Source organism: Protopterus annectens, chromosome 2.part1 (genome assembly GCF_019279795.1).
Source record: "Protopterus annectens isolate FY-2018-M chromosome 2.part1, PAN1.0, whole genome shotgun sequence".
NCBI classification, from domain to species: domain Eukaryota; kingdom Metazoa; phylum Chordata; order Ceratodontiformes; family Protopteridae; genus Protopterus; species Protopterus annectens.
Window position 1 is genome coordinate 1,900,128,876 of NC_056729.1, and position 288,358 is coordinate 1,900,417,233.

A 288,358-nucleotide genomic window follows, 5' to 3' on the forward strand; every position below is an offset into this window, starting at 1 on the left:
AAGTATACAAATTAGCAAGTTGTGCTTATCAGGACAGTGCTGCACATTGCGGTGATGGACATACTGATTAGCATGTTGTGCTTATCACAACAGTGCTGCACATTGTGAAGACAGGTATACTGATTAAAATGTTGTGCTTATCACAACAGTGCTGCACATTGTGGAGATTGGTATACTGATTAGCATGCTATTCTTATCCAACACTGCTGCACATTGTGGAGATGAGTATAGTGATTAGCATGTGCTTATCACACAAGTGCTGCACATTGTGTTGAAGGGTATAGTGATTATCATGTTGTTCTTATCACAATAGTGCTGCATATTGTGGAGATGGCTAAACAGATTAGCATGTTGTGCTCATCATTACAGTGCTGTACATTGTGGAAATAGGTATACTGATTAGCATGTTGTGCTTATCACAACACTGCTGCACATTGTGGAGATGAGTATAGTGATTAGCATGATGTGCTTATCACAACAGTGCTGTGCTGTACATCATGGAGACAGATATTGTGATTCATATGTCGTGCTTATCACAACAGTGCTGCACATTGCAGAGAGGGGTACACTGATTAGCATGTCATGCTTATCACAACAGTGCTGCACATTGTGAAGACAGGTATACTAATTAGAATGTTGTGCATATCACAACTGTGCTGCACATTGTGGAGATGGCTATACTGATTAGCATGTTGTTCTTATCACAACATTGCTGCACATCGTGGAGATGGGTATAAAGATTAACACGATGTGCTTATCACAACAGTTCTGACCATTGTGAGCATGTAGTGGTTATTAGAAAAAGTGGTGCATATTGTGGAGATGGTTATACTGATTAACATGTTTTGCTCATCATAACAGTGCTGTACATTTTGGAAATGGTTATACTGATTAGCATGTTGCGCTTATCACAACACTGCTGCACATTATGTAGGTGAATATAGTAATTAGCATGTCGTGCTTATCATACAAATACTGCACATTGTGTTAATGGGTATAGTGATTAGCATGCTGTGCTTATCACAACAGTGCTGTGCTGTGCAACATGGTGACAGGTATAGTGATTCATATGTTGTGCATATCACAACAGTACTGCTCATTGTGGAGATGTTTACACTGATTACCATGTTGTGCTTATCACAACAGTGCTGCACATTGTGTTGAGGGGTATACTGATTAGCATTTTGTGCTTATCACAACAGTGCTTCACATTGTGAAGACAGGTATACTGATTAGAATGTTGTGCTTATCCCAACAGTGCTGCACATTGTGGAGATGTTTATACTGATTAGCATGTTGTGCTTATCACAACAGTGCTGCACTTTGTGGAAAGGGGTATACTGATTAGCATTTTGTGCTTATCACAGCAGTGCTGCACATTGGGAAGACAGGTATACTGACTTGAATGCTGTGCTTATCACAACAGTGCTGCACATTGTGGAGATGGGTATACTGATTAGCATGCTGTTCTTATAACAACAGTGCTGCACATTGTGGAGATAGCTGCAGTGATTAGCATGCTGAGCTTATCACAACGGTGCTGCACATTGTGAAGACAGGTATACTAATTAGCATGTTGTGCTTATTACAACATTACTGAACACACTGTGGAGATGTTTATAAGGATTATCATGCTGTGCTTTTCACAACAGTGCTGCAGTTTGCGGAGATGGGTATAAAGATTAACATGTTGTGTTTATCACAACAGTGCTTCACTTTGTGGGGATGGATATACTGTTTAGAATGTTGTGGTTATCACAACAGTGTTGTGCATTTTGGAGATCAGTATACTGATTTGCGTGGTGTTCTTATCACAACAGTGCTGCACATTATGGAAATGGCTATAGTGATTAGCATGTTGTGCTTATCACAACACTGCTGCACATTGTGGAGATGAGTATAGTGATTAGCATGATGTGCTTATCACAACAGTGCTGTGCTGTACATCATGGAGACAGGTATTGTGATTCATATGTCGTGCTTATCACAACAGTGCTGCACATTGCAGAGAGGGGTACACTGATTAGCATGTCATGCTTATCACAACAGTGCTGCACATTGTGAAGACAGGTATACTAATTAGAATGTTGTGCATATCACAACTGTGCTGCACATTGTGGAGATGGCTATACTGATTAGCATGTTGTTCTTATCACAACATTGCTGCACATTGTGGAGATGGGTATAAAGATTAACATGATGTGCTTATCACAACAGTTCTGACCATTGCGAGCATGTAGTGGTTATTAGAAAAAGTGGTGCATATTGTGGAGATGGTTATACTGATTAACATGTTTTGCTCATCATAACAGTGCTGTACATTTTGGAAATGGTTATACTGATTAGCATGTTGCGCTTATCACAACACTGCTGCACATTATGTAGGTGAATATAGTAATTAGCATGTCGTGCTTATCATACAAATGCTGCACATTGTGTTAATGGGTATAGTGATTAGCATGCTGTGCTTATCACAACAGTGCTGTGCTGTGCAACATGGTGACAGGTATAGTGATTCATATGTTGTGCATATCACAACAGTGCTGCTCATTGTGGAGATGTTTACACTGATTACCATGTTGTGCTTATCACAACAGTGCTGCACATTGTGTTGAGGGGTATACTGATTAGCATTTTGTGCTTATCACAACAGTGCTTCACATTGTGAAGACAGGTATACTGATTAGAATGTTGTGCTTATCACAACAGTGCTGCACATTGTGGCGATGTTTATACTGATTAGCATGTTGTGCTTGTCATAACAGTGCTTCACTTTGTGGAAAGGGGTATACTGATTAGCATTTTGTGCTTATCACAGCAGTGCTGCACATTGGGAAGACAGGTATACTGACTTGAATGCTGTGCTTATCACAACAGTGCTGCACATTGTGGAGATGGGTATACTGATTAGCATGCTGTTCTTATAACAACAGTGCTGCACATTGTGGAGATAGCTGCAGTGATTAGCATGCTGAGCTTATCACAACGGTGCTGCACATTGTGAAGACAGGTATACTAATTAGCATGTTGTGCTTATTACAACATTACTGAACACACTGTGGAGATGTTTATAAGGATTATCATGCTGTGCTTTTCACAACAGTGCTGCAGATTGCGGAGATGGGTATAAAGATTAACATGTTGTGTTTATCACAACAGTGCTTCACTTTGTGGGGATGGATATACTGTTTAGAATGTTGTGGTTATCACAACAGTGTTGTGCATTTTGGAGATCAGTATACTGATTTGCGTGGTGTTCTTATCACAACAGTGCTGCACATTATGGAAATGGCTATAGTGATTAGCATGCTGTGCTTATCACAACAGTGCTGCACATTGTGGAGATGTTTATACTGATTAGCATGTTATGCTTATTACAATACTGCTGCACATTGTGGAGAGGGTTATAGTGATTAGCATGTGCTTATCACAACAGTGCTGTACATTCTGGAGATTGGTATAGTGATTAGCATGTTGTTCTTATCACAACTGTGCTGCACACTGTGGAGATGTTTATACTGTTTAACATGTTGTGCTTATCACGACAGTGCTGCACATTGTGGAGAGCGGTATAGTGCTTAGCATGTTGTGCTTATCATAAATGTGCTGCGAATCATGGAGACATGTATAGTGATTAGCATGTTGTGTTTATCACAACAGTGCTGCACATTGTGGAGATGTTTACACTGATTAGCTAGTTGAGCTTATAAAGACAGCGCTGCACATTGTAGAGATGGGTATAGTGATTAGCATGTTGTGCTTATCACAACAGTGCTGCACATTGTGGAGACAGTTATACTGATTAGCATGTTGTTTACCACAAGAGTGCAGCACATTGTGGAGAGGGGTATACTGATTAGCATTTTGTGCTTATCACAGCAGTGCTGCACATTGTGAAGGCAGGTATACTGATTAGAATGTAGTGCTTATCACAACAGTCCTGCACATTGTGGAGATGGGTATATTGATGAGCATGTTGTGCTTATGACCACTGTGCTGTATGTTGTGGAGATGTTTACACTAATTAGCATGTTGGGCTTATCATAATAGTATTGCACTTTGTGGAGATGGGTATACTGATTAGCATGATGTTCTCATAACAAAAGTGCTGCAAATTGTGAAGATGGGTGTAGTGATTAGCATGCTGAGCTTATCACAACAGTGTTGCACATTGTGAATACAGGTATACTGATTACCATGTTGTGCTTATCACAAAAGTGCTGCACATTGTGGAGATAGGTACACTGATTATCATGCTATGCTTTTCACAACAGTGCTTTACATTGTGGGGATGGATATACTGTTTAGAATGTTGTGGTTATCACAACAGTGTTGTGCATTTTGGAGATTGGTATACTGATTTGCATGCTGTGCTTATCACAACAGTGATGCACATTGTGGAGAGGGTTTTAGTGATTAGCATGTGCTTATCACAACTATGCTGCACATTCTGGAAATTGGTATAGTGATTAGCATGTTGTTCTTATCACAACTGTGCTGCACATTGTGGAGATGTTTATACTGTTTAACATGTTGTGCTTATCACAACAGTGCTGCGCATTGTGGAGATGGGTATAGTGCTTAGCATGTTGTGCTTATCACAAATGTGCTGCACGTCATGGAGACATGTATAGTGATTAGCATGTTGTGCTTATCACAACAGTGCTGCACATTGTGGAGATGTTTATGCTGATTTGCATGGTGTGCTTATCACAACAGTGCTGCACATTGTGGAGACGGGTATACTGATGAGCATGTTGTGCTTATCACAACAGTGCTGTACATTGTGGAGATGTTTGCATGAATTAGCATGTTAGGCTTATCACAATAGTGCTGCACTTACTGGGGATGGGTACACTAATTAGCATGTTGTTCTTATCACAGCAGTGTTGCACATTGTGAAGATGTTTCTACTGATTAGCATGTTGTGCTTATCACAACAGTGCTGCACATTGTGGAGAGTGGTATAGTGATTAGCATGTTATGCTTATGACAACAGTGGTGCACATTGTGAAAACATGTATACTGATTAGCATGTTGTTCTTATCACAATAGTGCTGCACATTGTGGAGATGTTTATACTGATTAGCATGTTGTGCTTATCACAACAGTGCTGCACATTGTCGAGAGAGAGGTATAGTGATTAGCAAGTTTTGCTTATCACAACAGTGTTGCACTTTGAGAAGATGGGTATAATAATTAACATGTTGTGCTAATCAGCACAGTGCTGCATGTTGTGGAGATGTTTACACTGATTAGCATGTTGTGCTTATCTCAACAGTGCTGCACATTGTGGAGATGGGTAAACTAATTAACATGTTGTACTTATCACAACAGTGCTGCTCATTGTGGAGAGAAGTATACAGTTTAGCATGTTGTGCTTATCACAGCACTGCTGCACATTGTGGACATGGGTATATTGATGAGCATGTTGTGCTTATCACCACAGTGCCGTACGTTGTGGAGATTTTTTACACTAATTAGCATTTTTAGCTCATCACAATAGTGCTGCACTTTGTGGAGATGGGTATACTGATTAGCATGTTGTTCTTATAACAACAGTGCTGCAAATTGTGGATAAGGGTATCGTGATTAGAATGTGCTTATCACAACAGTGCTGCACATTGTGGAGATGGGTATCATGATTAGCATGATTTCCTTAACACAACAGTACTGCACTTTTTTAAAAATAGTACTGCACATTTTGAATATGGGTATAATGGTTAGCATGTTGTGATTATCACCACAGTGATGCTCATTGTGGAGATGCATACACTGATTAACAAGGTGTGCTTATCACAACAGTGCTGCACATTGTGGAGATGTTTCTAGTTATTAGCATGCTGTGCTTATCACAACAATGCTGCACATTATGGAGATGAGTAAAAAGATTAGCATGTTGTGCTTATTATGACAGTGCTGCACATTGTGGAGGAGGATATCCTGATTAGAATGTTGTGTTTATCACAAAAGTGTTGCGCATTTTGGAGGTGTGTATACTGGTTTGCATGGTGTGCTTATAACATCAGTGCTGCACTTTGTGGAGAAGGGTATAGTGATTAGCATGTTGCGCTTATCACAACAGTGCTCCACATTGTGGAGATGTTTATACTGACTAGCATGTTTTGCTTATCACAACTGTGCTGCACATTGTGGAGACAGTTATACTGATTAGCATGTTGTGCTTATCACAACTGTGCTGCACATTGTGCAGACGGGTATATTGATGAGCATGTTGGGCTTATCACAACAGTGCTGCACATTGTGAAGACAGGTATACTGATTAGAATGTTGTGCTTATCACAGCAGTGCTGTACATTGTAGAGATGGGTATACTTTTTAGCATGCTGTGCTTATCACAACAGTGCTGCATGTTGTGGAGAATGGTATATTGATGAACAAGTTGTGCTTAGCACCACAATGCTGTACGTCATCCAGATGTTTACACTAATTAGCATGTTGGGCTTATCACAATAGTGCTGCATTTTGTGGGGATGGGTATTCTGATTAGCATGTTGTTCTTATAAAAACAATTCTGCACATAGTGGAGATGAGTATAGTGATTAGCATGTTGTGCTTATCACAACAGTGCTGCACATTGTGGAGATGTTTTTACTTATTTGCATGTTTTGCTTATCACAGTGTTGCACATTGTGGAGATGGGTATAAAGATCAGCACCTTGTGTGGGCGGATATACTAATTAGAATGTTGTGCTTATCACAACAGTGCTGTGCTGTACATCATGGAGACAGGTATAGTGCTTCACATGCTGTGCTTATCTCAGTGCTGTAGACTGTGGAGAGGGGTTTACTGATTAGCATGTTGTGTTTATCACAATAGTGCTGCACATTGTGGAGACAGGTATAATGATTAGAATGTTGTACTTATCACAACAGTGCTGTGCTGTACATCATGGAGACAGGTATAGTGCTTCACATGCTGTGCTTATCTCAGTGCTGTAGACTGTGGAGAGGGGTTTACTGATTAGCATGTTGTGTTTATCACAATAGTGCTGCACATTGTGGAGACAGGTATAATGATTAGAATGTTGTGCTTATCACAACACTGCTGCACATTGTGGAGATGGGCATATTGATGAGCATGTTGTGCATATCACCATAGTGTTGTACGTTATGGAGTTTTTTACACAGATTAGCATGTTGGGCTTATCACAATAGTGCTGCACTTTGTGGACATGGGTATACTGATTGGCATGTTGTTTTTATAACAACAGTGCTGCACATTCTGGAGATGGGTATATTGATTAGCATGTTGTGCTTATCACAACAGTGCTGCACATTGTGGAGATGGGTATAATGATTAGCATGTTGTGCTTATCAAAACAGTGCAGCATGTTGTGGAGATGGGTACAGTGATTAGCATGGTGTGCTTATCACAACAGTGCTGCTCATTGTAGAGAGGGTATACTGATTTGCATGTTGTGCTGATCCCAGCAGTGCTGCAAATTGTGAAGACAGGTACACTGATTAGAATGTTGTGCTTGTCAGAACAGTGCTGCACATTGTGGAGATGGGTATACTGATTGGTATGTTGTGCTTATCACAGCACTGCTGCACATTGTGGAGCTGGGTATATTGATGAGCATGTTGTGCTTATCAACCCATAGATGCATGTTGTGGAGATATTTACACTAATTAGCATTTTTGGCTTATCACAACAGTGCTGCACATTCTGGAGATTTGTATAGTGATTAGCATGTTGTGCTTATCACAACAGTGCTGCACATTGTGGAGATGGGTATAATGATTATCATGTTGTGCTTATCACAACAGTGCAGCATGTTGTGGAGATGGGTACAGTGATTAGCATGTTATGCTTATCACACAAGTGCTGCACATTGTGGAGATGTTTATACTGATTAGCATTCTGTGCTTATCACAACAGTGCTGCACATTGTGGAGATGGCTATAGTGATTATCATGTTGTGCTTATCACAACAATGCTGCACATTGTGGAGATTTTTAAACTGATTAGCATTCTTTGCTTATCACATCAGTGCTGCACATTGTGGAGATGGGTACAGTGATTAGCATGTTGTTTTGCATATTGTGGAGATGTTTATACTGATTAGCATGCTGTGCTTATCTCAACAGTACTGCACATTGTGGAGATGGGTAAGCAGATTAACATGTGCTTATCACGACAGTGTTGTACATTTTGGAGATGGGTATACTGATATGCATGGTGTGCTTATCACAACAGTGCTGCACATTGGGGAGATGGGTATAGTGATTAGCATGTTGTGCTTATTGATTACCATGTTGTGTTCATCATAACAGTGCTGCACATTGTGGAGATGGGTATACTGATTAACATGTTGTGCTTATCACAACAGTGCTGCACATTCTGCAGATCAGTATAATGATTAGCATGTTGTGCTTATTACACCAGTGCTGCACATTGTGGATATGGGTATAGTCATTAGCATTTTGTGCTTATCACAACAGTGCTGTGCTGTACATCATGGAGACAGGTATATTGATTCACATGTTATGCTTATCACAACAGTGCTGCACATTGGTGAGAGGGGTATTCTCATTAGCATGTTGTTCTTATCACAACAATGCTGCTCATTTTGGAGAGGGTATACTGATTAGCATTTTGTGCTGATCACAACAGTGCTGCACATTGTGGAGAGAGGTATACTGATTAGCATGTTGTGCTTATCACAGCACTGGTGCACATTGTGGAGATGGGTATATTGATGAGCATGTTGTGGTTATCACCACAGTGCTGTATGTTGTGGAGATGTTTACACTAATTAGCATTTTTGGCTTATGACAATACTGCTGTACTTTGTGAAGATGGGTTTATTGATTAGCATGTTGTTCTTATAACAACAGTGATGCAAATTGTGGATACGGATAAAGTGATTAGAATGCACTTATCACAACAGTGCTACACATTGTGGATATCTTTATACTTATTAGCATGTTGTGCTTATCACAACAGTGCTACACATTGTGGATATCTTTATACTGATTAGCATGTTGTGCTTATCACAACAGTGCTGCACATTGTGGAGATGGGTATAGTGATTAGCATGTTTTGCTTATCACAGTACTGCACTTGTTTTTAAATAGTACTGCACTTTTTGAAGATGGGTATAATGGTTAGCATGTTGTGCTTATCACAACAGTGCTGCTCATTGTGGAGATGTGTACACTGATTAGCATGTTTTGCTTATCACAACAGTGCTGCACATTGTGGAGAAGTTTATAGTGATTAACATTCTGTGCTTATCACAACAATGCTGTACATTGTGGAGATGGGTATAAAGATTAGCATGTTGTGCTTATCATGACAGTGCTGCACATTGTTGAGATGGATATCCTGATTAGAATGTTGTGCTTATCACAACAGTGTTGTACACTTTGGAGATGGGTATACTGATTTGCATAGTGTGCTTATCACAATAGTGCTGCACATTGTGGAGACAGTTATACTGATTAGCATGTTGTGCTTTTCACAACAGTGCTGCATATTGTAGAGACGGGTATATTGATGAGCATGTTATTATTGGGGTTGGGAGGGTGGCCTAATGGTTAAGGTGTCTGCCTTACAAACACAAGGTGCAGGGTTTGAGTCAAGAGGACATAATAGGCTTAAAAAAATGCTCGCAAGGGCAGTTAGCTTAGTACTAATCTATGAACCTATGAACCTATGTTGGGCTTATCCCAACAGTGCTGCACATTGTGAAGACAGGTATTCTTATTAGAATGTTGTGCTTATCACAACAGTGCTGCACATTGTAGAGATGGGCATTCTGTTTAGCATGTTGTGCTTATACCAGCAGTGCTGCATGTTGTGGAGATGTTTATACTGATTAGAATGTTGTGCTTATCACAACAGTGCTGCACATTGTGGAGATGGATATATTGATGAGCATGTTGTGCTTAGCACCACAATGCTGTGCGTTGTGCAGATGTTTACACTAATTAGCATGTTGGCCTTATCACAATAGTGCTGCACTTTGTGGGGATGGGTATACTGATTAGCATGTTGTTCTTATAACAACAATGCTGCACATTGTGGCAATGAGTATAGTGATCTATCGAGTCTATCTGCAAATATACAGAGCTGAGTATATATATTTTTTTGTTTTAGAGTTTGTACTGTTAGCTGTTGCTTAGATCTCTGTTGAAACTGTAGCCCCCACACCCCCCACCCCTATTTTCTGCAGTCTTCAGTTGGTATAACTGGTTTTTACAGCTTGTGTGCTATCTAACTCAAGTATCACTTGCATAAAATTTGACTTGTTAGTAACAGCCTGCATTTAATTGCTGGAACCTGTGTTCTGAGAAACTGCCTTCCAGACTATCTGCAAATATATAGAGCTGAGTACATATTTTTTGGTTACAGAGTTTAATTGTTGCTTAGATCTCTGTTGTCTCCCTGTTCTAAGAGACTGCTTTCGAATCTATCTGCAAATATACAGAGCTGAGTATATATTTTTTTGGTTTTAGAGTTTATACTGCTAGTTGTTGCTTAGATGTCTGTTGAAACTGTTGTCCCCACCCCCACCCCTATTTTCTGCCATGTCTTCAGTTGGTATAACTGTTTTTTACAGCTTGTGTGTTATCTAACTCAAGGATCACTTGCATAAAATTTGACTTGTTTGTAACAGCCTGCATTTAATTGCTGGAGCCTGTGTTCTGAGAGACTGCCTTCCAGACTATCTGCAAATATACAGAGCTGAGTATATTTTTTGTTATAGAGTTTAATTGTTGCTTAGATCTCTGTTGTCTCCCTGTTCTGAGAGACTGCTTTTGAATCTATCTGCAAATATACAGAGCTGAGTATTTTTTTTTTTTTTTGGTTTTAGAGTTTGTACTGTTAGTCGGTGCTTAGATCTCCGTTGAAACTGTTGTCCCACCCACCCTCCTTATTTTTGGCTTGTAATTTGGAGGCTTTTGCAGTTGCCCGCCCCACTGTAGATTTGATCTGGGACACTCCCCCAGTCCCATCTCTTTACCACATTCTACCTTATAAACTCTTTCTGCACTTGCTTTTAGTCCTTTTTAATTTAATTGCATTTTTTAAACTGTGTTTGGTCTAATATTGCCACATACTCAATTGTGCTAGCTTGCACTGCATGTGAATTTTTTTACTACTGTTTTTACTACTTTTCCGTTAAAATAAATGTAAGCCTGTTTCCTACCTTTCCTGTAACTAGTGTTCCAGATAAAGATTTGCTGTATCCAGGACTGTATGTAAGCTTCTGAGCCCTCCAAGCCTTTCTGTGTTGGAGGGAAGCCTTCTAGATTATCAGTGGGAGTGGTAAGCACTAAGTTACCTGGCTACCACATAAGGAGTGGTTCTGGCCCAGAAATTGTAGTTATTGGCCGTTTGGGCAATCTCTTCCATCTCTCTCAACTTTCTGATCTGAAAGCCTGCATTTGCACTTGTTTCTGTCCTGTAACTCGTCTAGTGCAGATACAGATTCTTAGTTTTAGCACTTAACTTTGCTTATTGTGCTCAGCACTTGTTCAGAACTTGTAAGCACTAAATAAGCTACTAATTGCTATAGCACTCAATCTTCCTCATTACTTAGAGGAAAACAGTTTTTGTACTTACTTTTCTCACTTGCTTAGAGAAAAACAGCTCTTGTAGTCACTTTCCTCACTTATCTAGAGGAAAATAGTTTTTTATTCAGGCATGTCCAAGGGTCAGCTCCCAGTGTTCTCTCCTGTTTATCTGATGAATCTGTGCATCTTGAGGCAATGTAGAAATTGCCTCATGTACACAGACAACCCTCTCCTCTTACCACCCAACACTACAACCTGTGAGAGATGCACTTATCTAGCCAAACTGTAGGTAAAGCTCTCTCCAACCAAGACTGAACTTGACAGTCATGAGGAGAAGGTAAACATTTGCACCACACCAAACTCATCACATAGTCTCACTAAATCTACACCCCCAAAATCGACATAGTAACACAAAAACAATTGTGGAGGCTCTCAATAATAATCTGTCTAAGCAACAGAGACCTCCAAAGCAGAAATGCAAGCAACCTCCATCCCCCAACATAAGCCAAATGATACATAGCCCACAGACTCAGTGTGCCACTCAACCACAGCCAATACGGGAAAACAATGTACCCAACACACTAGTCATAGGTGACTCTATAGTCAGGCATACTGATGTCCCACTCACCAGGCTAAACAAGGAGAAGGTTACTGTCAGCTGCCTGTCACGTATCAGGATCCACCACATAACCCACACACTCAGGTCACTCCACAACAAGTACAAATATAACTCTGTCATTGTCTATGTTGGTGTGATTGACCTGAGATGTACCTCTCTGGACTACATGAAAAGAGACATGTAAGAGCTCTCCGATCTTGTAGCCCAGGCAGGTATGACCCTAGCCCTGAGTAGCATTCTGCCATCGCATAAAATGATACCGCAGTACAAGGACAAAATGATTGACTTCAACAATTGGCTAAGCTTCTGGTGTCATTCTAAGGGGATCCAGTATCCGTCGGCTTGGGATGACATGGTCGACAGACCACAATGTTTTGCCACAGATGCCTGCACCTGTCTCCCCTGGGATTCTGGATACTGGCTAAGGCTCTTGCTGCCCCTATAGTGCCTTTTTTAGGCAAGGTTCAAATAACAAATTCACCATTGTAACAGGAACAGGCAAGCAAAAACTGAGGGTAATGCTACTCAATGCTAGAAGTCTAAATCTCAAAATGCACTCACTCGAGGCACTCCTTAAAATGGATAACATCGATATCTGTCCAATGACTGAGACCTGGTTCAAGGCACCAATGAGCACCCCTGCACTACCAGGCTATAACTCATACCACACTTTTCGGCCATGTAACCTGGACCGAAACACCAAAGGCGGAGGTGTGTCCATATTCATTAAGGATATCCACACCTCCAGGCTGGTTGCTCAGCACAATGCATCTGAGGTTATTCAAGTACAACTAACTCTGGGCAAAACTGCAATCCAAATTGTAGCTTGCTACAGCTCCCCCACCATGCCCCAGGATTCCCACTCCTCTTCTCTTGATGAACTGGAAAATATTAGGGTTCAACCAAACACCCTAATAATGGGCGACTTCAACTACCCCACCATTAACTGGGAAAACTACTCATGTACCAACTTCTTAGCTCAACGCTTTCTGGAATTCAGAAACTCCAATGCCCTGGATCAACTTATCCACACCCCCACCAGGGGCAACAATATCCTAGACCTAATCATTACCAACATGAGTGACTGGTGTTCCACACTTGAAGTCAACTCCTCATTGGTCCAATCCGACCATAAGCTAATCACCCTTGATATCCACATCCCGCTCCCACCCTCCATTAAGGGAACCATGTTAAAAAATTTCTCCAAAGCCAAGTTCATGCTTCTTAAGACAGAAGTGGTGAACTTCATGACACCATGCAGATGGACAATACAGTTACAACTGCTGAATCCTACACAAATGCACTCTATAAGCACTTACACAAGTGCATGGATCGTGTTATCCCAAACAGAACCAAGACACTATCCTCCAAAAAAAATGAAGCCAATCTGGTGGTCCCCTGCCATAAACAAATTGTAGCACAGAAGGAAGAAACTGTTGCAAAAGAGAGTAAAATCCCATGAGTGGAGGAGCTCCCTGGTCAGCCTCAGTAAGAAGCTGAGATCCCTTATAAAATCATCCAAAGCTAGCTATGAAAACAAAATTGCCACTAATTCTAAGGACAACCACAAAGCATTCTATAGCTATGTTAAGAATCTCAATGGCAACACCCAGATCTGCTCTGAATTACAGCACAAAGGCATGAAAATTACAGAACCAACTGATATTGCCAACATCCTGGCAGATAGGTTCAGTGCTAACTTTAAACCCCTCATCCCCTAAAAGGCCCATATCTGTACAGGAAGACTGCAGAGTCCCTGTAATCACAACTACACAGGTAAAAGCTGCACTCTCTAAAGCCAAAAACACAGCATCCATGGGACCAGACAACATCCCCAGCTGCGTTTTACACGAACTTCAAAACAAACTGACTCCACACCTTAGCACCATGTTCAATAATAGCCTTGCATCAGGCTTTGTGCCCACTGAATGGTGCACAGCAACAGTTATCCCACTCCACAAAGGGGGAGCCACCACTGATCCCGGGAACTATCGACCTATTAGCCTGATGAGCCTGATCTGCAAGGCCATGGAATGTATCATCATGGAACTCATAAACAAAGACATTGGTAACCTCCAAACTCTGGATCCCACCCAGTTCGGGTTTGTGAAAGGCAGATCATGCCTCCTGAACCTGATCGATTTCTTTGAGGCAGTCACCAAAGCCATAGATGAGGGTAAGGTGGTTCACACAGCCTATCTTGACCTTACCAAGACTTTCTATACCATATCCCATTCTGGAATTATAGGTAAACTCACTAAACTAGGTATAAATCCCTACATCACAAGATGGGTTGCCAACTGGCTCACTGACAGAACCCACACTGTAAAGGTTGCAGACTCCAAATCTGACCTCAAAGCAGTGACAAGTAGAGTACCACAGGGTTCCATCCTGGAACCTCTCCTGTTTGGTATCTACTTCCCTTAAGTACAGGCTAACACAGAAGGCCTCTGGTTAACTAAGTTCACAGATGACTGCAAACTAAAAGCCATAGTCAAGTCCCCAAATGATATGGACATCCTACAGAAGGGCCTTGTTGAGACAGATGCCTGGTGTCAGAGCCATGGCCTCAAGCTCAATGCCAAAAAGTGCAGTGTCATTCGCTTTGGTAAAAACTCTGTACCCATGAACTACCACATAGGCAGCAATCTACTTAACACCGAATGTGTGATAAGAGACCTTGGGACCCAGGGGGACAGTAGTCTCTCCTTTGATAGTCACATCCCCACAGTAGTCAGGAAGTCCTTCTACATGGCACACCTCATCATAAAAGGGTTCTCATCCAGGAATAAAGAGGTCATTGTTCCCCTCTACTCAACACTCATTAGACCCGTTATAGAGTGCAATGTCCCTTTTGGAATGTACATCACAAGACATCTGCAGCAGCTGGAAAGGCCACAGAAGTACCTCACAAAGAGGATTACTGGCCTCAAACAAATGCCCTACACTGACCGCCTCAAAAAAACTCCAGCTTTACTCCATAGCATATCTCCTACTCCGAGGTGATCTCTGCCTAACATATAAAACTATGTCAAACCCAGAGCTGTTGGACATGCTACACCTAAAGAAATCCCAATCCCTCTGAGCTACATGCTCTAGGGAACTAAACCTTGTCACCACAATAAACAGGACATGCTGGAGGGATAGATTTCTGTACCAGAGACTTCCCATACTCTGGAACAGGCTACCCATCTATGTCAAGCAAAGTTCCTCATTAGCACTCTTCAAGAAAAATCTTGATTAGTGGATGGGAAATAGGAAATACACCCCAGGGATCACTTCTCTATCTCTGCTCAACAGTGGCACAGAAAAATAACTTTCTTGGGTGGCGTAAGCCAGGGAACCTTATTGGCTATGCTTATGTAGGCCCTTGGGCCGATAGCCTAGTACCTACCTATAAACCTATGAACTTATGATTAGCATTTTATGCTTATCACAACAATGGTGCACAATGTGAAGACAGGTATACTGATTAGCATTATGTGCTTATCACAACAGTGCTGCACATTGTGGAGATGTTTATACTGATTAACTTGTTGTGCTTATCACAACAGTGCTGCACATTGTAGAGGGCTATAGTGATTAGCAGGTTTTGCTTATCACAGCAGTACTGCACTTTCAGAAGATAGGTATAGTAATTAGCATGTTGTGTGGATCAACACAGTGCTGCATGTTGTGGAGATGTTTACACTGATTATCATGTTATGCTTTTCATAACAGTGCTGCACATTGTGTAGATGGGTACACTGATTAGCATGTTGTGCTTATCAGAACAGTGCTGCACATTATGGAGATTTTTATACTGATTAGCATGCTTTGCTTATCACAACAAAGCTGCACATTGTGGAGATGGGAATAAAAATTAGCATGTTGTGCTTATCACAATAGTGCTGCACATTGTGGGGATGGCTATATTGATTAGAATGTTGTGCTTATCACAACAGTATTGTGCATTTTGGAGATGGGTATACTGATTTGCATTGTGTGCTTATCACAACTGTGCTGCACATTGTGGAGATGTTTATACTGATTAGCACATTGTGCTTATAACAACAGTGCTACACATTGTGGAAAGTGGAATAGTGATTAGCATTTTGTGCTTATCACAATGGTGCTGCACGACATGGAGACAGGTATAGTGATCAGCATGTTGTGCTTATCACAACAGTGCTGCACATTTTGGAGATGTTTATACTGATTAGCATGTGGGTTTATCATAGCAGTGCTGCACATTGTAGAGATGGGTAGAGTGATTGGCATGTTTTGCTTATCACAAAAGTGCTGCACATTGTGGAGATAGTTATACGGATTAGCATGTTGTGCTTATCACAACAGTGCTGCACATTCTTGAGACTGTTATACTGATTAGCATATTGTGCTTCTTACAACAGTGGTGCATATTGTAGAGATGGTTATACTGATTAGCATGCTGTGCTTATAAAAGTGCTGCACATTGTGGAGATGGGTATAGTGATTAGCATGCTGTGCTTATCACAACAGTGCTGCACATTGTGGATACAGTTATACTGATTAGCATGTTGTGCTTATCACAACACTGCTGCGCATTCTGAAGATGGGTATAATGATTATCAAGTGCTTATCACAACAGTGCTGCATGTTGTGGAGATGGGTATAAAGATTAGCATGTTGTGCTTATCACGGCAGTGCTTCACATTGTGGGAATGGATATACTGCTTAGAATGTTATGCTTATTACACCAGTGCTGCACATTGTGGAGATGGGTATAGTGATTAGCATGTTGTGCTTATCACAACAGTGCTGCATATTGTCGAGATAGTTATACTGATTAGCATGTTGTGCTTATAACAACAGTGCTGCACATTGTGGAAAGTGGAATAGTGATTAGCATTTTGTGCTTATCACAATGGTGCTGCACGACATGGAGACAGGTATAGTGATCAGCATGTTGTGATTATCACAACAGTGCTGCACATTTTGGAGATGTTTATACTGATTAGCATGTGTGTTTATCACAGCAGTGCTGCACATTGTAGAGATGGGTAGAGTGATTGGCATGTTGTGCTTATCACAAAAGTGCTGCACATTCTGGAGATAGTTATACGGATTAGCATGTTGTGCTTATCACAACAGTGCTGCACATTCTTGAGACTGTTATACTGATTAGCATGTTGTGCTTCTTACAACAGTGGTGCATATTGTAGAGATGGTTATACTGATTAGCATGCTGTGCTTATAAAAGTGCTGCACATTGTGGAGATGGGTATAGTGAATAGCATGCTGTGCTTATCACAACAGTGCTGCACATTGTGGAGACAGTTATACTGCTTAGCATGTTGTGCTTATCACAACACTGCTGCACATTCTGAAGATGGGTATAATGATTATAAAGTGCTTATCACAACAGTGCTGCATGTTGTGGAGATGGGTATAAAGATTAGCATGTTGTGCTTATCACGGCAGTGCTTCACATTGTGGGAATGGATATACTGCTTAGAATGTTATGCTTATTACACCAGTGCTGCACATTGTGGAGATGGGTATAGTGATTAGCATGTTGTGCTTATCACAACAGTGCTGCATATTGTCGAGATGGTTATTCTGATTAGCATGTTGTTCTTATAACAACAATGCTGGACATTGTGGAGATGGGTATAGTCATTAGCGTGTTGTGCTTATCAAAACAGTGCTGTACTATACGTCATGGAGACAGGTATGATGATTCACATGTTGTGCTTATCAAAACAGTGTTGCACATTGGGGATATGTTTATACTGATTAGCATGTTTTGCTTATCTTAACAGTGATGTGCATTGTGGAGAGGGGTATACTTATTAGCATGTTATGCTTATCACAACAGCACTGCACTTTGTGAAGACAGGTATACTGATTAGCATGCTGTGCTTATCACAACAGTGCTGTGCATTGTGGAGAGGGTATACTTATTAGCATGTTATGCTTATCACAACAGCGCTGCACTTTGTGAAGATAGGTATACTGATTAGAATGTTTTGCTTATCACAACAGCGCTGCACTTTGTGAAGACAGGTATACTGATTAGAATGTTGTGCTTATCACAACAGTGCAGCACATTGTGGAGATGGGTATACTGATTAAAATGGTGTGCGTATCTCAATAGTGGTGCACTTTGTGAAAACAGGTATACTGATTAGCATGTTGTGCTTATCACAACAGTCCTGCACATTGTGGATATGGGTATAAAGATTAGCATGTTGAGCTTATCACAGCAGTACTTCACATTGTGGGGATGGATATACTGTTTAGAATGTTATGCTTATCACCAGTGTTGGGCATTTTGGAGATGGGTATACTGATTTCCATGGTGTGCTTATTACAAGAGTGATGCACATTGAGCAAATGGTTATAGTGATTAGCATCTTTTGCTTATCACTACAGTGCTGCATATTGTCGAGATGGGTATACTGATTAGCTTGTTGTGCTTATCACAACAGTGCTGCACATTGTGCAGATGACTATAATGATTTGCATGTCATGCTTATTACACCAGTGCTGCACATTGTGGAGATGGGTATAGTGATTAGCAGTGCTGTGCTGTACGTCATGGAGACAGGTAAAGTGATACACATGTTGTGATTATCACAACAGTGTTGCTCGTTATGCAGATGTTTATACTGATTAGCATGTTGCGCTTATCTGAACAGTGCTGCCCATTGTGGAGTGGGGTATACTGATTAGCATGTTCTGCTTATCACAGCAGTGCTGTGCATTGTGGAGTGGGGTATATTGATTAGCATTTTGGGCTTATCACAACAGTGCTGCACGTTGTGAAGACAGGTATACTGATTAGAATGTTGTGCTTATCACAACAGTGCTGCACATTGTAGAGATGGGTATACTGTTTGGCATGTTGTGCTTACAACAGCAGTGCTGCACATTGTGAAGATGGGTATATTGATGAGCATGTTGTCCTTAACACCACAGTGATGTACGTTGTGCAGATGTTTACACTAATTATCATGCTGAGCTTATCACAATAGTGCTGCACTTTGTGGGGATGGGTATACTGATTAGCATGTTGTTCTTATAACAACAATGCTGCACATTGCGGAGATGAGTATAGTGATTAGCATGTTGTGCTTATCACAATAGTGCTGCACATTGTGGAGATGTTTATACTGATTAGCATGTTGTGCTTATCACAACAGTGCTGCACATTGTGGAGACAGTTATACTGATTAGCATGTTGTGCTTATCACAACACTGCTGCGCATTCTGAAGATGGGTATAATGATTATCAAGTGCTTATCACAACAGTGCTGCATGTTGTGGAGATGGGTATAAAGATTAGCATGTTGTGCTTATCACGGCAGTGCTTCACATTGTGGGAATGGATATACTGCTTAGAATGTTATGCTTATTACACCAGTGCTGCACATTGTGGAGATGGGTATAGTGATTAGCATGTTGTGCTTATCACAACAGTGCTGCATATTGTCGAGATGGTTATACTGATTAGCATGTTGTTCTTATAACAACAATGCTGGACATTGTGGAGATGGGTATAGTCATTAGCGTGTTGTGCTTATCACAACAGTGCTGTACTATACGTCATGGAGACAGGTATGATGATTCACATGTTGTGCTTATCAAAACAGTGTTGCACATTGGGGATATGTTTATACTGATTAGCATGTTTTGCTTATCTTAACAGTGATGTGCATTGTGGAAAGGGGTATACTTATTAGCATGTTATGCTTATCACAACAGCACTGCACTTTGTGAAGACAGGTATACTGATTAGCATGTTGTGCTTATCACAACAGTGCTGTGCATTGTGGAGACGGTATACTTATTAGCATGTTATGCTTATCACAACAGCGCTGCACTTTGTGAAGATAGGTATACTGATTAGAATGTTGTGCTTATCACAACAGCGCTGCACTTTGTGAAGACAGGTATACTGATTAGAATGTTGTGCTTATCACAACAGCGCTGCACTTTGTGAAGACAGGTATACTGATTAGAATGTTGTGCTTATCACAACAGTGCAGCACATTGTGGAGATGGGTATACTGATTAGCATGGTGTGCGTATCTCAATAGTGGTGCACTTTGTGAAAACAGGTATACTGATTAGCATGTTTTGCTTATCACAACAGTCCTGCACATTGTGGATATGGGTATAAAGATTAGCATGTTGAGCTTATCACAGCAGTACTTCACATTGTGGGGGTGGATATACTGTTTAGAATGTTTTGCTTATCACCAGTGTTGGGCATTTTGGAGATGGGTATACTGATTTCCATGGTGTGCTTATTACAAGAGTGATACACATTGAGCAAATGGTTATAGTGATTAGCATCTTTTGCTTATCACTACAGTGCTGCATATTGTCGAGATGGGTATACTGATTAGCTTGTTGTGCTTATCACAACAGTGCTGCACATTGTGCAGATGACTATAATGATTTGCATGTCATGCTTATTACACCAGTGCTGCACATTGTGGAGATGGGTATAGTGATTAGCAGTGCTGTGCTGTACGTCATGGAGACAGGTAAAGTGATACACATGTTGTGATTATCACAACAGTGTTGCTCATTATGGAGATGTTTATACTGATTAGCATGTTGCGCTTATCTGAACAGTGCTGCCCATTGTGGAGAGGGGTATACTGATTAGCATGTTCTGCTTATCACAGCAGTGCTGTGCATTGTGGAGTGGGGTATATTGATTAGCATGTTGGGCTTATCACAACAGTGCTGCACGTTGTGAAGACAGGTATACTGATTAGAATGTTGTGCTTATCACAACAGTGCTGCACATTGTAGAGATGGGTATACTGTTTGGCATGTTGTGCTTACAACAGCAGTGCTGCACATTGTGAAGATGGGTATATTGATGAGCATGTTGTCCTTAACACCACAGTGATGTACGTTGTGCAGATGTTTACATTAATTATCATGCTGAGCTTATCACAATAGTGCTGTACTTTGTGGGGATGGGTATACTGATTAGCATGTTGTTCTTATAACAATAATGCTGCACATTGCGGAGATGAGTATAGTGATTAGCATGTTGTGCTTATCACAATAGTGCTGCACATTGTGGAGATGTTTATACTGATTAGCATGTTGTGCTTATCACAACAGTGCTGCACATTGTCGAGAGAGGTATAGTGATTAGCAGGTTTTGCTTATCACAACAGTGTTGCACTTTGAGAAGATGGGTATAATAATTAACATGTTGTGCTAATCAACACAGTGCTGCATGTTGTGGAGATGTTTACACTGATTAGCATGTCGTGCTTTTCATAACACTACTACACATTGTGGAGATGGGTACACTGATTACTATGTTGTGCTTCTCACAACAGTGCTGCGCATTATGCAGATTTCTATACTGATTAGCATGCTGTGCTTATCACAACAAAGCTGCACATTGTGGAGATGGGGATAAAGATTAGCATGTTGTGCTTATCACAATGGTGCTGCACATTGCTGGGATGGCTATATTAATTAGAACGATGTGCTTATCACAACAGTGTTGTGCATTTTGGAGATGGATAACTGATTTGCATTGTGTGCTTATCACAACTGTGCTGCACATTGTGGAGATGTTTATACTAATTAGCATGTTGTGTTTATCACAACAGTGCTGCACATCATTGAAACAGGTATAGTGATTAACATGTTGTGCTTATCACAAGAGTGCTGCACATTGTAGAGATGGGTAGAATGATGAGCATGTTGTGCTTATCACAAAAGTGCTACACATTGTGAAGACAATTATTCTGATTAGCATGTTGTGCTTATCAAACAGTTCTGCACAATGTGAAGATGGGTATAATGATTAGCATGTTGTGCTTATCACCACAGTGCTGCATGTTGTGAGATGTTTACACTGATTAGCATGTTGTGCTTATCACAATAGTGCTGCACATTTTGGGGATGAGTACACTGATTAGCATGGTGTGCTTACCACAACAGTGGTGCACATTGTGGAGATCTTAATACTGATTAGCATGCTGTGCTTATCACAACAGTGCTGCACATTGAGGAGATGGGTATAAAGATTAGCATGTTGTGCTTATCAGGACAGTGCTCCACATTGTGGGGTTGGATGTACTATTTAGAATGTTGTGCTTATTACAACAGTGTTGTGCATTTTGGAGATGGGTATACTGATTTGCATGTTGTACTTATCACAATAGTGCTGCATATTGCAGAGATGGGTATAGTGATTAGCATGTTGTGCTTATTACAACAGTGCTGCACATTGTGGAGATGGTTATACTGATTATCATGATGTGCTCATCACAACAGTTCATAAGTTCATAGTTGTGTACTAGGCTAATGGCCCTGGAGCCTTTACAAGCCTAGCCCAAAGGATTACTTTGGCAGCATGCCACCTGTACCTTAGTACTTGGTGCATCTGTCGGGTTGAGCCACTGGAGTGATCCCCAGGGTGAATTTTCTATTTCCCATCCCCTCATCAATATTTCTCTTGAAGAGGGCCAGTGAGGTGCTCTGTTTGCCATGTATGGGAAGTGTATTCCATGGCATGGGTTAGTCTCTGGGTTATGATCCTGTCCCTCCAGCATGTTCTGTTGATTGTGGTAATGAAGTTGAGGTCTCTGGAGCATGTGGTGTGGAGTGATTGGGATTTCTTTTGATGTATCATTTCTAACAGAGCTGGGTCAGACATGGCTTTGTAAGTCAAGCAGAGATCGCTTCAATGTATTTGATATGAGACAGAGAATAACTGGAGTTTCTTGAGTCTATACTTATAGGAGAAGTGTTTAAGGCCTCCGATCATCTTTGTGAGGTACTTTTTGGCTTCTTTAGTTGTTGCAGGTGTCTGGTGAGGTACATGCCAAATGGGGCATTGTACTTGATGTTTGGCTTAATGAGGGAAGAGTAGAGTGAGACAATGACCTCTTTCTTTCTGGATGCAAAACCCTTAGTAATGAGATGTGCGACATAGAAGGACTTTCTGACCACAGTGGCAATGTGGTGGTCAAAAGAGAGGCTGCTGTCAACCTGTGTTCCCAGATCTCTTATAATGCCTTCTGTGTTCAATGGACTACCATCAATGCAGTAATTCATGTGAAGTGAGTTGTTCCCAAAGGGGATGACAACACATTTTTTTGGCATTGACTTTAAGGCTATGGTTCTGACACCAGTCATTTGTCTCAGTGAGTCCTTTCTGCAGAATGTCAACATCACTTGGAAGTTAATAATAGCTCCTAACTTGCAATCATCTGTGAACTTTGTCAGCCAGAGTCCCTATGTGTTGGCCTGGACTTCAGAAAAGTAGATACCAAACAGGAGAGGACCCAGGACTGACCCCTATGGGACACCACTCATGACTGGTCATCAGCCTGACTTGGAGTCGGCTACTTTCACACTGTGGGTTCCATCTGTGAGCCAGTTTGCAACCCACCTAGTGATATAGGGGTTGATGCCTAGATTAGTGAGTTTTTTATGATTACTGAGTGAGAAATGGTATCAAAGGCCTTGGCCATATCAAAGTAGGCTGTATGAACCTTCTTGCCTTCATCCACACCTCTGGTGACTGACTTAAAGAAGTCAACCAGGTTGAGCAGACATGATATACCCTTCACAAAACCAAACTGTGTGGGATTCAGAGTTTGGAGATTCCCTATATCCTTATTTATTAGGTCCATGATGATGTGTTCCATAGCTTTGCATATCAGACTCAGGCTAATGGGGTGATATTTCCCAGGGTCTGTAGTTGCTCCTCCTTTGTGGAGATGGATGATTGTAGCAGTGCACCATTCAGTAGGGACAAAGCCTGAGGTGAGGCTGTGATTGAACAGGGCACACAGGTGTGGTGCCAGTTCACATTGTAGTTCATGTGGAACACAGCCAGGGATATTGTCAGGTTCCATATAAGCTGTATTCTTGGCCTTGAACAGTGCTGTTTTAACCTGTGCAGCAGTAATACTGAGGGCCTGGCAATTTACTGGTATTGTGATTGGTCCTTTGGGGGGGAGAAGGGTAACGTTGGCACTGAATCTGATGGCCAGTATATTAGCAACATCTCTTGGCTTGGTATAGGAGGTACCATTGTGCAGTAGCTCAGAGCAAATTTGGGTATTGCTGTGGAGATTCTTTACATAACTATAGAAGGCCTTGTGGTTGTCTTTACTATCTACTGCAATTCTGTTTTCATAGCTAGCATTAGAGTATTTGATGAGGGATCTCAACTTTTTTTGAGGCTGATAAGGGAGTTTTTCCAGTCTTGGGACTTCACCTTATTCCACATCAGTTTCTTCCTTCTGTTGTAGAGTTTGTTTATGGCAGGGGATGACCAGAGTGGCTTCCCTTTTTTTTTGAGGAGATTGTATTGGTTCTATTGGGTATGGCGATATCCATGCATTTGTGTACTTGTTCATACAGTGCATTGGTGTATGATTTGGTGGTCATGCAACTATTCTCCATTTGCATGGGTGCCTTGAAGTTAGCCAACTCTGTTTTTAGGAGCCCAAAGTTAGCTTTTGAGATGCTTTTTTATGGTGGTTACCTTTGCAGGGGGGGGGTGTGGTTGGATGGGATGTAGTTTTCCAATGTGATGAGTTTGTGGTAGAATATAACCAGGGAGGAGTTGACTATTGGTGTAGAGCAAGGGTTGCCCATGTTAGTAATGACCAGGTCAAGGATGCTGCTAATTCTTGTGGAGGTAAGAACGAGCTGGTCCAGGGCATTGGAATTAATGAATTCTAGGAAACACTGGGCAAGTGTTTTGGTACATGAGTAGTTTTCCAAGTTAATGGAGGGGTAGTTGAAGTCACCCAGTATGAAAGTGTTAGGTTGGACCCTAATATTCTCCAGGGTGCTTAGGAATGTGGAGTATGAGTCTTGGGACATGGTTAGGCACCTATAACAGGCTATGACCTAAATTGCAGTCTTAACCAATATTAGCTGTACCTGAAGTTTCTCTGGTGTGTTATGTTGGGCTACAAGTCTGGAGGTGTGTGCATCCTTTCTGAATATGGAAACACTACTGCCTTTGGAGCTTTGGTCCAAGTGCTGGTGCCAAGAGGTGTGGAATGAGTTATAGCCTGGTAGTGCAGGGGTGCTTTCTGTTGCTTTGAACCAGGTCTCTGTTACAGCACAAATATCAATGTTCTCCATTTTAAGCAGTGCTTTGTGCGAGTGCATTTTGATATTTAGACTTCTAGCATTGAGCAGCATGACCCCCAGATTGCATTTGTTTGTAGCTGTTATGGTGGTAATTTGGTCTTTGGAACACAGCCTAAAAAAGGCACTATAGGGGTGGCAAGAGCCTTGGGCAGTATCCAGAAGCACAGAGGTGACAGATGCAGGCCATCTCTGGCAAAGCATCGAGGTCTATCATTCATGTCATCCCAGGCAGACAGATACTGGATCCCCTTGGAATGGCACCAGAAACTTAGCCAATTGTTAAAATCAATCATTTTCTGCTTGTACTGAGGTATTATTCTGGGTGATGGTAGGGTGATGTTCAGGGCTAGGGTCATACCCACCTGGGATACATAATCCAAGATCTCCATCATGTCTCTTTTCATGTAGTCCAGGGAGGTATGTCTCAGGTCATTCACACCCGCATGTAAAATGCCAGAGTCATATTTGTACCTGTTATTTAGGGACCTGAGTGCATTTATTATGTGGCGGATCCTGGCTCCTGACAGGCAGCTGACTGTTACATTCTCCTTATTCAACCTAGTGAGTGGGATATCAGAGTGCCTCACTATCGAGTCACCTATGACTAGTGTAATGGGCATGCTGTTTTGCCTTAGGGGCTGTGGTTGAGTGGCACACTGTTTAGGAGAGTTATGTGTCTCATGATTAGTGTTGTGGTGGTCAAGTGCGTTTCTTCCTTGGAGGCCTCTGCTGTTTGGCTAGATTTTTATTGAGAGCCTCCTCGAAGGTGGGTGTGTGGTTTGTATTTTTATGTGAAGGTAATGCTGGTATGTGTTCTAAAGGGCTATGAATTCCATGTGATGTGATGCAAGTGGTGACCTTCTCCTCTTGACCAGCTATGCCAGTCTTGGCTGGAGAGTATGTGGCTTCCAATTTGGATATGTAAGTGCATCTCTTGCAAGTCTGAGTGTTGGGAGGTAAGATGAGTGGGTTGTCAGTGTACATGAAGCAGTTGCTACATTGCTTCAGGATGCCCAAGTTCACCAGGTTAATAGGATATAGCACAGGGAACTGACCCTTAGACATGCCTGGAGGGGTAGGCATTAATAATAAGTACTTGAGCTGTTTCCTTGTAGAACATTTAGTGCTGGTAGCACTTTTGTGTGCTACAGTAATTGCTACAAGAAGTCTGGTAAAGTGCTAGACTAATAAGCTAGTAAAAGTACAGGAGAGGAGAGAACTAGCAGATCTAACTGAAAAATTGAAGAGCACACTTTTTAGCACCACTCAGAAGCCTACAAGCAGTCCTGGATACAGCAAATCTGTATCTGGACTAGACTAGTTACAGGAAAAGGGTGGGAAACAAGCACAAATGCTGGCTTTTAAACCAGAAAGTTTTAAAAGATGGGAAAACTGCCCAGACTGCCAATAAACTACAATTTCTGAGCCAGAAACCACTCCTCCTGTGGTAGGTAGGCTTTCTAGTGCTTAACTCTCCCACTGATAAGCTAGAAGGCTTCCCTTCAACACAGAAAGGCTTGGGAGGGCTCAGAAGCTTACAAACAGTCCTCGATACAGCAAATCTATATTTGGACTAGACTAGTTACAGGAAAGGCAGGAAACAAGCTTAGAACTTTTTTTTTACAGAAAAGCAGCTAAAACAGCACTAAAAACAATTCAAATGCAGTGCAAGCTAGAACACCGGAGATGTAGCATTATTAAAGCAAATACAGTTTAAATAAATGCAATTTATTCAAACGGTATTCTGAACTGAATTCAATTATTGTTTTATTCAACTCTGAATAGTTAAAAAGTGCCAAAAAATATACTTATCAGCTCAACATTTCTGCGCATTGTGGAGATTGGTATACTGATTAGCATGTTGCGCTTCTTACAACAGTACTGTACATTACGAATATGCATATACTGATTAGCATATTGTGTGAGTGGTGTTTTATGATTTCCATTGTTCCACTGCACTGTCCTGTTGTGTCGCACTTGATTTTTCTAAGTCAGTATCCTCATCTAAGTGTAGCTATTGTTGGCATCCACACATCTGAAATGTTCACATTTTTCACAGAATGTTCATATTTTTTTCTTCATACTTTTGGTCTGCTCCTCATAACATTTATGTTTTTTTGGCAAATCATTCTGGTTTGAAGTTACTATATAATGACATGCATTTCAGTTTCAGACTTCATATCCTTCAGAAAATTCACAGTAATACAAATCCTCTTAGTTCAGCAGCTTTATAAGTTTATAATAGCCAGTTTTAAAATCTGTAGATATTTTTTGGCCTTTGTCCCCCCTACACTCACACTATTTCAGGCTTTGCCCAGATTCTTTATGCTAAGAGGTTGAGAGGTATGTCAGCATCTGTACTGAAGTATGTCATGCAGTATGCCATAAACCAAGTCGATACTGGCTTTGCTTGGAGTATGCCCTAAGGACTCATCAGGAAGGAGTGGGGTGTATCCACTGGTTCATAGGTTCAAAGATGAATACTAGGCTATCTGTCTGCAGACTATTACAAGCCTAGCCAATAACCAGAGGTCAGAATCATACCCTGTCCCCTGTATCTGTGAGATAAAGACTTTAACTGTTTGCCAGCCCCTTCTCCCCGAAAGCTTATATAATTCCAGATGGGACATGAACCCACAATTCCTAGCTTAGGAGGACAATGCTATATCTATTTAGACACTGGGGTCTATAATGGCTCCACTGGAGATCAAACTCAGGACATTCTGCATGTAAAGTAGACGTGATAATCATTACACTACAGAACCTACATAAGGCAGATTTATAGGATAGTAGTAAGCTGACTTCTGTTGTGGGCTATTTGAAACTTACCCAATAATCCCCAGATGAGAATCAAACCCTGCATCTCCTGCCTGTTAGGTAATTACTTTAACCCCAGCATATAAAGGAATGCAAGATGATCTGACAATAGTTTACATTATACATATTAATTTTTTGTAAGATTTATTTAGTTTGCAGATAGAGAGTTTGGGAATGCATTATATACTAAATTGTGTTTGCATTTTAATTTCAGGAAGAGATTTTTTCCAGACAAATGATGAGTCCTGCACAGCTATCATGCCTCTGCAAGATTATTTTGCTCCTTTTCTTCTTATACCATGGAGATTCACAGACAAACCTGGGCATGGATGTCGATATGGATTTTGATATGGATGTAGACATGGATCCTAATAAGATGGATATAGACATGGATCCTAATGAGATGGATATAGACATATATCCTAATGACAACAATCACAATAGTGAGCTGCAGGTTTACTATGTATTAGGACCTGAAGGGTGCCTACAAAAAGACAAGGCATTTAAAAATTTCTATGAAAAATATTTTACAAAAAAAAAGAACATGAAAATAAATGTAGTCCTTCTACAAGCAATTCGGCATGAAGATGGGTCTTATACCCCAAAGATCATTATTCCTGATCAAAATACAGAAAATGTTGCAAAACATCAACTGGCAACTGCAAAAAACATAAAAATTATCACAGTGGGTCATGGAGGATATGGTGTTCCAGGAGGAAGAGATGTAAACGTTCCTTTGGAATACAGTATTAATTCCATGTCAGCAGAGACATTAGCAAAAGCTGTCAGCAAAATAAAATTTGATTTTCATTTGGATAATAATGCAGAAATACATATGCGTTGCATAAATTGCAATGCTGGAAGATGGACTGCACAAAAGTACATGTCAGAGTTTCTCACTAAAGTAAACAGTTTAGGAGTCAACATTGAGACAGTAGTGTCATACAGAACATTTGTTTATACAGCAGAAGAATTTAATGTAGGAATACCTCATGCGGATGATAAACAAGCAGAGTTTATTGCACAGCTTTCAAGCAATGTGTATGAAAAAACAAGAAAAGACATAACTGATTATTTGATTGAAGAGTTATTTCAACCACAAAATAATAAAGTAACAAATGGCATGAAAGTAAAATATAATTATAAAAATGGCGTTGTAGAACGTGAAGTTGTCATATTGGGCAACAGACAAGATACAGCTTCGAGAGACTTAGTTAGTGACATTATACTAGAAAGTGATAATCGTCAAGTAACTTCTGACATTGAAGAACGGTTTGTGAAACAGGTAACTTGTGCCACATATGGGAGGAGAAGAAGGAGAAGGAATCTGTGTGACATTCAAAGAAAATATAACGACAATGAATTCACTCTGGATGAGACATCACTGAGGGTAAAAGAGGGCAAACTTATTGGTCGTATGGTTAGTAAAATTAATTCAGATGAAAGTCATCTTATTTCTGTACCTGTAGATGAATCTAAACTACTTTATACAAAGCAAATCCAAGAAGACTTAAACTATGTCAAATACAACAGAAACAATGCCCTGCAGAAACTGAATCGAGCCATGGCGATTCAAGGAATTGCATTTGGGTTCCTCGCCGCAGGAAAATATTTGCATGATAATAATACAACAAGAGGTATTGTTACTCTATCACAATCCCTACATGGGCTTGGTGAACTATCAGGGATCAATCAGAAAGTAACCACAATGTCCAGAAAAGTTCTTCAAAATGCAATCCAGAAAAGTGCACAGACACTAGGTATGGAAAAAGCAATAGGGAAAATTGGAAACTCTGTGGAAAAGCTGGGAACAACTGCTACTGGTAAATTCCTTAAATCAGTTCCTTTCATCAATATGGGGTTTAACTTCTATTTTATAGCAGAAGACTCCACTGAAATACAGAACAGCAATAATACAGACCCTGAACAAAGGAAATATTTTGGCTTGAAAGTAACTGAACTTGTCTTAGATGTTACCACAACGGCATTATCCCTAACAGAACTTGCTTTTCCACCTGCTGCATTATTCTTAGAACCTGTTATTATTGGTTTATCTATAGTTAGAATGTCTATTGGAGACTTCTATTGTGATATTGTGAGTGAACTGGACAAGTTGCCCAAAAATGCCAATAATGTGCAAAAAATGAAAGCCTTTCTAAATGGATTGAAAAATGGTGCACTAGATTTTGGAACTGGAGGATTACGTAGGGAGATGTCTGAAATTAAAAACCAATATGAGGAAAACCAAGAGCTACTTCAAAATCTATCCATTCCTGACTCATATTACAAAATTACAGCAACGGATAGTAACTTTGATACAATAGACTTCATTGAAGGAATTTTGTCACAGTATGGAGGCCTGATAACACTGAACCTTTTTAATGATGGAAACATTTCTATATCAATAGGAGGAGTTCCTGATGGGCATGGAGGAGTTAAGACAATTGTAAAAACATTTTACAATCCTAAGATAAAAAATATTGTTCTAGGAATAGGTGAATCAATACAATTTATGTACAAGAAAAAATCTGCTCATCTCTGGTGGATCATACCTGTGAAATCTTGGGATATATTTTGTGGAGAAATCAAGCAACATTATTCTATTTTTGGTACCTACTATGGAAATGATAAGGCCAATACATTTATTGCCCCTCAGCAAGTACCTTCATATGCTTCTAGAATTAAAACTAATGAATGTTCCAGTAGTAATCCAGACTTGATGTATGTCTCAAAAAATTATCATTATACTATCTATGGTCATGGAGGTGATGACAGCTTCTTCTTAGGGCCACAGAACTCCATTCTAGAAGGGGGAGATGGTAATGACCTTTATGTTTTCCCTACTACTGGTACCACTGCAGAAATAGATAACTTTTCCCATGATATGCACAATGATCTATTGTTAATCAAAGCACCTTTTAGTCATATTGAGTGCAAAAGAGACCATTCAGATCTTGTGATCATTTATGGAAAAGAGCACAAACTCAAAATCAGGAATTGGTTTACTAGCACAAATGTTAATTACTATCGACATATGACCTTCCAGTCTTCTGATGGTGTTCTATTTACTGCAGAAGACCAAGGACTAAGAAAGGGCAAATTTCACACAATATGTATTCCAGAAACTCTAGACAAAACAAAGTCAGTTAGTCCTGTGAAACTGTGTCTTTCAGGCGAGTATGAAACAGTCACCAAAGTAATTGGATCCAACTTTAGTGATACAATAACTGGTAACAATAAAAATAATGTTCTCAATGGTGGTCCTGGGGCAGACAGACTAGAAGGAGGACCTGGTGCTGATACATACGATGTTTACTCTGGGGAAGGCTGTGATACTATAACAAATTTTGCTACGGATGATATGCTAGATGTTGTCTTCTTTCATGTACCTTTTAATCAAATCAGTTTTGTTTTGTTGGATAAAATTCACCTTCAGCTTTCTGATATTAGTGACCCAATTAAAACATGTGTAACGTTAGAGGACTGGGGTAAGAACAGCAGTTTCCAACACGTAGCATTTACAAGCTCAGATCATGTGACCTTCCACATATCTGAAGACAAAAACTCAGGGATTATTATTACTCCACTGACCATAGACTTCAGTATGCATGAGCAGGGTATCACCATTGACTTGTCTGCTGGTGACAAACGTTTAGAAAGCGTTGTAACAATTTTTGATTCTCCATATGATGATCATATCATTAGTAATAATTTTGGAAATTTTCTCAGCTGCTCTGGTGGAACAGATTATTTAGAAGGGCGGGATGGCATGGACAAATATGTATTCAAGGATGATTGTAAAGGATTGGTAATTAATAATTTTGCTAAAGATAAAGTCACTGATGTTTTATTTGTACAACAAAAATGGAAGGATCTTAAAGCTGAACAGAGAAATGCAGATATAATAATAAAGCATTTAGATTTACAAACAACAATTACTCTCTTAAACTGGTCACTAGGAGAAGATTATCAACATTTAGTGCTACAGTCCAGTGATGGCATTATTGCAACCTTGGCCCCAAATGCTTCTGAAAATGACATAATAATACCATTTGAAATCAGTCTTAATAATGACACATGTAAAGATAAATATATGATCTATGATTTGCTGAAAGAACCTTGGATTAAAGTGGAACGGTTTCAAGCTAAGTCAAGCGAATGCTCTTATTCTGTAATTGGAAATGGGATGAATAATTTTATTGACCCTGGGATTGGAAATGCATACAAATACCAGTACCTGGAAGGCGGCAGTGGGACTGATACATATGTCATTGGTCACGGCTATGGATACGAGAATGAAATTAACAATAAGGCCTACGATGGCCAGATGGATAACTTATTTCTACACATCCTATATAAAGACATTACAGTGCTGCTAGAGCATCCACACATTGTTTTAACATCTATTTCTAGGAATGACTCGGTTGGTGTCCGGCTGCTGAACTATTCTTTAGGGGCAGAATACCAACACCTCATTGTGCATTCTTTGGATGGGTTCTTATTCCAAATTGACAACAGCATGTACCCTTATAAGTCTGTTCAAAAGGTTTACAGTGAGTCTGTTGAAATGAGCTGTAATTTCTCCTTTGCCAATGGAGATGAATTTGCCAATGTTTCACATATTTATGGATCAAAATCTCACAGCAACTTCATCACAGGAAGTCCAAGTAGTACATCCATCTTAGGGGGCAATATGGATGACTATCTGCAGGGCAACAGAGGAAGTGAAAAGATAGAAGGCCTAGATGGTAATGACATTATAATTGCTAAAGATGGAAATGACATTATATATGGTGGAGAAGGTGACGATGACATTTCAGGTGGTGATGGAGATGACCTTCTTTACCCTGGTAATGGAGCAGATAGGATTGATGGAGGTGCTGGTTCTGATACCATTTTTTTCAGTGGAGATATAAAGTTATCCATTGGTGTCAAAGTAGATTTAAAGACAGGAAGGGGTTACAGGGCAGATGCCAGTGGTGATGTGTACAAAAATGTAGAAAATGTACATGGGACTCAATTTAATGATCTCCTAAGAGGGAGCAGTGAAGACAATGAACTCATTGGTCATTTTGGTAATGATACTCTAGTTCCTGATGATGGAGATGATATTTTACATGGAGGACCTGGAAATGATATATATATCTTAGACAACAGTCATGGCATAAAACATATTCAGAACTTTGCTACAGATGAAGCGTTGGATTATATATATGTCAGAAACTGGTCTCCACATGATATGTGCTTTTTTGTCCAAAATGATGATCTGATAATTTCACTGAAAAATGAAAATCCTATCTTGGAGCTCACTGGTGAAAATTTGCTGATCATTGTCTTGGAAAATTGGAGTACTAACCACTCTTATAACCAACATATGGATTTTGTCTTTGGAAACATGACAATTATACATTCTGATTATTTTAACTTGGCAAATGATATAACAGCTTCTATTAAAACCCACAATATTACAGAACCAACAGTATACCTGAAACGCCTTAATAATTCTTCAGTTGAGGTAAGCATAAAAACAAGTGATTATAGAGCCATGCCTAACTCATCCTATGCACTAATGGTGACAAGTGATTTATTTGAAGAGTACAGTTTCCCAGTAGGTGACTCTATCAGGATTAATGGACTTCTTTCTGGAGTGCTGTATGCTTTTCAGCCATACTTGGTGAAGTGTGGCATTCCCATTATATATTTTAATAAGACTGAACTCAGAACAATACCCAGCCCTCCATCATTTCTTACAATAGTTCATATTACCCACAATACCATCTGGGTAAGATGGTCAACTCCATCCAAGCACATGGATCCCCAAAGTGACAGTTATTCATACATGCTTCACATAATGAAATACAATGACAGTGCAGAGGCTACATTCACTACCAATGAAACGCATTTGGAAATACATAACTTGCAGCCAAAATCAGTGTACTTAATAAATATATGTGCTCAAACTGGGGATGCCAAAAGTAGATATGTTTCATTTCCTGAAATAAAAACTAAAAACATATGTACAGACTTTGCTGCACCTGAAGGAACCATTGTCATAGATGAAAAGATAACTCGAAATAGAGCTCTTGCTGTGATCGAATGCTCAGATGGTTACTATCTTGCTGCAGATTCTGAAATCCCCTGTGAAGAACAGCATCCTGAAATCAGCCCACCTTGCCTGCCCAAGAACTGCACCACTGGTACTGGAGTGGTTTTACATAATGAGTTATTTGTAACAGAATGCCTTGGATACAGCTTTAGAAGCATCTGCAAATTTGGCAACTTAGATCCGCCACAGCCTGCCTGTTGTCCTTCTTTGCCCAAAATCAATAATGCCTGGTCACAAACTGAAAAGCACCCAGATTCAATTCATCTTAACTACCACTGTACGTTTGGATATGCTGTTGAAGGAAGACATTCTTTTGAATGCATATTAAATAAAGGAATATGGGTACCATTTCCTGCATTTATTATGCATTGTGTTCCAATTTTATGTCCAGCAGTACCTTTGGTCTCCCATGGCAAATACAGGTCAATGGAAAATATTGCCCAGTACAAACATGGGGATGCATTACAATTAGTGTGTGATAAACACTATCATGTTTCATCTGGAAAGTATCTGCTGTGTTTTAATGGCCACTGGATCGGTTTGGGGTCATGTGAGCCAGATTACATACTTAAATATGGTAATGAAGATCTCTATACTGTCTGGGGAATTCCTTATATCTGGAATGGTATTGACTTTGAAGAAGTTTCATTTAGTCATAACGTACGTGGAAACTTATACTGCACATTGAGAGGATTAGAATTCCTAAAAGTTAGTGATGGATATGGCACAGTCACAGTTTACTGCAGGAAAATACGACTTATTAAGATATTCATATCAGACTATGAAGGCATTCTTCAAGTAAACATTGATGGAGAATGGAAGGATGCATGCACTGAACGATCCCACAAAGAAGCTGCACATATATGCAGAAAATTATTCCCAGGTAAGGAGAAAATTTTCTTTAAGTAGCAGTTTCAGAAAAATAGAGATAGCACAACTTTAAATGATCTTGTTAATCATTAGAAAACAAGTAAACTGTCAAATGCATATTGTAAATCCATTTACCACCCCTTTTTCCCTTATGAGGTCAGGGTGTCAGGTTTACACCAGTAGGTGGCTAGCCCAGCCACAGTAGTTCTTCCACACCTCACACTCATGGCAAATTTAGAGTGTGCAATCCATTTAGTTCATGTCTTTGAAAAGTGGGATGAAACCAGATCATCCAGGAGGGACCCACACAAACACAGGGAGTACATGCAGACTTGAACTGAAGTGGGAAACTTCTTGCTGTGAGGCAACAACACTATCTGTTGTGCCACTTTGTCACCATGCAGATTGTAAATGTTACACATATAAATAATAAAATTATGTAGTTAAGAATGAAACAAACAAAAAAACACTGGGATCAATGTCTAAGAACCACCATAGTGCCAAGCATTCGATATTAAGATGAAGAAACTAGGCAAAATATATTAGACATTGAAAACAAAGTAGCTGTCACCTCAGAGTAATGAATTAACAAAACATGCAATGGTGTTTCCAACAGAAGCACTTGGCCTGCTAGCAGGTTATTATAATTACAACTCCTTTGATAGGTCAAGTCCATATTCCCGGGCAAGGCTCAATACTTTGCAACCAGCTACAGGTGGACAGGTGGCTGAAGTTTCATTCTCTTCCTTCTTGTAGCTGCTAAGAACTGTGCAATACTTGCTGTGCTTGCAGTAAGTGATGTATGCAGGTCTTCACGTATGGACACAGAGCCTAGCCGAAGTACCATACAGTACCATTCACTCACTCACAATTACATCCCAGCCACTTCACAACCCCACTCTGGTTGTACACAATTTCTGTGGAGAACACCAGCAGGCTGGGAGTCAAAATCTTCAAGGATTTCTTGTCACCTGAAAGAAGGGAAACTACAATCCTGATAAACAAGACTGAGTAAGGATGTTTATACCTGTACCTTACTGCAAGGATTTATATACCTGTACCTTACTGCAAGGATTTATATACATGTACTTTACTGTAAGGATGTGTATACCTGTACCCTGTACCTTACTGTAAGGATTTATATACCTGTACCTTACTACAAGGATGTGTATATATGTACCTTACTGTAAGGATTTATATACCTATACCTTACTGTAAGGATTTGTATATCTGTACCTTACTGTAAGGATGTGTATACCTGTACCCTGTACCTTACTGCAAGGATTTATATACCTGTACTTTACTGCAAGGATGTGTATATCTGTACCTTACTGTAAGGATTTATATACCTATACCTTACTGTAAGGATTTGTATATGTGTACCTTATTGTAAGGATCTGTATACCTATACCCTGTACCTTACTGTAAGGATTTATATACCTGTACCTTACTACAAGGATGTGTATATCTGTACCTTACTGTAAGGATTTATATAACCATACCTTACTGTAAGGATTTGTATATCTGTACCTTACTGTAAGGATTTGTATACCTGTACCTTACTGTAAAGATTTATATACCTGTACCTTACTGCAAGGATATTTATACCTGTACCTTACTGTAAGGATTTATATACCTGTACTTTACTTCAAGTATGTGTATATATGTACCTTACTGTAAGGATTTATATACCTATACCTTACTGTAAGGATTTGTATATATGTACCTTACTTTAAGGATGTGTATACCTGTATCCTGTACCTTACTGTAAGGATTTATATACCTGTACTTTACTGCAAGGATGTTGATACCTATACCTTAGTGTAAGGATTTATATACCTGAACCTTACTGCAAGGATGTGTATATCTGTACCTTACTGTAAGGATTTATATACCTATGCCTTACTGTAAGGATTTGTATATCTGTACCTTACTGTAAGGATCTGTATACCTGTACCCTGTACCTTACTGTAAGGATTTATATACCTGTACCTTACTACAAGGATGTGTATATCTGTACCTTACTGTAAGGATTTATATAACTATACCTTACTGTAAGGATTTGTATATCTGTACCTTACTGTAAGGATGTGTATACCTGTACCCTGTACCTTACTGTAAGGATTTATATACCTGTACCTTACTGCAAGGATGTGTATATTTGTACCTTACTGTAAGGATTTATATACCTATACCTTACTGTAAGGATTTGTATACCTGTACTTTACTGTAAGGATGTGTATACCTGTACCCTGTACCTTACTGTAAGGATTTATATACCTGTACTTTACTGCAAGGATGTGTATATCTGTACCTTACTGTAAGGATTTATATACCTATACCTTACTGTAAGGATTTGTATATCTGACATTACTGTAAGGATGTGTATACCTGTACCCTGTACCTTACTGTAAGGATTTATATACCTGTACTTTACTACAAGGATGTGTATATCTGTACCTTACTGTAAGGATTTATATAACTATACCTTACTGTAAGGATTTGTATATCTGTACCTTACTGTAAGGATTTGTATACCTGTACCTTACTGTAAAGATTTATATACCTGTACCTTACTGCAAGGATATTTATAACTGTACCTTACTGTAAGGATTTATATACCTGTACTTTACTTCAAGTATGTGCATATATGTACCTTACTGTAAGGATTTATATACCTGTACTTTACTGTAAGGATTTGTATATATGTACCTTACTGTAAGGATGTGTATACCTGTATCCTGTACCTTACTGTAAGGATTTATATACCTGTACTTTACTGCAAGGATGTTTATACCTGTACCTTAGTGTAAGGATTTATATACCTCAGCCTTACTGCAAGGATGTGTATATCTGTACCTTACTGTAAAGATTTATATACCTATGCCTTACTGTAAGGATTTGTATATCTGTACTTTACTGCAAGGATGTGTATATCTGTACCTTACTGTAAGGATTTATATACCTATACCTTACTGTAAGGATTTGTATATCTGTACCTTACTGTAAGGATGTGTATACCTGTACCCTGTACCTTACTGTAAGGATTTATATACCAGTACCTTACTGCAAGAATGTGTATATCTTTACCTTACTGTAAGGATTTATATACCTATACCTTACTGTAAGGATTTGTATATATGTTCCTTACTGTAAGGATGTGTATACCTGTACCCTGTACCTTACTGTAAGGATTTATATACCTGTACCTTACTGCAAGGATGTTTATACCTGTACCTTAGTGTAAGGATTTATATACCTGTACCTTACTGCAAGGATGTGTATACCTGTACCTTGTACCTTACTGTAAGGATTTATATACATGTACCTTACTGCAAGGATGTGTATATCTGTACCTTACTGTAAGGATTTATATACCTATGCCTTACTGTAAGGATTTGCATATATGTACCTTACTGTAAGGATGTGTATACCTGTACCCTGAACCTTACTGTAAGGATTTATATACCTGTACCTTACTGCAAGGATGTGTATATCTGTACCTTACTGTAAGGATTTATATACCTATACTTTACTGTAAGGATTTGTATATCTGTACCTTACTTTAAGGATGTGTATATCTGTACCCTGTACCTTACTGCAAGGATTTATATACCTGTACCTTACTGTAAAGATTCGTATACCTGTACCTTACCATTGTTATTACACCAGCAGCATGTATTATGAAACTCTGTGTGAGACAGAACCGTATGATTTGGCACACAGACAAGGAAACTAATGTTTTTTATAACTCTTCCAGGGACAAATCAAGATTGCTTTCCACTTTAAAACAGAACAGGTTTATTTGTATTATGAAAGCTGCTGGGAGGCATGCATTGCTTATGGAATATCAAGACAATGTTGTTATGATTTGTTGTTGGAAAGTTTTATTTCATTTGAGTTGCTTAAATTCTTACAAGTTTGCCTGTTAAGGTACATCTTGCAGCTATTTCACTATAAAGTTTATTTCTTGGAAAACAGTTCTGCTCTGACATCCGCAAAAAGAATATCTGAGTTGCAATCTCTTATGGTGTATGAACACTATCTGGTATTCCATACAGACAGGGTGTTATTAAGATCAAATCCATCATTCATGCCCAATCTAATTTCAGAGTTCAGTCTAAACCTCAAAATTCACTCACTCGAGGCACTCCTTAAGATGGAGAACATCGACATCTGTGCAGTGACAGAGACCTGGTTTAAGACTCAAGAGAGAACCTCTGCATTACCAGGCTACAATTTTTACCACACCTTTTGGCCATCAATCCTGGACCAAAACAGTAAAGGAGGAGGTGTGTCCATATTCATAAAGGATATCCACACCTCCAGGCTAGTTGCTCAACATAATGCATCTGAAATGATCCAAATACAATTAACACTGGGCAAGACTGCAATTAAGGTTGTAGCTTGTTACAGATCCCCCGCCATGCCCAAGGATGCCCACTCTATGTTTCTTAATATACTGGATAATATTAAGGTGCAGCCCAATACCATAATATTGGGAGATTTCAACTACCCCACCATCAAATGGGAAAACTACTCATGTACTAACTCATTTGCTCAACGTTTTCTGGAATTCATTAATTCCAGTGCCCTGGATCAGATTGCCCATACCCCCACCTGGGGCAGCAACATCCTGGACCTGGTCATTACCAATATGGGTAACAGATGCTCCATGCCAGAGGTCAACTCCTCGCTAGTCAGATCTGACCACAAGCTAATCACCCTAGACATCCATATCCCACCCCCACTACCCATTAAGGAAACCACCATAAAAAACTTATCCAAAGTTAACTTCATGCTTCTTAAGACAGAAGTGGCTAACTTTGCGACATCCATACAGATGGATAATAGAGGCATGACTGCTGAATCATATACAAATACACTGTATAAGCACATACATGAGTGCATGGACTGTGCCATCCCCAACAGAACCAAGACACTGTCCTTCAAAAAAAGGAAGCCAATCTGCAGGACTCCTGCCATAAACAAACTCTACAATAGAAGGAAGAAACTGTTGCAAAAAAGAGTAAAATCCCATTATTGCAGTAACACCCTGGTCAGCCACAGTAAGAAGCTGAGATACCTCATAAAATCCTCCAAAGCAAGTTATGAAAATAAAATTGCCATGGATTCTAAACACAACCACAAAGCATTCTACAGCTATGTCAAGAATCGCAATGGCAACACTCAGATCTGCTCTGAGCTACAGCACAATGGCACTAGATTTACTGAACTAACTGATATTGCCAATATCCTGGCAGACAGGTTCAGTGCAAACTTTACCCCCCACCCCCCCAAAGGGCCCATCTTCATACCGGAAGATTGCAAAGTCCCTTTAATCATGGATGAACAAGTAAAGACCGCACTCTCCAAAGCCAAGAACACAGCATCCATGGGACCAGACAACATCCCAGGCTGTGTTCTGCATGAACTACAGAATGAACTGGCATCCCACCTAAGTATCATGTTCAACCATAGCCTCACTTCAGGCTTTGTGCCTATGGAATGGTGCACAGCAATGGTTATCCCATTCCAGAAAGGGGGGTGCCACTACTGACCCCGGGAACTACCACCCCATTAGCCTGATGAGCCTGGTCTGCAATGCCATGGAACACATCATCCTGGAGCTTATAAACAAAGATATAGGTAACCTCCAAACTCTGGACCCCACTCAGTTTGGGTTTGTAAAAGGTAGATCATGCCTCCTAAACCTGATTGACTTCTTTGAAGCAGTGACTAGAGCCGTAGATGAGGGTAAGGTGGTGCACGCAGCCTATCTTGACCTCGCCAAGGCTTTTGACACCATCCCCCACTCTGGTATTATAGATAAACTCACTAGACTGGGCATAAATCCCTATGTCACAAGATGGGTGGCCAGCTGGCTCACTGACAGAACCCACACAGTGAAAGAAGCCAACACCAAATCTGACTTCAGACCAGTGACAAGTGGAGTACCACAGGTTTTGGTCCTGGATCCTCTCCTGTTTAGTATCTACTTCTCAGAAGTCCAGGCTAATACAACTGGTCTCTGAGTAATGAAGTTCGCAGATGACTGCAAACTAGGAGCCATAATAGATTTGCCTAAGGATGTGGACATTCTGCAAAGAGGCCTCATTGAGACTGATGCTTAGTGTCAAAGTCATGGCCTAAAGATCAATGCCAAGAAGTGCATTGTCATCCCCTTTGAGAAAAACATCTTACCCATGAACTACCACATAGGTGGTAGCCTACTAAATACCGAAAATGTGACAAGAGACCTTGGGACACAGGTAGACAGTAGTCTCTGCTTTGATAATCACATTGCCACAGTAGTCAGGAGATCCTTCTATGTGGCACACCTTATCACAAAGGGGTTCTCCTCCAGAAAAAGTGAAGTCATCATTCCTCTCTACTCATCCCTCATCAGACCCATTATAGAGTACAACTCCCCATTTGGCATGTACCTCGCAAGACATCTACAACAACTAGAAAGGACAGAAATACCTCATTAAAAGGATTACTGGCCTCAAATAAATGCTATATGCAGACCATCTAAAAAAACTCCAGCTCTACTCCGTCGCATATCGCCTACTCAGAGGCGACCTCTGCCTAACATACAAAGCAATGTCTAACCCAGATCTGATGGACATGCTACACTTAAAGAAATCCCAATCTCTCCTGGCCACATGCCCCAGGGACCTAAACCTTGTCACCACAATAAACAAAACATGCTGGAGGGATAGATTCCTGTCCCAGAGACTTCCCATGCTCTGGAACAGACTACCCATTCATGTCAAGCAAAGCTGCTTATTAGCTGTCTTTAAGAGAAATCTTGACAATTGGATGGGAAACAGGAAATTCACCCCAGGGATCACTTCTGTGGCTCTGCTTGACAGGGGCACAGGAAAATAATTTTCTTGGGTGGCAAAAGCCAGGGAACCTCTTTTGGCTAGGCTTATGAAGACCTTAGAGTCAATAGCCTAGTACTTACCTATGAACCTATGAACTTTGAATCAAGCCATGTATCTCCCAGTGTTCTACCTAGAATTTCAAAACCAGGGATTCTGCATAGCATGGACATGTGACTGAACCAAGTCATTTACAAAAAGTGATCAGCTATTTATTTTTTATGTTGGAACTAAAAAAGAACAAACTTTGTTGAAAATGATTATTTTCAGCAGGTTGCCCTAGACTATTGCACCATGTCTTCATCAATGGCATACTGGAAAATGGTGGACGCTTAAAGTGCTCCACAGGCAACTAACTGGTCCTTGGTATATAACTTTACAAGGTATTACAAAGTGATTATTTTTCTAGATTCAGACCAGGCTTTGTTAGGACAATTCTCCATGAGATTCTGGATGAATAGCCTAAAGGCTTTTGCAGCAGTTGGAATGATCAACATAGGACAGCTGTGTACAGTAGATGCTCAAATTCCTTATTGCCACAGTAGCTGCCCACAACATCCATCTCCTGATTACTGTATATTGGTTCTGGTTGGGTTATCCTTTGTTTGGGTAATTCTTGCCACACCCATCAACCTCCTGACTGTTTTATATAGCTTTTGGTTGTGTTATCCTTTAGTTGGGTAGTTCTTGCCACAAGTCATAAAGAAAACTAGGAGCCTGCACAAGTGGTGAGTAAAACAGAAAATACTTTATTCCATTAATACATGGCAATAAACAGACCAGTATCAGCAAATTAAAGCCTTCATCAGTGTAATGAAAACATTTCTCAAAAGCCCTTATATAACACAAACTTGTCAATGAAGCTCTCCTGTTGATAGGCTGGCTATAATTGTTCATTATGCCCTGGTGGGAACAAACCCCCTAGCTTAATGATCCACATTTTCAACTAATCACTATACCCTTAGCCACAATTTGCAGCACTGTTGTTATAAGAACAACATGCTAATCAGTATACCCATCTCCACAAAGTGCAGCACTATTGTGATAAGCTAAAAATGCTAATTAGTGTAAACAACGTGCTCATCAATATACCCATCTCCACAATGTGCAGCAGTGCTGTGATAAGCACAACATTCTAATCAGTATACCTGTCTCCACAATGTGCAGCACTGTTGTGATAAGCACAACATGCTACTCTGTTTACGCATCTCCACTATGTGCAGCAATGTTGTGATAAGCACAACATGCTAATCAGTGTAAACATCTCCACAACATGCAGCACTGCGTTGATGATTGTTGGTTGGTATGGAAGGCGGATGTTGCATATTTACATGAGTTCATGGAGTATATTAACGAAAATAAGTGGGGAATCCAATTCATGGTCAATTTTGATTGGGATCAAATTACATTTCTTGATGTATTGGTAACCAGGAACTAGGATAATACACTTGACACTCAGGTTTAAATACCCCCAGTATAATTCACTTTTGCATGCATCTAGTTTCCACCATCCACATGTCACATGCAACATTCCCAAATCGCAGTTCCTCCTCATCAAATGCATTTGTTCAAATTTTGACACTTATGAACACCATAGAAAGGACCTCATCAATAGATTCAGAGTCCATGGTTATAAACCTGGGAATATATTTATGGCCATCATACAGGTCTCTTCTATGGCTAGACAAGATTTAATGGTATACAAGGAACGACCTTTACATAACCAATCTGACATTAGACTAGTTACCACTTAATGGACGTAACACCCATACATTGTTGGATATCATCCACAAACACTGGAACATACTTCTGGCTGATACCTGACTATCACAGATACTTCATGATAGATGTTTTTTTCTCCTGTTGGAGAGGTAAAACTCTGGGAGCATATTTCAGCCATTATAAATATGGGACGAATTAAACAGGGTCGGAAGTTCATACCACTTTGACAGGGGGTTTGTTGCATGGTTGTGTTCCATGTGGACATCACACACATTGTGCCTGGGTAGTTAAAACTAACCAATTTAGCAGTATGAACACTGGTATGATCTAAAATCTAAGTTTTTTGCCAACTGTAGTACTGAATGGGTCATATATTTGGCCATCTGTTCATGGTCAGCCTTTTATGTTGGAGAGACGTCACGTCCAGTTAGACTGAGGATTGCTAAACATGACACCAGGCACAAAAGAGTGAGTAATGCTTTACACAAACACTCTCTGGTACATCCAACTACTAGCTTTAGATTCACCATTATTGATAAAATTAGTGTTAGCAAGCTGAATAAATTTGGATGGCATAATATATTAAATAATAAGGAGAAAACGTGGATCATTAAGCTAGGGTGTTTGTTCCCACCAGGGCTTAATGAACAATTATAGCCAGGCTATCAACAGGAGAGTTTCATTGACAATTTATGCTATATAAGGGCTTCTGAGAGATGTTTTCATTACACTGATGAAGGCTTTAATTTGCCGATACCAGTCTGTTTATTGCAATAGTTTAATGGAATAAAGTATTTTCTGTTTTACTCACCACTTGTGCTGGCTCCTATTTTTCCTTATGAGTTTTGGTCTTTTGAGCCATGCACTTGCCATACTTGCAAGGACTGGTTTTCACTGCTTCATCACTAGTTCTTGCCACACCCACCATCCATCTCCTGATTGTTTTATATAGCTTTTGGTTAAGTTATCCTTTGCTTAGGTAGTTCTTACCACCCCCCCCCCCCGCAGTATTGTATATAGCTTCTGGTTGGGTTATCTGTTGGTTGGTTAGTTCTTCTTTGTATCGTTCAGGATGAATACGCTAATTCTTAACTTTTGAGTAAGAAAGCCCTGAGGATTTGCAACTCTGAATGCTGATTTTCCCTCTTCAGGGTTGTCCAGCCAGCAGTCAGAGGGGAAGTGCGGGAGGGAATCAGAGTTTTTGGAAGGTAGACAGTTATTGTGACTTGAGCAAAACAAAACCCATATAGCATAAAAGCTACTGCAGCAATGAGTAATGCAAGCATCTGCTGTTGTGGGTAATAGCAACTTATACAACTGTACTTTTGGGGGATTGAAGTGGGTGCTGAGACTAGGTTGGAGATTATGTATCAATCTGGATACTTTTACCTCTGGGTACTGGCTCAGAAAATGGAACCAGTGCTGGGCAGGGAAGCAACATCAGCAGTACTCAGAGCAGGTTGTCTATTTGGTCAGTTTGGTCATTCACTTTCCTGTCTATGATATTTCCCACAGTTTCTGCTAGCTGTTGATGTGTGACAAAGGCATTGCCTACATTTGTACTGTGAGTATAACAGTACCAACATTTGGTGCATGACTACCTGAACAGGTGGTGTGGATAGAGCAGGAGATCTGGTGGCAAGTGTGACTATATGGGAGGCAGATGCACAGACTGCTTCTTTTGGTGGTGAAGCTGCTGCCATCTATGGGCACTGACTAGAATTGCTAGTGGGCTGAGTGCACATCTTTGTTGCATATAACAGCAAATTAAATAGCAACAAACAAATAAAATAAATGTATGTATGACAGCTACAAAGGGGTGGGGTGAGAAGTATAAATACAATGAAAAAATAAAGCTCTTACTATCTTAATACTGATGCAGTTGTCCCAAAAAATGCTTACTAATTTAACAAAACTGTTAGTATATATAAAGGCATGTTGGACCTGAACTAATGGTGATCATCACATGTAGTTTGACTGACAGAGGGTTAACATGATGAGCTATTCAGGCAGAACAATGGCTGCTTATAATCAGAGCTGCAGTACTGCTGTGCAAAAATAAAGTACATACACAAGGGAAACATGCTGCTCAGATATACATATTTCCCTTACAGCTGAAAGGCAAAGAAATCAGTTGCCACTTTATATTCAAACACGTCCACTCAATTAATAATTATGGTATTGAATATCTGGGCCATGTAATGCTACAGTCTTACTAATAATACAGAAAAAAGAAAAAAAAAGGTTCATAAGATATTTCTAGGCTAACAGTTTAAGAGTCTTTACAAGCTTAACCAATGTAACCCAATGTTTTCAATATATGGCCCCTAGGGTCAAAAGGATAGCATGGGTTTGTACCTATACATTTACTATCTTAGTGATTGCCCTTGTTCCTAAGAGACATTGGTGATACCCCCAGGTGTGAGTTTGTGATTTGCCATCCATTGATCCAAATTGTGTTTGAAGAGGACCAGGGAAGGGATCTGTTTATCATGAATAGAAAGCTTGTTCCAAAGATGGGGCAATCTCTGAGACGCATATCTATTTGTCTAGCATATTTTGTTTGAATGACTGATTAAGTTTAGATCCCCTAGATCAAATGACACTTATGCTTTTTGACTTGCGGATGTGTAGCAGCTCTATCAGGGCTGGATATGTGAGTGCCTTGTAGGTCAGGAATAGGTCACCCCTTAACAGTAGGTAAGAGACAGAGTAAAGGGAGGGGGCTTTCAGTCTATCTCCATAGGACATGTTGTTTACACCCTGTATATTCTTTGCTATGAACCTCTAAGGTTGCTCCAGCTGCTGTAAGTGTCTAGTCAAGTGCATGCCAAATGATGCATTATACTCTATTATTGGTCTAATGAGGGTAGGCTACAACGGACTATAATTTTCTTGGATTTGGATGCCATATCTTTTCTTATTAGTTGGGCCACATGGAAGGACTTCCTCAATACTGTGGACACCCAACTGTCAAAGCTCAGATGACTATCCACCTGTGTACTAAAATCTCTCACTTCTGAATCTACTCTTACATGTGTGCTATTGATGTTGCAGTTTGCAGGGGTATTCAGCTTCCCAAAGGGTTTGATAAAGCATATTTTTCACATTTAGTTTTAGGCCATGATTCTGTCACCAGTCATTGTCTGATCTAGACCCACTTGAAGGATGCCTATATCACTGGGTGATTCATTGATTGCCCCCAACTTGCAGTCATTGGCAAACTTTGTCAGCCAAAGGCCTTCCACATTAGCTTTGACTTCAGAGAAGTATATTCCAAACAGGAGTGGTCCCAGCACTGAGCCCTGTTTCACACCACTGGAAACTGGCCTCTTGCTGGATCTGGATTCAAACACTTTACTACAATTGTCCTGTCTGTGAGCCAATTGGCTATCCATCTGGTTTCATAAAGATTATGCCCAGTTTTGTGAGTTTGTTTATAATACCTGAATGGGTAATTGTGTCAACTGCCTTGGCCAGGTTGAGATAGGCGTCATGTACTCTTTTACCCTCATCCATGGCCTTAGTGACTTTCTCAAGGAAATTCAACAGATTCAGTAGGCATGACCTGCCCTTACCAAAGCCAAATTGGGCCGGGTCCAGTGTTTGGAGGTTTCCTATGACATTATTTATGAGGTCCATGATCATTCTTTCTATAGCCTTATATATTAGACTAGTCAAACTTATGGGTCTGAATTTACCTAGGTCAGTAGATGGACCCCCTTTAAGCAGAGTGATGACTGTTGCTGTCCTCCAGTCTATCAGGACAAATCCAGCCTGGAGGCTGTGGTTAAATAAAGATCCTAATGGGCCTGATAAGTCCTGATTTAAGCTGTTTAAAAGGCAACTTGACATATCATCAGGCCCCATTGAATACATGTTTTTAGTTTTAGAGAAGCAGTGGCAACCTGTTTTTGGTGATAGCATGTAATAGAGTGATAGAGAGTATTTTTTTTTTGGGGGGGGGACTGGGATTGATAGGGAGGTGTAATTTAAGCTGAATTTGTCAGTCAACTGAGTATAAGTGATGCCAAACAACTAATTCCACACATTGTTGGGCATTGCTCTTAAGATTGCAGACATAATTGAAAAATGCCTTACGGTCATCCTTACCTTTGGAGGCTATTTTTACCTCAACGACTGCTTTCAGAGACTTGACTAGTTCTCTGTCTCATTTGTTTAAACTAATGAGGGTTTTTTTGCTCTGTTGTAGACTTTCACTCTTACTTCTTGACAGGCTTTCCTTTCTTTTGTTGTACAACCTAATAATACCAGGGGTCCACCGGGGTGGCTTGTTTTTGCAGTTTGCCCTGGGTTTATTTTGGTCTGGTGCTGCATTTTCTATGCAGTTGTTTATAAGGTCATACAGAGCTTTGTCTGTGTCTCTGTATAGGTTTCTATGTTTCTGGATTTGTAGCAGCTTGGTAACTAGCTATTCTGCCCCTTAGTAGGGGGTAATTTACCTTACAGAAATTCTTAAAGTTTTTTGGGTTAGGTGGGGGGGACTAATTTTGCATTTAGATCAGGGAAGATCACTTTGTGATCTGATTTTATAAGTGAGGGCATCACATTTGGATGGTGCAGTGCTCTCCCATATTTGTGAGTACCAGGTCTAGGAGATTTGTTCCCTTAGTGGTAGTGCAGACTAGCTGCTCCAGGGCATTTGAATTTACAAAGTAAAGAAGTGCTTGGGCCTGCATGTTAGTGGCTGTGTATGCCTCAGAATTAATTGAGGGGTAGTTAAAATCACTCATGAATATTGTATTGGGCTGGATGGTGAGTGATTCTAGTAACTACCTGTATGATGTAGGGCTTTCCTGGCTCATGAAGGGGAACCTGTAGCTAGCAAAAAAATATGGTAATGGATTTTTTCCATGGTTAGTTTGACATGGAGTAGCTCAAACACATCATATTTATTTTTATTTATTTATTTTACATTTGTTAACATATTGTTTGACAAGCCTGGAGGAATATGTATCCTTTATTTAGATCGATACACACCTGCTTTTTGTTCTTTCATATTCAGTGGGTGGTCGGAATGTACAAATGGTTTTATAGCCATGCACTATCAAAGTGCCTTCCATGTGATTGAAACATGTTTCAATAACCGCACAGATGTCCGCATTCTCCAGGGTGAGGACAACATCTAGGGAATGCAGTTTCTTGTTGAAACTCCTAGCACTGATTGGTAACAGCTTTAGCTTGTCCTGAGTTACTTTTGTTATGTTGGAAGGTTTGTCTGTTTGGCAATGCTTAAAATATGCAATATAGGGCTGGATGATGTTTTGGCCAATATCAGAAAGCTTAGTGGTGACAGGTGAAGACCATCCCTGGCAAAGCAGCGTGGCCTGTCAACCATGTCCTCCCAGGCTGACAAGTATTGGACCCCTTTGGAATGACACCAGTACCTAAGCTAATTATTAAACTCAATCACTTTCTGCTGGTATTGTGGCATCATCCTTGGAGACAGTAGAATGCTGCTCAGTGTTAGGCTCATATCTGCATGTGACACATATTCTGACAGCTCAATCATGTCTCTCTTAATATAATCCAAGGAGGTCTCTCTCAGGTTATTCACAACCACATGGACTATGACAGGCCAACTAACTGTAAGCTACTCCTTATCCAGCATAGTAAGAGGGACATCAGTGTGTTTCACAACGGAGTTGCCTATGACAAAAATATTACATTGTGGAGTATTTTACCTTATGGACTTGGTAGCTGAGATACATTGAGATGTGGCTTTATGTGCTGTGATGGGAATTGTCTTGTTTGTGTGCATGTGGGACTTTTGAAGACTGCACTTGAGAGGCCTTTGAGTTTTGAGTAAGTTACATATGAGCACCTCTGCATATGTGGGTCTATATGTATGGTCCTTTGTGGTGCAGTGAGTGATGTGTGTGTCACTGACAACCTGTTTGCTGCTTTTTGTGTCTTTATGTGCGAGTCTAGCCTCACACATTGTAGATTATACTCCATGCATTACAGACCACCTGGCAGGTGACAGGATGATACCTTTTGCAGTTCATGTACCTCTTTCCCAGTTCACCAGCTGAGACTTTTATTTCAATGTGGGTACAGTCTACAGCCAACAGTTCCTTAGGAAAATGAGCTGTATCATAGAAATCCTTTTTTTTTTCAAAAAATTCTTTATTGCAGTTTTTTTAGGTTACAACATATAAGACATTATACAATAAGATACACACACAACATACAACAAAACATAACATTCTATATACAATATATACAAAGAAGTCACTTCAAAAATCCAGTGTTTGTACTAACCACATATTTTGCAGTGATAAGAAAAATAAAACAGTACCATTAGTTGTTTATTACATATACTAGGGAAAGTCAAACTAAAACCTCTTTATGTAGGGTATGCCATTTTTTAATCAACTTATCTACACAAATATTTATAAAATAATGTTAAAAAGGTTCTATTGATTGCCTTACATATATTCCATATTACACTTTTAGATTTAATATGTTTACCTCTTGAGAATGAAATCTAATAAGTATTCCCAATACTCTTGGTAATATTTACATTTCTTAGTAACATATAGTAGCTTGTGGGAGGCAATGTATTTGATTGCTACATTTCTAAAACCTTCCCATGTGAGTGGGGTTGCAATAGTCCAATTCTTTGTAATATAGAATTTGATTAGAGAACATATGGTGGCGAGGACATGCTGTAAGATTCTGGGAAGATTGTTCATATTTATGTGCAGTATAACTGTTTCCCAGGATAAAGTACTTTTTTGGTAGCCCATTTTCTCTAGCCTTGCTTTAGTGAACACCATTAGTTATGAACTTTATTACATTCCCACATAACATGTAGAATTTCTGCTGGTTGTTTCTTTCAGTGAGGACATTCAGGTGAGTATTTGTTATTAAATTTACTAATTTTTTGAGGGATAAAGTATGCATTATTGTTAATCATAAGTTGGGTGTAGAATAACTTTTTGAATGGGCTGAATTTGAGCGTGTTTTTGATTTTGCATCTTTTTTATTTTGTTCAGTAATTTGTGGGTTTTTCTTCTGCCAGTATGAGGAGAATAAAGTACAATTCTGATGTTTTATATCATTTCTAAGTTTATAGACTCTAGAGATTGTTTTCCCCTTGTAGTTAGAGTTTTTAGAATTAACTGGGACAAACTAGTATCTTGTTTATCAAAATTTTCAGTATGAAATTTAGTATTTACAAGGTATTTGAGTGAGTTCATAATAATGAAGTATTTGTTTGGGAGATTTAATTGCTCTCGTAATTGTGTAATATCACATTCCTTCCATTTATAAATTTCCCATACTGTAATATCTCTTATTAAGGGATACTCTTGCAAGTTTATCAATTTATTATTTAGTAGCAAATTAGGATTAAGGTGTATAGGTTGCAGTAGAAGGAGGGCATTTAATAACTGTACAGATGAAAAGAGCTTTTGAGTCGTTAAAACCATTTGTTTAATAAGTGGATGTAAATTCTTAACATAAACAGAGTTTTGGTTTAAGTTTAAGAATAGGAGAGCCCTAGAATTGCACCCGAGTGTCTTAATTTGTTCATGCCAAATTCTAGACCAAAAGGGGGACCATACATTTGTGTTTGATTCATAATTTAAGATTTGACATAGTCTATATGCCTGGATAATACTGTAGTATAATTTAAAATCAGGTAACCCTAACCCACCTTTAGATTTAGGAAGTATAAGCTTTACATATTTGATTCTAGTAGATTTAGGATACCAAATCAATCTGTATATACTTCTTTCCATGACTATAAAAATGTTTGAGGTATAATTGTGAAGGTAGCGTTCATTTGAAAAAGAATTCTTGGTAGCATGTTCATCTTAACGATGCTGCTTTTTGATAACAAAGACATATTGATATTTTTCCATCTGTTCATATCATTTTCAATAGTATTCCAGGTATGGGTTAAGTTATTTTTAATAATTTCACTAAAATTGGGAGAATATATTACCCCCAAGTATTTTAGTTGATACGTTATCTTTATTTTGCTCTCCAGGAAGTAAAAGTGCATATGTCCTATGGGATTTAGTGGGAACAGTTGGGATTTGTTTGGATTTAATTTATAATTTGAAATCTCTGAGAATTTTTCAATGGCTGTCAGTATTTTAAGAATATCTGTTGTGGGGAGTTGTAAGTATATATTTAATTTGTCAGCAAGTGCTGAATATATAATGTTAGTATTTAAATACATCTTGACCTGTGGATGGGAGATCGTAGGTTTTCCCCGGGAATCATCTCTGTGTCACTGCTGGACAGAGGCACAACAAACTAATGGGCACAGTATTTTTTCATATAAGGGGTGGCGTAAGCCACAAAAATTTGGGCTAGGCTTATAAATGCCTTAGGGCAGATAGCCTAGTATAAACCTATGAACCTATGAACCTAATACTTTTGGAATGTGTAGAAAAGATTTCTGTGATATATAAAGAAGTAGGGGTTCTAGGTATAAATTAAAGAGGTAAGGAGAAAGTGGACACCCTTGTCTCATGCCATTTGAAATGGGGATAGGTTTTGTCTTATTATTGTTAATCTGAATGGAAGTTGAGGCCATCTGATATAAAACCTTAACTTTATTAATAAATTCTTTAGGAAAACCAAATAAAGGCATAACATTAAATAAAAAGTTTAAATTTACTCTGTCAAAAGCTTTACTAGCATCTGCGGCAATAATGTATTTGGGATGTTTATCTGTTTTTAGTAATCTGATAGCTGTGTCTAGTAACAGAGTGTTATCACTTGTTTGCCTGTGTACCATAAAACCTAACTGATTATGTGACATAACAGAGGGAAGTATATTCTTCAGCCTGTTGATTATAGAAATCCTTCATGGAGTTGACTCTCACCTCTGAGGTATATGGGGACTGCATATGCTTCTCCATATGGTGAGGTATGGTATTGAGAAATTGAGCAAGTATTCTCAAGACAGAGGCCTATGATACCCTCCTCTGTGTCCCCAGCAGATCACTGAAAGGTACCTGCACCTAATATATGTAAAGCTATACATGTCTTAGTATCTACTAGGATAGGTACTACAAGAATCCCATGGGACTGCAAACAATGTCATTTCCATGATTTGCTGGATAGTACCACTGTGAATACGGTGCCAGTCTGCAATGTCAGTGTCATGAAGATCATGAAATGGTAAGCTCAGAACCATGAAAAATGCACACCAATGAGCATTGCAGCTGCAATGAGAGCCTTCTTTAGATACACATATACTATGGCTGTGGTATCCCCTAACATTATTCTACAATTTACTCAGCTTGAACATGTTTATATGGCAGTGTTTATTAAGTTTTTATTTATTTATATTTTGTTGACAGAGTTAATCTCACTAGGACAATAGCCTTTTTTAGGGGCAATGCAATACACTGATTAGGGAAAATTTGGTTATGGCACCTTATATCCACATGAGCTGATTTCAAATTTTGTGCAAGCACAGCTCCTTAACACAGCATTTAATCATTTCTGAATTGCACCGCCATCTTCTTTAGCCTCATTATCATACATAGCACCTCATTTTGTAGCCATTAGCATACGCTGCAGCCGACCATGTTATTTGGTCTAGCCACATCATGTAGCCTGATTTTGAGTATTGCACACATCCTGTGTATGACCACATGATGTGATAAAGATTTCTGAATTTGGCCCAACTCACAGCTATGTTTATAGCAGTTGTTCTGTATTCTGTTTTCAGCTACAAAAACTGTTCAGTATTTTGAAATTAATTCTTTTGCAAGATTCACTATGATGGCTTGGTTATGTCCATTTTTCCAACATCAATAATAAGTATTTTTATTTTCTTGTGAATTGGCATGTGTATTTCATGAAGAGCTTCTCCCAACAGGAGAACTAATTGCTTGAACTCACCGATTCTGCTAGTGCTAAGTGTTTCAGTAAATAACGTTTTGTATGACAAAGAAGATGCCAACCTTTCAGAAAAGTACTACTATTATTTTTTTCTCAACAGGTACGCTGTCTTGGAAGAAGCAGATGTATAACTAAAAATGTAATTTTGTTATGAAAAAAATATTGCTTGTGAATTTTGAATGTTCAGTTACATTTGAGGTGTGAATTAAAGACTAATAAAACTCAGTGTTATTGCTAGCCAGTTGCTAGGTCTGGACTGCCACATGGGTAAATCATTTCAGTATATTGCGTAAAAATCTTAGTTTGGGACTTGCCGCCAACAATTCAAGTTTTGTTGCCTTAGTAGGATCATTTTTGATATGAGCTGAAAACCTCTGTGACTGCGGATGACAGATGTGCATATTAATGTATGTAGCACAGATATTAATAGTGATATTACCTGGCAGCTGTATGTCAACCAGTGTTTATCAGCCACTCTGTCAGACAGAAAGACATAACTCTCTTTCCTAGTGTAACAGATAACTGAGGTGTTTTTTTGTTTCTGCTCCTAATGCTCAGTCGGAACATTCTAAAGTGCTGTTACTTTGATATTTGAAAAGGATCAAGGATCTTGGGCCCAGCTTACCCAGATGGTTAACAAATTCAAGAATGAAAATAAAAGTTGCAGTGCAATGACAGTACTCTTCAAAACTTCTCTTAATTATATTGCAATGTACGTTTCCATTTGGGTCAATGCTGATTTCCAGCTTTGCTGCACATTATAAATGCTGTAATCCACATTATTAAAAAATGGTACATTGTTTAGTGCAAAATATGAACATTAAAATTTAATACTTATCAAACATCCACCTAAAAGGAGCACATTGCATACGTGAGTCACATGTCTTTGAAAAAGCCCTTAAATTCATCACAGGGTATCCAGAACAATATGTCTTCTGCTGGGATAACTATCTCCCATACCCAGCTTAGTATAGCTATTTTCTCCACTGGTTTTGAATAACAGACTTGGCCACACTCACTGCATTGTCTTCTGTTTGCCATACCCAACATGTCACACTTTATAAATCTGAAAAAGTGGCAATCCTAATTGGGTGTTGAAGTTGCTGGACTTTCCTAGCTGTTTATTAATCAGGTAGCTCCCTCTGGTGAAGTGCATCTTTGTATGGGTGGCACATGAGTGTTGTGTGTACTTAGTTGACTTGATTAGAGTTTATTATTCTGCATGGAGACATTCAGGGAGTTAGACATTGAACTGTAAGATGAAGTCTTTTAGCAGATCATAAATCCTTGTCTCAACTGCGGTGGTGGTGCTGCGGTAGCGTTGTCACCTCACAGTAAGACGTTGTCCTGTTCGATTCTCAGCTAGAGCATCTTCTGTGTGGAGACATGCGTGAATGGGTGTACCTTCGTTGAAGGCTGTGCATCAGGGCTGGCAACTCAGTATGTAAAAATCTACTGCCAATCATTAGCGGACCGGAGTTCCGCTGTGGCGACCCCTAATCGGGAAAAGCCGAAAGACACAACATAAATCTTTGTCCCACTCTCCTCATCTGTCAGACTAAATCTTGGTCTTCATCTGTTTATGCCTCTAGATAGTTCTTTTTTTTCCTGTACCAGTTTAGCAGATGAGTATTGCAATGATATGGCAAGAGAAGTTCACATCTCATCCATCACCACACCAGCCTCAGGCCAATGGTTCTACAACTGTGCCTTTTCCTAGATGTTTTCTAAAGATGCAGTGATAGCCCTTCCTGCCACTTAGTAGGGGACAAGGTCTGTCAGATTCTGATATCCATTACTGAAATGACTGCAACTTCATCTCAAAACCCCAGACAGGTGCTTGTAGACAAGTGTCACTGTCCTCCTGAATGAACCTGAAACTCCAGACAGGTGCTTGTAGACAGGCATCATTGTACTCCTCATAATACCTGAAAATATGCTGAGTTGCTGGTATTACAGTGTACCTCTCTAATTTCCTGCACATGTCACTTCAGAACATCTTCTCATATGTATCCTACTGTTACCTGTTTGCTCAAAACCCCAGACAGATGCTTGTAGACAGGCATCACCATACTCCTCATGACACCTGAAACCCCAGACAGGTGCTTGCAGACAGGCATCATTGTACTCCTATAACACCTGAAAATATGCTGAGCTGTTGGTATTACACTGTACCTCTCTAATTACCTGCACCTGTCACCTCAGAACTGTTTCTCATATCTATCCCATTATTACCTGTTTCTTTGCCAAGATTAGGGCTGAGTCTTCTGTTTCCATACAATGTGCGTCTTTGTAACTGAGATCAACTTAAGAAGGTTTTCATAGCTTTTCATAGTCTGCTCCTACCCTGCTGAAATTTAGACATTTACATCATCAGGGTATGAAAGCTTTTCTGAAGACCACTGCATGCTATGCTGTCATAGATGAAAAGAAAAGAAAATTCCATGTGTGTGTATATATACACATTTTTGTTTAAAATCACTTAGTACGAAAGACTTTTCTTTCTGCCTGACACATTCAGGGAGAGAAATTAAATAACAACCAATAGCTACAGCCAGATTAGAATCTGCATTTTTTGCTGCATCTGTGTAAGGTTCCTTTCCAGAAATGTTTCACATCCCAGCAGCAAGCTGGTTCAATCTTCTTCTTCTCCTCTTTCAGCTGCTCTCTTTAGGGGTCACCACAGCAGACCATCTGTTTACATTTCTTCCTGTCCTCTGCATCTTGCTCTGTCACACCAACCACCTGCATGCCCTCTCTCACCACATCCATAAACCTTATCTTAGGTCTTCCTCTTTTCCTGTTACCTGGCAGCTCCATCCTTAGCATCCTTTTCCCAATATACCCAGCATCCCTCCTCAGCACATGTCCAAACCAATGCAATCTCACCTCTCTGGCTTTGTCTCCAAACTATCCAACCTGAGCTGACATTCTAACATACTCATTTCTAATCTTGTCCATCCTTGTCACACCCAATGCAAATCTTAACATCTTTAACTCTGCCACCTCCAGCTCTGACTCCTATTTTTTGACAGTGCCACTGTCTTCATCCCATATAACATAGCTGGTCTCACTACCATCTTGTAGACCTTCCCTTTTGCTCTTACTGGTACATGTCTGTTACAAATCACTCCTGACACTCTTCTCCACCCAATCCACAGTGCCTGCACTCTGTTCTTCACCTCTCTTCCACACTCACAAATGCTATGAACTGTTGATTTCAAGTATTTAAACTCATCCACCTTCACCAGCTCTACTCCTTGCATCCCCACAATTCCTCTATCCTTCCTCTCATTCACACACATATATTCTCTCTCCTCTATAGAGCATATCCCCACCTCTCCAGGGTCTCCTCAACCTTTTCCCAACTCTCACTACAGATCACAATATCATCCACAAACAACATAATCCACAGGCACTCCTGTCTGATCTCATATGTCAACTTGTCCATCACCATTGCAAATAAGAAAGGGGTCAGAGCTGATCCTTGATCCAATCCCACCTCCACCTTAAATGGATCCATCACTCCTACTTCAGACCTTACAACTGTCAAACTGCACTCATACATATCCTGTGCCACTCTTACATACTTTTCTGCCACTCCCCACTTCATCATACAATACCACAGCTCCTGTCTAGGCTCCCTGTCATATGCTTTCTCTAAGTCCGCAAGAAAACAATGCAACACCTGCTGACCTTCTCTATACTTCTCCATCAACACCCTCCGAGCAAACATCACATGTGTAGTGCTCTTTCCTGGCATAAAACCACACTGCTGATCACTAATCATCACCTCCCTTCTTAACCTAGCTTCCAGTACTCTTCCTCATAACTTCATGCTGTGGCTAATCAATGTTATCCCTCTGTAGTTACAACAGCTCTGCATGTCACCTTTATTCTTAAAAATTGGTAGCAATACACTTTTCCGCTCCTCAGGCATCATCTCACTTTCCAAGACTTCATTAAACAATCTGGTTAAAAACTCCACTGCCATCTCTCTTAAACACCTCCAAGCTTCCGCAGGTATTTAGCAAGCTGGTTCAATAGTGACTATAATTGTTTATATATTTAACATGCCCTTTCCTTTATATTTAGTCTATGTCTGAAAAGAGTTCACAAAAGATTGATTTACCTATCTAATTAATAAAAGAGAAGACGGCTTGCACCTGTCACCCCTGGGCTTTCGGATATTGGCAAAGGCTCTTGCTACCCCCATAGTGCCTTTTTTAGGCAAGGCTCAAAAGACAAACCCACCTCCATAGGTATCACAAGGGATAAGAAACTAAGAGTAATGCTACTCAATGCCAGAAGTCTAAACCTCAAGATGCATGCACTCGAAACTCTCCTTAGCATGGAGAACATCGATATCTGTGCAGTAACAGAAACCTGGTTCAAGGCTCCCGGGAGCACCCCAACACTACCAGGTTATACCTCATACCATGCTTTTCGGCCCCAAAACTTGGATCGAACCAGAAAAGGAGGGGGAGTATCAATATTCGTCAAAGATACCCACACCTCCAGATTGGTGGCACAGCACGAAGCATCAGAGACTATCCATGTGCAACTAACAGTGGGTAAAACTGCCTTTCAGTTTATAGCCTGCTACAGACCACCCTCCCAAACCCAGAAACCCCACTCGGCCTTCCTGAGAACACTGGAAAATATGAAGGTCTCTCCAAACACCATTATATTGGGTGACTTCAACTACCCAAACATAGAATGGGAGCATTACTCTAGCTCCAACACCCTAGCTCAAAGGTTCCTATAATTTATAAACTCAAATGCTATGGAACAACTTGTTACCACTCCCACAAGAGGGGAAAACATACTGGACCTGATCATCACCAACATGGGGACTCTATGCTCCAGACCAGAAGTGTATCCCTCACTGGTAAGATCAGACCATAAACTAATCTCACTGGATATTCACATCCCGACCCCACACCCTGCCCAGAAAACCACAGTGAAAAACTTCTCTAAAGCAAATTCTACATTCCTCAAAACCGAGGTGGAATCCTTCAAAGCCCCCGGGCCTGTGGAAAATACGTCCCAGACCGCAGAATCCTTTATAAACGCATTCTATGAACACCTTCAGGAATGCATGGATCATGCAATCCCAAATAAAACCAAGACCCAATCCTCCAAAGGCAGACGTCCTGTCTGGTGGACCCCAGCCATAAACAAACTATACAATAGAAGGAGGAAGCTACTACATGATAGAGCGAAATCCCAAAAAGGGAAGGCATCTCTGATCAGTGTTAGCAAAAATCTATGGGCACTCATAAAATCGTCTAAGGCCAGCTTCGAGAGAAAAATTGCACAGGACACTAAGGATAATCACAAGGTTTTCTTTAGTTATGTTAGGAACCTGGGTGGAAATTCCCAGATATGCTCAGAATTAGTCCAAAATGACAAAAAATACACCAAACTCACAGACATTGCCAACATCCTAGCAGACAGGTTCAGTGCAAATCCCCCCCCCTCCCCACCAAAAAGGCAAATATCTATTCCAGCAGAGTGCTGCCCCCCTGACATCTCAGATGCTCAGGTAAGAGCCGCCCTCTCCAAAGCAAAAAACACAGCATCAATGGGACCAGATGGTGTCCCGGGCTGCGTCCTACATGAACTCCAAGAAGAGCTAAACCCAAACATAAAACTACTGTTCAATCTCAGCCTTACCACAGGATATGTACCCAAAGAGTGGCATACAGCAACAGTGGTCCCTCTCCACAAAGGTGGTGCCTCAACGGATCCTGGAAACTATCGCCCCATAAGCCTGACTAGCTTGGTCTGCAAAGCTATGGAAAGGATCATCATGGACCTCATAAAAATGACATTGGGGACCTACAAACACTGGATCCTACCCAGTTCGGCTTTGTTAAGGGCAGATCCTGCCTCTTAAACCTGGTCGATTTCTTTGAAACAGTCACCAAGGCCATTGACGAGGGGAAGGTGGTCCACACAGCCTACCTGGACCTCGCAAAAGCCTTCGATACAATACCCCACTCGGGCATTATAGATAAGCTCACCAGCTTAAATATAAACCCCTATGTCACTAGATGGGTTGCAAACTGGCTCAAGGACAGAACCCACATGGTTAGAATTGCTGGAGCCATGTCAGACTCCAAACCAGTTACAAGTGGCATCCCACAAGGCTCAGTCCTGGGACCTCTCCTGTTTGGTATAAATTTCTCGGAGGTACAGGCCAACATGGAAGGACTGTGGCTGACCAAGTTTGCAGATGACTACAAATTGGGCGCTATAATCGACTCTCCAGCCAACACAAGCATCCTCCAAAAGGGCTTCATAGAAACAGACAACTGGTGCCAGAGCCATGGCCTCAAGCTAAATGCCAAAAAGTGTATAGTCATCCCCTTTGGCAAAAACAAAGTGCCCACAAATTACCACATAGGTGGTAATCCATTAAGTACAGAAGAAGTAATTAGGGACCTGGGGACCCAAGTTGATAGCAATCTCTCATTTGACAACCACGTGGCCAAAGTGGTTAGAAAAACATTTTATATAGCCCACCTAATCATGAAGGGATTCACATCTAGATCAGGGGAAGTCATTGTGCCTCTTTACTCATCCCTCATCAGGCCCATAATTGAGTACAATGCCCCTTTTGGGATGTACCTTACCAGACACCTGCAGCAACTGGAAAGACCCCAAAAGTACCTCTCCAAGAGGATCAAAGGGCTCAAACAGATGCCATATGCTGCCTGGTTAAAGAAACTCCAGCTCTACTCAGTGGCATACTGCCTGCTGAGAGGCGATCTGTGCCTGATGTATAAAGCCATGTCCAACCCAGAATTAATGGACATGCTGCACCTCAGAAAATCCAAATCCCATCGAGCTACGCGCTCGAGAGACTTGAACCTCAGCACCGAAATAAATAGGACATACTGGAGGGACAGATTCATAACCCAGAGGCTCCCTTCACTCTGGAATAAAATCCCAGTCCAGGTTAGGCAGAGTCCCTCATTGACTCTCTTCAAGAGGAATCTTGATGAGTGGATGGGGGATTGTAGGTTTACCCCGGGTATCACTTCTGTGTTACTTTTAGACAGAGGCACAGTATACTAATCTTGAAAAAGGGCATAGAAAAATTAATTTAAAATGGGTTGCGAAAGCCAAATACACTCTGGCTAGGCTTATAAATGCCCTAGGGCAGATAGCCTAGTATGAACCTATGAACCTATGAACCTATGAACAAATTACAACATTAAAGTTCATTGTGTCATTCCAGCTTCTTCTGTCATCAGAGACTTTTTCTGTTTTAAACCATTGTCATACAGTATGCAGTCTAACAATCAGAATTGGCATTATCTTATACATAGCAAATTATCAGAGGATTTGAATGCAGTCAGTCTGAAGACTTCATTTGCTCAGGTAGATAAACTGATGTTGAAGTGCTGAGAAACAAGAAATGCAAAATAAAGTATTATGAAGAGCCAGGTATGACAAATCTTCATAGCTAGAATTCAAAAGTCACAGATGCACTTACAGCAGGTTGTAAGTTTCCATTATAGAATACAAACACACTAGCAAAACATTAAAATTATTTTGGTTTGAAATGTAGTGTTTAATTTGTGTTTGTATTTCAATTTTAGGGACTGACTGGACGTCCTCACTTATTTACAATGGGTATCAGTTTCACACTGAGTATGCTTACAGCTGTAATAGTGGTTGTCGTTTTCGGAAAACAAGTAAAATGTGCAACATGGCACTGCGATGTAGAAATAAATGTGATGCACCTGTAATTCCAAATGGCTATGCAGAATGCGAATCCACGTATGAAGGACAGTATTGTTCAATAAGATGCAAACGATTATATGTTCTGGAAGGTGAATCACATATCCAATGCACTCCTTCTGGATGGAGTTCATATCCATACTGCATTGGTAAGTAATAATATGAATTCAGTCATTTAAGAACTGATAATGATGAAAACAATAAAGATTGCATGTTCTTTTTAATGTGTTCCAAATTATTTTGTACATTTGATAGCTAGTCAATAGTATTGTTAACAGTTAAAGAGTAATTAGTCAATTTCCGAAAGTGCCGCTAATGCTAACATTACACAGTTCAAATAATGGGAACATGCAATGGAAAAATAAATGGAAGATGATGTGAAGGCAAAGAACCAAGAGAATGAAGAAGAAATGCCGTATCTGGATATAACCAAGGAAAAAAGGACTTTTGTAAATGTATCTGATGGGGTTCCCTACATTAGAACGAAAGCTGGGAAGATCGACACTGACATCACTGACGACAGAAGACTGACGGAGCAGTTAACCGACAACTCGGAATCCCGACAGTGGAAACACCGACATGGGAAATGTGAGCGTGACTATGTAAGTGTGTGATAGTGAGGGATTTAGGGTTAGGGTGCGTGTAAGGTGTGTGTGCGATAGTGAGGGATTTAGGGTTAGGGTGCGTGTAAGATAAGTGTGCGATAGTGAGGGACTTATGGTTAGGGTGCAGGTAAGGTAAGTGTTCGATAGTGAGGGACTTGAGGGTTAGGGGCGGATTAAGTGAGTTAGAGTTAGGGTGCGGGTAAGGTAAGTGTGCGATAGTGAAGGACTTGAGGGTTAGGGGTGGATTAAGTGAGTTAGGGTTAGGGTGCAGGTAAGGTAAGTGTGCGATAGTGACAGATCTTAGGGTTAGGGTTTGGGTTAAGGTTAGTGCATAGATAGTTGTGTGTAAGATGTAGTGTAGGTTTTTAGGTTGTTGGTGTGCTTGTGTTGTGTGTGTGTTGTGTGGAACAGCGAACATTTTATTTTGTTAACTGTCGGCATTGCGGTTTGTCGGGCATGTGAACTTTTGTGTTTTTGTGGTTTCGTTCTTGTGGTGTCGGTGTTGTGGACTGCCGGTCTAACATAGTAGTCCCATCTGAAGAGAATGCTGTGAAAGAAAATTCATAGCACTGAATCAAATAATTGAACAATACACTTTACTTGACTCAGTGTTTAAAAGTTTTGTATACATAGCCTTCACAGATGTTGCTAAGATTTATGATATAGCATAGAAAGAAGAAGAAATATTCAATACAGCTTATTATACAATGACCCCCCCCATTAATATTCCAAAACGTGTACGCTGATTGACCAGCGTGCCCATTGTAAATCCCACAATATACCAACAGAAAAAGTCTGGTTGCCCGGACATTTTTCTGTTGTTGTAAAGTGTCCAAAACCTTTTTATTTAATAAATATAAAAAAAAAAAAAGGAAAAAACGGAGCAATGGAGTCTTTCTTTTCTCTGTTGCTTCCATTTCAAAGCATTGATGCACTGGGTATGTGTGGGAATGCAAGTCCCATATGCATGCGCAGTAGATCAACACAAGGAAGCAGTATTATACCACCACCGGCAGAAGAACAGTAATGCGCCTTTATACAAAGACATTATTTAAGAAAAGTAAGTCTTTTTTTTTTTAAATAATGTCATTGTATAATAGCAATAACTGACTACGTGGTTGTGGCATATTGAAATTTACCCAAGGTTGGCTTTATTTAATCACTCGGGCTTCACCCCCATCATTAAACCACACCAACCATGGGTAAATCTTCAATATACCACACCACGTCATCGGTTATTGCTTAAATAGTACAAGTGGGAATGCAATATTTGCTGCTTTCTTGTTTTTGGTTACAATTTTTGTTGCAGGGAAAGTATAGTGCATAATTAATATTTGTATGTAGTTGGACAAACAACTACCTATAACTTACGGAAGTGGCCTAAGAAGGGAATCAAAAGGAGGAAAAAACAAAGCAAGGAGAATAACAACGGAAGTTCCCATGCTATCACAGGGTGGAGTTGGAAACATCTAAGATTTCATTAAAGTAAGTAAAAGAAAAAAAAAAAAAACACAGATGACACAATATAGTAACTGTTCAGAAATCACTGATATTTATGAGGGCATGCTTGAGGACATGCCCAAAGCAACATACACTTGTAATCACACCATGAGAGTTGTTTTTCTTTTTAATATAATTTTTAAAGCCAGCCATCCCAGTCTTATAAAATCAGCTGTGTATGCCAGCATTGGCTTAGTTAAGTTGATTTTGAAGCTAATTCAACATCAGTGCATATTATATAGCTAATATTATGTCCCATAAAGAATGGCTGGAGAAAGGGAAATGAAGCAAAAGAAAAAAAAAAAACTAAAAGTGCTGGCAGTAGCAGGAAAGTACCCTCCGATATAGTGACCCTTCACAGCTGACTAATGGAATTAGCTGATCTGCTCTGGGATATAAAAAGTGGCTTACAAAGGTTAAAATTGTCTGGAGAAGAAACAAAGGTGGAAGTTGCTGCCACTCATTAGAAATTCGAACAGCATCATAAAGACCCACTTGAACAACAGAACATACAACGTTCATTCCCAGCAACCAAATAACATTGCGGATTGTCAAAAAATTGGAGGCAAAGGTTGACAATATGGAAAATAAGCTTGATGGAACAATGATTGGCTAACTGGGCTGTCTGAAACTGATGGAGGAGATCCTATTTCTTTCATCCAGCATGAGCTAACATTATTACTCAGGTGAGGCTGTCCGTTGATAATAGAAAGAGTTCACCAGGTTATCATAGATATGCCAAACAACCTCTCAAGAGACTGTATATACTTCAATAGGGAAGAGGTGCTACAAATCACTGGAGAGTTTGGACAGGAAAGAACAAGAAAGTAAAAAATTGCCCACATTGTTCCGTATTACAGTGCCTCCCTCTTCAGTGAACAGAGGACTTTGATACTGCTCTAAAATACTTAGGGAACAAGGAGATATTGTCCAACTGAGATTTCCTGCCTCCATACAGGTACATAAACAGACCCTATCTCTAGCATTCAGTTATCTGAGAGAAGCTGAAGCATAGTTGGTCAGGGAGAGGAAAGGCCATACAGGAGGTACTGTAACTTCCACTAATACAATGGGCAGTATTTGTAACCTGCTCCAATCACCAGTGGTGGAATGGAAATTGCCCATGATGATGAAAACCCATAGTCTCTCAAAGGGACCACTTACCAATTTAATCACTAACTGTTCACATCCCTTGACAAGACTATAGGGCACCATACGGCATAACAGAATTCTAGCCTTAGACAACATTTCAGACAATGAGAAAGAAATAAGGGTGGATAGAATGGGCCTGACTTGTCACTATGAGAAACTAACCTAGAAAGGAACAAGGAAGACTGGCACACTGATACAGGTTGTAGCAAATAAAATGACAGACTCACTTCCCTCCTGAGTTTCTCAAGCATATAATTTACGGCAAGAATATGTCTTAGCAGCTCACCTTACACTTTCACAAGGCACACATTAACAAGACAGATGTGACATTAAGTTACGCTCTTCATTACAAGAATGCTAATAATAGGCGCACTTTTAGAAAGCAGCTACCGCATCAAGGCAATCACATCAAGTTATGCTCTGCGTTATGTTAGTCAACTGTTCAATGTATTGTTTATTGTGTACATGCAATGTTTTACAACTGGGTGACCTATCTAGAAGTGCAGTACAGGGGTGCTGTAAGGAAGGAGGAAGCACCACTAGGTCATGTTACGTTAGTAAAAAGGAAAACAAAAGATGTATCCAGCATTTATTTATTTATTTTTATTTATTTACATTTGTTGACCGGGAGTGTCCGATTGGACATAGGTCCATTTTCAGTGGAGGCCAAGGGAGAAAAGCTCCACAGTTAAAATATACAGACAGTAGTTACATTGGATTTACATAGCAATTAACAATTTGATTAACATAGCAATTAATTACAAACATAGTTACAGATGAAGAACATAGTACATCAGTAGACAACTAGAATCTTTATCTGTGAAGTACATAACAGACATTAACAATTGTTACATTGAGAAGTTCCTGCTGTATAATAAGTAGTAGGCTTATGAGCATCCAAGCTTGCTATAATCAAGGTAGTTAGTGGGGTGGAAAGAAAGGTAGTGGTTGGATGGGGTGGGTGATATTAGAGTGGGAGTTGCAAGGGCATAGACAGCATGTTTTTAGGTGCGCTTTTAGTAAAGTTTTGAAGTGGGTGCATGATGGTACGGAGGTAATTGTGGGTGGGAGGGAGTTCCATAATTTGGCTATGACGCAAGAGAATAGTGCTTCACCAGCAAGGTTATTGGCTTTAGTGATTTGCAAGTGATTTTTGTTGCTGGATCTTAGTGGTCTGGTGGTGTGATAGGGTTGGAGTAGATTCTGGAGGGATGGGACATTTAATGGATGGTTTACTAGTTTGTGGATGAGTGATTGTTGATGCCATTGAAGGAGGTGAGGGAGTTCAAGCCAGAAGAGACAGTGGTGACTATGGTAGGATGCCCCTGTGGCGAATTTGGCAATTTTGTTGTAGCAGGTCTCTAGCTTGTTTAGATCACATTGCCTTAGGCTGGTATATATCGGAGAGGCATAAAGTATGTGCTCATACAATTTCCTTCCTTTCTTCTAACAAAACTCTAAATAGGTAACATAACCACCATAGCTAAATGATGTCACCTTACTTGCTAAGGACTCCTCCTTTCCTTTTTTCACTCTCTATCTCAACCGCTGAACAGAGTGTTATTATCTGTGGTGACAGTAGCGCTGCTGTCACACTCTGGAGCATTCTGCAAACTACAAGAATAGCTGGGAAACATAATTAGTAATTCATTGTACCATCCAATATTAGGTAGATAAATTAATTTATAGAGTATAATGCAAGTCATGATTTCATGTTTCTTTTCTTTCATAACCCATATTAAGCCAAGAAAAAATGAATGTGGGCTTCCCTGTGTTAAGGTTATTTGCAGTTCTCCACAAACTGCATGTACAAAGTATTAACTTAGTGCGCAAACTTCACCACAGTAGGCTGGATGACCTTATTTAATTTGAGCGGTACCTGTCAATCATTAATACCAACATATAGCAGGGGATGTAACAGAATGAAGTTTAATGCAAGGGGCCTATTTCAAAGACAGAATAGGGCTATATCCTTCCGGAGCTGCAACAATATGTCTGTAGGAAACTAAGCTATCTAGAGCATTATCAAGGGCATGGTTAAATTAATAGAAAGAGTGGTACACAACAGCTCATTTAGAATGTGACTCACTAAGATGGTGTTAATTCTTACCCACAATGCATTAGGTTAGCATGAAGATAACTCCAAGGGCTGAAAAGAGTGGTAGATGGGCAGTAACAGAGGTAATAACAGACAGAGGAGGTTGTTATAGGGATTTATATGGTCTGAATCAAGAAGATTTTGAATCCTTTCATTCCTTTAAGGGTTCACTAAAGAGTTAGGTAGTGCTTCCCACTATTGATCAATAACAGATCACAAAGGATTAGTCCTGATAAAATCACTTTACCTAGCAGATGTAGGAGACTCTCTCGCTGTCTCTCTGATACCCTCCCTGCAGGTGGAATAAAGATGTTGTGTTGAAGTTTCAAGTAGTTCATTCAGTTAAAGATCCACTATGGACAATTGATAAAAAAACATATATTTATATATTTTTATCTTGCCATGAATTACTGCACCTCTAAAAGCTGCCTGAAGCAAAATAAGTTCTCATCTCTAATTTTATTTATTTATTTTTATCCTTCTCTGCCCTCATGGGGACATACATCCTGTTTCCTTTGGAAAGCAAAATCTCTCCCATAATGCACTATGAAAACACAACTTCTGGGGATAAGTAGCCTTACTAGTTGTTGTCAGACTATTCTTCCATTCACTTAGGTTCATAGGTTCATAGGTTTATACTAAGCTAACTGCCCTAAGGCATTTATAAGCCTAGCCCAAAGTTATGCGGCTTACGCCGCCCCTTATGTTAGAAATACTGTGCCCATTAGTTTGTTGTGCCTCTGTCCAGTAGTGACACAGAGATGATTCCCAGGGTAAACCTACGATCTCCCATCCACCGGTCAAGATTTCTCTTGAACAGAGCCAGCGAGGTGCTCTGCCTCACATGGACCGGGATTTTATTCCACAGCATGGGGAGTCCCTGGGTGATAAATCTATCCCTCCAGCACATCCTATTTATATCCGTGCTAAGGTTTAAGTCTCTTGCTCTAGTGGTTTTGGTGGATTTGGATTTTTTTGAGGTGGAGCATGTCCATTAATTTCGGGTTGGTCATGGCCTTGTATGTCAGGCACAGGTCACCTCTGAGCAGACGGTATGCAACTGAATACAGTTGGAGTTTCTTCAGTCTGGCAGCATATGACAGGTTTTGGAGTCCCTTTATCATTTTGGTGAGGAACTTTTGGGGTCTCTCCAATTGCTGCAGGTGTCGGGTGAGATACATCCCGAATGGGGCATTGTACTCAATCATTGGTCTGATAAGTGAAGAGTACAGGGGAACAATGACCTCACTTGATCTGGATGTGGATCCCTTCATGATCAGGTGGGCAATGTAGAAGGTCTTTCGAACCACTTTAGCAACATGAGTGTCAAACGAGAGGCCACTGTCAACCTGGGTCCCCAGGTCCCTGATAACCTCTTCTGTGCTCAGTGGGTTGCCACCTATATGGTAGCTTGGGGTTACCTTGTTTTTCCTGAAGGGTATGACTATACACTTTTTTGCGTTTAACTTCAGGCCATGGCTCTGGCACCAGCTATCAGTTTCTGTGAGACCCCTCTGAAGGATGTCTGTGTCCAATGTACTATCCACTATGGCACCCAGTTTGCAGTCATCCGCAAACTTTGTCAGCCATAGTCCTCCTATGTTTGCCTGTACTCCTGAGAAGTAGATGCCGAACAATAGGGGGCCAAGGACTGAGCCCTGTGGGACTCCACTTGTAACCGGCTTGGAGTCTGACATGGCTCCAGCAACTCTAACCCTGTGGGTTCTGTCCTTTAGCCAGTTTGCAACCCATCTTGTGACATATGGGTTTACATTTAAGCTGGTAAGTTTCTCTATAATTCCCGAGTGGGGTATTGTGTCGAAAGCTTTTGCAAGGTCAAGGTAGGCTGTATGGACTGCCTTTCCCTCATCAATGGCCTTGGTGACTGTTTCGAAGAAGTCGACCAAGTTCAAAAGGCAAGATCTGCCCTTGACAAAGCCAAACTGAGTTGGGTCCAAGGTCTGCAAGTCCCCTATGTCCTTGTTTATGAGTTCCATTATGATCCTCTCCATAGCTTTGCAGACCAGGCTTGTTAAGCTTATGGGGCGGTAATTACCAGGGTCCATAGAGGCACCGCCTTTGTGGAGTGGGGCCACAGTTGCCGTACGCCACTCCTTGGGCACATATCCTGTGGTGAGGCTAAGATTAAACAGCTGCCTTATGTGCGGGTTTAGTTCTTCATTGAGTTCATGTAGCACACAGCCGGGGACCCCATCCGGTCCCATTGATGCTGTGTTTTTAGCTTTAGAGAGAGCAGCTTTCACCTGCGCATTTGAGATGTCTGGGAGGCTACACTCAGTTGGGATAGTTATCTCTCCTTTAGGGGGGGTGAGGGGGTGAAGTTTGTGCTGAACCTGTCTGCCAGTATGTTGGCAATGTCTGTGGGTTCAGTGATTTTTGTATCATTTTGGACTAATTCTGAGCATATCTGGGAGTTTCCACCCAGGTTTCTGACATAGCTGAAGAAGGCCTTATGATTGTCTTTTGAATCTATGGCAATTTTTCTCTCAAAGTTGGCCTTGGATGATTTTATGAGGGATCGTAGTTTCTTGCTAGTGCTGATCAAAGATGCCTTCCCTTTTTGGGATTTTGCTCTATCATGTAATAGCTTTCTCCTCTTATTGTAAAGTTTGTTTATGGCTGGGGTCCAAAAGACTGGACGTTTGCCCTTGGTGGAAAGAGTCTTGGTTTTATTTGGGATTGCCTGATCCATGCAGTCCTGAAGGTGTTCATAGAAGGCATTTGTAAGGGCTTCCGCAGCTTGGGTTGTGGTTTCCATTGGCTCGGGGGCCTTGAAGGATACCACACCTGTCTTGAGTAGTGTGAAGTTTGCTTTAGAGAAGTTTTTCACTGTGGTCTTTTTTGTTTGGGGTGGGGGCGGGATGTGGATTTCTAGTGAGATTAGTTTATGATCTGATCTCACCAATGAGGATATACTTCCGGTGTGGAGCATTTTGTCCCCATGTTCGTGATGATGAGATCTAGTATATTTTCTCCTCTTGTGGGGATGGTGACTAGTTGTTCCATGGCATTTGAATTTATGAACTCCAGGAACCTTTGGGCTAGAAAGTTTGGGCTTGAGTAATGTTCCCAGTCTATATTCGGGTAGTTGAAGTCACCCAATATGATGGTGTTTGGTGATACATTTATACCCTCCAGTGTCTTCAGGAAGGCTGTGTGGGTTTCCTGAGTTTGAGAGGGTGGCCTGTAGCATGCTACAAATTGTAGAGCAGTTTTGCATATGGTTAATTGCACCTGGATGGTTTCCGATGCTTCGTGCGTAGCCACCAACCTGGAGGTGAGGGTATCCTTGATGAATATGGATACACCCCCTCCTTTTGTGGTGTGGTCCGGGTTTTGGGACTGGAACGCATGATATGAGATGAAACCTGACAGTGCCGGGGTTCTCTCAGGAGCCTTGAACCAGGTTTCGGTCACAGCACAGACATCGATGTTCTCCATACTGAGAAGGGCCTCGAGTGCGTGCATTTTGAGATTTAGACTTCTGGCATTGAGCAGCATTACCCTTAGTTTCTTCACGTTTTTGTTTTCTAGGGTGGTAGGTTTAGAATTTGAGCCTTGCCTAAAAAAGGCACTATGGGGGTGGCAAGAGCCTTAGCCAATATCCGGAATCCCAGGGGTGACAGGTGCAAGCCGTCCCTTGCGAAGCAGCGTGGCTTGTCGAGCATGTCATCCCAGGCAGACAGGCACTGGATCCCCTTTGAATGACACCAGTAATTCAGCCAATTGTTAAAGCTGATCATCTTGTCACTATATTGTGGCATCATTCTTGGTGAAGGAAGGATACTGCTCAGGGTCAGGGTCATACCTGCCTGGGCTACATAATCAGAGAGCTCCTCTATGTCTCTTTTCATGTAGTCCAGGGAGGTACGTCTCAGGTCGTTCACACCAGCATGGACAATGACTGTGTCATACTTGTACTTGCCGTGGAGTGACCTGAGTGCTTGTGTTATGTGGCGGATTCTAGCGCCCGATTGGCAGCTTACCGTGACCTTCTCCTTGTTCAGCCTGGTGAGTGGGACGTCAGTGTGTCTGACTATAGAGTCACCTATGACAAGTATGTTTGGTGTTGTATTTGGCCTTAAGGGCAGTGACTGCTTTGCACACTGATTTTGTTGTTTATGTGTTGTTTGTGTGGTGTATTGAGTTTGCAGTTGCTTGGGTGTCTGCTTTGGAGGCCTCTGCTGTTTAGGTAAATTTTTACTCAGAGCCTCCGAGTATGTCTTAGTGTGTTTATGTGTTTGATTCAGTGGTGTGGTTGAGTTATGTGAGACTGGTATTGTGGTGTGTGTAGTTGCCTTCTCCTCCTGCCTGGTCTTGCCAGTCCTGAGTTGAGAGAGCTCAGCCTCCAGTTTGGCTAAATAGCTGCATCTCTCGCAAGTGTTAGTGTTACGTGGGTGGAGGAGAGGGTTGTCCGTGTACATGAGGCAATTGTAACATTGTCTCAGAATTCCCAGATTCACCAACTGGGCAGGAGAGGACGCCAGCATCTGACCCTTTGACATGCTAGAAAGAATTATGAGTTGGTAGGAGACAGAAAAGTAGTGGGCTTAGCAGGGAAATGGGCACTCCTGGAGGGTTTTGCTAGTGAGAGATTTGTATAATATAGGAGTGCTTGACCTGCAAAGAAAATGCTTATAAGACAAGGGATATGCTTTTAAGACAAGTGCTGAGCTTTTTGAGAAGAAAAAGCTATTAGGAACAAGTGCTGCGCTTTATAGTGAAGGTGTAAACTGTTTAGGTTCCTAACAGAGCAGTTCTAAGGGAAAAAATGAAGAACAGACTTTATGGAGCCAGAAAAAGTTTAACCTTGTTAAACCGGCGCTGCCCGATGCTGCTCTAGTGGCAACTCCACGTTAAATCGCGCTAAAGCACGTTAAAGTGTGCTTGAAAGCAGGGGCTGGAAAGAAGCAGGAATAGGCCCAAAACGGACAATAAAACTACAGTTTCAAGTCAGTAACCACCTCTACGGGGGGCAGGGAAGCTGCTCAATGTTATTCACTGCCACTGATCAACAGAGAGACTTTCCTTTAGCCCAAGCAAAAATGGCCTCACAGAAACTTTCAAACAGTTCAGGAACAGCAAGCCTGTAACTGAACTTTTTTAACTCTCAGACAAGTGGGAAAAAAGCAAGATTTTTTTTTTTTTTCAGAGATAGCAGAGGTTCACAAGTAATATCAAGTTATAACAGTGCAGTAAATGACCCCACACAAGAGTGCTAGGTCAAGGACAGAAAATATGCAAGTTAGAAAGGAACACCTAAAAAGCTGCCATGTTTGAGAGTCTGCAGATCATGTGCCATTCATTGATCTGCAGTGAGTTTTACAAATGTTGCTCCTACAGATGTACTACACATTCACTGAAAGAAGCTTGCAAAAGTGCCAACAAATTACTGAGATAAAAAAAGACCTTTTTACAAAGAGCAGTCTTGCAAGTTTCATTTCCTGGCTAAGATACTCCTCCCATCTCCCCTCCTTCAATGAGCTAGAGTCTCACATTTCCAGCTAGGCTAGATTTGACTAGTTAGTCAACTTTGCTTGACAATAGGCATCAAACAAATCAAAGCCAATGTTGTTCTTCTAAAACTGTTTCTTCATATGTCTTTTCACTTCTGAATAGTGTTTCCCAAGAATTATTTCTAAAAAAAAAAAAAAAAAGCACACACATCAATCCAGAGTTTAGGCCAATTTATCCATTTCTTAAAATGTGCACAGTTAAATATTCAATTGTAATTGCATTCTGTCTGCCCACATGGTTATCTTTACATACATATTCTGTTATAGCATAACATGAACTACATGATTTCATGCCAAGCTTTAAATAACAATGAAACAGTTCTCTATTTCTTAACAATGACCTCCCAAGCTGATGATTTGGCCCAGTACTTTCTGTTACTATTGCTTTAAATATTTTCTCTTAGTTGTATACTTGTAGCATATCTCTCACCTTCTCAGCGTCAGAGTCATGAATAAAGCTTCCAAATCAGACACTTTTGAAAATAGCAATACTACTGCTTTAGTAAGCTCACAAAATAAGATTACACAAATTATCATTCATTTTCTGAAAAAAAGACTTTAATTGCAATGAATGTCATTATTTGTTCTTAAAAATCCAACACATTTTTCAAAAAAATATTATTGATTGTAGTATGTCAAAGCAAAAGTATAAACCACAATTAGGGACACTTGTGGGGTACACTGATAAGAGATCCAACACTTATACGCATCTGTTCTCCATTGCAATTACCCCAAATCACACAGGCATGTACATAATTTATGATATACATGCCATTAAACAGTACTTGCAGCAGTAGCAATTATACCATAGGTGACACCCCACCACTGGATAAGTAATTAAGGAGCCTTAATCCTCACCACTGGCACCAGTGGGCTGCATACATTGAGAGGATGACAAGGTACACACAGAGTATTTCCAGATGCAGCTCTCTGCATCAAGTGCAGTTTCTCTTAAGAGCACACAGAGATCACAGCCAGTCCGGGGCTGGTTTCACCCTCTTTCTAAAGATACCCAATAAGACTCCACACTGACACAGCTATAGAGTTGAGATCTCAGCTGAGTGGCCAAGCCAAGACTTCCAGCACCCTCGCTGTCCAACCAGTGCTTTGTGTCCCTGCCCTAGTAGCTGACACACACTCTTTGAAGTTTGATTTATACACACACACCTGGGAAAGGCTGGCACAGGTTTATTAGCCATGCCTTATTCTGCCCAGACTCTAAGGTGGTTTTCTTGCCACCAGCCACTCCTTATCAGCTGCTTTAAGTTCCTTAACAAAGGGTGTCCAGTCTTACTGAGTAATGTTACTGCTAATACAAATGGTAGTTTGACCAACAGCAAGGCTATTAGGAGTGACCCACACAGTGTCACCAAATAAATATGCAAGTACTCTCAGAACTTAAATATCTCTAGACAGATCAGCCACAATGAAAAGTTTAAATATATTTAATAATAAGTAATAAAAAAACAAGAAAATACTCAGTATATATTTACAGTTACATCAGAGTTCAATATCACAGGAAATATTTAAAACAATATTGCAGGACAGTCTCAAATAAATAAAGAAAAAATATAAATTAAGTTTTGCTATATTCCTGACTGTATCTAAGAGAAGTTATATACCCTAATAACTTACTTTCTGTAGAGCAAGGCAGATGTGGTGAATGGATATTGTAGTTCTTGTCAGGTCAAAGACAGTATACGGAATGCTCCGTCTGTCTCTAAGAGACCTCTTAAATTAATATTTCAAATATTACTGTTAGGATAGCTTGCAGAATGACATTATTTCTTGTCATCTGCCTCTATCCCAGGTAACTTCCCCCCACACTGCTGAAAGATAGCAGCATTTAGCATCTACCTGTGAAAATACATAGACAAGGGATTTTCCTCAAACATTTGGCAAATGGTGGAATTGATAATACAATAAAACATTTCCAAGACAATACATGAAGTTCCTTACTTTTAGACATTGTGCCTCCTTACTGCCATAAAGTTATTTAATTTCAGCTATTTTTTTCAGAAATTAATCTCTCATATTCCAGTTTCTACTGTTAAAATCTACATTTAAACAGTTGCATTAGTGCATGTACATTTCTGTTCTTTTCCAGTAGGGCATGCTGTGGTTACATCTTTAAGCTCGGTACTTTACAAAATATCTCTTCAGCACACGTCTGTCCAAACCATCTTATATGATATACAGTTTTAATACATTTGTAACACAAACATCCTATATGAATCATGTTAATATTCACAAATGACATATTATTTACACAATTCCAGATAGCTGGGCTGGCAGTATCCCCTTTGTCACATATCTCCCTCCCCCATGAAGACTAAATCAAGCTTTTCAATTAAACCTTGAGAAACATTGCTTACGAGGGATGAGTCTATCTGGGAATGCAGTACCTCATTCCCTGTCTTGAGATGCCAGCTACCTTTGCATTGCTGACCCCATTACAGTGCTGCACTGTCCTATCATATGCCTGCAGCCCTATGCTCCACCATAGTAATTTAGGAATTTGCTGGCTGGCTCCCTATAGCCATGGATCCCCATCAGACTCCTCCTGCCTTTTACTGCAAATACTTAGCACCAGGGCCACCCTATCATGGTAAGGTTCCATCATGTTAACATGGTACAGCTTGTGCCCCTGCCTCCTGCCTAGCAGTTCTACCATGTAGTTAACATCACTGACCTTCCTTACCACCTTGAAGGGTCCCTCCCAAGTTGCCTGCAGCTTGTTGTGTCTGACAGGAACAGGAATCATAACCTGCTATCCCACATCATACTCCCTAGCTTGAGTATTCCTGTCATACCAGATCTTTTTCTGCTGTTGGGATTTTGCCAGATTCTCCTGGGCCAAGCCCATGAGTTCCCTGAGCCTTGTCCTGTAATTTAGGGCACATGCCACAACAGGCTCCTTATGATATTCACATTCATGTTCCCACTCATCACAAATCAGATCTAGAGGGCTCCTCACCCTGTTCCCATACAACAACTCAAAGGGTGAAAAACCTGTGGGTTGTTGAGTCACCTCCCTTTGAGCAAACAACAGATGGGGAAAATATTTGCCCCACTCCCTCTTAAACTGGTCTGCATATGCCTGTAGCATGGTCTTTAGTGTACAGTTTAACCTCTCCACCGGACCATTACTTGGGGAGTGTAGGTGGTGGTCTTTAGGTGCTTGACCCCACAGCACTCCCACAGACAAACCAGCAGGTCTGACATGAAATTGACAACTCTTTTTTTTTTTTTTTCAAATAATTCTTTTATTTTTCAAAGTATGAAACAATGCATACTGAGAGAGGAAATACATTACAGTTATACACATTGAAATGCAACGATGGATAATTACAGAATATTGTGAGTAACCACATAGTTTAGCAATGATACATATGAGAAGGATAGGAACAGCACAATGAGAGCATTGTAATCAATTTAACCAAAAACAATTATATACAATATTTACAACCAACAGTGCTACATTCCTCCGCAGTGGTATTGCAAAAATATAATAATGATTGAGTTGGCAGTGTTTCTCTGGTAGATTAACAGGAATAGGGATAACTGTTATACTCAAGGTATGAATGGGAAGTTATTCAGTATGGATCACATCCATAAGTTTCTTCCATAGTTTACCAAAATAAGCTCTCTTTTTGGGGCCTTTTATAATGAATTTATGAGCTGAGATGTGTTTGAAAGCCATCTCTTTGAAACCATTCCAACTAAGTTTGGTGCGATCTAACCAATTTTTAGTGATGTATAGTTTAATAAGTGAACAGAGAATAATTAAAATGTGGAGTTGTACTTTAGATAATTCGGAGGTAGGAATATGGAGAATGGCTGTTTCCCAAAGGGTTGAGGTGTAGTAACCCATTTTTGTAAACGAACTTTTAGAGAGCACCAGAGTTTGTAAGAGTGGTTGCAGAACCACATAATGTGTAGTAGATCCGCCTCGGATGGGGCAACAGGTACAGGAGGATGAGTTGGGATTAAATTTATTGAGTATTACAGGAGTGTAGTAGGAATTATTGTTTAGCATCAGTTGGGTGTATAAGAGTTTTTTAAAAAGGGAGAGTTCTAAAGTAGATTTTATAGCTGAGAGTTTTTGGTCCTCTGTAATAGGAGAACCAACGGTATTCCAATAGTTGGAAAAGAGACAGTTTGAGTTGTATAGCACAGTATTCAATAGTTTGTAAGAGGATGAAATTGTTTTTTTAGTGCTTGATATTACAGATATAGTTTCAATTAATTTGTTAATTTCCTGAGGGTTAGGAGGAAAATTGAAATGTTGTGCAAGTATAATTTCTCTTAGTTGTCGAAGAATAACTGTGTATTTGTTATTGGTTCCAAGAATTAACCGTAGCTCAGGAAGAGATTTTCATCTATGTTTGAGGATGTCCCATACATTGAGATCTTTGATGAGAGGAAATTTAGTAAGGTCCAACATCATATTGTTGATTTTGATGTTTGGATTTTGATGGAGTGGTTGGAGCAGGGGTAGAATATTTTCCAGTTTGATGTCTTTAATAAGTTTTTGGAAAAGCCTAATTTTATGTTTCAGAGAATGTGCTAAATTACAATTGTTTATAGAAAGAGTGGATAGAAAGGGAATAGCCTGAGGATTAATTTTGTTAGAGATAATATGGTGATGCCAGATTTTTAACCATGATGGAGAGTGGGTATGAAATTGACAACTCTGTCAGTCAGTATTTCTTTTAGGAAACTTACAGTGCTGAAAATTTCTAACAAAGCATTTGCCACATTTTCTGCCCTGATGGAGGACAGAGCATCACCTCAGAGTATCTGGTAGCATAATCTACTACCACTAGGATATACTTCTTCCCCGTGGAACTTGAGGTACTCAGAGGCCCCACAATATCCATAGCTACCCTCTGAAATGGCTCGACAATCACAGGCAAAGGCATCAAAGGAGCCTTGACCTTGTCTCCTGCCTTGTTTAACTTTTGGCATGGTTCACAGGTCCTGCAATACCTTGTTACATCTCTGGTAATCCCAGGCCAATAAAAGTTCTACATAATATGTTTCTTTGTATGCTTTATACTCATATGACTGCAAAGGGAATATCATGGGCTATGGCTAGAAGTGCCAGATGGTAGGCTCTGTGCACTACCAACTGCTGTATTCTCTCTCCCTCTAGCCCTCCCTCAGGGGTCCACTCTCTATACAGCAACCCTTTGTCCCAGTATGCAGATTCCTCCTTTCCTTGAGAATCATGTGCCTCACTAGCTACCTCCATCAGGCCTTGTAATGTAGGGTCTGAGAGCTGAGCCGGTCTCAACTCTCTCTTGGCAACTCTTCCCAGCTCCCCTTCCACAGGAAGTCTGGTATTCCCTGACAGCAGTGCCTCACTGTAAGCCTTGGTACTACTACTCAACTCTGCCCTTACAGTCACTCTATCTAAGGGTACATCAGTACCCACAAACAGCTGTGGCTCACCTTCAGTCTCACTACTAAAGGGTAGCCCACTCTCGGAAGTAAACACCACACCAGTCCTGGCTTCAAGTCTGTGGTCTGTCACATTATTACCCTCTGTAAATTGTGGAAGAAATTTACTGATCTTTGTTTTTTCTGGGGTTTGGTTATTCCCTTCTCCATTACATCCATGACCCTGGTGAAGAGTCAGCATCTCCTTTTCATATTGTCTCTGCCACTCATTTTCTTTAGCCTCCAAACGTCTCAGTCTTTCATTTTCTTCAGCTTCCAGATGTCTCCGTCTGTCTGATGATTGTATTTCCAAATGTTTGGCCTCCAGTTCAAGTCTCATTAACTCCAGATGGATTTTTAAGTCCTCTGTGGAAAGGTTGAACTGTCCATTTTCTGAGTTGTACACCCCCAAGGTCAATCTGGTTGTCTTCCTGGTTGTTGGTCTGTGAGGCAGCTGTGAGTAGGGCTGCAGTCATTTCTGCTTTAGTATGTTTGGCATGAACCAATCCTTTGTCTTGGCACATCCCAGCCAACTGACTCCTTGTCAGCTTGCCATATTCCTTTGCTGATATCCTTGCCTGATTTCTCTGATTAACTAAGCTAACAAAAAAAGTAAAAACTATTCTGATATAAAACTCTGAATGTTTACTGTGTGGCTGATTAAGAGTGCAAGTAACTTCTTTAGTGACCACTGTTTACAGGCTACAAGGATTCAATATCCACACCACTGAATCTTTGTATGTGATATGATGATCCCACCACTGCCACTAATAAACGTGACACCCCACCACTGGACCAGTAATTAAGGAGCCACAATCCTCACCTCTGGCACCAGTGGGGTACATACACTGGGAGGATGACAAGGTACATGCAAAATATTTCCAGATGCAGCTCACATCAAGAGTAGTTTCCCTTAAGAGCACACAGAAGTTTCAGCCAGTCTGGGGCTGGTTTCACCTGCTTTCTCCTGATCCCCAGTAAGACTCCCCACTGGCACAGCTATAAAGCTGAGATCTCAATTGAGTGGCCAAGCCTTAGACCTCCAGCACTCTCTCTATCCAACCATTGCTTTGTGCACCTGCCCACGTAGCTGACACACACACACACACACACACACACACACACACACACACACACACACACACACACACACACACTCTTTGTGGTTTGATTTATACACACACACACACACACACACACACACACACACACACACACACACACACACACACACACACACACACACACACAGACACACAAACACACACATACACACACACCAGGGAAAGGCTGGCACAGGTTTATTAGCTATGTCCCCTTCTGCCCAGACTCTATGGTAGTCTTCACTGCCACCAGCCATGCCTTATCAGCTACTTTAAGGCCTTTAACTAAGGGTGTCCAAGCTTACTGTGTAATGTCACTGTTAATATAATTAGTAGTTTGACTAAAAGCAAGGCTATTAGGAGTGGCCGACAGTGTCACCAAATAAACATGCGAGTACTCTCAAAACTTGAATATCTCTAGACAGATCAGCCACAATGAAAGGTTTAAATATATTTAATAATAAATAATAAAAGAACAGGAAAATACTGCGTATATATTCACAATTACAACAGAGTTCAAAATCACAGGAAATATTTAAAACAACATTGCAGGACAGTCTCACATAAATAAAGAAAAACATATAAATTAACCTTTGCTATATTACTGACTGTATCTAAGTGTATTACTATACCCTAATAACTTACTTTCTGTAGAGCAAGGCAGATGTTGTGAATGGATCTTGCAGTTGTTGTCAGGTCAAAAACAGAATACAGAAAGCTTTGTCTGTCTCTAAGATACCTCTTAAATTAATATCTCAAATATTACTGCTGGGATAGTTTGCAGAATGAAATCATTTCTTGTCATCTGGCTCTATCCCAGGTAAAACCCTCACTGCTGAAAGCTAACATCTACAATACATTGACAAGGGCTTTTCCTCAGATCTTTAGCAAATGATGGAAGTCGTAAAACAATAAAACACTTCCAAAACAATACAGAAAGTTCCCTAGTTTAGACACTGTCTCCTTGCTGCCATAATGTAATTTAATTTCAGTCATTTTTTTCTGAATTTAACTTCTTGTATTCCAGTTTCCACTGTTAAAAATCTACATTTAAACGGTTGCAATAGTGCATGTGCATGCCTGTTCTTTGCCAGTAGGGCATGCTGTGGTTACATATTTAAGCTCAGTATTTTACAAAATATCTCTTCAGCACACGTCTGTACAAACCATCTTATGACATACAGTTCTAATACATTTGTAACACAAACATTCTATATGAATCATGTTGATAGTCACAAATGACATATAACTATTTACAAAATTCCAGATAGCTGGGCTGGCAGTGTCGCTTTTGTATCGCCATACTCCAAACAGGGCACTCAACAATGTACTGACAAACACAGAGCGATATATGTGTCTCAGACAAGTAATGATGAGATCACTAGGGACCACACTGAACACAGTTTTACTCTTAATCTTTCTGTTTCACAATGCATATCATTCACACCACACTTACAAAGGTCGCACCTCCACTCCAGACAAACACATAGACACCCTCACAACATACCAGTCAACTTTGAGGATTTTCCCACATCTCTGTAAAACACTGTTCTAATGGCTTTGGCAAACAAAAATGATTGATGGATGTCAGCTCAGTACTCCTATCCCTACCTACTTGAGCCTGTCCACTGCACTTACACAAGTGTCCCCATCATCAGGGCAGTAAACAGGTGTCAGTACAGTTTTGCTCTATACTTAATTATAGCAATAAAGAAGGCTTATACCCATACTTGCCTACCTATTAATAAATCTAACATATATAGCTACAAACTTAACATTGTACCAATTTATTGACAGAAGGATAACCCAACAGAAGCCTAAAAGTTTCATAGCTGGACATATCCTCCCAACAAAATGCTAAGAACTCAATTGTTTGATTTAAAACACATACTTAAATTATTATTAGAGCCTGAGAGTAAACATACTAAATGTAAAAGTAAAATAGAAGTTTTGTCAACTGACAAATTTAAATGGGATTTGTCTCCTGCTCTAGTTTTATTTTGTGGCTTAATAAACCAATAATATTGCTGTCTTCAAAAGTACCTGATTTATAAACTTTCTCTATGAGTCTGTTACTGACAGGATGAGAAGTATGTTGTAATGGAACTGAGAATCAGAGCTTAACCTGAGTGGCAGGAGTGGGGCAGACTGGTTATCACCAAAAACATTCAGAGATACAAGCTTTGAATCTAGGGGGATCTGGGGTATGAGTCCAACAAGGAGTAATTAAGTAGACACTCTGTCATGCACAAGATTTGAAATGTCAATGAGCTGCCTATGGGAGAACATTAAGAAACAAAAATTAAGTTCAGTAATTCTTATTTTGGTTGTTTATGATTCATCTCTATATATACTATGATGAAGAATTTACTATGCTACTAAGAGTGACTACTTTTGGTTTCAAAGGCAGAAGGAATAGTGGTGTAATTAATGGCACCATTGTTGCACCCCTTTATAGATATTTATGGATTTAGGGTTATACAAACTAAGGTGTACAGTAGCTGCACTCCTGCAATACTAGGCTACAACTCTTAACACACTTTTCTGCCACTAAACCAGGACTGAAACACTAAAGGTGGAGGAGTGTCCATATTCACCAAGGATATTCACACCACCAGGCTAGTTGCCCAACACAATGAGTCTGAAATTCTTCAGGTGCAACTAACACTTGGTAAGATTGCAATCCAAATTGTAGCTTGTTACAGATCCCCCACCATGCCCCAAGATTCTCACTACACCTTTCTAAACACACTGGAAAATATTAAGATAGAACCAAACACCCTAATACTGAGTGATTTTAACTACCCTGCCATTAACTGGGAAAACTACTCATGTACCAACACCTTTGCCCAATGGTTCTTGGAATTCATAAATTCCAATGCCCTGGATCAACTAATCCATAGTCCCACCAGGGGCTCCAATATCCTAGACCTGGTCATTACCAACATGGGAAATCGATGCTCCACACTTATGGTCACCCCCTCATTGGTCAGGTCTGATCATAAGCTAATCACCCACATCCCACCCCATCTTCCAGTAAAGAAACCTCCATAAAAAAGTTCTCCAAAGCCAACTTCATGCTACTCAAGTCAGAAGTGACAAACTTCATGACACCAGCACAGACGGGAACTGAAAGTTCAACTGCTGAATCCTACACTAAGGCACTGTATGAGCACATCCACTCATGCATGAATTGTGCCATCCCAAATAGAACCAAGATGCTCTCTTCCAAAAAAAAGGAAGCCATTCTGGTGGTCTCCTGCCATAAACAAACTTTACAACAAAAGGAAGAAACTGTTGCAGAAAAGAGGAAAATCCCAGGATGCAAAAAACTCCCTTACCAGCCTCAGTAAGAAGCTGAGACCCCTCATAAAATCCTACAAAGCTAGTTACCAAGATAAAATTGCCAAAGATTTCAAAGACAACCACAAGGCATTCTATAACTGTGTCAAGAATCTAAATGGCAATGCTCAGATCTGCTCTGAGCTACAACAGAATGGCATTAAATATACTGATCCCAAGAATATTGCCAGTATCCTGGCAGATCGATTCAGTGCCAACTTCACCCCCTCCTCACCTCTTAAACTGCCCATTTCAATACCAGAGGATTGCCAAATTCCAGTAATAATGGCCACATAGGTAAAACAATGCACTCTCCAATGCTAAGAATACAGCATCCATGGAACCAGATGACATACTGGGCTGTGTGCTACATGAACTACAAAATGAACTGGCACCTCACCTAAGTGTCATGTTTAATCATAGCCTCAAGCACAGCAAAGTGGTGTGTAGGGGCATAAACAACTAAACCAAAAGAGAAATGTACCCAAAGGACTGCAGGATATTTCTTTTAAAAGTAAAATAATAAAATAGTACACAGTACTCCAGTGTTAAGCACTTTCATCAAAAATGTTGACTTCATCAGAACAACTACACAATTTCAAACCAACCAATAAATACTCTCCACTTAATATGCAGTAGTTTAAATTGCCAATTAATCAATTAAATAAAATCCTATTTTCTTAAAAGGAGTCATTTCAAAATTTCCACTTCCTGTAGCCAAGTGATGGAAATGCCTACAATAAGTATAACATGTAAAACACATTCCCAAAATATATAGATACATATTATAACGCCACTTCAACATTAAATTTCAAATGTGTAAATATATAAAAATATAAATATAAAATATTGATGTTTTAAACATACATAAAATATACCCTTGTAGTTTGTAATACTCTAAAATGTATGCAATTATACACTCATTAGTGCATGCTAAATGCTTCAAATATTTTTATTGATTTTGTTGGCTTTTTTCTTTAGCACTGGGAAGATGAATAAATGGTCATTCAACCCTGGAAGAAAGTTGGCAGCCAATCTCAGCTGCCGCATTAGTTCTTTTTCACATAGATAATTCTTCCAATTTGCACCTGACCATATCGACAATACCAAACTTAAAACTTGTGTGTCCAGAACAGTTCAAATGATGCCTGTAAAGAGCGTTAGTCTCTTTCTTATTTTTGATTTCATATAGGTGCTCATAAATCCTGCACCTAAGGGCCCTCTCGGTAAAACCCTGGACATGTATTGCATAATGCAATATAAACTATTCTGCTAGTATGGCAATTCCCTTTTCTGAAATGTAAAACACTGCCTATCCTGTTACTTAAGGTAATAGAAGACCCCTGAAAAATGTACCCACATTGGGAACACCTCCCACATGGTTTGGTATTTTCCTCAATGTTAACCTGACTTACCTTACTTTTTTCTAAATTTAACTTAATGTTGTTGCCCACCTTCATAGAAAAAACAGGCTTCTCACCCACCTTATTGAAGATTTCACTGTTAGTCTTAAAAATTCCCCAATTTTTGTATATGATTTGCTTGACTCTGTTGGATAATGGACTATGTTGAACAATACATGCCTGCTTGGACCTACAATATTTCCTGGTCCAAGATCTTGTTGATCCCCCCAGCCCTTGTCCTAACGTTGCAACAACTCAAAAGGGGGTTGTATTTGGTTCTCCATTGCTCAATAATATCTTTTATAATAGGTTCAACCACATGAGATGGATATCCTCTTTCAAAAAAATAAAGTTTTTAAAAAAGTAAGTCCTGCTATAACATCTTCCTTCTCTGAGGTCATTCTAGCCACTCTGATACCCTGCCCCTTCACGATACTTTGTTTCTGTTTGTGGGGATGGTGGCTATGGTAATGGAGATAACTGTTACAAAAAGTGGGCTTGTGGTATACATTAGATTTGAACCCAGAGGTGGTCTTAGTGATCTTCACATCAAGGAAACTAATATCTGTTTTCCTAAATTCATAGGTAAACATTAAAAAGTTGGTGCTGTTGTTCAAGTACTCCATAAATTGGGGTATGTCTTCTTGTCTCCCTTTCCATAAAATGAAAATATCATCCAGAAATCTGAGATATAATAATATATCCTCCTGAAACTTACTATTGAAGACATGCTGTACTTCCCATCCCAGCAAAACCATGTTGGCATATAGGGGCACACATGCCGCTCCTGTAGCAACCCCTCTGATTTGCTGGTAATGCTCTCCCTCAAAAAATATGTAGTTATTGTCCAATACATGGGTCATAATTTCACAAGTGAGCTGAAAATCTCCAGAATCTAAATTCGAATATGTTGCCAATGTGTCTTCAAATACCTCCATCCCCTCGTCCCTAGGGATACAGGTAAATAAATCCTGGACATCAGTAGTTAAAAAACTAACCTCTTCGTAGCAAAATTTTTGTTTCAACTGTCCCAAAAAATCCCAAGAGTCTTTTAAAATGTGTGGAATACCTTCCAAAATGTGTTGGCATGTTTTGTCCACATACACAGTCAAATTGTGCGTTTTAGACCCACAAGTTGCCACAATGGGTCTAAAAGTTGGAGATACCACATTTATATGAATTTTGGGTATCCCAAAAAAGACTGGGATTTTGGGATGGGTGTTAACTAAAAAGTTCTATATGTCTAAGGTAATTCTCTGTTCAAGAAGGTATTCTTCAAGATAACTATCTATCTGTTGATAAGCAATGTTAATTTGATTTCTAGAAACTGAAAGATAATTCTCCTCATCAAACAACAGACCCTACATAGCATTAATATAATCCTCAGTGTAAAATACAACCACACCACCTCCTTTGTCTGGGACCATAATACTTAGGTTCCTGTTACCCCTCAATTCTTTCATTAAATTCCTTTCTTGAATATTCAAATTAGAATATAATTTCTTTTCTTCTGCCGATAAATCATAAATTTCTTCCTTTACTGCTTTTTCAAAAATATTTACCAAAGGATGCAAAGGGGATTATACGTATTGTTTTTCTCAATGCCCACTTTCTGATTAGTACTTCCATTAATAAGTGGAACCATAGGTCCATTTTGAGTCTCAGGAAATATTAGCTGAAAATTTAATTTTCTGGTATATAATTGTATGTCTACCATAACTTCAGCTAAATGATTGTACAATTTCCTGCTGGCTATTCTTTTCTGTGTCCCTATATCCTCCATCAGTGTTTATCTGCCTCAATCCCTACCTCCATAGTCCTTTTTCTAAATAAGAAACAAAAGATCTTGTAAAACATTTGTCAAAGAGGTTAATAAATCATGAACAATTAAATGAGCACGTTCAGAAAGATAAAAACCTTCAATTTGTAATATTTTGATGCTATAAAGTTTCTTTTCAAAGAATCATAGCCTCACTCTCAGGGCTTGTGCCACACTGTGGCGCACAGCTACAGTTATCCATCAGTCTGATGGGCTGGGCTCTAAGGGCATGGAGGCGTATTATCATGGAACTTATAAACAAAGACATTGGCAACCCTACTGTAACCTGCTAAACTTCTTTGAATCAGTCTCAGAGCCCAGGACAAGGGGTAAGGTGGTCCACACAGCCTATATAGACCTCGCCAAGGCCTTTGACACCATCTCCCACTCTGGAATCACAGATAAACTTACTAAGCTGGGCATTAATCCTTACGTCACCCAATGAGTTGCCAACTGGCTTACTGACAGAACCCACACTGTAAAAGTAGCTGACTCCAACTCCAGCTCTAGACAAGTGGAGTACCTCAGGGTTCAGTCCTGAGACCGCTCTTATTTGGCATCTTCTTCTCTGAAGTACAGGCCAACACTAAAGGATTCTGACTAACAAAGTTCGCAGATGACTGCAAACTGGGAGCCATTATTGAATCCCCGAAAGATGTGGATACTCTACAAAAGGGCCTTACAGAAACAGATGCTTGGTGCCAGAGCCATGGGTTCAAGCTCAATGCCAAGAAATGTATAGTTATCCCCTTTGGGAAAAAAACATGTACCCATGAATTACCACATAGGTGGCAGTATACTAAACACCACAAGTGTGATAAGAGACTTAGGGACACAGGTGGACAGTGGTCTCATCTTCAATAACCACATTGCCACAACAGTCAGGAAATCCTTCTATGTGGCACACATCATCACTAAGGGCTTTTCATCCAGGAAAAATGAGGTCATTGTCCCACTGTACTCATCCCTCATTCGACCCATTATAGAATACAATGCCCCGTTTGGTATGTACCTCTCAAGACATCTGCAACAACTGGAAAGGCCGCAGAAATACCTCACTAAAAGAATCACAGGCCTAAAGGAGATGCCCTACACTGACCACCTTAAAAAACTCCAGCTATACTCTGTTACATTTCGTCTACTCAGAGGTGATCTCTCCTTAACATACAAGGCCATGTCAAACCCAGAGCTGTTGGACATGCTACACGTAAAGAAATCCCAATCCCTCAGAGCCACATGCTCCAGGGATTCAAACCTTGTCATCACAATAAACAAAACATGCTGGAGGGATAGGTTTCTGACACAGAGACTCCCCAGACTATGGAATAGACTGCCCATACATGTCAAGCAAAGTGTCTCTTTGGCCCTCTTCAAAAGAACCTTGACGATTGGATGGGAGAAAGGAAATTCACCCTGGGGATCATGTCAGTCTCCCTGCTAGACAGTGGTCCAGGGAAGTAAATAGTGTGGGAAGAAATAGCCAGGGAATTGTTATTGCTAGGCTTGTATAGGCCCTAGGGCCGATAGCCTAGTACCAACCTATGAACCTATGAACCTATGCAGCACCCTGATATATTGATCCAAGAGCCAACATAAAAGATGGTGGAATGCCAAATTCCACCAGGATGTGAAATAAATAAGGCCATTTTACATTATCAAATACTTTCTCAACATCTATAATAATAAGCAAATTGTTTATGTAAAAAACTATCACTCAGCAATTCCACGCTGAAATGGTTCCAATCCTACCTGTCCAGTAGGCAACAGGCTGTTCTATGGCAGGACAAATTATCCACATGCCTACCTGTTACACTTGGAGTTCCCCAAGGATCTATTCTTGGCCCTCTTCTCTTCACCATCTTTGTTAATGACCTGCCCACAATCACCCCCCATGCCACATGCATTCAATATGCAGATAATTCGACTATCACCAGCACTGCCTCCAACCTGGCAGACCTCACTGCTTCAACCCAAGACACCTTCAACCTAATAGAAAAATGGTTCTCAAGTCGTCAACTAGTTCTCAACCCCAACAAAACAAAACTACTTGCTTTCTCACCCACTAACAAGACTCTTCCCCCCACCTTCTCTATTACATCCTCCAGTGGAATCACTATATCACCAGAAGCTCACACAAAGCTATTAGGTGTTACCATTGATAACGCCCTTAAATTTGACACCCATTTCAATCTAACCATCAAAACCGCCAATAAAAAGCTTGGCTCTCTCTATAAAGTAAAACACTTTCTCACTCCTCACGCTAAAATTACAATTGCCAGCACACACCTACTATCAAATCTTTTCTATGCCTCCCCCCCTTTACAAACCTAAACAAGACAACCCTTAACAAACTTGCTTCTTGTTACAATCACATAGCTAGATTTGCCACAAATTCCACCTTTAGAATGCACCACTGCACTAACTTGAAGCAACTAGGGTGGTTAGAGTTTTCCAGCCAACTCCATTTCAACCAACTCAAAACGGCTCACCAGATACTGTATCACCCAGAGAAAACACCAGCTCTGAAAAACATCATTCACCCCTATATTAACCTGCAATCTTTACGCTCCTCCAATAAGATCTTAGTTCAAACTACCAAAGCCAATAATTCTGCTGGGGATTCTCTATTCTCAAACTTTGTAGGTAAAATGTGGAACTCCCTACCGACCATGCTCACCTCAGAACCTTCACTCCTACAATTCAAAAAAAAGCTTAAACCCCATCTCAATACTCTCTGGCAATGTCCCTGTTCCAAACCTGACTAACCACTATCATTTACCCTTCTCTTACCTCACTATCCTTAACAGCTTTTTAACAAGGCGCCTTGCCTTTGTAACTGACCTATGTTTTTTTTTTTTATGCTGCTGTTATTTTTTTCCCAAGATGTGATGTATCTTTATATTGTATTTAGAACTCAACTATCTTCCTTTTTTGCATTAACAATGTTCATATGTCTGTTATGTACCTGGAGCTTTTCTCCCCGGGCCTCCGCTGAAAATGGACATGTATCCAGTCGGACTCTCCTGGTTAACAAATGTAAAATAAAAAATAAATAAAATAAATAAATATCCTTTCTCAAGGCACTACATGACTGTCTATATATTATGCCATGGTGCTTTACATGACTGTCTATATATTATGCCATGGTGCTTTGTCTCTATCAAACTTAACCTGGTCAAGATGAATTATTGAAGGAAATATGGCGGTTAAACAGGACTCCAATACGCAAATGTAAATTTTGCTATCTACATTTAGAAAGGATACTGGCTAATAGCTGAAGAGATCTGAGGGATACTTACCCGTTTTAAAAAAAAGGAATTATGATGGATTGCCTCTAGAATGGAGATAAATTAGTGTCTCTAAAAGCTGCAAGACATGTTATCCATAAGAGAGCTATGACATATTTTAACAGGTCTTTATACAGTTATGAGAAAAAGCCTTTCGCCTTCTTATGTTTCAATTTGTAAATGGCTGCTAGAAGTTTTTGCTTTGAAAATGTTTTTTTCAAGAAATGTGATCTGTTATGTTAGATGATAAAGAAAATGAGTATTTGTAATAATATGTGAATAACTATGAAGGGATGAGTTTTTTTCCCCCAGCTCTTTATGCACAGTTTGATAGTAAACCCTAAAAATTCTAGCATCTCATCTGTTGAATGATATTAGGTTTTCTTCTCCCCAGCAAGAGATGAGTGGTATTGTTTGCCTGGGTCTTGTTCTACATTTCTTGGCTAATCTAAAGTAAACTTTTGAGGATACTTCATAATATCGGAGATGCAGCTTGTCAAGCACGATTTCTGTCTTCTTGTTTAAAATTTCCTGCATCTTATATCTAATTTTTTTACAGTTCATTGGAGGGTCTGCCTGTCTTGATATGAATTCTCTTATTTTAAATTATGTTATATTATGTAGGCACATTTGCTAACTCTACATGCCTTGATTTGTAGATGCTATTTGCCCTTGTTCTTGGATGAGCTTGCAGAAATCATTTAAATGCAGCCCTTAAATAATGGGGCTGGTAATTTCCTCCCTCATGACTCTTCATGATGTCTTGGGTGAATTTTGTAATCTCCTGCTTAAAATCGGATCTTGTAATGTATTATGGGTATTATCTCCTGATGCATGGTGGGAAGGCAAAACATCTGTTAAATAGCAACATAATGCTTCATGGTCTGAAAATGAACATGAGATTATATTAAAATCTAGGGTAAATATAAGAGCCCCTTGCTTATATAGATCCTGTCTTTCCTAATATAAGTACTAAACGGTGGAGAGTACTGAATGAAAGATGGGTGATGTACTAATTCCATCATAGGTTCATAGGTGTGTATTAGGCTAATGGCCCCGAAGCCTTTGCAAGCCTAGCCCCCAAAAAATTGCCCAGGCACCGCGCCATCCGATGTTAGTACACAGTGTCCATATCCAGTTGTGCAACTGGAATGATCCCTTGAGTGAACTTTCTGTTACCCATCCTTTCTTTTGGCTTATCCCGGTTAGGGGTCATCACAGCAGATCACTGGTCTGCTCATGATTCTCTTGAAGAGGGCCAGTGAGGTGCTCTGCTTGACATGAATGGGAAGCTTATTCCAGAGTATGGGCAGTCTTTGGGAGATGAACCTGTCCCTCCAGCATGTTCTGTTAATTGTGGTAATGAGGTTGTCATCTCTTGAGCGTGTGGCGCGGGGTGATTGGGATTTCTTTAGGTGTAGCATTTCAAGTAGGGCTGGGTTGGACATGGCTTTGTAAGTCAAGCAGAGATCACCTCTAAGTAGACAATAATAGACTGAGAACAGCTGAAGTTTCTTGAGTCTGTCCATGTAGGACATGTGTTTAAGGCCTAGCATTCTTTTCTTGAGGTACCTTTGTGGCCTCTCCAGTTGTTGTAGGTGTCTGGTCAGGTACATGCCAAACAGGGCATTATATTCAATGATTGGTCTAATGAGGGATAAGTAGAGAGGGATGATGACCTCTTTCTTCCTAGATGCGAAACCTTTGGTTATAAGATGCGCCACATAGAAGGACTTTCTGACCACAGTGGCAATGTGGTGGTCAAAGGTCAGGTAGCTGTCGACCTGGGTGCCCAGATCTGTTATGGCCCCTTCAGTGTTTGGTGGGCTCCTATCAATGTGGTAATTCATGGGAACTGAGTTTTTTCCAAAGGGGATGATAATGCATTTTTTGGCATTAAGCTTCAGGCCATGGTTCCGACACCAGTCACTGGTCTCAGAGATGCCCTTTAGTAGGATGTCTGCATCATTTGAAGAGTTGATAATGACTCCTAACTTGCAGTTATCAATGAAGTTGGTCAGCCAGAGTTCTTCTGTATTGGCCTAGACTTCTGAGAAGTAGATGCTAAACAGGAGAGGGCCCACGACCAAGTCATGTGGAACTCCACTCGTGACTGATCAGCAGTCTGACTTGGAATCTGCAACTTTGACTCTGTGGGTCATGTTTGTGAGCTAATTTGCAACCCATCTAATGATGTAAGGACTAATGCCTAGCTTGGTGTGTTTATCAATAATACCTGAGTGAGGAATGGCATCAAAGGCTTTGGCCAGGTCGAGGTAGACTGTATGCACTGCCTTACCCTCATCCACAGCCTTGATGACTGCCTTGAAGAAGTCAACCAGGTTCAGCAGGCAGGATCTCCCCTTGAGAAAGCCAAACTGTGTGGAGTCAAGCATTTGGAGGTTGCCTATATCTTTGTTAAGCAGGTCCATGATGATGCACACCATAACTTTGCATACCAGGCTTGTCAGTCTAATGGGGCAATAGTTCCAAGGGTCTGTAGTTGCTCCCCCTTTATGGAGTGGGATGACTGTAGCAGTGTGCCATTCATTTGGGACATGGCCTGAGGTAAGGCTGTGACTGAACAGGGCACACAGATGTGGTTCCAGTTCATTTTGTAGCTCATGTAGGATGTAGCCAGTGATATTATCAGGTCCCATGGATGCTGTATTCTTGGCTTTGGACAATGCAGCTTTTATCTGCGATGCAGAAATGGTGGGTACCAGGCTTTCATCGGGTATTGTGATAGGGCCCTTGGTGGTGGTGGGGGTAAAGTTGGCTCTGAATCTGTCGGCCAGTATGTTGGCTATATCTGTTCACTCAGTATAGGAGGTGCCATTGTGCAATAACTCAGAGCAAATCTGGGTATTGCCTTTGAGGCTTTTGATATAGCTAGAGAAGGCTTTGTGGTTGTTTTTGGTATCAGCTGCAATTCTGCCTTCATAGCTGGCTTTAGAGGATTTGATAAGGGATATCAGCTTTTTGTTGAGACTGATAAGGGAGGTTTTCCAGTCTTGTGACTTCATTTTTTTCTTCAACAGTTTCTTCCTTCTGTTGCAGAATTTATTGATGGCTGGGGACCACCAGATTGGCTTCCTTTTTTTGGAGGAGAGCATCTTAGTATTATTTGGTATGGCAAGGTCCATGCATTTGTGTACATGCTTGTACAGTGCATTGGTGTATGATTTGGAGGTTTCCTATATCACATATGCATCTATTTTCCATTGGCATGGGTGCTGAGAAGTTAGCCACCTCTGCTTTTAGTACCCCAAAGTCAGTTTTAGATAAGTTTTTCAGGGTGGTCACCTTATCAGGGGTGTAGGTGAGATGGAGATTTCCATGGTGATCAGTTTGTGGTCAGATTTAACCAGGAAGGAACTGACTATAGGTGTGGAGCAACAGTCTCCCATGTTAGTGATAATCAGGTCGATTGATGTTGCTTCCTCTAGTGGGTGTCAGAATGAGCTGGTCCAGGGCATTGGAATTGATTAATTCCAGAAAGCGTTGGGCCTGTACATTGGTACTTGAATAGTTTACCAAGTTGATGGAAGGGTAGTTGAAGTCACCCAGTATGAAAGTATTGGTTTGGACCTTGATAGATCCCAGAGTACTTAGGAAGTTGGTGTGTGAGTCTAGAGACATGTTTGGGGTTCTGTAGCAGGCTATGACTTGTGTCACTGTCTTACCTAGTGTTAGTTCTACCTGAAGTATCTCAGATGCATTATGCTGGGCTACCAGTCTAGAGGTGTGTGTATGCTTTAAGAATATGGAGACACCACCACCTTTAGAACTTCTGGCCTCATTCTAGGGCTAAAAGGTATGGAATGAGTTGTAGCCTGGGAGTGCAGGGATGCTTTCTGTTCTTTAAACCAGGTCTCTGTTACAGCACAGAAGTTGACATTCTCCATTTTGAGGACAGCTTAGAGTGAGTGCATCTTTAGATTTAGACTTCTAACATTGAGAAGCATGACCTTCAGATTGCATTTGTTTGTAGCTGTTACAGTGGAATTTTGGTCTTTGGAACACTGCATAAAAAAGGCACTATAGGGGTGGCAAGAGCCTTAGCCAGTGCCAGGATTACCAGGGGTGACAGATGCAGACCATCTCTGGCAAAGCATCGAGGTCTGTCGATCATGTTATCCCAGGTAGACAGATACTGGATCCATTTATAATGACACCAGAAACTTAGCCAATTGTTGAAGTCAATCATTTTCTGCTCATACTGTGGTATAATTCTGGGTGATGGTAGAATACTGCTCAGGGCTAGGGCCATACCTGCCTGGGCAACATAATCCGGAAGCTTGATCAAATCACTTTTCATGTAGTCCAGTGAGGTATGTCTCAGATCATTCACACCTACATGGACAATGACTGAGTCATATGTGTACTTGTTGTGGAGTGACCTGAGTGCATGTGTTATGTGGTGGATCCTGGCACCTGATAGACAACTGACTGTCACCTTCTCCTTATTCATCCTAGTGAGTGGGACATCAGTGTACCTCACAACTGAGTCTACTATGATTAGTACATTGGGCAAAGTGTTTTACCTTAAGGGTTTGGGTTGAGAGGCACATTGTGGTGGTGAGCTATGTGCTCTAGAGTTGGTGTTGTGTTGTGTTGGTTGAGTGTGTTTCTGTCTTGGGGTTCTCTTTTGTTTAGGTACATTTTTATTAACAACCTCTATGAAGGTGGGTGGATGGTTTGTGCTTCTATGTGTGGGTTGTGATGGCTGGTGTTTAGGAGGGCTGTGCGTTCTATGTAGTGAGTCACAGGTGTTGACCTTCTCCTCTTGACCAGCTAGTCCAGTCTTGGTTGGAGTGTGCACTGCTTCCATTTTGGTGATATAAGTGCATATCACACAGGTATGAGTGTTGAGAGGTAAGAGGAGAGGGTTGTCTGTGTACATTAGACAGTTGCCACACTGTCTCAGAATGGCCAAGTGCACAGGAAATTGCCCTACAATCATACCAGGAGGGGTGGTCATAACTAATAAGTACTGGTGCTGTTACTGCATAGAAACATCTAGTGCTGATTGCACCTAAGTGTGCTACAATAAATGCTACAAAAGCCTGTAAAAGTGCTAGCCAGTTACGCTAATTGAAGTGCAAGAAGTAAAAGAACAAGCACGTTCTAAGGGGAAAATTGAAGAGCAGCCTTTCTGGCACCAGTAATAGTTTACATCAGCTGAGCGCCCCTGCATGGTGCGCAAACATGGGCTTTTAATCCAGAAAGTTGGAAGGGATGGAAAAAATGCCCAAACAGCCAATAAACTACACTTCCTGAACCAGAAACCACTCCTCTTGTGCTATGTAAGCTATTTAGTGCTTATCACGCACACTGATTAGATATAAGGCTCCCCTCCAACACAGAAAGGTCTGGGGGGTTCAGAAGCTTACAAAATAGTGTTGGATACAGCAAATCTGTATCTGGACTAGACTAGTTACAGGAAAGGTGGGAAACAAACTTAGAACTTTTATTTATTTATTTTTTTGCAGAAAAGCAGTTAAAACAGTAGCAAAAACACTGTAAATGCAGTACAAGCTTCCACACTTGAGTGTGTAGCAGTATTAAAGCAAATACAGTTTAAATAAATGCAGATAAACTAAAAATGACAAAAACAAGGCAGAGAAAAGTAAATTATGACAAAAATCAAAATGGAGGTGCTTAGAGTATCTTTATTTCCTTCCTGTTGCTCTTGTATTCTGCAGGATGCCAAAGATGGATCCATGGAGCTTAAACAAACGCAAACCCGGTCTTTTAAACCAGAAAGTTGAAAGGGATGGAAAAACTGCCCAAACAGCAAACTACAATTTGTGGGCCAGAAACTACTCCTCTTGTGGTGGATAGGCTACCTAGTGCTTACCACTCCCACTGATAAGCTAGAGGGCTTCCCTCCAACACAGCAAGGTCTGGGGGGCTCAGAAACTTACAAACAGTCCTGGATACAGCAAATCTATATCTGGCCTGGAATAGTTACAGGAAAGGCAGGAAACAAGCTTGGAACTTTTTTTTTTGCAGAAAAGCAGTTAAAACAGTAATAAAAACACTTTAAACGCAGTACAAGCTAGAACACTTGAGTGTGTAGCAATATCAAGGCAAACACAGTTTAATTAAATACAGATAAGCTAATAAAGACAAAAAAAGTGCAGAGAGCAGTAAGTTATAAGAAATCAAAATGGAGGCACCAAGTACAAAATAAGAGCACATGAATACTTAAAAGCACACAGAACAGCAAATTAAGGTAATAAGGTAGAAGACAGTTAATTAAGAGCAGCTCAAGAAAGTATATATATATATATATATATATATATATATATATATATATATATATATATTTTTTTTTTTAGTGGAGAGGGAGAGAACAGAGCAGATTTAGATACTATAGGAGATGTCCTTCCCAAGTGCTCTCTCTGTACACAGCAGTGGAGAAGGGACTGATAGGAGTGTCTGAAATCAAAATATGATCTCACTGTACTTAGTTGAGTGAGCAAATGAGAAGGGCCCAGGAGGAGTGTCCAAAAACAGATTTACAGCAGGGGCGGGCAATTCCAAAGCCTTTAAGATTAACACCACAACAGGAACAGGGAGGGGGTCTGGGAGACTAACTGCAGAGAGAGCACAATATTCAATGAAACAAATATCTACAAATATCTAATCTTAAATAAGCAAAGTGCAGAGAATGTATACTTCAATCCGCTTGTGTGTCCAGTTGATTTTTGCAGGCAAATCTCAGCAGCCAACAACTCAGATGATGAGCAGAAATTATTCACAGAAATGTGACCAACAAAGATTATAATGCTAATAGAAACCCCCAGGCTAAGAGTTAACACAGAATTTCAAAAGCAGTCTAACAACCTTCAATGAACCCAGATGGCTACACTTTTTCACACTTCAGGCAACTAACTGCAGAAAGACAGAGAGCACAATATTCAATTAAACAAATATATACAAATATCTAATCTTAAATAAGCAAAGTGCACAACAAATATACTTAAATTAGCTTGTGTGTCCAGTTGATTTTTATAGGCAAATCTCAGCAGCCAACAGCTCAGATGATGAACAGAAATGATGCAGATTCAAAATCATGTAGGTTGATTTCCACTTCCCAGAATTGTTGATATTTCACATTATCTGACAATCTAAATGTCTTTGCTGCTAAGTAATCACACTGCACGATTATACAACAGAAACCTACTTTTAGCACTAGAGACCCCCTGACCTTTTCTTAGACCTGCTGAAGGAGTTATATAACTGCTTTTATGCCTAAAGTAGGATTACAATAGGTGATGACTAGATTTGATGTTCTTTCCCCATCCATATAATTATACCTGCTAACTCTCCACATTACAATAGGTGGTGGATAGATTTGCTGTTCTTTCCCCTATCCATATAATTATACCTGCTAACTCTCCACATTACAATAGCTGGTGACTAGATTTGATGTTCTTTCCCCTATCCATATAATTATACCTGCTAACTCTCCACATTACAATAGCTGGTGACTAGATTTGATGTTCTTTCCCCTATCCATATGATTATACCTGCTAACTCTCCACATTACAATAGGTGGTGACTAGAGTCAATGTTCTTTCCCCTATCCATATAATTATACCTGCTAACTCTCCACCTGTGAGCTGAAATTGATGTAGTACTTGCAAAGATGCATGATTGATTTACCAGAATTTCTACTCCTTTTTGCTTTACTGAAGTATGAGCCAGAGAGATTACCACGTCATAACCCATGTTGCTAACTTCAATTGTTCTTCATATGATGAATATGTTTTCTGATTAGCTATAATATCGGGTGCATGGGTCCCTACCCATGTGTGCAAGCAGTCCCTGTTAATATTGTAATTTATACCCTTACCTTCAAAGGAGGATTATAATATCATAGAAGGTTACTAGGCTAATGACCCTAGGGCCCTTACACGCCTAGCTGAATTTAGTCTTTGTTCTCAAGTGTGTTTGTTTAGAGCAAACACTTAATTACCACCTCTTGCCCATGTTCAAGAGAGACAATGGTGGAAGCCCTGGAGTAAATTTTCTGTTCCCCATTCAACTATCTAAATTGCTCTTAAATAAGGTCAATGAAGGTCTTTGTTAAGCTGAGTTGAGAGTCTGTTCCAGAGGTGCGGTATCCTCTGTGAGACAAATCCGCTCCTCCAGCGAGTTCTTTTGATGTCACATACCAGGTTAAAGTCCTTAGACAAGTGCCTCGTATGCCATTAGACTTGCATATGTGCAACATTACCAATAAAGAAGGGTCAGAAAGTGCTTTATATGCAAGGCACAGGTTCTCTTTCAGTAGTCTGTATGACACTGAGTAAAGTGACAGTGATTTTAGTCTGTCCACATAGGACAGATGCTGCAGACCCTGTATTTTTATTTATTTATTTTATTTATTTATTTGACATTTGTTAACTGGGTTGGTCCAACTGAGCCAGAAGCCCATTTTCAGTGGAGACCCGAGGAGAAAAGCTTCAGAGATGTACAGACCATTAGTAGTAAAAGGTATAAAACGATAATAAGAGATACAGAAAAAAATGATTCAACATTTTTAGTGGCAAACACAATTTGAAATAAGAGACATTAGTAAAATTAAGAGAAAAATATCAAAGTAATGCTTGAATATTATAAAAAGAAGAATAATTATAGAGGAGCTGATATATACATATTTGCATAGGATGAGAATACCTAGCTTGTAGAACTGAAATTTAGTAAACAGTATGTTTAGATAAGAGACAATAGTGGATTTAAATATTTATGTGAAGAATATCTGTGTCCTTGTAAGGAATCCTTATGGTCTCTCTAACTTTTGCAGGTGCTTGGAGAGGAACATACCAAAGGGAGCATTGCACTCTAATGCTGGCCTGATGAGTGATGAGAGAAGTGTACAGGAAGTTTATAACTGCTTTTTTTTCTGGAGGCAGTGCCCATGCTTATGAGATTGGCTATACAAAATTCCCTTCTTATGACTGTGGAGACATGGTGGTCAAAGGTGAGATTGCTGTCAATCTGTGCACCCAGATCTTTTACCACTGATTGTGTGCTTAGGTTTTTGCCATTGATGTGATAATTCACAGGGATATTTCCATTGGCAAAGGGATGATAATGCATTTGTTTTTGCATTAAGTTTGAGGCCATGACTTTGGCACCAATCATTAGTCTGTATGAGTCTCTCTTTCAGGATGTTGGCATCTTTTTAGGACTCAGTGACTGCTCCCAGTTTGCAATCATCATCATCATCAAACTTGGTCAGCCAAAGATATTTGTTTTTGCCTGTACTTCAGAAAAGTAGATTCCAAACAGTAGGGGCCCCAGAACTGATCCCTGTGCACTTGTTACAGGTCTGCTGGAGGATGTGGAGTCCCCTATTTTGACTGTATGACTTCTGTCAGTGAGCCAATTTGCAACCCACCTGACAATATATAGGTTGATCCTCATCTGGGCAAGTTTATCAGTGATGCCTGGGTGGGGAATAGTGTCAAAGGCCTTGGCTAAGTCTAGTAGGTTGTAGGCACACATTTACTCTTGTCCTAGGATTTGGTGACTTTTTCAAAGAAGTCCACCAAGTTTAGCAGACATGACCGCCCCTTGACAAAGCTGAACTGGGTGGGTCAAGCATTTGGAGATTTCTTATATCCTTGTTGAAGAGATCCATGATGATACGCTCCATGGCCTTACAGATAAGGCTGGTCAGGCTAATAGGTCTATAGTTCCTAGAGTCCATGGATGCACCCCCTTTGTGCAAAGGAGAGAGCGTTTATGACCTGCTCCATAGAGATGCTATGTAGGGAACAAGTTGTAGGGATGCTTTGGGGTATGTGTGGTGAGGAGAAAGGAGTGAAGTTTTCACTGAACCTGTCATCCAAAAGGTTTGCTATATCCACAGGTTCCATATGTGCAGTACCATTGACCACAAGTTCATAGCAGATCTGGGTCTTTCCTTTGAGGTTATGGATGTAAGTAAAGAATGCTTTATGGCTGTCTTTGGTTTGGGAAACCAACTTGGATTTGTAGTTAGCTTTGGAGAATTTCACAAGAAGTCTTATTTGCTTGTTTAAATTTAGGAGGGAGTGTTTCCATTTTAGAATCTGTTCCTTCCTATTCTTAGACAGCAGTTTTCTTCTCTTATTGTACAGCTTGTTAATGGCAGATGTCCACCAGTCAGGCTTGTTTTTCCTTTAAAGATCTTGCCTTGGACTTATCAGGTACGTCAGAGTCAATACAACTGTACAGGTGTTTGAAGAAAGCATTGGTGTAGAGCCCTGTATAAGTGTTCTTGCCATCAGTGGGGGGAGGGCTATGAAACTTTTTATGCCATCTCATAAGAGGTTGAAAATGGCCTTAGAGAAGTTCTTTAGTCTAGTTGCAGCTAAGTGGGGGTCTGGTGTTATTGTTATTTCTAGTGAGACTATTTTATGGTCAGATTTCACCAAGGAGGGCCACACACTGGGAGTGGTGCATTGGTCCCCTCTGTTGGGAAGCACCAGGTCCAGGATGTTTCAGCCCCTTGTGGGGGCATCAACCAACTGATCTAGTGCATTGGAATTAACAAAGATCAGGAATGTTTGGGCAAGTTAGTTGGAACACATATACTTTACCCAGTCAATGGTCAGGTAATTAAAGTCACCAAAAAAACAGAGTATTCGGTTTTATCATGATTGACTCGAGTAGTTCCAAATAGGCAAAGTGGGTGCCCTGATGCATGGAGGGCATCTTGTAGCTGGTGTTTACTTGAATAGTAGTCTTACCAACTGAACTGTCCAAAATACTCAGAAAAAATACCAAAAGGCATCCAGGATGAAAGCGGACAACTCCAGAAGCACTGTTCAACCAGTTTAATATTCCACAAATGTATAGATCCACATTAACGCTCTTAACAGACGTACTGCGTTTTCGTCCTCTCACAAGCTAGGACTTCATCAGATAGTAATTAAAATAATTAATTAGCTCTTTAAATAATGTACCACATTCAAATTGAGCCTATCCAAATAAAGTGCATCCATAGTTATCGAATCAGGCTTACTATAGCTCATAAATATTAAAAAACAAATGCCAAAACAAGTAAATGACATATTAATTCTTAAAATCTATACATTTGATATGTGTCTTACTTTAATATATCTACTCTTATGTACAATTAATACTAATTTCTTATATTAAAAAATGTTTTAAAATTTATTAAAAATGTCAAAATATAAAGCATAAATCAATGTGTTTAGACTATTATTGTTTAATTTTAATTCATCAAATATACTGATGCTGCCACCTCTTGGCCATTTAGATTATGGCAAGGGAATTAAATCTAGCCAGCTCTCAATTTCAACACTGGGGTTAAGGAGGTATGTTCATTTAATCCTGGTGTTTTTGTGGCATCTAATTTAATTTGCCACCATAACTCCTTATAACCCAACCACTCCTCCCATAAACCACCTCTTAATTCCTTTTTGACCTGCTCAATCACAAAAAAATGAAATCTTCCTCCTTCACATTCTTTTATGTGTTTATATAGTGCATTAGTCTCCTTAGCCTTCAAAATTTCATATATGTGCTCATGAATTCTTCTCCTCAGAACTCGCTCTGTCTTACCTATGTAAAATGAACTGCATTTATTACATAGGGCTAAGTATATCACTCCCCTTGTTTCACAGTTATGGTAACCATTACTTTTGATAATTTTACCCCTACTGGGAATGTTTATCTCACTAATATTCATCATATACTCGCATTGATTGCAGTGGCCACATTTGTAACTTCCTTTCCTTTTTTGCCCATCAACTGATCCCCTCCCATGATCAATACTATTAGATTTACAATGAGTTTCTAGGATTCTTTTCATATTCCATGAATTTTTATATACAATTTTTGGGACCAACTTGTTTATATTTTCTATATCCGTTAGTATAGAAAATTTGGCCCATTCATTCCGGAATATTTCACTTAATCTAATATTAGAGGTGTTATATTCCATAATTAAAGCTTGTTCATAATTACCTTCAACTTCCGTATGACTAAGTAAATTGTTGTTAGAGATATTATCGATCTTTTTACCCTTAATGGGTTGGAACTTTGAAATTCTACCTAATTCCACCTCTGTTCTAATAGTCCTAACAAAATCCTTAGGATATCCTTTTCTTCAAACATTTTTTCAAGTAAATTACACTCCAGTACAAAATCTTCACTAGAACTTGTCATTCAACTACCCCTCACAAATTGTCCCTTGACAATATTCTTTTTACAATGTGGGGGGTGTGCACTAGCAAAGTGAAGAAATGAATTGCAAAACGTGTTTTTCCTGTAAATTTTTGTTTCAAAATCTTGTTCAGTTTTATATACTTCTATATCTAGATACTGTAGTCTATCCATTGAAGTGGTATAGGTGAATTTCAAAAAGTTTGTAGTATTATTTAAATAATCAAAAAATTCATTAAATTTGTCCATACCGCCTATCCAGAAAATTACTATATCGTCCAGAAAACGACGGTATAATGACCAACACTCTTTATATTTTGAATCTAATACAAAGTCTTCCTCCCATTTTGCTAAAACTATATTGGCATATGTGGGCGCACAAGCTGCCCCCATTGATATGCCCTGTGCTTGCTGATAGTATTCTCCATTAAACATGAGGAAATTGTATTTCAAAACCATGTCTACTAGACTTATAATCATACTTTTATCTGAATGTGTTAATTTCTTATCTCTGTAAATCATGTCCTCAAACATTGTTAGACCTTCCCTATGCGGTATACATGAGAAGAGATCAACCACATCTATAGTGATAAAAATTAAATTATCACTGACCAAATCGGGAGTTATACATCTTAATAAATCCCAAGAATCCTTCAATATATATTTATTTTCAGTACATATATGTTTCACCTTACTATCCACAAATTTCGCTAATGGAAGCGTTTTGGACCCCTCCGCTGAGACAATATCCATTATTCCCTCAAATAACATGTTGTTTAATAAACTATCTATCTTGTAATATGCTACGTTCCTTTCATTCAGTGAAACAACTAAATATTTAGTTGTGTCCCTAAGTATGCAGTTCATTTTACCTTCGTATATTATGTTATCCATAATTACAACCCCACCCCCCTTATCAGGTTTCATGATTCTCACTTCACAGTTCTTTTTTTGTTCATATAATGTCTCATTTTCTTGTTTGGAAAGATTAAATTTAGATGTATTCTGATCATATACTTGTCTAATTTCATTTTCCAACATAATTTCCAAATTTCTGATTTGGGGGTGTAAGGGGGAATTGTAAGTACTCCTACAAACCAGAGACGAGCTCTGAGGAGGTAAATTCATCTTAGTGTTTGAAGAAAATAAAATTTCTAGATTCATTTTCCTAAGGAATAATTTCATATCAATGATGGTGTTAACTATCTCACCTTTCACAGAAGGAATAAATTTAAATCCTTTACTCAATAAATGAAAATGTTGTTTACTGAGTATAATGTTACTAAAATTATAAATAGAAAAATTATTGAACGTATGTTTAATACCACTAACAGATGTAATATTCTGGATTTCATCCGGTACAGGGGTTGGGTGTATTAAAGCTAATACCTCCCTCTCCCCCTCCCCCCCCCTTCTGTGAAAATTCTGAAAACCATCCTGATTTCTATATACACTTTGTGCTTCCCTATCCAATGGTGGGAATTAGATATCATAATCTACATCCATCCATGCTTTATTAACCCCTACATTAAATTTGGGTGGCAGGTCTTTCTGATGGTTGTGATTAATGTAAATATCACGTTTAATATAAGGTGGTTTGGGATAATTACTATTATTTTGATATTCTCTCACATCCCTCTTTAATTTATCTTTCTCTCGACAATATCATTACATTTCAGATCTATATCTTCTTTCACTTTATGGTATTTGTCTCTTTCTTCCCTTATATCAAAGATAAGATCTTCTTTTATGCAAGCATCTAATGTTTCAATTTCTACCTTTAAAATATCCTGTACTCTAGTATTTTCTTTAATAATTAATTTTAAAATTTCTAAACCACATTGATTAAAAACATTCAACAATTCATTGTGAAACTCTGAACCAGCTTCTACATTGTTTGGGTACTTCCATACCCTTAGTCCCTTCGGGACAACCTTTCTACTTATGCATTCAGTCAGATATTCATTTTCAATACTTAATGTTTTAAATTTCAACATTAATTTAGATAATTTGTCTATCTTAGCAGAATATGTTCCACCATCCACAATATTCTGTTTATTTACATTATCAAATTTAATATTAAATGGCATTTTTAACCAGTCACTTGTGTCTTTTTTCTTCCACATATTGTGGAAAGAATTGTTCACAGTACCTTCACGTGCCTTACTGGTGGAAGGCTTAGCAGGGTCCTTTCTAGCGTCTGCTCCAGATAAAACAACCTTACTAGGACATTCAATTGGTGCCAAAATGGCTGGTGTGATGGCCGGATTAAATGATTCACCATTCGGTTCATCCACTACTAGGTCCCGCTGTGAAAGTCCACTGTTGTTACGTTTCCTTTTAGATTTTGTCCCTAGGAACCCTTCGGTTCCTTCCAGCTCTATGACACCATCTTCGCGTTTCTTGCCATAAAGTGAATGACACAATGGCGTAAGGAGGTCAATCAGTTCAGTAAGCTGACCTATCAGCCTACACAATTCACCCGTATCTTCCTTTAGAGTTCCGCCTTCCATCACCTGGGTGCACGAAAACGAAAACCTATACAAACATCAAAAACTGTCCAAAGTACTCAGAAAAAATACCAAAAGGCATCCAGGATGAAAGCGGACAACTCCAGAAGCACTGTTCAGCCAGTTTAATATTCCACAAATGAATAGATCCACATTAACGCTCTTAACAGACGTACTGCGTTTTCGTCCTCTCACAAGCTAGGACTTCATCAGATAGTAATTAAAATAATTAATTAGCTCTTTAAATAATGTACCACATTCAAATTGAGCCTATCCAAATAAAGTGCATCCATAGTTATCAAATCAGGCTTACTATAGCTCATAAATATTAAAAAAACAAATGCCAAAACAACTAAATAACATATTAATTCTTAAAATCTATACATTTGATATGTTTCTTACTTTAATATATTTACTCTTATATACAATTAATACTAATTTCTTATATTAAAAAATGTTTTAAAATTTATTAAAAATGTCAAAATATAAAGCATAAATCAATGTGTTTAGACTATTACTATGAATATTAGTGAGATAAACATTCCCAGTAGGGGTAAAATTATCAAAAGTAATGGTTACCATAACTGTGAAACAAGGGGAGTGATATACTTAGCCCTATGTAATAAATGCAGTTCATTTTACATAGATAAGACAGAGCGAGTTCTGAGGAGAAGAATTTATGAGCACATATATGAAATTTCGAAGGCTAAGGAGACTAATGCACTATATAATTAGAGATTAGAGAACTTGGCATAGCTCCTCGTGGTCCCCTGCAGAGTTCCTAAGCCAGCAGAGAGCAGAAAAAGCAACTTTCTTGATCATAAGTATTTGTTAAAACTTTTTGTTAGCATTTTTCGATCTTTTAAGCTTTTCGACTACTGTTTGTGCCTTTATTACTGTTTTATTGCCTTATTTTCCTGTGTTTGTGAGCTTATATTGTTGATTGCACTTGTGGGCTAAAGTATTGCTTAAAAGTAACTAACAGGCTAATACACTCAAGTGTACCAGCCTTTGATAGCAATTTAGTCGAAAACAAAGCATTTACTGCATTTTTTCCTGTCTGTTTGAAAAAAAACAAAAAAAATATTTCTCCTTTCCTAAACTTTACTTGCTAGTTGTTCCAGTGATCAGATTTTGCTGATCCCTGGGCTTTGTATTTGGTTTCTGTGTTCCTCCATTTTCTTGTGTGGCCAGAGGTAGTTTCTTTACTCACCAGTGGGAGTGGGGAGTACTGAGCTGCTTGTTTGTCCTCAGAGGAGTGGTTAGAAGCAGCAACTTGTAATTTGTTGGCCATTTTGGGTCATTTCCTGTTTTTTCCAGCCCCCTGCTATAAAGCACACTTTGGCAGGCTTTTCTGGCATTAGAGAACTTGGCATAGCTCCTCGTGGTCCCCTGCAGAGTTCCTAAGCCAGCAGAGAGCAGAAAAAGCAACTTTCTTGATCATAAGTATTTTTTAAAACTTTTTGTTTGCATTTTTCAATCTTTTAAGCTTTTCAACTACTGTTTGTGCCTTTATTACTGTTTTATTGCCTTATTTTCCTGTGTTTGTGAGCTTATATTGTTGATTGCACTTGTGGGCTAAAGTATTGCTTAAAAGTAACTAACAGGCTAATACACTCAAGTGTACCAGCCTTTGATAGCAATTTAGTCGAAAACAAAGCATTTACTGCATTTTTTCCTGTCTATTTGAAAAAAAAAAAAAAAACAAAAAAAATATTTCTCCTTTCCTAAACTTTACTTGCTAGTTGTTCCAGTGATCAGATTTTGCTGATCCATGGGCTTTGTATTTGGTTTCTGTATTCCTCCATTTTCTTGTGTGGCCAGAGGTAGTTTCTTTACTCACCAGTGGGAGTGGGGAGTACTGAGCTGCTTGTTTGTCCTCAGAGGAGTGGTTAGAAGCAGCAACTTGTAATTTGTTGGCCATTTTGCGTCATTTCCTGCTTTTTCCAGCCCCCTGCTATAAAGCAGGCTTTGGCAGGCTTTTCTGGCATTAGAGAACTTGGCATAGCTCCTCGTGGTCCCCTGCAGAGTTCCTAAGCCAGCAGAGAGCAGAAAAAGCAACTTTCTTGATCATAAGTATTTTTTAAAACTTTTTGTTTGCATTTTTCGATCTTTTAAGCTTTTTGACTACTGTTTGTGCCTTTATTACTGTTTTATTGCCTTATTTTCCTGTGTTTGTGAGCTTATATTGTTGATTGCACTTGTGGGCTAAAGTATTGCTTAAAAGTAACTAACAGGATAATACACTCAAGTGTACCAGCCTTTGATAGCAATTTAGTCGAAAACAAAGCATTTACTGCATTTTTTTCCTGTCTGTTTGAAAAAAAACAAAAAAAAACAAAAAATATTTCTCCTTTCCTAAACTTTACTTGCTAGTTGTTCCAGTGATCAGATTTTGCTGATCCCTGGGCTTTGTATTTGGTTTCTGTGTTCCTCCATTTTCTTGTGTGGCCAGAGGTAGTTTCTTTTCTCACCAGTGGGAGTGGGGAGTACTGAGCTGCTTGTTTGTCCTCAGAGGAGTGGTTAGAAGCAGCAACTTGTAATTTGTTGGCCATTTTGGGTCATTTCCTGTTTTTTCCAGCCCCCTGCTATAAAGCAGGCTTTGGCAGGCTTTTCTGGCATTAGAGAACTTGGCATAGCTCCTCGTGGTTCCCTGCAGAGTTCCTAAGCCAGCAGAGAGCAGAAAAAGCAACTTTCTTGATCATAAGTATTTTTTAAAACTTTTTGTTTGCATTTTTCGATCTTTTAAGCTTTTCGACTACTGTTTGTGCCTTTATTACTGTTTTATTGCCTTATTTTCCTGTGTTTGTGAGCTTATATTGTTGATTGCACTTGTGGGCTAAAGTATTGCTTAAAAGTAACTAACAGGCTAATACACTCAAGTGTACCAGCCTTTGATAGCAATTTAGTCGAAAACAAAGCATTTACTGCATTTTTTCCTGTCTGTTTGAAAAAAAACAAAAAAAAAACAAAAAAATATTTCTCCTTTCCTAAACTTTACTTGCTAGTTGTTCCAGTGATCAGATTTTGCTGATCCCTGGGCTTTGTATTTGGTTTCTGTGTTCCTCCATTTTCTTGTGTGGCCAGAGGTAGTTTCTTTACTCACCAGTGGGAGTGGGGAGTACTGAGCTGCTTGTTTGTCCTCAGAGGAGTGGTTAGAAGCAGCAACTTGTAATTTGTTGGCCATTTTGGGTCATTTCCTGTTTTTTCCAGCCCCCTGCTATAAAGCGCAGCGTTAGCAGACTGCTACCGTTGCACACTAGGGCAGCGCCGGTTAAGCAGATTTAAACTATTAGGGCTACCTAAAGTTCACGCTTCAAATTTTCCCTTAAAACTACCTTCCTCAAAGTGTACTACTGTTCTATTTAGTGTATCCTCCAACTATAAATTATCTCTACTTGACTCCCAAGTAGACTATTCTCTATCCATATAGCTAAGCACTTGCTCCTACAGTACTTATCACCTCGATACAGCACTCTTGTTATAGAAAGTACCCCAAAAAAAGCAAACCCCATTTTTCGGTCACCCACATCCCCAAAACCTTTTTTTAAAGTTTTTCTGTCTATTCCTTCTAGCATGTCGAGGGATCAGTTGCTAATATCCTCTCCTGCTCAGCTGGTGAACCTGGGATTATTGAGGCAATGTTACAATTGCCTCATGTACACAGACAACCCTCTCCTCCTCCCACAAAACACAAATACATGCGAGAGATGCAACTATACAGCCAAACTGGAGGCTGAGCTCTCTCAACATAGGACTGGCAAGACCAGACAGGAGGAGAAGGTAACCACACACACTATAGACCCAGTCTCACATAATACCATCACAACCTCAAATCATACACATAAACACACAAAGACATACTCGGAGGCTCTGATCAAAAATCTACCAAAACAGCAGAGGCCACCAAAGCAGACACCCAAACAACTACCACCTTAGAACACAACTCCTGCATCACATAGACCACACAGTCAGAGTGTCAAGCAGTCACAGCCCTTAAGGCCAAACACTATGCCAGACACACTAGTCATTGGTGACTCCATAGTCAGACACACTGACGTCCCGCTCACCAGACTGAGTAAGGAGAGGGTCACAGTAAGCTGCCTGTCGGGTGCTAGAATCCGCCACATAACGCATGCACTCAGGTCTCTCAACAGCAGGTACAGAATGCGACTCAATCATTGTCCACGCTGGTGTAAGCGACCTGAGGCGTACCTCCCTGCACTACATGAAAAGAGACATAGAGGAGCTCTCTGATTATGTAGCCCAGGCAGGTATGACCCTGACCTTGAGCAGTATCCTACCTTCACCAAGAATGATGCCACAATACAGAGATAAGATGATCAGTTTTAACAATTGGCTTAAACTCTGGTGTCATTCAAAGGGGATCAATGTCTGTCTGCCTGGGATGACATGCTGGACAAGCCACGCTGCTTCACAAGGGGCGGCTTGCACTTGTCACCCTGGGATTCCGGATTTGGCAAAGGCTCTTGCCACCCCATAGTGCCTTTTAGGCAAGGCTCAAATTCTAAACCTACCACCCTAGAACAAAACAAAGAAAAAAACTAAGGGTAATGCTGCTCAATGCCAGAAGTCTCAACCTCAGGATGCACGCACTCGAGGCCCTTCTCAGTATGGAGAACATCGATGTCTGTGCTGTGACAGAAACCTGGTTCAAGGCTCTGAGAGCACCCCAGCACTATCAGGTTTTACCTCATATCATGCGTTCGGCCACAAAACCCGGACAATACCAAGAAAGGAGGAGGTATCCATATCCATCAAGGACACCCACACCTCAAGATTGGTGGCATCGCCGATGCATCGGAAACCATCCAGGTGCAATTAACCATAGGCAAGACTGCTATGCAAATTGTAGCATGTTACAGGCCACCCTCGCAAACTCAGGAACCTCACATGGCCTTCCTGAAAACACTGGAGGGATAAATGTATCTCGAACACCATCATACTAGGTGACTTCAACTACCCTAATATAGACTGGGAACACTACTCAAGCCCAAACACTCTAGCCCAAAAGTTCCTGGAATTCATAAACTCAAATGCCATGGAACAACTAGTCACCATCCCCACAAGAGGAGAGAACATACTTGATCTCATCATCACGAACATGGGAGCACAATGTTCAACGCCAGAAGTATTCCCTCACTGGTGAGATCTGATCACAAACTAATCTCGCTGGAGGTCCTCATCCTGCCCCACCCAAAATGAAAAGACCACAGTAAAGAACTTCTCGAAAGCTGACTTCACACTTCTAAAGACTAGTGTGGTCTCCTTTAAGGCCCTGAGCGGCGGTTAACATTACTCAAACCGCTGAATCACTTACAAATGCCTTCTACCAGCACCTGCAGGCTGCATGGATCAGGCAATCCCAAGCAAAACAAAGACTCTTTGTACCAAAGGCAAGCGTCCAGTCTGGTGGACCCCAGCCATAAACAAACTCTACAATAAAGGAGAAAGCTACTACAAGATAGAGCAAAATCCTTAAAGGTAAGACACCGCTGATCACTATAAGTAAAAAGCTAAGAGCTCTCATAAAATCATCCAAAGCTAATTTTGAGAAAAAATAGCTAAGGACTCTAAAGACAACCATAAAGCATTCTTTAGCTATGTCAGAAACCTAGGAGGAAACTCCCAGATATGCTCAGAATTAGTTCAAAATGATGTGAAGATTACTGATCCTACAGACATTGCCAACATACTGGCTGACAGGTTCAGTGCAAACTTCTCCCCTCCCCGCCTAAAGAAGAGCTATCTATACCAAATGATTGTAGCCCCAAACATCTCCAATGCTCAGGTGAGAACTGCTCTCTCCAAGGCAAAGAACACAGCATCCATGGGACATGATGGTGTCCCCGGCTGTGTGCTCCATGAACTCAATGAGGAATTAAACCCACAGTTAGGACAGCTGTTTAATCTTATTCTCACCTCCCGATCGTGCCAGGGGTGGCGCTGCGACTGTGGTCCCACTCCACAAAGGCGGTGCCTCCACCGACCCTGGAAATTACCGTCCCATTAGCTTGACAAGCCTGATCTGCAAAGCCATGGAAAGGATCATAATGGATCTCATAAATAAAGACATAGGGAATTTGCAGACTTTGGATCCAACCCAGTTTGGCTTTGTCAAAGGCAGATCATGCCTTTTAAACTTGGTTGACTTTTTTGAAACAGTAACCAAGGCCATTGACGAGGGAAAGGCAGTCCATACAGCCTACCTAGACCTGGCAAAGGCTTTCGATACAATACCCCACTCGGGTATCATTGAAAAACTAATCAACTTAAATGTAAACCCATACATTACAAGATGGGTTGCAAACTGGCTGAGTGAAAGAACCGACAGGGTCAGAGTTGCTGGCGCCATGTCAGACTCTAAGCCTGTCACAAGTGGTGTCCCACAGGGCTCAGTCCTGGGCCCACTCTTGTTTGGCATCTACTTTTCTGAAGTACAAGCAAACACAGGAGGGTTATGGCTGACAAAGTTCGCAGATGACTGCAAACTGGGCACCGTAGTTGAGAACACATCCGACACAGATATCCTTCAAAAGGGTCTCACAGAAATGGATAACTGGTGCCAGAGCCATGGCCTCAAGTTAAATGCCAAGAAATGCATAGTCATACCCTTCGGGGAAAAATAAGGTTACCCCTAGCTACCATATAGGTGGCAATCCCCTGAACACAGAAGAAGTTATTAGGGACCTGGGAACCCAGGTTGACAGTAGCCTTTCATTCGACACTCATATTGCTAAAGTAGTTAGGAAGACCTTCTACATTGCCCACCTTATCATGAAGGGATTCACATCTAGATCAAGGGAAGTCATAGTCTCCTATACTCATCACTCATCAGACCAATGATGAGTACAATGCCCCATTCGAATGTATTTGACCCGACACTTGCAGCAGCTGGAGGCCACAAAAGTTCCTCACCAAAAGGATAAAGGGTCTCAAAATCTGTCTTATGCTGCACGACTGAAAGAACTCCAGTTATATTCAGTTGCGTACCGCTTACTCAGAGGTGACCTATGCCTGACATACAAGGCCATGTCAAACCCAGATTTGATGAATATGCTTCATCTCAAAAAATCTAGATCCCTCAGAGCCACAAGGCGGGTGACTTAAACCTCGACACGGTTATTAATAGGGCGTGCTGGAGGATAGATTCATCACCCAAAGACTCCCTATGCTGTGGAACAAAATCCCGGTTTATGTGAGGCAGAGCACCTCGCTGGCCTTGTTCAAGAGGAATCTTGACCAATGGATAGGAGATCGCAGATACACCCCAGGGGTTACCTCAGTGTCACTGCTCGACAGAGGCACAGCTAAATAATGGGCATAGTTTCTCCAAACTAAGGGGTGGCGTAAGCCACAAAACTATGGCTAGGTTTATAAATGCCCTCGGGCAGATAGCCTAGTATGAACCTATGAACCTATGAACATATAAACCTATAAACACATAAAAGAATGTGAAGGAGGAAGATTTCATTTTTTTGTGATTGAGCAGGTCAAAAAGGAATTAAGAGGTGGTTTATGGGAGGAGTGGTTGGGTTATAAGGAGTTATGGTGGCAAATTAAATTAGATGCCACAAAAACACCAGGATTAAATGAACATACCTCCTTAACCCCAGTGTTGAAATTGAGAGCTGGCTAGATTTAATTCCCTTGCCATAATCTAAATGGCCAAGAGGTGGCAGCATCAGTATATTTGATGAATTAAAATTAAACAATAATAGTCTAAACATTGATTTATGCTTTATATTTTGACATTTTTAATAAATTTTAAAACATTTTTTAATATAAGAAATTAGTATTAATTGTACATAAGAGTAGATATATTAAAGTAAGACACATATCAAATGTATAGATTTTAAGAATTAATATGTCATTTAGTTGTTTTGGCATTTGTTTTTTAATATTTATGAGCTATAGTAAGCCTGATTCGATAACTATGGATGCACTTTATTTGGATAGGCTCAATTTGAATGTGGTACATTATTTAAAGAGCTAATTAATTATTTTAATTACTATCTGATGAAGTCCTAGCTTGTGAGAGGGCAAAGCTGATACGTCTGTTAAGAGCGTTAATGTGGATTTATTCATTTGTGGAATATTAAACTGGTTGAACAGTGCTTCTGGAGTTGTCCGCTTTCATCCTGGATGCCTTTTGGTATTTTTTCTGAGTCTTACCAACTGCTAATTGCACCTGAATTAGCTAAAGGGAATTGTGCTCTTTAACCAATCTAGAGGTGTATTTATCTTTAATGAATATTGATACACCACCTCCTTTAGTTTTCATGCTTTCAGTTTGTGGTCTGAACGTGTGGAAGTAAATGTAACCTGGTATGGCTGGGGTGCTCTCCATAGCCTTAAACCATGTCCCTGTGACTGCACAAATATCAGCACCTTCCATGGTGAGGAGAGCTTGAAGTGAGTGCAATTCCAGGTTTAGACTCCTAGCGTTTAGCAGAATAACACTGGGATTGTTTTAGGGGGTATGTTTAAATCAGGTATTTTGCTTTTGTCACATTTCCTAAAAATACACTATGGGGTGGCAAGAGCCTTTGCCAGTAACCAAAATCCTAGGGGAGACAGATGAACACCATCTCTGGCAAAGCATCAAGGTCTGTCAACTATGTCGCTCCAGGCTGACAGACATTGGCTTCCCTTACAATGACACTAGAACTAAGCCAATTGTTGAAGTCAGTCATTTTTTGATTGTATTGTAGCATCATCCTAGATGAGGTTAAAATGCTGCTTGACACTAGGGACATACCTGCCTAAGACACATAATCAGAGAGCTTGGTCATGTCTCTCTTCATATAGTCCAGTAAGGTCTGTCTCAAGCCATTCACACTAATATGGACTCTAATGGAGTCATAACTGTAGCTCTTGTTGAGAAACTTGAGTGTGTGTATGATGTGGTGGATCCTGGCACCTGACATACAACTGACCATGACCTTTTCCTTATCCAACCTGGTGAGAGGGACATCTGTGTGTCTCACAATGGAGTCGCCTATGACTAAGATGTTTGGTTTTGTGTTTTGCCTTAAGGGTTTATTTTGTGAGAGACTGTTGGATGAGGTATTATGTGTAGAATGTTCTGCAGGAGATTTATTATGTGAAGTTTGCTTGTGTTTGGGAGGTCTGTGGTGTTAGAGTAGGCTTTTGGTAAGGACATCCACAAATGTAGGCATATGTGTTGTGTGTTGATATGTGCAGAAGGTGATGTGTGCATGCTGGCAACCTGCTCAGTGTCAGATGTGCTGACTGTAGAGTGAGAGAGCCTGGATTTAAGGTTCTTAATACAGATGCATCTCTCACATATCGAATTTGGGTGAACTAAAAGGAGTGGGTTGTCAGTGTACATGAGGCAATTGCTACATTGTCTCATGATGTCCATATCAACCAGGATGGCTGGAGAAAAAAGTGGGGAACTGTCTGTCCATAGTGCTTGGTAAATTACTGTGTTCAGTGCCTGGATAGTAAATAGGGAGAGCTGGGTAAAAAAGATGGACAGGTAAAGAGGTCTGCAATATGGGGGTCTAGTGGGTGAGATTTGTGTTGGTACTTTGTGAGTTCCGCTGAAAGTACTGCCTGACTGAGAAGTACAGTCACACAAAACCACCTATGGAAGGGAAAAATTAACGATTGAGAAATTTGCTGCTATAACCACCAATGGTATCTACCACACCTGGCAGTGTGCAATGGTGCGCTATGTGAAACAAGTGCAAGCCTGCCCAAACACAGAGTTTAAATAGCAGCAAACGAGAACCTTTGAAATTAACTAACCAGTACAGTTGCTTAACACTGAGCTATGATCCAATAATCTCTAACTAGATGGGTCCCAGACTGCACTTTCCTGCTACAAGGGTGGAAGAGGACCCTGTCCGATAAAGGAGATTTGGAATACTTGCTCAATAAGATCACAGTCTCGGGTACAGCAAGCTTGGATCTGGACTATGCTACAGTACATGAGTGCAGAGCAGTAAAAAAGCAATACATCAGTAACCCTATATCAATTCACAATGCATTCAATTCAGCAGAACACAGTATAATTTAAAAACAATCAGATACCAAAAAATGCAGGTAAATTAAAAAGTGCAAGGTAATAGCAAGTAGGCACTTATGGTATTTTGGAAGCAGCATACTACCTCAGATTTTGCTGTATATCAAATGAGAGTAGTGGCTGGTCGCAAACCTCCATTCGGCCCATTGGATTCTTAATAACTGACTGTACGGCAAAAGTGGGATCTTTAGCCAGACCTTGTAGAAAAGTATCCATACTGTTTGACTGTTTCATTCATTTGAAATAAAGAAAGAGTATTAATTCTGGGTGAGTTGAATGTGTACATAAAACTCCAAGAATAAGAACATTCAGATTAATGCAGGCAAATATATACAGTCTTATAAGGTAGCAAAAAATCAAATACTTAGTTACAAAGCTTACATAATAAACAAGTATAAAAACTTGAATTATATTAACAATATACAATCCACTGACAAGACTCTGAAGTTTATGTGGGATGTATCTACACTCATACATCCCCATTTCACCTTGTAAATAGTAGATGGTAGTCATATCAGGAAAAACAACACATCATAACTGAAAGGATTCCAGGGTCATAGTAATGAAGTTGTAACAAGTTTCTAAGTAATTCAGCCATATTATTTCAGAATATCACTATCACCTATGCTGTAAGCACAGTAAATTAATATTTTGTATTATCATCTCTCTGATTGAGTCCATTGCTCCCAGATCAAGAGGTCTGCAGAGTGGTTACTGTCAATGTTATCACATTATGTTAGCCTAAACATAGCACCTTTAACTGTAGCTAAAATGTACTACTTATCTGTTTAGGATGATCAGGTCACTAGAATGCCCAAACATATTCCCACATCATCAGTGGATTGCTTAGATCTCTTCAGGTCCACAGATTTTAATAGAGGATAATTCATTGATTTATCCCTCTTGGGTAGTGGAGTTGAATAATTCATGTCTTATGAAAGACACATGAAGAATTTATTTTGGAACCCATGGATACCTCATCCAGCTACTGAAATATTTGTGATCTACCTGATATGTGTACCCACAGGTGCAAGGAATAGAGTACTGTTGCCTTTAGGCTTTTCTACCAACTATGCTTAGGGGTGGTAACCATTTCCTTCTCTTAGACACTAATTTCTTTGAATAATCAATAACAAAGCATAATTTCCTTGCTAGATAGTGAGTGTCCCATTTAGCTAAAGCTACTTGCAATATTTTTTACTGTTTATTGATAAGAAAGGAAGAAATTATACAACCATGATCTTAACAGTTACCAGGCTGTGGAGGGGGTGCCAAAGATCTGTAAACCTGCTCCAGTCTAGGCTGATTAGAATTCACAGTTACAGGAACCTTACCATGTCTTTCTGTTCTGTCCCTTTTGAAGTCCTAAGATTCGAATATTATCATGACAACCACTATTTTCTTATTCATCCAGCTTATCATGCAAAATTTGTGTAAAATTTAAGAGAAAAAGCAATCTGATTCTCTACTTCTTCTAAGCCTATATTTTCTTGATCATCCAACTTATCATGCAAAATTTGTGTAAAATTTAAGGGAAAAAGCAATCTGATTCTCTGCGTCTTCTAAGCCTATGTCCACATCATTTGCTACAATGCACTGCTCATTTCATGGCTCCAGTTATTGTGTCCTTACTCTCCTGTACCTGATTTTGCAGCGTATTCTGAAATGTCTCCAATGAACTCGTAAGATGATTGATGGAGATAGTTGATTGCTTGAGCAACCACTAAACAGTTTTGTCTCATCAGTGCGACAATGAAGAGAAATTTGTGAAGACAAAGCAGCAGTTGAGTCTGTGGTAGCTGCCATAGTGGTAGATGTAGACTGTGTCTTAGAGAGCAGCTAGAGTTTCTCAAGGTTAGTTTTTGCTTTTGGCAATGGCTTTTTGGGTGGCATGCATGGTCTAACAAATGCAGAGCTACTGTACTACCTTACTTTTAAAAGTTAAATACTGAGGTACAGGTAAGGTTGCATTTAATAATGTGTAACCCCAGAGCTCAGAATTAGGCTTCTCGCATCATTGCCCTCAGAAATGGAACCCTACTCCACATATTTTTGTAATGGAAAAATCTGTCAAATATGCCAGCATCTTCCACCAGTGTAGAATAAGCTAATGCAGCAGAGACCACCAGTACATAAAATAATGTGTTCTTTAAACTACAAAATAAAAATAACCATGCAATTTTCTTATGCATAAAGGATTCAGACTCTTAGAGAAATGTCAAAAGTTGCTTTCCAACAACTTCATTCTTTTCATGTTTCTAGTAGAAGATATCTTGAGATTGTTCTATAATGACTCTCCTTTACTACAGTACAATCTACAGAACTGGTGTTCCAGGTACAAACTCCATTTACATTAAGAGAACAACTTTTCTGATGCATAGGGCCATAATCCTCCTTTTTAGGGAACATGTTAATGGAATGCTTGCTTGCTAACATGTTACTTGCTCAATAAAGCAATTTGACAGTATGAATTAATGGTTTGTTCTTCCCTCCTTTGCGTGTTTCATTTTGTTTGTGGTGCTGTTAACATGTTAGTTATGAGAACCTTTCCATCTAATACAACATGTGCCTGTATTTCTAAAAAGCAAATACATTTACAACAAATTTATAAAATGCTTCATGTACAATATTATTTACTGACATCATTTTGACACCTCGTGGGATGAAAAAGCAGGAATTGGCACATTATGTTATAGCATCTATATCTATATATCTGTACACTGGTTTGCTTCTTTAATGCTTTTTCAACATCAAAGATCCCAGTAAGCTGATGTATCATTTTCAAAGAGCAACAGCAGGCCTCATGACTTCTTCAGGACAATGGATTGATATACACAATTTTGTGCTCTTCATTTAACCCTTTTCCAGTAGGTTAGGGATTACAATGTTTTGTTAAAAGAGCTGTTTAACAAAGTGGAATTTTGGAACAGTGATAGTAAGGAAGTTTCCCATTACCCCCCCCTCCAAGGTTATTCTGTGTTGAAACTGACATATTTAGAGAAGTATTGTTGTTGTTGGGGGGGGGGGGGGGTTGTTATAGATAGTGATGTGCAGTTTTGCATTTTTATTGGAAAAGTTTCCTGTGAATGTGTACTTAATTTTTAGTTGTGAATCCAGATATATAATGGCGGAGAAAAAATAATAAAATGAGCAAAAAAAACTGTTTAGTTCCAACGGCAAAGCTCCATCACACAAAGATCATTTAAAACTTTTGATACATTATTCACAAATGTAAGAGATGGATAGTTAAGTAGGGATGGTACAGAATACAACACCATCCACATTTCTTCATAGTTTTTGAAATGAATAAAGTTGTCAGCTTCTTTTTCAGTTTTCATTATCTTATTTTATTTTTTATTATGAACGTGACCTTGGACCCATTTCAGATATGACTCCAGGTACAAAGGCAAAGGTAAATACAAGCTAATTAAGGACAATCTATTGCAGTCCTTCAAGCAGAATGACTTGGGGGGGGGGTATGTGCTCTGGGAAAACCATTATAGACAAAGCAGAGACATGCAGACTCCAAAGAAATAGTGAGCAGAACATCAGTATTGAACCCTTACAGCTCTGAGAATGAGATTTTACCAATAAGCCACCATGCTGACTGTGTTTCCCATGTACTTGGAAATGAGAGAGAAGAAACAAATGAGGTTGGTTAAATCGTGTTGGAGCGGAGTAGTCTTCAGTGTTCATGCTGTTTTAGATTGAGTAGTTGCATTTTTTTAATAAAAAAAGAAATTATTATTAAATCACAAATAAAACAATGGCATAAGTGCACATACAGTAATAGAAAAAAATTGAGACATTTATTATTTATTTATTCATTTTACAGTTTGTTTACCGGGATAGTCCATTGGGCCAAGAAGAAGTTTTCAATGGAGTCCTGGGGAGAAAAGCTCAGTGAACAGCAATATAATACGAAGACAATGCATTTACATTTATGTAATACTATTGAAGAACGATGGTATTATATAACAAAAAAAAATGTACAATTGCAGTGAAAATTCAGTTAAAAAAGTAAAAGGTAAAATTATACACACACACACACACACACACACACACACACACACACACACACACACACACACACACACACACACACACAGAGATAAATAGGTTGATTAAAATAAGAAAAAGCCGTTGGTGCATATTCCTGTTAAATTTGTTAGAATGTGAAATAACACAGGGTTGGCATTACAGTTTTGCATGAAATCTTAGAGTTAAAATAGGATGGGGGATAAGAGGTGTTAATTATTGAATATAAGAAAGGGGGGGACAATAAGAAAAATGAAAAAAATAGAGCAAGAGTAAAAGTAAATGAGAGAAATGAAGATGGTCGTAGTCAGAGAAGCTGAGTTTGATGAAGAGAAGAGAGAAGTAAAGGAGTGTGAGAAGTGGGGAAAAAAGAGGTGAGTCATGTGGGATGAGAGCAGAAACATTCCCAGAGGGTTTTGAGATGGGAATGAAGCAGGGTTTTAAAGGTAGAGTGGTTGCCTGTAGTACAAATAAGAGGTGGCAGGGAGTTCCAGAGGTGAGCTAGGGAAAAGGATAGTAGGTGTTTGCCTGGAGGATAAGCAGGTTTGTGCAGTTCAAGCAAATTCTGGTTATTGGATCTTAGAAGTCTGGTGGGTAGGTGTATTTTGAAGGAAGAGGCAAGGGAGGGGCAGATGGAGGGATTAAAGATGAATTTATGGGCATGAGTGAGTTGAATATAGGTAAGATGGTTGGGAAGTTTGAGCCAATTTAGTTTGTGTAGAGCATTGCAGTGGTGGGAGGAGAATTTATTGCCGGTAGCAAATTTGGAAATTGTGTTATAACAGGAGGATAGCTCTGTTTTTCGAGAAGATTGAAGATTGGTAGGAAGTGGGGAACCATACAGGAGAGAAGGAATGAGGAAAGTGTTGGAGAGTACAAGTTTAGTAGTGGGAGTGATATAGCAGTTATGGCGGTAGAGCATGCCTAGTTTCTGGTGGGTTTTCTTTATATTAGTAAGTAGGTGGGTATTGAATTTTAACTATTCTTCAATAAGGTCTCCTAGAAGCTTTGCATGGGAGGCTACCTCGAGAGAGGTATTGTTTTGGCTAGTAATGGAAAATGAGTTCTTGTTTATAATGGTACTTTTTGAAGGGGAAAATAACACAGTTTTAGTCTCTGATGCATTGAGTGATAGGTGGTTGTCTATCATCCAATGTTCGGTATATGAGAAAGCATCCTGAGTTAGTTTTAAGAGAGTGGAGATGGAAATGGCGGAGCAGATGATCATAGAGTCATCTGAGTATTGAATCAGTTTAGCACTAAGAATGTTCTGGTGGAAGTCATTTATGAAAATGTTGAACAGTAGGGGATGGAGGAGGTAGCTTTTTTCCATTTGACAGCTTGTTGTCTGTCAGAGAGGTAACTAGAAAACCAGTTGACAGAAGAGTGGGATAGGTTTAGATTACACAGTTTAGATAAGAGAAAGTTATGGGAGACAGTGTCAAAGGCCTTGAATAAGTCCAGAAGCAGGGTGGACACTAGACAGCCGGAATCCTGGGCTTTGTTGACTGTTCCAAGGAAGGAGAGGAGAGAGATTGTGGTACTGTGGCCAGGTCTAAAACCATGTTGTGTGGGGGTAAGTAGGTGGCTGTCTGTGAGGTAGGGTAGAAGTTGAAGGTGGATACACTTTTCTAGAACTTTTGAAATAGGGGATAAGATAGCAATTGGCTGGAAATTGGGAATGTTGTTGTTATTACATCCTTTGTGAAGGAGAATGATGTAGGCCTTTTTCCAGAGTAGGGGTACATCGTTTTCTTGGACTGAATGGTTTATTAGAATGGAGATGGGAAAGACGATGGCATCAGCAGCCATTTTGAGGAAGTAGGAAGGAAGGTCATTAGGGGCATTTGAGCATGGTTTCAGCTTCTGAAGGAGTTTTTTTTTTTTTTATGGTGGAGATAGGAATGGGTTTGATAGTGAAGGAATGAGGGTGGGAGGTGGTAGTGTTAGGGGAGGGAGAGATAGGAGGAGGTGAAAGTGAAGCTTTGTTGGGGAAGAAATCAATAAAGAAGGAGTTAAATTGGGTGGCTAAGGAGAGGTCTGGGACATTTGGGTCAGGGCAGGGGTTGCCTCTTTTGCCAGGTTTGAGGAGGGTGGAGACTCCATTCCAGAATGTTGTGGGGTTGGTCTTCTGGTTATTTTGAAGGGTGACGAAATAGGATTTGCGGTCGGCTGCAATAAGTGTTTTTACTTTGTTGCATAGTAGCTTCTATTCAGTCAGGGTGGTATGGGTTTTATTTTTCTGGTAATGTTTCCAGGCTTTGTCACAGAGATGCATACTGGTTGTAGTTTCTTTGTTTAACCATGGGACGGTTTTATTTTTAATTCTTTTGGTTCTGGAGGGAGCAAGGATACTTAACAGGTCTAAGAATGTAGTATTAAAGTAGGCTACTGCATTATCTAGGGAGAGGGTTTTTAGAGGACTCCAGGTTGTATCTTTTCGAGGGCTGGAATAGGTTTCAGGATTGAAGTTTTTGAGAGAGCACAGGAGATATAAGTGTGAGATAGTTGTAAGGAGGGGGGAATGTGACAAGCAAAACAGGGAAGATGATCACTAAGAGTGTCAGGTAGAATGCCGCTGTCAGAGATGTATTGGGGGTGGGAAACAAGAATTGAGTCAAGAGTAGAACCAGAGGAGAAGTGTTTCCTTGGCCTGGTAGTAGAGTTTATTAGTTGTGAGAAGTTGTATAAGTTTATGTTGTGTGGAGAAGTAGGAAACTGAATATCGGTCCAGTTAATATTAACACCACGGAGGATTATGGTATCATTGGTAATGTTAGAGTAGAACCAGAGGAGAAGTGTTTCCTTGGCCTGGTAGTAGAGTTTATTAGTTGTGAGAAGTTGTATAAGTTTATGTTGTGTGGAGAAGTAGGAGACTGAATATCGGTCCAGTTAATATTAACATCACAGAGGATTATTGTATCATTGGTAATGTTAGAGTAGAATCAGAGGAGAAGTGTTTCAATGGCCTGGTAGTAGAGTTTATTAGTTGTGAGAAGTTGTATAAGTTTATGTTGTGTGGAGAAGTAGGAGACTGAATATCGGTCCAGTTAATATTAACATCACAGAGGATTATGGTCTCCTTGGAAATGTTAGAGGAGAATCATGGGAGGATATCCTCAAGAACAGGGATATTGTCTCCTGTGGGAATGTAGAGAGTGGCTGCACATATGTGTTTGTTTTCATTCATCTGGAGGAGGGCCAGGGTAAGTTCAGCATTGGTGAATTGGGGTATGGGTTTGGTGAAGGGAGTAACTGTAAGGGAGGAGGAGTAGAAGAAAAGCTTCCCCACCACCTTTTTTGAGGGTCCTGGCTTTTCTAATTATATTGTAATTGAGGGGAGTGATTTCAGGATCTTTTATTGTGGCTTTAAACAGGTTTCAGTAACAGATAAGATATCTTGGTGGTTATGTTGGAGCCAGGCATGGAACTTTGGAATCTTCTTACATAAGCTTCAAACATTCAATGTACTGAAAATGAGGGATTTGCAGGATGAGGGGGAGAGGGAAGGGATGAGTTTGAATGAAGAGAGGTAGGGGGACCAGGGTTTGGGTGAATGTCACCAGGGAGAAAGTTGTTAATAAGTTGATGAATATGGGAAAAGATGAATTTAGAGTGCTTAGTGTCATGTTTGAGAGCTGGGTGTTGTGTTATAGTATTGATGCTAGGGATTGGGGATGAGAGGCAGTGAACATGAATGAGTTTATAAGGGAACAGGAGGTGCTATTGAAGAAATAGAGATGAGGGGATATAGTGGTTATGGGGTGTTTAACATATGTAGACCAGCTACTTATTCTACTGTATTACTGCCTCTTAAATCATTTTTCAGTTGTGCACTTGCCTTGCTTCATTTAAAAAGTTTTAAATTGCTAATTTTGTAGAGTATTAATTGCAGGACTACACACTCAAGTGTGATAGCCTTTTCTGTGTTTATTTACTGCATTATTGCTTTGTTTTTCCTGTTTTAACCAAAAAAAAAAAAAAAAAAAAAAAACATCTTGTTTGTTCGTTTCCTGCCTTTCCTAGCTGGTATAGTCCAGATCCCAGGCTTTGCTGGTTTCAGGACTTTATTTTCTGTGTTCAGAGCTATATAGACCTTGCTGTGGTAGAGGGAAGTCCTACCTCTTACCAGTGGGAAAGGTGAGCATTGTACTGCCTATCTAACACTAGAGGAGTGGGTTCCAGCTCTGAAATTGAAATTGTATTAGCCTTTTAGGTTGATTTCTATCCCTTTCAACTTACTGGCTTAAAAGCACACGTGTTTGCTCATTTTCTGCATTGTGCAGCACCACGGTCCCTACTGTTAAACTACTCCAGGTGCCAGAAAGTCTGCTCTTCAAATTTTCCCTTAGAATTAGCTGGTTTCTTAGTAGTAGCACTAGAATCTGAACCCCTGTGACTAGCACTTGCCCTAGAACCTGCTGAAAAGCACTAGGAAGCCTTAAACTGATACAAGCACTCAACTCTCCTTGTTCTTCTTCTTTTGGCTTTTCCCGGTTAGGGGTCACCACAGCGGATCACCTGTCCACTCATGATTGGCAGTGGAGTTTTATAGTGTCGAGTTGCCAGCCCGGCACCCTACCTTCCACAGAAGGCACACACATCCACAATTCACACCTAGGGCCAATTTAAAGTGTCCAATCCACCTACAGCATGTCTTTGGGATGTGGGAGGAAACCAGAGCACCGAGAGGAAACCCACGCGACCATAGGGAGGACATGCAGACTCCGCACAGAAGGCATTCCAGCCGAGAATTGAACCGGAGAACCTCTTGCTGTGAGGCAGCAATGCTAACTGCTGCACCACTGTGGCTGCCCGCCTTGTTAATAAGGAGAAATTAATCATAGGCACTAAACAGCCTATAATGCAAAGTACCTTGCAAAGGTAAGGGAAAGCAGCTGCTTTGTACCCTTTACAAAAAAGCACCTAAAACAGGCATGTCCAAGGGTCAGCTTCCGTTGATTTCCACTCCTGTCCACCTGGTGAATCTGGAGCATAGTGAGGGCAATGCAGCAACTGCCTCTTTATGTACACAGACAACCCTCTCCTCCTACCACCCAACAGTACCTGTACCTGTGAGAGATGCACTTACTTATGCCAAACTGGAAGCAAAAACTCTCTCTTAGCCAAGATTGTGCCAAGACAGTCAAGAGGAGAAGGTGAACTCCTGCACTACACCTCAAGCAGCACATAGCCCTTCAAACCCACACTCATCAACACCTACACATTGCACCACTAAACCTACATATCACGGGAAGGTAGCCACTTAACATTAACCTGGCCAAGCAATAAGGACCTCTAAAGCTGAAACGCAAACAAACACCAGTTTTCACGAAGGAACCATAAAGTGACACACATATAGCTCACAACACCAGTGTGCCACCCAACAGCACCTAAGGCAAGACAACATGCACTCCAAGAACTTTAGTCATAGATGCACTGCTATATAGTCAGGGCACACCTGATGTCCCACCACCAGGCTGAACAAAGGGAGAAAATTACAGGCAGCTGCCTGTCCAAAGGGTGCAAGGGATCCGACAAATAACGCAGATGCACTCCTCAAGTCAGCTCCGCACAACAGAGTACAAATACGATTCTGTCATTGTCCATGTTGGAGTGAATGACTTGAGACGTACCTCCCTGGACTACATGAAAAGAGACATGGGAGAGCTCTCAGATCATGTGGCCCAGGCAGGAATGACCCTAGCCCTGAGTAGCATCCTGCCTTCACCCAGAATGATACCACAGTATAAGGACAAAATGATTGACTTCAACAATTAGCTATCTGTCTTCCTTGGATGACATGATCGACAAACCATGATGCTTTGCCACAGATCGTCTGCACCTGTCAACCCTGGGATTCAGTTTACTGACTAAAGCTCTTGCCACCACTATAGTGCCTTTTTTAGGCAAGGTTCAAAGGACAAACCACCACCGTAACAGATACAAGCATGCAAAATCTGAAGGTAATGCTACTCAATACTAGAAGTATAAACCTCAAAATGCACTCTGAGGAGGCACTCCTAAAAATGGAGAATATCGATATCTGTGCAGTAAGTGAGACCTGGTTCAAGGCTCTAGACAGCAACCCTGCAATACCAGGCTACAACTCTTACCACAGTTTTCGGACACCAAACCAAGACCAAAACATTAAAGGTGGAGGAGTGTCCATATTCAGCAAGGATATTCACACCTCCAGGCTAGTTGCCCAACACAATGCATCTGAAATTCTCCAGGTGCAACTAACACTAGGTAAGAGACTACCAGTCAAATTGTAGCTTAACACTACAGATCCCCCCACCATGCCCCAAGATTCTCACTACCCCCTTTCTACAAAAATACTGGAAAACATTAAGATACAACCTACAACACCCTAATACTCAAGTGATTTCAACTACCCTGCCATTAACTGAAAACTATTACGGGTACTAACAACTTTTTCCAACAGTTCTTGGAATTCATAAATTCCAATGCCCTGGATCAACTAATCCATTGTCCCACCAGAACTCAATATCCTAGATTCTGGTCCAATACCAACATGGCAGAGAGATGCTCCTCGGTGGTCACCCCTCATTGGTCAGGTCTGACCATAAACAAATCACCACTTGACATCCATATCCCACCCGCACCCCCAGTAAGAGCCTCCATAAAAACTTCTCCAAAGCCAACTTCATGCTACTCAAGTCAGAAGTGGCAAAATGTCATGAAACACACCATGCAGATGGGGCCAGAGATTGAGCTATGAATCCTACACACAAACTTCCTGTGAGCAAATCCACTCTTGCATGAATGTTCATCCCAAAATAGAACCCAAGACACTCTCATCCAAAAAAGGAAGTCAATCTGGTGGTCCCCCTGCCATAAACAAACTATACAACAGAAGGAAGAAACTGTTGCAGAAAAGAGGAAAATCCCAGGAGGATACAAAAACTCCCTTACCAGCCTCAGTAAGAATCTGAGATCCTCATAAAATCCTCCAAAAGCCTGATTCACAATATAAAATTGCCAAGATTCCAAAGACAATCTACAAAGGCATTCTATAGTTGTATAAAGAATCTAAATGGCAATGTTCGAATCTGCTCTGAGCTGCAACAGAATGTCGTCAATATACAGTCCCAAAGTTATTGCCAATATCCTGGCAGATCTATTGGGTGGCTTCACCCCCCACCCTAAAGGGACCATCTCAATACCAAGATTGCCAGTTCTGTAATCACAGCCACACAGGTAGAAACCACACTCTCCAAAGCTGAGAATCGAACCAGAGAACCTCTTGCTGTGAGGCGGCAATGCTAACTGCTGCACCACTGTGGCTGCCCGCCTTGTTAATAAGGAGAAATTAATCATAGGCACTAAACAGCCTATAATTGCAAAGTACCTTGCAAAGGTAAGGGAAAACAGCTCTTGTACTTTACAAAAAAAGCACCTAAACAGGCATGTCCAAGGGTCAGCTTCCAGTGATTTCACCTGTCCACCTGGTGAATCTAGGTATAGTGGGGCAATGCAGGAACTGCCTCATGTACACAGACAACCTTCTCCTCCTACCACCCAACAGTACAACCTGTGAGAGATGCACTTACTTAGCCAAACTGGAAGCAAAGCTCTCTCCAGCCAATATTGTGCTAGACAGTCAAGAGGAGAAGGTGAAGGTGAAGGTGAAGGTGAACTCCTGTACTACACCTCAAGCAACACATAGCCCTTCAAAACCCGCAACACTAAACCCACATATGCGGAAGCCCTTAACATTAACCTGGCCAAGCAATAAGGACCTCTAAAGATGAAACGCAAACAAACACCAGTCACAACCAAAGTGACACATAGCTCACAACACCAGTGTGCCACCCAATAGCACCTAAGGCAAGACCTAAGGCAAGACAACGTACCCAAAACGTTAGTCATAGATGACTGTATAGTCCCACTCACCAGGCTGAACAAGGAGAAAATTACAGGCAGCTGCCTGTCGGGTGCAAGGATCTGACAAATAACGCATGCACTCAAGTCACTCCACGACAAGTACAAATACAACTCTGTCATTGTCCATGCTGGAGTGAATAAATTGAGACGTACCTCCCTGGACTACATGAAAAGAGACATGGGAGAGCTCTCAGATCATGTTGCCCAGGCAGGAATGACCCTAGCCCTGAGTAGCATCCTGCCTTCGCCCAGAATGATACCACAGTATAAGGACAAAATGATTGACTTCAACAATTAGCTATCTGTCTTCCTGGGATGACATGATCGACAAACCATGATGCTTTGCCACAGATCGTCTGCACCTGTCAACCCTGGGATTCAGTTTACTGACTAACGCTCTTGCCACCCTTATAATGCCTTTTTTAGGCAAGGTTCAAAGGACAAACCACCACCGTAACAGATACAAGCATGCAAAATCTGAAGGTAATGCTATTCAATACTAGAAGTATAAACCTCAAAATGCACTCTGAGGAGGCACTCCTAAAAATGGAGAACATCGATATCTGTGCAGTAAGTGAGACCTGGTTCAAGGCTCTAGAGTGCACCCCTGCAATACCAGGCTACCACAGTTTTCGGCCACCAAACTAAGACCAAAGCATTAAAGGTGGAGGAGTGTCCATATTCAGCAAGGATATTCACACCTCCAGGCTAGTTGCCCAACACAATGCATCTGAAATTCTCCAGGTGCAACTAACACTAGGTAAGACTGCAATCCAAATTGTAGCTTGCTACAGATCCCCCCACCATGCCCTAAGATTCTCACTACCCCTTTCTAAAAATACTGGAAAACATTAAGAAACAACCAAACACCCTAATACTGGTTGATTTCAACTACCCTGCCATTAACTGGGAAAACTATTCGGGTACCAACAACTTTTCCCAACGGTTCTTGGAATTCATAAATTCCAATGCCCTGGATCAACTAATCCATTGTCCCACCAGGGGCTCCAATATCCTAGACCTGGTCAATACCAACATGACAGAGAGATGCTCCACTCCAGTGGTCACCCCCTCATTGGTCAGGTCTGACCATAAGCAAATCACCCTTGACATCCATATCCCACCCGCACCCCCAGTAAGGAAACCTCCATAAAAAACTTCTCCAAAGCCAACTTCATGCTACTCAAGTCAGAAGTGGCAAATTTCATGACACCCATGCAGATGGGAGCTGAAAGTTCGACTGCTGAATCCTACACTAAGGCACTATACGAACAAATCCACTCTTGCATGAATCATGCCATCCCAAATAGAACCAAGACGCTCTCATCCAAAAAAGGAAGTCAATCTGGTGGTCCCCTGCCATAAACAAACTATACAACAGAAGGAAGAAACTGTTGCAGAAAAGAGGAAAATCCCAGGATGCAAAAAACTCCCTTACCAGCCTCAGTAAGAATCTGAGATCCCTCATAAAATCCTCCAAAGCTAGTTACGAAAATAAAATTGCCAAAGATTCCAAAGACAACCACAAGGCATTCTATAGTTATGTCAAGAATCTAAATGGCAATGTTCAGATCTGCTCTGAGCTACAACAGAATGTCATTAAATATACTGATCCCAAGGATATTGCCAATATCCTGGCAGATCGATTTAGTGCCAACTTCACCCCCCCTCACCCCCTAAAGGGCCCATCTCAATACCAAAAGATTGCCAAATTCCTGTAATCACAGCCACACAGGTAGAAACCACACTCTCCAAAGCTAAGAATACAGCATCCATTGAACCAGATGACATCCCGGGCTGTGTACTACATGAACTACAAAATGAACTGGCACCTCACCTAAGTGTCATGTTTAATCATAGCCTCGCCTCAGGCTTCGCGCCCACTGAGTGGTGCACAGCTACAGTTATCCCACTCCACAAGGGGGGATCCACCTTGGATCCCGGGAACTACCGTCACATCAGTCTGACAAGCCTGATCTGCAAGGGCATGGAACACATTATCATGGAACTTATAAACAAAGACATTGGCAACCTTCAAACACTGGACCCCACCCAGTTTGGGTTCGTGAAGGGACAGTCTTGTCTCCTGAACCTGATTGACTTCTTTGAATCAGTCTCCAGTGCTGTAGATGAGGGTAATGTGGTCCATACAGCCTATGTGGACCTCGTCAAGGCCTTCACCACCATCCCCCACTCTGGAATCATAGATAAACTTACTAAGCTGGGTACAAATCCCTACATCACTTGATGGGTTGCCAACTGGCTTACTGACAGAACCCACACTGTAAAAGTAGCCAACTCCAAATCCATCTCCAGACAAGTGACAAATGGAGTACCTCAGGGTTCATTCCCGAGATCGCTCTTATTTGGCATCTACTTCTCTGAAGTACAGGCCAACACTAAGGGACTCTGGCTAACAAAGTTTGCAGATGACTGCAAACTGAGAGCCATTATTGAACCCACAAATGATGTGGATATTCTACAAAAGGGCCTTACAGAAACAAATGCTTGGTGCCAGAGCTATGGGCTCAAGCTTAATGCCAAGAAATGTATAGTTATCTCCTTTGGGAAAAACCATGTACCCATGAACTACCACATAGGTGGCAGTACAAAACACTGAAAGTATGATGAGAGACTTAGGGACACAGGTGGACAGTAGTCTCACCTTCAATAATCACATTGCCACAACAGTCAGGAAATTCTTCTATGTGGCACACCTCATCACTAAGGGCTTTTCATCCAGAAAAAAGGAGGTCATTGTCCCACTGTATTCATCCCTCATTAGACTCATTATAGAGTACAGTGCCCTCTTTGGTATGTACCTCACGAGACATCTGCAACAGCTGGAAAGGCCGCAGAAATACCTCACTAAAAGAATCACAGGCCTAAAGCAGATGCCCTATGCTGACCATCTAAAAGAACTCCAGCTATACTCTGTGGCATATTGTCTACTCAGAGATGATCTCTGCTTAACATACAAGACTATGTCAAACCCTGAGCTGTTGGACATGCTCCACTTAAAGAAATCCCAATCCCTCAGAGCCACACGCTCCAGGGATCTAAACCTTGTCATAACAATGAACAAAACATGCTGGAGGGATAGGTTCCTGACCCAGAGACTCCTCATACTCTGGAATAGACTGCCCATATATGTCAAGCAGAGCGCCTCCTTGGCCCTCTTCAAAAGGAACCTTGATGATTGGATGGGAGATAGGAAATTTACCCCAGGGATCATGTCAGTTGCCCTACTAGACAGGGATCCAGGGAAGTAAATATTGTGGGTAGAAATATCCAGGGAATTGTTATGGCTAGGCTTGTATAGGCCCTAGGGCCAATAGCCTAATAACAACCTATGAACGTATGAACTTATGTGAGGTATGTAGAAGTTATATGAAAGGAGAGACAGTGATTAGAATTTGGCTGACTGGTGAGAATGGGAATGTAGGTTAGGAAGTGAAGAAGAGGAAGGAGTACAAAGGAGATGGGTTTTAGAGGCATAATGGTGTTTGAGTATTGTGGTATTGGGGAAATTATAGTACAGTGGAGAGCAGAATGGCTATGGGATTAGTCAAGCTAGTTCTAAAGTGGAATGTAGCTAAGGGGAAAATGGGGAGGGATAGCTAGTAATTGTAATGGGAGGAGTTAGTTGTAATTACTATAACAGATTGGATAGTTTGAACTCTGGTGGGTGTAGTATGGTCAAGTTTAAATTAGAGGTATTGGGGGGTGGGATATAGGGGCAGGGAGGGGAGAGGAGTGAGCCCGAGTGTAGTGAGTTGAGCCAAGATCCAAGAAAGTTTGCGTTTCAGATAAACAATCAGAATTGAGCCATAACTGTTGTGAAGCTGTAAGTCATTTCTTAACCATTTATCAGGTGAAAAAAACAGGATAACCTTTTAACTATAGGCTACTGTGTTCTCAATTAAATTAACAAACACATGCAGTATTTGATCAGTAATGGATACTATTTGCTAACAGAAGGGAATAAAAGAGAAAGAGAAGATGAGTGAGTGTGTGTGTGTGTGTGTGGGGGGGGGGGTGCTGCTTACAAGCCAAAGCAGAGTGCTGTCCAGGGGATAATGAATATTAGCTCAAACAGGTACACACATGCACAAAGTTAACTTAAGCTGTTTGTGTTTGCAGTCAGTTCAGACCCGGACTGTGCTTTTCATATAACAATGTATCCACTGGCCAGACTAAAGATAATGCTGTTACTGCAGCTGATTACTTAGAGTGGTGTTAGGTTGGAGAGACACTGAGCTCTTCATGGGGCCTGTAGTAGGGTGAATGTCATTTCTCATTGCTTTTATGCAGTATATGTGTATGTTTTCTTTTTAACAACTCCTTCACTCCAGCATTACATAAATTGCTCAATTCCTGCCATCCCTTACACCTCACTCCTCCTACTGAACAATATTCTGCATGTATTTGTTCCATATATTGCATTTTTCTATGCAGTTTGCTCATTCCCCTTTCAAAAGATCCCACCTTCAGTTTTTTAAATCTCCATTACAGTATTCAGTGCTTCAGTTAGAGCTGGTTTAGATTTTGAATTCCTTTTTCTAGTAATTGCTTTTTGGCAGCAACTAGCATTACTCTTAGTAAGGTTTTAGGTTCATAGGTTTATACTAGGCTAACGATAACCAGGGTCTTTACAAGCCTAACCATGCAACCAAATCCAGTTTTGTTCCCGAGTTCCCAAGATGCCTATATGGTAGGGTATGTTAATAATGTAGTAGCCAAGCATTAAGTGGGAGGGTATGTTATTTGGGGATTAATTTACTTACTGTCAACCTCTTTCCATCACAGACATGGGAGCCAGACCAGAGGTGAATTTGTGATTTCCCATCCTTTTGAATAGGGTCATAGATAACCTTTGATTCACATAGATGGAGAGCTTATACTGTAGTGCGGGAATCCTTTGAGACACATATTGGACTCTACAGCATGTTGTATTTATGTCGCAGGCAAAGTTCAGGTTCTTGGATCTAGTCTTTCTGCTGCTGGTTGTTTTCTAGAGGTGCAAGAGAGCCATCAGAGCTGGATCTGAGGATGCATTATATGCATTCTTAGATCGCCTTTCAGTAACCTGTAGGAGGTGAAGTATAGAAACAGAGCTTTAAGGCAATCTATGTAATCTTTGAGGGTATTCCAACTGTGCAAGTGCCTAATTAGATAAATGCTAAAGGGGAATTTTACTCAATAATGGGTCTGATAAGGGTTGAGTAGTGTGGTATTATAACTTCCTTGAACTTGGATGTAATACCTTTGCTTATGAGTTGGATGACATAGAATAACTTTTTTACTATCTTGGTTATGTGTTGGTCGAATGTGAGATTGCTGTCTACAAATGTTCCCAGATCCATAAACATAAGGTCAACTCTTAGGGATGTTTTTTCGATGGAGTAATTTGCTTGTTGGATGATTGCCCTAAGGGCACTGTAATGCATTTCTTTGTGCTGAATTTTATTCCATGACTTTGGCACTAAGCACTTGTTTGTGTCAGACCATCTTTTAGAATGTTGGTGTTGTGGAGGGTTTTATGACAGTTCCCATTTTACAATCATCTGCAAACAATGGGAGCCAGAGGTCTATGACATTAACTTTGACTTCCGAGAAGTAGATGCCAAACAGGAGCAGGCCTAACATGGAACCCTGGGGTAATCCACTTCTGCTAATGATCAATCTCCTGGTGGAGGTGGTCTCACCAATCCTGACTTCTTTGGTCCTATCTGTGAGTCAGCCAGCACTCCAGCAAGTTATGTTTGGGAATTATGTCTAGTTCTGAGAGTTTGTTAGCAATACCTGAGTGGGGTATTGTATTGAATGCCTCGGACAGATCAAGGTAGGCAGTATGTGCTGTCTTTCCCTCATTCATAGCCTTGATGACCCATTCCAAGAATTGTACCAGGTTGAGTAGGTGAGACCTTCCCTTAACAAAGCCAAACTGGTATGGGTCCAGTGTCTGTAGGTTAACAATGTCCTTGTTGAAAATTTCCATGATAATTCATTCCATGGCTTTACATATTAGACTAGTCAGACTGATAGGTAAGTAGCTCCCAGAGTCGACTGATATTCCACCCCTTTGACGAGAGATGACCGTTGCAGCCCTCCATTCACTTGGCACGTAACCTGTTTTGAGGCTGTAGTTGAAGAATGCCTCAAGTGGTCATGCTAGGTCATGTTTTATGACTCAACTGGGGATATTGTCAAGGACCAATGAAACAATTTTTTTGTCTTATCTAACAGCATCAGGACCTGCTCCCTCTTGTTACTTGGGAGGATATGCTAGAAGGGACTTCACAGTTGGTGGTGGTGGGAACGGTGTAGTTACTGATAACTTTATCCACCAGTAGATTTGCATCCTGGTCATTGAAGGTTGTGCCATTTACAACCAGTTCTGCATACTGCAGTATGACATAGCTGAAGAAAGCCTTGTGATTGTCCTTAACATGGGAGGCTATCCTGACCTTGTAAGTGGCTTTACTGGACTTTATTAGACCTCTTAGATTTGGTTTAGTTGAATCAGAAAGCTCTTATCTCTATGAGAGTTGAACTTTCTGATTTTGGCCATGACTTTTTTCTTTAGTTACATATAAAGTTAAGGTAAGGATTCCACCTGTGGGGTGTGTTTTGGTGTTAGATTAGGGCTTACTTCTGGTAGGTATGGCAGCCTCAATGCAGCCATTTACATATTTGTATAAGGTTTCTGTAAATAAATCAGCATAGGTAAATTTGTTCTCAGGATTTAGGGGAGCTGTGAATTTTAATAACATGTTTCTTAATAGGGTGCACTTCACTTTAAAATAGTTCCTAACTCTTATGGGTTTAGTTGGGTTTTCTGGGTTAATTTTTATTTTGAGGGAAACAGCTTTGTGGTCTGACCTCACCAATGAGGACGTGACACAGGGGTGGTGGAGAGGGGACGCAATGCCTCTCCCATGACGGTAAGCACTAGATCTAATATGCTTGATCCTATGGTTAGAGTGCGAACTATCTGGTACAGGGTGTTTGTGTTGATAAAGTCCAGTAAATGCTGTGCCTGTGAGTTAGTGGCAGTGTATTTTTCCCAGTCTAAGGTAGTTAAAGTCTCCCATGAATAAGGTATTTGGTTGGATGGTGAGTGCCTGTAGAGGTCTAGGTAATGGCTAGAAGCTTTATGGGTCATAGAGGGTGAACTGAAACTGGGAAGACATGGTAAGATACCTTGTCTATGTAGACTTGAATGTGGATGAACTCCAGGGCATCATCCTGTTTAACCAACCTATAGTTGCATTTGTTTCTAACATAGATCAAGACACCTCCACCTTTAGCCCCTGTCTGTCCTGCTGTTGGTGTAAATGTGTGGAAGGCACTGTAGCCTTTCACTACCACAGCACTTTCTGTTGCTTTAAACCAAGTGTCTATAGCAACACAGATGTCTACATTCTCCAGAGTCAGGAGAGCTTGTAGATTGTAGAGTTTCTTGTTTAGGCTCCTAAAATTGATCAGTTACTTCTTAAGGTTGCTTTGAGTTTTTCTTTTTTGTTATGTTGATAGTTTTTGCCAATTTGACATTGACTAAAAAGACACTTACCTGTCTCTGACACATATTCAGATAGATCCATAATGTCTCTTTTTATACTATGTACAGGCAGTTCAGATCCTGACAGCCAACTGAATAGAATTCCATAAAATAGGTAAGGTAGTGATAGCATATCTGGGAAACAGTGTTGTGGGGCAAAGAGAACAACAGTAAACTCAAAAATGTAGCTATTTATTTATGTATTCATTTGTCATTGCTCACCAGGTTAGTCTGATTCGACAAAAAACAATTTGAATGGATGCCAGGGAGAGAAAAGCTCCACAATGAAATTACATGTAGTGTACAAGCTCACAATAATTTCTGATTTTCAAAGTTCACAAATAAGTAAACTAAGATTTCATAGGTATAGTACTATGATAACAAAAAATATAATTTAAAATAAAGAGAATAAAGAGAAAAGTATATAGGATAAATACAATGAGGGTAATATCACGTTGAAAAAGAAAAGTAATAATAAAGGATTGTATTGGATAAATGGGTCAGATAGAAAGAAACAGTTGTGGTTATAGATAATTCTGAAGGTATTTATAGGACGAGAGTTAGTGGAGCTATAGACAGTGATGCCCTTAGACAGTACATGAGAGGAGTGAGGTAGTGAAAAGTATTAGTGTGGTTAGTAAAATACATAGATGGGGAAGATGTACTAAAGTGAGTAAAAGCAATATGGAAATTTGAAGTTACTGGGAAGAATGGTCGACGGAGGAGACTAACCAGTGGAGAAGAAGAGCAGTAATACATTTGGTATAGGTGTTCTTTAAGTAGGGTTTGGGATGCATTTACATTTCCTGTTTGCGTTAAGTAAGTGGGGAATGAGTTCCAGAGTTCTGAGACACAGTAGGAGCAGAAAAGTCTCCAGAACTGATGTATGACTTATTTGTTGAAAGTAATTGCTTTTTTTTTCTGGAAGAGAGGTCTCTAGATGAATGACAATAGTATAGACTATTCTGTAGTGATGGTTATTTGTTTGGAGCATACACCCCAAATATGACCAAAAATGGTGATTTATATAGGAGGTGATTTGCTGCATGCATGCCCTTGTGTCTTTCTTATAACTTTATTTTTAAGTTCTAGAATGCTGAGAGATTGCTACAGTTATACGCCATGGAAACTGACACATTCAGACTAAGCAATGATCTCTTCACCTAGGAAGAGGATAGTTATGTAGCCCGTTAGGTTCGTAGATCACTACATTTTGCCAAATAGAATGGCATTAGATTTTAATATGATGAGCTCAAAAGAATTTTAATTTATTCAGGCTTCCAAAGGGGAGACTTCAGTATGTATTTCAGCCTTCACCTGAGCAACTCTGGGACATGTGGTTAATAGGCCCAAGTCATCTGCATACAGGCCAGCCTCATGTCTTTAATAGTAACAAGGAATAATACAGGATCCAATAGTGATCTTAGGAGTAGCCCACTGAGGACATCCCTTTGGCAGTACAGGTGATGACTATGCTTAATATGGAAGTTCTTGCTAGAAAAAATTGTGCTCCACCCATTCACAGAGTGAGAAAGATAAAATGCTGATTAAAGTAGACACAGAAGTTTATTTATCTGTTTTAGTTTGTTTACCATGGTAGTACACTGATCACAATATACTACTTGCAGGCACAACCTGGGAAAATAAATTTAAAAAAATAAAACAGAACAAATTCACAAAGCGAATAATCACAGAACAAAGATAATTCCATAGATGATTGATACAATATGTAATTCTTATTAAGAGAATTGAAAAACAAACGTGAATTAATTTTAGTAGTAAACATGAGAGGGAAGCAGCAGCTGAGAACTGAAAGTCAAGGTAGAAATGAGAAAACAGTTGGGTTACGTGTTCAGTGGAAAAGCACTTGCACTCAGATTTTTGATGGAGGTGCCTTCGGAGTTGAGTTCTGAGTGTGAGGAAAGAGGAGTCTTCTTTAGGTGAAGGGTTAGGGACTGCCAGAGTTTGGGTGCAAGAATCTATAAGGAATGGCTGGAACGTGCCATTTAAATTAGGGTGTCTTGAGAGAAGGAGTTAATTTGAAGAGTTGTGGAGGATGTAGGGGTGATTTTATTATGAAGTTTGGCTGCAAGAGGTGTAAGGGAGACATGAACAAATATTTATATTTCAGTAGAAGGGTCTGATTATGTGACTGAAGTCATGTAAAAAGAAATACAAAGTGCTGGACATGTGTTGAGCTGTATGTGTTTTTATCCTTTTAAGGAAGGGTCTTATCTTTAGAAAACAGTAGCTTTTTTCGTACATACATGCTGAAACCTGATGACAAGTATGATGTATCCAAAGGCTCAACAGGAACAAAAAAATTCAAAATGACTTAAATAAAACTCTGTTTTAATGAAAAGATAAAAAATTCCACATCAAGCGCTTTCGCCTGGAGGCATACCAGGCTTTTTCAAGTTTTCATCTTGAAAAAGCCTGGTATGCCTCCATATCTTTCATTAAAACAGAGTTTTAGTTAAGTCATTTTGAATTTTTTTGTTCCTGTTGAGCCTTTGGATACATCATTTTGTTCTTGGTCTGGTTCGGATCAAATTTGGTTTTGGTTTCCTGATGACAAGTATGTTTTTATAACTTACTGCTGATAAATGGATTTTAACTGGTAAACATGTTTTTAAGGAAGTTAGACTTTCTGCCTGAGACTCTAGTAACAGGGGCCAGTTTGAATTGGTTTGAAATGTGTACAAAGTAAATTGGTCAATGTCCAGATCTGCCTAGCCTAGCAACAAGGATATTAATGTATTGAACCTATAAGTCTTGAAACCTCTCCAAAATTGTTTGGTCAGTGTTATACTTCTTTGTTTTAACAAACTACTTATGCTGCATACCAAAAGGTATATAAGCTGATGAGTTTTATACTTCGTGGAGACTCTGTTACTGAAACTTTGTCTGCCACATGCATGTGTGATGAATAAAGATTTTGAACTACTTCCAAGAGATGGACTCCTTTATTTACCACCTTAACAGAGGTGGGAAGACACCTGGTTGAAACAGTTTGAAAAGAAGAGACCCTAACAGTAACTCAACACTATTGGAGACTGAAAACCATTTAGCTTTGGAGAGGGTGATGCAGCAGAGTTCCTGGGAGGTTGCGATTAGAAATAAATTGGCAGATTCTGTTTTCAATGGACTGTAGAGTGAATTAGTTTTTTTTAGAGACTGTGGCTATGATGGGTAGGCCATATTCAAGTTGAGCATGGAGGACTTGCTTGCCTATTGAAGTTTTGGGTAGTCTGGACTGAAAAGGAGATATTTTTCCATGACTAGAATAAAAGAGAATTGATTTCTTTCCTGATATTTTCAACGTGGCTTTGAGTTAAGTAACTGGCCTAGCCATAAACCTAATTATACCATGACCCCCCATTAATATTCCAAAACGTGCACGCTGATTGGCCAGCGTGCACGTTGTAATCGACTTATACTAATGGAAAAGGTCCGTCGCCCGGACTTTTCCATTAGTATAAGTCTTTTTTTAAAACACTGTCTCGCTATGTTAAAAGAGTTTAACATAGTGACACAGTGTGTAAAAAGCAACGGAGATCTTGCTTTCTCCGTTACTTTTTTTTTAAACCTGTCTCGCCATTTAACATAGCGAGACAGGTTTAAAAGCGACGGAGAAAGCAAGATCTCGTTGCTTTTCGCTATGTTAAATGGGTTTAACATGGCGAGACAGCTTTAAAATAAGCAACGGACATCTCCGTTGCTTATTTTAAAGCTGTCTCGCTATGTTAAACCCATTTAACATAGTGAAACAGTAAAAAGCAATGGAGATCTTGCTTTCTCCGTTGCTTTTGGCCACAGCTCTGATGTACTGCGTAGGCATGCGCAGTACATCAGAACTGCCACGGATGCCAGACAGCTGCGGAAGGGCAGCAAAGAGGCATTATACAATGCCATTATTTAAGAAAAGTAATTGTTTCTTTTCTTAAATAATGTCATAGTATAATAGCAATAACCCACTTCTGGGTGTGGGTAATACGGGATTTACCCACAGTTGTCTTTGTTTGGTCCCTCGGGCTTCACCCTCGGGACCAAACCATGCCAACCGTGGGTAAATCCCGCATTACCCACACCCAGGCGTGGGTTATTGCTATAGTATTTAAAGGATGTGACTGTTTCTATCAGGAAGCCATTGCGATGTGTGATGTTGAGATTTTTTAACTCTTATGACTATGTATAGCTCTTTTAAGGAATTTAGGTAGGGGACAAATGACAGAAATTAATCTATAATTTTTGTGCAGTGGTGTGCCCCCTGAGCATTGATGATTTTACACAAGCTGGGAATGTAACCTCAGAGAAAAAAGTATTGAACAATGTGATGCCAAGCAAGGAAATACTGGTTGCTGCAATTTTTAGGAAATGTGAGGAAGAGACTGAAGCTGAGGACCTGGACCCCTTTATGTTCCTTACAATTTATGGATGTCGAAGCAGGCAAGGTTTGAAACTCAAAGACAATTTGATCAGAAAGATGTCTTCTGTTTGGCCACATCAATGCTGTAAGTAGCAAGAGGCATGCCAGAATTTATTGCATTCTTGATTAGTGTATTGACATTTATCCAGAATGTTTGCTTGTTTGTTTGCTTTTTTGGGTGATAAGGTCTGAGATTTGAATGCTAGGAAGAATTGTTTTTTGCAATAGAAAATGACTAATTTGGCATTTGTGTCAAACCCCATTACACACTTATAAGGATAAATAGGGTAAACCACGTTTTATATGTTTCAGGTGAAAGTTGTTTGATTTCTGGGGTGATCCTGTCAAGAAATCTTGCAAAAACACTAAGATGTTTTAGTAGCCATGTCCGTTTAATGCAATCGAGATTTTTGTCAATAGCAGCTGTGGTTGATAACTTAGTGATAGGCCTTTATTTTGTTTACTTTAACTCCTGAAAGAAATGCTGGAATGTTGTGGTAGGAATTTGTACTGGAAAAGGTGCTAAGGTGGGGCCATCCAAGGTTTTGTTTATTTGTCAGATGCCCCATATGGGGAGTGGTTACTTATGGCATCTGATAAAATTCCAGCACTTGTGAAGTGGTCAAGGTAGTTTGCCAAGATCCAGTTTGATGTAGTCTGATAATATGATTGGTGGTAAATTCTATATGTAAAAAAACTAGTTGGTGAAAACCCTTATCTTTCATATCACAGAGAATAGTTTGCAGCAATTCATATGACTGATGGTCGTGGTGTCAGCGCTGTTTCATGAATAAAACGTTTCCAAGCGACATAATTTACCTTCTCCTTAGTCTCATAATGCCCCACCCGTTGTTCTTCTCCATTTCTTTCTTGCCACAAAATGTGTTTGTTTTAAAATGTATTTTTCTTATTATTTATTTATTTATTTATTTATTTATTTATTTGGAGTTTGTTTGCCAGGATAGTCCATTGGGCCACGAGGATCCCATTTTCTATGGAGTCCTGGGGAGAAAAGCTCCAGAAAAATACAAATTACAGATTACACATACGAGTGAGTTGTAAGAAATACAAAGTACACAAATTAAGTAAAATTAACATTTAGAAGGAACAAAATGGTACAATGCTATAGCAGAATTTTTACAAACAGTCAAGTTGTTAAGAGTTATCCTAGTTACAATTTATAACTTAACTGCTAATCCCTTTTCTTTATTTATTTATCATAGTAAATTTCTGTCATAGTAAGTAACTTCTATGCAATTCAATCTATTTTCACTTTTATTGATATTTTATATTTTCCTTATAGTTTAGTTCTTCCATCTTTCAGGCCTAATTCATCTCCAATGTCATTAAGTTAATTCCTTTACTATTAAGAATGCTCTTGACAAGAAAATGCCACTTTCCAACAGCCACTGTGTGTTACTAGTTTGGGACCAGTTCATAGTATTTATTTAGTATTTATTTTATTTTACATTTGTTGACCGAGCTAGTCTAGCTGGATATATGTCCATTTTCAGTAGAGGCCCGGGGAGAAAAGCTCCAAGCAATGGCAGAGACAAAATACAATATATAGTAATAGTTCCAAGAAAGGCAGTATATAGTTTATAACACGGGTTCAGTTAGACTTGTACAGAGCAGTATAGTAGGATATGCTAAAAACAAATACATATAGCAGGCATTTGAGAGATAGCAATCAATAGAAATAATTAAAAATGTATTCTTTCATTACCACAGGAACACATAGAGCAGTAGAGTAGAGGAGTATAGAGAGTGCAGGAAGGGGAAAGAGGTGTCAGTTAGGATTAGAGCAGGGACAAAGCCAGTGAGTTTTAAGGTATTCTTTGAGTAGCTTTTTGAAAAGAAGAGTGGAAGTAAGGGTGGTAAGTTCATTAGGAAGCTGGTTCCAACTTTTTCCTACTGTGTTGGAAAAAAAGTGAGTCCCCTGCTTTGTTGTTGGATTTAATTGTGGAAACTAGTAGCTTATTAGCTGAGCGAAGTGTAGTAAGATTTTTGTAGGGGTAATCAGATTAGTGAGGATTGGGGTATTATTAGGGTGATAAAGAATCTTATGGGAGATGACAAGTTGTTGGCAAAGTAGTTGGTTCTGCAGTTCTAACCATCCCAGTTGTTTGATGTTGTGACAGTGGTGAGTTCTAAAGGGGGTGCCAGTGGCAAATCTGGCTATGTTATTGTAACATGTCGAAAGTTTGGAGAGGTTGCTTTTAGAAAGATTGATATATATTGCAGAAGCATAGAGTAGGGTAGAGATCAGATGGGTCTGGGAAATAGTTTTTCTGGCAGAAGGGGTTAGGAAGGGTTTGATTCTGTAAAGGGTGCCAAGTTTTTTGTTAACAGACTTTATTTTAGAGTTAATATGGTGACCATAGCTAAGGTAGTTATCAATTGTTACTCCCAGTAGATGGGTAGTAGTGTCAGGGGATATGTTAGTTCCATTGTTAGAGGTTACAGTGAAGTACAGTTGAGGTGACTTAAGAGTAAGAGCAAAGAGCAATCATTTTGTTTTTTGGGGGTTCAGTAGGAGACCATGCTGCAAGAACCAGTTTTCAGCACTGTTAAATATGGATTGGGTGAGTGACTGGAGAGAGGTTATGGACTTGGCTGAACAAATTAAGGTAGAGTCGTCTGCATATTGTATGCAGCTGGCTTGTGGAATTGTGGTGTGTAGATTATTAATAAACAAAGAAAAGAGAAGAGGTCCTAAAACAGAGCCTTGAGGTACTCCAATGTTCACAGGGAGGGATGTGGAAAGATTATTATCCCAAAGTACAGCTTGATGTCTGTTTTCCAGATAGGATTTAAACCATTGTAATGCCTGTGGATCGAGTGATTGGGCTTTTAGTGTGTCAATAAGCAAGTTATGATTCACCATATCGAAGGCTTTTGAAAGGTCAATAAAAAGTGTAGATGAAAAAGTGTTATTGTTACGATTTTTGTTTATGGAGTCAGAAAAGGATAGCAGGGCAGTTGTTGTGGTATGGAATGGCCTAAAACCATGCTGGCAGTTGGCAAGTAAGTTATTCTGGAGAAGGTGATCAAGTAGTTGTCTGTGAATGCATTTCTCCATTATTTTAGCTATTGGAGAGAGTAAGGCGATAGGGCGAAAGTTGGAAAGGTCAGTAGATGGGCCACCTTTGTGTAGAGGGACGATATGGGATACTTTCCATATGGATGGGATTTTGCTTTCTGAGATTGTTCTATTTATAAGTATGGAGAAGGGGTAGGCAATGGCTTTAGCTGCAATTTGCAGGAATTCAGCAGGAAGACAATCAGAAGAAGGAGTGCAGAGTTTAAGTTTTAGGAGGAAGTTGCAGATGAAGGATGTAGGTACTGGTTTTATATGAAAGGTTGGAGATGGAGTATTAGTGGTATCTAATGGGGAAGAGGTGACAGGTGGTAAAGTATTAGCTAGGGTTAGAATGGCTTTGGTAAAATAGTTATTAAAGGCATCTGGAATCTGGTTTGAGTTATTATGGTCGAAACCTGAGGGGGCACGAGTTTTAGAGTGGCCTAGCTTAAGAAGTTTGTTTATGCCTGACCAGAATTTTTGCGGTTTTTGTTGGTGGGTTTGTTGGAGGTGAAGGTAATAGTCTCTTTTGTCTTGGAGAATTTCTTTTTTAGTGGCATTTCTTAATTGTTTGAAGTAGAGGTGATCTGATGGATTTTTTTGAGGCTCTCCATTTGGCCCAGATTGTATTTCTGAGGAGGATATTTTGTTTAGTTAGTTTTGAGAGCCAGGGGGCGATTTTGGTCCTTATTCAGGACCAAAGTATGTCAGTGTTTTATTTTTAAACATTTTATCAATGCCAAAATTAACATCAAAACAGGAAATTTCTTAATGTCACAGAAGTTATATATTTTAACATCAATCCTTTGTGACTCATCTCCTCCGGTTAGACCATCTTCCTCTGTTCTTTCTTAACTGAGACAAAAAGGAGGATAAACATAATCATGGATTGTGAAAAAAATCTGAGCTTGAATTATAATCTAAAGGGAAACAGGGTTCTTGTCTCTGGACACTGAAAACAAGTCTGATACAGAAAACTGCTGAACAACTACCTGAAAATTGAAAGAATGTTCTTCCTTCACCCAAAACTTACTGCCCAAGTTACCACAGAGATCAAGGATCATAAAGAGAGATTGCCTGCTTTAGTTTTGGTTGTGTCTTCTGCAACAGCTTGAAACATTGTGTCATGTGATGTGGAGCCTAGTATTTCTCAGAGTCCAGTATTTTTTCATCCCATCAGTCAGATCATGTTGCATTTCCCCTAAGGATTTATAAAATTCTAGAAGTAGTGGTTAATAGGCTGGAAACGAGAGCATCACCTTGATGCCAGACCCATGACCACCTAGTACTGTGGTGCCAAATTACAGACCGTTTTTCTCCAATCATCCAGGTAAGTACCCTCTCTCACGTATGACACCCCCAGTGGTCCCCTAGCCATGCTGTCAGTGAATCTCACCATGTACCTATGCAGCCTTACAGACCCTTGTGTGTTACATACATCAGTCATATACATTCAAATAACTGCCCATACCACTGTTCTTGCTTGCAACTGTGGTACACCAGTGTCCACAGTATATCTGTTGTCTCTACTGTTTTCCTTTCCCTGTCTGTTGTGTATATCCATGTGACTCTGCTGTTTCTCAATAGTCCCCTACTGTTTCCAGAAATCATTGGCCTACAGCTACAGTCTCCTTTGTTCATAGGGTAATAAAGTCCATCAGAAGAGGAGGAAGACAGATGGTAAGCAACCTCAGCAGAGATGAAAATGATATCTTGCTGTAGGCACTCAGGACCTATGAATGACCTTTGTTACAGAGAAGGATACTCTCTTGACTCTAGTAGTCTGTGCATGAAACACAGTGGTCCATGACATCAATGCTGTGGTATTACACAGCAATGATGGAAGGATTTGAATGGCATAATAAGGAGAGACTGAAACTAGGCATGAAGTATAGTAGCATGAGGATAACAACCATTGGGAGACCAACGTCCACTGCAAGCCTTATGGTGGATGAACCATTCCTAGCATCCCTGCACATTGAGGATGGGAGCATAGGTATTATATCTTATTATACTTGGAGAAGTTGATATGGGTTCTAGGGGTGACAAAACCCCACATATCTCAAAGGGATAACAACCAACCTAGTGTCTTGACAGATGTGCCAAACAGTGATACTGCACATGCAAACTGTAGGGAGAACACAAATAGCACTACACATGTCTAACATAGGTACAAGTATTCATTCATATAGGAATTCCAGCACAGGTATATGCGTGTTATATGCCAACTTGTCCACCTGTCATATACAAGTACATCACATCACCTCACATGTTGTGCATGCACATCACACAGCCTCACATGTTGTGCATGCACATCACATAGCCTCACATGTTGTGCATGCACATCACACAGCCTCACATGTTGTACATACAAACCACATAGCCACACATGTTGTGCATGTACATCACATAGCTTCACATGTTGTGCATGCACATCACATAGCCTCACATGTTGTGCATGCACCATCACATAGCCTCACATGTTGTGCATGCACATCACACAGCCTCACATGTTGTGCATGCGCATCACATAGCCTCACATGTTGTGCATGCACATCACACAGCCTCACATGTTGTGCATGCACAACACATAGCCTCACATGTTGTGCATGCACATCACATAGCCTCATATGTTGTGCATGCACATCGCATAGTCTCACATGTTACAGTGGAAGGCAGATTCACTTAGTTATGCCTTATATTGTTAACTCACACGACAAATCCCTGCTATACTGAAACCTGTAGCGGCAGGACAGAAATGTAGCCTGTTACCAAAACCTGCTCAAGGTATGATGACAAAGGTGTCACACAGATTGATCACAGTCCCATTGCATTGTTAGTCTCCCTCTTGGGTGACCCACAGCAGTTGATCAGGATGACAGTGTAGCCATGCCCACATATGACACAGAGGCTGTGCAATGTGTGTACTCTCCGTCCATGTCAAAGGGGATCTCTCCTGTAACTGAAGAAATAATAATGAGGGACTAAAACAAGGCATGCAGCATAGACTCCCCGGGGACTGCAACAGCAGGCAAGAGTGATGTACTTGACATGAGCATAGCCATTGTATGGGGGCCTGCAAAGGATTTCTGGTATCCATTAATGTCACATCCAGACCTGATATATGGCTGATGCTTGAGCTCAGTCAAGAGATGTGCAGTGCTATAATGTGGCCACATTTTGCAGCTACCTATGTCAACATGGACACTAGCAGCATGCTCCATGACTTCCATAAAGATGTTATCCAGTCCTGCCAACAACTCCAGGAGGTAAGGGAATCCAGAGATCATGCCTTGATAGGTCTTATAAGATTTGTTTGGCACATGTTGCCAGCAGGTTCACCTCTTTGAGGTTGATATTAAATGGTATACTCACTGCCTATGCAACAGTGTTGTCCATAACTTTCCTGTGTGTGTATGTGAGTTGGTCACACAGGAAGGTCAGTGCAGGGAACACAGACAACACCTTTTACAGTAAGGCTATCATAATCCAACAGCCCATATATCATGGAAAGCCATGACACAGATCCTCCAGGGGCAGGATGCCTCACTAGCACACCCCATATAGGTCTTGCTCCATCAGTAATGCCACTTTGGTGACATCCTCTTGTCACAGGGAGCCTCTATACCCAGCACATCCAACTATTGTAGTGGTCTAATCCAGTCTATTGAGGAAATTACCTATTACACAAATGACCCATTCAATGACAACCATATTTATATATACCTATGTTCACCACCCCAGGTGTTTTGACAGCTATGTGTGATTGTATCCCATGGCACTTTTCCAAACTGACAGCTATAACCTTTATCACAGTACCTCCTGTCTGGTGTAAGTAGAAATATCTGATACATTGTATGCTTTGACCTTACACTATCCAGCATAATCTTTAAATAACATTGCAAACATCACAAATTAAGAAAAGCTCCTAAATGAAAAACTCCAGGCCCAGATACAGTACCTAACTTCTGGTTTAAAGTATTAACATCTTTACGAGATGATTTAGCCCGGAGTATAGCTATTTATATGCCATCCCAAACAGACACCACCCTCGTTAACAACAGGAAAAATGATAATCTTCCTTAAGAGTGAACCTACATGCTATCCTAAAAACTATATACTAGTAATTTGTCTTCCAATGATGTATAAACAATATAGCTGAAATGATGCCAACACAGTTTATAATCTTTTGAAGAAAACACAATCATAGCAATAGAACAAAAGGGTAATAAAAGAAAGTTATATGGAGCAATGGACCATTTGTTGTTAAAGTCATAATGAATAATTGTAAAAAGAGGAAGAATCTAAGTATGGCATGGCTACGCTACAAAAAGCATTTGTCAGCATCCCATATCCATGGATAAAGGAGCGCTTACACATGTATAAGATGAAACCTACATTAATTAATTACATTACAGTGACCAGGATACAGTGACTGCGCAGATGTCAGCATCTTCCAAGGTGAGGAGTGCTTCCAGGGAGTGCAGTGTACTGTTTAGGCTCCTAGCATTAAGCAGCAGGACCTTGAGTTTGTCTCTAGTGGATTTCTTTATGTTAGAAATGTTGTTGTTTTGACATCGCCTAAAGCAGGCACAATGGGGGATGCAATTGTGCAAGCATCTTTGCCAGTATCAAAATGCCTTGAGGAGACAGGTGAAGGCATTCCTGGCAAAGCAGCATGATCTGTCAACCATGTCTTCCCAGGCTGTCAGATGCTGGATCCCCCCCTGGACTGACACCAGCAGCTATGCTAATTATTGAAATCAATCATTTTTGTCTGTATTGTGGCATTATCCTAGGTGAAGATAGAAAGCTGCTTAGGGCTAGGGACATACCTGTATCAGAGACATAATCTGAGGGTTCAGTCATATCTCTCTTCATGTAGTTCAGAGAGGTACATCTCAAGTCATTCACTCCATGTGCTATGACAGAGTCATAACGGCAATTGTTGCTGAGTGACATGAGTGCATTCATGATTTGACAGATCCTGGTACCTGACAGGCAGCTGACTGTGACCTTCTCCTTGTCCAACCTGGTGAGGTGGATATCTGTGTGTCTCACTATTGAGTCACCTATGACTAGTACATTAGGCATTGAGGTGTTTTGCCTTAGTGACTTAATTGTTGAGACACTGATATGTCTGTTGTTATGTGTAGTGGTGGATTCTGTTTGTGTACCAGTATGTGTAGCTTGTTTGTGCTTCAGAGGTCTCTAGTCTTTTGGTAGGCTCTTAGTGAGTACCTCTGCTTATGTGGGTTTTTGTGTCTTGACCTTTGCTTGTGTGAGTAGAGAAGTGTGTGTGCTGACAACCTGTTCAGTGTCTTGTTTACTGTTACGTGAGAAGATTGATTCTAGTTTCATGGTATAGTAACATCTCTCACATACTGTATTTGTTTGCTTTAGAAGCAAGTGGTTGTCAGTATACATGAGGCAATTACTCCATTGCCTCAGGATGCCAATGTCAATCAGGCTGGCTGGAAAAATGTTGGGAGACTGACTTAAGTACTAATTTGTGAGAGGGCAAATTAAATCAACTATTTATCTGGGACTAACAAGGTGACTTATTCTTCAGAACATCAGGAATGAAAAGTGGGATGATGCTGCTCACTGCTCAGTTGAGTTGCCCACAAAGCAACAGGGAACCCGGGAGGGTTTCACTGATTGGTGTCTAGTGAAAAAAATAGTTTGTAGGTGTTTATGTCTATAAAAGGCACTGCTAACCCCTATTGTACATTGCACAGCTATGCGCAAATGCAAGGCTTATATATAGGCAAAAATTAAATAGTTTCAAACTTGTCTGCCAGTAGGACATCACACACTGATCCTTCCTCCAGCAATCCTCAGCGCAGACAACACTATACCTACACTCTTCTGCCACAAGGGTTTAGTGGATCCACTCAATGTAAGGTGGCTGGATTTGAGTTCAAGTGTATGAATAACAGGCTAGATTCAGCTGGTCTAGATGTAGTCTATGCTAACTAAGCAAGATTTCATCGCACAAACAAGTGCAGTTAATAAGAAGGCACAAACAGTAAAACAAGCAAAAACGCACAAATTAATATAATAAAACAGTAAAATAAGGATGAATAAGTGCGATCAAACTCAAAATAAGATTAATCTTTTGTAGTTTACTTTGGATGACTTGAATGTAAGTAGAAACACTCTGGGAGGGTGGCCTAATGGTTAAGGTGTTTGCCTTACAAACACAAGGTGCAGGGTTTAAATCTCACAGGGGATAACTGGCTAGGCTTAAAATGGCTCGCAAGGGCAGTTAGCTTAGTACTAGCCAATGAACCTATAGACCTCTAGAAAAAGATGCCAAACACACAGCAACTCCTGTTAATTGAGCCAAAAAAATATGCAAATGTGAGGCTTACATATAGGTGAAATTAAACAGTTTTAAACTAGTCTGTCAATAGGAAAACACAACGATCCTTCCTCCAGCAATCCCCACCTCAGACAAGGATTTATCCACACTGTTCTGCCACAGGGGTGTAGGGGAGCCCTTCTTAAAGTAAAATGGTTGGATCTGAGTTAAAGTGTATAAAACAGGCTAGATTCAACAAGTCTGGGTGTAGTCTATGCTAATTAAGCAATGCTTCAGTGCAAAGTTAGTGCAGGTAATAAACAGGCACAAACACTAAAAACAGTAAAAAGGCACAAATCAATGCATTAAAATAATAAAATAGAGATGAAAAAGTACAGCTCAAACTCAACACAAGACTGATTTCTTGTTCTTAACTTTCGATGGCGTGGGTTCAAGCAGAAATGGTCTGGACCTCTTGTAAAAGATGCCAAACACAGATCAGCTCCAGTTAATTGGGGTTAAACTAGAACAAAGACAGAATAACAGGCACAATAAGCCTTTAACCAGGAATTTCCAGCTCAGAAGGGTGGAGGCTAACCTCTCCTCTCACATGAGTGTAGGCCACAAACCTTCTTAATGTAAAATAGTTGGCCTGAAGTCCTAGTGCTTAAACCAGAACTAAGAACACTTTTAGAATACCAGACACAATAAGCCTTCAACCAACAATCCCAAACTTAGAAGGATGGAAACTACCTCCCCTGCCACAAGAGTGTAAACAACAAACCTTCATTATGTAAGATAAGTTTGAAGCTCAAGTATTTAAATCAAAACTAAGAGGCTTAGGATAACAGTTACAATTTAATCAGGCTACTAACAAGCAGTAATTAAGCAAGCAGCAAAATGCAATATAAAGTAGGAAGAAGCACAGATACAGTAAAGCAGCTGAATAAAGTACATTTTTTAAAAAGTGAGAAGAGTAGAAACAGATTATAATTCATCGCAAAACACAATATCGCAGAATGAATAATAAAATAAACATCCACAGGATTCAAGCAGAGCACTCCAAAATTTGATTCAAAAAGGGAATAAATAATACTGCGGACTACTCGAACAGTCCAGTTTTATTAACAGAAGTAAGCGCTTTCACCATTCAGCTTCATCAGACATGAATTAAAAAGAATGAAACATTTAAATATCTAGCCCTTGCATTTCATTGGCTGTTACAACAATTACATCACTGAACATTAAACTTTTAAAATATATTATAAAAATGTTTCAAAACTAAAATTTGTTTTGTCTTTTTACTAAAACAGAATATTATGAAAAACGCTAATATAAAAATACATTAATATTATAAAAAGTTTTTACTTCACTGAATAACCCTTCTCTTTCATAATACAGGTTTAAGGGAGGCTTTTGTATTACGAAAGAGAAGGGTTACAGTATCTGCTTAAATGACTTTTTAGTCATATGATTTTTTATTTTTAATTTTGTTCTTTCAATGTGATTTTTTTAGTCAAGGTGCATGTATGTTTAGTACAGTTTATTCAATCCTTATTCAGTGATGTAAAAAACTTTTTATAATATTAATGCATTTTTATATTAGCGTTTTTCATAATATTCTGTTTTAGTAAAAAGACAAAACAAATTTTAGTTTTGAAACATTTGTATAATATATTTTAAAAGTTTAATGTTCAGTGATGTAATTATTGTAACAGCCAATGAAATGCAAGGGCTAGATATTTAAATGTTTCATTCTTTTTAATTCATGTCTGATGAAGCTGAATGGTGAAAGCACTTACTTCTGTTAATAAAACTGGACTGTTCCAGTAGTCCGCGTTATTATTTATTCCCTTTCTGACTCAAATTTTGGAATGCTCTGCTTGAATCCTGTGGATGTTTATTTTATTTTTCTTTCTGCAATATTGTGTTTTGCGATATTTGGGTATAACCACAGGACTCTTTACCCTCTGGTGTTGTGCCTGTTTACTTCTTTTCTTAGATTATAACTCATGTTTAAGAGATTAAGTTGGTGAGCCTTTCCCAACTGATCTCGCCATACTCAGTAGAATGAGATGATGATATGGGACTGGAAGGGATGCTCAAAATCAGATTAATTGTGGTAGTGGGAGGCAACTCAACAGCCACCAAGTTTAAAGTACAACAGTTGGGAAAAATCAAATGCAGGCAAAGATCAGCAATAGGCTGCCTGGGCAGAGCACAGCAAGCAAGTGAATTAAACATTCCAGCTAAATAAAGATGCCTCTAGTTAAAGAGGAATGCTCCTCTTCAACTCCTCCCACTAATTATCTGGATGTTATTCACTGTCTGCAAAGGAAATCTTTTCTAACTTTTCTAATTGACTCTAGCCAAGATCTATTAAAACTCCCAAAATACAAAAACATTAAAACAAAACAAATGGAATATAAGAAAAAGACAAAAAAATATCAGCAACCAAACCCTTAAATGAAAAACTTCAAATCAAAATCAAATGCAGACAGCAATCAGCAATAGTTAGAGAAGAGCAAGCAAGTCAAATAAGCACTCCAGCTAAATGGCCTACTTGTACAGGTCAGTGTACATATATATGCAACATCAGTCACCAAAACCATGGTCAAAGAGAAGCTGATAGCTTTCATAGTGATCTGTCATGATGACATTATGCATTCGTACTGTGTAGCCTAGTGAGCAACACTGTCAATATAACGTATAGCAAATAGAGAAGGTCACTTATGGCTGGACTCTCCTTTTAACAACATCCTCCTGTTGTCATAGCTCAACTTTTTTGTTCATCCTGCAGCACTAGGTCATCATATCCCTGTTTTATTCTGCTCTTTGTGTATCTTCTTCAAAAAAATCATCCTTAATGGTCCTGCAGCAACCTAGATGAAGAAGCTCTGTGCAAGTAAAAGAGAAACAGATCAATAAGATGGTTATCTCCTTCTGACACCATGATGATACATTTGTTTTTTTCTTTTTTGAGTTTATGTCATATGATTCACCCTTTGTTTCAATGCCTTAGAAAAAAAGATGATACCTATTTTTCACGTGACAGTTCTCTGGTCTAAAGCATTTACTGAATCACATATAAATTGTGTTACTATGTGCACAAAGAAAGGCATGGTTTCACACTCACATACAAAACGTCCTTATCTGAGACCCCTGTGGAGATGTAGAACCTCAAGAACAATCTCTCTCTATCTCTGATGAAAGCTGTGATATTGACTGAAAGGGTGGAGATATGAGGTTTCAGGCCAATAATCAACCACTTCAGTATTGTACAAAACATTTTTTCAAAGCAATATTTGTCACAGTTATACAGCATCTGTATTTATATGTTCTGAATCTACCGTTGTGTGAATCATGATTACATGGCTGACATTATTTTTGACCTTCACTGTACATAACTTTATTTTTGAATTATTTGTCATTTACCGTGAATGAAAGTTTTCTTTCACAGGTAATAGTGAGGCCGAGAATCCTACATCGAACTCCTGTGGCCAGGACTTGAGGCATATGATATTTGGTGGGTGGGTTTGTCATAATGGTTAAGGTCTTTTACTCACAGACATAAGGTACAGGGTACAGGGTTTGATTCCTACACTGTGTTATTAACTAGGCTTAAAGAAGCTTTTCCGTGCAGTTAACATAATATTCAAGGCAAACAGAACACAGCTCTGGATAAAGTGCCCCTGATAAGCAAAAGAGCAAATCCAATGAAAAAAACTCCAGAGGCACACCACGACAGGTCAGCTCCATTTGTCGTGGTGTGCCTCTGGAGTTTTTTTCATTGGATTAGCCAAATATTCACCTATGAATCTATATGTGCACTATTCAGGTATCAGATGATGGAATCTGTCTTCATTCCACTCACATTATACATTTCTGGACAATCACAGTGCGTAGTAGTATGTACCTTCCAGATTAAGGTCATGGATATTGTGAAAGATGGCTATGGACTATGGTTGCTCTGAAAAGAATACACCTGTAGCTTAGCTACATGATTACCCAGTATTGGAAAATACATGACTGAATATCAGGACTGCATAAGATGTGGCATACATTTCCAACAAACTTCGACTTTGGGTTATGGTCCAGCTACACCTCCCCAGCATATTCCTCAAAGTTAAGTTACATGGAGGTAAACTAATTGTTGGTACAGGGGATCATCCAAGCTTAGTCTGGAGTAAAAGTTTAAAACACGGCATTGATTCTCCTTCTAAGCAAATTACATAAGTATATGTTACAGCAGTTTTCTGTCATGCATGTTTGGCAATCAGCAGAATGCTTTACACCTTTGTGTCACAAATGTGTCTGCAATGGAAAACCCAGTTATCCACCTAGGTCACCCATAACAGTATACTGTAATATATAACACTGATTTCAAAAACTTTCATTTGCTATTGAGTAATGAAGACTAAACTTGCAATTGTTTAAACAATAATTGTGAAAGAAAAAAAAGCTGTTTGTATTAAAATATCCTGCAAAAGTTAACACGATGGCACTTTGAATGATGTGTGATCAATTTATAAAAGTGTTTTTGCAAACTTTTGAAAATTTGCCATTGAACAAAAGCAAAGGAAGATCCTATTTTTTTAAACAGTATCAAGAAGAGAAAAATTCCTCGATATTAAGGAAGAATCCTTAGATATCAATAATTTATACTTAATGCCAAATGGCTTCCTTACCATTTTATTATGTATTCCAGACTCTGCTGTCAGCATAACTATACAGTATTCAAAAGTTGCTTCTTATTTTCTCTTTGGTCTCTAAATACGTTGCTTTCAGCTAGAAACATATTTAATGATGCCACCACTGGTGTTTATCACTACATTCTGGTTGCTCTCAGTATGTGATTAGGGAGTTGTCATTCCAGGCTTATAGCCCACGATGGTGTAGCAGTTAGCACTGTCATCTCACAGCAAGAGGTTATTCGGTTCGATTCTTGACTGGGATGCCTTCTGTGTGGTTTCTGTATGTCCTCCCAGAAGTCGTGAGGGTTTCCTCTAGATGCTCCAGTTTCCTCCCACATTCTAAAGACATGCAGCAGGTGGATTGGGCATTCTAAATTGGCCATAGGTGAAAGTGTGTGTGTTTGTGTGTGTGTGTGTGTGTGTGTGTGTGTGTGTGTGTGTGTGTGTGATTGGCATGAATGAACTACCACAGGAGGGATAGCCACACAGTGGTGTAAACCTTGGTTCAAGATTATTGTCACTGTTGAAATGACACCCTGACCCCATGTGCAAAAAGGGGAAAAGGGGTTAAGGATGGATGGATGGATTGCAGGCTTACAGCTATGCTCTACTTTACATAATTCTGCTACAATTAGTGCAATACAATTTGCATGTTTAATTCATATGCTAGTATTTACAAACAGAACATACACACATGAATTTCACCTGCCTGATGTATTTGACTGATGCCATCTCCTGCCATACACATCATCCAGGATTTTACCACAGCAATACCCATCATGTAAGAAGGTGTTGAACAACAGAATCATGACAGAATGCAGTTTCTGATGCATATTACAGTCAGTTCAGCCTCTGTTAGCTACTCCCACAGAATTATGTCATGCAATAACAGATTGTCCAGGCATGGGAGAGGTAGACATGGGTAGATTAGCACATGAGAGCCTGCTGCACATGTATCAGAAATAGCTATATGAGGCTGACAGACACCAGTTGCATCTGTGGCCAGGGCCCTGTAACCACATCTTGTGGTCGACTCCATGACTCTGCATCATTGTATCATACAGCCACACCTTGGACGCAAAATGAGACATAATGCAGTATGTCACCTAGATTTTTGCTAGCTGTCATGGCCTCGCTGGAAGATGTTGAATCAGACATTTCAATCCAGTGAGGTGTTTATGAACTATCTCACCAAAGAACACCATCAGAAAGATCACATCAGTGTGTCATGGAACATTTCAGGGGACGCCACATGGAAAAAATCAGTGGCATATTGCAAGGTTCATCAGGTGCAACACTGTAGGAACAACCAGTGAATTCTCCCTTGTTTGCAATGAGTTATCTATTGATATTTACCATGTGTCTCCTGTTCCCTTCCCTATTCATACGGTTTCTACCATTGTGCAGTATGTCTGTGGGTACACAAATGATGGGTTTGTAAATGAAGATGGCTAGTCTATGTGACAATTTTCCATTTGTGCTTTTGTGAGGTAATGCCTGATGCACAGTATGAATGATACATGCAATGCTCAGCACAGCCTGCACAGTTTGATGCATGGCCATTTCCAGTACTGCATAATTCATTTCATTCTGTGTAGTTGTACCAGTTGTACAATGTCTTAGTGCACAAAAGCAAAGTTTCGTGTTTTTCCATGTTACTATGTATTGAAATATGTACCCATGGGGGTTAGCAAGTCAGTCTCTTCCATTATCATGGTCAGTGCCATCACTGTCATTCCCTTACAGTGGTGGTTTTAATGCTGATGGCTGATGTACACGCATGTTTCTCCCTACACACTGAGTAGCGTGCTTCCTGACAATCATGTCATGCAGCACAGCACACACAACAAAGATCTCACTGTGCTAGACAGCCGTGCACTGTAGTACATCTCCTGATGTGTCAAGACATCTGAATAAGGCCTTGAGCAGCCCAAACATATATATATATATATATATATATATATATATATATATATATATATATATATATATATATATATATATGTATATATATATATATATATATATATATATATATATATATATATATATATATATATATATATATTATGTATATCTATATATATATATATATATATATATATATATATATATATATATATATATATATATATATATGGGCCTATGTTGCTTGATTGAAATCTCGAACAAGCAACATCGACACCCATTTGAGCGAAAGTACACTAGATCGAAAGTGCGCTTTAGCAAAAGCCGGTTCTCCAAACCAGCAAAAAATAAAACAACCTGCTTTAGACAGTATTTTGCAGGGGGGCAAGCCACCCTGGCCCCCCTACTTAAATATATTAACTCCGAGATCGCACTATAGTGGGGAAAAGGATATATTTCATTATCCCCACTGTAATGCGCTTCGGAGAAACGGCTTTTGCGAAACTGCACTTTCAATTTAGTGCACTTTCGCTCAAATGGGTGCAATCTTATGATTGTCGAGCAAGTGGGTTTTCAACAATCATCAGTAGACCCATATATTCTAAAATTTTTTTTTTTTTAATCTATGCATACATCTAACCATGGGTAGGATTGCATTTATGTATGTTTTCTGGGAATGCTGCACTGGTATTATCAATGACATTATTTAAAAAAATAAATGTTTCATCATTAGATGTCTTAAGTGTTGTACTGTGCATGGTTTGGGCATACATGTGCCTTCATAAATGCAGTTTCTGTCACCTTTTTTAAAGGCAGCCAGGAGTGAACAAATATGCATCTCTTTGCTCATACTCGTCTTGTGTCTAGTGTGTTTTTTTAGTATTGTTTTAAATATTATGTCATTCTTTTCTTAGAGCATTATTGTGTTTTATTGGAGGGTGTAATATTCTATTTTAGAATGCAGTGCTTAAATTTCAGTTCCTTATTTAGCAGCATGGAAAAGCTGGCTGCTACTTCATTTAGAGGCTACAGTTACAGGGATTTCAGTAAGTTGTGTTTTGTTATTTTTCATCAGAATTCTTCCTGTTGGTAAAGTTCCATTTATAAAGAGCACAAAGATTGCTCTGTCCAATCAGCATGCATGTTTTAAAATACTGATTAGTTTTCATTGTAGACACTGTGGAGCTTGCACTAAAGCCCCCCTGAGAAACTGCCTGGCTGGAAATGACAGTGCAGGTCACATATGCCAGGCACTGACACCATGCACATGGTGAGTGCACCGCAAAGTGTACAGATAATGTACTATATGTACTGTAGACCACAAGACAGTGTAAGGAAAGGCTGACTAGCCATTCCTAACTAAGACACATCCCCATGACCAGAAGGTAGGTTGCAATTTATGAGTACTGTTACTGAATGCAGGTGTTTAAAAAATCTCATAAATCCCAATTGCTGACACATGGTTATCTGATAACATGAAAAATTTGCTGCAACCATTTGCTTGTTGTAACCCTTTGCTCTGAACAATTCCTTGCAATTACATGGATTAAAGCAGTTCCCAGAATAAAATGTAATTGAGTGCACTGTTTCTATCCTAACAGACTGAAAGGCATCTTAACCAAAATTATCTTGTGAAAGGTTTAGTTTACATAAAAGAATGCAACAACCCTGTCTTACCATTAGCACTTCAATTTAAGAATTGTTTATTTTCTTCAACTTCAGTAGTTTCAAAGATGATTAATAAATAGAGCAGGTTGGAACGGATTGGGTTGTTTCATCCAGTTAAGATATGCCCCCATATTTAACAAAATCCATGCAGGCACCATGTAGAGCCTACATAGAATGGGATGACATGATCGACAGACCACGATGCTTTGCCAGTGATGGCCTGCACCTGTCATCCTTGGGACTCCGGATACTGGCGAAGGCTCTTGCCACCCCTATAGTACCTTTTTTAGACAAGGTTCAAATGACAAATTCACCAATGTAACAGGTACAAGCAAGCAAAATTTGAGGGTAATGCTACTTAATACTAGAAGTCTAAACCTCAAAATACACTCACTCGAGGCACTCCTTAAAATGGAGAACATCGACGTCTGTGCAGTGTCAGAAACCTAGTTTAAAGCTCTAGAGAGCACCCCTACATTACCAGGCTATAATTCATACCACACCTTTCAAACACCTAACCTGGACCGAAACACTAAAGGTGGAGGCGTGTCCATATTCATTAAGGATATCCACACCTCCAGGCTAGTTGTTCAGCATAATGCATCCGAGATCATCCAAGTGCAACTAACTCGGGGCAAGACCACAATCCAAACTGTAGCTTGCTACAGATCCCCCACCATGCCCCAGGATTCCTACTCCTCATTTCTTGATACACTGGAAAATATTAGGGTACAACCCAACACCCTAATAATGGGTGATTTCAACTACCCACCATTAACTGGGAAAACTACTCATGTACCAACTCTTTTGCTCAACGTTTTCTGGAATTCATGAATTTCAATGCCTTGGATCAACTTATCCACACCCCCACCAGGGGCAGCAATATCCTAGACTTGGTCATTACCAACATGGATGAACAGTGTCCCACACCAAAGGTCAATTCCTTGTTGGTCAAATCCGACCACAAGCTAATCACCCTAGACATCAAGATCCCGCCGCCAACCCCCATTAGGGAAACTACCATAAAAAAATTTCTCCAAAGCCAATTTCACGCTTCTTAAGACAGAAGTGGCAAACTTCACGACACCCATGCAGACCGACAATAGAGGTACGACTGCTGAAGCCTACACAATTGCACTTTATAAGCACTTACATGAGTGCATGGATCGTGCTATCCCTAACAGAACCAAGATGCTATCCTCCAAAAAAATGAAGCCAATCTGGTGGTCCCCTGCCATAAACAAACTCTACAACAGAAGAAAGAAACAGTTGCAAAAAAGAGTAAAATCCCATGATTGGAGGAACTCCCTGGTCAGCCTCAGTAAGAAGCTGAGATCCCTCATAAATCCTCCAACACTAGTTATGAAAACAAAATTGACACTGATTCTAAAGACAACCACAAAGAACTCTATACTATGTCAAGAATCTCAATGGCAACACTCAGATCTGCTCTAAGCTACAGCACAATGGCACTAAATATACAGAATCAACTGATATCACCAACATCCTGGCAGATAGGTTCAGTGCTAACTTTACCCCTCTCTTGCCCCCTAAAGGGCCCATCTCTATACTGGAAGAATGCAAAGTTCCTGTAATCATGGCTACACAGGTAAAAATCACACTCTCCAAAGCCAAGAACACAGCATCCATGGGACCTGACTACATCCCATGCTATGTTCTACATGAACTACAGAACGAACTGGCATCCAACCTAAGTACTATGTTCAATCATAGCCTCACCTCAGGCTTTATGCCCACTGAATGGTGCACAGCGAAGGTTATCCCACTCCACAAAGGGGGAGTAACCACAGACCCCGGGAACTACCGCCCCATTAGCCTGACAAGTCTGGTCTGCATCATCATGGAACTTATAAACAAAGACATTGGTAATCTCCAAACTCTGGACCCCACCCAGTTCAGGTTTGTAAAACACAAATCATGTCTCCTAAACCTGATAGACTTCTTTGAAGCAGTCACCAAAGCTGTAGACAAGGGTAACGTGGTTCATACAGCCTATCTAGATCTCGGCAAGGTGTTCGACACCATCCCCCACTCTGGAATTATAGATAAACTCACTAAACTAGGTATAAATCCCTATGCCACTAGATGGGTTGCCAACTGGCTCACTGACAGAACCCATACTGTGTAAGTAGCAGACTCCAAATCCAACTTCAGGCCAGTGACAAGTGGAGTACCACAAGGTTCAGTCCTGGGTCCTCTCCTGTTTGGTATCTACGTCTCTGAAGTACAGGCTAACACAGAAGGTCTTTGCTAATGAAGTTCACAGATGACTGCAAACTAGGAGCCATAATCAAAATTCCTAATGATGTGGACATCCTACAAAAGGGCCTCATTGAGACAGATGCCTGGTGTCAAAGCCATGGCCTCAAGCTTAATGCCAAAAAGTGCATTGTCATCCCCTTTAGTAAAAACTCTGTACTCATGAACTACCACATAGGTGGTAGTAAACTTAACACTGAAAGTGTGATAAGAGACCTTGGGACACAGGTAGACATTAGTCTATCCTTTAATAATCACATTGCCACAGTAGTCAGAAAATCCTTCTATGTAGCACACCTCATCACAAATGGTTTCTCATCCAGGAAAAAAGAGGTCATTGTTCCCCTCTACTCATCACTCATTAGACACATTACAGAGTACAACGCCCCTTTTGGTATGTAACTCACAAGACATCTACAATAACTGGAAAGGCAGCAGAAATACCTCACAAAGAGGATTACTGGCCTCAAACAGATGCCCTATGCAGACCGTCTCAAAAATCTCCAGCTTTACTCCATTGCATATCACCTACTCAGAGGCAATCTCTGCCTAACATACAAAGCTATGTCAAACCCAGAGCTGTTGGACATGCTCCACTTAAATAAATCCCAATCCCTCTGAGCTACATGGTCTAGGGACCTAAACCATGACACCACAATAAACAGAGCATGCTGGAGGGATACATTCCTGTCCCAAAGACTTCCCATACTCTGGAACAAACTACCTATCTATATCAAACACAGATCCTCATAGCACTCTTCAAGAAAAATCTTGATTGGATGGGAAATAGGAAATTCACCCCGCGGATCACTTCTGGTGCTCTGCTCGACAGTGGCGCAGGAAAATAATTTTCCTAGGTAGCGAAAGCCAGGGTACCTTTTTGGCTAGGCTTATATAGGCCCTAGGGCTAATAGCCTAGTATCTACCTATGAACCTATGAATGCATGCATGTACACAGCCACGGGTCCCCCTTGGCAGTGCACCATGCATATTAATCATGGTGTGCTGCCTAGGTAGAGCATAGGAACAGGGCTATTGAATTGGTGCAGTAAGAAGTGTAGAGGCTACCAGTGGTTGTGGATGCGTACAGGGTGAGGCTCCCTTTACTGCTCCCCGCTGCTGTTGAAATGCTATGAATTGTTTCAAATGTGTAATATTTTATTTTAATTTTTTTTTTCCTTTTTGTATGTTTGTGCAGCATAGCATGGAGCACAGCAATGCTCAGCTGTGCTCACATATAGACAGCTGACACCTCCCAGACATCTAGAAAAAGAAACCAGATGTCATAAATTACCATAATTATGTATTTTACTTATTTTAGGTTTTTTCTATTTTTTTTTAAATTGCTGTTTGTACAGCATGGCGCAGAGTTCCGCAGAGTCGAGCAGCGCTCATACATACATCACCGACAGTTGCTAGACATCTAAAAATAGAAACTGGATGTAATTAATTATTTATGTCTGGGTCTATTTAAGCATGTTTGCATGGTGCTTAGACCAGTAGTATATGTGAAGGTATACTAGCTTTCATAATATCAAAGCAGCTAAAAGGGTAGAGCTACAGCCTAATGCGTAGTAGGTCCTGGGTTTGAGACCATAGCAGTGCTAACATGTCTGTAATTTAATATATTATATATGTTTAATTAAAAAAAAATTGAAATATGGCACTGCTGCACTATGCTGAGCACTGCTACTAATCTTTGCCTGGTGCTAAGATTAGGTAAAACCTTGGTTGTAAGAATTTTTATGCTGCTTAAGCTCTGCTTAACTGGTTTCCATGATGCTAAGCAACACTGCGATTTTCTGAATGTTGATCAATCACGTGTAAGGGTGGGAAAACAGCCTATATTAGGCACAATAGGTGGGAATTCTGCAGCAGTCTTTGGAATATATTTAAATGGTGATATGGCAGGCAGTGCTAGTGAAGGTGCATACTTTTGGGCACAGAGATGGGGTGTTCAAGGGTATTTTGGGGCTCCTGGTAAAAAGTACGAATGCAGGCTGATGCAGGGTGGCTTCCAGAGTTCAATTTATAAGAAAGAGGCCTGGAACTGGTTAGCCAGGGAACTCACCAGTGCTAGTGGTATCCCCCACACAGGTGAGCAGCGTCAACATAATTTTGATGACCTGAAGAGGAGAAATAGGGGAACATTGGACTCTTAGGTCCAAGAGGCATGAAATGTGAGTGCCCCACAAATCTGTAAGTATGTTTTCCACTGTTTTATCAAACTACAGGCTGAATGTCTGCAAAACTGGTATGCATAATGGTGTGCTTCTCTTCCAACAGCTGCAGCTGAGAGGGCTTGCAATGAGAAGTCCCATGCCAGGCACCTGCCAGGTTGCACCATAAGTGTGGTAAGTACAGATTTATTAAGCTAACTGTAGAACAATACATGGACAATTTGAGCTGTAGTGTAATAAATGAACAATAACAACTGTATGGCAATAAATAATAAACAATACCAATAACAATAAGCAAAATGGTGTACAGCAGGATTGTGTTGTTATAACTATTGCAGTAGAGCTGTATGCTTTGCTTGTCTATGGTAAGTTTGCTGCAGTCAAGTATAACACTGTCTCCATGCCAATATCAGTCACATAATGCTTTCTGTTCCACGTATTCCAGGTAATAAAAGTATATTGGTGAGGTAGCCCAGTCTGTGGGCAGATATTGTCTGCGGACTTCACAGGCATTTATCAACAATACCAATAGAGCATTAAACAGCATTGTTGATTCCTAAAGAACTATGTTTCAATAAATGAAGTATGGCTGTATTCCATGCATGTGTGTTCTAATGTCACTGCAGTCAAGTATAGCACTGTAATAGTTCTAGAATACAAAATTAAATCATTCACATAATGGTCTCTTTTTTCCCACCCCAGGAACAAATGGTGTATGGTTGAAGTAGCCCATGTTATGAGCAGATATGACTGTGCTAACATTTCACAGACACTTATCAGCAATACCGATAAAGTGTTAAGCAGCATTGTTGATTCCTAACTAGATCTGTCTACATATTACCAGAATGGCTGTATTGCTTGCATGTCTGTGCTAAGCTGCTGCAGTCAATGTTGCAGTTGTTTGCAGATGTCCCCTGCAGTCACAGCTATTGGGTTCTATTTCCACGTCTGCCAACTAAGGCATGACAGATGTCTAGTTTATGTAGTGTACACAAACATGCCTCTCAAGTGTCAGGATTTCTCATAATGTAATTAAAACTGCCTAGTATGTCTGTCACAGGATTACCAGAAAAATGAGTACCTGGAATGTAATGTATTACCAAATCTGCTTACAGAACACCTTGGTAGTTATAGAAGTCCACATTATGTGAAACTGTTCTGTGTAGTTGTGTACCTGCATTTATTATTGCTTGGCCCATTCTAACCCATGCAAACAGCTTGAGAGGTATGCATGTGCTACGTCAGCTATAGCAGAATTGTAGTCACTGTACTCAAAACAAACACTACATGACTGTAGAGTATTTATTATCAGTGTTTTCATGGATATAGTCTGCATTGTTAGTACTGGACTGTTTCTCTTACCCCACTCCGTATATTCATTTATTAATTTATTATTATTTATTATTATGATTTAATAGTAACATATTTTGTTAAACTAGGTATATTTTTGCAAAATGTGATGCATTATTGTTATGTGTTATTATGATTCTATATTAACATATTTTGATTTTGCTAAACTAACTGTTTTGTTGGCCTTATGCTTTAATTCTTATTGGCATGCTGTTAACATACTGACTGTTATGACATTTACTGTTGTGTTACACATAATATGCACTAATATGTATTTGGATTAAGTAAAATGATGTTCCATTCTGTTGATGCAAACAATGATTTGGTTATTACTAACCTTAACTTATTGCTATACCTCATTTACCACAGTACGTCAAGGTAGGCCATTTCAGCTGATCATCCTACCTTGCCTCAACTGTCCATGGCACTGGGTACCAGTATGTCTGGGACTCAGAGCAATGGTGCCCCCTCTGCTGCCCTGCACTACCTGTGGCATTGGGTAGTACCACCCCATGGGATGGGGGCCCCTCTGGGAGTGGTGGTAGAAAAAAGTTGTCACCTGGGCTGAGCTATCAGTCTTGGTGTGGAGGATAGTCTGCCATGGGTTTTACCACCACTTGCACCAGATTGGGGGCATGCTGGCCAACCTGATGGGGCAGCCTCACCCCAGTGCCCAGTCTCCAGTTCTACCACCCCTGGGGCAGTGTAGGAGCAGTGCCGACAGTCCCATGGGTGGGGATGTGAGTCAAGTTGCTGCCATCTGGAGGCACATGGGACTTGAATTCCACAGCACCCTCCCTATCCAAGGTGTTCACCCCCCGTATGTGTCACACACCACACCTGTCTGCTGTCTTGTTTGTCTTGTCTGCCTGCAAATGCATCCTCACCTATTCAACTTAATTCCTTCACATGTAGCAATGTCCCTTTCCCAACTTTCAGCTCTCACCTTAAAAAAAAAGGGGCACCTGTCCCAAAAAAGGATTGTTCCATACATAGCTCTCTATTTTGCACACATTCCACTGGACACACTTAATTTGGTCCTATTGGCTTGGCAATGCAGTTATGTTGTCCTCACCCATCTCTCTGAGGTTGAGAGTTCAAAGTCATGTACAAATTCTGTCAAAGTGCACAGTTGTTTCTGTACCTGAAATGGATACCTACAGTTCTTTCCTACACCCTTCCTGCACATCCCTACATGCCTTTCACTATGTTTTCCCCCTGTTTGCTCCCCATTTCCCCACTTTCCTACCTCCCCATTTTTATTTTTGTTATATGTTTTTAGCACATGTAGCACAGCTTCACTAAGCTCAGCTAAATAGAGCTATATTGGCTATATGTGTTTTTAAACTTGTAAAACACACTTACAAAATAAACACCTGTCCCTTGTGTTCAACCTGAGCTCATCTCACCTCCAGCCCACTGCACTAACCTGCCAGGCCACACAACTCATAATTAAAACAGGTGGTGTAAACAAAGCATAGTAATTGCCAATTACAGCCATTAAGCATGTTTCAACAGAGTTGTGCACCGTGCCATGTCGCAAACTTGATTAAAAAGTAATGCAAAAAAATGGGAATGTACCTTGGACTCTGGTGCAATAGTACACCACCAGAAAGCCAAAGACATATTAATGGATGTAAGTGAGGCCTGTGATAGCAGGTAAATCTGCCCCTCAGCAGCAACATGCAGAAAGACACCTGCTAAGGCATTCATGGCCAAATACATGATCAACTGGGACCGTGGTGAGCACATACATCCATATAAAGCCATACACATACTGATTGATGTAGAAAATGTATGCCACAGCCTGTATGTGTGCACATATGTCTTGTAAATACACCTGCTTTAGCAGTCATTTAGTAACTCAGTCTGTCAATAGGCTTGCAAACAGTACATTTTGCCACACACAGTCCAGGGGTCAAATCCAGTGGTGAGTAGAAGTGAATTTACAGTATTGTGAAGGCAGCAATGTATTTCAAATGACATGTCTGCTTTTCACTGATGGAAGTCATAGGCTTTCAGGTAGGAACACACTTCATATATCCCTGTAGCAAAACTGTGCATAAAGTGTCACTTCATGCATTAATATGCATTCACAGAGAATGGCAATACAGGTACTGCAAATGAAGGCTGCTAATATTAGAGTGCACTACACAACCCTCCCAAAGTCACGATGCAGATTATCACAGCTGCACAGCTGACATGCACATTGGAAGTCCCTGCTTGTAACAAGGCCTGCCTTCATATACATTTCAAATTACTACCAGACTGTAACATGTGGCCTGGCAGTTGCCCAGATGGTGGCCATATTCTTATATTTATACCCCATCGTACTCAAGGACACACCAAACATGTTGCCTAGTACTCTGGTAGTGATGCCATTGCCTGACATACTTACCTTAAACACATGCCCAATCTATATGAAGGCCTTATATATTGTAGAGTGGTTGCATGTCACTGGCTGATGATAATGCAAATCACACGTGTTGGCTGCAATTAGCATTTCAGTCCCACAGCTAGGTTTAGAGGGATTCAGCTGCTGATGAGAAGAATATTTAAAAGGCAAGCAGTTGGCTTTGGGGAGCCATTTGGTATGAGAATTTCCTGACACAGAGCACGCCTTTATGAAAACTTTACTATCACCACCAATCAACATAGGAGTACTGCACTCCATTAGGTATGTAACCAATTTTGCATACAACAGGAGGAAGATGGGTGAATAGACTTAAGGGAAATATGGATTACAGCATTATGCCTGTCTTAGACCTGTGATAATGACACATCATTGATATCCTGCTGTCTTACACCTACACAGGATGCACAATACATTAAGGATGCATTGTCATTTGCCATTGTGGCACACTGGTCTCATTGGACAGTTCCTTTATAGTGGTTGTGATGGCATACTGCTATTTGTGTGGCACTGTTCTTATGACATATTATCAGGGGGGTTGCCCATAGGGGACACACCACAGTAGATTTGAGTGATGGGTGTATGATCATACAGCAGTGTCTGTCATGGTACATATGGAAATACATGACTATTGCTACTCTCTCAGTTGTATCCACTCACTTAGTAGGTTTGCACACTGTGGAGTATGATGTGTGAACAAGCAGTGGATAGTGCCAGCCATTTAGTCCTTGCTGTATTCCTACATAATGTACTTTCACATATGTGATCCTGTAATGTGTTCCCCTTTTGTTGTCTTTCAGGAGTCATGGTACCATGCACCCTTCCCTGATGTGGAAAATAAAATTATACTGGAAGGACTAAGGCAACATCATTACATCCTACTGTCCAGTGGGAGGCAAAACAGAGAACAGCAGGCTGCATTGTGGGCAGACCTTGTCTGTGATGTGAATGGCATGGGCCATCAGGGCAGGACATATGAGCAGGTTTGACACAGCACAAAGGACATGATCAATGCTGCATGACAAAGGGCAGCAGATGTAGCCAGGGACTGTGCAGTCCCCGATGTAGGGCCTGCAGTGCAACAACCACTCTTGGCCACTGAGGAATTCCTGGTGAACCTAGGCACACACGAAAGCTCCCAGGCATCTATCACACCATACATCGTGGTGGTGGGTGCCACAGTTTCCACAGCATAGGAGCATGCAGGTAGGCTTACTGTGATCAGCACTGTAATAATGAAGCAGTCAGTGTGTCAGGCTGCACATATTTTTACATGGGTGTTAGGTCTTTGTTGTTTTGGGAGGGGGGTTAACCTCAGTTGTACTCTCATACTTAGAATGTAACCAGTGCAACAAGTAACACAGTAGCTACTGTAAATGTCAGATATATGGATGTATCACCTTGTTGTGCTGCAACATGCATTGGTACTGACATTACCTCACTCTCAACTTTTCACAGGTATGTCAGGTATTGGCCAAGGCCGTAGTCCTGCTCCTGGTAAACATGACAATCTTTTGTTAAGGAACATTTATATTCTATTAAAGTTAAGGGCTAGAATAATGTCCTATTTAAACATAATTTTGTGTGTAAAAAGAGTAGAGAGTTTTTATTTTCCATTCTGGAACAGGTACCTAAGGATCTTAGGGGGGTAATCGCAGGAGTGTAGTTGAACAAAAATAAATATTTTGGCTGTGATAGTTAAGAGCAGATAAGCCTCCTGGTTTAAATGAGGAAATTACTCTATAAAATACCTTTTGAAAAACAACAGTCTGAAAGGAAAATAAATTAGGCAGTGAACTGTCTATTTTAATATATTTGTTAGGATAGCGGTAATGGGTTTTTATGTGTTGTTTTATCAAGTATAGTTTCATATTGATTAATTCAATTAAAGGTACATTTTACTGGTCAAGTTTTACTTGCTTTACTTGAGGTGATTGTTACAAAGGTCTTAAGCTGAATGTGCATTTTGTTCTGAGGAAGTTTTTTTTGGAGAAAAGTGGGGAAGAAAATATTTGCCTATTAATCCAGGTGTGGGCCTTTGTTATTATGAGCATTGGTGGAATTTTCTTATACAGGATTGCAGTTATTCATGTACTGTTTTTTTCTTTCTTATCAAAGGTAATGGGGGGGGCTTGGCCTCTGTCCCCTACCCAACCTGATGTCTCTTAGACTCTAACGATGATGGTGGCCACAGTGTGGCACAGGTGGGGGGTTTGGAGGCTGATTCTATCCCAGAGGTTGGCATTCCTCTTTTGCCCTCATTTTTACCACATACAGTCAGTATGACCACATATAACCTGACCCCGGAAGTCACAGATATTGAATAGTCAGAGAGGGGAAACATTGAACAGGAAAGTGTGGCGACTATGACACAAGTGAGTGTAGACACTGGTCATAGCCAGGAAACTGGTGAGGTGCCACACAGGCCAACTGACAGGGGTGCTTGTAGGAGGCCTACTGTCCGTCCACTAGCTGTTGCAGGTGTCACATCACGGGTCACTCAGTGCATGTTTAGGTCCATCATGGAGGCACAGGTACATTCTGAAAGAAACACCAGATGTATAATTAGGATTATGGATGCAGCTCAGTCTGACATCCATGACTGCCCGCACCACACTGGGGACACCCTGGATTGGTTAATTGATGCAGTGGAGAGAAGGTGTGGTGAGACAGTGTCTGTCTTGGACCGCGCATTGTGCTGAAATGTGTGGTTTGAGTTGAGCGTCAGACTCGTGGACGTAGGTCAGCAACCCCATCTGCAGAGAGTCCACATGGCTGTGCACAATCATGTTCCCATAGCGGCAGTACATCCAGTACTACAGAGGGGAGTGTGATGTCCACACCATGACATGGCAGGTCATGGACTCTTGGTCCTGGGCATTCCTGTGGGGGACATGGTCCCAGCAGACAGCAGTCACCATCAGTTACTACCACCGCCTTGGGCCTTTGGCATGGAGGTGCCAGTGCAACTCCTGACAGAGCCAGTTCCCGTGTTCAAGACCAGAGACAGTGAACTGTCAGCTCTACCATGTAAGGTCCAAAACTTTCCAACATGCACACATGTAGGGCTAGCAGTGAGCTTGACTGTACACACACACACACACACACACACACACACACACACACACACACACACACACACACACACACACACACTCACACACCACTGTGAAATGCAGGTTACCCACAGACATACAGCACCTCTCCATTGTCCATCTTACCTGCTTCCCTTCCTGATTCACACACATGCTGTCAACTGTTTGGGTCAGCCTAGCCTCCTGCACCCCCATACAACACCCTGTGCAAGTGGTGATACTTGTGCACATCCCTGTCATCTTCACCATCAATGCAGGGAAATGAAGCTATGGGTCTAATGAACAGGGTGACTATATTAATTAACATGTACTTGTGCAATGCAGTGTTGTTTTGGCATGCCACTTGTAGTGGTTAATGACAGATACTGTATGCTGGTATTTGTCACGAGTACACCATATACTTTTATGTATCTTATGTTGTATGATGCTGTAATGGTTGTATAGTTATGAAATGACAGGTGTGTCATGGACCTGTTTCTGTTTCAAGTGTCTGTTGGGATAACTTATGGATACACAGCAGCAATAAAGGGGCACAAGATGGCATGTTAGCACAGCACAAATATATCTTCAACAAGGTGCAGCACTATAAGTCCATGGCTCCATAGGGGCATATGTGTATAGCAAGCTAACAAGGACAATGGTGGCATTCAGCATACTCATGCATCCATAATCTGCAAACAGGTCTGCTACTCTTGATAAGTGTCACCAGCATTTTGTGAACTATATCTACAAGCTGTGATGATGTAGATGACCCATCTACAAATATCATGTGTCCAGTACAGACAGTTGCCCAACACCAATTATGATTGTCGTGTTCTACATCCCATTTTGTAACCTGCACATGATTTGTGTCACAGCAGATGTGTGCTTCACATGCATGGGAGGCCTGTTTCATGTAGGGTTTACTGTCTGTTACATACCTGTCTCTCCAGTATGTACTATGTATACCATAATGATGTTGTAGGTGTGTAGAAAAGGTAAGACATGTGTTAATCCTGTTATGGATACGTGGGAGGTACACAGTGGGATCTGACACCTCTCTGTATGGAGCCATACACATCCTCTTCAAAGCAATTAGGAGACAGATTACACATGTACAGTCATGACATGGACTACATAGGTTATGTTATCTACAATGCATATTGGTGTACCATGGAACCTGTGTGGCTGCTACAGTTGTACAATATACCAGTGTAGTGACATAGCAAAGGTGCCATTGCACACAATTATAAGTGTGATGACTGCCAAATTCAGTATAGCAGTGACAGTCTGTGATTTACATGCCAAACCTGTCGGTATAGATTGTACATCAGTGAATACATCCCCACATTTTACCAACCAGTGAAAGGCTACATTGGTCTCTGTGTCCATAACTCCATATGTAATGGCTTAACTGTGTGTGGTGTGCAAACACTACAATATTTTTGCAGGGGTGAATGATTTCCCACAGGATAGTATTGTGCAGTCATTGGCGGTTAGTCTTAGTCAGTGGCTCAGACAACAACTGACTGTATCTTAGGCCATCCTGGATAACTGTTGGTTCAAAGGGATTCTGTGACAGCTCCAAATATGCAATTACCTGCTAATGTACTCAGTCAGTGATCACTGACAGTTGCTGTGACTGCAGCAAAGGAATAGGTAGATGGGGAAGGCAGTAATGGAGGATGGTGAACTCCACTAGTGGCTGGCATTGTTGCAGTGTAGGTCTCCCAATGCTACCTTTCTAAAGTATGACTGTCAGGCACTTACCTATCCACCAGCTGACATAACACTCTGTACATGACATGCAGTTTCCAGCAAGGCCTGCTGGCCTAATACTGTCATGCACCTTGTCAGACCAATGCTGGTGGAGTGAGACATATATTCGACATCCATTGCATAGTGTAACAGCCAATGTGATCCACCAGTTACAGTCAGAAGGCATGATCTGGACTTGAGCAAGTTTGTTCCAGTGTCAGTAGGCATACAACAGTGTCAGTGCTTGTATCCATTCTATCTCCTATCATAGCATTTCAAGTGACATGACTCAGAGATCTGAGGACACCACTTGGCACTACATGCTAGTTGCCCTCTGTGCAAGTACATATTGCAGTTACTTCCAGTATCTTGAAAGACATGTGTCATGCAATGTGTCTGTACAGAGCACAGACAAACATGTTAGTGAAGTGTGATATGCACACACTGTGTTGCTTAGTCATGCTGCAACTCACTTGCCCAAAGTATGGTCCAGGTCCTTAACTACAATGCTCTGCAGCAGTGCTGTGACATCCCACATGATGAAACAACATATTGCGTCATGTGTTTACCAATATGGGTGGCCAGTGCAGCCCCCCATGTCAGACCCTCCTCGGTGGGATCTTGCCACAGACCAGTCTCCTTAGAACTACTGACATGTACCCCTCTTTGTAGACAACACAGGGATATATTTCAAGACAGCCATTTATTACCTCATGTCAGATGGTTGACATAGTGTGACTGCACCTCTCCCTTCAGATGGGACAGGCAAGTATGCAGAGCTCTACATCCATGCATTATGCCAGCAGCATTACAACTGCATGACCTTGGCTGTATGTGGCAGTAGGGGCACAGGCACATTATGGCACAGCAAACCTGACTGGTGGACAGCTGCCATTAGCAGGCTGTACAATCACAGCTGGACAGTGCTGTGTGACATATGGGGTAAGAGTGCTCTCCCTAACATGGAAGCCCTACCTCCTCAGCTAAAAGAAGCACATAATGTTGTTGTGATGTTGAGTGGCCAATGTAAGTGACAAAAGTAGCCACCCACCCAAAGCAGAACCACAATGCACAATGTAGTTACATGTGTGACCTCAAAGGGCAGACCCAGATTTTCAGTGACCTCATACAGCATGATGACACACATGATAGGTCTGTACTCATATCTAACCTGTTGTCCCACTCTGTCTGCTTCAACTACACTCCCTTTTCCCCAACACATGTGACACATAACATTCCTACAACCTGTCCCATAACTTCCATGTTTACAGAGCAGTTAGTAACTGGCCTCTCATTGGATGATACACACCATCTATTGCACATGCTAACATTCCAGACTACATCCCACATGTGATCTGACATGGATTACTAACACCATTGGAAATCCTTTGCAATCATACTGACACCACTGACTGCACACCAGCTAAGTGGACCACGGCAACTGTTATACCCTTAAACAGAGGTGGTGCATCTACTGACCAGCATAATTATACACTTCTTTGTCTATGTATCCATAGCTGTATGCCCATAAGGATATTCACCATGGAGCTGATCAGCATATATATATATGTGTTTTACAAACAGTTGACTTTAAACAGTTTAGACATGTGACTGTGACATGCGGTAGACATTTTCGAGGGATTCACCAAGGACCTGGGAGAGGGTGCATCAGGGTGTACAAACCACTACACTGATCCAAGCCATCTGACTATATGCTCAACTCAGGCAACCTTTACAAAGCACCCACTTGGGCATCCACAATACTGTCATTATCAATATAGGGACATCATCCTCAAATAGCTGATGTGTAAGCAGCAGTGCTCAACAAAGTACAGCCTTGGGTCCTCTACTGCTTGGTATCCATTCAACCACAATACACATGACTACTGACTGACTGTGGATAACAATGTTGGCTGATGCCTGCAAATTGTTAGCACTCATAGAGTCTCTGTGGTATGTCACTATCCTGAAAGAGGATATTGCAAACACATGCCTGTTAACATACTAATGGCCATAAACTCCATGCAAATAGTTATGTAGTATCATTTCCATCAGTTAGACCTACGTACCTGGTAAGTCTCATGTCAGTTGCAACATGTGATGTACATACTTAGGGATGAACAAACTGGGCACACAGACCTGGCCATAAAGGTTTACATCTAATGTCCCTCAGATCACCATATCTCTATAGTGGTATGGCAGGAATCATATGGCATAGCTGAAACCACAGTCACCTGTATGTGACATACTCATAACCTCCATGTACTCTTCCCTCAGCATTCCAATATCTGAGTGCAATGGCCATATGGTGATGTACCTTTCCAAACAGTATTGGCAATTGCACACAATAGAATGATCCCTCACAAGTACACATCATGTCTTCAGTATGTGTTCGATGGGGATCATCTGCAATGAGTGTCATTGTCACCTGTGGCATATAGACTACTCAGAGGTGATCTGTGCCTTGCATACAAGGCATTGTGTGACCCTCCTTTATTGCATATGCTGCCTATCTATAGGAGACATAGTAGATGGATAACTCACTGTAAGGACATTAACCTTGTATATGACATGCTTGTGGGAGAGATTTGTATAGCAGACTTAAACACACCCTTGAAACAGAACCCAGCCTAATGGCACACAGAGCATCTCAGTGCACCTCACCACATGTCATCTGCATGACTGGCTCAGTGACCATCATCTCAACACAGGGTGTCTGTGTCCCTCCTGGACTGAAGCAATATGTACTGATCTATAACTATGGGTATAAAGATGCCTATGATTGTGAAGGCTGTATGGCCATTATGCTAATGAAGTTCAAATGTCCTATGGTTCCATAACATGATGTAAAATGCTCTAACAAGCTCACACACAAGCTTAGCTACATTGAGGCTAGCACCACTTCCAATCACTGTGTATAGGACATGCCAAGGCACACACATAGTGCAAGCTGGCTGTATGTAGATGAGAACACTTACCTATGTAATGGTGAACACTACAGATCACAATACACGATGCACGCAACACACCTCATGTCTGCTAATACTATCAGTTCAGGACCTATTATACTTGATGACATCAGCAGGCTTTGTAGTGGTCAGTCCTATGGGGGGTCACGTCACACTCTACAAATAAAATACTGCAAAAACCTACATATTTCTAAGTTTCCAAGGTGATCATATTTATGCCATCTGGACATGCATATGCACCAAGTAAGCTGGAGTGAAATTAGAACCCCTATCTATCTAATCTTACACACTGTAGAGCACAGTATGTATTGCAAGTGCCACATTTAAGTTGGATACTACACTCTCAGCTGGTAGTCTTAAGGTTGTTGACATCATCAGGCCTTGTAGAAGAGGGCAGTTGGAAAGCCAGCAGCAAGTTACAGGGCCTAAAAGTGCACAACCATTGCAGGTGGATAGCCCATGAGGTCATGGCAGTTGTTATGCAGGGGTATACACACACACACACACACACACACACACACACACACACACACACACACACACACATATGTGCACCAAGTAGCCTTGGGTGATATTAGAGTCCCTACCTATCTAGTCTTATTCATTACAGAGCACAATACTTATCTCACACGCCACAGATTGAGTCTGTTGTATATGTGATTGCAGAAAAAGTACTTGTGCATTACATAAACTAGGCTTCTATTGAACAGCATCTGTCTCCTGAAGAGTGATACTGGTTTGTACTGTTATCTGCATCTATTATCCTAGCAGTGGGATAACTATTATCCTAACTATCTGTGTACAGTTACCAGTATGGCCATATGTGGCTGCTTGCAGTTAGATAGGCAAACCTGTGGGCAGGAACAATGTGCCCTGTCCATGCACGCGTTGACAATGTTATACATTACACCACCTGCTCACCTGCATATCTCTACGTGGTGACATCCAGCAGGTACAGAGGTCTGTAGGTAAGTGGATTTGATCCTTCGAGCAACAGTATGGATGTGTGATAGTGCAGATTTGCTCACCATTATCAGGGTATGTAGGACAATACAGAAATCCACACACACATTTATGTAATTAACAGGGATGCATATATAAATGTAGCTGTGTGTGTATGATATGTATATGTGTTATGTAGATAAATGAGGGGACACTATGTACAATTGTGTTATTCATAGCTATATATATCAATGTATATCTATTTGACACTACATAGTGATAAATATACTATGCATGTGAGAGAGAGATAGTGACAGACGGATATGTATACATATATGTCTGTATGTATAGACATATCTATACATAACAGGTCATTCTGATGACAGGGCAACAGAACTGTGCTCATTTTAACTAAGTGTTTGGGCATGCCCAGTGTGACTCTCAGTACTTATTAAGTGTCTCCAGGCCACACCTACTTGTACCCCAGTCCGGGATTTTGTGTGCTACAGACCATACCTCTCAACTGCCCAGAGTTTTGCAGAATGTTCAGAGTTTTGGATCATATTTTTGGTCTGTTCCTCATAAAATGTGTGGTTTTCTGGCAAATCAGTTGGATAAACCGAGGAATGAAGTCACTAATAATGACATATATTTGAGTTTCTGAATTCAAATCCTTCAGAAAAATGTCTGTTGAAAAAAAACCCTGTTATTTTAGCCACTTTTTAAGTTTATAAGAGCAGTATTTAAAATATGTCCCATATTGGTGGGACTTTGTCCCCACCATTTTGTCAGGCTTTGTCCAGATTTATTGCACTAAGAGTTTGAGAGGTATATTACAGACATTGATATCTGTCCCTGTTCCTGCAGTACTGCACTTCACTCAAAATGTCCACGGCATTCCCCAGCTGTCTGCTGTACTTAATATGTAACTGAGGTTCATAATGTTGCACCACACAGAGTGACAATATGTGAAAACACCAAAATAATAATACCTCACATGAACAAGATTTGAATACTTCCATATTAGAATGAGCAACACCATCACCCATGCTAACTTCCTTAATCCACTGAGCCAGACAGGCTGCCAAACAAGGAGGAGTCATTTGTCACACATTCAACAGCATAAATATGTGCGTTGCATTTCTGCTTTATGTGGGGCATACAATGTGTGTTAGAGTATTATATTGCAGGCATGAGATTGCCTGTTCTGCTGATATACCACTGCTGACTTACTGTTAAAGCAGTTATATGGGAATACTGCTGTGCTGGGAGTGGGGGAAAACAGCACATGATATTCTGGGATAGACATTTGTGCGACCATCATGTGACCTCACTGTTTAACATCTCCCTTAATGGATGTAGTGAATATTCCAACCATGAGGCCTAGTGATTATTAGGGGGCACATATTATTGGACTGGGTATCTGCAGTCACATGTGGATGTTACAGCTGCCCAAATAGCCCACTATATTTTCTTGCATAAATGCAGATACCTACATACAGTACCATATTATATTAATCCTGACAAAAAGTGTGTAGGTTAGAGACTTACCTTGAGAATGCAGCAGTTGACAGAACTGTAGTTCAGGGCTGACTCTGTGTGTTGCAAACAGTACACAGACAATATATAGATAGGTACAGGTTGTGTGGATTTCCTGGCATCAACAATTTTACTATATGTATGTGAGTAGGAGTAAGGTGTCAGTCCTTAGGGCTGTAGGTTGTCAGTGAATGTGCTATGCATTGTATCTTAGGCAAAGCCAGAATGTACTGGGCACACGTATGTCTGCCTACAGGGATATCATCATGGGGTTCCTCTTCTGAGTCCTCCTGTGAGTGTGGCTGTGGTGACCTAGGCACTGTTGGGGGGTTGTGTATCCCTGATTCTGATGCTGATTCTGCTGCAGCTGTTTCCACAGAATCATATTGTGTAGCATAGCACATACTGTGAATACCTGTGCACATATTGATGGAGTGTACTGCAGGGCTCCACCAGATATATATCAAAGCAATGAAATCATGATTTCAGAAGCCCAAACACATGCACTATCATGTCCCTAGTTTGTGCGTGTGCCTCATTATGGCATTCTCCCTTGGGTGTGTGTATTTCTGATGGGTGTCATCATCCACGGTTCCAGTGCATAGCCAGCATCCCCCAGTAAAGGGCCATGTCGGATGTCCCCCTAGAAAACATCTGTTACAGCTGTGATGCATGCCAGATATGGGAGTCTTGGTAACTGTCAGGGCTGCCAGCACACACATTTATGATAATGTCTTTGGCATTGCACATGACCTGGAAGTCAATGGATTGGTACCCCTTGCAGTTGACGTAGATTCTACCCTTATCACCGGGTGGTGACTTGATGTGTACATGAGTGCAATCTATGGCACCCAGTACCTCATGGTAGTGTGCTACATGGTAAATGTGTTGCATACTGCTGGCCCTTGCCTCAGGGATGAGGGAAAAATAAATATGTTCACTGGCATGTGGTAGCATGGCTTCCAGGAACTGGTGAAGTACCCTGGAAACAGATGCCTGTGAGACTCCCATCATGTACCCAGTTGGTCTTTGGAAAGTACCTGTAGCTAGTATCCTAACACATACCTTTGTTTCCACTGGGATGGGTTCATCTCTGTTGGCTCTGGGTCTGAGTTGAGGGCGGCAGAGCTCAGTGAGTTCTTGTAGTATGTCCCTGTCCACCCTGTAGCGCTCTACAATCTCCAGCTCACGTAGCTCCTGGAAGGTTACCCTGGGCCTGAACACTCTTCTCCTTCTCAGTCTAGGCCTATTGTCATCAGCACCAGCAGCACTGACTTCACCATCTACCACATATAGATGTAGCAGACCTGCAGTAGCCACTAGCATTCTTTCAGTTAAAATTCCAAAGTCTGTACTCCAATGGTGCAGAATATGGGGGGGGGGGGTCAGATTGTAGGGTGTAGTCATATTTTATATTGCTCTACTGTAGGTGGTGCCTGCATGATTGACTACCTATGATGCTTTGCAACTCTACACTACAGATACTGACACAGGGTCTGCAGCGCTGCCTATCTGCTTGCTAGGTCACTCTACCTGCTTTATTTGCATGAGATTCACCTGCTTATAAGGTGATTTGCATGCCACAGAAGTTTTCGTGTTGGCACGCTTGCTCGTGCTGCTCAGCCGCAATTACTGAATCTAAAAATGTCGGCGGCCGTGTTCGCAGCACAGCGTAATGCCTACATGGAAAAAAATGTATAGGCTTTACTAAATTCTCCACTGCTTTATGTATTTTCAGCTAGAACATTTGTCAGTGAACTGTGACAGTCTATCAACATTAATTCCAAGAACTGTTGTAAATCCATTCATGCTATCCTTTACACTTTATGAAAATGATACATTTAATTTTCAAAGGATAGAGTGAAAGGACTGCATCACTGAAGGGTGAAGGAAACTAAACAATGTCCCTGAAAGAAATAGGACTGTTTTGTTCTGGAAGATGCTTTCAGAAATATGCTTTTAATTTATTGATATGTAGTTTCATTGTTCTATACTACACCTAAAAATGCTAACTTCCATAATTTAAATGAACCATTACAACTGTTAACTTATCTGAAGTTTCATTCCTTTGTTTTATAACTCATTACCTTCTGATATTTTTACAGAATCTGGACAATGTGGATATGATTATGAGACTGGGCCTCACTTCATTGCCTGTCTGCAGAAACTGTGGGAAGAAGCTGGGTGTGATCTTAGAGCTGACAAGGCACCTCCAAAATACAGAGACTGGGTTGACATGTGGAATGAGATGACAGTAAAGGAAGTTAAAGAACATATGGAAAGCCTTCCTGTTAACAGGAATGATCTATTTCACTATAATCCTGACTGTGAGGTGGATGAGGAATGCTTTCCAGCAGAGGCCATGGTACTTGTTGAAAATGGAACCAGAAGACCCATGAGAGACCTGCAGCTTGGCGATAAGGTGCTGGCAGTTACTCCAACTGGTGAACTTACCTTCAGTGAAATTATCATGTGGTTGGACAGAAGGACTGATGCATTTGAAAGGTATCTAATCGTACAGGTTGAGAATGACAATGCTACCTTGTATATTTCACCTGATCATGTCCTTTTCCTCTCCCCTCATAATTCATCATTTTTATCAGAGAGGGTACCCGTGTTCGCTAAAGATGTTCGCCCTGGACATCTGCTGTACATCTATGACTCCAGTCTGCACATTCTCCAACCAAAACGAGTGAAGAGCATTTATGAAGCTAAAAGCATGGGCGCTTATGCCCCACTAACTATGGTGGGGACACTTGTAGTAGATGATATTGCAGTATCCTCATACGCCCAGAACTGTGACCAGCAGCTGGCCCATCTCTCATTTGCCCCATACAGATTCTACCACATGATTCAAAGATACCTTGCTTCTGTGTTCCCTCTACTCACCGAGATGGAGTCTCGGATGCAATATCAGAATGAGGAAGGAATTCACTGGTATGCTAAGGCCTTGTATCAGGCTGGCTTATGGTGGGGATATCCATTTGGTGAAACCTGCAACCGCCATGAACTGAATATCTATAATTATTAAGGAGGCAACAACAATTTTAAATATTTGTAGTGAATAGCTTTAATGTCTGCTTTTGTAAAAATCTTTCATTATTTTATTTGCTTGTATTAAGTTATAACCTTATCTCAGTCACAGAGCTTGCATGGAGTTCCTATGTAAAACTACCATTTTTGTATAAAATTATTTCTTGAACTGACCACTAGACTAAACATGGGTTTATCAGTGACATGTAGATTGCAGACATGGCTTTTGTTTTCTAGTTGGAACTGGTCAGCAATGAGGCAATAACCTCTCCCCTGTAGGGACCAAAAGATTATTAGTACTATCTCAGTGATTCCACATAAAAAGCAAAGTCAACTCCAGAAAAGTGAAAATTTTGAAAAAAAGACCCCCCTCCCACAGACCACAATATAATTATTATACCATCCAGGCATTGATTATTTCCCCTTTGATGCATCATCAGAAAAGAAGGAGGGGTATACAGTACCTCATTAGAGGAGCCAAACTGGACTGACACATTGAGCACATAAAACTGAACAGCATGACATTTGACTTGAGGGTCCATCACCAGGAGGGCAGACATTAGGAGAATATTGGATAAGAGGGTAGGAAGCCTATCTGACACTCTGCCTATAAGGGAATCTGGGGGAGGGGTTATTTTGATCAGATAAGTGAGGCAGACCATTAGTATCCTTTGAAACTCTGGCCTACTTGTAGTAAAAAAAAAAGCAACAGAGCAAAAGGATGACAAATGAAAATTGTGAAAAAGTGTGCTAATAGAACAGCTATAGGTAGGAAATTAATGTTGTTCAAATTATATAAACTGAGAAGTGGAAGAAAACCTGCAAAAAGAAGGGTGCTAGATGTGACTATTCATCTAGGACCAATGAGCTGGCTGGAGCAAGCTAAAAGCAATATGTGCATGACAGCAACTCTGTGTGTGTGCGGGCATCTGTGTGTGTGTGTGTGTGTGTGTGTGTGTGTGTGTGTGTGTGTGTGTGTGTGTGTGTGTGTGTGTGTGTGTGTGTGTGTGTGTGTGTGTGTGTGTGTGTGTGTGTGTGTGTGTGTGTGTGTGTGTGTGTGTGTGTGTGTGTGTGTGTGTGTGTGTGTGTGTGTGTGTGTGTGTGTGTGTGTGTGTGTGTGTGTGTGTGTGTTTACGGGGAATAGATAAATAGCACACAGCGACATTTTTCATGGAGTTACCTGTCCTTGGCCTTGGTGAAGCTGCAATGTAGTACACCATGCAATTCAAAATTTGACTGAATAAGAACTATAGAACACAGTGCATTTGCATATCCAGTCACTCATGGCCAGCATTGGCATACCATTGCTATTTTGATGGTCTACATCTGTCTGGGAGGGCAATGATGATTCTCAGTAATAAGCTTATCTAGTGCACTAGTAACCATTCAAAACAATCATGGGTAGAGATATAGAAAATCAGCAGGGAAATTCAAGCTCCATCCCCATATTATCATAATTTGGGAAAATGCACATCACTAGAGAGCAATACAATGAAAACAGTACTATGTATAGACATGCAAATGGTACTTTGTTTAAAGCAGAAAAATGGTAAAATGAATAAAAAGAGGTGATTTAAGATGCATCAGTGCCAAAAGCTTAAGCAGGCAATTAGTTAACCATCTGGGTCTGCTGGAAGAACAATATTTGGATAGTGTAACAGCTACAGAAATTTGATAAAGCAAGAAACTTGAATAATATAAAATAAAAATGTCTAAATCAGTAAAGCAAATGTATAAGTGGGGAAAACAAAGCACTGTGAATTTTAAACACGACTGGAGCTAGTGGAAGCATACCTCTCAAATGTTTTGGATTTTTGGAGAATTCCAGATATTTCCTCATACATTTGGTCACTTTTTCATAGCATTTGTGGTTTTCTGGCAAATCATTGAGGACTGAAACCATTAAATAATGACAGACATCTGAATTTCATATTTCACATCCTTCAGAAAATACATGCTAACACATCACCTTTTATTCTAGCAACTTTTAATTTATTAGCATACTCTTTTGGCTTTTCCCGGTTAGGGGCCACCACAGTGGAACTCCAGTCCACTAATAATTGGCAGTAGAGGTTTTACGTGCTGGCTTGCCGGGCCTAACACACAACCTTCAACGAAGGAATGCCCCTCCATGCATGTCACCACACAGAAGACGCTCTAACTGAGAATTGAATGGGCGACGTCTAACTATGAGGTGACAACTTGTCCGTTCAATTATCAGTTAGAGCATCTTCTGTGTGGCGACATGCGTGAATGGGCATTCCTTCGTTGAAGGTTGCTAAACCGGCAAGCGCACGTAAAAAAGCTACTGCCGATCATTAGCGGACCGAAGTTCCGCTGTGGCGACCCCTAACTGGGAAAAGCCAAAAGGCACAAACAAATAAACACACACACATACATATATATATATATATATATATATATATATATATATATATATATATATATATATATATATGTGTGTGTGTGTGTGTGTGTGTGTGTGTGTGTGTGTGTGTGTGTGTGTGTGTGTGTGTGTGTGTGTATGTGTGTGTATGGGTTCGGTTCATGTTATATGAACAAAATGCCACTTCACTGACACTTAGTTAAATGAGGCCACATCACTGACACTGTAAAAGCCTGAAATACCATTTCACTGACGACGGTTTCGTAGAATCGTATTTCAGGTTTTTACAGTGTCAGTGATGTGGCCTCATTTAACTAAGTGTCGGTGAAGTGGCGTTTCATTCATATAACATGAACCGAACCCATACACACACACACACACACATATATATATATATATATATATATATATATATATAGTGTGTGTGTGTTTGTGTGTGTGTGTGTATGTATATATGTGTGTTTGTTTGTTTGTGTCTTTCGGCTTTTCCCGGTTAGGGGTCGCCACAGCGGAACTCCGGTCCACTAATGATTGGCAGTAGATTTTTTACGTACTGGCTTGCTGGGCCTAACGCACAACCTTCAATGAAGGAACACCCATTCACGCATGTCGCTACACAGAAGACGCTCTAAAGAACAATATTTACATTTTTTCCTATTTTGCGGCCTTTGTCTGACAATTATTTTTGGCTCTGTCCAGATTTCTTGTGCCGAGGTTGAGAGGTATGAGTGTAACTGGGAAATAAGAATACTGACCACATGAACTGGTATACACTACTGGTCCTCCAGTCAAAAAACAAGAAAAGAAACTGGTAAACATATCCTTTGAAAGGCAGATGAATGGCAGGTTTTATTTATGAGAGACGTATGTCATATACTAATCAAACACCATGACTGAAGTTATTTTTTAAGACTGAAATGATTCTAGAATTTCTGCAGATTGCTGGCCTCAGAAATCTATCACAGTAATCTACTCAGTAAAGACTAGTTTTGAGCCTGTTTTGTTTTCCAAATGCAGAGTAATATAATCTATGATCTGGAGGTGGGAACACTTGGAAACAGATGATTGCATCACAGTTTTGTTCACAGCTAAAATAACAAGCCACTGGAGTTATGAAATGATGTCTATGAAATGTTAAGAAAAATGCATAGTATTTAAAGATAAATAAACACAAAATGTGAAAATAGATAATACCAACAAAGGCAGTAAGAAAGTAAAGTAGGATAAACTTTGATCGATGTCAGGAAAGAACATCTAATTCAGTCAAGAAAGTGAATATGTATTTAAATGAAACATAAAAGAGAAAAAGACAAATCAGAAATAAGGAAACAATAGAAACTTGAGTTCAGGAAAAAAAGGCACTAAAACAGGGCTATTGAATTATTACCCCGGCACTATTAGGTTTTACCTCATATCATGCGTTCCAGCCCCAAAACCCGGACCACACCACAAAAGGAGGGGGTGTATCCATATTCATAAAGGATACCCACACCTCCAGGTTGGTAACACAAAGCTTGAAACCATCCAGGTGCAACTAACCATAGGCAAAACTGCTCTACAAATTGTAGCATGCTACAGGCCACCCTCTCAAACTCAGGAAACCCACACAGCCTTCCTGAAGACACTGGAGGGTATAAATGTATCTCCAAACACCATCATATTGGGTGACTTCAACTACCCGAATATAGACTGGGAACATTACTCAAGCCCTAACTTTCTAGCCCAACGGTTCCTGGAGTTCATAAATTCAAATGCCATGGAACAGCTAGTCACTGTTCCCACGAGAGGAGAAAATATACTAGATCTCATTATCACAAACATGGGGACAAAATGCTCCACACGGAAGTATATCCCTCATTGGTGAGATCTGATCATAAACTAATCCCACTGGAAATCCACATGCTCTCCAGACCCCAAACAAAAAACACCACAGTGAAGAACTTCTCTAAAGCAAACTTCACACTACTCAAGACTGGTGTGGTATCCTTCAAGGCCACTGAGCCAGTGGAAACCACAACCCAAGCTGCGGAAGCCCTTACAAATGCCTTCGATGAACACCTCCAGGACTGCATGGATCAGACAATCCCAAATAAAACCAAGACTCTTTCCACAAAGGGCAAACATCCAGTCTGGTGGACCCCAGCCATTAACAAACTTTACAATAAGAGGAGAAAGCTATTACATGATAGAACAAAATCCATAAAAGGGAAGTCACCCCTGATCATTATTAGTAAAAAAATATGAGCACTCATAAAATTAACTAAGGCCAATTTTGAGAGAAAAATTGCCATGGATTCAAAGGACAATCATAAGGCCTTTTTCAGCTATGTTAGGAACCTGGGTGGAAACTCCCAGATATGCTCAGAATTAGTCCAAAATGATACAAAAATCACTGAACCTACAGACATTGCCAACATACTGGCAGACAGGTTCAGTGCAAACTTCACCCCCCTCTCCCCCCCTAAAGGAGAGATAACTATCCCAGCAGAGTGTAGCCTCCCAGACATCTCAAATGTGCAGGTGAAAGCTGCTCTCTCTAAAGCTAAAAACACAGCATCAATGGGACCGGATGGTGTCCCTGGCTGTGTGCTACATGAGCTAAATGAGGAATTAAACCCGCACATAAGGCAGCTGTTTAATCTCAGCCTTACCACAGGATACGTGCCCAAGGAGTGGCGTACGGCAACTGTGGTCCCACTCCACAAAGGCGGTGCCTCTACGGACCCAGGTAATTACCGCCCCATAAGCTTAACAAGTCTAGTCTGCAAAGCTATGGAGAGGATCATAATGGAGCTCATAAACAAAGATATAGGGGACTTGCAGACATTGGACCCAACCCAGTTTGGCTTTGTCAAGGGAAGATCATGCCTTTTGAACTTGGTCGACTTCTTTGAAACAGTCACCAAGGCCATTGATGAGGGAAAGGCAGTCCATACAGCCTACCTTGACCTTGCAAAGGCTTTCGACACAATACCCCACTCGGGTATTGTAGAAAAACGTACCAGCTTAAATGTAAACCCATATGTCACAAGATGGGTTGTAAACTGGCTTAAGGACAGAACCCACAGGGTTAGAGTTGCTGGCGCTATGTCAGACTCTAAGCCGGTCACAAGTGGTGTCCCACAGGGCTTGGTCCTTGGCCCCCTATTGTTCGGCATCTACTTCTCAGAAGTACAGGCCAACATGGGAGGACTTTGGCTGACAAAGTTTGCAGACGACTGCAAACTGGGCGCCATAGTGGAAAGTGCATCGGACACGGATATCCTTCAGAAGGGATTCACGGAAACAGATAGCTGGTGCCAGAGCCATGGCCTGAAGTTAAACGCCAAAAAATGTATAGTCATACCTTTCGGGAAAAACAAGGTAACCCCAAGCTACCATACAGGTGGCAATCCACTAAGCACAGAAGAGGTTATCAGGGACCTGGGGACCCAGGTTGACAGTGGCCTTTCTTTTGACACTCACGTTGCTAAAGTGGTTAGAAAGACCTTCTACATTGCCCACCTGATCATGAAGGGATTCACATCCAGATCTAGTGAGGTCATTGTTCCCCTGTACTCTTCACTTATCAGACCAATGATTGAGTACAATGCCCCATTCGGGATGTATCTCACCCGACATCTGCAACAATTGGAGAGACCCCAAAAGTTCCTCACCAAAAGGATAAAGGGACTCCAAAATCTGTCATATGCTGCCAGATTTAAGAAACTCCAGCTCTATTCAGTCGCATACCATCTGCTCAGAGGTGACATGTGCCTGACATATAAGGCCATGTCCAACCTGGAATTAATGGACATGCTCCACCTCAAAAAATCCAAATCCACCAAAACCACTAGAGCAAGCAACTTAAACCTTAGCATGGACATAAATAGGACGTGCTGTAGGGATAGATTTATCACTCAGAGACTCCCTATGCTGTGTAATAAAATCCCGGTCCATGTGAGGTAGAGCACCTCGCTGGCTCTGTTCAAGAGAAATCTTGACCTGTGGATGGGAGATCGTAGGTTTACCCCGGGAATCATCTTTGTGTCACTGCTGGACAGAGGCACAACAAACTAATGGGCACAGTATTTTTTCATATAAGGGGTGGCGTAAGCCACAAAAATTTGGGCTAGGCTTATAAATGCCTTAGGGCAGATAGCCTAGTATAAACCTATGAACCTATGAACCTATAATATTCATAGAGAATGAGACAGGCAACTTTACAAATCTAATCAGAAGTGGCCCAGAAACAAGGCCGATTTTCTAAAGAATATATAAATATACTGTATAACACTACCATGTTCTTGGATAGAATAGAAACCATTATTTTTTCCAAGACAATATCTGTAAAAAGGAGACTGTAACATTCATTCCAAAGCAATAAACAAACATAGAACATGTATTACCAAGTTATTCATAAAGGTTTAAATACTGCATGTATTCAATTGACTTGATTTTGTAAGCTACAACGTCACCACATTTAACTGCAAATATCATTGGGTTGTACCATACATAAGCATAATATGTAAAATGTAAAAAGTCTTCTTATAGTGACCATATGGACAAATACAGTCCAAAACAGAGTATGATATCACTGTGTACTATTTCTATGATGATGCATGGGACTTTGTTCGAGCTTTATAGGATATTGGAGCAATATCTCCCACACATACCTCCCACCCTCTTAGGGCAAGAAATCTGGTCAAAGCCATAAATTAAAGTGGGACAACGGCACAAAAATAGAGACAATTTTTAAATATTGCTCTTACAAACTTAGAAAGTTGATAGAATAATAGGTTTTGCATTAGCACAAATTTTCTGAAGAATATGAAGTCTGAAACTCAAATATTTGCCATTATTTTCTAACTTCAGTCTTTAATGATTTTCCACAAATTTGCTAGAAAACCACAATTTTTTGAAAAATGGAAAGAAATATGAGCCACAAATCTGGATATTCCGCACAAATCTGTACAGTTGAGAGCTATGCACACATAATGTCTGGGTTAACCATCGAAAATGAAAGGACTTTTTATCAGCAAGTGTAGACAAGCCGTATCATACTTTTAGACAACCAGTATCATACTTTTAGACAAGCAGTATCATACTTTTTGATGACTGAGCAGATTTATCACTCAGTTTAATACATTGACCCCATCCAGGGCTGGATCTCCTTTGCAATAATAAATTGCACACTGTCTTCCCTTTAAGTAAAGTAAATATGCCTCTGCTTATAGGCTTATAGGTGTTTATTAGGCTAACAACCACAAGGGCCTTTTTAAGCCTAGTCATGCATCCCAAATCTCTGACAAGTTCTGATACCCTTGATAAGTATAAGCATGGGTCTGGGAGATGAACCATATACGGGTTACCTGTGTCCATTAGAGACATAGGTGCCAAAACAGGGATGAATTTCCAGTTTCCCATCCAATTTTCCAAGTTGTACTTGAATTGGGTTATGGAGGAACTCTGCTTCTCATGGATGGGGAGCATGTTCCATAGAAGGGGTAATTTCTGGGAAACATACCCATCTCTCCAGCAGGTCTTATTTATATCACAGGCAAGGTTTAAGTCTTTAAAATGGGTAATTCTGGTGCTGTTTATTTTGTGGATATGTAGGAGGTCCATCAAAGTGGAGTCTGACAATGCCCTGTATGCCAGGCATAGATCTCCCCTCAAAAGCCTGTAGGAGACAGAATACAGGGATAGGGCCTTGAGGTGGTCTGCATAGGGTATGTTACTTATGTCCTGTATTCTTTTAGTGAGGAACCTCTGTGGATGTTCTAGTTGTTGAATATGCCTGGTTAGGTAAATACCAAAGGAGACATTGTACTCAATGATAGGTCTGATGAATGCTGAATACAGTGGGACAATGGCTTCCTTGGACTTAAATGCCATACCTTTGTTTATAAGTTGCACAACATAGAATGATTTCCTCACCACTATAGACACGTGATGATCAAAGTCTAGATTAGTATCTATGTGTGTCCCTAAGTCCCTGACTACTGGGTCAACTCTAAGAGGTGTGTTGTCAATATAATAGTTACAAAGGATGGATGACTTCCCAAAGGATGCTATTATTCATTTGTTGATATTTGGTTGTAGTCCACGGCTCTGGCACCAGTTGTTTGTCTGTGTCATCCCCTCCTGGAGAACATTTGTGTCAGTGTGAGATTCAATGACAGCTCCTAATTTGCAATCATCTCCAAATTTAGTCAGCCAGAAACCATTGACATTGGCCTTGCCTTCTGAGAAGGAAATGCCAAGAAGGAGCGGTCCAAGGACTGATCTCTGAGGGACTCCACTTGTGACTGGCCTGTTTGTAGAATTAATAACAACAAAGATTGCACATGGTACAGAGGTTACAAGAGATACCTACAAAGAGCACACCAATGGGAAAAGAAGAATGCAAAACCCAGACAGCGGATAATCTTAGCAAATATTATGAAGAAGAAGAGTGTGGATTCATACTGAGTCTCTGAAGGCAGTTTTGGTGAATTGTTATATTTGAAATAATTTTATCTTTAGCTGTTCTAGGTCAGTTTGTTTGGGTTTTGTTAGTTCAAGCAGGAAATCCCAAGAGTGTATTTAATCGTTCACACCTGAGTGTTGGTGATGATTTTGTTTATCCTCACAACTGTGTATAGTATTCTTTCTTTGAAGTTGTACTGACAAAGAAACATGTGACATCACAATGAAAATGATAAAGCATGGAGTTATTAAAGTGTAATTTTGTTATATTCTTTTATAGATATACAAACCTGTGGTTTTCCAGAAGTCATACTGTACCATTTTGATAGTGTAACAACTATAATACTTGGTATTAAAATGATGCTTCACGGACCATCTGGGATTGAGTAGATGAATGTTCTTTTCCTTCAAAAATAGCTCCAAAATGAAAGCTGTTGTGTTTTGTACATAGATAAGTTCAAAATGTGTCTTATCTTCCTGACATATGGCTGAGCAGAGACTAAATGAGATGTCTGCATCTTGTCTCTGTAGAAGACATTATAGATTTAAAGCGGGTATGATGTATGTAGGCTCACAATTATAAAGTATCTATATTACCTTATCGAATGGACTAAATACCGAAAGCTATTTCGTTGATCTGATACTGTCGAAATGGCAAAATACTGAAGTCATGGAACATCAAATTTTTTCCCAGGGAAAAAATTTGGTGGACTGTCTTTTGGACTTTGCCATTTCCTCTACTATGGTGCGATCTCAGAGTTGGTATATTTAAGTAGGAGGGAAGCCCCCCCACTTATCTTTGTGTTTAATTTTTTTTTTTTTTTTTTTTTTTGCGGAGCAGTGAATTTTTTCCCTGGAAAAAAATTTGCTGTTCTGTATGTTTGATATTTTGTGCTTTAGACATTATCGGTATGGTGAAATAGCATTTGCTGTTTTGATCGTACAATAAGGTAATATAGACACGTCATAAAAACACGTAAATAAAGGAATAAAATATTGTTTAACTTTGGGGGTGGTTTGACTCTTTAAAACCTTTAACCATTCATTTCCATTAACTTCCTTCTTAATATTAATTAAAAAAAAAACAGAAACAAAATCCACTCTTTCCTACTGTAGACCAAAAATATTTTTACTTCAGCACAATAGCGAAAGCATTCAAAGACAAGGGAACCCAACAATTTTGGCTGGAATGCAGTCATAGTATCATAGTATCAGGTTCCTGTCAATTCACTTAAGGTAGTTTCCATGAATGTAAAAAGATTGAAGTACAGTTGATGAAACTATTTTCACTGACAGTGTTGCTCACCATTTTCTCCAGTGTTGTGCTAGCTTCAGCTATATATATATATATATATATATATATATATATATATATATATGTGTATATGTTTATATATTTATATATACATATATGTATATGTGTGCATTCAAGACAGTCCCCCCCACTTGGGATAGTGCAGCAAGTTTTCCCATCCAAAAAATATTTGTTCCCTGGATGTTCGCCAAAGGCAGTTTGTCCAACATTTTCCACATATTTTATATTTGCCAAAACTACCTTCAAGAAGTCAACTGGAGTCCTATAGAAACATAGGTATTTAGGAATAATACTAGATAAGCAATCTCAGGGACCATAAATAGCCTAGCCTTATGCCCCTATAAAGCAAGCACACTTAAAAGGCCTTGTCATCCTTTATGAGTACTTACTAGTGCCCATCTCCAAAATGAAACAGGACCATACACGGTAACCCTGTAAATGTATGTCTCACTATCCAGTCATTGATACTAGCCTTAAAAACACACAAAGTGCTATTTTGGTGGCCTGCACTGCTAACTTATTAAATAGGCTCTGGATACACTGATTTAGGAACCTATCCCTCCAAAGAATCTTGTTTATTTTTTAAAATAAAATTTTAGCTCATTAATATGAATGTTTCTAAGGAAATGGTTTTGTGAAGAAAGAGGAGATCAAATACAATTTGGTCTTTTATGGCACAAAAAGTGAGACACAAGTCACCTCAGAGCTTCAGGTAGGCTACTGATAACTTTTGATATCTACCTGAGAAAGAATTCTTTGAAGTCTCTTTGAGGTCTGCTTGAGGTTATAAAAGTACCTAAGCAAACACTTTCAAGCAAAAATCTAAAACATTTTGGACTTTGATGCATATGTGGGAGATGTACATATGTTCTCTCATTGTTTGATTGAAAACTGCCTTTCCAGTCTTGGCTCCCAATCTTTTCTAACCTCTTTTAATTGATTCTTACAATTATCATGCAATTTTTTTAAAAGCGTTACTAATTATCCCTTTTTAAATCAGCAGCTTTGGTTTTAGACTCAAGTAAAAACAATACCAGTACTGATCTTTCCCGCAGAATGTCCCTGTCCCTTCCTCTTTGTCTATACTCTGATATCAGTCTCTAGATGAGAAGGTAGTCTTTAACTTGAAGTCCAAACTTCTGCTTGGCAGAATCCTACCCTCTTATCGTTCCCTCTCTATTTCTTTGCTTCCAGTACCTTGGTTCCTTTCCCAGTCTTTTCCAGTAAATTCCAGCCCCCTATTGTCTATTTTCTGCAGCCCTACTTGCAGTCAGCTCTACAGGCAACATCTCCTTTCTCCATTCCCATAATGTCTTAGTTCTTAAAATCCCCCAAATCACTCGGATCGCCATTTCCACTTCAGACCACAAAGTTTATTCACATAGACACAGCACCAGCAACCACAATGCAAAATTTAACGCTGACATACAACCAGTACGTTTTCGTCAAGAAACTTTATCAGATAACTATGAATGTTGCACTACTACACTTATATAACCTTGCCAATAACCTAATTAGTGCAATTAAACCTTTATTGATTGACCAGATAGATGTATAATTAAATTGCACATTCTGCTGGCTTAAACTCACACTGAGCATTCTAAAATAATTCTTATTTAAAATCCTAAACATGGAGACAAAGATGGCCGCCTTTCTGTAGACACTGTACATCTACAGCTCTCCAGTTACTCGCAAGAATAAGTAACCCTGAGGATATACTACAAGTCTTTTTGCATTAATTACCGGATATAACTATTCTACTACAACCAAACTACGACTGAGAATCAAAAGAACGAAGGAAAAACTAATTAATTTCACAGGATTAAAGCTGATTGTCTGCCTGACTCTGAATAGAGCTATAAACAAAGGATCTATCTGATTTCTGTTTCAAGATGTCAAAACTGGACAAAAATATGGACACAACAACAACTAAAACTAAATTATCAATGCTGATGTCACCAGAGAAAGACTCTACATTTAAAAGACAGAAAACTGTAAAACCACAAGATCTTTTAAAACAGGAGGAACAAACCAACCGGATCAGCTAGCTAACATGGAGGACATTAAAACAGCACTGTTACCCATACAAGAATCTTTAAATGCACTTTCAAACCAGATACTTGCTTTTAATGCCACATGCAGTCAAATTCTCGACAGAATAGATAAATCTGAGGCTAGAATATCTGATAATGAGGACAGAATAACATTTCTTACAAAAAAAACAGATATTCATGACCTGGACATTCAAACTATGCAGACCAAGATCCTGGATTTAGAGGCAAGATCCAGAAGAAACAACATAATTATTAGAGGAATCCCGGAAATTATTCAATATAATGATCTAATGCCTACCATTACACAGATACTGGAAATATTGTTCGAGGACTTGGGTATGGCTAAGCAAATAGTCATAGAAAGAGCACACAGAGCTCTCAGGGAATCACAAGCATCAAATATTCCTAGACCGGTTTATGTCAAAATTCTGAATTACCAGGATGTAAATAAAATAATTCTAACTATGAAAAAGAAAGGAGGTTTTGTAATGTGGCAAAATAACAGAGTTTCTATGGGTCAAGATCTACCAATGCAAATCAGACAAGCCAGACAAGCATTAGCCTTACTGCAAATTTCTTATTGATAAAAATATAAAATTCCAGATGAAGTATCCAAGTACATTAATCTTTACATTTGATGGAGCCAAATATTCTGTTTCTACAAAAAAAAAGCAAAACTCTTTTTTGAAGACTTTTAAATCCTTCCAACTTCAGAAGCTTAACTGGAACATTCAGTCTGTGTACAGCAATACAGATTCTGGGATTCCATGGCTACTATACCTCAAGGCTTCAAAAGGCCCCTGTTTAATCATTAACCAGTATTTTCTTACAGGTCCAGCTTAAAGATTTCATGAACTCCTGCAGCCTTGATGAACTGTGTGTGTGAGGGTCAGCTTTTGTTGTTTTTTTTTTTTTTATATAAAAGAATGTCAGCTTATTCAGAAGGATTTAAAAACTGGGCTAACATATGGTTTAAATAGAGTATTTAACTACACAATGTAGAACAAATATAAAGTTACTACAGTTATTCTATTTTGGATCTAGATAGTGTGCCTGAAGATAGAAATGCAGTTATAATTATATACTATTGTTTTCTGCCTTTGAAATGACTGTTATATTGTTTATGTTACTACAAAAAACTTTCTCCTTATTAATGCTATGATAATCTATATGTGTTAACATGTATAATTCACTCTCCTATTCCTAAGGGAATGGAAGGATATATATTTTATGTGGTTCTAGAGATTCTGTGCATTATGTTAGCTATATATTTCTTACAGTATTAATACATTAATGGTGAAAAAAAAAATGTTACTGATGTTGTTTTTATCAATGCTGCTGTTAACATGTTATACTTACCTAGGCAAAGTTAGATAAGACAGTTAGTTATTCTAGGATAATATAACCAATTATTTAATTAATAATGTATGTAAATCATTACAGGGTAGAATAAGAAATTGGTATGTAAGACATAACAGTGTGTTAACTAACTAATATGTTCAAGAGCTGTAGATAGGTACAAGTGTTTAATGGGGAATGTGTAGGTTAGTTTTGTAGGGTTAGTTGTAGTTATCATAGGTTTTGTATATCTTGTTAGGGTGTTATTATATAATAGTCATTTAGGATGATGTACCCAATAGAGAAGTATAAACAGTGTTAAACCTATGTTTGTCCCTGTCCAGGAGAAATAGTGGGATAGGCACTGTTTAGGATGGGGCATTTAGTTTGCTTCCAGATATTTCAAAATCTGATATTATAATCTAGTATCGTTTTTCAAATTCAACATATACACTAACATTTTAAAAGTATTTTTATGTGGATAATAGACTCATGGAATGTTAAAGGTTTCCAGAATCTGAAAAACTATTTTTCATTTACTTCTTCAGTCAAAGCACAATTTATATTGTTACAAGAAACCCACTTGGCTAATGATCAATGGACTGCCATTAAAAATAAAAATGGATCAGGGGTAATAGCTGGAAGGGACAACTAATAGTGCAGGTGTAGCAATAATCATCAAAACTCAGTTCCAAGAGAGAATTTTAGATTTTAAAATGGATAAAGAAGGAAGATGGTGTTATGTAATTTTCGATAAACCGGTGATTCTTCTTAATATATATGCCCCATGTACCAATCAGCAAACCTTCATAACATCACTTTACTTTATTTTAAACCAATATAACAATTATTATATAATAATAGGAGGTGACTGGAATACATACCAAGACCCTAAACTAGATAAAACAAGTCCCCATAGATCTTATAATAATCAGGCAGTGATAGCACTGCAGGAACTTAAAGCAGATTTTAAACTTTATGATCCATTTAAATATAATAAGGACCAAATGAATCCAAATAACTTCACATTTTATTCGAGCTGTCATAAAATGTGGTCCAGGATCGATTTCTTTTAATATCAGATACACTAATGTGTTTTGATCCCTATATATACATACAAGCTCGTTATTTGTCGGATCACTCCAGGATCACATTAACCTTTAAGAAAGATACTTGTCATAAATTGCATGCTAGGGGTTATAATTGGACATTAAATCCATATTTATTGCATAAAGAGGATGTATTAAAAGAAGCTCAGGAGTTTTAATCAATTATTAAATAAGCTTTTAGAAAACCGACATCCATCAGACATAGAATGGGCAACTATCAAAGTGCAAATTAGAGGAATGTTTATCCAAAAAGCTACTTTCTACAAGAAATTACAAGTGAAAGATATGCATGACTTGAAAAAAAAAAAATTTATTAGATCAGAAATAATTAGAAATTATAGTAAAACAAACGAAACGGAATTATTAAATTGTCAGAAGAAACTTTTTTATTACAAAACAGTAAATTATCATTCCATGAACAGAAAATGCTGGTAAATAATCACATACAGACAATCAATGAAGTCACCTTCCCAAATCCCTGAAATATACTTCAACAATAAAACATACACCAATACGGAAGATATCATAAAGGTTTTGAACTAATATTTTCAGAACTATATGGTGAACAACAGGATGTAAATCCAAATAAGAATAATAATGATTTTCTTCAGAAAATTATATTTCCAAAGATTAATGATGAGCTTCATATGAACCTGATTAAACCTATTTCTTCAGAGAAAATAACTGATGTTATCAAGAAATTGAAGCCATACAAAGCTCCGGGACGGATGGTTTGACTACAAAAATTTATAAAACTTTTAGTGATACTCTGGGGAAAATACTGTCAGTGGTCTTTAACTATATTATTAACAATAAAATTACTGACCCACACTTTAATGCATCGAAAACTATTCTCATACTAAAGAAAATACTGATCGACAAAACCGGATAATTATAGACCCATCTTTTTAAACATAGATATGAAAAAAATGATGACATCGATTTTGGCTAACAGTTGAAAATGGTAATTAACCCTATAATATCTGATGAACAAGCCGGTTTTATAAATAGCAGACAAACTATAGATAATACATTAACACTGCATACAATGATTTCTCATGCCACCCATAAAACCATAATCTTTACACACTTATAATTGATGCACAAAAGCATTTGACAGAGTGAACTTAGAATATTTATTTGACATTTTAACATGTTTTAAACATACGCAAGAATTCACTTCAACTTTAAAAATTATATACCAATCCTTATACAAATCTAGTCATTAACAGGAATCTTTCAAAAGAATTCAAATTAAAAATGGTACGTCAAGGCTGTCCTTTATCTCCTTGTTATTCAATTTGTATTTGGAACCTCTATTTTGCACATTAAACAAAATATCTATCATAATGCTCCAAGGATCTATGTCTAAGATCACAATGGCTGCTTTTGCAGATGATACTAATAAAAATTTCCAATTATAAATTAAATTTAAAAAAACTAAGATATTCCCATTAAAGACACCTACACCTTTTCACTGGCAGGTAAAATCAGAAGAAAAAAAGTGGTTTTCTCAACAGACAACAGAGATTTTATCTCAATAATGTTAAGGTTATTTGGGAGCAGATAGTATCTGACTTGAAAAGATGGGATAATCTTCAAACAGCTTCATACAGAACTTTCTAACCTAGAAAAGATGATAAATTGATGGCTCCAAAAATAGGAGGGTTGGATCTACCTAATTTGAAACATATTATTTAATAATAAACACTAATAGACTTTAAGAGAAAATTACTTTTTGGGTGTAACTTTCGAAATGGGTTCCCAAATGGCTGGTTCTTAATCATAAACATGTCAAGGAATTGGATATTAACTGCAAGGCATTACCTTTTTAAACAAAAATACTCTTAAAGTGTTGTTGGAACATATCAAAACATATATAGTTTCAGTACAAAATCTCTTTAACTCATTAAATCTTTTGCAAAGTATGATAATTCTTCAACCATTTCACAAAAATCCAAATCTGAAAATTGGTAACCCTGATATAGACCTAGAAATTCCCACTTATAATTAATTTAACCCTACTTGATTTATATCCTTTTTAGGTATCCCGATTCACAATATTTTAGAAGAGTTGAATCTCCCAAATCGTATCTAATTATAATAAGACAATTAAAGACCTATCAATAAGTTACCTTAGTAAATGGAATGACATAATTAAAGAAGAAGATTTAAACATGTGTCTGAACTTATGGCAAACCCTTACACAGGAATGTAAATATATAACTGCAGCATATGGTTTGATTAAAGAAATAAAATATAATAATCAAATATTAATTTCAAAATACTGGAGGAGAGAGAAATTGTTGATGAAAGAAAAAAAAAAAAAAAAAGCAACACACTTAACCAAAAATCTGTGTCCCTTCAGAAGCTATTATTTACCCAATTGATGATATTTAATAAAATTTAACTCAAAGAACTCACCAAAATGCCCATATTGTATAGATCAAACAGTCAACCTCCTACATATGTTTTGGAGTTGTAAATGTATTTTCAAACTCTGGAATTCCTTGAAACTTCAACTACAAAAATGGGATATCAACATTCCACACTCTCCTGGGAATTTACGATTTTACATATTCCACCACCCAACTTGGAAAGAACCCAAAGAATTATACTAGTCAATATTTTTTTGTTGATGAAGTTATATATAGCTTCCAATTGGTTGAACCCTTTACAGACATCATGGCAAAATTTCAAGATAGTAGCCACCAAACATATTCTAGCACATAAATTTCTAATTAGTGATCATAAGAAAAATGTAAACAATACAAAAATATGGGAACAAATCTTTAACATTGTATTAGCTTAAAGTTCCATTCCACTATTCGCTGGGAAAAACTGAATAACTGTTGAATTTTATTGAGATAAGTCTTATATGGTTACTAGTTCTTTTTTCTTCATTATTTTTTTTAGAAGTGTATAGGTATGTATAATGATTCTATGTAACTGTTGGAAGCATTCATGTACATATTGTAAGTAGTTGGTAGTACTGTATTAGTTGTTTGGAAAAAATAAAATAAAGAATTATTATTGAAAAAAAAAAAAAATCCTAAACATTATGACCATAAATTATTAAAACACATCTCAAAACAAATATTAAGACAATATTATATGTTCAATGCAAATATCCCATACTAAAAATATATATATAACATGTTAACCTATAAACCTATGAACCTATAAAAAGTTTAATACATTTTTAAAATGTATATAGAGAATGCTTCCCTCTAGTGTTCAAAAGAAATATTGCACCATAAAAAATAGACTCATAATATGAAGGGTTCATAAGTTGTTGTCTTTCGGCTTTTCCCGGTTTAAAAATATTTAAAAAAATGTTTTAAAATGTTTAAAATAAGACAGTTGTCATACAATGAGGTGAAATATGGTAAAGAAAGAATTAAAATAATACAGCATAGTGCAATGATTAATCAAATGCCACTATATTATGATTTGGCTGATCTTAATTTTAATATTGGAGCCAGGGAGACCATGTCATTCAAACCTGGCCATCTGTTTGCTTCCAACACCAGCTACCAGTATACCTCTCTGTACTCTAACTTGCTCTCCCAAGGGCCACCCCTGATGTCAACCGGGACCTCATCTAGAACAAAAAATAAAAATGAGGCAGATTCACACGTCTGTGTGTGTGCTTATAAAGAGCATTTCTCAAATTACGCTTCCTAATGTTGTAGACATGTCATAGACATGTTCATATATCCTTTTCCTCAAACATCTTTCTGTCTTGCCTATGTAGACAGCCTCATATATCCTACATGCTGCAATTTATACAAGCCCTTTAGTATCACAATTATAATGGGATTTAGATGTTATATACTTATTCCTACTACTAATATATATATCAGCAGTGTTGGATATAAAGGGACATTGTTGGCAAGCTCCACATTTATAAGTCCCTACTTTCTTTTTTCATGTATTAGGACATTTGTTTTCCAAAAGTCCTTAATACATTTACCCTTCCTAAAAATGAACTTTAAGGGCATGTCAAACTTAAGATTCAAGTCCGAAAATTTGGAAAATCTGTCCCATTCTTTTTTAACAGGGTCCCTAATAATATCAGAATCCCCACAGTAGTCCAAAATGAAAGCATTTTCATATCCGGCATCCAACGTATTATTAACTTTGTCCTCCAATGGTACCATGTCATTCATACCTAAAATAGGTACACATCTACCCTTTCTGTGTTGAAAGACTTCATTCTGTATTTCCTTTATAAGTGTCTCAGGGTACACTATTTCTAAAAATATAGATTTTAACAAAGCTCTCTCACTAATAAAATCATTCTCCTCAGATGTCACCCTACTTTCCCGAATGCATTGGCCCTTTACAATATTTTTCTTTTGGGAAAATGGATGGGCACATTGAAAATATAAAAATGAGTTACAATACGTGTCTTTCCTGTGCACCTTAGATACAAACTTGTTATCATCCTTCATAATGGTAAAATTAAGATAATCAATACTTTCATATCCAATTTTGTAAGTAAATTTCAGAAAGTCAGTACTATTCGATAAGTAGTCGAAAAATTCTATAAATCTTTCTTCACTTTCTACCCAAAAAAGACAAATATCATCCAAGAAACATTTGTAAAGCACCCAACATTCTTTAAATCAAGAATTGAACACAAATTTCTCCTCCCACCATGAGAGTTCCAAGTTGCTTCACACAAATTGCACTAGTCCTGCAATGTCAGAATCGTACATGCACAAAAGCTGCAGCTAGTCATTTACCTCCACAAACAGCCCCAGCAATTATACCCACTCTGTCTATACATATCAAGTGTCCATTTAAGTAGTCCATCTTACTTCAAACAAATGCACGCTAGTCCTGCAAAGCTAGATAGTGACTGCTTAAAAAGGTAAGTTACTTTCATTCAGCTATCTCAACCTATAGCATTCATCCTCCTACCTCCAGAATCAGGGACAAAACCAAAAATAATCAGGACACCAGGAACACGTTTTTAAAATATTACTACTATTAACATGGTGAGTTAATAGAATATGATAATGTGAAACAACATGCATTCTCCGAAGCAAAGTCTATAATCCTAATTACTGTCGGTATGGTTAGGTGTAATGTACCACCTTAGCAGGAAAAAAGCAAAACTTTGAGGCAGACTAAAGGACAGTTGGCATGCCTAAATTCCAGCCAGCAGATATAGTCATGACATCTAATGGCCATGTAATATATTTCACATTTGCTCCACAAATGCAAGATACCACACATTAAAGTCCTCCTAGTTGATCCATATAAATCACAAAACCAGAAAATATTGCAGATAATAACTGGTTGGTCACTACCAGCAGCACTTGGCTCCCTAACCCACTTCCCTATGTCAGTATCTGGGTCTACCACTCACCTTCTACCCCTGAACCTCATCTGACAGGACTGGTACCAGTGTTAAATCTAAGGGCATCCTGGGGGTCTGGCCACCAAAATCTACAAGGGTGATTTCATGTTTGTACCAATTAAATGCAGTGCCATAGTACAAATGTTAATTTTCCTAAAACTGTTTGCTCATAAAATGAATTTAGGTCTACTTCATTGGCATGATGACAATCTAGTTCAAGGCCAACAAGGTATAATGAGCTTAAAATTAAAAGTATTTATAATCCACCTTTACATCAAAGTGTAGCTTTATTTAAAAGGCTATTAGAATATGATTTGATTGACTTTATAGAAAATAACAACTTTTACAAGGTCTCCAATCTATCTTTGGAAAAGAAGAACATACTGTTTGACTGATTTCTTGATAACACTCTAAGAATAACAAAACCTGACAAGGGAGGTGGATTGATTACCAAAATGCTAATAATATGAATGATGACATGTATGCAAATTTATCAAAAATGAGGGTCACATCTGTATTTCTGAAATACATTTGATATATATATCTACAGTATATATATATATATCTAATTATATACATACAATTTATTCTTGCAAGCAATTATATCTAAATGACAATATGAACTGAATTTTTGACTGTAAAATATCCCAAGATTCTAATAATGTTTGGTATTCCAAAAATTAATAAGGATTTAACTAACTTCCTCTCTGCTTAATTGTGGTTGCATCAGATTCTATTACTGAACCATTTACCAAGTACAGTTACAATACCTGAAAGATTATTTCAAGGACTCTAATGCTGGTCTAAAGGATTCTTGACATATTTTGAGCATATTAACCAAACAGGATTTTTTGAAGGACAGTTTATTTATTTGCAAGAAATCTGTTGACCTGTTCGCATCCATTTCACATGATCTGGGCTTAGAATGGTTTGAAACAGCATTAACAGGTTATGTTAAACTATCAAACACTGATATCAAGCTTATTATTACATTTATGGAACTGGTCTGGATCAGTAATTACATTTATTTTAAAGGATGATATTTTCACAAATATCTGATGTAGTTATGGGGGCAACATCAACCGCAATCTATGTGAGCATTGATATGAAAATTTGGGAAGTAAATACATTTTTATTTACACATTCATTGACTATAATGTGTATGTTAGATTTTTGGATGATATTTTTATATTATGGACAGGTTCTTCTGAGCACAATTTTACAAGATTTTTCTTATATATTAAACCAACTACTATTTTTTTTTAATTCACCAAAATCATAAATGTACATAAGATTTATTTATCGGATATTAAGTTATACACGGATTATGCATCTAATTGTTACTAATCCATGATATACAAGAGGCCTATCTTTACCAACACATAGCTCCACTATTTGAGGAATCATCCATACAAACAAAAAATCTCATTAGTGAAAGGATAGTTTGCATGCATGTCATGTATTATTTTGGAAAATGAACAGTTCACAAATTAATGAATAGTACTGAAAGAGATGTTTGTACAGAGAGCATACTCTCTTTATCATATTAGTGAAACTTTTAACAAAATTCTTCAAGGGAGATATAAGAGTTAAACCTGTTTTGGGGGTTACCAGTTTCGAGTTTATTGAAAAAAAGTGTGAGATCTGACAAGTCACATGCATTTATTATAACTTACTCAGCAGATTATAAAGACATAAAGTCATTGTTGAATAAGAATTGGGACATTGTATTTGATTATGTTTTAATGCTAAAATGGTCAAAAGGTTATGCATGCAATCTGTAGTTGAAGAACAAATTTAAATGAGTCATTTGAAAAACACAAAGAAAAGCTGGGATCAAGCAAAACCTCTGTATGTAAAAACTGTGGACTTTACAATAGGTGAACTTACATTTACGACAGTCCAAATGTGTTTGCCACAATGCACAAAAAATCCATTCTATGTGGTAGAAAATGTGACTGAACACACAGAGAGTGGTTTATTTAGCTGTTTGCTATGTAATGCATTCTATGTGGCGATAACTGAGACAAAATTAAGAAAGAGGATTTAGAAACAAGTATATGATATGAGAACAGGCATGATCAATATCCTATAAAGACAATGTGCCGCTTACAACAATTTTAAGAGATTTGTATTTTTTTCAACAATTTCTAAGAGATACTAGGAGGGGACCATGGGGACTTATCATAGAAAAAATGGAATTATGTTGGCACCTGTGCCTGAATGCCATTATCCCCCTCTAGTATTTTACATATTAGGTCATTAAAATTACAATACATTTTTACTGCATTTTAAATATACTGATGTCCATAATTTCACAACATATAAAAATGTTTATACTTAGTATACATTATTTATTTAATATGTAGTGTTACTTTAATTCATTCGTCTTTAACTTTTCCATTCTTACATAACTGGATATACTTACATTTTTTATAGAAAGCACAAGAAAATTATTTAATGGCATGAAAAGGTTTATTCACGATGTAACATTTTAGTAGCTACTGCTAACTACTTTGTAGAAGTTGTTATACATTTTACTAGTACCAATTCATATCAGGTATTAATAGTTGTTTATAATACAATTTTAATTTTAGGATATTTAATATAATTCATGCACCTTATACAAGTACATGTCTATATGTAACATGTTTGATGGGAAACACTGTTAAATGCTGTGGGATTCCTGAACAATTGTGTAAACTTTGCTCAAAACCTACACAATATTTGTGTTAGTGCAATGAGCAGTAATTTTAATCACAAATCCATGCTGATCATCATGCCTACATGAATACAAGCAAGTTTCTATAGCCAGAAACAGTGTTGGTGGCCAGGAAAATGTGCTGAGCAGTGTGACAACCCACCACTGGACCATTTATCATGGAGCTTCAATCCTCACCACTGGCAACAATGGGAGATATACACTGGGAGGATGGCAGGTGCATACACAATATTTCCTGATGCAGCTTTCGGCATCAAGTGCAATTTCCCTTAAGACCACACATGGACAACAGTCAGTCCAGGGCTGGTTTTCCCTCTTTCTCCAGATCCCAAATAAGACACCCTGCTGGCACAGCTATAGAGTTGAAATCTCAGCTGAGAGGCCAAGGCAAGTCCTCCAGCATCTTCTCTGTCCAACCAGTGCTTCTACGACTCTGCACACTTATCTTCACATTTCATCCCTCACAAACTGACCTGCATCCACTCCCTTTTTCTCATAAATTCAGAGGCCCTCTCATACACCCATTTATCGGAATTCCTTCACACAGAGCTCATACTAGCAGGCACATTCATTCTTTCAGTCACCCCCACAGACTTTCTACCCCCTACCATTTACACAACCACTCTTTCCAGCTATTTACCCATACTGGTTGTCTCCCTGTATCCTAACCCATCTCCTGTCTCTCTCTTTTTCAAGCTGACAGTAGCTATACCATCAAGCTCGCAGGCCTTAACCTGCCTGGAACTACCTGACATACAGTCCCTTTGATGGTGTTTCTCACCTATAATTAATTCTTAAAGTATGTCCTATTAATTTCATTAGCTTGGTGTATATCTGAAACTATTACTGCTCTCCCACAGCCGGCTGCTGCTTGCACATCACAGTGCCACTCCTTATCTCTGCCCACTCTGCTTTTCCCCTCCCTGCCTTCTCCAGCAATCTACACTCTAAAGTTCTTTTTCTGCTGTGGTATCACCCCCCCCCCCCGCATAGCTCTGCCTATCTCTTTTAGTCTAACCTTCCTTTTCTACTCTATTTTGTTGCTACACCAATTTCTATGTTCAGTTTTGCTATCTCTTTCCTTGTCGAATACAAGGAAAATCTCCCTAGTCTTTCTGTATCCCCTCCTGCCTCTCATAGTTCTCAGTTGCCATAATTACCTGCTTCTCTGATTTTTCTTGGTGATTCTACGGTGTCTCTGAGTGTAGCCCCACTCCTTTTGCTCCCCTACCCTACCCCCATTCTCACCTACTCCCACTTCATTTACTTTTATCCTTTACAGTCACTCACCTTCCTTCCTGCACAAGAATTCATATTCTACTTCCTGTAACCACTCCCAGGTTAAGACAGTCACACTTAATTACATCACTTCCTGTTTTCAACTATCCTCCTCTATCCTATTTTGTAATTACACTCTACATGCCTCACAATGCAACATATGTACATTTCCATTCTATTTCTTATGTTTCTCTCAGTCTTAACCTCCTAAAAGACTTACCTCTCCCACCCTTATATACATTCTTCCACCTCATCCACCCCGAAAACTACTAGTGCTTCTCACTCCATTATTATCTCCCCATAACTCGTTAACTTCTCCAATATCTGCCTTCACAAATTTACTTTATTTCAGTACTACCCTCTCTGCTGTAAACCCAAATCAAAATTTTACTCCCTCTACACCCTACTAACTCCACTTAATCTTTACACTAGTGACATACTGTTCTCTGGGGACATCCACCCCAACCCCCGTCCCCTTGCTTCTCCCCCTAACCACACATCCCAAAACTCTTCCTCTACTTCTCCCTCTCCTCTTCGACCACACCCTCCCCACCACCGTCATCTCATATGTTTCCCCAAAAACCTAAATATCTATTCTCCAAATATCCAAAGCCTTCTTAACAAAATCACTGAACTTCACACTTGGACAGCCCATACCTCCCCTCACATTTTAACCTTATCTGAAACCTGGCTAAAACCCCATATCACAAACAATAAAATACTACCACCGAGCTATAATATTTACTGATCCAGCAGTTCCTCAAGAAAGGGGGGGGTGGCGTCACCATCCTCTACTCTGACAAACTTAATTTTTCACCTATAACCATCTCTATTCCCAACTTCCACCTATCTGAACTAATTATCCTAAATTGCCAACTAAACTCAGACAAGAAATTTGCCATGGCCTCCATATATATATCCCAGGGAATAATATTCCATCACTTATATCCTGACATATCCTGTCCTAGTTTTCCCACAAATTATCTCATGAAATTCTCATCCTTGGAGATGTCAATATTGACTGGTCTAAACTAACAACTGACTCTCTACAAATCAGTATCAACTTACATGGATTCCACCAACTGGTAATATCCCCCACCTGCCATGTACAAAACCTTTTCTTCCAATCCTATTATCAGCTGGATACTCACTAACTCCCCTAACCTGTATCACAGCCCCTGTACCTTACCAGACACCTTAAGCGATCATCTTCCCACCTCCATCAAAAGACACTCTGCCCAACTACCCAAATCACTCTCTTATATAGACTGCCATAAACTCTCTAACTTTAATGCCAACTTATTTAACTCCATTCTATCTAGCATTGACTGGTCTTTCCTCTGGCAGCTCTCTCTTAGTGAAGCTGTGCTAAAATTTAACCACATTTTCCTAGACACTCTTAACTGGTTCACTCCTACCAGGAGAATTAGAATTAAATCATGCCCCCTGGCTGTCTAGGGAAACTCTATGTCTCATGCACAAGAGAGACAGTGCTTAGAAAGCCTGTGCTAAAACCAAATCACCACCCTTTTCCAAAACTACAAAGAACTCAGGAACTTTGTCAAAAAAACAAATAATCAACAATGATAAAAAATCATACTACAACTCTCCCTAAATCAAATGTAAATCCAACCCACATAAGTTCTGGGCCACCCTTAACAAAAGTCTTCAGCCTGGATGCCCTTCCACTCCCACCCCTTTCCTAAGTAACACTCCTCTAGAAACTGCCACCCTTCTCAATAATTACTTCATTGATACTGTTCAAAAACGTACACACACTAACCACAACACAAACACCTCTTACCCCTTCCAACCCACACAACAAAACCTCTTCACCTATCATCCTGTTTCTACTGCTTATGTCAAATACTTCTGCTTAAGCTCAAACCCTGCTCTTCCTCCACAGGTAATCTTCCTCCTATCTTCTTCAAACTAGCTGCTGAATCCATAGCTTTACCCATATCCCTGCTAATCAATAGATCCATTCAAGAAGCTACAGTCCCTGACATTTGGAAATCCTTCTTCACCATCCCTCTGCATAAAGGGGGGAATTCTACTGACCCATCTAACTATGGACCCATAGCCATTCATTCTCCTCTCTCTAAAATGCATTCATACTTGACTGCTCAATTTTCTCCTTCAGGAAACCTTCTCACACCCACTCAACATGGCTTTCGGCCAAATCACAGCACAGCCACTCTTATAATTTACTCATGCAGTAGCTGAGGCCAGAGATAACAATCAACTTGTATCCTGCCTTTTCCTTAACCTCTCCAAAGCCTTTGACACTGTCTCATATCCTATTCTTTTATCTAAACTTGCTGACCTCAATATCTCTGCTCCCTCCCTTGGCTGGTTCACTAGTTACCTCTCCAATAGGCAACAATCTGTCAGATGGCTCTCTTCCTGCTCCCTCTCCCTTCCCATCACATCTGGTGTACCCCAGGTTTCCATCCTGGGCCCCTCCTGTTTAACATTTTCACTAATGATCTCCACACATCTTGCAAACAATCCTCCCTTATTCAATCTGCTGATGATTCCAATCTTATCTCCATTTCCAACCATATCTCAGACCTCCATGCTCATACCCAAGATGCCTTTCTATCTATTGAAAAGTGGCTGTCTGATAATCAACTCATCTTTAACCCCCCAACAAAAAAACTAAATTCCTGCTTTTTCTCCCTAGTTCTCTCTCTCTCTCACCATAAATCAGCCTTCATCACATCCTCCAATAAGACGATCTTTCTACGTAAACCTCACACTAAGCTCATAGATACCATTATCGATGATGAACTAACATTTAACTTATCCACTCCAAATAATGAAAGGAACAATCCCAGTAAATAAAGAAAATTAAACCACAACGAGGTGCTCCAAAGAGCCAGGACAGGTTTCTGTAAAATTGTTTTATTAAACAAAAACTTGAAACTGAGCAGTAAAATGATAAAACCAATAAACCAAATTTAACTTGCATATCCTTCAAAGTATTAAAAAAATACCATAAACTTGGTGTGCTTTACAGAAATAGAAAATTTCTTACTTCTAATGCTAGACTTTCACCGCCTCAGGCTCCCCTCACCCTTCTCTATGCTGCCCCAATCCTAACCAACATACTGTCTACAACCTTGTCTAAACTCAAACAAATATTCTACAAATAGCTAAATGTGCTACCAACTCTCCTTACAACTCTCACCACTGCCTTGCACTCAACTCTCTTCAATGGCTGGAATTCCCCCAACAGCTCCTACTATCTCAATTTCAAATCACACATTCTGTATTATACAAACCAACTACCTGCCCATCCCTCTCCTCCCCTGTATCCTCTTACACTCCAGCTCTTACTCTCCGCACCTACAAACAACAGCTCCTATATATTTACTAACTTACCGCACATGTTGGTAAACTACTATACAATGTACTATAGAGCAATCTTGGAATAAACTCTTACACACATAATTTATTTATTTATTTATTGGCATTTGTTAACCGGGTTAGTCCAGCTGGGTTTGTGGTCCATTTTCAGTGGAGACCCAAGGAGAAAAGCTCCAAGAATAAAAATACAATTTAAGAATAAACAGTGTAAAAATAAATGCAAGGACAGTTTTACAATTCCATAAGTAATAGCTGACATATGGAGATATTACAAAAAATAATTAAAGTCAAGGAAAATCTAATTCTAATACTGTAGAGTACCAAAGTATGTACACTATGCACAACAGAGAAAACATTAATAAAAAGCAATTTGGGGGGAATATATTTAGAGCTACCATCTGTAATAACTGACATATGTAAATATGGGACACACTAATTCTAGTACTGTAAAATACCTGAAATATATACAATATGTACAACAGAGAAATATTCAACAGATATGTTTAGACAAACATTGTGCAAGTAGGCATAATACTAAGCTGAGGAGAGCTAGTATGGAAGGAAAGAAATGAAGGAACAGGAGTTAAATTAAGTTGGGGTTTGACAGGGGCATGTTTTGGGGTTAAGTAAATGAAGTTTAAGTTTCTCCTTGAAGTGAGATGGGTGAACAATGCTACAAGTTTCTCTAGGAAGTTTGTTCCAAACTTGGGCCATAGACTACTTGTAAAGAGGTTTACTTAGTTTTTTTGGGATAGTATATTTGTAATAGTTGTTGATTTGATGTCCTAAGGGTACGGGGTGGAGAGTACTTAGTAATGAAGGAAGACAGAGCAGGACATGCTAGAGGTTTAGAGACTATAGTGTGTAACATTTGCAGTTGGGCTAGCAACAACAAATGTGGGAATTCAAGCCATTTGAGAGAGTTTAGAGATAGCCAGTGATTAGTATTAAAGGGAGAGTTAGTAATAAATTGAGCTATCTTATGATAAGTCTGCTGAGTTTGTTTAAGATAGTAGTTTGAATATGGATGAGCATCTGAGCAGCATAGAAAAGGGATGGGAGGAGAAGGGCTTGAGCAAGAGTGAGTTTGGAATTGGTTGTTAAAAAATTCTTATGGAGATATAATAAACCAAGCTTTTGGTTTGTCTTTTTTATAAATTGTAGAATGTGTAAGTTAAATTTGAGTTCATTATCAATGATGACCCCTAGGAGTTTAGTGTGGGATTCTGGTTGAATAGTAGTGTTATTTGAGGATGTAATGGCAAAGGAAGATTTATGGTGGGATAATGATTGAGGGAGGAATAGAAGGAGTTTGGTCTTTTTTGGGTTAAGGATGAGGAGATTGCTAGATAACCGGTGTTCAGTAGCTAGGAAGACCTGTTGTGTGAGATCTTTGAGTATGGTGATGTTATAAGATTCATTCTCCACCCTAAACACTTTAAAAAAGAACTTAGACTACACCTACTTAACTTGTCAGGATCCTACCTAATCCACTACATTACTCTCTTACTACACAGACATGTTACTCTACCACTTCTTAGTTTTTCTCTCTGTACACATAGTTTCACTAAAAGATAACCCATATGCTTTACTTCTGCACCACATGTACATATATGTATATATCGTTTTCTCTTCTCTATATTCTTCTTCTTCTTTTTATTTCATCTGTTCCTATTAAGGGTCACCACAGCAGATCATCTGTTTCCATTTCTTCCTGTCTGCTGCATATTGCTCTGTCACACCAATCACCTGCATGTGCTCTCTCACCACATCCATAAACCTTATCTTATGCCTTTCTCTTTTCCTCTTATCCAGCAGCTCCATCCTTAGCATCCTTTTCCCAATATACCCAGCATCCTTCCACAGCATATAACCAAACCAATGCAATCTCGCCTCTCTGGCTTTGCTCCAAACCGTCCAACTTGGGCTGAGCCTCTAATATACTTATTCCTAATCCTGTCTACCCTTGTCACACCCAGTGCAAATCTTAGCATCTTTAACTCTGCCACATCCAGCTCTGACTCCTGCCATTTTGTCAGCGCCACTGTCTCCAACCCATATAACATAGCTGGTCTCACTATCCTCTTGTAGATATTCCCTTTCACTCTTACTTGTACCTGTCTGTCACAAATCACTCCTGACACTCTTCTCCACCCATTCCATCCTGCCTGTACTCTCTTCAACACTCTTCCAGATTCACCATTACTCTGAACTGTTGATCCCAAGTATTTAAACCCATCGACCTTCACCAGCTCTACTCCCTGCATCATTACCATTTGTCTATCCTCCCTCTCATTCACACACATATGTTCTGTTTTAATCCTGCTGACCTTCATTCCTCTCTTCTCTAGAGCATATCTCCACCTTTCCAGGGTCTCCTCAACTGTTCCCTACTCTTACTACAGATCACAATGTCATCTGCAAACATCATATTCCACGGGGACTCCTATCTGATCTTGTCTGTCAACCTGTCCATCACCATTGCAAATAAGAAAGGGCTCAGAGCTGATCCTTGATGTAATCCTACCTCCACCTTAAATGCATCCATGACACCCACTGCAGACCTCACCACTGTCACACTACCCTCGTACATATCCTGTATCACTCTTACATACTTCTCTGCCATTCCCGACTTCCTCATACAATATCACAGCTCTTCTCTGGGTACCTTGTCATATGCTCTCTCTAAGTCCACAAAGACATAATGCAACTCCTCCTGACATTCTCTGTACTTCTCCATCAACACTCTCAGAGCAAACATCACATATTGAGTGCTCTTTCCCAGTATGAAACCATACTACTGATCACTAATCATCACCTCCCTTCTTAACCTAGCTCCCACTACTGTTTCCCATAACTTCATGCTGTAACTGATCAATTTAATCTCTCTGTAGTTACTATTCTGCACATCACCCTTATTCTTAAAAATCGGTACCAAAACATTTTTTTTCTACTCTTCAGGCATCCTCTCACTTTCAAAGATTACCTAATTAATGTGTGTTCAACTTGATTGTTCAAATCAGTTTACTTGTATGCATGGATCATTTCTCCCAGGGCCTCCACTGAAAAAGGGCTTCTGGCCCAGTTGGACATCTCCCAGTAAACAAATGAAATAAATAAATAAATAAATAAATAAATAAATAAATAAATAGATAAATAAATAAATAAATATTAAACAATCTGTTTAAAAGCTCCACTGCCATCTCTTCTAAACACCTCCATGCTTCCACAGGTATGTCATCTGGACGAACAGCTTTTCCATTCTTCATCCTCTTCATAGCTGTCCTTACTTCCTCCTTGCCAATCCATTGCACTTCCTGATTCACTATCACCACATCAGCCAACCTTTTCTCTCTCTCATTCTCTTCATTCATTAGCCCCTCAAAGTATTATTTCAATCTGCTCAACACGCTTTCTTCACTTGTGAGTACATTTCCCTCATTATCCTTTATCACCTTTACCTGCTACACATCTTTCCTAGCTCGGTCCCTCTGACTAGCCAATCAGTACAGGTCCTTTTCTCCATCCTTAGTGTCCAACCTTTCGTACAACTCTTCATATGCCTTATCCTTAGCCTTTGCCACCTCTCTATTTGCCATGCGCCTCATCTGCTTATACTCCTGTCTACTTTATTCATCTCTCTCTGACCTTCCCACTTCTTATTTGCCAACCTCTTTCTCTGTATACTCTCCTGTGCTTCCTCATTCCACTACCAGGTCTCCTTGTCCTTCTTCCTCTATCCAGATGTCACACCAAGCACCTTTCTAGCTGTCTCCCTTACCAGCTCTGCTGTAGTTGCACAGCTATTCTGTAACTCTTCACTGCCACTCAGTGCCTGTCTTATCTCTTCCCTGAACTCCATCTCACAATCACCCTTTTTCAGCTTCCACCATTTGATCCTTGGCGCTGCCCTCACACTCTTCCTCCTCTTCTTGATCACCAGCATCATCTTACAGACCATCATTATATGTTGCCTAACTGCACTTTCCCCTGATACTAAATTACAGTCTCCAATCTCCTTCAGACTGGCCCTTCTACAGAGGATATAATCCACCTGAGTCCATCTTCCTCCACTATTATACATCACGCTATGCTCCTCCCTCTTCTTAAAATACATATTAACCACAGCCATGTCCATCCTTTTCACAAAATCCACTACCCTCTGAACTTCTGCATTCCTCTCAACACCATGCCTACCCATCACTGCCTCATCCCCTCTGTTTCCTTCATTAACATGCCCATTGAAATCTGCTCCAATCACCACTCTCTCATCTTTGGGAACACTCACCACCACTTCATCCAGCTTGTTCCAAAATTTTTCTTTCTTATCCATTGCACACCCAACTTGTAGAGCATATGAACTAACAACATTTATGATTACACCATCAATTAGCAACTTCGTAAACATCACTCTATCGGACACTCTTTTCACCTCCAAGACACTAATGGCATACTATTCCTTCAGGATAACCTCTGGTCAATTACTCCTGCCATCTACACTATGATAGAACAATTTTAACCCACCTCAGATACACCTGGCCTTATTCCCCTTCCATCTGGTCTCTTGTACACACAATATATCAACCTTCCTTCTCTCCAACATGTCAGCTAGCTCTCACCCTATACCTGTCATACTGCCAGCATTCAAAGTTCCTACCCTCATTATCACACTCCTAAACTTCCTCCTCTCTTCCTGTCTTTAGGCATGCCTTCCCCTCTTCTTCTCCTTCAGCCAACAGAAGGCCAGTTTTCCCCAGCACCCTGTTGGCTAACAGTTATGGTGGCGATCGTTGTTAACTTGGTTCAGCTGATCTTGTATGGAAATCTGTATTGTTGTTTGCATATGTCATTTGGGAAACATTTTACACCGAATGCTCTTCCTGGTGTAATACTTCCCATTAATCCGGGCTTAGGACCCGCATGAAGAAATGCACCAGCTTGTGCATCTCCAGTGGCTGGGTTTGTGCTTCTCTATATCCCTCCCTATATTTAGAATTACATTTGTTAGAATCATATCTTTCTTTAGAAAATTCATTTGCTGTATATATTTTCGCTGTAAAAAAATCAATAAATAAATACACATTTTTTAAAAAGTAATTCATTTATCATGTGTATGTACTATACTTCTCTGTATTCAAGCTTATGTACTCTAATTGCCTGTACTGGAGCTTTTCTCCTCGGGTCTCCACTGAAAATGAGCTCCTGGCCCAGTTGGACTAACCCAGTTAACAAATGTCAAATAAATAAATGCATAAAATCTACCTGTGAAAATACATAGACCTCGGCTCTTTGGCAAATGCTGGAAGTCATAAAACAATTACATCCCTTCACATTTCAAGACTAGTAACTATTTCACCTTAGAGAATGTATAGAAAGCTCCCTAGTGTTAGACATTCTGTCTCCTTGCTGCATTGAAACTGAAAGGTGTTATATTGCCTTGCGTAGCCATAAAGTAATTTAATTTTAGCTGTTTTTCTAAAATTTACTGGACTGAGGTTAACCTCCTCTATCCCAGTTTCCACAGTTAAAATAAATATATTTAAATAGTTACACAGCTGGGATCCCAGGAGTATATTTTCTGTTTCCCATCCAGTTGTCCAGGTTCCTCTTAAAGAGGGCTAAAGAGGTACTCTGCTTGACATGGTGAGGGAGTCTATTCCAAAGACAGGGGAGTCTTTGGGACAAAAATCTATCCTGCCAACAAGTTCTATTAATGTCACAAACCAGGTTAAGGCCTTGCATGCAGTTTGCACGAGTGGAGTTTTATGGATATGTAACAACTCTATCAAGGCTGGGTCTGAAATGGCTTTGCATGCCAGACACAGGTCACCTCTAAGCAGTCTGTATGAGACTGACTAGAGGGACAGGGCCTTAAGCCTATCTGTATAGGACAGGTATTTGAGACCCTGGATTTTCCTGGTCAGGAACCTCTGTGGGCTCTCCATCTGCTGCATGTGCTTGGCAAGTTACATGTCGAAGGGGGCATTGTAATCGATAATGGGTCTGATAAGGGAGGAGTACAGGGATGTTATGACCTCCTTGTTCCTGGATGAAATACCCTTATTAAATACCCTTAAATGGTTACATATCAAACAGCACTTTGCAAATGCCTTCAAGCAGTTTGATATACACAGAACATATAGTTCTAATAATTAATGCAAACCTTGCAGCCTGCTATAGTGTATCTCTGATTTTATGATTTTGATGATGTGGTCTGTCTGGGATCCCCCAAGCTACCAGATCCACATGCTTGCCTCCAAGCCTTACTGCATGTAACTGCATGCAAACAAGGTACTCTATTTTAAAAATCATTTCCTACCAGGACATCTGCAGAGATAACCTCAAACACACCTACTTGCTTGCTTCCTTTTCCACCCTCCCAGTCAAGGTGAACCCTAGCCAAAGGTATTTGGAATGGGGTCCCTCCTAAAGCTCTGACTGGAGTAGACTGCCCAAGGAAGTAGTGTTCGTATTTAACCATTGCATGCTTCACAATGGTTAGGTCAGAGGCTGCGTCTCTCTTAGCAATGGCCTGTTTTCCATCTACTAAGAGAGGATATAACCTGTTGTGGTAGTTTGGTATCCTTCTCTAGGCAACTTACTGCTGGCATTCTGTCATTCCACTTACTGGCTCTCCCACCTTTTGTTTCCCACCTTGCCTCCATGGACATCTATATTCTACATGTCCCCACTGGTTACATTTAAAACATTTAACCCTTGATCCTGGCCATGTACTTGAACTAGTGCCTTCCCTGCTATTGGCGGACTCTGTTGGGATGGTTCAGTCTGTCCACAGTGGGTTCCCTTTGACCCATGTACAGCATGGGGTATATCTCTCCTGTGCAAAGATGTCCTGCTTTCTAGGTATAGGTCTCTGTTTTTCCTCAACTTATCTGTGGTGTTACATGCTCTGTCTGCTAACCAGATACTCATGTCCTCAGGCAAAGTGCTAAGGGCTTTTTCCCTCACCAAAAGGTCTTCCCATCATTTCAATAGTGGTGACCTGACATCCACTCACCCACCTATGAAAATAAGTGCTTAGTTCAGCAATATATTCACACACATTCATCTGCCTTGCATCTATGGTCATGAAACTTTTCTTTATAAGATTTTAAGTGTTAAAACACTCTAATAAACAATTTTAATAGTATTATAATTCAAGCAATCAGTATCAGACAATTTAGATATAGCAGTTATAGCTTTCCCGTGGAGTAAGGGGGTCAGGAACCGTACCCAGAGCTCTTGGTCAGCATTATACTGTTTACATACTCTTTCAAACATATGAATAAAACTATCAGAATTATCACCCCCTGTAAATTGTGGAAGAAATTTACTGACCTTTTGCTTCTGGGGTTCGGTTATTCCCTTCCCCATTACCTCCATGACCCTGGTGAAGAATCAACACTTCCTTTTCATGTTGCCTCTGCCTGTCATTTTCCTTGGCCTCCAGACATCTCATTCTCTCTGCTGATTCAAATTCCATTTGTTTCTGTTTCTCCTTTTCTTCAGCCACCAAAAATTGCAGCCTCTCTACTGATTCTATTCCCAAACGCTTGGCCTCCAGTTCAAGTCTCTTTAACTCCAGATGGATTTTTAAATCCTCTGAGGCAAAGTTGAACTGTACATTTTCTGAGAGTTGCGCATCCCTAAGGCCAGTCTAGCTGTCCTCCTGGTTGCTGGTCTGTGATACACCTGTGACTAAGGCTGCAATCATTTTTGCTTTAGTCAGGTTGTCATGCACCAGTCCTTTGGCTTGGCACATCTCAGCCAACTGTTTCCTTTGTCAGCTTGCCATAATCCTCTGCTGACACCCTTTCCTGCTCTCCCTGATTAACTAAGCTAACAAAAAAATAAATAAAATTATTGTGATATGAAGCTCTGAATTTTCACTGTGTGGTTGCTTGAGAGTGCAAACACATTCTTTACTGATCACTGTTTACAGGTTTCAAAAGTTCAATATCCACCCCTCTGAATCTCAGTAAGTGATGTGGTGATCCCAGCACTCCTAACCAATACATATGTGACCACTCACCACTAGATAAGTAATCAAGGAGCCTCAATCCTCACCGCTAGCAGCAGTGGGGGACGGACATTGGGAGGATGACAGGCATACACACAGTATTTCCAGATCCAACTTTCTGCATTAAATGCAATTTTCCTTAAGACCACACAGAAACCACAGTCAGTCCGAGGATAGTTTCTCTCTCTTTCTTCAGATCCCCAATAAGACTCCACATTGGCACAGCTGTACAGTTGAGATCTGAGCTGAGTGGCCAAGCCAAGACCTCCATCACCCTCTCTATCCAACCAGTGATTCATGTTCCTGCACAAGTAGCTGACACATGCACTCTTTAAGATTTGATTTACACACACACACACACACACACACACACACACACACACACACACACACACACACACACACACACACACACACACACACACACACACACACACACACACACACACACACACACACACACACACACACACACACACAAACACACACACACATGCACGCACACACCTGAGAAAGGCTGGCACATGTTTACTAGCTATACCTCCTTTTGCCCAGACTATAAGGTAGTTATCACTGCCACCAGCCATACTCTTATCAGCTCCTTTAAGGCCCTTAACAAAGGGTGCCCAATCTTACTCTGTAATATTAATATTAATAGAAATGGAAGTTTGACCCACAGTGTCACCAAATAAATATACAAGTACTCTCAAAACTTAAATATGTCTCACAAAGATCAGCCACAATGAAAGGTTTAAATATATTTAGTAATAAATAATAATAAAAGAACAAGAAATACTCAGTATATATTCGCAGTGACATTAGCGTTCAAAACCACAGAAATATTTAAAACAACATTGCAGGACAGTCTCAAATAAATGAAGAAAAACATCTAAACTATGCTTCACTATACTCCTGACTGAATCAGAATTACTATACCCTAGTTAACTTATTTAAGAGCAAGGCAAATGTGGTGAATGGATTTTCTAGCTGATGTTGTCAGATCCAAGACAGAATACAGAACACTCTGTCTCACTCAGAGAGTTCTCAAATTAATTCCTCAAATATTACTGCTGGGATAGCTTACAGAATTACATCATTTCTTGTCATCTGACTCTATCCCAGGTGAAACCCCAACTGCAGGAAGCTAGCAGTAGTTAACATCTACCTGTGAATATACATATACCACAGATCTTTGGCAGATGCTGGAAGTGACAAAACAATTACATCCCTTCACATATCAAGACTAGTAATTTTTTCACCTTAGAGACAATACAGAAAGCTCCCTGGTTTATTGTGTGTCCTTGCTGCATTGAAACTGAAATATATCATATTTTATTGCACAGCCATAAAGTAATGTAATTTCAGCTATTTTCTAAAATTTACTAGACTGAGGTTTAACCTCATGTATTTCAGTTTCCACTGTTAAAATACATACATTTCAACAGTTACAATAGTGCATGTACTTTTGTGTTCTTTTCCAGTAGGGCATACTGTGGTTACATTTCAAACAGCATTTTGCAAATACCTTCAAGCAGTTTGATATACACATGGCATACAGTTCTAATACATTTGTAACACAATCACCTTATATACATCATGTTGATATTCACAAATGACATATACTTATTTACAAAATTCCAAATAGCTGTACTGGCAGTGTCTCCATTTGTCACAAGCAATATGAGCACACATAGTAAACAAACAGGCTTGGCTATGGATAGACTTGCATGCTTGCAAAGATAGCATGAAGAGCTACATAAGGCAAGTAATGCATATTGTACACAGGCAGAGAAAGGGTACTGAATGTACCGTGCACAGAAATGTAACATATAAATACAGTAATAAGTAAGATGGGATGTGAAACAGCAAGGGCAACTAAACACATGGGTTACCAGACAGGAAGAGTGTACTGAGGACATTGTCCACAGAAATCAAAAGGCTGTATACAGAAATATGTAAGAAGGGAGGGTAAATGTTCAAATTCTAGTAAAATAATTGATGAAAAGGCACTTGTGTCATGAAGACAAATTTGTAATAATAAAACTTTGCAGTACGTATGTCAGAATAATTAATGGTGGTCACACTTCCTGAGCAAACATAGGTAAAACAAAGGAGACATGATATTATAGGATGTGACAGTTAAACAAATTCACATTGTAACAAAGAGGAATTACATGAAATATGAATGACATTGACATGCTGAGTTGAGATGACAGTTTACAAGGACAGTACATACATCATGGGATATTTGCACATGGTGTATTTCATCAATATAACATGTTAAGAATTAGGAATGGCTCAAAAGCCACAATCTCCTTTTGTAAGAATCAAACCTATCCCATCATTGTCAACAATGACTGTGTATTAACTGTGTACACCACAAAAATAAGTCTAACACATGCATGAGGAGGATCACCCTAGAAGGAGAATATGCATCTCAGTATTCTAATGGTTATGCATCTCATATGTAGGTGTATGAGGGGCTACAAATGTGGGAGCAAAGCATGAAATACGTAATACCTTTGCTTAAGGCAATCCCACCTGATGTAGTTACTGTGCTGACAGATAAGAATATAGGCAAACATCGTACTATGATGCAATATATTCCCTAGAGGCTCTGTATTGTCGGCATCTGCCACCAAAGGTAGCAATGGGTATTGTGACAATAAAATGAAACTAGTGTGTAAGTTAAGAAAAGATCCCTGAGAATGAATGTCATATCAGCATGTTAGACTGATGGCAATTAAATAAGTGTGTTCATACATGCATAGATGTGATCAGTCCTATAGCAATGTTGCATGGTCAAGGAAGGTTTCTATGCATCTCTGTACATATGTCACCCAAGAACTGGAGCACAGGACTCAATGCATGTGCCAAAGTAGCACCCTCACCATGATACTGGCAGAACAAATGTCTACTGCTATGAAATCTATAGATCTGTTCATATGAGTTTGTACAACGTATCAAGGGATAAGACTGATGTGATGTAATGGCTGTTGTGTGATGTCATTACATTTACACAAAATGAAACTCTATGTTACAATTGAACATCAGGCTGTACAACACCTCCAAATACCAATATGGCTATTAATCACATTCACCATAGTAGAACGGTTATCACAGTTGTTAAACTCCAGCTATGTGAAGTCATTCAGTGAGCTGTATTATATTTGTCCATCATTTTTGTCTTCTAAAATTGATGGGGGACCTCCACCACTCTATACATACAAAGTATAATGGAGAATATATTTCATGCAGAACAATTAAGGACACATATGTTTACAGTCACTCAATGCTGGTTTGGAACACTTGCCTAAGCACTGAGACAATCAACACCATAGTGGGATCAATGAATGTGCCATAGTATAAGTGCATTGCCAATTGTCGCATGTGTGGTTATATGAAGGCATCATCATATATATCAATCAAGGAATATGTGTCTCTGTAATTACTCAGAAAGAATTTTGCTGTATGTCAGACAGCATTGCCTGATGATAAGTATACCCAAACACACCTATAGCCACCTGCTGTTGTTACTGCGATGGTAGAACAACAGTTATGTCCAGTGTGGATATAATCCCATATTGGAATACATGCCTTACTTGGTCAACAGCATACATTACATCATCTCATGTCCTCAGTTCGGAGTAGGTGCTTCACTACAACTGTTATGGAACAATAATCTATTCAAATGGCAGCATCAGTCTGCAATATAGTCTTTCCAAAGGAGATGTACAGTAAACATGTGTAACAAGAAACATCTACACATGAACACAGCACATGTGGGTGACAACACTGCTAGCGACATGTACATTGACTGTAAACAGTGATACCAGGATTTGAGCTATACAGTGAGCATCACAGGTTTATAAAGGTTTGCTGAAACACAAGCGCAAAAACAGATTTATTTGACTACTGTGACAATGTACATTTCAATGGATATTACCATTGTGTATTACCTTCTTGTTTCTGCTAAAATGTGGTTGCACAGCACAACCACACTGTACAGATATACATCATATATGTATTTGCAGCTTGTTCTGCACAGCAAAAGGAAAAAAAAACAAACAACAGTCATTCCTAATTCTAATTCCCCTCCTGTTGACTAATAGAATTGACACACCAGTGTAATATGCACAAGCACCACAGCTGAACTCTGATTGCATATAAGGCACACAGCATCTTTGAAAGGGTGACATCAGCCATGGCATGCAAAGGAGATGTGTGTGAAAAAATGACTTCTACAGCTATGTGGACTTCTAAATGTTGTGAATAGTAAGTAACAAGTGCAATATACTTCTGCATCCATTTACATTCACAAAAATAATCTGGAAAGTCTCATTGCTGTATTTAAACTCCTTACCTATTGATTGAATCTACACATAAGTGTATTATACACGTGTCACAGCAGATGTATGATTTTAGTGATGTGAGAGTTTATTATTGAAATTATGACCTCAGCAGTGTGTCACAGACAGTATGCTTTTGTAGACAGAGTGAAAAGGGATGTGGCATTCATTTGACAATATAAATGTTTCTCACATATGGGTGTCAAATGAGCACATTTGTTCAGTCAGTCTTTTAGTGGTACAATAGACTCACCATTACATACACAAGTTGATTGTTGTGAGATATGAAACCCCTACATATCAAGCTATACAATCTGGAGGACACAGTACTTAATGCAAAAGCTACCATCGAAGTCTGATTTTTACAGAATGAGAGCACACTTTATAGAGGATGACATCAATGTTGAGTTTCAGAGAAGATGATGTTGGGAGAAGGGTCTGACACTGATGTGGACTCACCCTGCAGTGTAAAATTTACTCCAGGCTACTGCTTTATTGAGGTCAGCAGTAGGTAATGTCATATTTACACAACTGCATACACATACACGAGTTGATTCCTGTGAGATTAAAACCTCATACCTATCTGCACAAAGTAGATGATAGAGTACTTAATGTAAGCCCCATTGCAGAAGACTGACTTTTACACTATGAAAGCATATTTATAAAGGATGACACTGGTGTGGTGTCACAGAGAGATGATGCTGGTAGAAAGGGTCTGACACTGATGTGGACTTAATCCGTAAAAGTACATCCAGGCTACTACTTTAGTAAAGCCAGCAGTAGTTGAGGTCATTTTTACAAAACATCATACACACAGACACACACATGTTGACTATTGTGAAATTAGAGTCACCTATCTATCAAGCTATGCAAAATAGAAGACGAAGTACTTAACACAAGTGCCACCACAGAAATCTGACTTTTACATAGAATGGGCTTTGTAGAGGGTGCATTGGTTTACTATCATATTAGCAATTGCACTTTATGCTAATTATTGTGTCTATGACCTGTAGAAATGAAAGCAAAAACAGCGACCAACAAAAAAGTTGAACATGGAAGTGGTGAATGTCCGAATCTGACACAATTCAAATATTCACCATACTTCCACAACTGCTATTACTGTGCAACACACAGTAAAGAATGATTTTTGCAGGGGTCAAGCCCCCCTGCACACCCCCTGTTACTTATATATACAAACTCTGAGACTGCACTACAGTGAGGGAAAGTGTACATTTCCCAATCCCCACTATAGTGTGATCTGCATTAAAATGTAGAAACTCACAACAACGAATGCTGCAGTGCATTCACTGTTGTGCATTTGTACATTTATGAATTCATTCTTTCATTACTATCAAATGGGGAAATTAAGACTAATGTAAATTGAGCGAAGTCCAATCACCCATTTGATAGTAAACTGGATGCATCAGTATGGTGTCACACAGAAGATGGTATTAACAGAATGGTCTAACACTGATGTAGACTCACTCCACAGTATAAAAGTACTCCCAGGTTACTACTTTATTTTGACCACTAGTAGTTAAGGTTGTACTTACACAACTACACACACACACACACACACACACACACACACACACACACACACACACACACACACACACACACACACACACACACACACACATTTTGACTGCTGTGAGATTAGACACCCTATCTACTGATACAGTCTGAAGGACACAGCACTTAACACAAGCACCACCACAGAAGTCTGAGTTTTAAATTGTAACAGTACAGTGTAGATAGTATTAGCTTATTAGTCTGTGTCAGAGAAGATATAGTAATGGTGAAGGTTTTGTGCAAATCCATATTTGTTGATATGATGGAGTAAGCACAACGTTATGATTAAAGATACATACATACATACTGTTGACTTATTTCAGCAATGTTGTCATTATTGCATATTGAAGAACTGAGAGTGACATGTACTGACCTGTCATGTGTAGATGAAATGCACACAAATGTGAAAGATAGGCTGGACATTGAATTATTCATGGATCATTAGGTTATGATGATGGTCTGTAAACCTTACTGACTAGTTCATAGGTTAGTACTAAGCTAATTGCCCTTGTGTGCCATTTTAAGCCTAGCTAGTTACCCCACGTGAAAATCAAACCCTGTACCTTGTGTCTGTAAGGTACACACCATAACCATTATGCCAACCTCCCACAGGTACTAATATTAACAATAGAATGTGCCCATGCATGGGCAATGTGGACTATCAGTACCAAGCAATGCTTAATTTTCCAATGCAGGATGGACACAAAATGATGATTTATGTGGCCAAGGCTGTAGGTGGTTTTATTTCATTTGTGTCAGTCCTGCAGTGCAGATCTAACTATCCAGAATGAAGTGGTCAGTTAAGCACCAGATCATTGTATTTCACAAGAGTACATTAAAGTAATATAATCCATTAGCATGAGTTATTTCTGTTCCAGTTCTCTTCATAAAGTGCAGTGCTAAGGAATGTATTTGCACAGATGTTGGTGAAGTGTTAGCACATGAATGATTATACTTTGATGTGTTAAACTCAGATTACCAAGTAGCACTGTTTAGTCATTTCAACTGACACTTCCTGCAATAGAGGAAATATTGTGATTTCTATTATATGTACAACAGATCTGTTTTATCCTAACATGTTGCATAGATATGTTCTGCATTTAGTACTATACCTTTCTATGTTATCTCAAAAGCTCATTTTAAAAATGACTCATTATGTTTTCCTTCTCCATGTGCATGAAGGTACACTGTGAGCAAATATGCTAACTGTTGAAGGAAACAGTGAAAAACTTTAATTTGGTTTGCCTTCTACAGTGTAAACAGGATTAGTGGCGATTTGTAGCCGTCAGTGCTCTGAACAGTACTTATTGAATAAAATCCACCTGAAACCTAGATTCTCTGTGGCACAAGAGTTAAGCACACTAACAAATTAAAAAGCTCAAGTAAGGCATGGTTTGACATCAATACCCAGATCATTTTTCAAAGAGAGTCAGACCATGATTATTATAATAACATTTTTTCATGACTTTAAGAATACCTAGGAATGAATATTATAAATATGCTGCCTGGACAAATTACACGAGTAATAGCTACTGAAATAATCTTTTATATCTAGTACATAAGACACAAGCTTCAAGGGAAATCACAAGTTAATTGTGTTTACAAGGCAGTCTAAGGCAAACACTCACGGCTTTTTGCAGTAATATATGAAATACCATTTAACATGACATACTACAGTTGCTGTTGCCAGGCCTCCTGCAAATGATGAGGCCTACAACTGATAAAACAGAAGGGGGTTAGACAAATACACAGGTAACACTTTAACAGGAAGGACACTTATAAAAGTAGGCAGCAAGAGTTTTACCTGATGCTGCAATTAACCATTGATAAGATGAAAAGTAAGTTTACAGACTTAATCATTATCCCTACACCCCACCAAAGAAAGGGGTTGTTGGGGCAATGCTAACAGCTTGGGACCCTGCTGTGCTGGCTGTCAGTGCTGCAACCTTCAGAGAGATGGTGGGCTGATCTGCAGTGGTCAGTGTACCTCTCTGTGCTGCATGTCAGTTGTCAGTTTTTGTAAGCAGAAATGTATGAAAAATAACATTTTTAAGCCATATAAAATACCCCCCCCAAAAAAAATGAGAGAGAAAGGCATGAGGTGAGGAAAAAAAGAGAGCAAATTTGAGTCGAGGCATACCACATGATTATATAATTTCAGAAAATAAATAGTTAGGAATGTCCAGTCTATACATCTTTGCCATATCCAGATATGATGGGAAGGTCTTACTCTGTTATACCATTAACCAATTGCACTGATATGACATCATAAATACAACTATTTATTACAATATTTCCCTACTACATACAATTACAATAGTTATTAGGCTTACAGTAAGACCTGAGACATACAAGAGAAAAGAACACATGAAAGCATATTGAATAACAGTCTTGGCTGGATATTGTATTCAATATCATTTAATATCGATGGATCAGTATGCCTACATAAATGAGGGATGTCAGCAGTCCTAAACTCTTCCTACCATCAGCTAAGGAGGTCCTTCATGGACTAATTCAGGTCATTATAGTGGTGATGACAATTTTCTACAGTGAGTGGGATGCCAGTTGCTCTGGAAATAGCCTTGGGTAACTTTTTCCAAGCCTCACTCTTATACTGGGATCCAGTATAGTCCCACTGCAGTAACCTACAGCTGTAGTGTAACAAAATCCTGGACTTCTCACTATCACACTTCTGTGCTGTAAATGTAGCACCATTATCCCCACACCATCCATGCCTGCAGAAGACAAGCCTCACCTCTTAGTATCAATTGGTGCCAAATTATCGTCTCATGTTTAATAGTTACTGCACAAATGTGCACGACTATGCCAACTGCATTTGTGCAATGGAAAGCACAGAGAGGCATTGGTAAGCAAAGCAGAAGGTACTTTATTTAACAGCAAAGATGGTGTGAAACATGGCAGTGAGATTTGCATCATGTGCTGCTCAAACTATTCACTCTTTTTCAGATGCTCAGTGGCTTTGGTTGTTATATTTTGATGTTTTGGAAGTTAAATATGATGACGTGGCACATAACGTTCTGGAATTACACAGTGTAAAGAGTTAGTTGGTTAATGTGGGAATCAAACTTGAGAAAGGAATAATGCATACATATCAATCTAGGTGATCACTTCTTAGTACTGCAGGAGAACTTCTTCTCAAATGTGTTCATTACAGATAAACTGCGTTCAGCATGAATGGAGAGATACAAATTGCAAGAATGTGTGTGACATTAGGAGGTTTTCTGAAATACATTCACCTGCAAGAGTTATTATAGTTGTCTAAATGTATGTCAGATGGCTGGACTTTCATGAGCTAATTAATACAGATTGGGGTATAATACATACATATTTCACTGCATATTCTGTCCTAAACGCACAGCTGGGTAGTGTGAGGAGACAGGATGGTTTGTCATATAAGTATTCTGTCCATTCGTAAGGATGCAAATGCATTTCTAAACTATTATCATAATTATCCTGCTTAAACAATTATGCACACAGTCAACTGTGTTTCCTAACAAAATCGTTAATGAGATATGCCACTTATAAAAAATTATTTTTCAAAGCACTAACAAGACATTTCTTGAAATAAACCTAATTATGATATTCATTTTTTTAGTGTTACCATCTGTATCAAAGTGTTAAAAGTTGCATTTTGACACCCTTTGTAAAATAAGTTTTACCAGGATTTGAATCCTGGATTTCTTATGTTCCATCTCTAAAGTCAGTACACTTATATCGTGCACCACACAGCCAGTAGCACAGTATGTGGCTGTTTTCCACTCAGCACTATTCAGAGTGCTGATGTCTGTATATTGCTACTAAACATATTGTGCTATAGAAGTCTGTCCAAAGAAAATGCTTTACATTTTTCTCTTAAGCAGGCAACATAAATTGCATATATTTAAGCAGTCATGAAGTGCACAAGGAAAGAAATAGGGGAAAAAAAAGTATATGATGTTCTGATGAAAGTAAATTGTACATCTGGTATAATACTTTCTGCATTCAAACCCCAGAAAAACTCTGTTAAGGGGATAAAGGCACTGCATTTACAACTCCTGCCACAGAAACAGGTATACAGAATGAGCACATCACTCACTCATTAGAAATACAGCGCATTGATACAAAAACTGCTCTAATGGAGGTAACAGAAATTAAATTGATCACTCTTTCCTTCACTTGTGAGCTCTGCTTGCACTCTGCTAAGCACTGCTGAAATTTCAAAGGCAAAAAAGCATATATAGCAATGTATATTCCGCACACCTTGGGCAATGGGTTATAGTTCACTGCTTCGAAACGCTGCCAGTTAACAGTGTGCTCTGCCAGAACATGTGGAAATGAGTAACACAAAACATCACAAATAATAGACAATTGTCAGAATTAAAAATATATAGGAGTCTAATAATGAAAAGGTAGAATTGTGAAGTTTCCCATAAATGTGCGTGGTACAACCTGATCATATGCTCAGAAGATATGCATTAACTCTGTCATACAGAACACTATGTGAATTTGAACACTCATTTCAGTGCAATAAACACACACACGCATGCACACATGCACACACTTGCACACACACACACACACACACACACACACACACACACACACACACACACACACACACACACACACACACACACACACACACACATGCACACACTCAGCTGTGTTTCTTATCCCTCTTTTCCACCAACACAAGAAAGGAAAAGGTTACTTTCTCCTTCGCTTGAACATGTCTAGAGCAACATGATATTGACAATGCTCTAGTCTAATAATAACCTTCACTGTATTAATGTCAGATTGCCAACACTGACAGCTATTTCTTCTCTTTATTTTCTGTGCATCTTCCCCTTCTCTCAGCTTAACTACAAAAATGCAATGTCATGGCCATTTATTTGCATTTTTGTTTCAATGTGTTTCAGCACTTCAGACAGATTTTAAGCAGGAGATGGACAGTGTGCTCTTATAATAAGGATATAAGTCTTGGTGTGGTTACTCTCACAGCTCTCAAGGTGCTTACACTTTTTATTTTAAGTCTGCTCTGCACGATCACTTCAGTATTGCCTGGTGCTGTAGCCAAAGCAATCAGCAGCACTTGCAAGACTTTAGCAGCTAGCAGTTGTCATTGCTCTTCCCTGCAGTCCTAGGGTTGGTGCATGCAATTATGTAACTATTTACACCATGTTTATATCCCTACACCAAGCATTTTTTGATATTCAGAAATGCTAATGAGCTAACACCTCATTTGCATCTTCAGAATGTACAGAGGGCTAAATCAACACTTTATCACTTTATAAAGGTAATGCTATAGCTATGGAAGTAATGGGGGACTGACTGGGTAGAGACAGACCATTACTACTATTTACTTGGAGGAGATTGTTCTACACATTACTGCACTATTTCATAATGTATGTGGCACATGCAATAAATGTGGTACACTGTAATAGCAATGCATAGTTTGATAGGGGTCTGAGACTCAGTACTGGCAAGTGTGTGTGTGTGCGTGTGTGTGTGTGTGTGTGTGTGTGTGTGTGTGTGTGTGTGTGTGTGCGTGTGTGTGTGTCTCTATCATTAGTATCCTGTGTGGGAGTTGGTATGATTGTGTAAGCACAGGATCCACTGGGGGCTGGGTTTTGCTAAATGATTATGTTGAGGACCTAGTATATGTCACAATGTGCACATTACAAGGCCAACAGATGTCAAACACCAGAGAGGTTGGTGTAGACAATCCACAGCCCTAAATGTGACAGTATGGATTAGTGAACAATATAGGCAACCCTTCTATTATGCAGAGAACACTCTCCACCCAAGTATCATACACAAACACACTTTGCTAAGCAAGAACCACTATATTGTTAGTTCCCCTTCATATTGCCTCAGAGGTAGTACCCATGGAGAGATAGCAGTGGACTACATGCCTGTTGACCACAACAGTGCCACTGACATCAGAAAGTACTTTGATGTGTTACAGCTCCTGAATGAGTGTGTGTTATCCAGCAAGTAAAAGGACATGGCATCCTGTTCCATCCCCTCAGTAGCCCAATAAATGTGTACAGTGTCAATTTTGCTATGTTCCATACTGGATGCCTGCAACAACTGTAGAATCTGCACATGTATCATACTCTCAATGAAGGTGCAACCACAACCTCAGTTACATAGCCAGTTCTCACCAAATGAGGTCAGGAATGCTACTTCAGAAAATACCAATCTGTCCACACAACATGCTCCAAAGACCTGAAGCACACTTCCACATGTCAAAAACATGCAAGTGGGACATGTGCACAACCAAGGCACTGTCTGTGTTATAGAATATAGATCACATACATGGGAAGCAGTGCACATCACTGTCCACCCACAATAGATAAATGAATGAGTGGATGGGGAATGCAATACCCACCCCTGGGTACCACTCCAGTGACTATACCCCTGAGCCACACTGGGGACTATTGTCATGTGGCCTGATGCCAAGGTAAATAGTGTGGGAAGAAATAGCCAGGGAAGTGTTATGGCTAGGCTTGTATAAGACCATGGGCTGATAGCCTAGTACCAACCTGTGAACCTTTGAACCCTTGGTCTAGCCTTGTAGAGCCTTCAGGCTCATTCACTTACTGCACACCTATGAAGCAAGGAACCTATGGAACTTAGTAATGGCAAGCATGTGTGTGTGTGTGTGTGTGTGTGTGTGTGTGTGTGTGTGTGTGTGTGTGTGTGTGTGTGTGTGTGTGTGTGTGTGTGTGCGTGTGTGCGTGTGTGCGTGTGTGTGTGTGTGTGTGTGTGAATAGTAATCCCAGTGTTTTTGTTGATGAATATCCCCTGTGGCTGTGGTTATTAGCAATTGGAGGTGTGTCCAAAAAAGAACATTTTCCATTCTCCATTCTACAATAGATGTTGTACATCAACATGTACCTATGTACAACCCTCAGCCTTAAAATCTGTGAGGCATATCAGTCACTGTGTTATGTTACAGACATAGCACATACTGTACCCTGCCTATGACATGATGGTTGTGTCACCACACTGACACCCCCTGTGGCCTTGCTGCAGGGTCACACCCTGGTGACACACAGACACCTATAATGGACATGGGATACAGCATGTGAGAACACATTCACTCAGCACTTGTGGGGGCAGAGAGGGGTAAAACTGGCACTGAATATGTTGCCAAGACTTTGGCCAAAATCTGTTGTCTCAGGATAGGTATTAGCTTTGTGCAGTAACTCGCAGCACTTGTATGTAATGCTGTGGAGGTTGTTGATGTAACTATCATGGCTGTTGGGACTGTCATCAGTGTCTGCTGCATCTCTGCTGCCATAGATGCCTGTCAGGGACTCCATGAGGAATCCATAGTGGTGTTTGAGGCTAATAAGGGAGTTCAACAGTCATGGGCACCATCTTTCCCTGCAACAGTGTCTTCCTTCTGATGTACACTTCAGTAATGCCAGGGGCCATCACATTGTCTCCCAGTGTTTGGAGGACAGTGTCTGGGTTCTGTTGGCTCCGGCTATTACCATGCATTCATGTACCTGTTTGTACAGTGCCTATGTGTATGATTCCACAGTCATGCAGCTACATCTCATTGCCATGGGTGCAGAGAAGACATCCACCCCTGTTTTCATGGCTGAAAAGTCAGCTTTGGAGAGTTTTTGCCAGGTGGTTATCTTTGTGGGTGTTGTGGCTGACATGTTGAGTTCCATGTTGATTACAGCCTGTATGAATATCACCATGCAGGAATTGACATCTGGTGATCAGCAATGGTCCCATATTTAAGTGGTCAACACAGGTCATGGTTGTTGCATCCTCTATCATGGGTCAGTATGACCTAGTCTAAGGCAATGGATATGTTGAATCCCAGAAGTGCTGGGCAACTGTACTGGTGATTGGCTACATTCTCCAGGTGATGGAGGGGTAGTTGAAGACTTGTACTATGTCAGTGTTGCATTGGACCATCAGATATGGCAGGGTGTTGAGGAATGTGCATTGACAGTCTAGGGATGTAGATGTGGACCCATAGCAGGCTATGGTCTGGATAATAACATTACCCCAAGTCAGTTGTACTGGAAGTATTTCAACTGCATTATCATGGAATGCTAGTCTGAAGGTGTTCCTATCCATAATGAATATGGAGACAAGTCCACCTGTGGAGGTATGGTCTCGTCCATGTTTGGCGGCTGACAGCTATATAATGCATCATAGCCTGATACTGCAGGTCTGCTGTCTGCTTCTGTGAACCTCCTCTCTACTGCAGCAGACATGTGTCCTCCACTCCAACACTGCTATGAGTGACTGCATCCTGATAGTTAGACATCCACTATTGAGCAGCATAACCCTCAGATTGCATACATGTGTAGCTCTTATGGTGGTAATAACATTAAGAGCACTGCCTAATATGGCACCATAGGGGTGGCAAGACACGTAACCATTACCTGACAACCCAGTAGTGACAGATGTAGGACATCCACGGCAAGTCATTGGGTTCTGGCAATCATGCCATCCCAGGCAGAGAGGCCATGGATCCCCTGAAAATGACACATAACATGTAAGCCAATGTTGCAGTCAACCATCAGTTGATAGTACCGCAGCATCATTCTGGGTGACAGCGGTACACTGCCTAAGGCTACAGTCACACTTGCCTGAACTGCATAGTCAGAGAGTTCAACTATGTATCCAGTCATGTAGTCCAGGGAGGTGTGTCCCAATTCATTCACACCCACATAGATATGGAGTGATACTCATAGTTGTTGTGGAGTGACATGACTGGCTGTGTCATGTGTTAGATGCTGGCATGTGATTGATATTTGGCTTTTACCTGCTTCACATTCAACCTAGTGAGTGGGATGTGTGTGCCTCTGTATTGAGTTACCCATGACCACTGTATTGTACAAGGACCAGATGGCATAGTGGTTAAGGTCATTGTCTCCCATGCACAATGTACATGGTTTGATTCTGATCTCTGACCAATGCCTGTTTGGAGTTTTCATGTTCTTCCTGTGTCTCCATGGGGTTTCTCCCATGTCTGAAAAACATGCTGAGTGTTTCCATCTCAAACCCACCAGTGAATGGAGCTGTGGGCAGCAGCACAGACTCTACATGGTACCCTATAGGGGGAAGAGTTGTATAGATCAACTGCTTTGGGCATCTACACTGGTGTGCAGTATCCTCAAGGTAGGAGAACACAGATTACAGACTGTGCACCATGGCATGGCTAGCCACTCAATGGTGTAAAATATGGCTCTAGGTGATTCTGTCATGATGACTAATTCTCCCAGAAATGGGCATGGGTAGTTATTGGTGATAAGTGGGTTGAGGACCTGGTCTGGTCCTACTCTGACCCACACCAGGGATCTGTGCTGTTGGCCAGTATGTGCCTGCCATAAAGCCCAGCAGCCCTACCGGTGTCTAATTGCCCAGCCTTTGGCAACCTGGGATAGCTTTGTTTGCTGGATGTAAAACAAACAAACTTGCCAAACATTTCTATGCTTAATGCAGGTTCACTGGAGGTGGCTGGACAGTGTAGTAAAGCTGCTTGGCTTGGCTTCTAGAGTCTACTACTCAGGAGGAATTGTGGTGAGAGAGAGGCTTCAGAATTAATAACAGACTCATAGCAGTCAGACTCCAGTGCAATGATAATAATCTCAGCCTATACCCCACAGCAGGGTTGTGATAGTGAGGAAAAGAGTGCATCCATTGCAGGACCTACTAGATAAATCAGGACAACATGGGTGTTGAATGCACATATCGGGACAGACAGAACAGGCTATGATGACTACCTGGGCCCACATGGTGGGCAACAGGGATAATGAAGAAGAAGCCATTCTAAACTTCTGTCTGGCAAATGGTTTGATAGCAGCCAACGTACGGTTCAAAAAGAGAGTCACAAGATCACATATAAGAGTAGTCAACATACAACTCAGGTAAAGAAAAGGCACCAGGGTAGAATACATGATTGCAAAGTCTTCCCCAGCGAAACAGACATTCTGCATAAACCACTAGTTGCCACAACAATCAGCTGCATGCAGTGGTCAGAGAAGGTTCTAAGGTCAACAGAAACCAGGCTGAAGACCTGGAAGTTGACAGGAGAAAGTACAACAGTTCAAGGAATTACTCTGGGCTCTAGCACCCCAAGAAGAGGAGGAAATAGGTGGAGTTGAGGAAGAATGGCAGTGCCTAAAACAGTATATGTTAAGACTACAGAAAAGATATGTGGGTGAGCCAGGTATGGAAATAAGGTACATAAGAAAGCTGGTTGTGGAAAGGAATGCAGGAAGAAGTGGGAGATAGAAAAGACTGACCAGGCTAGAAAAGACTCCTGGTTGGATAAGAAAGAAGTTGCAATACCAAAGAATAGGGCATCTGAGGCACTCTACCAATTTCTAGAAAGTGACTCAGTAAGGGGCACAAAGTAACTATATTAGGTTGCAAGGCAAAGACAGAAAGATAAAGAAGATAGTCAGACACCCTTCCTAAAGGATGCCAGCAACAACCTGCTCACCAGTCCAGAGGACATCAACGGCAGATGGAAGGAGTATTTTCAGCAGCTTCTGAATGAAGAAAACCCCAAAGAAGCTGTACTGTCCCAGAAACAGCCTATGATGAGAGAGGAAGAGGAGCCCACCCTAGAAGAAGTAAGAACAGCACTAAGGAAGATGAAGTCAGGGAAAGCAGCAGGCTCAGATGAGGTCACAGCAGATATGATAACGATGTTGGGTGAGATAGGGGAGAAATGGCTCCTGAGGGTACTAATAGCAGTGTGGAGGGAAAGGTGTATCCCAGATGACTGGAGAATAAGCATACTTGTGCCAGTGTACAAGAACAAAGGGGGCATCCACAACTGTGGGCAGAACAGAGGCATCAAACTCCTATCACATTGCATGAAAGTTCTGGAGAGGGTAATTGATAAATGGATACGCAGAGTAGTAGAATGTAAGATGGGAGATGAGCAGTTTGGATTCAGATCAGGATGCAGCACAATTGTCCCGATGTTTGCATTGAGACATATACTTGAGAAGAAGCTAGAGATGAGTAGATAGTCCAACTGGGCATTCCTAGACTTGGAGAAAGCATATGACAAGGTCCCAAGAAAGCTGATCTGGGCAGTACTGTGGTGGTTTGAAGTCTCAGAAACATTGGTAGAATTAGTGCAGGCTATGTACAAGGACCCAATAACTTAAGTAAGAACAGTGTTCGGCCTCACAGAGGGGTTCCCAGTGGGAGTGGGTGTACATCAGGGTTCAGCTTTGAGCCCACTGCTGTTCATACTGGTGATGGACTAAATTAGCAAACATGTTGGAGGGGACAGATCAACAAAGTTGCTGTATGCAGATGATGTGGCAGTACAGGCAGACTGAGCTATAACTTCAGCAAAGGATAGGAGAATGGAATGCAAATCTGAAGGCATATGGGATGAAACTTAGCACAGATAAGATGGTGGTTATGGCAGCAAATTGGGGAAATCAGAAGAAGCTGAGAATAGAGATAGATGAAAAGATAGTATAACAGGTAAACAGCTTCAAGTATCTGGGAGGGGTAATTGAAGAGTAGAGTAGTCTGACTGAAAAGGTCAAAGCTAGAATCAGAGGGGCTGTAGCCAACTGGCATAGAGTATCAGGTGTAGTCTATGACAGCAGAATGCCAAAGAAGCTGAAAACTAAGGTGTACAATAGAGTGGTTTGACCAGTACTACTGTATGGTACAGAAACCTGGGCAATAAAGGCAGAACAGTTGAAGAAGCTAGAGGTGATGAAATGAAGTACCTGAGAAAGGTGGTAGGATGCACACTGTGGGACAGACAAAGAAAGGAGGACATAAGAGCAGAAGCCAAAGTAGCTCCAATTGCAGGAAAGAACAAATAGAACAGATTACAGTGATTTGGGCAATTACAGTGATTTGGGCACATGTACAGAAAAGAAGAAGACAATCTGATGAGGAAGATTTGGGACAGACAGGAAGATGGTAAGTGGAAGTGAGGACACCCAGAAAAGAGGTGGATGTATTGTCTGAAAGAAGATCTGCGACAGTCAGGCATAAGTGTTGAAGAAGGCAGGAGTGTGGCACTGAATCGAGAGAGTTGGAGTCAGTTAACATGATACCCCGACTCCATGTAGAAAAATGGTTAAAAGGATGCCGATGATGATGAGTGTTAGCCTTAGGGGCTTAGGTTGCAGGCACACTGTAGGTTACATATGTGTCCCTTGGCATGTGCCATGTCATGGTGTCTGAGTGGGTGTCTGCCTTGCTGTTCTGCGCTGTTTGGGTAGATGTCATCAAAGTGGGTGTCATGGTAAGCTATGTATTCTACGTGGCATGGTGCAGATGTTGATCTTATCCTCTTGACCTGCTAGTCCATTATTAGCTGGAGAGTGCATATGTCCGCATTGTGTGATATATGTGTAATCCTCACAGGTCTGAGTTTGGAGTTTAGCGGGGATGGTTGTCTGTGTACATGCGGGAGTTGCAACAGTGCCCTAGAGTGGGCATGTGCTCCAGGTCAATGGGTGAAAGCACAGATAACCACCCTTCAAACATGCCAGTAGGGATGGACATAACTTGTAAGTACTTGGGTGACATATGTGATGAACGAGTACTGCTGACAGCTCACAGGTGTGCCACACTTCATGATACAATACCTGGTGAAGTGCCAAGCCACAATGCTAGTTGAAGTGCAAGATAGAAAGTACTAGCATGATGTACGGGTAGAAAAGAAGGCAGACTGTCTGCCACCTATAATGCTTTACCACACCTGTGCAGTTATCAGCTGCTTTGGACATGTGAAAATTCAGTAAGCTCTGTACCATGTGCAGTAACTGCATAACACTATAGTAAACATACCAAGATAAGCAGGAATTTTAATCCCAATATTGACAGGTGTGGGAGAGTGTGTATGTGTGTGTGAATCATGTATTATATGGCTCATATCAGTTTTTACCTGCATACTACCCTTTACACTTCCCTTCACTCCAATTTAGTAGACCTGTTGATGTCATCCATCTCAGAAGTACCTTTGGTTGAGCTTGAAATGTATAAACTCTGTGGCATGTCTCATAACTGTGCAGCACTAAATTAAGACTACCTGTTAGGCAGGAGTTCTAATCCCAATACTGGCAAGTGTGTATATGTGTGTGAATTATGTACTATCTGGGTCATCCAATGTTTGACCTGTGTACTACCGTTTACACTTCCCTTCACTCTAATGTGGTAGACCTAGTGATGTCATCCCCTGTAGAAGTACCTATAAGCTCTGTGGAGCATCTGACAATTGCGTAGCACTATATACCATTTTAATGCATATACCATACACGGCTGGTGACCACCTTCCACTGCCATTATTTTATAGAGTGTGGTGACAGCATCTGCCTCTCATGCAGCAGGTTAAACCATCGCACAGTCCTCTGTACAGATGCGTCTGGAATATCCATATGTTTGAAACCTATACTTGGTTGGAAGTGCTTTGTGTGCCTTAACAATGCCCATGCATGTGATATTATAGCCAAATAGGCCACAGTGATTGTACAGACACACATGGCAGCATGAGATATCATACCTGACTGAAACATCATGCTGATAGGATGTCTGCTGCCCTCACAGGTGGTCTGCCTTGTAAGTACAATACATGAGTACAGATGCTTGGTTTTACAAGTGAACTGTACCTGTTATGGGTCACATTAAAGGCTGGAAGAAGTGTGGACTGTCATATCGTGGTCCTAATTACTATGTAACTGGAACACCTTGCACCTTAAGAGGGGTGTGTACACAATTTATATCCACTGTATTCCAGTAATGTGTGATGCATGACTTTACTTTAGGACATTTGTCCAGCACAATTTGGTGGCCTCTGTCCAGACATCTTGGCAGTGACAAGTTGTGCGGTATGCTACTGGAATGTTGAATTCACATCAGATAGGCCCCACTGGTGATCATTGTGATGCAATACAGTTAACCCCAGCACAAGTGAACATGCACAATAAGCGATATAGATATTACATTAAGCAATATAGCTATTACTGGTGGTTGTGTGCATAGTAAATTGCATGCACTTTACATACCTGGGTATTGTCAGGTAACAACAGAACAATGTAATAAACACCAGCTACAGGCTGCTGTCCCATATGCAGACCAGAGGGTCCTAGGTAGTTGTGAGAGGGGATTATTTTCAGCAGACGCACATGTGGCCTTGGTATAGGATGGATGCAGCATGTCTGTACATCTAGAGTACTAACTGCAATAATACACAATGTCATGTCCTCACCATACATGTGCACCTCTGTGCATTAGAAAACCCCATCCACAACTGCAATCGGACCTAACACATGCATGTAGATACAATACAGATATATGTATGTCTGATACATTAGTGTACCAATTCCCACTGGGCCCTTACCTGCACAGTCCTCATCCAGTGTGTGCGTGCAACTCACCTTTACAATGCTTCCCTCAGCATCATGGCCTGTGCATTCGGCGTGTGGGCCAGGTGTGGTGAGGAGCTTCCCAGTGGGTGTCAGTGAGGGCTGGATGGCTGGGCCCCCACCTGCGTCTAACCAGTCCCTTACTACAGCAGCAGCCAATTGATGGGCATGGAATTTGAGGTTGGTGGCCTGGTGCTACACATGTATGCAAGTTCTGCTGTGTAGTCTGGCATCATGTACCCTGTGGACCACACTGTTCCACAGGGTAGTCCTCTCTGGCACATCTTCTGCTCTCAATCCACATGACAGGGCATAATGTCCAATCACATATTAAGAGATTATGTCTGTTTCCCCAACAGAGAATGCTGGTAGGCAAGCACTCTGCATGTTACCTGGAAGACATGAGCAGGAAAAGGTCACAGGACATCATATGGTTGTCAAAACGCACACCAACTGTGGATATTACTTGCAAATAATCCAGACTACCCCAGAAACCTCCAAGCTATCATGGCTATAGCAGCTTGCATTACACACCTGTCCCTGAGCTATCTTATCCCCCCCAATGCTGGACACTTGATTGTATAATCCTCTATCCTCCATTCATTTCTGTGTAGAGGGTTGACAGTGGTCGTCTTCCATGTGGATGGTGTGTATATGGCAACAGGTCTGTCTTTGACCTTGCTATGTGATGTAGCTCTGTGCACATGCCTGGGTCCATGTAGGAGGCAGATACTGATGTTAGTATGCCTCATAGAGATATGCTGTTGTTGTCATCAGTAGGCAATATGTACATGCTCACCATTGCTGTGGGGAGGAGTGTGGTTGATGTGCATATCTCCATGTACGACTGGGGTGGACAGGGTGGTCATGTTCCCACCTAACCTGTGTGATGCAGGTTGCTATATCCATGGCATGTGTGTATGAGGTGTTCTTTACTCCCAGTACAGGGTGAATTGTGCTCTTTTGTCTGAGACTTATATGCGGAGACTTGGTTGCAATTGTCCTTCATGATATGGATATGTCCAATTCATAGTCATATTCAGCCTTACAGGACGTCACCTGTGAATGTGCCTGCTTGCTCAGATATAGGTAGACTTGCTTCAAAGTTGTTGTCTGCACCTAGGTGTCCCTGTACAGCCAATGTAAGAACCTATTATGTGGTTTGTGTATTGCTGCTGTCCACCAAAGGGGATTACTCTACCTTGGTGGAGGCTGGATATACAGGTCAGATACTGCTGTGTCCATATAGCTGCAGTGGATATAATGGGTACACACTCATGATACACTGCCTGGTATTTGTGCGATTAGAGCATGACACTACAATAACTCATTTCATAACAATTTCCTTCTGTAGTGTAACCTATAGCTTGTACAATTCAATTGAAAACATTACAATCTGGTCTGTAAAAACATATGGAAATAATACTCAGTACAATAAGCCAGTTGAATGAGTGTGCACACGATTAAACTTGTGTATGCACCTTTTGAGATGGTTACAGCATTCATCCATCTTGGTCTGGACTCTAATATCATGGCACATCTTCAGTTGGCAATAGTTGCTTACCTTCCTAGAAGCACCTTTGATTGTATTGCAATGGAATTGGACAGGTTACGGGTCACATTCAAGATTAGAAACATTATGAAATGATCTTCTGTGTTCTGACTATCATACAGCACACAAATCTGGCATTCCAACAAGGGTGTGTGCACTTGTGATATCCACTGTATATAGGTGTTGATATAGCTGGCAGTGGTAGGCATGGACAGAAGCTCATAACACAGGTGGACACTTCTCTGATTAATACCTGTTAATCATGCCTACTCCAGTACCACATCAGTGTCAGGGCAATGTAACCCCCAGTAGCTGTACACATATATGTCTGTTGTATACACTGACACTAATATAGCACACATGTGCAACATGCACAACCTATTTACCTGACTGCTTGAAACCCAAGTGATTAGTTTTGTGCCTTCCAGCTGAACATATACATACATACACATACTCAGGGTATACCTGGTATACATTTCTGTTCTATGTTAGTATGGCACACTGTATTTATAGTCTTGCTGCTCAATCATACTTCTCAACCTGTTACAGCAGTATAGCTGGGCAATGGCACACATAAATGGGGGTCAAAAGGGACATCATTATTGATACTGTATTAATAAAGCTGCACCATAAATTAGTACATTGATTGCACAGTAGGGTTTGACATCACTGTGATAACCTGCAAGATATCCAACAGTAATAAGTAGGGTAGTATGTTAGAATGCCATTGCTCACAGACCTGCCAGTGGTTTGGGTGACATAACACAGGTATATGTGTATATGTGTATGTGACTACATATATCAGTCACAAATATGCTTATTGTCCAGTAAATAATTGTACAGTTGAATGATATTAAGTCAATATATCACATGCAGTTCAACACACATGTCTACAACAGTACTTTACTATGCACATGCCCTCTCTAGGTGTCTTAGCTTTACAAGGCAAACATGTGTCATACTCATAATCACGGGTAACATGGATATGGAAAACATCCCATTAACTGGCCTAGCAGTGGCACAGTCACAACTGTTTGGCAGACACCCCTGCAGTTGTCATACATGAGCTGTCCTTTCACAGGGTCAGGCTCATGAGCTGTGTTCCCACCTCACAATCTCTCAGAGCATCACATCTGGACAATCCCTAAAATGATGGGGGATAAATAAGGACAGAGTTTAAATATACCTGTTACAAACATAGGAAGTTCTTAGAATGATGAATTTAGCATTACAGTGAGTATTCTTAACGATGTGGAATCTCAAACTCAAGTGTTTGTCATTAACTGACAGCTTCAATCCCCAGCTATTTGCCAGTAAAACCAGGAGGAACAGACAAAAATACATGATGATAAAATGTGGACATTCTATGAGGATCTGTATAGTTGAGAGGTATGTCTGTGATATCGCCCACTGCAGAGGGGCCATATGCTATGGCCATAGCAGCTGTTTAGCAGGACATTAGTACAGCATGTCTTGTTGGGACATATATTCCTCCAAACTATATTTCCCATTATTACAGACCAAGTACTAGATTCACTTACTTGCTTACATGTTCCACTTACCTTTTTTTCTTTCCTCTCTTTTCCACTTTATGTCTTATTTGTTATTTCTCTCTCTCTCTGTGCACTACAGGGATAGAGCTGGTTTGAATAGGTGGTAGCATGGCTTTTGTAGGTGATGCTCATGACCAGCTGATGGCCTGTGCAGTTCCCACTTGTTAATTGCATGCAGAACAGCTGTGTAGTTCATCCAATAGCCAATGCCATGGCAACACACTCCTATAAATGAGTACTTTTTGTGGGCATTGACCCTTTCCTGTACTTGTGAAGAAGACATCCTGGAGTTTTGTGAGATACTACCTCTTACAACAAGACTTGTGGAGACAAGCAAACTAAATGGTGGGGAAGGTTCAGGACTTAGGAGTAGAATGTGAGTATTTCTGTTATATGTTTGGAATACTGCTAGTTTAACAGGGTTTGTCTGCACATGCTACTTCTGCATGGGTTTCAGTCTGACAAAGTTCTGTCTCTGCATTGCTCTCAACTGTAGGGACATCGACATAATGGCCACAGGTTAGCCTGTTAGATATGGGCTGTTCCCCAGACAGGTGTTGTCCTTGGCAAATCAGTAGCACACTCTGGTGATTGCATTATGTAGATGGCAACATCCTTTTTTTTCTGACTTTATATCCCTAAGAAAATATATGTTACAACAAACCCTGTAACACCAGCAACTTTCTCAGTGTATAACAGCAATGTTTCATGTATGACCATGTATTTGGGTTTCTGTCTACCAATTATGTCAGGCTTTGTCCAGATGTCATACAGTAGTAGATGGATAGGTATACTGGTCTACCATTATTTAGTGCTGTAATTCCTGCTGAGGGGAATGGCTGGGAAACATGGTGCGAAGTCTGTACATTCAAGAGGTAGGTGTATAGGAAATGCTCTTAGATGGCCTTGTAACATTTTTATGTGGGGGACAGTAACACATTTCAAAACAAGGCTGTTAGAACATGTCAGACATATTACTGATAAGAAATATGTCAGTTCTATAGCTGTACATATGAATAAATCACATCATGGGGACAGTGGTGAGTCTCAAGGTATTGTTTCTGAAAATGTCTGTTCCTCAATGCGATGAAATATTCATAAAAGGACAATTATGTACAGACTTCAATGTATTAATATGAGTGTAGTACTAAACAGCACGAAAGGTAGCAAACACCAGACCAAGTAACAATCCTTGTTGGGGTCCCAGAAAAACCACAGCTCGAACAGAAGAGTTTGATTAAAAAGCTTTAATCCACACGAAAAGTGTAACAACACAGCCTTTGTAAAAACATAAAGATCTTCCCTGGTTAAGCGCTTTCATCTGCAGGGAATGCAGATTTCATCAGAACCATGAGCATAACATTAATTAGCCTTTTATAATTAATTTTGGCGCCAAAATTCAATTAAAATTCAATTACCATTCAAAAACTGTCCCTGACAAAAATTATTATTAAAAGCTACATAAATAACTACATAAATAGCTAAAAAATGTATATAACTAAAAAAAATATATATATATATATATATTTATATACTGTTTAATACTACAAGGATGTTATAAAGAAATGCTTTAGAAAAAATCCATAAAGAAAAAATTCATAAGGAAAAAATATGTATCTACCTAAATTCATTCCATTAATAAAAATGGTTTAATGCTAATATGGTCATTTAATCCAGGACTAGTAGTGGCATCACAATACATTTGCCACTTACTTTCTAATAGTCCCAAAAAAACTTTCCAATTACCCTCACAACCTTTAGAGTCAATGTGGTCAATGATACTAAAAAGGAAGGTATGTTCCTGCCCTCTATCTAAAACATGTTTACTGAGGGCGTTATTACAATCCTGTTTTTTGATCTTATATGAATGCTCATAAATCCTAGTTTTTAGTTTTCTCTCAGTCTTCCCAATGTAGTATGCGTTGCAAACAGTGCATAGAGCAATATAAACTACCCTAGATGTGTTACAATTACTTGCCAAATTAACCAGTCTAGTCCTGCAGGTGTTGTTCAATTTTATTATTTTGGTTTCATTGATAAACTTACACTGATTGCATGCCCCACACTTTGTTGTTCCTTTTTATCCCTATCCCTTACTTTTTTGATAACTTTTTTCCTCTCCAACATGTTTTTAATGTTTATAGATGTATTATAAACACATTTTGGGATGGTCCCTACTATTTTCCCTACATCTTCTGATACAGTTAAAATGTTCCAATGTTTGATTAAAATTTCTTTAATGACACTTGTGTATGGGCTATGCATAATTACACAAATACTATTGTTGTTATAGTTGGCTTTCTTATTGCAAATAAAGGGTTTCCCCAGCAAAGGTGGATACTTCTTTCCCCATTCCTTTTTAACAAATGTAATTATGGGGAGTAACATAGAAACTGGGTATCCCCTCATTTTAAACATATTAAAGATGTTGTCCAATTCTTTTTCCATAATGGTCTTGTTGGATGACATACGTGCAGCGCGTATGCATTGACCCTTAAACACATTTTTGAAGACATGGGGTGGATGGTTACTCCCATAGAATAAATAATCATTGGAGAAAGTGTTCTTTCTATGAATTCTTGATTCAAACCCTTTGTTACTGTTACCAACATATGTATCAAGATACGAAATCCCTTCCTTTTCCACTTTATAAGTGAATTTCAAAAAACTAGTGGTGTTGTTTAAGTAATCAATAAAACTTTTTACAAGGTCTTCAGATCCATTCCAAAGGATGAATAAATCATCCAAGTAACTTGTGTAATATACAATATGTTGGTAAAATTCACTAGGGAATACAAAGGAAGTTTCCCATTCCAACATTACCAAGTTTGCGAACACAGGGGCACAAGAGGCCCCCATAGCTACGCCCTTGGTCTGCCTGAACACTTCTCCCTGAAATTGCAAAAAATTGTAATCCAAAATTAACCCCATCATGTCAACAATGAGGTTTATTCTTTCCCAACTCAAAGTAGAATGTTTTCTTAAGCTTTCAAAAAAGTATTCCAAACCGATATCCTTTGGAATACTTGAAAAAGATCGACAACATCAATTGTCACAAATAAAAGATCTTTTGCCAAATATCTGGGGTCAAATTTGCTAAAAAATTCCATGAGTCCTTAATAAGATGCCTAGCATTGTCATAAACATGTTTGGTCCATCCATCAATGATTACCCCCTTGTTATAAGTTTTCGATTTGGACCCAGAAATAATAGGTCTGAACGGGGGTTTATTCAAACATTTGTGTATTTTCGGGATGCCGAAAATAATGGCCATTTTTGGAAATTCTTCTCGAATAAATTCATAAACATCATTAGATATTCGGTCATCCAATAAGTATTCTTCTACTACTAAATCAATTCTTCTATAACCAATATTAACTTGGTTCACCGATACTTCTTCATAATTCCCAGAAAGGTGGAGAATATTATTTATTTCATTGTTATAATCCAGAGTGGAAAAAATAACTATACCCCCACCTTTATCTGGTTTCATGATCCTGATGTCTTGGTTGGCCAAAATATTTTTCAAAACTTCCCTTTCTTTAATACTTAAATTGTCCTTGTACAGCCCTCCATAATCTGGGTTGCTTTTAATGTTTGAATAAAACCAATATATATCTTTACTTACAAGTTTTTCAAAATTGGCTACATTCGGATGGTAAGTAGGAATATAAGCACTTTTTTTCTTGTATTTATTAACATTTTTATATGTATCGCTCCCATCTATTCCATTAAACTGTATAGCCAAATTAAGTCTCCGGCAAAACAATTTCATCTCCTTAATTGTATCTATTATATTGAATTTTGCCGTGGGTATATATTTCATCCCCTTACTAAAAAGAGAAAAAAATTCTTCATTAATATTTACATCCATATAGTTATATACATTAAAACCCCTAGATGTATGAATGGTTAAATTGATGTTCTCACTACATGAAATATTCTCATTATTTAGAAGTTGTTCTTCTACTGGAAAGACAGGGAGCAAGACCTGAGAATTACTAGGAATAAGGGTGTCTTGAGTGTGAATTTCATTGGGTGGGGTACTTCAACCTCCTCTAATACCCCAATCTGAAATTCTAAAACCTCTTCTTGTAGGTTTTCGCAGGTGGATAAAATCTTCCCCCCTGAAAATTTTCTTCCTCATCATGTCTTAATGAATCCTTACGACCTCTAAAGTCCCTTTCTGTTTCAAAAAAACGTTTGTCTCTATCATTCGGCCACACATAAGCTCTATTATTCTTATATAAAAAAAGGTCCCTTTCAATTTTCTTATTTTTCCTAACTTGTATATCCATTACCCTATGTTCTACTGTTTGGAACTGTTTATGGTATAAATCATACCATTGCTCGAAATTGAGTCCTGAATAATTTCCTCATTAACTTTCTCAATTTCTTCAGTTAAAGTAGTTATTTTTTCCTCATTATACTTCATAAGTTTCTTCATGAACAAAAAAACAAACTCATCAAACATTGGATTGAATTCATAAATAACATGACTGCTAAATTCAATCCCCAAAGGTAGCTTAAAAAAGCGTAACCCTTTGGGTACAATCTGTAAATCAATACATTGTTGCAAGTAAGCGTTGTCCATTTTAACATTTTTGATGTTACCCAGTTTCTTCCCCAAATTGTATATCTTATGTTTAATAAATACACTATCAGTGTTACTTCTGGATTTACTGTATAAAGCATTTCTATCACTATATTTAAAAACCACTTCATCATTTAAAAAATGGTCAATAACATCATATTTGGAACTTTTGTTGAATACTGTTGTTCCTTGTCCTTTTTTGTTTTTATTGTGAATGTTAATTCTATCATTAGGACTAGAAACAACTTCTTTACAAACAGTACCTTTAGTTGTTTCTTGGCGTTTAGCCTTAGAAGAATACGTTTTCACCGCTTCGGTGTTTGATTTTGCTCCCAGCCTCTGCGTGTCATCATCAAGCTGAAAAGGCTGAAATCGAAGTACAATCTACATCCAGTGAACTGTTTAAATCATTTTCCTTAGAAACTCTGTCTTTCTTCGCGTGTTTAGAACTTTGGCGTACAGGAACGCCTTCGGAAACAGTGCCGTGAACATTAGAAACTTGTCCGTTAGGTATCTCGCAAGACAAACTACTATTTAGTTCAAAATTACCTTCCGGCACAGTTTTACCATCAATATTTGGATTATAGTCATTTAAATTAGTATCCGCAGCCCCCGCTTGGGACTGCTGTTTAGAAATGTCAGCTAACTTGCTGACTAGAATCAACAGCTTGCTTACGTCAGCCTGCAAGGATGTAACTTCCGCCCTCAAAGATTGTAGCTCTTCCTTGTCCGATGAAGCCGGTGGCGAATTGAGACCTCAGCCATCAGGATTAGTGAAGTACTAAACAGCACGAAAGGTAGCAAACACCAGACCAAGTAACAATCCTTGTTGGGGTCCCAGAAAAACCACAGCTCGAACAGAAGAGTTTGATTAAAAAGCTTTAATCCACACGAAAAGTGTAACAACACAGCCTTTGTAAAACATAAAGATCTTCCCTGGTTAAGCGCTTTCATCTGCAGGGAATGCAGATTTCATCAGAACCATGAGCATAGCATTAATTAGCCTTTTATAATTAATTTTGGCGCCAAAATTCAATTAAAATTCAATTACCATTCAAAAACTGTCCCTGACAAAAATTATTATTAAAAGCTACATAAATAACTACATAAATAGCTAAAAAATGTATATAACTAAAAAAAATATATATATATATATATTTATATACTGTTTAATACTACAAGGATGTTATAAAGAAATGCTTTAGAAAAAATCCATAAAGAAAAAATTCATAAGGAAAAAATATGTATCTACCTAAATTCATTCCATTAATAAAAATGGTTTAATGCTAATATGGTCATTTAATCCAGGACTAGTAGTGGCATCACAATACATTTGCCACTTACTTTCTAATAGTCCCAAAAAAACTTTCCAATTACCCTCACAACCTTTAGAGTCAATGTGGTCAATGATACTAAAAAGGAAGGTATGTTCCTGCCCTCTATCTAAAACATGTTTACTGAGGGCGTTATTACAATCCTGTTTTTTGATCTTATATGAATGCTCATAAATCCTAGTTTTTAGTTTTCTCTCAGTCTTCCCAATGTAGTATGCGTTGCAAACAGTGCATAGAGCAATATAAACTACCCTAGATGTGTTACAATTACTTGCCAAATTAACCAGTCTAGTCCTGCAGGTGTTGTTCAATTTTATTATTTTGGTTTCATTGATAAACTTACACTGATTGCATGCCCCACACTTTGTTGTTCCTTTTTTATCCCTATCCCTTACTTTTTTGATAACTTTTTTCCTCTCCAACATGTTTTTAATGTTTATAGATGTATTATAAACACATTTTGGGATGGTCCCCACTATTTTCCCTACATCTTCTGATACAGTTAAAATGTTCCAATGTTTGATTAAAATTTCTTTAATGACACTTGTGTATGGGCTATGCATAATTACACAAATACTATTGTTGTTATAGTTGGCTTTCTTATTGCAAATAAAGGGTTTCCCCAGCAAAGCTGGATACTTCTTTCCCCATTCCTTTTTAACAAATGTAATTATGGGGAGTAACATAGAAACTGGGTATCCCCTCATTTTAAACATATTAAAGATGTTGTCCAATTCTTTTCCATAATGGTCTTGTTGGATGACATACGCAGCTGTATGCATTGACCCTTAAACACATTTTGAAGACATGGGGTGGATGGTTACTCCCATAGAATAAATAATCATTGGAGAAAGTGTTCTTTCTATGAATTCTTGATTCAAACCCTTTGTTACTGTTACCAACATATGTATCAAGATACGAAATCCCTTCCTTTTCCACTTTATAAGTGAATTTCAAAAAACTAGTGGTGTTGTTTAAGTAATCAATAAAACTTTTTACAAGGTCTTCAGATCCATTCCAAAGGATGAATAAATCATCCAAGTAACTTGTGTAATATACAATATGTTGGTAAAATTCACTAGGGAATACAAAGGAAGTTTCCCATTCCAACATTACCAAGTTTGCGAACACAGGGGCACAAGAGGCCCCCATAGCTACGCCCTTGGTCTGCCTGAACACTTCTCCCTGAAATTGCAAAAAATTGTAATCCAAAATTAACCCCATCATGTCAACAATGAGGTTTATTCTTTCCCAACTCAAAGTAGAATGTTTTCTTAAGCTTTCAAAAAAGTATTCCAAACCGATATCCTTTGGAATACTTGAAAAAAGATCGACAACATCAATTGTCACAAATAAAAGATCTTTTTGCCAAATATCTGGGGTCAAATTTGCTAAAAAATTCCATGAGTCCTTAATAAGATGCCTAGCATTGTCATAAACATGTTTGGTCCATCCATCAATGATTACCCCCTTGTTATAAGTTTTCGATTTGGACCCAGAAATAATAGGTCTGAACGGGGGTTTATTCAAACATTTGTGTATTTTCGGGATGCCGAAAATAATGGCCATTTTTGGAAATTCTTCTCGAATAAATTCATAAACATCATTAGATATTCGGTCATCCAATAAGTATTCTTCTACTACTAAATCAATTCTTCTATAACCAATATTAACTTGGTTCACCGATACTTCTTCATAATTCCCAGAAAGGTGGAGAATATTATTTATTTCATTGTTATAATCCAGAGTGGAAAAAATAACTATACCCCCACCTTTATCTGGTTTCATGATCCTGATGTCTTGGTTGGCCAAAATATTGTCCAAAACTTCCCTTTCTTTAATACTTAAATTGTCCTTGTACAGCCCTCCATAATCTGGGTTGCTTTTAATGTTTGAATAAAACCAATATATATCTTTACTTACAAGTTTTTCAAAATTGGCTACATTCGGATGGTAAGTAGGAATATAAGCACTTTTTTTCTTGTATTTATTAACATTTTTATATGTATCGCTCCCATCTATTCCATTAAACTGTATAGCCAAATTAAGTCTCCGGCAAAACAATTTCATCTCCTTAATTGTATCTATTATATTGAATTTTGCCGTGGGTATATATTTCATCCCCTTACTAAAAAGAGAAAAAAATTCTTCATTAATATTTACATCCGTATAGTTATATACATTAAAACCCCTAGATGTATGAATGGTTAAATTGATGTTCTCACTACATGAAATATTCTCATTATTTAGAAGTTGTTCTTCTACTGGAAAGACAGGGAGCAAGACCTGAGAATTACTAGGAATAAGGGTGTCTTGAGTGTGAATTTCATTGGCGTGGTGGGGTACTTCAACCTCCTCTAATACCCCAATCTGAAATTCTAAAACCTCTTCTTGTAGGTTTTCGCAGGTGGATAAAATCTTCCCCCCTGAAAATTTTCTTCCTCATCATGTCTTAATGAATCCTTACGACCTCTAAAGTCCCTTTCTGTTTCAAAAAAACGTTTGTCTCTATCATTCGGCCACACATAAGCTCTATTATTCTTATATAAAAAAAGGTCCCTTTCAATTTTCTTATTTTTCCTAACTTGTATATCCATTACCCTATGTTCTACTGTTTGGAACTGTTTATGGTATAAATCATACCATTGCTCGAAATTGGAGTCCTGAATAATTTCCTCATTAACTTTCTCAATTTCTTCAGTTAAAGTAGTTATTTTTTCCTCATTATACTTCATAAGTTTCTTCATGAACAAAAAAACAAACTCATCAAACATTGGATTGAATTCATAAATAACATGACTGCTAAATTCAATCCCCAAAGGTAGCTTAAAAAGCGTAACCTTTGGGTACAATCTGTAAATCAATACATTGTTGCAAGTAAGTTGTCCATTTTAACATTTTTGATGTTACCCAGTTTCTTCCCCAAATTGTATATCTTATGTTTAATAAATACACTATCAGTGTTACTTCTGGATTTACTGTATAAAGCATTTCTATCACTATATTTAAAAACCACTTCATCATTTAAAAAATGGTCAATAACATCATATTTGGAACTTTTGTTGAATACTGTTGTTCCTTGTCCTTTTTTGTTTTTATTGTGAATGTTAATTCTATCATTAGGACTAGAAACAACTTCTTTACAAACAGTACCTTTAGTTGTTTCTTGGCGTTTAGCCTTAGAAGAATACGTTTTCACCGCTTCTCGGTGTTTGGATTTTGCTCCCAGCCTCTGCGTGTCATCATCAAGCTGAAAAAGGCTGAAATCGAAAGTACAATCTACATCCAGTGAACTGTTTAAATCATTTTCCTTAGAGCCTCTGTCTTTCTTCCCTTGTTTAGAACTTTGGCGTACAGGAACGCCTTCGGAAACAGTGCCGTGAACATTAGAAACTTGTCCGTTAGGTATCTCGCTAGACAAACTACTATTTAGTTCAAAATTACCTTCCGGCACAGTTTTACCATCAATATTTGGATTATAGTCATTTAAATTAGTATCCGCAGCCCCCGCTTGGGACTGCTGTTTAGAAATGTCAGCTAACTTGCTGACTAGAATCAACAGCTTGCTTACGTCAGCCTGCAAGGATGTAACTTCCGCCCTCAAAGATTGTAGCTCTTCCTTGTCCGATGAAGCCGGTGGCAAATTCGAGACCTCAGCCATCAGGATTAGTGAAGTACTAAACAGCACGAAAGGTAGCAAACACCAGACCAAGTAACAATCCTTGTTGGGGTCCCAGAAAAACCACAGCTCGAACAGAAGAGTTTGATTAAAAAGCTTTAATCCACACGAAAAGTGTAACAACACAGCCTTTGTAAAAACATAAAGATCTTCCCTGGTTAAGCGCTTTCATCTGCAGGGAATGCAGATTTCATCAGAACCATGAGCATAGCATTAATTAGCCTTTTATAATTAATTTTGGCGCCAAAATTCAATTAAAATTCAATTAAAATTCAAAAACTGTCCCTAACAAAAATTATTATTACATAAATAGCTAAAAAATATGTTAACTAAAAAATATATATTTATATACTGTTTAATACTACAATTATGTTATAAAGAAATGCTTTAAGAAATCCATGAGGAAGAATTCATAAGGAAAAAATATATATCTACCTAAATTCATTCCATTAATAAAAATGGTTTGATGCTAATATGGTCATTTAATCCAGGACTAGTAGTGGCGTCACAATACATTTGCCACTTACTTTCTAATAGTCCCAAAAAAACTTTCCAATTACCCTCACAACCTTTGGAGTCAATGTGGTCAATGATACTAAAGAGAAAGGTGTGTTCATGCCCTCTATCTAAAACATGTTTACTGAGGGCGTTATTACAATCCTGTTTTTTGATCTTATATGAATGCTCATAAATCCTAGTTTTTAGTTTTCTCTCAGTCTTCCCAATGTAGTATGCGTTGCAAACAGTGCATAGAGCAATATAAACTACCCTAGATGTGTTAAAATTACTTGCCAAATTAACCAGTCTAGTCCTGCAGGTGTTGTTCAACTTTATTATTTTGGTTTCATTGATAAACTTACACTGATTGCATGCCCCACACTTTGTTGTTCCTTTTTTATCCCTATCCCTTACTTTTTTGATAACTTTTTTCCTCTCCAACATGTTTTTAATGTTTATAGATGTATTATAAACACATTTTGGGATGGTCCCCACTATTTTCCCTACATCTTCTGATACAGTTAAAATGTTCCAATGTTTGATTAAAATTTCTTTAATGACACTTGTGTATGGGCTATACATAATTACACAAATACTATTGTTGTTATAGTTGGCTTTCTTATTGCAAATAAAGGGTTTCCCCAGCAAAGGTGGATACTTCTTTCCCCATTCCTTTTTAACAAATGTAATTATGGGGAGTAACATAGAAACTGGGTATCCCCTCATTTTAAACATATTAAAGATGTTGTCCAATTCTTTTTCCATAATGGTCTTGTTGGATGACATACGTGCAGCCAGATGCATTGACCCTTAAACACATTTTTGAAGACATGGGGTGGATGGTTACTCCCATAGAATAAATAATCATTGGAGAAAGTGTTCTTTCTATGAATTCTTGATTCAAACCCTTTGTTACTGTTACCAACATATGTATCAAGATACGAAATCCCTTCCTTTTCCACTTTATAAGTGAATTTCAAAAAACTAGTGGTGTTGTTTAAGTAATCAATAAAACTTTTTACAAGGTCTTCAGATCCATTCCAAAGGATGAATAAATCATCCAAGTATATTGTGTAATATACAATATGTTGGTAAAATTCACTAGGGAATACAAAGGAAGTTTCCCATTCCAACATTACCAAGTTTGCGAACACAGGGGCACAAGAGGCCCCCATAGCTACGCCCTGGGTCTGCCTGAACACTTCTCCCTGAAATTGCAAAAAATTGTAATCCAAAATTAACCCCATCATGTCAACAATGAGGTTTATTCTTTCCCAACTCAAAGTAGAATGTTTTCTTAAGCTTTCAAAAAAGTATTCCAAACCGATATCCTTTGGAATACTTGAAAAAAGATCGACAACATCAATTGTCACAAATAAAAGATCTTTTTGCCAAATATCTGGGGTCAAATTTGCTATTAAATTCCATGAGTCCTTAATAAGATGCCTAGCATTTTCGTAAACATGTTTGGTCCATCCATCAATGATTACCCCCATGTTATAAGTTTTCGATTTGGACCCAGAAATAATAGGTCTGAACGGGGGTTTATTCAAACATTTGTGTATTTTCGGGATGCCGAAAATAATGGCCATTTTTGGAAATTCTTCTCGAATAAATTCATAAACATCATTAGATATTCGGTCATCCAATAAGTATTCTTCTACTACTAAATCAATTCTTCTATAACCAATATTAACTTGGTTCACCGATACTTCTTCATAATTCCCAGAAAGGTGGAGAATATTATTTATTTCATTGTTATAATCCAGAGTGGAAAAAATAACTATACCCCCACCTTTATCTGGTTTCATGATCCTGATGTCTTGGTTGGCCAAAATATTTTTCAAAACTTCCCTTTCTTTAATACTTAAATTGTCCTTGTACAGCCCTCCATAATCTGGGTTGCTTTTAATGTTTGAATAAAACCAATATATATCTTTACTTACAAGTTTTTCAAAATTGGCTACATTCGGATGGTAAGTAGGAATATAAGCACTTTTTTTCTTGTATTTATTAACATTTTTATATGTATCGCTCCCATCTATTCCATTAAACTGTATAGCCAAATTAAGTCTCCGGCAAAACAATTTCATCTCCTTAATTGTATCTATTATATTGAATTTTGACGTGGGTATATATTTCATCCCCTTACTAAAAAGAGAAAAAAATTCTTCATTAATATTTACATCCGTATAGTTATATACATTAAAACCCCTAGATGTATGAATGGTTAAATTGATGTTCTCACTACATGAAATATTCTCATTATTTAGAAGTTGTTCTTCTACTGGAAAGACAGGGAGCAAGACCTGAGAATTACTAGGAATAAGGGTGTCTTGAGTGTGAATTTCATTGGCGTGGTGGGGTACTTCAACCTCCTCTAATACCCCAATCTGAAATTCTAAAACCTCTTCTTGTAGGTTTTCGCAGGTGGATAAAATCTTCCCCCCTGAAAATTTTCTTCCTCATCATGTCTTAATGAATCCTTATGACCTCTAAAGTCCCTTTCTGTTTCAAAAAAACGTTTGTCTCTATCATTCGGCCACACATAAGCTCTATTATTCTTATATAAAAAAAGGTCCCTTTCAATTTTCTTATTTTTCCTAACTTGTATATCCATTACCCTATGTTCTACTGTTTGGAACTGTTTATGGTATAAATCATACCATTGCTCGAAATTGGAGTCCTGAATAATTTCCTCATTAACTTTCTCAATTTCTTCAGTTAAAGTAGTTATTTTTTCCTCATTATACTTCATAAGTTTCTTCATGAACAAAAAAACAAACTCATCAAACATTGGATTGAATTCATAAATAACATGACTGCTAAATTCAATCCCCAAAGGTAGCTTAAAAAAGCGTAACCCTTTGGGTACAATCTGTAAATCAATACATTGTTGCAAGTAAGCGTTGTCCATTTTAACATTTTTGATGTTACCCAGTTTCTTCCCCAAATTGTATATCTTATGTTTAATAAATACACTATCAGTGTTACTTCTGGATTTACTGTATAAAGCATTTCTATCACTATATTTAAAAACCACTTCATCATTTAAAAAATGGTCAATAACATCATATTTGGAACTTTTGTTGAATACTGTTGTTCCTTGTCCTTTTTTGTTTTTATTGTGAATGTTAATTCTATCATTAGGACTAGAAACAACTTCTTTACAAACAGTACCTTTAGTTGTTTCTTGGCGTTTAGCCTTAGAAGAATACGTTTTCACCGCTTCTCGGTGTTTGGATTTTGCTCCCAGCCTCTGCGTGTCATCATCAAGCTGAAAAAGGCTGAAATCGAAAGTACAATCTACATCCAGTGAACTGTTTAAATCATTTTCCTTAGAGCCTCTGTCTTTCTTCCCGTGTTTAGAACTTTGGCGTACAGGAACTCCTTCGGAAACAGTGCCGTGAACATTAGAAACTTGTCCGTTAGGTATCTCGCAAGACAAACTACTATTTAGTTCAAAATTACCTTCCGGCACAGTTTTACCATCAATATTTGGATTATAGTCATTTAAATTAGTATCCGCAGCCCCCGCTTGGGACTGCTGTTTAGAAATGTCAGCTAACTTGCTGACTAGAATCAACAGCTTGCTTACGTCAGCCTGCAAGGATGTAACTTCCGCCCTCAAAGATTGTAGCTCTTCCTTGTCCGATGAAGCCGGTGGCGAATTCGAGACGTCAGCCATCAGGATTAGTGAAGTACTAAACAGCACGAAAGGTAGCAAACACCAGACCAAGTAACAATCCTTGTTGGGGTCCCAGAAAAACCACAGCTCGAACAGAAGAGTTTGATTAAAAAGCTTTAATCCACACGAAAAGTGTAACAACACAGCCTTTGTAAAAACATAAAGATCTTCCCTGGTTAAGCGCTTTCATCTGCAGGGAATGCAGATTTCATCAGAACCATGAGCATAACATTAATTAGCCTTTTATAATTAATTTTGGCGCCAAAATTCAATTAAAATTCAATTACCATTCAAAAACTGTCCCTGACAAAAATTATTATTAAAAGCTACATAAATAGCTACATAAATAGCTAAAAAATGTATATAACTAAAAAAGAATCAAGAATTCATAGAAAGAACACTTTCTCCAATGATTATTTATTCTATGGGAGTAACCATCCACCCCATGTCTTCAAAAATGTGTTTAAGGGTCAATGCATACGCGCTGCACGTATGTCATCCAACAAGACCATTATGGAAAAAGAATTGGACAACATCTTTAATATGTTTAAAATGAGGGGATACCCAGTTTCTATGTTACTCCCCATAATTACATTTGTTAAAAAGGAATGGGGAAAGAAGTATCCACCTTTGCTGGGGAAACCCTTTATTTGCAATAAGAAAGCCAACTATAACAACAATAGTATTTGTGTAATTATGTATAGCCCATACACAAGTGTCATTAAAGAAATTTTAATCAAACATTGGAACATTTTAACTGTATCAGAAGATGTAGGGAAAATAGTGGGGACCATCCCAAAATGTGTTTATAAGACATCTATAAACATTAAAAACATGTTGGAGAGGAAAAAAGTTATTAAAAAAGTAAGGGATAGGGATAAAAAAGGAACAACGAAGTGTGGGGCGTGCAATCAGTGTAAGTTTATCAACGAAATCAAAATAATAAAGTTGAACAACACCAGCAGGACTAGACTGGTTAATTTGGCAAGTAATTGTAACACATCTAGGGTAGTTTATATTGCTCTATGCACTGTTGGCAACGCATACTACATTGGGAAGACTGAGAGAAAACTAAAAACTAGGATTTATGAGCATTCATATAAGATCAAAAAACAGGATTGTAATAACGCCCTCAGTAAACATGTTTTAGATAGAGGGCAGGAACATACCTTCCTTTTTAGTATCATTGACCACATTGACTCTAAAGGTTGTGAGGGTAATTGGAAAGTTTTTTTGGGACTATTAGAAAGTAAGTGGCAAATGTATTGTGATGCCACTACTAGTCCTGGATTAAATGACCATATTAGCATTAAACCATTTTTATTAATGGAATGAATTTAGGTAGATACATATTTTTTCCTTATGAATTTTTTCTTTATGGATTTTTTCTAAAGCATTTCTTTATAACATCCTTGTAGTATTAAACAGTATATAAATATATAAATATATATATATATATATATTTTTTAGTTATATACATTTTTTAGCTATTTATGTAGTTATTTATGTAGCTTTTAATAATAATTTTTGTCAGGGACAGTTTTTGAATGGTAGTTGAATTTTAATTGAATTTTGGCGCCAAAATTAATTATAAAAGGCTAATTAATGTTATGCTCATGGTTCTGATGAAATCTGCATTCCCTGCAGATGAAAGCGCTTAACCAGGGAAGATCTTTATGTTTTTACAAAGGCTGTGTTGTTACACTTTTCGTGTGGATTAAAGCTTTTTAATCAAACTCTTCTGTTCGAGCTGTGGTTTTTCTGGGACCCCAACAAGGATTGTTACTTGGTCTGGTGTTTAATATGAGTGTAATTGGAGGCTATGTATTCAATTATGTAATTAGGTGTTAATTGCTTCTTGGGATTAAGGCATGTATTTCTGGTGATATTTACTCTTTGAAGGCTTTGGACAAGACATCAGAGTATAATAAACATGTGTGAATTACTGGCAGGTTGTATTTTTCTTTGCTGTGTTCAGACATTTTATTTGTTTTGCTAAGAGACTGTTGTATGTCTGGCCATTGTGTATGGCCTATCATGATATTGTAGCAGTGTACTGTTCACTCATTTATTTGGACTGGGGGGGGGCAGATGTGAGTGTCATGGCTGCTTTTGTATCCAACTGTGCATGCTGCCCCAGTTGTGGGTGGTCTATCAGAAGCATATGTTTGTTTGTATGGGCATTTTGGGACATGTATGCATATGTATATATATATATATATATATATATATATATATATATATATATATATATATATATATATATATATATATATATATATATATATATATATATATATATATATATATATATATATATATAAGCACTACAGAAACCTGAAAGCCCAAAATACTGAATCCCAAAATCTTGAAAGTTCAAAATCCTGAAAACTCAAAATCCTGAAAACACACAGGATACCAACACTTACTATATTCCAGCAAAGGTGCCTACAGAAACATATTACCCTTTACCTATATGCAGGGGGGCAAGCCCCCTCTGCACCCCCATGTGCCCCACACCCCCTGCTACTTAAATATAAAAACTCTGAGATTGCACTTCACTACACTAAGTGCAATCTCAGAGTTGATATATTTAAGTAGCAGGGGGTGTGGTGGGTGCAGGGGGCTTGCCCCCCTACTTATACTTGAGAAGAGTAATATGGTTTGTGTTTTATGTGTTTCTGTATGTACATGTGCTGGAATTTAGTAAGTATTGGTATCCTGTGTGTTTTCAGGATTTTAAACATTCGAGATTTTGGTCTCAGGACTTTGGTTTTCAGGATTTTGGGATTTCGGGATTCTGTAGTACCCCCATATATATATATCTGTATATGTATGTATGTTTGTATGTATATATGTAGATATATATATATATATTTGTATACATACACGCACACACACACACACACACACACACACACACACACACACACACACACACACACACACACACGTATATATATATATATATATATATATATATATATATATATATATATATAAATGAACTTCGTGACAATAAAAGCATTCAATAAAATAGTAAATAACACCAACAACTCTTGTAGAACTTTAGCGCTTGCGTCTTATTTATTATCAAGACTTCTTCAGAAAGACATGTTTCATAAGTATGAGCAACCATTTTCACTTCCTTTATATACATTAGTTCTAGCAGGCCATTTAAATTAACAACAGTTCCTTTCCAATAGAAAAGTGTGAACAAGCAGGTGCTGTGTGCATTTTCATTAACATTACAATTGCAGTTACATAAGGCAAATTGGTCAGACAGTAATAGCCTTGTGGTGCGTGTGCATACTAAAAGGGATAGTGCAAAAAGGGATTGTGTGCAAAAGGGATCGTGTGCAAAAAGGGATTGTGCAAAGGGACTGTGTGCAAAAAGGGATTGTGTGCAAAAAAAAAAAAAAAGGTTTGGGGGGGGGGGGCCAGGAAAGATGACAGTCATGCTGTGATGATTCTAATATTAACACATAACTTATGAGTGTTTGCCTCCAAAGGTAAGTAAAGAAGGGAACGGAGGAAGGTGGAGGAGTCAGGTAGAGAGTCCTACTATGCTTTGGCATCAAGAATTGTGCAAGTAGATTTAATGTGTTTATGGATTTACAACTGTGCAAGTGAATATAATGTGTTTCCTCTCTCTCTCTGACTTTTGACTCCCCCATACCCCCTGCACACATGCTCCCACTCTCTCTCTACTTTTGACTCCCCCCTACCCCCTACACATGCTCCCAATCACCAGGCTAGCCCCCGCTGACCCCACCAACTATACCCCCCGGTCTCACATTTTCACGCAGCCATTCAAGGGGTGATACCACCCAAACCAGCCCACGGGTGGTACCATCTGCACTGACAGTCTTCTGGGGGACACTGTTATTCATAGGCTCCTTGTCATGGGCAGCCCCCTAACAGCCCCCCCTCAAGTCCACACCGCATTCCTCCCACTCCCCCATCAGGTGGCATACCCACACATTTCTCTACACACACACCGATGCCAAAGCATAGTAGGACTCTCTACCTGACTCCTCCACCTTCCTCCGTTCCCTTCTTTACTTACCTTTGGAGGCAAACACTCATAAGTTATGTGTTAATATTAGAATCATCACAGCATGACTGTCATCTTTCCTGGCCCCCCCCCAAACCTTTTTTTTTTTTTTTTTTGCACACAATCCCTTTTTGCACACAGTCCCTTTTTGCACACAATCCCTTTTTGCACACGATCCCTTTTTGCACACAATCCCTTTTTGCACACTATCCCTTTTAGTGTGCACACGGCACCACAAGGCTATTACTGTCTGACCAATTTGCCTTATGTAACTGCAATTGTAATGTTAATGAAAATGCACACAGCACCTGCTTGTTCACACTTTTCTATTGGAAAGGAACTGTTGTTAATTTAAATGGCCTGCTAGAACTAATGTATATAAAGGAAGTGAAAATGGTTGCTCATACTTATGAAACATGTCTTTCTGAAGAAGTCTTGATAATAAATAAGACAGCTAAAGTTCTACAAGAGTTGTTGGTGTTATTTACTATTTTATTGAATGCTTTTATTGTCACGAAGTTCATTTCTTAGTTAAAGTTTCTTCTCTTCGTTCAATTTTTTGAGTGCGGTTAATTTTAGGTATATATATATATATATATATATATATATATATATTTGTATACATACACACACACACACACACACACACACATATATATATGTGTGTGTGTGTGTGTGTGTGTGTGTGTGTGTGTGTGTGTGTGTGTATATATACACCTCAGTATTTATTGTTAATATATATATTTATTGTTGTACACATATTTGGATCTCCCTACATATCTCACTCTCTCTCTCTCTCTATGTATGTTTCTATTCATTTATATGTATATATATATATATATATATATATATATATATATATATATATATATATGTATTATAGATACCAATCCTTCCTAATTGCACACTTGTCTCTTCCCTATTGTTAACTGGCTGTAAAGAAGGGTATGTTTGAGACAACATCCTCAAACAATACAGATGAGGTGGCTTACTGATAAATTGTATAGGCTATGGTGTGCAAGGTTCTAGATTCAAGATCTTCAAGGACTGTTTATTTTGTTGCTAGGCAGAACAAGGACTGTTGGATACAGAGTGATTAAGGCAGTTTTGAGTGGGTTTGTGTGAGCTTGCCCGACGGTAAGTGAGGCTAATGTACGTTTAAATGAATAGGCACTTACACCATGTAGGCTTTGCTTACCAGTGCACAAATCTGCTTAGCATTTACATTTAAGCAATGCTTACACCTGCTAAGCATAACTTAGCCTTAGTAACCAGTGATCATATTTCTGTCTGATAAAATAGCAAGGTAATGACATTTATAATAAGTGTACTTAATTCCCTGTACCTAATATGCTTCTATGAGCTGCTATTGCAGTAGCAAGGAGTGTGATATACTGTATGGGACACCTGGGTATACATGGGTAGTACCACAATGTGTTCTCTTTGGATTTGTTTCATACATGGGTAGTATCTCAAGTTATATGCAATCACACTTGTATATTACACCAGCTACAGTGAACTGGTTGACAGAAATAGTTGAATGCATATGGTATCATTACGTTAGTACTTTTAACAATGCTTATTCAAGTAAGAGTAGATTGCAGATTGTAGTACTGGAACCATACACCCCTGCATGCAAAGCTGGACCCTGAGTACTGAGTATCTTGTTCTATGTGTTTGAGCTGTATGTTTATATGTATCTCCTGTTGGTTATTGATCTGATATGTTGATATTAACTGTAGACTACTATGTTCTTTGGACATGTCATTGGTGACTGCTGTCATGTAGTAATGTAATACCTTTCAGTTTCAGACGTATATCCTTCAATAAATTCATCCTAATGCATAACCTGTTGTCTATCTACTTTCTGTCTGTCCTCTGTACAGATGTGCAGATGTCAGGGATTGCTATTGCCATACCACTATGAAGGTGCCCACATTGTATTGTGCTGTGGGCCTGGACACTGATGATAGTTCTGACATATGGAACATTCCTTAATGTGGGCCTTGCCCCATTTTCTTGCCTGTGTGAGGGACATTACAGAGATGGTGACCTACAGATTCACATACAGTGAGTGGCAGTACATCACAGCACAGGACATGTAGTGACAGCCAACCAACATGGGTGACATATCACCAGATTTGTGAACAGATTCTATGTCATCAGTGCTGTTATACACATGGTGGAATGACAGATTGACAGGGTTTGTGTGGACATGCATTTAGTTTGTGACGTCACGACTCACAATGATATGTCTCTGACATACCTCTCCACTGGCACACTGTCCACAGACTTGCCACATGTCTGCATGTCATGTTTTGTGTGTTCACCAGACAGTTGGTGCCCATGGTAAATCAGTTGTGGACTCTGGGTAATGCAGTCAGTAAATACTCACATCTATTGGAATTAGCGACATCATATTCCTCATAAAGGATGTCACAACAAATCCAGTGACATCTGTAACTGTCACAATGTTTGACAGTAGTATGTCCAATCTACTTCTGTGTTTCTGCCTTTGTTACCACCTAGTGATATAGGGGTTGATGCCGAGCTTAGTGAGGGGGGAATGTATTAAAAGACTTTGGCACGATCAATGTAGGCTGTAGGTGTCAACTTGCCTTCATTCACAGCTGAGGTGACTGATGGCAAGAGGCTGACCAGGTTGAATAAGCAGGTCTGGCCTACCCTTCATAAAGGTAAACTGTGTGGGATCCTAAGTCTGCAGATACCCGTATCCCTGTTTATTAGGTGCATGATGATGCATTCCATAACTTCACATAACAGACTTGTCAGGCAGTTGGGGCGGTATTTCCTAGGGTCTGTAGTTACACCTCGTTTGTGGGGAGGGGTGACTGTAGCAGTGTACAATTCAGTATGGACAAAGCCTGAGGTGAGGTTTTGCATGAACAGGGTACACAGGTAAGGTGTCAGGTCACTTTGTAGTTTATGTAGAACACAGCCAGGGATATTCTCAAGTGCCATAAAGGCTTTATTTCTGGCACTGGACAGTGGTGTTGTAACCTGTGCTGCAGTAATACTGGGTGCCTGGCAGTGTACTAGTATTGTGATTGGTACTTTGGGGGGGGTGAGGGGTACTTTTTGCACTCAAGATGTCAGCCAGTATATTGGCCTTATTTGTTGGCTCACTCTGGTAGGTACCATTGTCTAGTAGCTCAGAAGAAATGTTGGTATTGCCATGGAGATTCTTTGCATAACTGTATGAGGCCTTGTGGTTGTCTTTACTATGTGCTCAAAGTCTAGTCTCACATCTAACTTTGTAGTATTTGATGAGAGATCTCAACTATTCATTGAGGCTGATAAGGATTTATTTCCTGTCTTGAGACTTCACCTTATTCCATATCAGTTCCCTCATTCTGTTGTACAGTTTCTTTATGGCAGGGGACCACCAGATCAGATTCCTTTTTGTTGGAGATGAGGGCCCTGGTTGTATTGGGAAAGGTGACATCCATGCATTTTTGTATGTGTTCATAGTGCATTGTTGTTTAATTCAGCTGTCATGCAACTAGCCTCCATTTGAATGGCTGATGTGAGGTTAGCCATCTCTGCTTTTATGAGGCCATAGTTAGCATTGGAAAGACTTTTCATGGCAGTTACCTGTGCAGTGGGGATAGGATGGCTTTGGATTTCCAAAGGTGATTACTTTGTGTTCAGATATAACAAGTGAAGTGTTGACTATTGGTGTAGTGCAACAGTTGCCCATGTTAGGAAAGACCAGGTCGATGTGATAGGCATGTGCATCGGTACATGAGTAGCTTTCTCACTTAATGGGGTAGCTGAAGTCAACCAGTATGAGACTGTTAGGTTGGACACCAATATTCTCCAGGGAGTTTATTGACATGGAGTGTTAGTCTTGGGAAATGTATGGGGACCTATCACACATATACATATATACATATATATATATATATATATATATATATATATATAGATAGATAGATAGATATAGATATATATATATATATATATATATATATATATATATATATATATATAGATAGATAGATATAGATGCATATATATATATATATATATATATATATATATATATATATATATATATATATATATATATATATATATATATATATATGTAAATACAGCTATACATATATAAATACATTTTCCCTACTGTTGAATGATTGTGCTGCATGATATTTTGGTAAAAGCATCAGACATATCTACAGCTCATATGATTTAGTGGTAAACTGATGTGGGTATGGTGTGCAGGGTCCTTGGTTCAAGTCTTGCAAGGGCTGATTATTTTGTTGCTGAACACAACAAGGGCCATTGGATGCAGAGTGATTAAGGCACTTTTAAGCAGTTGTAAGTGGGTTTGCACAGCGGTAAGCAATGCTAATATGAGGTTAAATATGCTGACAGACAGTTAGCCTTAAAAATTCTTATTGTGTGTGGGCATTGCTTAGCGGCATGCAAACAGGCTTAATCCCACTTACTAATGCTTAAAACAGCTTACTCCCACTTATCCCTATGCTAATTTCTTTAAAAGAAAAGAAAAAAAAGGTGTGATAGGAAATTGGTGAAAAAGGGGGCATGCAGAGGGACAGACATTAGGGAAAGTAGCTAGGGATGTGCAGGATGAATGTAGGGAAGGTCCATAGCTGTCCACTTCTTCTACAGCAACAGCTGTGTATATATATATATATATATATAATTTGGAGGTATATTTGGACACTCAAACCCCTGAGAGATGGGTGAGGACAACAATAATGTGTTGTTAATCTGATTAGACCAGATTATGTGTCCAGTGGAAACGTGTATGAAATGGACAGATATGTATGGGGCAATATTTTTTTAGGAACAGATTGCCCTTTTTTTAAGGTGAGAGTGGGAAGTTGGGGAAGGATAGTAGGTATATTTGGGGTGGTAGGTTGGGTAGGAAGACAGCCAGGACAGACAAGACGGCATACAGGGGTGGTATATGACACATGTGAGGAGTAAGCACCCTGGACAGCGAGGGGTGTTTGAAAATTTCAAGCCCATGAGCCCCCAAATGGAAACAGTGGGACTGAGGTCCCCACCCATGGGCAGTCACCACTGCACCTTTATGGCCCCGAAGGTGGCTGTGCTGTGGACTGAGCAGGAGAGGCAAGCTGACCCTCTAATTGCACCACACAGTTCTCAAGCTGGCATAGCAGATTTGCAAACTCTTTTTGGAGCTTGCTACGCACCAATTCCCAGACCTGGCTTTGGGTGATGGTGTCCTTTCCTTGCCCACTCCCAGGGGGGAGACAAGCCCCATCCCCTGATGCAGTTGCACCCAAAGGTTGTGCATTACCAGTGGATGATGACGTCCCGAGGCGTGTCCCAGACATGCTGGGCCTGGTGCCATGGGCAGATGAAGTGGGAGAGGTGGGTCTGCTGGGACCGGCCTTCCCAAACGTGCTATGGTGTTGCAGTTTTAGAGCATATGTGGGTTAGAAATAGTCATCACAATCCAGGATTAGTTATAACAGCATGCATAAATATCCCCATTAACCCAAAATGACCGATTTTGAACAGTTGCATAGCAAAAAGAACACATGCATATATAGAAGCACATTGGCCATTGCACTGGCATGCAGGTTACATTGATAGAAACAGGCCATCAATGATAGTATTTCAACATGGAACATTAATAGAAACACATTTCAATATTTATTGAACAATAGGACATATGACCCAGCAGTAGGTTTTATGTAAAACATACCCATTGATTTGTGTGTTGAGATTACTGTTGCAGATATGGTTGGGGGAGAGAGATATCAATTAACAACTTGTTTGTCCTTGCAGTACTCACAACTTTAATGATTATTGCTCTAATCATTACTGTACAGGTATTATTACAATACCCTATGGCCTTGGTTTGGCCAGTGGTATGTTTGTACACAGTGTATAATTCAACCATCTTATAGTTTCTTTCTACTTCTCTTACCTTGAAGACCTGTAGGGGGAATGTTTGTTAACACTACCTGACTGTTTCTACACACATTCCCAAAATCCTAGTTAAAATTATGCATACAGCTTACTACCACTCCCGGGTTTCAAACCATGGCTTTGTCTGCTAAAAATACATCAATTTGTATATCATCAGAGTGAGCTATTGTGAAACTGCTGCCTCTTCCTTCAATGTTTTCTGTCTAAGTCTCTCTTGGTTGTACAATCTGAACTTGTAATTACAACATTCTTATACAGACATTCTAGACATATCTTTATGTAGCACAGTGTGGGAAACAGTGGTAAACACAACATTACTATTCAGATATCAGATCTTGGTGAATGCAACATGTCAGGCCATACAATACTGGAGTAAACACAACCAGTCCAGGGTTTAGAACTTTATTGCCAGGCAGTTACACTTTTATTTAAATATGACCTATATGGGACTATTACTGTCATATTGTCTGGTTTATTCAGTACAAACCATACACATTTTTATAGTGCCAGATGCCATTTTACTCTTTTATATTTATTTGGTATGACAACTATAAGCAGGTTGTTACTCACCAGCCTCGTGATGCAGCCTTTGCAACCTGCTGACATGGGTTTCCTGGTTCACAGCTTACTCAGCTAGAGCTGTAATGAAAATAGAGAAACATTTTTGCATACCTATCCATCACATACACAGGCTGCACTTTGGTAAACATTTATTGCTATGAATACTTACACACTGCTGGGACATCTCCTCTTTCTCTTGCTTCTTGGAACCACTGTTCCAAGAGGTCCCTCTTCCTCTGTTTCAAGTCGACATAGTCATGCTGGACCTGTTCACCAGTCTGAGGGCTACAAGTGGCACTAGTGAGATCACGGGTGAGACTTTTCCAGGCATCCGCTTTATATTGAGATCCCTGGTACTGGTCCTACAGCAGTCTCACATCATGTTTTTTTACAGGAGTCCTACCATGTCCTTGGATTCCTGTATGTAACAACACTGTGCCTGAAAGTGCATGCCTCTCCAACACCTGCCATACTGCCTACAGTGGAGAGCTACAACCAGTTATGAGCTGTATTCCCTCCTGCAGGGTTTAAATACGACTGATGTACTGCCCTTTGTCATGATTGGATGGTTTTGAAAATGCTGAGCTAAGCTAAGCTACAGGCAAATCTGCTTAGCTAAGGTTGGCAGTGCTTAAAGGGGCAGGTTCAGCATTGCTTACCAATGGGAAAATCCACTTAGCTGGGCTATTCATTGCTTAGTATTCATATGTGCACAATGCTTACACCCAGTCAGCATAGCTGTGCAATGCTTAGCATTGTTTATGTTTTATTAGATTGGACTACCACCTGTAAGGGGTCGATTCATCATTCATTGCATAATATAGATTTATTTACCTTCCCTGACATCCCCCAATGTGCTGTGGTTAATTTATTCTTGTGTGACTGTACTGTATGGGGCACTTGTGTTTATATGGACGTTTCACTACTTTATTACACTCACACCTCACATCTGGACCTAATACACTACTCTGGTTGAGAAAAATAAATTACTTCCTACATAAATATACACATAAATGAAAATTGTAATGCTTACACATATAAAGTGGAAATTACTTTGGTGAGACTGGAACTATGAATGGCTACATGTAAGGGATTCACTCTAACCACTACACTAATGTTTACACAGCATGGCTGTTGCTTTTTAACTTATCCTGCTATTTCAGCTGGGATAAGCGTAGCTAAGCAATGGGCATACTTGCACAGCTACACTTAAACTTTATTGAATATGTGAAAAAAATGTTATTGGTTGTGTATTTTACTTCATACCCTTCAGAATATCCATGCTAATGCTGAACCTGTTATTCTATCAAGTTTCTGGCTTTATAGGGAGGATTGTCCCTTATGGCTTTGTCCAGATTCCTTACTCTGGCGGGTATGGAAGTGTATGCTATGTGCTTTGTACCCTGCCAAATATTAATGCTTATGCTAAACCTGTTATTCTATCCACTTTCTGCCTTTGTAGGGATGATTGTCCCTTATGACTTTGGCCAGATTTCTTACCCTGATGGGTTGGGGGTGTTATGAGTGTTCTCGCTCATTTTAAATTGCTGTACACCAATTTGAGTGGGCAGGGGGCATGTGTATTGTGAGACTACTGCTCTCAGACATACCCCCTGCACACGTACACAGAACCATGTCTGTTTTGCAGCACAGCAACACGCCTTCATGAATATGCATGGCACACTGCCGTGCTGCACGGGAACAGTCCCTTCTGTGCAGGAATCAGCCTTCTTGTGTACTATTTCTTTGTTGAGTTTTTTTGAAGGCTATTGTTTCCTGTGTTATGCTTATGTGTCTTTTGGAATTGTGGCCAAAAAGTTCAACCTTGGTCTCATCTGACCATAAGGTAAAAACCTTTTACCTGAAGAAGTCCCACTATTGATTGGGACAAAAAGCTCTTTGTACTTAATAAACATGTGCGGTTCTAGTACGCTCGGAGTAGCTTTTTGTGTTCTTCATCAGACCATAACACATTTTTCCACATGCTTTTGGAAGACTTGATGTATTGTTTTGCAAATTTTAGTCGGGCCTGGATGTTTTTCTGTGTAAGAAAACGCTTTTGTTTTGCAACCCTATCCTATAGTCCAGACATATGGAGAATACAGGAGATTGTTGTCACATGTAGAACACAACCAGTACTTGCCAGAAATTCCTGCAGCTCCTTCAGTATTGCTGTAGGTCTCTTGGCAGCTTCCCTGACCAGTTTTTGTCTTGTTTTTTCATCAGTTTTGGAGGGCTGTCCAGTTCTTTGCAACGTCACTGCTGTCCCATATTTTCTGCACTTTTTGATGACTGTCTTCACCGCATTCTATGGTATAGCCAATGCTGTGGAAATTTTTTTGTACCCTTCTCCTGACTGATACCTTTCAAAAATGAGATCCCTTTGATGCTTTGTAAGCTCTCGGCAAACCATGGCTTTTGCTGTAGCAGGCCACTGAGTAAATATCAGGAAAATCCTACTAGGACAGCTGAACTTTATTTGGGGTTAATCAGAGTCTCTTTAATTGATGGCAGGTGTGTACCCAAGAAAACTGAATGTTGCAATTAAATCAAAAGGAGCATCAACAAAGTATTAGTTTAAGGGTGTGCACACTTATGCAACCAGCTTGTTGTACGTTTTTTATTTTTTATATTGTTCCCCTAACAGATTTGTTTGTTTTTCAATAGAATTGTACATGTTATAGGTCACATTAAAAGTGGGAAAAGTTTTGAAATGATTTTTGTGGTCTCATTTTTTAGATCAAAAAGCCTGGCATCTTAACAGGAGTGTGTACACTTTTTATATCCACTGTATATCAGTTCTGATGAAAATGTCTGCTATAAAAACTTGTGCTTTATTATTTGTAATTCTTCATTGGAAACAGCAAAAAGTATATTAATAGTGATTCTCTCCTTTGTCCTGCAGCAAGCTGTTTGTGAAACTGATTGTCTGTGGAAGAGTCTCGTCTGTGATTTGGGACCAAATGCCCTGCTCCAGATTTTAGTGACATAACCAGCTTTTAATATTATTTTAAAAACATTCTGCTTTAACTAGTTTGAAAACTGGGAAATGGGTTTTTATGGTTCATGCAAACTCTAAGTAGAACATGCAGTCAGCTCTTTCTTGAAATTCATTACCTATTCTTAGTCCAAAAATTTTATACCACTATTATTTAGGTTCATAGGTAAGTACTAGGCTATCTGCCCAAGGGTATTTATAAGCCTAGCCAGAATGTGTTGGCTTTCGCCACCAACTTAGATTAGTTCCCTGTGCCACTGTCCAGCAGAGCCACTGCAGTGATCTCCGGGATAAATTTTGTTTCCCATCCACCCATCAAGGTTTCTCTTGAAGAATGTTAGTGAGCAGCTCTGCCTGATGTATATTAGAATCCTGTTCCAAAGCATGGGGAGTATCTGGGACAGGAATCTATCCCTCCAGCACATCCTATTTGTTGTTGTGATAAGGTTTATATCTCTAGAGTGTGTGGCTCTCCGGGATTTGTTTTTTTTTTTAGGTGGAGCATGTCCATCAATGCTGGGTTGGACATGGCCTTATATGTCAGGCAGAGATCACCTCTGAGTAAGCGGTATACAACCGAGTACAGCTGGAGTTTCTTGAGTTGGTCTGCATAGGGCATCTGTTTGAGGCCAGTAATCCTCTTGGTGAGGTACTTTTGTGGTCTTTCCAGCTGTTGCAGATGTCTTGTAAGGTACATCCCAAATGGGGCGTTGTATTCTATGATGGGTCTAATGAGTGATGAGTAGAGATGCACAATAACCTCTTTTGTTCTAGATGTGAACCCTTTTGTGATTAGCTAGGCCACATAGAAGGATTTTCTAACCACCTTGGCAATATGATTATCAAAGGAGAGATTACTATCTACTTGGGTCCCCAGATCCCTTATTACATTTTCTGTATTTAGGGACTACCACCTATGTGGTAGTTTAACTGCGGTGGTGGTGCTGTGGTAGCATTGTCGCCTCACTGTAAGATGCTGTCCGGTTCGATTCTCAGCTAGAGCGTCTTCTGCATGGAGACATGCGTGAATGGGCATACCTTCATTGAAGGTTGTGCATCAGGGCTGGCAACTCGGCACATAAAAATCTACTGCCAATCATTAGCAGACTGGAGTTCCACTCTGGCGACCCCTAACCAGGAAAAGCCAAAAGACACAAGCACAACAACCTATGTGGTAGTTTGTGGGTACTTTGTTTTTTCCAAAGAGGATGGGTATGCACCTTTTGGCATTTAGCTTGAGGCCATGATTTTGACACCAGGTATCCGTCTCAGTGAGACCCTTCTGGAGGGTGTCTGTATCAGCTGGAGAATCAATTATGGCCCCTAGTTTGCAGTCATCTGCAAACTTGGTTAGCCATTGTCCTCCTGTGCTTGCCTGTACCTCTGAGAAGTATATATTGAACAGGAGGGGTCCTAGTACTGAGCCCTGGGGGACGCCACCTATAACCGGTTTAGAGTCGGGCATAGAGCCTGCACCTCTCACCATGTGGGTTCTATCTATGAGCCAGTTGGCAACCCATCATGTGACATAGGGGTTTATGTTCAAGCTGGTGAGCTTGTCTATAATACTAGAATGGGGAATGGTCTTGAAAGCCTTTGCGAGGTCTAGGTAGGCTGTGTGGACCTCCTTTCCCTTGGCTAATGCCTTGGTAACTGTCTCAAAGAAGTCCACCAGGTTTAGGAGGCATGATATGCCCTTAACAAAGCCAAACTGGGTAGGGTCCAAGGTTTGGAGGTTCCCAATGTCTCTATTAATGAGTTCCATGATGATGCGCTCCATAGCCTTGCAGACCAGGCTAGTCAGGCTTATAGGGCGATAGTTCTCTGGGTCCGTTGTGGCTCCACCTTTGTGGAGCAGGATAAATATGCTGTGCGCCACTCTGTTGGTATGTAGCCTGTAGAGAGGCTGAGTTTGAACAGTGTGTTTAGATGAGGAGTTAGTACATTTTGGATCTCTTGTAAGACACAGCCTGGGACACCGTCCGGTCCCATTGAAGCTGTGTTTTTGGCTTTGGATAGGGCTGTTTTAACCTGTGTGTCATTGGTTGATGGGGCCCTACATTCTTCTGGTATGTTTATGGGCCCTTTAGGGGGTGAGAGGGGGGGTGAAGTTTGCACTAAACCTGTCTGCCAGAATGTTGGCAATATCAGTCAGTTCAGTGTATTTTGTGCCATTCTGCACTAACTCAGAACAGATATGAGAGTTTCCACTTAGGTTCTTGACATAGCTAAAGAATGCTTTGTGGTTATCTTTGGAGTCATTGGCAATTTTTCTTTCAAAACTAGCCTTGGATGATTTTATGAGAGATCGTAGTTTCTTGCTGATACTGATCAGGGATGTCTTTCCTTCTTGAGATTGCACTCTTTTCTGTACTAGTTTCCTCCTTTTGTTGTATAGCCTGTTTATGGCAGGAGTCCACAAGACTAGTTTCCTTTTCTTGGAGGAGTGTGTCTTGGTTTTACTTGGGATAGCATGATCCATGCATTCCTGCAGATGCTCATAGAGTGCCTTTGTAAAGGTTTCAGCAGCTTGGACAGCATTGTCCTTTAGTATGGGGGGCTGTGAACCTTTCAGTCTTAAGTAACGTGAAGTTTGCTTTTGAAAAGTTTTTTACGGTAGTTTCCTTGATTGGGGGTGAGGGTGGAATGTGGATATCCAGAGTGATTAGTCTATGGTCTGATCTAACCAGCGAGCGGTTGACCTCCGGTGTGGAACACCGGTCGCACATGTTGGTGTTGACCAGGTCACATATGTTGTTCCCTCTGGTGGGAGTGTTGACCAGTTGATCCAGGGTGTTCGAGTTTATAAATTCTAGGTAGCATTGGGCAAGGGAGTTAGCACTTGAGCAGTTCTCCCAGTTTATGTTTGGGTAATTGAAATCACCCAATATTAGGGTGTTTGGTAGGACCTTCATATTTCCCAGTGTCCCCAGAAATAAGGAATGGGGGTCCTGGGTCATGATGGGTGATCTGTAGCAAGCTACAATTTGGATTGCAGTTTTGCCCTTTGTTAGTTGTACATGGATGATCTGTTGTGCTGCACCACTAACCTGGAGGTGTGGGTATCCTTGATGAATATGGACACACCCCCGCCTTTTGTGTTTCGGTCCTGGTTCTGTGGCTGAAAGGTATGGTATGAGTTATAGCCTAGTAGTGTTGGGGGTGCTCTCAGGAGCCTTGAACCAGGTTTATTCCTGTTATGTTTCTTTGCTATTCTTGTTTATGTTCTCCTTTGAATTTTGCAAATCTTAAAATTTAGAAGTGATACCATACATTTCCTACAGCTGAGGGTGTACGTATAGGTTAACAGTTTTCTGCCTCAGTCTTGCCCTACTTTTAATATTAGGGCTCATATGTATCTTTTTCAGACTTCTTTCTCCAAAGAAGAGTTACATTGTTAATTAGTAGCACAGCCAGTTTTCTGTTAGCTTTCTTAGAACTCCATGATGAATTTTACTTTTCTCATTGCCTTGAGCATCTTGGTGGAGTTCTTCCTGGACTCTGACATGAAAAACTATTGTGACCAACTCCCATGTCCAGTACTTTTCTAGTGGTTGGATGTAATAAATCTCCCTTCATAAGTTCACAGGTTTTTACTAGGCTAATGATCATTAGGGCTATTACAAGCCTAGCTGCACACCCAAAACCATTTGGGTCCAGAGTATCATGGGTGTCTACATGGAGGGGGCATGTTAGAAGGGAAGTGAGTGGTGTTAGTTAGGATACTACTATTCTTTTCGATGACCTCTGTCCATAAGGAAAATTGGGGCCAGACCGGGGATACATTTATAATTTTCCATTTGAATAAGGTAAAGGGCGAAGTCTGTTTTACATAACTGGGAGCCTATTCCATAGTGCAGAGATCCTTTGCGATGCAAATCTGTTGCTCCAGCACTTTCTGTTTATGTCACAATTGAAGCTCAGATTGCAAGATCTAGTGTCTCTGGTGATGTTTGTTTTCTGCATGTGCAACAGATCCATTGGGACTGGGTCTGAGAAAGGCCAGTAAGCCAAGCAGAGATCTTCTCTCAGCAGCCTCTAGGAGGCTCAGTATAGTGACGAGCCTTTAGGAAATCAGTGTAGAACAGGGTATTCATGCCCTGAATTCTCCTGGAGAGAAACGTTTGTGAGCATACCAACTGTTACAAGTGTCTGGTTAGATAAATGTCAAAGGCAGTATGTATTCAATGATGAGTTTGATAAGCGGTACTTTAACTTCCTTGGACCTGAATGCCATACCATTACATATAAATTGGGTGATGTAGAATGATTTCCTTATTATTAATTACTTATTATTAATTAATATGTTATTATTATACTAGGGACACCTACTAAACCTAGAGTACTTGATAATAGCTTTCACTCTTACTCACAAACACTGGCTAATGTACATTGTATGTACTGTACCTGTGAACTATGTATGTATCCTACCTATGTTCCTAATTTTAGCTGTACACAACAAATCTATTAATTATCTTTATTTTTAAATTAATATTTTCCTGTTTGTTCTCTCTACTGTAACTGTTGATGTATTGCATACCACTGTAAAAACATATCTATTGTAATTTGTGTTTATACTGATCATGTCTAAATATCTAAATATATCTGTAATTTTTCTATGTGGAGCTTTTCTCCCCGGGCCTCTGCTGAAAAAGGGCCTTTTCATCTCAGTCAGACACCCCCGGTTAACAAATGTAAAATAAAAAAATTAAAAAAAAAATTATCTTAGCTATGTGTTGGTCAAAGGTCAGATTATACATTGTGATCTGCCAGGAGTGCCAACACTTTTATGTGGGTAAAACAGAATGAACCTTTAGGAAGCAAATTTATGAGGACTTTTTCACTATTAAGCAGGATAATGAAAACAATGCACTATACAAAGATTTAAAATGTAGTACCTCTTGTAAAACATTTAATTTTGGGATTTTAGAGATTATAGAGAAAGACATTTGGGGAGGTTTTGGGGAAAATAAGCTGAAAAAGAAAGAATTTTATTGACAGCTAAGAATTAATGCTATATTTGTCCCTGGTATAAATGCGTATTATTCATTAATGTATATTTTAAAATATGGGTCTATATTAGATAATTCAACTTTCAAACATTCGACTGTCATATGGTCGGCACCATATTATTGAACTTTTAAAAGTTCAAATATCTAATAAAAAAATAAACTACACAAATAACCTACCTGAATGTTTTAAGCAGGGGAGCAAGCACCCCTGCACCTCCAACGTGGGGGGGCTGCACCCTCCCCACTCTTTAAATATACTAACTCTGAGAACACACTACAGTGCAGAAAAGGGAAATCTTCCCATTCTGCTCTGTACGGAGATCTCTGTTAAAACGTTCGAACTTTCAAAAATTCAATCATATGGTGTCAGCCATATGACAGTCAAACTTTTGAAAGTTCAATCATCTAATATAGACCATTAAACTATAAGGCTTTAGATTTAAGTTAATGTTGTTTTTAAGATTGTTATTGGAGAGTTTTTATTTTAGTATTTTACTGTTTATCTGTTAGTAGATAAATTTCACAGTTTGGAAAATGAATACTTTGATTGTTGGATCTTTTTTTTAAATTACTATTTAATCAAGTGTGAATTGGTTTTAAATGGTTCTGAAGAAGTTCTGTTTAGGACAAAAGTGCTTGACTAGTGTACTTGTGTGTATCAATTAAAGTCATTTTTTTTTAAGTGGCTGCCTCCTGAACACTATTGCACACCTTACAGCACTACAAGGACATTTTGTGTTTTAAAGGTCAGATTGCTGCCTACTAATCTTCCCCAATCCCTTAGTACTGGGTGACCTCTTAGGGGAGTTTTATTGATGGGGTAATTAACTTGGGGTGACAGTTTCCTAAAGGCATTCTAGTGCATTCCATAGTATCGAGTTTTACACCATGGCTTTGGTACCAGTCATTTGTCTGTGTTAAACAAGATGTTGGTGTCTTAGGGTGAACCTTTAATAGCTTACAATTTACAGACTTCTGCAAACTTGATAAGCCAGAGGCCTTGAATGTTAGCCTTGATCTCTGAGATGTAGATGCCAAACAGGAGCAAGTCCAGTATAGAGCCATAAGGTATTCTGCTGGTGACAGTTGTCTTGGTGGAGGTGGTCTCACCGATCATGACTTCTTGGGTCCTGTCTATGAGGCAGCTGGAAATCCAGTGAGTTATGTAAGGATTTACACCTAGCTCAGAGAACTTGTCAACAATGCCTGAGTAGGATATTGCATTGAATGCCTTATCCAGGACAGGGTTAAGTAGGCATGACTTGCTAGACTGATGAGTCTGTAGTTTCCCTGGGTAAGTTGATGGTCCCCCCTTCAGGAGGAGAATGACTGCTGTGGTCCTCCATTTACTTGAAACATAGTCTGTCTCATGGCTGTAGCTGAAGAGTGCCTCAATTGGTCCTCATAAGTCATGTTTCAGACTGTTCAGGAGGCAACAGGGGATGTTGTAGGAACTCATGGAGGCAGTGTTCATATTTCAGACTGTTCAGGAGACAACAGGGGATGTTGAAGGAATTCATGAAGGCAGTGTTCTTAGCTTTAGCAAATGCTGCCAACATCTGTTCCCTACTGATAGCTAGTGGAAGTATGTTGGAGGACATTTTACCTGTGGAATTAGGAGGCGGGGGGTTGAAGTTTCAGTTGTATTTATCAGCCAGTAGATTTGCTGTATCATCCTGACTGGAGAAGGTGGCACCATTCACCCCCAGTTCAGCAACTGGAATGTTGCCTCTAAGATTCCGGACATAGCTGAAAAAGGCCTTATGATTGTCCTCAGCCTATGTAGTTATTCTGACCTTATAGCTGATCTTGTTGGACTTAATTACACATCTCAGTTTCTTTTTTAGTTGTATGACAGAGCACTTGTCTTTAAGAAAATTGCTCTTCCTGATTTTGGCCATGAATTTTTTTCCTTTATTAGATACCCTGTTTAGTTGAAGATTCCATCAGTGGGTTTGTTTGTAGTGTTTGTTTTGGGTTTATTTTTGGTAGGTGCAGCAGCCTCTATATAGCCATTCAGTTTACAATCACATAGTTGATTGTCATTTAGACAATTGGAATATGTGCGAAAACCATTTGCCAGAACCATTTGGGCGATCACCACATTGTCGAAGCTGACGAGTGAACGGCCGCTGTTGTCAGTTCCAACATTGCGGAGCAGATCGCACTATAGTGGGGATCGGAAATTGTACCCTTTCCTTCACTGTAGTGTGATCTCAGAGTTTGTATATATAAGTAGCGGGGTGTGGGGGCACAGACCCACATGGGGGGTGCAGGGGGCACAGCCTCCCCTGCAAAACATGTTAAAATGTGTTTAGGTGATAAGAGTATTTCAGTGAAGTTGAAATGTTCGACATTCAACTTCACTGAAATGCTCAGTTCGACATTTACTGTGGTCGATGTTGGGCTTTCGAAATATTTTTTTCGGATATTTGCACTTTCGGCCACAGTAGTGTCGAACATGTGATAGTAAACCAGCCATTCACATGTTTGTATGATGACTCTTCGAATAATTTTGCATAAGTAGCTATGGTCTTGAGGTTAGATAGAGCCTTGAATTTTGTCAAGTTGTTACTTATTAGGATGTTATTTGCCTTTGAATACTTCCTAACTCTTACTGCTTTAGCTGAATTTTCTGGGTTAATTTTTACATCAAATAAGACTACTTTGTGATCTGACTTCACTAGTGAGGATGTGACATGGGGATGTTGAATCACTCTCCCATGTTGGTGTGTACCAGATTCAGTAAGTGTGATCCTCTGGCTGGAACTTGCACTAGCTCTTCCAGGATGTTTGTGTTAATGAAGCCCAAGAAGCATTGTGCCAATGAGTTTGAGACAATGTACATTTCTCAGTCTGTAGCGGAGTAGTTAAGGCACTGCAGCCTTGAACTGTCAGAATACTTTCTATGACTTTAAACCAAGTCTCGGTCACAGTGCAGGTGTCTACATTCTTCAGAGTTAAGGGTGCTTGAAGGATGTGGAGTTTTTTGTTTAGTCTCTGAGCACTGAGCAATAATACCTTAAGGTTGTTGTAGATATTTTCACTATGTTGGTAGTTTTGCCTTTTTGTCATTGAATAAAAAAGGCTTTAAGGGGTGGCTAAAGTTTTAGCAAATATCTAAATGCCTGGGGGACCAGGTTCAGCCCAGCCTTTGTAAAGCAATGTGGTCTTTTGATCATGTCCTGTCATGCTGACAGATCATGGATCCCCTGGAGTGACACCAAAAACTAAGCCAATTATGAAAATCAATCATTTTATGTTCATACTGTGGCATCATCCTTGGTGATGGTAGAATTATGCTGAGTGCAAGGCTCATGCCTCTGTGACATATTCAGAGACATCCATTATGTCTTTTTCCATATAATCCAGTGAGGTATGTTTTAGGTCATTTATACCCACATGGACTATGGTAGCATCATAATGGTACCTGGTCTGCAGTAACTTGATTGCATGCATGTTATTCTCCTTGTATAACCTGGTGAGTGAGTCATCTGTGTGCAACACAATGGAATCCCCAATGGCAAGAGTATTGGGTAATGTATATGCTTGCCCTATATGGACTTTGCTCTTGAGGGACCATTAGGTGTAGACTTATGTGAGATGTTTGGTGCTGCTTTTCGTATGTGTTTTAGTGACTGCTGAGGAGCAGTGCTGCTGTTGGGAGGCTTTGGTGGTCTTTAAGATTTGGGAATGTTTCTTTTAAGTGCCTCAGCATAAGAAAATCTGTGTGTGTGGTGAATGGTGTGTGTGTGTGAGAGAGATGTAACGTGGGTATTCCGGACAACCTAATTTTTGTGAGATTTTTGCCTCCAAGAAAGCTGTTTATTTGCATCCTTACATTTGCTTCCTTTGTAAAGATTAAGTATAAATAATAATGCAACAGCCTTGCTTTATCACAGTCTTTTTCTACCAACCTCCCTCTATTTTTGTGTTTGCCAGACTTGATTCTATGACTGATTCTGTTATCACTTGTTCCAAAATGATTCAGACATGAAATCATGTCTCTCTCTCTCTCTCCTTTGGCATTTGAGTGCACCAGGTTTAACACTGCTTTTACTACCCCTTTTGTAGTGTTGATCTCTGCTGAGCTTTGAATGTTATCCCTATCTTTTGTGTGCCCACGTTCAGAATCATTCATTTAGTATCTGGCATATTAAGGCTGCTATAACCAACATCTCCACCTTCACTGCCATCATATGATGTATTACTTCCTTACCTTTTTTCTCAGTGTGAGAAGCCATTTCATGTATAACTCTACATGGATGTGGCATCCATTTCAGTTCATCACTATGATCCATAGTGTATCCTCTCTTCCGTGTTTACTTGTCTTTTCTGCAATTTTAATTCTTTCTTTTAAAAATTGAGGATTTCAGCATCTAATGTACCTACTGTGTTCTTGAAGAAAATGCAAAATGCTGTTTTTATATATGCCATGTATGGTTTTCGTCCTATTGTACTTCCATTACTGACCCAATGTAGTTACCACCTATCCATTATTATGCAGGACAGTACATATCTTGGCAGGTGTACTGACCCAATGTAGTTACCACATATCCATCATTATGCAGGACAGTACATATCTGGGCAGGTGTACTGACCCAGTGTAGCTACCACCTATCCATTATTATGCAGGGCAGTACATATCTGGGCAGGTGTACTGACCCAATGTAGTTACCACCTATCCATTATTATGCAGGACAGTACATATCTGGGCAGGTGTACTGACCCAATGTAGTTACCACCTAGCCATTATTATGCAGGACAGTACATATCTGGGCAAGTGTATCTTGCAGGAAAACATGAATAATATCAGGCATTCATGAAAATTATTGGAAGCGAATAACTAGAGATGGAAAGTTAATAGAGTGGGATGAGGCCAAGAAGACGTTTGACCTACAGGTTAGAGATGGCCTTCCCTACTAGGGATAGATATCAGAATGTAGAAAAAGGGAGAGGGATAGGGGAATCCAAGTGAAAGACCTACTCTGGTAGAGTTTTTACTTTAATCTAGAATAGAAGCTGCTGTTAAAAAAGGATAATTAGTAGGACAAAAATATTGCATGATAACTATAAGAATCGTTTACAGGAGGTTAGAAACGATTGGGAAAAGGGACTGGAAAAGCACTTTACAACAGAACAATGGAAAGACATATGTATGGCTCCCAAGTATGGAACAATGTCCATATGGTTTAGGATTTTTACTTGGAAGTGTATGTATAGAGTGCATATTTTTATACCCCAAGCAGACTTGAAAGATTTTTTCCTCAGGTAGATAGCAAATGTTGGAGGCATGATGGGGAAGAAAGAGATACATGGGAACATCATTTTTTGGAGTATAATGAGTTGGCAGATTTTAAAAACTATATGCAGAGAGAACTGGAAAGGGAATCCTTTAGAAATGGAAGGAGTACATTGCATAGAAATAAATGAAACAATGCATGAGGCGTGAGGTTTAATGAAAGGCAACAACTGAACAATTTTCTTTAATGTTGTATAGAAGGACAATTGTTATAAGGAAAGAAAACTGTTTATAATCTATGTAAATTGAAAAAAATGCTAATATGGTTTTTCTTTTTTAGCACTGCATGTGTGCCTATGTTTTAAGTCACAATATAATTAGCAGCACAGTTAGAACAGGGTGAGAGAGGCAACTGCCCCAGGTGCAAGGTGTTGGGGGGGCATGACTAGACAATCCTGACCTTTCTTTAATGCAATACCACCTTTTAAAAGCTTGCATTGAATTTGCTGCCAAATCTGAGCATTGCAGCACTTCATGTGTGGTCTAAACTGTAGCAACTGCTTGCTAAATTCTAGGAAGTAGTTTGCTACAGTTTAAAAGTAAGAAAAATATTTTACTAATAAATGAGCATTGTAGTGCTCTGTGCAAGCAGGGTATAAACTGTAACAAATGTTTGCTCCATAGGTTCATAGGAGGGTACTAGGCTATTGGCACTAAGGCCTATATAAGCCTAGCCAAAAATGTACCCTGGCTTTCGCCACCCAAGAAAATTATTTTCCTGTGTCTCTGTCGAGCAGAGCCGCAGATGTGATCCCTGGAGTGAATTTCCTATCTCCCATCCAATCATCAAGATTTTCTTGAAGAGTGCTAATGAGGAGCTCTATTTGACATAGATAGGTAGTCTGTTCCAGAGTATGGGAAGTCTCTGGGACAGGAATCTATCCCTCCAGCATGTTCTGTTTATTGTGGTGATAAGGGTTAGGTCCCTAGAGCATGTAGCTTGGAGAAATTGGGATTTCTTTAAGTGGAGCATGTCCAACAGCTCTGGGTTTGACATAGCTTTGTATGTTAGACTGAGATCGCCTCTGAGTAGGCGATATGCGACGGAGTAAAGCTGGAGTTTTTTGAGATGGTCTTCGTAGGGCATCTGTTTGAGGCCAGTAATCCTCTTTGTGAAGTATTTCTGTGGCCTTTCCAGTTGTTGTAGATGTCTTGTGAGGTACATACCAAAAGGAGTGTTGTACTCTATAATGAGTCTAATGAGTGATGAGTAGAGGGGAACAATGACCTCTTTTTTTCTGGATGAGAAACCTTTTGTGATGAGGTGAGCCATGTAGAAGGATTTCCTGACCACTGTGGCAATGTGATTATCAAAGGAGAGACTACTGTCTACCTGTGTCCCAAGGTCTCTTATCACATTTTCGGCATTAAGTAGACTACCAGCTATGTGGTAGTTCATGGGTACAGAGCTTTTACCCAAGGGGATGACAACACACTTTTTGTCATTGAGCTTCAGACCATGGCTTTGACACCAGGCATGTGTCTCAGTGAGGCCCTTTTGTAGTATGTCCACATCGTTAGGAGTTTTGATTATGGCTCCTAGTTTGTAGTCATCTGCAAACTTTGTTAGCCAAAGACCTTCTGTGTTAGCCTGTACTTCAGAGAAGTAGATACAAACAGGAGAGGACCCAGGACAGAACCCTGTGGTACTCCACTTGCCACTGGTCTGAAATCAGATTTGGAGTCTGCTACTTTCACAGTGTGGGTTCTGTCCTTGAGCCAGTTGGCAACCCATCTTGTGACATAGGGATTTATACCTAGTTTAGTGAGCGTATCTATAATTCCAGAGTGGGGGATGGTGTTGAAAGCCTTGGCGAGATCTAGACATGCTGTGTGAACCACCTTACCCTCATCTATGGCTTTGGTGACTGCTTCAAAGAAGTCAATCAGGTTTAGGAGACATGATCTGCCCTTTACAAATCCGAACTGGGTAGGGTCTAGAGTTTGGAAATTACCAATGTCTTTGTTTATGAGTTCCATGATAATACGTTCCATGGCCTTGCAGACCAGGCTCATCAGGCTAATGGGGCGGTAGTTCCCAGTGTCCGTTGTGGCTCCCCCTTTGTGGAGTGGGATAACCGGCGCAGTGTGTCATTCAGTGGGCACAAAGCCTTAGGTGAGGCTATGACCGAACATGGTACTTAGGTAGGGTGCCAGTTCATTCTGTAGTTCATGTAGAACACAGCCTGGGATATTGTCAGGTCCCATGATGCTGTGTTCTTGGCTTTGGAGAGTGTGTTTTTTACCTGTGCAGCTGTGATTACAGGAACGTTGCATTCTTCCAGTATAGAGATGGGCCCTCTAGGGGGGGAGAGAGGGGTAAAGTTAGCACTGAACCTATCTGCCAGGACGTTGGCAATATCAGTTGGTTCTGTATATTTAGTGCTATTGTGCTATAACTCAGAGCAGATTTGAGTGTTGACATTGAGATTCTTGACATAGCTATAGAATGCTTTGTGGTTGTCTTTAGAGTCAGTGGCAATTTTGTTTTCGCAACTAGCTTTGGAGGATTTTATGAGGGATCTCAGCTTCTTACTGAGGTTGACCGGGGCATTCCTCCAGTCATGGGATTTTATTCCTTTTTGCAACAGTTTCTTTCTTCTGTTGAAGAGTTTGTTTATGGCAGAGGGCCACCAGATCGGCTTCCTTTTTTTGGAGTATAACATCTTGGTTCTATTAGGGATAGCATGATCCATGCACTTATGTAAGTGCTTATAAAGTGCATTTGTGTAGGATTCAGCAGTCGTAACTCTACTGTCCATCTGCATGGGTGTCACGAAGTTTGCTACTTCTGTCTTAAGAAGTGTGAAGTTGGCTTTGGAGAAGTTTTTTACAGTGGTTTCCCTAATTGGAGGTGGGGGTTGGATGTGGATGTCTAGGGTGATTAGCTTGTGGTTGGATCTGACCAACGAGGAATTGACCTCAGATGTGGAACGCTGGTTGCCCATGTTGGTAATGACCAGGTCTAGGATATTATGCCCCTGTTGGGGGTGTAAATAAGTTGATCCAAAGCATTGGAACTTATGAATTCCAGAAAACATTGAGCAAAAGAGTTGGTACATAAGTAGTTTTCACAGTTAATGGTGGGGTTGTTGAAATCGCCCATTATTAGGGTGTCAAGTTGTACCCTAATACTTTCCAGTGTATCAAGAAATGAGCAGTGGGAATCCTGGGGCATGGTGTGGGGTCTGTAGCAAGCTACAATTTGGATTACAGTCTTGTCCAGAGTTAGTTGCACTGGGATAATCTTGGATGCATTATGCTGTTCAACTAGCCTGGAGGTGTAGATATCCTTAATGAATATGGACACGCCTCCACCTTTAGTGCTTTGTTCTGGGTTAGGTGGCCGAAAGGTGTGGTATGAATTATAGTCTGGTAATGCAGGGGTGCTCTCTGGAGCTTTGAACCAGGTCTTTGACACTGCACAGATGTTGATGTTCTCCATTTTAAGAAGTGCCTCGAGTGAGTGCATTTTGAGGTTTAGACTTCTAGCATTGAGTAGCATTACCCTCAGATTTTGCTTGCTTGTACCTGTTACAGTGATGAATTTGTCATTTGAACCTTGCCTAAAAAAGGCACTATAGGGGTGGCAAGATCCTTAGCCGGTATCCGGAATCCCAAGAGCGACAGGTGCAAGCCATCTATGGCAAAGCATCGTGGTCTGTCGATCATGTCGTCCCAGGCAGACAAATACTGGATCCCCTTAGAATGACACCAGAAGCTTAGCCAATTGTTGAAGTCAATCATTTTGTCCTTGTACTGTGGCATCATTCTGGGTGATGGCAGGATGCTACTCAGGGTCAGGGTCATACCTGCCTGGGCTACAAGATTGGAGAGCTCCTCCATGTCTCTTTTCATGTAGTCCAGGGAGGTACATCTCAGGTCATTCACACCAACATGGACAATGACAGTGTCATATTTGTACTTGTTGTGGAGTGACCTGAGTGCGTGCGTTATGTGGTGGATCCTGGCACCTGACAGGCAGCTGACAGTAACTTTCTCCTTGTTTAGCCTGGTAAATGGAACATCAGTGTGCCTGACTATAGAGTCACCTATGACTAGAGTGTTGGGTACGTTGTTATGCCTTATGGGCTGTGGTTGCGGGGCACACTGAGATTGTGGGCTATGTGTCATTTGGGTTGTGTTGGGGGTTGGAGTTTGCTTGTGTTTCTGCTTTGGAGGTCCCTGATGCTTGGGCAGGTTTTTATTGAGAGCCTCCGCGAATGTAGGTGTGTGTTTTGTGTTTCTATGTGTGTGTTTTGGTGGTGTATGTTTTGAAGGACTATGTGATGAGTGTGGTGTGGTGCAAGTGTTTACCTTCTCCTCTTGACTGCCTAGTCCAGTCTTGGGTGAAGAGAGCTCTGCTTCCAGTTTGGCAAAATAAGTGCATCTCTCACAAGTTGTAGTGTTGGGTGGTAGGAAGAGAGGGTTGTCTGTGTATATGAGGCAATTGCTGCATTGCCCCAAGATGCCCAGATTCATCAGATAGACAGGAGAAATCACCAGGAACTGACCCTTAGACATGCCTAGATAGGTGCTTATTTATTAAGTACTAAAAACTGTTTTCCTCTAGACAAGTGCGGAAAGTTAAGTGCTGTAGTAATTTGCAACTTATTTAGTGCTTACAACAAACTCTGAACAAGTGCTGAGTTCAAAGAAACAGATTTGAGTGCTGAAACTAGAAAACTGACTAGTTCTATGAAACAAAATTAAGCTAGAAGGCTTCCCTCCAAAAAAAAAGAAAGGCTTGGGGGCTCAGAAGTATACAAACAGTCTAGACCACTTACAGGAAAGGCAGGAAACAAGCTTAAAAATATATATTTTTTCTTTACCAGATGCTCTCTTTGTACACAGTAGGAGTGACTGAAATCAGAATATGATCTCACTGCACTCAGTTGAGTGAGCAAATGAGATGGGCCCAAAAGGAGTATTCAAACACAAACTTACAAGAGGGGCGGGCGGTTTCAAAGCCACCAAGATTAACACCAAAACAAAAACAGGGAGGGTGGGTGAGGAGCTAACTGACAAAACAGATTCAAAACTTCCTACTTAAATAGGCAGTGACAGGTTAACAATGAATGAGACTTCCCCCGCCTGCAATTACTAACAGCAATAAAATCTAGCAAGCACTAACTGACAAAAGATAGCCAAAACTTCCACTTCAGTTAATATTATATGTAACACAAATAACTCAATTTAAATGCCGCATTATTTGAAAAATGTGCAGATAAAAGGTACTTAAATTCTCTCAAACGTCCAGTTGAATACAGCTAGATCTTAGCAGGCCAAAGCTGAAGTTTTTAAGCAGAAAATATTCCTAAATGTACCACTTAAATAGGCAGTGACAGGCTATCAATGAATGAGACTTCCCTGCCTGCAATTACTAACAGCAATAAAATCTAGCAAGCACTAACTGACAAAACAGAGTCAAAACTTCCAGTTCAGTTAATATTCAATGTAACGCAAATAACTCAATTTAAATGCCAAACAAACAAAGTGCCCAGACGAAACCAAGGTTCAAATAAAGTGTAACGCAATTTATTTAAAATAGATAAACAAGCGTTTTCGCTCCTGTTCAAACAGAAGCTTCTTCAGCATAAAAAGAGCGCAAACTCACATTATTTAAAACTATTGGGTGACAAGTTGTTGATGTCACTCTAATTAAACATTTAAAATGCAAGTGCACCAAAATAAGTCGTTTAACTTTGTGTTAAAAACTGAATGGGTATACACCCATATACATACCAATAATCACACTTTCAAAAAATTAAATGAGTAGCAAAGGAACACATCGGACTAGCTGGGCAAATAAAATAAATAACCAGATAGAGAGTGCGCAAACAATATGGGTACAAACTCCCTGGCCAACCTAAAGGTTTTACAAGTTTTGCCCATGTGTGAAAGAGATTGTGTGAAAAGTAATAGGATGAATCCTGATATCATTACTAATCTACAGAAGAGGCATATGAACAACATATCCATGTACAGGTAATACTTTAACCTAGAACTAGTGAAATCCCTATTCTACAGTGGCATACCTTATATAAAGGTTACCAATGCCACCCATAAACCGTTGACAGTGTTAAAGCTCAAAATGTCATAACATACTGTCACATACATCATAGGGTTATGAGAAAACTCATTTCAAGCGACAATCACCTTAAATAACTTCTATACTTTAAAATAGATGCTATGTTACAGTTGTCGTTGAGACCCGGGTAAGAGAAAGCGTCCAGTTGTAATTGCCACTCTAACTCACGGGTCTCTAATAGTAAAGATTATGGGCCCCCTTACATCAGACTTTACATGGTCAATACCCATGAATTTAAAACTGTGGCCACAATTGTTCAATATGTGTTTAGAGAGGGCATTATTGCTCCTCTGGTTCTTGATGGCATATAAGTGTTGGTAAATACGGTCCCTGAATCGGCGATCCGTCTTACCAACATAGAATGCATAGCAGCATTCACAAAAGGCCACATACACAATAGATTTAGTGTTGCAATTGATTTTATAATTAATGGTGAACTTCCTCTTGCCCATAGCAAAAGAGTTTCCTACTCGTAAGTGTGTACACCATTTGCAACACCCACAGGTGTATGTTCATAGGTTCATAGGTTCATACTAGGCTATCTGCCCGAGGGCATTTACAAGCCTAGCCCATAGTTTTGTGGCTTACGCCACCCCTTTAGTATGGGGAACTATACCCATTATTTTGCTGTGCCTCTGTTGAGCAGTGACACTGAGGTAATCCCTGGGGTATATCTGCGATCTCCCATCCATTGGTCAAGATTTCTCTTGAACAAGGCCAGCGAGGTGCTCTGCCTCACATATACCGGGATTTTATTCCACAGCATAGGGAGTCTTTGGGTGATGAATCTATCCTCCAGCACGTCCTATTAATAGCCGTGTCGAGGTTTAAGCCTCCGCCCTTGTGGCTCTGACGGATCTAGATTTTTGAGGTGAAGCATATTCATCAAATCTGGGTTTGACATGGCCTTGTATGTTAGGCAAAGGTCACCTCTGAGCAGCTGGCGACTGAATAGAGCTGGAGTTCTTTCAGTCGGGCAGCATAGGACAGATGTTTGAGACCCTTTATCCTTTTGGTGAGGAACTTTGTGGCCTCTCCAGCTGCTGCAAGTGTCGGGTCAGATACATTCCGAATGGGGCATTGTACTCAATCATTGGTCTGATGAGTGATGAGTATAGGAGACTATGACCTCCCTTGATCTAGATGAGAATCCCTTCATGATAAGGTGGGCAATGTAGAAGGTCTTCCTAACTACTTTAGCTACATGGGTGTCGAATGACAGACTACTATCAACCTGGGTCCCCAGGTCCCTGATAACTTCTTCTGTACTCAGTGGATTGCCACCTATTTGGTAGCTAGGGTAATCTTGTTTTTCCCGAAGGGTATGACTATGCATTTTTGGCATTTAACTTTAGGCCATGGCTCTGGCACCAGTTATCCGTTTCTGTGAGACCCTTCTGAAGGATATCTGTGTCAGATGTGTTTTCTACTATGGCCCAGTTTGCAGTCATCTGCAAACTTTGTCAGCCATAACCCTCCTGTGTTTGCTTGTACTGGAAAAGTAGATGCCAAACAAGAGTGGGCCCAGGACTGAGCCCTGTGGTACACCACTTGTGACAGGCTTTGAGTCTGACATGGCGCCAGCAACTCTGACCCTGTGGGTTCTGTCACTCAGCCAGTTTGCAACCCATCTTGTGATGTATGGGTTAACATTTAAGCTGATGAGTTTTTCAATGATACCCGAGTGGGGTATTGTATCAAAGGCCTTCGCCAGATCGAGGTAGGCTGTATGGACTGCCTTTCCCTCATCAATGGCTTTGGTGACTGTTTCAAAAAGTCAACCAAGTTTAGAAGGCATGATCTGCCTTTGACAAAGCCAAACTGGGATGGATCCAAAGTCTGCAAATTCCCTATGTCTTTATTTATGAGGTCCATTATGATCCTCTCCATGGCTTTGCAGATAAGGCTTGTCAAGCTAATGGGCGGTAATTTCCAGGGTCGGTGGAGGCACCGCCTTTGTGAAGTGGGACCACAGTTGCAGTGCGCCACTCCCTGGGTACGTATCCAGAGGTAAGACTATGATTAAACAGCTGTCCTAGCTGTGGGTTTAATTCCTCGTTGAGTTCGTGGAGCACACAGCCGGGGACACCATCAGGTCCCATGGATGCTGTGTTTTTTGCTTTGGAGAGAGCAGTTCTCACTTGGGAGTTGGAGATGTTTGGGGGGCTGCAATCGCTTGGTATAGATATCTCTCCTTTGGGGGGGGAGTTTGCACTGAACCTGTCAGCCAGTATGTTGGCAATGTCTGTAGGATCAGTAATCTTCACATCATTTTGAACTAGTTCTGAGCATATCTGGGAGTTTCCTCCCAGGTTTCTAACATAGCTAAAGAAGGCCTTATGATTGTCTTTTGAGTCTTTAGCTATTTTTCTCTCAAAATTTGCTTTGGATGATTTTATGAGAGCTCTTAGTTTTTACTTATAGTGATCAAGGGTGTCTTACCTTTTAAGGATTTTGCTCTATCTTGTAGTAGCTTCCTCCTTTTGTTGTAGAGTTTGTTTATGGCTGGGGTCCACCAGAGTGGACGCTTGCCTTTGGTACAAAGAGTCTTTGTTTTGCTTGGGATTGCCTTATCCATGCAGTCCTGCAGGTGCTGGTAGAAGGCATTTGTAAGTGATTCAGCGGCTTGAGTACTGTTTTCCGTCGGCTCGGGGCCTTAAAGGAGACCACACTAGTCTTTAGAAGTGTGAAGTCGGCTTCGAGAAGTTCTTTACTGTGGTCTTTTTATTTCAGGTGGGGGTGGGATGAGGACCTCCAGCGAGATTAGTTTGTGATCTGATCTCACCAGTGAGGGGTATACTTCCGGTGTTGAACATTGTGCTCCCATGTTCGTGATGATGATATCAAGTATGTTTTCTCCTCTTGTGGGGATGGTGACTAGTTGTTCCATGGCATTTGAGTTTATGAATTCCAGGAACTTTTGGGCTAGGGTGTTTGGGCTTGAGTAGTGTTCCCAGTCTATATTAGGGTAATTGAAGTCACCTAGTATGATGGTGTTTGGTGATACATTTATCCCTCTAGTGTTTTCAGGAAGGCCATGTGAGGTTCCTGAGTTTGTGAGGGTGGCCTGTAACATGCTACAATTTGCAGAGCAGTCTTGCCTATGGTTAATTGCACCTGGATGGTCTCCGATGCATCGTGCGTTGCCACCAGTCTTGAGGTGTGGGTGTCTTTGATGAATATGGATACCCCCTCCTTTCTTGGTATTGTCCGGATTTTGGGGCCGGAACGCATGATAAGAGGTAAAACCTGATAGTGCTGGGGTGCTCTCAGGAGCCTTGAACCAGGTTTCTGTCACTGCACAGACATCGATGTTCTCCATACTGAGAAGGGCCTCGAGTGCGTGCATTTTGAGATTTAGACTTCTGGCATTGAGCAGCATTACCCTTAGTTTTTCCTTTTTGTGTTCTAGGGTGGTAGGTTTAGAATTTGAGCCTTGCCTAAAAAGGCACTATGGGGTGGCAAGAGCCTTTGCCAATATCCGAATCCCAGGGTGACAGGTGCAAGCCGTCCCTTGGCAGCGTGGCTTGTCCAGCATGTCATCCCAGGCAGACAGACATTGGATCCCCTTTGAATGACACCAGAGTTTAAGCCAATTGTTAAAGCTGATCATCTTATCTCTGTATTGTGGCATCATTCTTGGTGAAGGTAGGATACTGCTCAAGGTCAGGGTCATACCTGCCTGGGCTACATAATCAGAGAGCTCCTCAATGTCTCTTTTCATGTAGTCCAAGGAGGTACGCCTCAGGTCGTTTACACCAGCGTGGACAATGACTGAGTCATATTTGTACCTGCTGTTGAGAGACCTGAGTGCTTGCGTTATGTGGCGGATTCTAGCGCCCGACAGGCAGCTTACTGTGACCTTCTCCTTACTCAGTCTGGTGAGCGGGACGTCAGTGTGTCTGACTATGGAGTCACCAATGACTAGTGTGTCTGGCATTGTGTTTGGCCTTAAGGGCTGTGACTGTTTGACACTCTGACTGTGAGGTCTATGTGTTGCAGGTGTTGTGTTCTGAGGTGGTGGTTGTTTGGGTGTCTGCTTTGGTGGCCTCTGCTGTTTTGGTAGATTTTTGATCAGAGCCGCCGAGTACGTCTTTGTGTGTTTATGTGTATGATTTGAGGTTGTGATGGTACTATGTGAGACTGGGTCTATAGCGTGTGTGGTAACCTTCTCCTCCTGACTGGTCTTGCCAGTCCTATGTTGAGAGAGCTCAGCCTCCAGTTTGGCCGTATAGTTGCATCTCTCGCATGTATTTGTGTTTTGTGGGAGGAGGAGAGGGTTGTCTGTGTACATGAGGCAATTGTAACATTGCCTCAATATTCCCAGGTTCACCAGCTGAGCAGGAGAGGACACTAGCAACTGATCCCTCGACATGCTAGAAGGACTAGACAAAAAAACTTTAAAAGAGATTCCGGGGGACGTGAGTGACCGAGAAATGGGGGTTTGCCTTTTTGGGGTGCTATCTATAAGAGTGCCGTATCAAGGTAATAAGTACTGTAGGAGCAAGTGCTAGGTTTAACAGATAGAGAAAAGTCTACTTGGAGTCAAGTAGAGATGATCTTTTTAGGTATTAGAGAAAGTGCTAATAACAGGGATGCTTAAAGGTAAGATTGAAAAGAATGCACTCTGCAGTGTGCACTAGAGAAGTTAGATATGAAAGTAGGTAACTTGAGTTTTACCTGTTTAAAAGTTAAGGTTTAGTGGAGAGTTACTATTTTTAAAACAGCAAGATGGACTGAAAGGGGTGGTTACTTTTGTATTTTGGTACTATGAAATACTGTAGGATGGCCAATAAATTTAAATAATTGAAGCGGTGGGATTTCAAAAGTGATGGTTTTGTGATTACTCACATAAGCCAGTGAAAGTAGAGAGAAATGAGATATATGGTCAGATTAACATAAGAGGCGGGCAACTAGAAAGACAGTGGTATTTAACAAGACAACCTAAATGGGTGGGAGGGAGGGGAAAAATTCTGCCTGACTCAGAACAGAGAGAGCTGTGGTCTCTTTTGAAGTTTTAATATGCTGTTAAACAGAATGCAAGCAAAACACAAGGTAAAGAAAACAAACTACAGTATTCAAAATATAGAAAGGCAATACAGAAATACAAAAAATAACAGCAAACTAACCTTTCCTTCACAGCAAAGTGTAGCAGAGTCTGGATGAGCCTTTCTGAGCTATTTCTCTGTAACATGTCCTTAAGGTTATAACCTCTTTTAAATGTGAATGTCGGAGTAGTACCCAGCCTTTCATGTAGCCCAGCCTTAATAATGAAGTACCAGTTCTTACGGATGATTGAGCACAAAGACCCTGAATGTAAGTTGAACGGGGAAATAAAGCCTACAGAAAAGTTTGACTTGCTACAAGTATGAAGAACTTCCACATTGTTGTCAGCAATTAGGGTCAAGTTCGATGACAGTTACCAACCGACCCAACCTGCTCTTTGGTGAAAGCAGTGGTAAGTAAATTCCTTTCCCTCGTTTCATAGACACTTCACAGATCGAAAATGAGGTCTTCAGGGTACCCACGGTTCTAAATGTCAGCCAGTAATGAGCATTCTTGGTCAAATGCATCATTAGTGCTGCACATATGGCAGCCCTGACCAATTGCCCTTTAACATAGATGCTTCTGCCTCCAGGATGGCAACCAAAATGTAGAAAGATTACAATAAGTTGCCTTCCTATAATGGATGAACAGAATCTATTGTTGTTGTTATCTTTAACCAGTTGGACGTCCAAATAATCAATTATTTGGACGTCCAACTGGTTAAAGATAACAACAACAATAGATTCTGTTCATCCATTTATAGGAAGGCAACTTATTGTAATTCCTTTCTACATTTTACAAGTTGCCATCCTTGGAGGCAGAAGCGATCTATTGTTAAAGGGCAATTAGTCAGGGCTGCCCGTATGTGCAGCACTAATGATGCATTTGACCAAGAATGCTCATTACTGGCTGACATGTTTAGAAACCGTGGGTACCCTGAAGACCTCATTTTCGATCTGATTGGTGAAGTGTCTATGAAACGAGGGAAAGGAATTTACTTACCACTGCTTTCACCCAAAGAGCAGGTTGGGTCGGTTGGTAACTGTGTACTGTCATCAGGGAACTTGACCCTAATTGCTGACAACAATGTGGAAGTTCTTCATACTTGCAGCAAGTCAAACTTTTCTGTAGGCTTTATTTCCCCGTTCAACTTACATTCAGGGTCTTTGTGCTCAATCATCCGTAAGAACTGGTACTTCATTATTTACGCTGGGCTACATGAAAGGCTGGGTACTACTCCGACATTCACATTTAAAAGAGGTTATAACCTTAAGGACATGTTACAGAGAAATAGCTCAGCTGACCTCATGATTAGACATAAGGGAACATACACCTGTGGGTGTTGCAAATGGTGTACACACTTACGAGTAGGAAACTCTTTTGCTATGGGCAAGAGGAAGTTCACCATTAATTATAAAATCAATTGCAACACTAAATCTATTGTGTATGTGGCCTTTTGTGAATGCTGCTATGCATTCTATGTTGGTAAGACAGATCGCCGATTCAGGGACCGTATTTACCAACACTTATATGCCATCAAGAACCAGAGGAGCGATAATGCCCTCTCTAAACACATATTGAACAATTGTGGCCACAGTTTTAAATTCATGGGTATTGACCATGTAAAGTCTGATGTAAGGGGGGGCCCGCAATCTTTACTATTAGAGACCCGTGAGTTAGAGTGGCAATTACAACTGGACGCTTTCTCTTACCCGGGTCTCAACGACAACTGTAACATAGCATCTATTTTAAAGTATAGAAGTTATTTAAGGTGATTGTCGCTTGAAATGAGTTTTCTCATAACCCTATGATGTATGTGACAGTATGTTATGGCATTTTGAGCTTTAACACTGTCAACGGTTTATGGGTGGCATAGGTAACCTTTATATAAGGTATGCCACTGTAGAATAGGGATTTCACTAGTTCTAGGTTAAAGTATTACCTGTACATGGATATGTTGTTCATATGCCTCTTCTGTAGATTAGTAATGATATCAGGATTCATCCTATTACTTTTCACACAATCTCTTTCACACATGGGCAAAACTAAACCTTTAGGTTGGCCAGGGAGTTTGTACCCATATTGTTTGCGCACTCTCTATCTGGTTATTTATTTTATTTGCCCAGCTAGTCCGATGTGTTCCTTTGCTACTCATTTAATTTTTTGAAAGTGTGATTATTGGTATGTATATGGGTGTATACCCATTCAGTTTTTAAAACGAAGTTAAACGACTTATTTTGGTGCACTTGCATTTTAAATGTTTAATTAGAGTGACATCAACAACTTGTCACCCAATAGTTTTAAATAATGTGAGCTTGCGCTCTTTTTATGCTGAAGAAGCTTCTGTTTGAACAGGAGCGAAAACGCTTGTTTATCTATTTTAAATAAATTGCGTTACACTTTATTTGAACCTTGGTTTCGTCTGGGCACTTTGTTTTACAGTTTTGGCGTTTTCTACAATTTAAATGCCACATTATTTGAAAAATGTGCAGATAAAAGGTACTTAAATTCTCTTATACGTCCAGTTGAATACAGCTAGAGCTTAGCCGGCCAAAGCTGAAGTTTTTAAGCAGAAAATATTCCTAAATGTACCACTTAAATAGGCAGTGACAGGCTTTCAATGTTTGAGACTTCCCCCGCCTGCAATTACTAACAGCAATAAAATCTAGCAAGCACTAACTGACAAAACAGAGTCAAAACTTCCAGTTCAGTTAATATTCAATGTATCACAAATAACTAAATTGAAATGCCGTATTATTTGAAAAATGTGCAGATAAAAGGTACTTAAATTCTCTTACACGTCCAGTTGAATACAGCTAGATCTTAGCCAGCCAAAGCTGAAGTTTCTAAGCAGAAATATTCCTAAATGTACTACTTAAATAGGCAGTGACAGGCTATCAATGAATGAGACTTCCCCCGCCTGCAATTACTAACAGCAATAAAATCTAGCAAGCACTAACTGACAAAACAGAGTCAAAACTTCCAGTTCAGTTAATATTCAATATAACACAAATAACTCAATTTAAATGCCATATTATTTGAAAAATGTGCAGATAAAAGGTACTTAAATTCTCTTATACGTCCAGTTGAATACAGCTAGAGATTAGCCGGCCAAAGCTGAAGTTTTTAAGCCTCATTTGTAGCAAGCAGTTTGTTACAGTTTTAAAATTAAAAAAATGTAATAAAAAATGTTGAAGAAGAGTTGGGGGCAGGGCACAGAAATTGGACCTGAATGACTGGGGTAGGGGGGTTGTGTCATGCATCTGACCACCTGGCTGGTGTGTCAGTAGAAGGCCATGTCTGCTTTTTTTTTTTCATAATACCAGCACAGTGCACTAGTTGAACCAGCTACACTTCTGACTTTAATAAAGGATCTATAAAATATCCCACCTTGGGACCCTAAAAGGTGGCAACTTTATACCAAAATGTCAAACAAATATTCTTCAGTCAAACATAGTAGTTCAGCATTATTTTTCTGAGTACACATTAATAGTCATCAGATTATATTCTATACTAGTTCTGCCCTATTTGTATCATCTACTAGAATATTGTGTTTGCCTTTTCCTAGGTATCACTGACCTTCTACTGATCATGTTCTCAGTACAGAGGTTTATGTCTTTTGTTATTTTGATTTTTTTTCTTTTACAAAGTAGTTAACCAGGTAAGCCCATTGGGCAAAATTGATCCTTTTCAAGACTGACCCAGAACCATTGGTTAATCAAGTGGATTTTTTTAGTTCCCCCAGCACAACACCCTTTCCTGTAGCTTATGCCAACATTTTCTAAAGGAAAATTATGTTCATGGGCAAACATGTCTTAGTACCTATTTGGAAAAACAAAAACTTATGACTGTCCCCATCAGATTGCCAGGACAAATGGCTGCCATTTCCCACTGTTACCCTTATTATAACACTCAGGATTAAAAAAATGGAGAATTGTATTCTGAACAAGAAGGCTAAATAAGAGGCTAGTGACTTCACTTTAACTTTCTAGGACTAAGTGTTTGGGCTCCATTCCCCTCTCCGTGGACCTTTATTCATTAAGCCCTCTGGGACCAAGCCATTGGAGGCCACCACAACTTCAAATACCATCCTGTCCTCCTCCATTAAATCCTTTGCCTCTGACATTACCCACAATGATAGT

The 288,358-nt window shown here is 39.8% G+C and overlaps 1 protein-coding gene across 1 annotated transcript; it reads left to right on the plus strand.

The window, feature by feature from the left end:
* Positions 1–28,340: 28,340 nt before the first annotated feature.
* Positions 28,341–177,482, plus strand: LOC122794689. Its single transcript, XM_044063318.1, has 3 exons — positions 28,341–35,103; positions 61,210–61,500; positions 175,634–177,482. Exons 1-3 carry the CDS (start codon positions 28,350–28,352, stop codon positions 176,557–176,559), a joined length of 7,971 nt encoding a protein of 2,656 aa, XP_043919253.1. The 5' UTR covers positions 28,341–28,349; the 3' UTR covers positions 176,560–177,482.
* The last annotated feature ends 110,876 nt before the right edge of the window (positions 177,483–288,358 follow it).

Coding starts and splice junctions, on each gene's coding strand:
- LOC122794689 (XM_044063318.1), top strand. CDS start 28,350: ATGATGAGTCCTGCACAGCTATCATGCCTCTGCAAGATTATTTTGCTC. Junction 35,104..61,209: donor ATGCAGAAAATTATTCCCAG/GTAAGGAGAAAA, acceptor TTTCAATTTTAG/GGACTGACTGGACGTCCTCA. Junction 61,501..175,633: donor TTCATATCCATACTGCATTG/GTAAGTAATAAT, acceptor ATATTTTTACAG/AATCTGGACAATGTGGATAT.